Source organism: Oryctolagus cuniculus, chromosome 11, assembly GCF_964237555.1.
Source record: "Oryctolagus cuniculus chromosome 11, mOryCun1.1, whole genome shotgun sequence".
Taxonomy (NCBI): Eukaryota; Metazoa; Chordata; class Mammalia; order Lagomorpha; family Leporidae; genus Oryctolagus; species Oryctolagus cuniculus.
Genome location: NC_091442.1, coordinates 70,947,506 through 71,191,298, shown reverse-complemented (window position 1 = coordinate 71,191,298; position 243,793 = coordinate 70,947,506). Strand labels below are relative to the sequence as shown.

The following is a 243,793-nucleotide window of genomic DNA, read 5'->3' as shown; positions in this document are numbered from 1 at the left end:
TTTTTTTTAATTTGAAAGAGAAAGCCAGAGAGAGAGATCTGCTAATTCGTTCCCCAGATGCCCATGGAGCCAAGGTTGCACCAGACGCCAGCAGCCCGAAACTTCATCCAGGTCCCCCAGATGGGTAGCGGAGACCCAATACCTGAGCTATCATCTACCCTCCGCCTGGGTGGCATTGACAGGAAGCTCAATCAACACAGAGGCAGGCCTCAAACCCCTGCACTCTGGAATGGAATGTGGGTAACTCCAAGCAGTGGCCTAACACTGGTGCCATACCACTTAGCCAGTGGCAAGGTGGCAGCCGAAAATCTCTGCCTGCCCCAGCTACATCCCTTTTACAAAATTATCACCTGTTGAAACTTCTTAAGCCAGTCTGCCACATCATAGCCAGAGAAAAACAGCATTCTCTGGCCCCACTAATCTGGAATACCATTCTCCAGAGTCGGTCTTACCCAACATCTTGGAGGCCAGCGACTACATCAAGCTGGCCCCTGATATGCATGCTTCCAAAGGAGGCAGGCACAGGCATTCCAGAAGAGGAAATACATTCAAATTTGTGCCTGTGTTTACCCAAACAGATCACATTAAATGTAAGTTCTATATTAACAAAACCCAGCATTATGAGAAAACCAAATGTTTGAGATCCAATAATCACATTCTTGAAACATTCTTAACATTTAGTAAGTCATTTATTTGTAAATCAATAAATAATATATGCACATGAAACTTAAAAATTTAGACAATCAAGACTACATTGGTAATCCAGAAGCACGCAGAATGACTCCATGTGCAGAGCTGAATGCTATGTGAACAGCAACTGCTGCATAGGTATATCCTAACATACACCATCTATCATCTCATTTGTACTACCAACTTTCAGAATGAATGTATATAGCTCTAGCTGAAAAATTACAAATCACAAATTAATAAAGCTTCGTGGTATTTGAAGACCAAAGATAAAGTACTGCCAGTCAATCGCTTCCTACCTAGATATGCACATGGAATCATGATGTATGTGACCTTTGCTTATAAAGCTTATACCAACAATGTTCTGTTAGAATCAGCTACACAAATTATCCCTCAGTTCTAAAATTTAGTTAGTTCAGTCGGTTTTATAGCCCTCATCTGAATATGCACAACTGTCAAATATGAGAGAAAAACACTGGGATCTTAAGTCAATAGTTATTTTAGTATTTGGTGGAGACTCATACTTAACCATAATAAATTAATCTACAGTTTGAGAGTATTTCATAATCCCGTGTTCTGACCCTGTCATTCTTAGAAGGAACAGAATGAATAAATTCTGCATAACTTGTAAGTTGCAATCTTCCCAGCTAGTTTTAAAATGAATAGTTCTGTTTACCAAGTTTCTGAATTCATTAGTTTCTAAAACTGGTCTGAAACCTAGGCAACTACCAGGAACCATGTAACCCAGCCCAAGAAGATCATTCAAAGTGTCTCAGAATTCTTTCCAACTTAGAGGAAACAAGAGAGTCCACTAAATTCCGAAAGTGTGGAAAAGGCCTACTATACCTGCCTACCCAGAACAATCTGAGTTTACGAGGGAGGCTTAGGAAGGTTTTGCGTGTGGGTAAATGCGCTATTTTCTCAACTAACATCATTACCACAACTACTCCTACCACATGTTTACACTGAAAAGACTTAAAGAATAAGTACATTTTTCACTTACAGAGCACCAAATATAGCTACCAACTTCTTTATCTGAAAAAAGTATTTTAAGCTCTGAGAGTAGAAAAACTAAGGCTCAGACAATTTAACAGTATCCAAAATTTAAATATTAACTCTCACAAATATTTTCTCTCCTTACACAAAAGACACTAAATTTACATTTCAATGTCCTATTTATATATGTTTTTTTTTTTAAATCCAATACTTATCATTTACATTTAGAACAAAGTGGCATGGCAACTATTTAAAGTCAAGAGTAAGGGTAAAGGATGAGCTATAGTCATTTATCCAAAACAAATCATATTACAACCCAAGTGAAATTTTCCTTTGAAAAGTAAATATTCATTCTCCCCCTCCCAAAGTTAAATTACACTGTAAAAGGGCAATCTAGGTGAACAAAGTGACAATGCCTCACTTTGATATATGTAAATAAAAATAGACCCATGTTGTCTAAATGTTTAGGGCTTTATAGTTAGAAATATATAATTCCATTTCTATGGACAAGTAAATTAGTTGAAATAAGTTAGCACAATCATTTGAATTGGTTGTCTACATACTGGGCAGGGCTTATTCCTTTTCTTTAGTTTTTTGGCACAAGTGAAACATGACATTAGGTGTCCTGTTTTGCCATGAACAATGCAACCATTTTTAGGTCGACCCTGGCAGATCACACAAGGTTCAATGGCATTAAGGGGAATATTAGATTCTGTACTTTCTTCTTTGTCTTGTGTTTCTTCCCTCTCAAACTCTTTGACATCTTCTTGGCTGCTATAAATAATGCTATTGGAAGTTGATGGCTGAGAGAAGTCCTCACTTTCTTGTGATTGAGAGGCTTGTGTGCTTTTATCATCATTTTCCTCAACACAGGCTTCTTGGGAATCATCTGCTGTAGTTTTTTTACAATCAGGAACATCAAAGCCTTCTTCCGCGTGTGTCGAGTTTTCTAGTTTGGCTTTCTCAGGGATTCCCCCTTTGTCTTTTCCCTTATCTTCAGGAAGCCAATTCTCACGGAGGGCCCAACATCTGTTGCAATGTGGTGGAAGGGGAGGATTCATTTCATTGCATGAAGTACACTTCCAATAGTCCTTCAATGATATAAGACAGAGTTAGTTTCTATAACCTTCTACTTGCTAGTCATAGCAATACCAGCAACTCCCAAACGTCCAAAGTTCTAAAATGTATCACACAGCTCAATTTCTAGCATTTCATGTTTTACATACAACAGTCAACATGTACAGCATCACAACATAGTTAATCATAGCGTACTTCATGCTGGAAATTACTGAGGGATTTTAGGTACAGCACATATGCATGTATACAAAGGGTTAACTCTGCAAGATAATGGATACATTAATTTTCATGACTATACCATACATATGTATAAAAACATGTTGTATATACCTTAAATATACACAACTAAAGATTTTAAGAGTCTAACCTCTATAAATATAAGATTTTTATATACATTTTTCCCAGCCATGCCATGCTGAAAAATCCTGAAACTGAAAATGTACACACTGTGCTATTAAAATGTATGTACAAAATTCTCTTCAAGGCCGGCGCCGCGGCTCACTAGGCTAATCCTCCGCCTAGCGGCGCCGGCACACCAGGTTCTAGTCCCGGTCGGGGCGCCGGATTCTGTCCCGGTTGCCCCTCTTCCAGGCCAGCCCTCTGCTGTGGCCAGGGAGTGCAGTGGAGGATGGCCCAGGTGCTTGGGCCCTGCACCCCATGGGAGACCAGGAAAAGCACCTGGCTCCTGGCTCCTGCCATCGGATCAGCGCGGTGCGCTGGCCGCAGCGCGCCGGCCGCGGCGGCCATTGGAGGGTGAACCAACGGCAAAGGAAGACCTTTCTCTCTGTCTCTCTCTCTCACTGTCCACTCTGCCTGTCAAAAAAAAAAAAAAAAAAAAAAACAAAAAAAAACACAACTAAAGATTTTAAGAGTCTAACCTCCATAAATATAAGATTTTTATATACATTTTTCCCAGCCATGCCATGCTGAAAAATCCTGAAACTGAAAATGTACACACTGTGCTATTAAAATGTATGTACAAAATTCTCTTCAAGGCCGGCGCCGCGGCTCACTAGGCTAATCCTCCGCCTAGCGGCGCCGGCACACCGGGTTCTAGTCCCGGTCGGGGCGCCGCATTCTGTCCCGGTTGCCCCTCTTCCAGGCCAGCTCTCTGCTGTGGCCAGGGAGTGCAGTGGAGGATGGCCCAGGTGCTTGGGCCCTGTACCCGCATGGGAGACCAGGAAAAGCACCTGGCTCCTGGCTCCTGGATCCTGCCATCGGATCAGAGCAGTGCGCCGGCCGCAGCGCGCTGGCCGCGGCGGCCATTGGAGGGTGAACCAACGGCAAAAGGAAGACCTTTCTCTCTGTCTCTCTCACTGTCCACTCTGCCTGTCAAAAAAATAAATAAATTAATTAATTAAAAAAAATTCTCTTCAAGGACACAGAAATAGTTGATCCATTTGGTTGAAGAAAGTACCGTGGGTCATTTACTCTGCAGTGAGGTCTGTACCTACCATTCCCTAAAGGCTCAACCCCAAACACGACCTAGAGTCCACCCAATCAATCTAGATGAAACGTGCCTCCTGGAGAATCGTCTCTCAATGCAACAGCCACTTAGACTCCCTTAGAAATGCTCTACAACCGGGGCTCAGCTGAATGTTCTGACACCACCCACAGGGGAACTGCTGAAACATTCTTCTCACCAACCTTAGCTCAAACATGCCACCCTTGGTCACCATCTGAAACGTAGTCCTTCTTTATCCTCTCCTGTGTTTTCTGCTCTAACCGCTCAGTGCTGCTTCTTTATCTCGTCTTTCCCAAACCTTTCCACCATGTAATTTAGGTAACAGACTCCCTTCGAGCTTCAGCCTCTTTACTGAACACATCATCTCCTTCTATTAAATGAAGCATGTTCTTGCCCAAGAATACTATACCTGTTAAGCTTGCCATAAGGGTTCCTTCCTGTTGTGCCATGAATAACAATCATTTTTAGGTTCCCTGGCAAATGACATGAAGGCAAAAACAAGGGGAGGCTATTCATTCTCCCACAATGGTTCTTTCACAAATGGTGGTTTCCACCAGTTCAAAAAGCCAAAGATAAAGGCCTTACATTATGGGGGCTAGAGGAGAATGTTTCTAAGAGTTGAATTACAAGATCAGTATTTTTTGATTGATAAAATACTGAAATTGTTAAAGCTAGGGGACCAGTAGAATGGAAACACCTTCTACTATTCTCTATGTTGTACATTCCTGAAATTTCCTATAATGAAGGTTTAAAAAGTTCAAATTCCAGCATATAAAAACTAAAAAATGTAACAAATCCCACAAGAACAAAAACACATTAAAAATCATCCATACCTTTTTTTTAAACAATAATTTGTTAACTTGAGAGGCAGAGAAACAGAGCTATTCAATGGTTCATTTCCCGAATATCCACAACAGCAGAAGCAAGGCTGTACCAGGCTGAAGCTAGCAACTCAATCCAGGACTCCCATGTGGATGTCAGAACCCAACTACTTAAGCCACACATGATGCAGCTTCCCAGAGTCTTAGCAGCAAGGTAAAATCAGTAACTGGAGCTGGGGCTCAAATCTAGGCACTCCGACATGGGATACAAGTATCCTAACCAAAGTCTTAACCACTAGGCCAAATACCCACTCTGATTCAGACTTTTAAAAATGTTCCAACTTTATAAAAATCACCTTATTTCAGGACGTACACCAGACACATTTTTCTAGTCTTGACTGCAGTATTATTTTTTGACTTCTTAAAAAAGGTAACATATACTCACAGCTAAGGAAATTTCAGGATCTTCTTCAAATGAATCTGTATCACTCTCTCCTGCCTGATACACAGTAACTCGATATACCTAATAAGATAAACTCATTAAGCATCAATTCACCACCTATTTTTTCTTCAACCAAGAAAAGCTTCTCAGTGGTAAATCCTAAACAAAGAGCATGTACTACTACGCATAAAAATTTTAAGACAAAGGTCAAATGGAGTAAGGTGGAAAAATAGACAAAAATGCTATGGTGAAAGCCAACCAACAGGATGTTTCAAATGAACAAAAGCAGCTGGCGCTGCGGCTCACTAGGCTAATCCTCCGCCTTGCGGCACCGGCACACCGGGTTCTAGTCCCGGTTGGGGCACTGAATTCTGTCCCGGTTGCCCCTCTTTCAGGCCAGCTCTCTGTTGTGGCCAGGAAGTGCAGTGGAGGACGGCCCAAGTGCTTGGGCCCTGCACCCCATGGGAGACCAGGAAAAGCACCTGGCTCCTGCCATCGGATCAGCGCGATGCACCGGCCACGGCGGCCATTGGAGGGTGAACCAACGGCAAAGGAAGACCTTTCTCTCTGTCTCTCTCTCTCACTGCCCACTCTGCCTGTCAAAAAAAAAAAAGCAAAATACAAGCATTTATAGTTTATAAACATGAAGGTATCAAATCATAAAAAGACAGAAATATTGAAATATGCTGTTTCCTTGTGATTTGACACCTTCATGTTTGTAAGTTAAAAACCCTTATGTTTTGCTTTACCCATTTGAAACACCTGTTGGCTGGCTTTCCACAGCAGTTCTGTGTAACAGATGTGGAAATACTATTTGACTATGTGCATATTTAACTTTTACAAAAAGCAATAATTTAAGAATGTAACTCAGAAAAGGACTATGAAAAGTCTCGAGTTTACAAAACACTGTAATCTGAACAATCCAGAAGAAATGAATTCAAGTAAAATTGGAATACATTATTATTGCAATCTCAGCTAAATCAATGAATACAGAAAATACCTAACAATTTCCTGACACAATCACAGGGTGAGAAATTACCTCATCATCTTCATCTGAGAGTTCTTGTCCTTCTTCACTAAGGCTATAATCTTCTGAATCTAGAGATTCAACTTCAAATTCTACACTAAACTGATCAGAAACTGAATCCTGATCCAGCCAGTCACCTGAATGTTCACTTACACCATCATCAAGATCCTAAAATAAGAAAAAATAAAATCAACTTAATAAACATTAGCTCTTAGTCTCTGGAACTCTTCCTAACTATCCCTGTGTCTCCATTTCCTCCTCAGATCCATGCAGCACACTGATACTGAAGTTTAAGGTTACTTTAGTATCAATTTTATTCTCCCTGTTCAAAATTCCACCATGTAAAGGAAAAAGGCCAAAGCCCCTTGCCATTGAAGATACATACAATCTGACTATATTAACATTCTCATCTTATATCTCCAACTATACTCTCTTCTCCCTTAACATGGATGATCCAGCAAAATCTAGATTGTTAAAACAAATCAACAGGACATTTCAACAAAAATCTTAGCATCCTAATTTTAAAATAAGGGAGTAGCCACAATACAAATTTTGTCTCAGCATCTTTTAAGGCAGGGCCTGCACACTGTGACCTAGCACCCACATATATTTCATATAAATTTTTTGCTGAACACAGCCATGCCCATCCATTACCTGTTGTCTATGGCTGCTGCTACATTACAATGGGACAGCTAAGAAGCTGTGATGGACACCAAGAGCCCACAGAGCCCAGATGACTAACTGGTTGGCTATTTGCAGACAGTTTGGCAACCCCTATGCCAGGATACAATGAAGAATGCAGCACTGAACATTAATTTTTTGGTTAATGTTCAAAAAAGAGTGACCTAGAAACTACTTAACATTTTAAAAGTATCAGACAGGCTTGTCTGGAGATGTTTTAGATTTTGTAGCCAGAAATACCTGGTTTTGTCTGATTTCCAACTGTCCCAAATATTAGTTGCAGAAATCTTCACCAAGATATTTAAACACTCAAGTTTGTTTTCCAACTGTAATGTAGTTTGAGGCTGCTACAGTGATAAAATATGATAAAATCAACTGCCTACTACAGAGCTGAGAATACAGCCTTAGTTCTCTACTTTCTTAAAACCAAGAGAAAATAGGAGAGGAATGCATTTCCCTTAACTCTCTTCACAACATGGTGAATGAAGACACCAAATGCTGACTAATATTCTGTGTGAGGTAAAGATGTGAAGGGAAAAAAAGTTTCACAATTAAGGATTCAGCCTGAAAAACAGATCTCTAATATACAGGATGTTTAGGTGTGTAGAATAGAATTAACAAAGAAAAAAAGAAATACTTTTCTACCTTGTTTTGATAACAAAGCCCTGTCTCAGGTATAAAACAAGAATGAGGATTCCAAGTGTCAATTTAGCCAGAATTCCAACATGGCTTGAACAAAGACTGTTAAGTTAGATGGAACATACTAATTCCATTTTTCAAAGCCATTTGTAAGGAATAAAAGTAATCAAACTTGAAGTTCGTATAACTCAAGTTTTTGTTAGCTGGGTTCAATTTAAAGTCACATGAATTCACACAAGAACCTGTATCCTTTCCCCACAGGATTTATAAAATCGTTTATTATGTGGGTCTATCTCCCCACGAACACAGGAGCCATTTCTGTGCTGACTACCACTGCTACCTCCTCCAGCGCCAAATAGGGAACCTGGGACAGAACTTCTATAGCTATTGAATAAAGAACTGAGTAGGAGCTCACTGTGCCATCTAGTGGCCTATGTGAGCAACAGCTCTGTTAAACACTAAGGAGAACAGTTCGCAGTCATATAATCACTACAACGGAGCAGAAAAATGTGCAAATGCATGAAGTAACAATACAAAAATTGTTAAGAATATTATTATTATCATAACTAAGTCTCCTGTATCTTCTAGACAACTATAAAACGGTACTAATTCTAGAATAATGGCCATGAGACACTGCCACATCACAAATATTCCAAGTTAATAACATTTTAAAGACACGTTGACTGCTGAAGGAGGAATTATTCTCATTAGCCAAAAATTTTTTTGCCAACTTTTCAGTGATATCTCTTAAGAAAAATCTTACTCCTGGTTGCACTGGAACTCTATCAATAACAGAAGGTACTATGACATTCTCTCACCAGTCATGCAGTATACACCTGTATTCACAGTGTTAGTGAAAAGATCTGAAATGATGGTCCAGACTTATGCATGGCTAATGGTAAACACAGGCTATGCTGACTTACTTCCTGATGGCTGTAATGAAACTTTTATTCTAAATACACATATCTGTTTTAGAATTTTGATATGCAGTTAAGCCAAATTTTCAGTTTTGCTTTTCTAAAAAATTTAACTGCCACATTCCCATACTACTCCAATTTATCTAAATATATTATTGGTGCTGTGGACCATAAAATTCTCTAGTACACAGGTTGATATTATGTTCGTATTAATTTTACTTGCTTCACTGCTATTCCACTATCCTTTAACCTTTTCCCCAAATCTGGGAACACAGCGAGATCTACAAAGTAGTTTTTATTTGAAAGTAACGTGTGTTGTGTTTGGCAGCAATCTCATATCATACATATGCATTCAATCTGTATATTTACTAGTATTTTCAAGACTAGATTTTAAAAAGTCAGTTTTATTTAAAACAAGAACTTACCAGGTTTGATGGCGTCTCTGTCGATTCACTGCTACTGCTTCTTTCACAACATATCTCCCTTATTACACACAGAGCCAGGCTTTCATCAAAGGACAGGGAAATACTATCTGATTTGTGGCGCTTTCTTTGGCGTTCAGATAATTCATCTGAATTTTCTTCTGCGTATAAAAGAAAAAAGCTTAATTAAATTGCTGTACTGTGATTTAGAAACTGAGCTGTCCTATGTACTTATTTGTATTGAAATTCAGTTTCAATAAAGTTAAACAGAAAAATATAGTGAATTACTATTATTATTTCAGAAGGTAAACAGTGAAATACCACTTTTTAAAGCTCTCTAATCTTTCAGAACTTTATCTCTACAAGCACGATTAGATTAACCCATCTAAACCTACTGCTTATTAACCAATCTAGGATTTTTCTAGTAACAGAAAGTAAATATTTAATTTAGTAGAAAGTAGCCTGTATATTCAACAGATGTCAAAAATCAGTGAAAACTGTCAATTTTAAATAACAATCTCTAAGTTTAATAAAAGCCAGAACATTAGCCAAACAAAGGACAAACCATTCAATTTCTTATAATCATGTCCTGGGGAAGTATGACATAACACTATAAAGCTGTTCTAGAAAAAGACTATCATTTGGTCTAGCAGTTAAGCCTTTACTTCGGTTGCCAACACTGGAATGCCTGGGTTCAAGTCTTAGCTCCACTCCCAATTCCAGTTCCCTGTCAATGTGCACCCTCCTAGGACACAGCAAATGATGACTCAAGCAGTTGGGTCCCTGCCACCCACGTAAAAGAACATGGAATGAATTCCTGGCTCCTAACTTTGGCCTAGCCAAATGCCTGACAGGGCGTGCATTACCAGAAAGCTGGAACTAGGAGCCAGAGGTATGGAACCCATGACAAAGGATATGCATGTGGCTCAATTTCTAGGCCAGCTGCCATCCTCCAGAAAAGATCTGACTGCCGACTTACTTTCTTGCTTAGAAATAATCCAGCCCTAGGGAATCTGTCAGTTTAACTGAACAGCTACACAATCATTTAAGGTATCAAAACATGGAATATGTAAACTTTTACACTGCAGCAAGATATGCAATGCACAATAAAAATATGAATCATCTAAGTAATGAGTTTTCAAGGGAGCCCTTTTGTCCTTAAGCAAAGGTATATATATTTTTCAAGATCTTATTCTACCTTAGCATGATGTGTTAAAGTGATTTCTGATAAATGGTTCCCTTTAAGATAATGACTTCTTATGATCACTACTTCATGTTATGTGCCACAAAGAATTTTTTTTATTTTTATTTGATTTATTTATTTTTGACAGGCAGAGTGGACGATGAGAGAGAGACAGACAGACAGACAGAAAGGTCTTACTTTTTGCCATTGGTTCACCCTCCAATGGCCGCCACGGCCGGCGTGCCACAGCCGGCGCATCGCGCTGATCCGAAGCCAGGAGCCAGGTGCTTCTCCTGGTCTCCCATGCAGGTGCAGGGCCCAAGCACTTGGGCCATCCTCCACTGCACTCCTGGGCCATAGCAGAGGGCTGGCCTGGAAGAGGGGCAACCGGGACAGAATCCAGCGCCCCGACGCCACAAGGCGGAGGATTAGCCTATTGAGCCATGGCCCCGGCCGTGCCACAAAGAATTTAAGATTTAAATTGGAAATGTTTTGGGGCCGGCGCTGTGGCTCACTTGGCTAATCCTCCACCTGCGGCGCCAGCATCCCATATGGGTGCCGGTTCTAGTCCTGGTTGCTCCTCTTCCAGTCCAGCTCTCTGCTGTGGCCCAGGAAGGCAGTGGACGATGGCCCAAGTGTTTGGGCGCCTGCAGCCCGCGTGGGAGACCAGGAAGAAGCACCTGGCTCCTGGCTTCGGATCGGCGTAGCTCCGGCCATAACGGCCAATTGGGGGATGAACCAATGGAAGGAAGACCTTTCTCTATGTATCTCTCACTGTCTAATGCTGTCAAATAAAAAAAAATTGGAAATGTTTTAATTTTTTATTTTTTGACTGACAAAGTAGACAGTGAGAGAGACAGAGAAAGGTCTTCCTTTTCCATTGGTTTACCCCCCAGGGGCCGCTGCGGCCGGCACGCCGCGCTAACCCGAAGCCAGGAGCTTCTCCTGGTCTCCCATGCGGGTGCAGGGCCTAAGCACTTGGGCCATCCTCCACTGCACTCCCGGGCCATAGCAGAGAGCTGGACTGGAAGAGGGGCAACCGGGACAGAATCCGGCGCCCCGACTGGGACTAGAAGCCAGTGTGCCGGCACCGCAGGCGGAGAATTAGCCTATTGAGCTGCAGCACCAGCTGGAAATGTTTTATTAGATATTTTTCTATTAGAAGTACTAAGACTGCAGTTAAATGCAACATGAACTCTTTCATTTCAGTACCATTCATTTGAAATTTGTGTTGGGGCCAGGACTGTGGTGGAACAACCTGCTTCCTGTGATGCCTACATTCCTTATGAGCACCAATTCACGTCATGGCTGCTCCACTCTATTTTTTAAGATGTATTTACTTATTTGAAATGCAGTTAGACACTTAGACACAAACACAGAGAAAGAGAGACAGAGAGAGGTCTTCCATCTGCTGTTCCACTCCCCAAATGGCCACAATGGCTGGAGCTGGGACAATCAAAAGCCAGGAGCCAGGAGCCTCTTCCGGTCTCCTATGTGAATGCAGGGGCCCAAGGACTTGAGCCATCTTTCCTGCTTTCCCATTAGCAGGGAGCTGGATTGCAAGTGGAGCAGCCAGGACTTGAACTGGCGCCCATATAGAAATGCTGGCACTGTAGGCAGTGACTTTATCCACTACACCACAGTGCTGGTCCCCAGCTGCTCCATTTCTGATCCAGCTCCCTAATAATGTACATCAGAGGGCAGTGCAAGATGGCCCAAGAACTTGGAACCCTACCTGCCACATGGAGTTCCTGGCTCCTTCCTTTTATCTGGATCAGGCCTGGCCACTGCAGCCACTAGGGGGAATAAACTAGCAGATGGAATATCTGCCTTCCACATAAATAAATAAATCGTCATAAATAAATTTGTATTGTCCATGTATTAGGAATTACTGATTTGCTGATGCCTGTAAACTGAATATACATGTTGCCACTGAATGTTAAAAAAAATGGTAACTGGGGCCAGCGCTGTGATGCAGTGGGTTAACGCCCTGGCCTGAAGCACCAGCATCCCATATTGGCACCAGATTGAGACCCGGCTGCTCCACTTCCCATCCAGCTCTCTGTTATGGCCTGGGAAAGCAGAAGATGGCCCAAGTCCTTGGGCCCCTGAAGCCACATGGGAGACCTGGAGGAGGTTCCTGGCTTTGGATCAGCACAGCTCCAGCTGTTGTGGCCAACTGGGGAGTGAACCATTGTATGGAAGATCTCTCTCTCTCTGCCTCTAAATGAATAAATCTTTAAAAAAAAAAAAAAGGTAACTAATGTTTTATAAAGGAATTGAACATTTCTTACAAAAAGAAAAATGCATTTGAGGGCTGGCATTGTAGCTAAGTGGGTAAGGCTCCTGCTGGAAATGGCAGCATCCTATATGAGCGCTAGTTTGAGTCCCAGCTGTTCCACTTCTAACCCAGCTCCCTGCCAATGTGCCCAGGAAAGCAGTGGGAGATGGCCCAAGTCTTTGGCCCCTGCCACCTATGTGGGAGAATCCGAAGAAGCTCCTGGCTCCGGATCAGCCCAGCCCTGGCTCTTGCAGTCATTTCAGGAGTTAACTGACAGAAGATTTCTCTAACTCTGCCTTTCAAATAAATAAATAAATCTTCAAAAATCATATATTTGAGAGTTTTCTGATTAAACTTATATATTACTGCAGAAATCTAATTAAGAGAATGCATACATATAAGTTACGTTTAATGCTACTACTGACAGATTACTAATATTTTAGGGTATGATCATTGTTTAAATTTAGCTATTTAAATTTTTAAAAAAATCTGAATCACACTGTATGTTTATTTTGTGGGTTTTTCTTAAATATTGTTATTTTTAGTGTTTATCTGTTTTCATCCATCTGAAAGACATAGAGAGAGGTATATTCCACCTGCTGGTTCATTCCCCAAATGCCCACCACAGCAAGGTGGAGCCAGGCTAACTAGAGGGGCCAGAAACTCCATCTCAGCCCAAGCACTTGAGCCATCCATGATCTGCTGCCTCCTAAGATGCATTAGCAGGAAGCTGGATTTGCAGCAATATAGTCAGAACTTGAACCTGGCCCTCTCTGGTGTCCCAAGTGATGGTTTACCCGGCTGCACCACAACACCCACTGTCTGTATTCTTTTTAAGATCTATTTATGGGGCCGGCGCCGCGGCTCAATAGGCTAATAATCCTCTGCCTGCAGCGCCAGCACACCGGGTTCCAGTCCCGGTCGGGGCACCGAATTCTGTCCTGGTTGCCCCTCTTCCAGGCAAGCTCTCTGCTGTGGCCAGGGAGTGCAGTGGAGGATGGCCCAGGTGCTTGGGCCCTGCACCCGCATGGGAGACCAGGAGAAGCACCTGGCTCCTGATCGGCGCGGCGCAGCGCACCAGCCACTGGGGGGTGAACCAACGGCAAAGGAAGACCTTTCTCTCTGTCTCTCACTGTCTAACTCTGCCTGTAAAAAAAAAAAAAAAAAAAAAAAAAAAATTATGGGGCCGGCTCTCTGGCATAGTGGGCTGAATCTCAACCTGTGACAATGGCGTCCCCATGTGGGCACCGGTTCACATCCTGGCTGCTCCTCTTCTAATCCAACTCTGCTATGGCCTGGGAAAGAAGAAGGTCCAAGTACTTGGGCCCCTACACCAGCATGGGAGACCCATAGGAAGCTCCTGGCTCCTGGCTTCTGATTGGACTAGCTCTGGCTGTTGTGGGCATTTGGGGAGTGAACCAGTGGATGGAAGACCCTTCTCTCTGTCTCTCCCTCTGTCTGTAACTATCTCAAATAGATAAAATCTTTTTAAAGAATACAAAATAAATTAAAGATTTACTTATTTATTGGCAAGTCAGAGTCAGAGTGGGAGACAGAGAGACAGGCTTAAACAGATGCCTAGGAGGCCCACTGGCATTTAATTCTACTAGACATAAATGGTAATAAAGAGTCTACTGATGATATCTTTTTTATGTTCAAGATGACAAATATGATGGGCTTAACCAGCAAGGTTTTTATTTTTGTCTTTGTTCCATCATACCACCCCCCCCCCTTTTTTTTTAAGATTTATTTACTTTGAAAGAATTACAGAGAGGGAGGGAGAGCTAGCTTTCATCTACTGCTTCACTCCCTAAATGGATACAATGGCCAGGGCCAGACCAGGCCAAAGCCAAGAGCCAGGAGCTTCATAGAGTTTCCCCACAAGAGTGGCAGGGGCCCAAGCACTTGGGCCATCTTCCACTGCTTTCCAGACACATTAGCAGGGAACTGGATCATAAGTGGAGCAGTCAGGACATGAACCATCACCCATATGGGATGCTGGAGTCATAGGCACCGGCCCCATATTATTCTTAATGGCTGAAGAATATGGTTATCTATGACATAGGTTCATACACTATTCATCGTAACTGAAACATTTAAGTAGACAAATTTGAACATCACTTCACATCTGTCACAGTACTAGGCAAGAGGTATACAAAAATAAAGTTAGCCATCATTCCCATTGCCAAAGGAAGCTTATAGCAAGGAAACCAAAACTTAACCAACCAAGTTATAGTTAAGTTCAAGAAAGTAAAAGGGTAGAGTTGTGGCACAACAGGTTAAGCCACTGCCTGCAACACCGGCATCCCATATCAGAGTGCTGGTTTGCATCCCAGCTGCTCTGCTTCCAATCAGCTCCCTGCTAACACACCTAGGAAAACAGCAGATTATGGCCTAAGAATTTGGGAGTCCCACATGAAGTTCTAGCTCCTGGCTTGAGCCTGGTCCAGCCCCAAATGTTGCAGTTATTTAGGGAGCAAACCAGTGAATAGATCTCCTCCTCTGTCTCTCTCCGCTACCCTGCGTCATTCTGCCTTTCAATTAAACTTTTTTTTTTAAAGATTTTATTAATTTACTTCAAAAGTAGAGTTAAAGATAGAGGGAGGGAGGAAGAGAAAAGTCTTCCATCCACTGACTGGTTCATCCCCAATTGGCCACAACAGCCAGAGCTGAGCCAATCCAAAGCCAGGAGCTTCTTCCTGGTCTCCAATGCATATTCAGGGCCCAAGCACTTGGGCCATCCTCCACTGCTTTCCCAGGCCTAAGAACAGAGCTGGATCAGAAGAGGAACAGCTGGGACACAAACCAGCGCCCACATGGGATATCAGCACTGCAGGCAGAGGCTCAGCCTACTACACCACAGCGCTGGTCCCCAAATAAACTTTTTTTTTTTTTTTTTAATTTTTTGACAGGCAGAGTGGACAGTGAGAGAGAGAGACAGAGAGAAAGGTCTTCCTTTGCCGTTGGTTCACCCTCCAATGGCCGCCGCGCCCAGCACGCTGCGGCCGGCGCACCATACTGATCCGATGGCAGGAGCCAGGAGCCAGGTGCTTTTTCCTGGTCTCCCATGGGGTGCAGGGCCCAAGCACCTGGGCCATCCTCCACTGCACTCCCTGGCCACAGCAGAGAGCTTGCCTGGAAGAGGGGCAACTGGGACAGAATCTGGCGCCCCAACTGGGACTAGAACCCGGTGTGCCGGCGCCGCTAGGCGGAGGATTAGCCTAGTGAGCCGCGGTGCCGGCCCCCCAAATAAACTTTTAAAAAATGAAGTACACAAACACAGCACTAAGCAAAAAAGGTCAAAGGACCTACTTTTTCTGAGTGGTTAAAGCACCTCTCTGAGAGTCCCATTTAAGCAACAACAGAAAAGGAGCTAGTCTCTAAGGGTTGGGGTGGAAGTACTTCTGGAAGAAAGAAAAAGAGCACAGCAAATGGCCTTAAAGCAGCCAGGAGTTTGACTTGTCTGAGGAACCATCATTCAGTGCAGCTGAAACAGTTAAGGAGGGGACTTTTAGGCCAAGATAAAAATATACTTTATTTGAAGACCAATAGTAAGTAATCAAAGGAACAAAGTGGGGAAGTAAAACCACCCAATCTGCCTTTTTAAAATTCCTTTTGGTAACATACAAAAGAACAGCAAGAGCAAGAACAGAAGCAGAGAATCCAAAAGCTGCTGCAGAGGCAGACAAGTGGCCCAGGCAAGGGTCTACATGATAGTAATGACAATCTCTACCATCATATGGGGTATGCTTTCCTTATAAATACTGTCATTATCTACACATCAACCTTGGAATTTTTTTATTTGACACATAGAGTTAGACAGTGAGACAGACAGACAGAAAGGTCTTCCCTCTGTTGGTTCACCCCTCAAATGGCCACTATGGCCAGAGCTATGCCGATCCGAAGCCAGGAGCCAGGTGCTCCTTCCTGGTCTCCCACACGGGCTGCAGGCGCCCAAACACTTGGGCCATCGTCCACTGCCTTCCTGGGCCACAGCAGAGAGCTGGACTGGAAGAGGAGCAACCGGGACTAGAACCCAGCACCCATATGGGATGCTGGCACCGCAGGCAGAGGATTAACCTAGTGCCAGAAAGGAAGTTGCTCACATAATGGTTAAGAACTCTCTAGTTATGGAAAATGAGTAAGATACATTATCTTTACTAATTGAGACCAAAAAAGATACCCTTTTTTGCATTTTTTATTATTTTAAAAACTAAATCTCAAAATTCACCCCCTCCTCAAAGGTATTTACTAAGAGAAATTTCTGTTCATATAATTTTATCTGAATTTAGTATTTTTCTTATTGATTTTTAGAACTTTTTATGTAATAGATACCAACAATGTCAAATTTAAAGTGACTGACTATATGTCAAATACATTGTAACCTTTTTCATTCATCTGTTAAGGTTTTTTAGAATTCATTTTGACCTAAGGTATGGAGTGACTTGATTTTTTTTTTTGCCCAAATAACTAATAAGACAGCTTCTTCCCTTACTGTTCCCAGCCCTCATTTACAAGACTCCAATCTGGGTTCATTTAGTCTTCTTCACTGGTCTAACTCTTCCTTCACTTGAATTATTCAGTCTTAGTTACTACAACTTTTGACGAAGCAAGTCTCTATTATCTTCTCTTTGAAAAAAATGTTCAGCTGTTTTACTTCATATTCTTGACTTCTAAGATGCTATTTATCTTCTGCTTTAAAAGTCATCAGTATGTTCTAGCACTTATTAAAACCAATTTTAAAATGTCTTAACCACTACTATGACTAAGAATAAAGGCAAAAGTATACTTTATCTGTTGCCTACTGCCCTAACAAGAGAGCTGGCTATAAATGCTGGCAAGGCACATGGAGCACTTCACTATAGCCCATCAGAAAAGTGTTGCCGCATATGCAATTTATAAACCAAATAAAATCATAAAAACAAGAATGAAACTCAGAAATTCATTCATTTAAACCAAAGCAGAACAATTTACTTAAGCCTAAAAGCACTAATTCCATTAAATGAAGATCGGTGAAAAGCTGTCTGAACAAGCCAAACACACAATCAAATGATATACCTGTCTCACTAATTGCTCTCCTTCTGGATGAGGTAGATGGTCTAGAAACCAAACTTGAAGACGAAGGTTTCTCTTCCTGCAGCTCCTGATCAGGGTCCTAAGTATTTAAAAAAATAAATAAATAAATAAATCTGTAATACCAGGAAGCTGAAAACTTGTTTTATGTAACCTTTCCAATTTTCAATACACATTGTACTAGAATGAGAAACTGCTTTGAAGATTACCTTTTGATCATTCCCACCTTCAAGGTGACACCTGTTCTCACTCACAGATGTACTTGAATCTGATGGTTCTGAAAAAACAACAAAAAAATTACAATTTTACAATCTAGGAAAGAAAAGGGTTATTTAATAGACACCAGTCTAACACAAATATCTTTTACAATTTTTCCTTCAAACAAAAATTAACACTTCCCAGGTGCCATCGCCATACTAAATACAGACATAAATAAGGCAATTCTTCTGTGAAACACAAGTTATACAGAAGTATGACAATGAAGTATAATAGACATATTAAAGTATTAAAAGATAAATTAGCAGAGAAAAAGGAACAATCAGGCAGTGACACGGGAGGGGTTAAGGATTGAAGAATCAGGAAAAGTTTCATAATACACAGAATATGCCATTTCAGACCACAGAAAAGCCATTTCAAACTAAAGGAACACCACATGGGTAAACATCCAGACGCAAACCAGTCACAGTCAGAGGGAACAACAGGTAGCTCACTGTTACTGGAATGGAAGCAGGGTGAAATTGCAAAGGGTCCTGTGCTTCTAGCCCACAGCACAAGCATTCAACAAGCAGCACTCTTGACATCATCCCCCCATCAAGGCAGTCCTCCCAGGTGATACTTCAGAATCTTCCCTGAAACAACCCATTCACCACTAAACAAAATTTTAGTCCAAGAAATAAAACTGATCCTGAGGGCTGTAATAAACCCCTAAATTATCATTTTAAGCAGAAGAATAACTCCTCCAGTAAAACTGAAGAGGGCAGAGGCAGGGAAACCAGTATTAGACAACAAACTGCAATAACACACATGAAAAAAATAAAGCCATAATTACGGCAGGGAAAACAGATCAAGTCCAGACAAATTAAAAAACTAAAAAGACCTAGTGTCTGATACACAAGGCAAAGGAGAAAGGAGTTAAGACAATTCCAAGTTTCGACCATGGGTAAATAAATGGATGGTGCATTTACCAACAAAGAAACTTTAGGAAGGTGAACAGAGTTGGACAATAATGACCTCAAATTAAAGTAATCTGGGTAGACAGATTTAGACTGCACTTGACTCCTCTTCCTTGGAAACATTTTCATTTTAATAATGAAGTCATGCCTAAGCATTAACATTTTGAAATTATACTTTACTGTATCACATATTACTTTCTTCTACTGCAGATAAAGCAACATACCAATTTTAAGTTGTACATATAGATGAATTATATAACCCAGAAATTATTTTTTAATATATAAGAAACATCACAATTAATGTAATAAAAAGGAAATACTAGGTAAAATAAGATTGAAAGCCAATGAGTTGTAAAGTTAATTCTATACCTAAAACAAGTTCAGAATAATAAAAGTAGCCTACAGGTTAATATTTCATTAATTTCCCTAGTTATCTACCAAGGTTTATTTAAATGAATGAGTAAACAGACCAGAGACACATACTTCACATAACTAACAGTATTTACAGACACTGTAATTGTATATTTTGCCATAACTTCATTTCACAAAGCGATTTAAAACAATAAAATTCCAAGTCACCAGCCTCATTATTAGTTTTATTCTGGGCTGATAATGCCTTTTTAAATTCTAACTTTGCAATGTATTCAATTCTACACAAATACTAAATACTGTTAATAAACTACTATGTTGTGCCATACTGAATTCAAATCTGAAGAGGACAGAAAACAGAAATACAAACAAATATTAAAAAAAAAAAAAAATCTAAACATGGAATAGTGCCACAAGGGAGTGGTCAACTTGTTCTGGGATCTAGGCTTCAGAAGGGCTGTAATGTTGCTGCAGCTCCTACCAGCACTGTCTCTTCCCATTTACATGTTTGCAACCTGAAAATGGGAGTATTTATACTATGGAAATCTGCAGTCACTACGAATCAGGCTTTTCCCAGAGTGGTGTATTAAACTTATTAGTACACATCACTATATACAAAGAATTTTTCTGACATGCCCTTCTATATACATGTGCCATCTTTCTAAATCAAGACTAGTGCTTTCATTACTGAAAACACGACTCAAAAAAAATAAGTTAATAAATGCAAGTCTAAAAATGACCAATTAATGGCACAGAAGGAATTAAAATGTCATTTACCTACAAAAACAGGTATAAAGTTCCAAATTGTACTATCTACCAGTACTAGGTAACTGTATTACTCCCCAAAACCTTTCAACACATTTCTCAAGGTCTGTTCACTCATTTAAGAAGGAGCTTTTCAGATTATCTACTTTCAAAACAAATCCTTACTCAGATATCCCAAGGCCTAAAGTGATGTAACAGGCTATTCAACTTTATATTAGAATCTTAGTATTATGCTGTTCTAGTTTATGTGTATTTCTTCCGATCACATTTATCACTTTTGTTTTAATTACAGGTTGAACACTCATAATGTAAAAATCTAAAATCCAAAATGCTCCAAAATCTCAACCTTGTTGAGCACCAACACAAAACCACAGGTGGAAAATTCCACATCTGATCTCACACAATGGGTCACAGTCAAATGTCACAAGCACACTAAAAAAAAAAAAAAGAGCGAGCTATGAAATTACCTTCAGGTTGTATGTAAAAGGAGTCCATGAAACATAAATGAACTGTATTTAGACTTGAAGCCCACCCTAAGATACCTCACTATGTATATGCAACTACTCCACAATTTTAAAAAAACGAAAAAACTTCTGGTACCAAGCATTCCAGGTAAGGCAAACTTAACCTGTAATATATCATTTAAGCAACTTTTAGGAGAAACAAAATTATAAATATAGGCACATATATAAAGTCTTTGAAATGTTTTTATGATGCATGTTTATGGTGTTCAAAATTAACTTACCCTGCTGATTGACTACTACCAAGTTTCTGTAGATCATTGTATATATTTTCCTTGTAGGGGGGAAAAAAAAAAAGAGACGTTCATCTCAAAAATTTATTAAACTGAATTTAACCAGACTTTAAAATGAGTATTAAGAACTACTGGACATACTCAAACTTATACTTTAAATCACTATTTACAAATTGTATCACTATCAAGTTTCTAGGCTCTAAAAAAATAATTAGTAGCACAATGATTATTTACAGCTACTTTTGATAATCACTAAGTTCTCATTAGCTGAAAGATTTTACTTCTGTATTGCCTGAAATGTGCATGGAATGTATGTGCAAGAAAAAGGCAAGTTAGCATACTCACTTTTAAAGAGAAATTTTCTAACTCTGATTATAAGCAAACTGCCTACAACAGTAGTAGTTATACAAAATACACTACATGGAAACTTCATTATAATCTTGACTTCTATCAACTTTGGGGCCAATCACCTTATGGTATTTCTTTTTCTTTCTTGTTTCTGAAATACAGTGACAGAGAAAGAGAAAAGAAGATCTTCCATCCACTGATTCACCCCCCAAATGCCAGTAACAGGCATTTGCATGCACACACATGGTAGAAACAGCAGTACTTGAGCCATCATCTGCTGCCTCCAAGGATGCCCATTAGCAGGAAGCTGGATCAGAAGATGGGACTCAAGTCCAGGGACTGCAGTAATGGATATGGGCGTCCCTGGCGGCTGCTTAACTCACTGTGCTACAACACTTGCCCAAGAATGGGTTCTTTCTTGACCTCAACACTTACTAAAAACAAAGCAGGAGCCGGCACTATGGTATAGTGGGTAAAACCACTGCCTCCAGTGCCAGCAACCCATATGGGTGCCTGTTCAAGTCCCAGCTGCTCCCACTTCTGATCCAGCTCTCTGCTAATGGTCTGGGAAAGCAGCAGAAGGTGTTTGGGCCCCTGCACCCATGTGGGAGACCTGGAAGTAGCTCCTGGCTCTTGGCTCCCGATTGGCCCAGTTCTGGCCGTTGAGGCCATCTGGGGAGTGAACTAGTGGATAAAAGACCCCCCCCCTCTGCCTTTCTAATAAGTTAATAAATCTTTTAAAAAAAGAAAAAGCAATACTCATTCACTTAATAAAACAGATCTAATATGAAGTCACTGCCATAGATAGGAAAAATAAAATGAAAAAAGAAATCTCTGCCCTCACGAAGCTTATAGTCTATAAGAAGACAATTCATTTATTCCAGTGTTCCCTGATGTCACGGTACTTTTATCAATTATTCTTAAATATTTTAGAGAATGCTTATTTGTCACAAGTTGTTACTTCTAATTCTCCAGGTTCAGCAGAAAGCATTATCCCCAATTTTCTCTTTTCACTCCTAGGAATGACAGTACAGCAATTAAAAATCCCATCTTCCAAATCAATACTCATACTCAAATCCTTTCACAAGACAGTAATAACCCAGTTTCTTATCTCTCAATATTAGAACTCAAGTTGCAGATAATCTCAGAAATGGGGCCGCTGCCATGGCACCCCTACTGGAGGACCAATTCAAGCCCCAGCTGTTCTGCTTCTGATCCAGCATCCTACTAATGCACCTGGGAAGGCAGTGGAAGATAACCCAAGTACTGGGGCCCCTGACACCCATATAGAACTGGATGGAGTTCCAGGCTCCTGATCCAGCCCCAGCCATTGTTGCCAATTGGAGAGTGAATCAGGAGATGGAAAATCTTTGCCTCTCCCTGTCACTGTGCCTGTCAAATACACAAAATAAATCTTAATAAAGGAAAAGATAATTGCTCAAGCAATTGAGTTCATGCCACCCAAGGAGGAGACTTGGATTGAGTTCCTGGCTCCTAGCTTTGGACTTGGCCAAGCCCCAGTAAGCCAGATCGAAGCTCACTCCCTCAAATTAATAAATATATATATATTTTTTTATTTTTATTTTTTGACAGGCAGAGTGGATAGTGAGAGAAGAGAGACAGAGAAAGGTCTTCCTTTTGCCGTTGGTTCACCCTCCAATGGCCGCCACGGCTGGTGCACCGCGCTGATCCCATGGCAGGAGCCAGGTGCTTCTCCTGGTCTCCCATGGGGTGCAGGGCCCAACCACTTGGGCCATCTTCCACTGCCTTCCCAGGCCACAGCAGAGAGCTGGCCTGGAAGAGGGGCAAACGGGACAGAATTCGGCGCCCCAACCAGGACTAGAACCCGGTGTGCCGGCGCTGCAAGGTGAAGGATTAGCCTATTAAGCCGCGGCGCCGGCCAACAAATATATTTTTAAAAATTATATGGGGAGGGGGTGGCGCTGTGGCGCAGCGGGTTAAAGCCCTGGCCTAAAGCGCCGGCATCCCATATGGCACCGGTTCAAGTCCCCACTGCTCCTCTTCCGATGCAGCTCTCTGCTGTGGTCTGTGAAAGCAGAAGACGGCCCAAGTCCTTGGGCCCCTGCACCCACATGGGAGACCCAGAAAAAGGTCCAGGCTCCTGGCTTCAGATGGGCCCAGCTCCGGCCACTGCGGCCTTTGGGGAGTGAACCAGCGAATGGAAGATCTCTCTCTGCCTCTCCCTAACTCTGCCTTAAAAAATAAAAAATACATAATATTATAAAAAATTATATGGGGTGGGCAGGCACTGTGCCACCACTTGGGACATCCGCATCCCATACCAAAGTGTCTGGTTCAGGTACTGGCTACTCTGCTTTAGGTCTAGCTTCCTGCTAATGCATCCTGGGAGGTAGTAGATGATGGCTCAAGTATTCAGATCTCTGCCACAAATGTGGGAGACTAGAATGGAGCTCCTGGCTCCTGGCTCCTGGCTTCTGGCTTCTGCCTAGCCCAGCCCTAGCTGTTGCAGACATTTGGGGAGTGAACCAGCAGATAGATGATTTTTTCTTAGCTGTGCCTTTCAAATTTCACACACACACACACACACACACACATTAATACACACTGCTCCCAACTAGGTTAAAACATACAACTGCACATAATATAAAAATAAGTAACTTTTGGTGACAAATTACAGTGACTTTTTTCCCCCTCCTCATCTTAGTTTTCTGCCTTTTCCTAAGGTTCAATAATGAATACATGTTAACAGTAATACAGCTGTTTTAAAGTTAAAAGCACTCTTTTAATTAGCATCTTTGATTATACTGAGGAGTAAATACTAGTAAATCCAGTTGTCTCAGACAAATAGTGTCCACCCAATTTATTAAGACACTGATGTCAATGCTCAACACAAACTGACTTTGCTAAACTAAATGGGACTAGAAATTACAGTGTAAGGGGAGAAACTGAAAACATATTCAGTTCCCAGTAGAATAATTCCAGAAAGGTTATCTGGGTTAAATTTGGCTAAGTGACATAATGATATGTAGCAAAGAAAATGATTTCCAGGGCCAGGGTTCTGGCATACCAGGTTAAGCCTCCCCCTGTGACGCTGGCATCCCATATGGGTGCCAGTTCAAGCCCTGGCTGCTCCACTTCCAATCCAGCTCCCTGCTAATGCACCTGGGAAAAGCAGAAGATGGCCCACGTGCTTGGGCTCTCCCACATGGAAGACAGGCAAGAAGCTCCAAGTTCCTCACTGTGGCCACTTGGGGAGTGAACCAGAGGACGGAAGATAGACATCTTTCTCTCTCTGTCCCACATTGTTGGTCTTTCAAATAAATAAAAAATTAATCTTTTAAAAAAAGAAAATAATTTCCAAAGTTAACTAAGGTTCACATTTATGCCTTTACCACATGGTGGTATAAAGGCTGCCTTTGGAAGTGGCTAATATTTTAATGTTTTCTATGTCCCAAACACTACTCTTTTTATACATCTCTTCATGAGCTATTTATAACCTCCACAAGGTATTTATATTATCCATATTAAAACTAAGGTTTACCAAGCCACATGGCTAGTAAACAATTCAATTAACTCTCAAAGTTTTAGGGATTCCAGAACTTAGGTTCTCAAATAGTGTGCTAGAGCGCTAAGAAATTAAATTTCTGGGGCTGGCATTGTGGCAAAGCTGGTAAAGCAGCCTGTTGCAACACCAGCATCCCACATGGGCGCCAGTACGTGTCCTGGCTGCTCCATTTCCAGCTCGCTGCTAACAGCCTGGGAAAAGCAGCAGAAGATAGTCTGCTACCCACGTGGGAGACCTGAAGGAAGCTCTTGGCTCCTGGTTTTGGCCTGGCTCAGCCTCAACTGTTGTGGCCATCTGGGGAGTCAACCAAAGGATGGAAGATCTTTCTGTCCCTGACTTTCAAATGAATAAATAAGTCTTAAAAAAAATTAAATTTCTGCATTGCTTTATATATATATATATATATATAGATAAATATAAATAACAACTTTTCTCTCACAAAAGGGGCTGAAGGTAGAGGGAAACTGGCATATTTTGCCCAGCTGGCTTTTTCACAAAGGACTAAACTGAAAAATTTACCTGTGCTCTTTCACAGAGAAGCTTGGCACTCCAAACAAATCTCCAAGAAGATCATTTGAACAATACACAATATGTTGTTGCTTCTCATCATACAATCGTTTAGTCATAATGTACTGGCCAAGATAAAATATAACCTGAAATAAAAATGATTTCAGAGCATTAAAGAAAATGAAATGTTAGTTTCAAATACATTCACTAATATCCCATTTATCTAAAAATGGTTAATTACCAACAACCATATCTACAACCATGCAGAACTACCACCACTTTATACTTAAAAAAAACTTTTAAACCTTTTCATCTGATGCATGCAGAAATAACTGCTTCTCTGATTTAAATAAACTTTAAAATGTGTCAGTTTTTCTCCTTGCTTTCACCATGCCCAGGTCTGTAGGTACTCACTTATTTAGGAAAGGAAAAGGCAGCAAAATGCAAAACCACAGATAAGAGCACTAAGTTGCAGAATCAAAAAAATCCACTAAAATATGGCCATGACCTGGAGCCAAATAGTAAACAGTCACGAATATCATATATCTCAATAGCCTCCAAGTTCATCAAAGAGGATGACGAAAAAAATGGTCAATGATATCTATAAGTTTGGAAGATTTCAGTGAATAAAACCCACAAAAAGATCAACATAATCTGTGCTATAATTAATAATCAAAATGGTCCTGTGCCATTAATATATATTCCATGTGATCCACTAGGATAAAGTAGGCAATATGCCTTTTAAGATATACAGCTACAAATCTATTAACAATCACCTGTGTATGGCATTTTGCAGTTTACAAGAACAGTCTCATCGTCTGATATTTCACACATTTTAGAAATGAGGAAATGGATCCCAGGTCTTCTAGACTCCCAGTCCCGTGCTTTTTCTACAAACCTACACTTGTTTTCATCATTGTCCCATCTGCCCCAGGACAAAGACCCTGTAACTGAAAACTGCATCAGAGAACATACAAACACAAATCAAAAATGTTTTTTAAAAACACTATACTGGAGGCCGGTGCTGTGGCACAGTGGGTTAAAGCCTCTGCCTGCAGTGCCAGCATCCCATATAGACACAGGTTCGAGTCCTGGCTGTTCCACTTCCAATCCAGCTCTCTGCTATGGCCTGGGCAAACTGAAGATGGCCCAATCCCTTGGGTCCCTGCACCCTTGTGAAAGACCTGAAGAAACTCTGGCTCCTGGCTTCAGATCAACTCAAAACTGAGTGCAGTCATTAGGGGAGTGAAACCAGCAGATGAATATCTCACTCTTTGGCTCTACCTCTCTCTGTAACTCTTTCAAATAAATAATAAATCTTTAAAAAACCAAAAAACAAAACAAACACTATACTGACCATGTAGATTTACTTCCTTGTCAGTCCCTAAATAACACAGTAAATAACTATTTACATAGCATTTACAGGGTGGTAAGTTACTAAAAGTAATCTAGAGATGATTTAAAGTATACAAGATTTGCACAGTTTACATGCAAATAGGCCATTTCATAAGGGGCTTGAGCATCGGATCCACAGGGGTCCTGTAATCAATCCCCTGTGGATGCTGAGGGAAGACTGAGTATGCCCTGCTACTGTCACATGGTTTAGCCTAAGCATTCAAAGTCTTTACAATGGCCTTGATCAATCTCTCATTTCTGTCTCCTGTTCAACCCATTCCCTAAACTGATCACATCATGGGAAGGCCGATCCCAAGCTGACAATCCTTAAAGCACCATTTGACTTGGCACTTCTGTGCATGCACTGTCTATAGACTTAACTAGCTCAGCAAAAGCTAGCCTTAAAGAATATTCCTAGGGGCTGGCGCCATGGCGCAGGTTAATCCTCTGCCTGCAGTGCCGGTATCCCTTATGGGCGCCGGTTCTAGTCCCGGTTGCTCCTCTTCCAGTCCAGCTCTCTGCTGTGGCCTGGGAAAGCAGTGGAAGATGGCCCAAGTCCCTGGGCCCCCACACCCACGTGGGAGACCCAAAAGAAGCTCCTGGCTCCAGATCAGCGCAGCTCCGGCCGTTGCAGCCATTTGGCGAGTGAACCAGCAGATGGAAGACCTCTCTCTCTCTCTGCCTCTCTTTCTCTGTGTAACTCTGACTTTCAAATAAAATAAATCTTTAAAAAAAAAAATATTCCCCCTCCCCCTCTCCCTGCCCAGAAAAGAAAAAAAAAAAATTCCTAGATGAATGGATTGCAAAGAATGGCTGACAAGCATGACCTTTTCACCTCCTCATTCCACCACACCTTCTACCAAACATCCCTTAAGTTTATGAAAGTATACCTGAAAAGGAAAAGGGTATGGAATCTCTTCCTTTCACATTATACTGATGCAAGAGATTAACACTGGTGTTATAAGTAATCTGAAATCCATAAACTAAGTGGGAGAGATAGGGAGCAGGCACATTTCATTCACATCAAATTTCTGCCTAAGATGGCCCAATCTCTCACTGAAAATCACATTTCTGTGTACAACTTAAACTAGAATACATTAAAATGTTGTATCCATTAAATGGAACAAATGTTCATGAATCAGCTCACCTCTATCCCAGAAAGATCAGTACAGTAAATTGTACTCGTATCTCTAGTGCAGAAGTCCTTAACCTGGGGATCCATGGATGCCCAAGGAGTCCTTGGATAGAATTCAGGGGGTCCATTAATTTGGGTGGGGAAAAAACTATGTATTCCCGTCTTTACTGTCATTACCTTCTAACTGAAATTTAGCTTTTCCCTCAACTATTAATGCAGGCAATAAATCAAACAGTATTAAGCAATACCTATGATTTTATGATGAATAAAAATTATGCTTGTGGCAAACACCACAAAATATCACTTATGTTTCTTACCACACTGAAACTGTACTTATTAGATAAGCTGCTAAATTTCAGTATTTAATATATTTATTTTAAAAGTACAAATGGGGCAGGTGTTTAACCTAGAGACTAAGCCGCAGGTTACAAAGCTTGCACCCATCACATTCCTGTCCTATATCATATTGCCTGGGTTCAATTCCTGGCCCCAGCACTTTAATCTAGCTTCCCCCAGTGAAGACCCTGGCAGGCAAGTGATGGCTTAAGCATCTGGGTCCCTGCCATCCACGTGAGACCTGGGTTGAGTGCCAAGTTCCTGGCTCTGCCCTGGTTGTTGCAGGAATTTGGGAAACAAACCAGTGGATGGCAGCTCCTTCTCTCTCTCAAATTAAAATAAATAATAAATAAATCTTTAAAAAGGAAGAAAAAAATCACGTTACATTTGTTTACTATTTGAAAACTGTACTTTAATATTATATCTGCTTGATAATTATGCTTTTCATTTCATGGATTAGAAAACACGATTCTGAGAAGGAGTTACCAGTCTGAGAAGACTGACCAAATGGGTTTATAGGTCAAAATGGCCAAAAGCCTTCACAGAGTTCCCCCGGTCTTAGGAGTTCCTAGCTGAGAAATGAAACACATATAATTAGAATTTTCGGTTTCAAAATACAGTCCAAATGACCACATAATTTAATGTTACTACTTACTGAAAAAAAAAAATCTCTCTACGTAGCAAATTTCTCCCGTTTTTCCCATAGTCTTAAAAACAGTATGGCTGTATACATAACTAGCAAGGCATCAGTTATCTCTCTCTCTCTCAATTCAGCTTACCTCTTTCATGGTATAAGTGTCTTTTTGTGCACCAACAGACTTTAACAACTTCAAAAGTAATGGCTTTGGTCTAACCTATAAAGAAATAAAAATGCTATTATACTTTCAAAATTACTCCAAAACTCTAAGTCCTGCAACAAAGTTGTCCATAAAGAAAGGCAGCAGACATTACATTTAACAATTTCACAAGGTTAGATCTCAAAAAGAAGTTCTAATGTTTTGATTAAATGTAACAGACTAGGGGCCGGTGCTGTGGTGTAGCGGGTAAAGCCGCTGCCTGCAGTGCCAGCATCCCATATGGGCACTGGTTCCGGTCCTGGCTGCTCCACTTCCAATCCAGCTCTCTGCTGTGGCCTGGGAAAGCAGAAGATGGCCAAGTCCTTGGGCCCCTGCACCCACATGGGAGACCCAGAAGAAGCTACTTGCAGCCAAGTGAACCATTGGATGGAAGACCTCTCTCTCTGTCTCTGTAACTCTGCCTTTCAAATAAATAAATAAATCTTAAAAAAAAAAAAAAAAGTAACAGACTAAGAACTAAATGCTACAAATGATCAAGAGTGGAGGGAAAAAATGCTGAGGAGCTAATTGTTACCACTATTTTTTCCAATCCAGCTAATTCTATCACATGCTTATTGCCTTACAGCCATAAATGACTGACAGCCATGAGTTTACTAAGCTACACAGAGCCAATTAGTGTCCTGTAAACTACAGCAGAGAATCCAGGAGAATCAGGGTGGGTCCTGAAATGGATCTTCATAGATTAGGTCCTTGAAGTCTAAAGACTTTAAATAACTAATCCGTGATTACAAGGATAGTTAAGAGTAGATCAGACTGCAACTCATGTCTCAACTACAACTCAGAATTTTCTTCTAAGTTGGTTTACTTTCAATAGCTACTTAACAAATGTTTATTGAGTTTCTGCTATGCACTAGATAGCACTATGTTGGTGATGTTGGAGGGTGACCTGTATTCAAGGAGTCTACAACTAGATTAGAGACCAGTTTTTTTCTGTAAAGAACCAGACAGTAAACATTTTAAGCTTTCCATGCCAAATGGTCTGTCCAACCCAAAAGCATATGTTTCATAAACCAATGGGCATGGCTGCATTCCAGTAAAATTTTTTTTGTAAAAATTGTCAGCAGGTCAAACTTGATCCCCAGCTACAGTTTGCCTGACCCAGATCTAGAAGTTTTCCAAGGGGTATGAATAAAATAACTGGTTGGGGTATGGGCTGTAATAAGCTTAGGTTCTTTTCTCCCTTCCTGTTGCTGTACCAAAATCTGCGAACCTCAAGTCCCTTTACAGCTTGCCCAACCAGCACACAGCCTGGTACCTCCATACCTCTTCAAAATATCCCTAACCTATGTCTAACTTTGAATTCTGACAGCATCCCTCTGTGGGATCTAACACTCAAAATCCAATTTAAGAAAACTGCCTGTCTCCAAATAATCAACAGAACAAGAATTATTTAATAATCAAAAAACAAAACACACCACAAATGTAGGATTTAATCATTAGCTTCTGATCACTTTTTAAAAATATTGCTTCCATACACACTTTACTTTCAGACTACATAAACTCTCAGGAGGTTAAAAAAAATTACTTTGTTCTCCTAAATGTTTTCTTCTTCATGAATTTATGCCTTCCTTGAATAGGGGCCATACTAACATTCTCTTATCATTTCAATAGTGGTATATGTGCTGTCAATTCAATAAACCCCTTGAATTTTTATGTATTTTAACTTCAAATTACACAAAATCTAAAGTAAAACTCTGTATTGGAAAGGCATCCACTGGCACGGGACTTAAAACATATGCAGCAATACCAAAAATACTATAAAAGACAACACCATTTATAATTTTTTATTCAAGAAAATGGTGAAAATCTACATGTCAAAACTGTTAAATTCTAAAATACAGGGACATATTTGCATAGTCTTCGAATGGTTGAGTTCTTCCAAAGAATAGGAAATTCAAAAGCCAACAAATTTGTCTTCATAAAAATCTTAACAGGGAGAACACATGTTAAATTCAACATTTATAAACAGTTAAATACACTCAAAACACAGAGAACTACTCAAGTTATTAAGAAAAATACAAAAAGTAGGGGGAAAAATGGACAGAAAAAAAAAACAGGCAAATCCCATAAAACAGATAATTTAACAAATAAAAAGATGATTAGCTTCACCAAAGACTTGGGAAACACAAATTCAAACAGCACGGTATCTTTTACCAAGAAATGACAGTAATATATTAAGAATTTAGATTGCTAATACTCAATTTGACAGGAGTGTGAACAATCTACTAGTAGCAAACAAATGTTTGTAATTTAGGACCCACGAGTTCTACAAAACCTTCAACATTTGGAACGAGTATACAGAGAAAGACCATTTTTAATTTTCAAAAACAAGCAGCAATTTTTAAAAATTGATAGAAACATCAAAGAAAAATGGGATATTCTTGTTCTGGAATACTATGCAGGCAATAAAATTCTGTAGATTTCATTTACTGATAACAACACAAGGAAGGTCTCTCAAAGAACTCTTTCTTTAAAAAAGGTACAAGTTGTAGAGCACCTCTATCTTAATCCCAATTTAAAAGCAAGGAACACAGATTTAAGTTCGTGTTAATAGATATGCAGGTAAGCAAACAGACAAAATTACCAGGGTACATGGAAGAAACAGAAGACTAGAATTTTTAGCTTTTACTTTATACATCTCTGCCTAAAAATCTTTACAACAAACCAGAACTGTTTTTGTGCCTTTTAGGAACCATTAAAAAAAAAATTGACGGATCAAAAAGGAGAGAAAATCTACCACATACTCAAGATAACCCCAGCACGCACACTTAGAAGCACACTCGAACTTAACTTAACGAAGGAAGGACGAAAGATTTAGCAGCTAACGTTTCAACTCCTCGCAGTTACGCCTGGGACAGGGGACAGCAGCAACTAAGCCACGTACAAACAATTTCATGTAAAGAGCCAAGCTATCATTGGAGACTATGAATTGATCACCTCCTAAAATATTTCCAAAAGTTACACTTGCGACACACACACACAAAAAGAAATACCAACCAGGGTCTCTTGTTCCGAAGCTGGAATCTGTGAGGTGCTTACAGCACCGTCAGTAGACACAGACATGTTGGTATTGCACATTTGCCTACAAGCAGGGAAAAAAACACACACACGATAAAAACGCGAAATAACGAAATATCCGTGAACAGAGACAGAAATCCCACATGTGAAGGAGAGAACCGATGCCTCTAGGAAAACTCAAGCCAGTAGTCCTTACCTGGATCCGCCCGGAGCGCCTACTGTATGCCTACGAACACAGGTATCGACGCCCCATCGCCAGTGAACGCAGCTGGGAAAAGTCAAGGTTTAAATAACCCCAGCTGGAGACAAGTCGGGACTTAGCTCCCTCGACCGCGGAATCGGAACGTGCCCGAACTTGACCAGCCCATCAGGAAGAGCTGAGTCAACCTGCCGCCCGAACCAGCCCGGTCTCGCCCGCACTCGCCGTCGCGTCCAGACCCGCCGACCGGCAGGCACCTGTTCCTCACCCCGACCCCCCGCCGGGCGCCGGGCGCCCCCGGCCCACGTGGCCTACAGCTCCGGCTCCGGGGCAGACCCCCGCCCCCCGCCCTCCAGCAGCGCGGGCCCCAAACTCCGCCCCGGCGGCCCGGCGGTGACCACCTGGCCTCCCGCCAGCCAAGCCGCCACGAAGCCACGTGCCCCCCACCACCATCGCACAAAGGCTGCGCGCAGGGAGAAAGAGGCTGCAGACGAAAGCGAGCTGGGGAGACCCAAGTCACAGCCCCGGCGCGCCACTGACCACCCTCTGACCGGCCGTACCTGCTCCTCGTGCCGGGGGCTTTCTCGCCTGGCGTGGGGGTGGAGGCCCCTCGAGCCTCCCCCGTCCGTTTACGGGGCGCGCGGACGCCCGCCGCCGTGGGCCTCGGCGACCATTCCACCGGCGGGGCCAGGCCACTGGGGCGCTCCGACGCACGGAATCCCAAAAAGAGGGAAGCTCCAGGCGGCGAAAGCGGCAAGGACCTCGGCCAGAGAGTCACAGCCGCCCCTCAGGCTCGGCTACTTTCTTCATTTTCCTCGCAGTCACACAGGGGTAGGGCCGCGCAGGCCCCAAAAGGAGCCAGGCCCACCGAGGCGCCGCGGTGCGCGCCCCCTACCGCCTGAGGGGAGCGCGCCGGAAGCCGCGGCCCATCCGGGAGTTTGCGCGCGCGCGCGCCCGGCGCTGCCGCCTCCGCCAATCGGGGCCGGGGCCGGGGCCGGGGCCGGGCGGGTGGGCGGGGAAGCGGCCGCCGGGCGCGCGCGGTCGGGCGCGCGGGCCTTGCAGGGCGGGAGGGGCCGTCGGCCGCCAACGCCCGGCGGCGGGGTGCGGGCTGCCCGGGAGACTCCTTTGGCCGTTGTGCTATTTTCGCATTTGCGTATACGCCTCCCGCCTGCCAGGGCGTCTAGAAACAACTGTGTATCGAAGTGTCGCTGCCACCAAAGAGAAACCAAAGTGAACAGCTGTGTGATATATTAAGCTCGCGGCGCCAGCCGCTGGAGTTGTAGACAAATGAACCAAGACTTAAAAAAAATTAAATAAAAATAGCGCGTGACATCAGCTTATACACGGGTGCATATAAATATGCTAGTTGGATAACTAAGTCCTTTGGGACTGGGGCGGGGGTGGGGAGACAGAGAACACTTAGCAGAGAGGGTACTTACTAAAGATTTAAGGTTTTTTTGGGTGCAAAAGGATTCTGAAATCCATGCATTTTTTTCATGATACACATTTCCCACGAACTTCTTGCAATCCTCTCGTACTTTGTGCCTTCAAGTATAGGTGAGACTTAGATTTAAAATGGAGGAAAATATGCGAGGCACAAGGAGCATACTTATCAAGAGGCCAGCAGCAAAGTGGAAGAGGTCTTACATACTAGCCAAGAAAAAGTTTTAAGAATTTAGCCTGCTTCAATGCCAAGCAGGCAATCTGGGCTTTGGGCAGCGGGCAGACGCTGGGCACATACAAACAGAGATTTGCTTCCAACTCCTTTTTTTTTTTTTTTTTTTTTTTTTTTTTTTTTTGGACAGAGTTATAGACAGTGAGAGACAGAGAAAGGTCTTCCTTCCGTTGGTTCACTCCCCCAAATGGCCGCTATGGCCAGCGCTGCGCCAATCCGAAGCCAGGAGCCAGGCACTTCCTCCTGGTCTCCCATGTGGGTGCAGGGCCCAAGCACTTGGGCCATCCTCCACTGCCCTCCTGGGCCACAGCAGAGAGCTGGACTGGAAGAGGAGCAACCGGGACTAGAATTTGGGGTGCCGGCGCCGCAGGTGGAGGATTAGCCAAGTGAGCCACAGCGCCGGCCAAGATTTGCTTCCAAAAGAGCAGACAGGCTCAGAATGGTTGGGCCAACAATTTTCTGGACCAACTTTGCCTCTTGTTAGACTGTTAGAGTCTACACAAAGGCCAGAACAGATGGGATTAACCTTTTTCTTTTTTTTAAAGATTTATTTTTTATTTATTTGAAAGAGTTACAGAGAGAAGTAGAAACAGAGAGGTCTTCCATCTGCTGGTTCACTCCCCAGATGGTCAAGGGCCAGAGGTGCGTCCATCCAAAGCCAGGAGCTTCTACCAGGTCTCCCACACGGGTGCAGGGGCCCAAGGACTTGAGCCATCTTCTACTGCTTTCCCAGGCCATAGCAGAGAGCTGGATCAGAAGAGGAGCAGCCGGGACTAGAACCGGCGCCTAAATGGGATGCCGGCGCCCCAGGCCAGGGCTTTAACCAGCTGCGCCACAGCGCTGGCCCCGAGATTAGCCTTTTTCTAACAGAAACAGGAAAGAAGGGACAGAGGGCTGTTGTGGCGCAGCGGGTGGAGCCACCGAGCCACCCATATGAGCACCAGTTCAAGTTCACACTGCTCTGCTTCCCATCCAGCTTCTTGGGAAAGCAGCAAAAGATGGCTGAGTGCTGGAGCCCCTGCCCTAGTCCTGGCTTCAGCCTGGCCCAGACCCAGCCCTTGGGGCCTTTGGGGGAGTGAACCAGCAGATGGAAGATCTCTCTCTCTCTCTCTTCCCCTAACTGTAATAAGTCTTAAAAAAAAATCAAGTTACCTAATAAAAAGAAAAGGAGCAGAAGGAAGAAGTGATAGGATTCACAGTTTAGCAGAAAAAGAGATGAAGCAAAGATTCACTCTTTCAAGGAGCTGGCGTTTAAAACTTACCATGTGTTCCATGGACTGGCAAAATCTGTGTCCCCGGCCGGCGCCGCGGCTCACTAGGCTAATCCTCCACCTAGCGGCGCCGGCACACCAGGTTCTAGTCCCGGTTGGGGCGCCGGATTCTGTCCCGGTTGCCCCTCTTCCAGGCCAGCTCTCTGCTGTGGCCAGGGAGTGCAGTGGAGGATGGCCCAAGTGCTTGGGCCCTGCACCCCATGGGAGACCAGGAAAAGCACCTGGCTCCTGGCTCCTGCCATCGGATCAGCGCAGTGCGCCGGCCGCAGCGCGCTGGCCGCGGCGGCCATTGGAGGGTGAACCAACGGCAAAGGAAGACCTTTCTCTCTGTCTCTCTCTCTCATTGTCCACTCTGCCTGTCAAAAAAAAAAAAATCTGTGTCCCCTAAATACATTTCTTTGGCATATTTTGAGATAGCTGTTCAGAGAAACTGCAGACACATGCAAAGTGTGCATCCAGCCACATTCGTAAACAGCAGGTGCAAGCAAAGGGCTTTGCCTGTGGAGCCCTCCTTCTCTGCCTGAGGGGAGATCTAGGCAGGATCATTTCACTGGAGGAAACAAGAGATCTGACACCCTACTCAGAACAAGGTGCCCCTTGTTCTTCTGGGGACTGCTCTGAGCTTACTAGAGACTTGATCTTCACAGTCCAACCCCTCCCCGCCTCAGCCTCCCACAACCAGCAGCACCTCCTCCCAGAAGCTCCACCCTATTCCTTTTGCTCAGAGCATCAAACAAGCCATAGACAGCTGGCCCTTCTTTGAGTCTTATGTTTTGTGAGGCTTTCCTGCATGTGCACATAATAAATGTGCAGGAAGAAATTTTTCCCTGGTACTCTGTCTTATGTCGGCTTATTCCAAGGACTTGGGTCATTGAACCTTTGGAGAGTAGAAGCAATGTTTTAACTCCTCTAAGTGCAACTGCAGGCCCCAAGATGTGAACAAGTGGATCCCAACCAAATGAGTAGGTTTCCATACAGAGGGTGGTCATACACCTCAGACAAATCAGTCTGAGGGGAATGAAAAGTTAAGTCGAGTTTTAGGTGATACGTCACCGGATGGAGAGTTCAGGGGTAGAAAATGTGGAACTAAAACTCAGGCTGGAGGCAGAGCCTGAAACAGCAGAGCAGTGACAGGAAGCATTAGAAAGGCAGCCCAGGGCCAGAGAGCAGAGTGTCCAACACCAGTCAAGTAATGACTCACACACTGCAGAGTCCAGGAAAAGGAGCAGAAAACCAACTGCATCTGCTGTCTCTGGAGGCAATCTCCATTGCTTGCCATGACACTGTTAAGAAAACACACACACACACACACACACACACAAAAGGCCGGCGCCGAGGCTCACTAGGCTAGGCTAATCCTCTGCCTTGCGGCGGCGGCACACCAGGTTCTAGTCCCGGTCGGGGCGCCGCATTCTGTCCCGGTTGCCCCTCTTCCAGGCCAGTTCTCTGCTGTGGCCAGGGAGTGCAGTGGAGGATGGCCCAGGTGCTTGGGCCCTGCACCCCATGGGAGACCAGGATAAGTACCTGGCTCCTGCCATTGGATCAGCGCAGTGCGCTGGCCGCAGCACACTGGCCGCGGCGGCCATTGGAGGGTGAACCAACGGCAAAGGAAGACCTTTCTCTCTGTCTCTCTCTCTCTCTCACTGTCCACTCTGTCTGTCAAAAAAAGAAAGAAAGAAAGAAAGAAAGAAAGAAAGAAAGAAAGAAAGAAAGAAAGAAAGAAAGAAAGAAAGAAAGAAAGAAAGAAAGAAAGAAAAACACGCCGGCCTGCTGCTGCCGTTGGCCTGCATTCCAGAGTTCTGTGGTGTCACTCTGCCCGTCACCGAGCCTTCTTCAGGCTTTTCTCGGGGCGAACTTCTTTCGAAAGGCAGAGTTCAGAGATAGAGATCTCTCATCCATTGGTTCACTCCCAAAATGCCTGCCAGGGCTGTGTTAGCCTGAAACCAGGAGACAGAAACTCCATCTGGGTCTCCCATGTGGGTAGCAGGGACCCAAGTACTTGAGCCATCACCTGCTGCCTCCCAGGGTGGGCAACAGCAGGAAACTGAAATCGGGAGCAAAGCCAGAACTTGAACCCAAGCGCTCTGATATGGAAAACGTGTCCCAAGCAGCATCTTCACTATAGCACCACTCACTCCCCCTAGCTGCGTTGCTCTTGACTCCCACTCCTATTCCAAGGATGGAGATACATACTTAGAGGGTCTTTATAGTCTTTGGGAAATAACCCTGCCAGTATATACAAGATTGCCAGCTAGGATGGGTGCTTAGCCCAGCGGTTAAGATGCCAGCTGAGACACCAACACCGCACATTGAAGCCCCTGGGTTCAGTAACTGACTCTAGCTCCTAACTTCAATAACCTGCTGGTACAGACCCTGGGAGGCAGTGACAATAGCTCAAGTCATTGATTCCTGCCAACTATGTATGAGACCTGGGGTAAGTTTCCAGCTCCTGGCTTCAGCCACTCATCCACACAGGCACAGAAGGCAGTTGCAGAATGACCCAGAGGATGGAGAACTCGCTCTCTCTCTCTCTCTCTCTCCTTCTCTTTGCTTCTCAAATAATTTACAAATATATTAATGACAACTGGTTAATCTTAATAGCATGATGAGAAATAAACAAGACTGCAGAATTATGAGTTTCCCAATATTTATGAGACCATGTAAAATTATAGAAGTTCAAACAAGAAAAAAAGAAATAAAATGATAGTTCAAATTCCCTCCATCTTTCCAAATATCTGAACTATGAACAGTATTATTTAAGGAGCAAAATGGCAGCAAATGGTGACCAGAAATATAGGCTTTTTGTTTCTGTTCTGGAAATGCGGTCAACTAGCTTTTGATTTTGACAAGTTACAGAACGCAGAACCCTTCGCAGAACAATTGCTACATCCTACGTCACGTAACCCAAAAAATAATAAACGAGGTTGAAATCAAAGTGAAGGCAGTTTGATTTGGGTGCAAAATAGATTTACAATAGGGAAATGGTCTGCGATGGGCAGAACAAGCCTAGCAGGAGCGGTGCGTCCATCTGAGCGTTCCTGGGGAAGATAAAGGACGGGAGTAAGGCCAGGGCAAACCAGGGTGGGCATGAGTTGAGTAACCCCACTGGAATGTCCAGGTCAGAGGCAAATGGCTCAGTCTGCTATTTCTTGACCCTTGTAAGATATTGTTAGGTTCTGGAAAACTGTTCCTTCTGGCAGCCTGCGTTCCCAAAGTAATGTCTATGTGGCAATCTCCTTCCTGTCAGAAAAAGCTGTAAGGCTCAGAAAAGAATTTTTGCTCTTTTTTGACCACTTTGAAGCTATTTCTTCTTTGAAAAGAAATCGCGTCAGTAACTACTGCCCAGACTTCACATCCGTTGTTACTGCTTCCAATATACTTAAAAATGGAATGTTATCTAAAAAGGTAAAATTGCATTTTTTAAAGATTTATTTTATTTGCTTGAAAGACAGAGTTACAGAGAGAGGTAGAGACAGAGAGAAAGAGAGGTCTTCCATCTGCTGATTCATTCCCCAAAACGGCCACAATGGCTGGAGCCTGGCTAATCCGAGGCTGGAGCTGAGCTTATAGGAAGCCAGGAGCCAGGAGCTTCCCCCAGGTCTCTCCTGCGGGTGCAGGGCCCCAAGGATTTGGGCCATCTTCCACTGCTTTCTGAGGGGCATTAGCAGGGAGCTGGATCAGATGTGGAGCAGCTGGGAATTGAACTGGCATCCATATGGGATGCTGGTGCTGCAAGACAGCGGCTTAACCAGCTACACCACAGTGACGGCCCCTGGGTTTCAATTTGAATTGCATTGGATGGTGGCTGGCCTGGGCCCCTGCACCGTGGGAAATCTGAAAGAAGCCCCTGGCTCCTGAATGGATAGGTTAATTTTGCATCTTTTCAGTATGGATTCTTCCCATGTAAGAACATAACATATTGCTCTTTTTTTTGGGGGGGGGTCTACCCTGACTTTTACTTTTTTAAATTTTTTTAATTGGTTTTATTTTATTTGGATGGAAAAAAAGACACAGCAAGAGACAGAACTCTCCTCCACTAATTTACCCTCCAAATGACCAAAACAGTGAACACTGGGCCAGTCTGAAGCCAGGAGCCCAGAAACCAATCCAGGTCTCCCACACGGGTGGCAATGATCCAAGTATCTGAACCACCACGTGCTGCTGCCCAAGTTGCTCAGTCGCAGGGAACTGTAATGAGGAGCGGAGGCAGGACTTCACCCAGGCGCTCCAATACGGGAGGTGAGCGTCCAAGCAGTATCTCACCTGCTGCCCCAAATGCCTGCTCCAACCGGGGCATCCTTTGATGTTTTATCACTTTCTCCTTAAAGCTCTTCTATCTTTGACTAGCTTTTTTAAGGTGCTTTATAACTTTTACTACTATTTTAAATTGCATAATTTTTCTATTTTCTTTTCATTTGGTTATTGATGACATGGAACTATTACTGATTTTTGTATTTTGATCTTACAGCCAACAATACTGCTGCATTTTGTATATTCTATTCACTTTTCAGTAGATTATCTTAGATTTTCTATGTGGAGAATAATGTCATTTGCAAAAACGTATCTCTTTCTCTCTTATACTTTTTTTGTTTTTTTTTTTTTAAGACTTATTTATTTATTTGAAAGACAGTTACAGAAATAGAGGAGGATACAGAGAGAGAGAGGTCTTCCATTCAAAGCCAAGAGCCAGGAGCTTCTTCTGGGTCTCCCATGTGGGTGCAGGGGCCCAGGCCAGCCACCATCCAATGCAATTCAAATTGAAACCCAGGGGCCGTCACTGTGGTGTAGCTGGTTAAGCCGCTGTCTTGCAGCGCCAGCATCCCATATGGGTGCCAGTTCAATTCCCAGCTGCTCCACATCCGATCCAGCAGCCTGGAAGTCTAGCCTGGTCTCCCACATAGGTGCAGGGGCCCAAGCACCCGGGCCATCTTCTACTGCTTTTCCAGGCACATTAGTAGGGAGCTGAGTTGGGAATGGAGCAGCCAGAACTTGAACTGGTGTCCTTATGGGATGTCAGCGCTGCAGACCATGGCTTTAACCCACTGCACCCAGTGCTGACCCCTATAACACTTCTTATTTCATCTTTTTGAGAGCCAATGAAACAAAAATCACCTGATGGAATAGCAGCAAAAATACTGAGCAAACTGCTGGTTCACTCCCCAAACTGCCGTAACAGCTGGAGCTTGGCGAGGCTGAAGCCAGGAGCCAGGAACTCCATCCTGGTCTCTCAAGTGGTTGACAGGGACTCAAGTACGTGAGCTATCATCCACTGTTTCTCAGGCACAGTAGCAGGAAGCTTGGTTGGAAACAGAATAGCAGAGACTCAAACCAGTGCTCCAGTATGGGATGTGGGCATCCCAGGCAGAATCTTAACTGCTGAGCCAATTGCCCACCCTTGCTTCTTCATTTCCGGTACAAATGATCTCTGCCTTAGGAGTGTAATAAAACCTGTGTGCTCCATTTCCCTGTTATCTACTATCAGTTTGTATTACAGACTGAAATTATGAAACCCTCAAAAGGAAAAGAGTCTATTGAAAACTCTTCCCTACAATAACTTGTTATGAGGGTTCTTAGAATTCCAGGAAACTACTTACCCTTACTGTTTTCCTATAAAGGATACAGATGAGCAGCCAGATGAAGAGATGGACAGGGCAGAGCATGGGGCGGGGGTGGGGGCCTCAGAGCTCCCTCATCCTTGCTGCACCCACCACTCTCTCAGCACCTCCATGTGTTCAGCAACCAGGAAGCTCACCAAATTGCCTTGTCCAGGAGATATTTTAGAACTTGACCTCCAACTCCTCCCCTTTCCTGAGGTGGGCGGGTGTTAGTGAACACAGGGGTCTGTTCCCTTGGGGTGTCACCAAATGATCAGCTTCAAGCCGGTGCTGCTCAGAGGAAAGTTTTATTTACTTGTGAGTCTAAAGCAAGAGAGTGGGAAGATAGGGTTCCCTATAGAAACTACAGAAACTGCCTTCTCAAGGAGCAGATTGCTAGGACGCTTATAACAAGTTGGGGGAGTGTCCAGGATGTAGGGAAAGGGGCGCTGGGGGGCCCTGGCTGCTCAACACAGCCATCTTCACATGCTGTGTGTTTCAAACTCAGGCTCAGACTGGTTCCTGCAGCTTTCCTCGGGTGCCTAGTGCCCTGGACCCCTCTGAGTACAAGGCTGCCAGATAAGCTTTCCTGGAACATTCTCCTAAAAACAAGCTCAAGCCAGAAAGGATGATCCTGTTCCAATGCTCTGCCCTCTGCCCCCTTGCTAAATCCTACACTCTTTGTTACAGGCTAAAGGTTCCAACCCTCTAATTCTCTAATCACGTGGTCTTCCTGGGGACCGACCCCTTCTTGAGCTAAGTAGGGGCCCCAGCCCAAGTCACGCCATCAGCACAAACTCAAGTGTGATCCAGAGAGACTCACAGAGAATAACTAAACACACTCTTGTCACTTGAGAATTTCCAAAGGTTTTGGCAGCTCTGTGATGGGAACCAAAGACAAACACGAACTATATTTTCAATAATACATAATGTATTATTCTGTGGTAGTCTAGGTATCCTAGTGTTACATCTGTCACTTGTATTTTTGCCCAACAGGGTGCCAGAGAATCATCCAGGCTGGCAAAGACCTACCCCCCGTTTTGCCTGTGCTATGGCATTGCATACATAGTCTGAGTGTATGTTTTGTTAACCATTCTTCTACTTATGGATAATCTCAATGTGTCCCATTTCCCCTTTAAGGACATGGCATGGACATGTTCGTACATGTTCTCCTGTGCACAGTGTTGGTCATCTTCAGAAGCAGACATCAGTATCTGGAACTGCTGAGTCACAGTACACGTGTGTTTATATTAGTCAACACTGCCGAAGGGCCAGCAGAGTCTGTTCTCCCACACCCATATCATCACATCACATCCATTTGCTTTCTTTTTGCTAATAGCTGAAATTACCTCAGTGTTAGACATATAATCAGTTTTCTTACTAATTGGTGAGGTTCACCCTTCAGTGCTTTTAATTTTTTTTTTTAGTGAGGGGGTGGGGCCGTGTTGTGCTCAGGCCAGCCCCCCACTGGTGGGAAGCCCACTCTCTCTCTCTTTTTTTTTTTTTTTTTTTTGACAGGCAGAGTGGACAGTGAGAGAGAGAGAGAGAGAGACAATGGCCGCCACGGCTGGTGCGCTGCTGCCGGCGCACCGCGCTGATCCGAAGCCAGGAGCCAGGTGCTTACCCTGGTCTCCCATGGGGTGCAGGGCCCAAGCACTTGGGCCATCCTCCACTGCACTCCTGGGCCACAGCAGAGAGCTGGCCTGGAAGAGGAGAAACCGGGACAGAATCCGGCGCCCCGACCGGGACTAGAACCTGGTATGCTGGCGCCGCAAGGCGGAGGATTAGCCTAGTGAGCCGCGGCGCCGGCCCCAAAATATTCTCTTCTAATATGTCATTTGTCTTTTAACTTTGCGTAAACCATACGCAACCATATTCAAATGTGGCACTCGTTCAGCTGTGCTTATGATAACTTTGGTTGTAGAGAACTTTCACATGTGTTCAGATTTTTCAATCTTGGTGGAGTCAAACTTAACAATCTATTGCTTTCTGGCCGGCGCTGAGGTTCACTAGGCTAATCCTCCGCCTTGCGGCACCTGCATACCAGGTATTAGTCCCCGTCGGGGCGCCGGATTCTGTCCCGGTTGCCCCTCTTCCAGGCTAGCTCTCTGCTATGGCCCGTGAGGGCAGTGGAGGATGGCCCAAGTGCTTGGACCCTGTACCCATATGGGAGACCAGGAGGAAGCACCTGGCTCCTGGCTTCAGATAAGCGTGGTGCGCCGGCTGCAGCGCGCGGGCCACAGCGGTCATTGGAGGGTGAACCAACAGCAAAAGGAAGAGCTTTCTCTCTGTCTCTCTCTCTCACTGTCCACTCTGCCTGTCAAAAAAAAAAAAAAAAAAATCTATTGCTTTCTGCCTTTTGCCCTTGGGATCTGGCTTAGAAAAGCTTCCAATATCCCAGCTATGAAGATATCCTCCCATGTTTTCTTCTGATATATTTAGGCATTTTGTTCCTTTATTTGCTTATTTGTTTACTTGACCTATGAGTCTTTAATCACTCCTGAATTAATTTTTGTGAATGGGGTGATAAAACATATCATTTTTTATTCAAATGATCAATTGCCTAACATCATTTACTGAATTCTTAGTACTTTCTCACTGACAGGGGGTGCCATGTGGATTGTAGATAGATATCACCAAATGTGAGTGAACTCGGACATCTGCAGGAATAACCCACGCTAAGAAAGGTGTTCACACAAGCTGCTGGAATCAGGCCAACAGCCCATTATCATCTAAGTGAACGGGATGGATCCTTAAAATGAAACTTGTTCCTTAGTTATTTTAGAGCTAGACTGGGATCTGTTTATGTACAGGAAGTATATAAAAAGGGCATTAGATAGTAAGAATTTGATCATGACTGTCTGGTAACTTGATACAAAGGAGTATGGAAAGTAATATTTCAGGTACTCAAGTATCTACCTATCTTTCGTTTAAAAATATTTTTATTTATTCTTTATTTGAAAGTCAAAGCTACAGAAAGCAAGGAAGAGAGAGAGAGAGAGAGAGAGAAAGAGAGATAGAATATTTTCCATCCTCTGGTTCACTCCCAGATGGTCTGAACAGTTGGGGCTGGGCCAGGCCAAAGCCAGGAGTCAGGAGCTTCATCCAGGTCACACATAGGTGGCAAGAGCTCAAGTACTTGAGCCATATTCCACTGCTTTTCCCAGGCGCATTATTAGGGAGCTGGATCAGAAGTGGAGCAGGTGAGACATGAACCAGTGCCCATATAGAATACCAGCCTTGCAGACAGCATTACTTGCTATGCCACAACAGCAGCCCCTCCATAACTATCTTTCTGAAGTGAGAAACTGGGTTTGACTGTACAGTTTAAACAGATCAATCCAATAGAAATGTTTTAATTTCTAATTCTGTGGTTCTATCTCCAGGACTTGCATAGTGCTTAGTACACAGGAGGTACTCAGTACCTTTGCTCAACGGATGGCCAAACCATCGTTGTTTTGTTAGGATAAAAATTTTAATGCTAGAAATAAAAAAAATTAAAAAAAAAACAAAGGAAAAACATTTAAAAATTAAATAATATACATGGCAAGTATTGTGGTATAGTGGGCTACCACTTGGGACACCTGGATCCCATGTGGGAGTGTCTCGATGGAGTCCTATCTTTGCTTCTAATGCAGTTTCCTGCTAAAGCGCACCCTGGGAGGCAGCAGTGATGGCTCAGGTAGTCGGATTCCTGCCACCCACATGGGAGATCCCGTTTGAGCCCTGACTCCAGGCTTCAACCTGTCCAGGTTGTTATGGCCACTGGGCAAGTGTCTCAATGGATGGAAGCACTCTCTCTTTCTCTGCCATTCAAATAATAAGTAAGTTTTAAACAAATCTTAAATGCTATGAATCACAGTCATTTTTTTCCCCATAGTTTTACTCTGTAAATGATTTCTTTTTGCAGAAGAATAGAGACCTACTTAAATTAGATTGCAAACATCTTATTTATTCACTCATTTGAAAACGAAAATGTGTTAAGTGCCTATTAATCAATGATGCTAATAACACCGTTTAAGAAGAAGGAAAACAAGACCACAGTTGCTGTATTTAATCACAATGGAAGGCGGAAAAGATGAAGCAGAAAACATAGCAGCTGCTCCTTTCAGCTGTATGTTGAAAAAGTTGGGAAAACCTAGCTGTACTTGGAAATGCGAGAAGACTAGCAATCATTAACTGGACAGGTCCACAGATGTCCAGGCTCTCCCCATCCAGCCAAGGTAATAAGTACAAGGTAAAAATCCCAGGCCTTCCCAGAAGATTAAGGAACCCACAGATGGGTGAACCAAGAACTACTGGACATTCTGGTACTTTCCAATTTTTTGCTGTTTTCAATAATGTGATAAACTTCCCCATACAAAAATCCTTGTATAAATCTTTACTTAGGTTAAACTACACATGGATTTCCTTGGTCAAAGGTCCAGAGTATCTTGGGGTTTTGCCAAAATGCTTTCCAGAAAGGCTATTCTATTTATGGTCTCAGAATTGATAGAAGAGAATACTTGTTTGCCTTATACCCTTGGCTAGAACAAATTTGGAAAGCCATGGGTTTGTAGGTCTCTATTAAAATTAAAACAAAATGTTACCCATAGGCATGGGTTTGAAAATTGTTTTGCACAAAAATAAACTTATCTTTAAATGGCATCTTCCACTTTTATTTTTGGTAAAATTTATTTTATTTATTTGAGAGAGAAAGAAAAAAAAATTCCCATCCATTGGTTCATGATGCCTACAATAGCTGGGGCCAGGCCAAGTTGAAGCTGGGAGCAAGCAACTCAATCCACGTCTCCCACATGGGTAGCAGGGACCCACTGCCTCGAAGGGTGTGCATTAGCAGGAAGCTGGAATCAGGGGCGGAGCCAGGACCCAAACAGAGGCACTCAACCATGGGACATGGTAGTTAACTGCTATGCCGAATGCCCATCCTCCCTCATATGTGTAAAACTCTTTTTTAATTTTCATTTGAGAATAATTTTAATCAGTTGGACAGACCTGCACGTTACCTTTATAGAAATAAAGGAATTCACTTTACATTTGTTGCAGTGACCACTGGGTCCTTGTTTTTTACTGTATTGATACTCCTGAGCTGGAGTGGCAATGCTCGTCACCGCTTTACCTTTGAGAGGTGTGAGAGAAGGAAAGAGAGGCGGTGGGAAAAGCAAAGCGAAGCGTGTCAGATGAGAGCAGAAGGTGAACGAGCAAAACTGAGAAGGGAGAGTGATGGCACTGCAAGAGGGCCCAGACTCTGGCACAAGGGCTCTGCCCGCACTTGCCCATTTTCCTGTAGGGTTGGCCCAGTCCCATGTTTTCTGTCCAAATGTTCGGCAACTGCAGCTTCCGTTGTCATCAAGGAGGAAATGAGAGAGCAAGCATGATCACAGGCTGAGGGGTAATGACTGGGCCCAAAGAAGAAGTCAGCCCGAGCCGCTCTGCTTTGAAAGGGAAACCCCGTGTGTTGCAACTCGCTCGGTTACACTGCCCAGACCTTCAGACGTTAGTCATGGGTCCTTCTCAACAGTTCCCTGCCTAGTTCTCTAACCTTCACCGTGGGTTCCACACAGGGGGGCCCTGTCCGAATCTGAAAATGCACTCACATTCTACTAAGCAGCATTTCTGAATGTTAGCATGTGTGTGAACTGACTACATGTTTTCTAGCTTTTCTTCTTCTCAGGGTCTTTCCTACTTAAGGGAATTCACAGAGTGTAATGTTAAGTATCGTTAAAACAAAACAAATCATGGGGGCCGGCGCTGTGGCGCAGCGGGTTAAAGCCCTGGCATGAAGTGTGGGCATCCCATATGGGCGCCAGTTTGAGACCTGGCTGCTCCACTTCTGATCCAGCTCTCTGCTATGGCCTGGAAAAGCAGTAGTAGATGGCCCAAGTCCTTGGGCCCCTGCACCTGCATGGGAGACCTGGAAGAAGCTCTTGGCTCCTGGCTTCAGATCCGCCCAGCTCCAGCCGTTGTAGCCAATTGGGGAGTGAACCATCGGATGGAAGACTTCTCTCTCTCTCTCTCACTTTCAAATAAAATAAATAAATCTTTTTTTTTTTTTTTTGACAGGCAGAGTGGACAGTGAGAGAGAGACAGAGAGAAAGGTCTTCCTTTGCCGTTGGTTCACCCTCCAATGGCTGCCGCGGCCGGCGCGCTGCGGCCGGCGCAGCGCGCTGATCCGATGGCAGGAGCCAGGAGCCAGGTGCTTTTCCTGGTCTCCCATGGGGTGCAGGGCCCAAGCACCTGGGCCATCCTCCACTGCACTCCCTGGCCACAGCAGAGGGCTGGCCTGGAAGAGGGGCAACCGGGACAGAATCCGGCGCCCCAACCGGGACTAGAACCCGGTGTCCCAGCGCCGCTAGGCGGAGGATTAGCCTAGTGAGCCGCGGCGCCGGCCAAAATAAATAAATCTTAAAAAATAAAATACAATAAAGGGTCTGGGCTGGGCACCTCTGCTGGGGCCAACAGACCAAACCGGTGTAGAGTTTAGTCGCAGCAGCTCAGCCCTGGTTGGTTGAAGGAGACTCTGCAACTGGCTCAGCTGTAGTCGAGTCAGGGGTTTTCCATGCCTCCCTTCAGTTTTCCTAGAAATGCTGTCTGATCACATTGCTGGCTAAAATTCTCAGAACCTGCTCGGGCTCCGGGAGCTGCTCAGTTCCTGAACTGTTTTCGTTTTTATTTGCTTTGGCCAAATAAACTCCACTAGATGTAACTGGTCTATGGAATTTTCCTTTCCACAAGTCGGAGGAGCAGCTTTGGGTATAAAATGTCCAAAGAGGAAGTTTCTTGAAAATAGGTTTAGATGTAGAAAGCAGTGGCTCCACCTAACGACCAGAAAATGACACAATCTGAGGTTTTGTTTTTGAGCCGAGCAGCTCACGTCTCTTGACAAATCTTGAAAAGACAGAACGTTTCTTATCATTCACCACCTTACTTAAAACTATCCTCAGCACACCTCAGTTACTTAAAGACAAATATCCAAATACACCCTAGAAAAATATGAACAAAAATGCATAATTACAAAAGTAGCTTGCACTTTGTTCCTAAAGTAAACTAGAGTCTTTACCATAGTTACAAATAAATAGATGGATAAATATTGGTTACAAAGAAGAAAACAAAAAGTAAATTAGAGCATAGACCAGAACTGTGCCCAGTAAAAATGAAAACAGCAAGTAAAAATGAAAACGTTAAGAAGTGTGACTGTGCTCCTACTGCCCGCTAGGGAGAAGGCCTCTCCCTCCTCCCGCAGTGGGCAGTTAGGTCCCCTCGCCCCTGAAGCCCCAGGGGAGGGCTGCCCCTACAAGGGGAGGCTGCCACCTCCCTGCCTCTCTGGAGAGCTGGCAATAGTGTTAGCTTCGCACACCCTGCTGGATTGTCACGGAAGTGAGGAAAGCTACTCACAGCCAACCTACGTGGAGGACCTTGTCCCCGAGCAGCCGGCCGGGTCGCACAGCGCGTGGCCCTCCTTAGAGGAAGACAAAGGAAGGCTTCAATGAGCATCAGGGCATCCCTGACTGCTCAGTATCAACTCCAGGGGAACCGAGTCAGAGAGACTCCTTTCCATCGAACCCAGTGGCTCGTGTTCCCTCCCTCCCAAGAAAGAGTCTAATGAGGTGTCAGGGTGCCTTCCATAGCTTCTGGTTCTCAGATCCAAAGCAAAGGAGGACAAATACAATATCACACACACACACACACACACACACACACGGAACTCTCACTCCCTTCGGTGATTCTCTCCAGAAGAGGCTTTAATGGTTCTGAGGGTGGGTTCAATGGTGTTCTAGTCCTGACAGGTTTCCTCATCTGTAAAATGGGCTAATCATAAGGCTGTTGCTTTTGAAATTTGATGACTGTTTACGGCCCTTGTCTATGCTCTTGAGAAACAGTGGCTTTTTTCCTACTTACTACATGATGAACTTTACTTTGTGGAGGGTTAAGTTTGTGATTAGAAGTAAACTGAAAGTATGTCATTGTTAAAATTACAAGGAAAATAAGAAAGAAAAGAGAAAGCAGGATGGGAGCAAGGGTGGAAACTGGCATTATGCTCTTTAAACTGCATTTATGAAATACATCGAATCTGTTTTATATAAAATTTTTATAAAATAATACTTTTTTTTTGACAGGCAGAGTGGATAGTGAGAGAGACAGAGAGAAAGGTCTTCCTTTTGCCGTTGGTTCACCCTCCAATGGCCTCCACGGCTGGTGCGCTGTGGCCGGCGCACCACGCTGATCCGAAGCCAGGAGCCAGGTGCTTCTCCTGGTCTCCCATGGGGTGCAGGGCCCAAGCACTTGGGCCATCCTCCACTGCACTCCCTGGCCATAGCAGAGAGCTGACCTGGAAGAGGGGCAACTGGGACAGAATCTGGCGCCCCAACCAGGACTAGAACCCGGTGTACCAGCGCCGCAAGGCAGAGGATTAGCCCATTGAGCCGCGGGCAGGCCCCCAATACCATTTTAATGATAATAGCATGGAATTCTCCCTTTAAGATTTTTAAAAATATTTTAATTATTTATTTGAAGTGGAAAGAGAGAGAGACAGAGAGAAATCTTCTATGTACGGGTTCACTCCCCAAATGGCCAGGAACGGCTGATAGTGGGCCAGGCCAAGGCCAGGAGCCCAGAATTTCATCCAGATCTCCCACATGGGTGGCAGAGGTCCAAGTGCTTGGGCCATCTTCTGCTGCTTTCCCAGGTGCATTAGCAGGAAGCTGGATCAGAAGCACCAGGATCAAACCAGTGCTCTGATATGGGATGCCAGCATTGTAGGTAGCTGCACCCTCTCACCCACTCCACCCCCCAACCAAGAAATTTTAAGAGCCATAAAAAAGCCTGGTGCTAACGTGGGCCTTTGGCCACGGAGTTAAAGGTAAAAATGCCTGCATTCCATCTCGGAGTGCCTGGGTTCCTCCCCTGGCTCCAGGCCCTGACTCCAGCTTCCAGTCAGTGCAGGCCCTGGGAAGCGGCAGTAATGGCTCAAGTACTTGGCTTCTTGCCACTCACTAGGAGACCTGGATTGAGTTCCCCAGCCCCTGCCATTGCAATTCAGGGAATGAATCGGCTGATGGGAGCGCTCTCTCTCTACCTCTCAAATGAATAAATAACTAAAAATGAATGATGTCTATTTAGGGCAAAAATTTGAAATCCATGCATAATTTTGTCATAATAGGCATTTTTCCTAGACTCTCTGAAGATCCCTCATATATTTTATCACTATATATTCAACAGTAAAAACAAAACAAAAACAAAGCCAACTTCACTTAAGACGTCCTTGAAAAAGCAATCAAAATTTTTACCTTTACTTAGCCTTGACTGCCAAGTGCACACTCATTACACTCTGTATGAACTGGGAAGCACACACCCTGTGTGTACTGCTGCACCCTGAGTTACGTACGTTATCATCTCTAGGAAAATCCCTCTTATGACTGAGTTGTGGGCTGGGGTAAAGTGCATCTCATGAACCACTTTTACTTGAAAAACAACAATAAACTACAGATAAGAGCCAAGAATCAAAGGCCCAGTTGTGAGAATTATCAGCTTGGAGATGATCATTAAAGTCAACATTCAATACGTGCCCCACATTCTGTGCCCACTAGGCACAGACAAGTCTTCTGCTCCCGTGGAGCTACTCAGAGGCTAAAGCAAGAGCCAGAGGCTGGGAGGAGAAAGATCAATTGAGGAAATATCTTAATTAAAGAAACATTTTTGCAAACCACAGTGGTTATGGGTATATCCCAAAATGCAGGAACAATCCTATTATAAGTGTAATGGCTTTATTCAGGAAAATGACATTCTACTTCTACCAATAAAGACATTTTTCCTTTTACAGAATCCTTGCTTACCCAGAGGGCTTTGAACCTCAGAGCATTCAGAATAAATTGGCCAGTGGCACTACCCACAGATATTCCCGACTCCAAACACGTGGTTGATTTTATGAGGATGATGATTGACTTGTCCTTCCTGTGTCATACACATTGCTGCATTCATTCTCTGAGATTTAGGTTTCCATTACAAATATGAGCCTTATGCTTTCAAAAGCTATGTTCTTAATAAACTCAGTCTGAATTTTTCTTCCCCAAAGATATTCGCTCCAACCAGCATTTAAACAAGGCTCTGGGCTTCCTGCCTCCCGTCTGGGACTGTGTGTTCACTCTCCTGGTCTGTCCGCTGTGAATCAGCACTCTGTCTAGCACAGGGCTGTTGAAGACAAGCCTCCTTTTCAGAGGCTGGTGGGCGGTAAACTCCACTCCTTCAACCTTGTGTGCGATGGAGAAGTCTTCACATTAGAAGACAAGCAAGGTTCTCAGAATAGCACCCATTTTTTAAAATCTTTAATAAAAATATGATTTCAGAAATACGGGATCAGATTTTTAAACAAAATTTTAGGACAAATTTAAATAAAGTGCAATAACTAAGAATAACCAAATGTTCTGCATTAGACACAGTTATTTTATTTGAGAGAGAGAGAGAGATTTTTTACCTACTGGTTCATTCTCCAAATGCCAGCAGAGCTGGGACTGGGCCAGGCCAAAGCCAGGAGCCTGGAACTCTGTCTGGGTCTCCCATATGGGTGGCAAGACCCAAGTACTTGAGCCATCATCTGGTCTCCCAGGGTGTGCATTAGCAGGAAGCTGGAGTTGGGAGTGAAGCCAGGACTCAAATCCAAGCACTCTGAGATGGCATGTAGGCACCCCAAATGGCATCTTAAGGCCTGTGCCAAACACCCCAACTTGATCCTATTCACACTTTTTGCCTTAAATGCTAGTTTGTTTTATATTTATCTTACTACCTTAGATTTCCTTTTTTCTTCTCTTTGTAGAAAAGTCCCCATATATATATATATATATTTACATATTTGCATATATACACATGTGTGTGGCTAGATTTTGTTTATCTAGAAGTCTTTGTCTTTAAGTAGGTTAATTTAATATGAATTGAATATAAATACAGTTCTGATTACTAATAGCTTTGAATGGGATTATGGCATCTGAGTTTATGTGTGTGTGTTTTACGATGTATTTATTTATTTGAAAGGCAGAGTGACACAGAGAAAGGGAGAGGGAAAGGGAGAGGGAGGGAGGGGGGGAGAGAGAGAGATGGAGAGAGAGAGAGAGAGGGAGAGAGAGAGAATCTTCCCTTTGCAGGTTCACTCCCCAAATGGCTGCAACAGCATGGGCTGAGCCAGCCCAAAGCCAGGAGCCAAGAGTTTCCTCTGGGTCTCCCACATGGGTGCAGGGGCCCAAGCACTTAGACCATCTTCCGCTGCCTTCCCAGGCACTAAGCAGGGAACTGAATTGGAAGCAGAGGAGCTGAGCTTGAGCCAGCACTCAGACATGGATGTGGGCGTCCCAGGCAGCTGCTTAACCTTCTGTGCCACAATGCCTCCCCCCAAAGTTGTGTTTTCTCTCTGCAAACTTCTCTTGGCTTCTCTTTTCCTCCTTTCCACCTTGCTGTTGAAGAAGTGGAAGGGAGACTCTAGAGGTTGCCTTTGTTCACCCAACTGTTTCTACTTCAGAAAAGCCAGGAGCTCCGTGCACAAGTGCGTGTTTGAAGGGGGAGAAACAGCCTAGCCACTCAAGCGCGCCTCCTGCTTCCCCTGCACAAATCCTCGAGTTGGTCAGCAGCTGAGTTCTGACCCCTTATTTGTCACCTGTGTGGTTCAGTCCCAATCACAGGACTGGAAGACAAGGGAGACTGGGAAGGTGATGCCAGAGGACAAGCTCTCGCAGCTGTCTGGGGATAACCGACCTTGCATTTTGACAGCCACAAATTCCTCCTCCTTCCTCCCTCTGCTTTCCTTCTACTGTTATAGCAGCAAGGTTCAGGGGATTCTTTATTTTTTATATATTTTTAAGATGTATTCATTTACTTGAAAGGCAGAGAGAGAGAGAGAGAGAGAGAAACAGAGATTGTCTATCCACTGCTTTACTCTCCGAATGGCTACAACAGCCAGGGCTGGGCCAGGCTGAAGCCAGGAGCCTAGAACTCCCTCAGGGTCTCCCACGTGAGTGGCAAGGGCCCAAGCACTTGAGCCATCTTCCGCTGCCTTCCTAGGTGCACTAACAGGGAATTAGCCTGGAGGTGGGGCAGCCGGCACTGGAAGCAGCACTCAGATACGGGACATGGACATCCCGAGCAGCCTCACTGCACCACAGCGCCGGCCCCTCATGGGGATTCTTCAAGGGCATTCACCCCTGCTGTAGGGAGATTCCACTCTTTCACTAGCGGAGTATTTATTAAATGCCTGGTTTTGGATACATCAGCGAATAAAACAGACCCCTCCCCTTGTGTAGCTTACATTCTGGTGGAGGGAGATACACACTAAACAATGCATTCCTGAGTAAATCGAACTGGGAGACTACAGTGATACAGAAGGGCGGGACAGGCTTCAGTGAAAATGTGAGGTTTTGGGGCTGGAGCTTTGGTGCAGCGGGTTAATGCCCTGGCATGAAGCGCGGGCATCCCATATGGGTGCCGGTTCTAGTCCAGGCTGCTCCTCTTCCGATCCAACTCTCTGCTATGGCCTGGGAAAGCAGTAGAAGATGGCCCAAGTCTTTGGGCCCCTGTACCTGTGTGGCAGACCAGGAAGAAGCTCCTGGCTCCTGGCTTTGGATCACCACAGCTCCAGTTGTTGTGGCCAATTAGGGAGTGAACCATTGGATCGAAGACCTATCTCTCTCTCTCTCTGTAACTCTGACTTTCAAATAAATAAATAAATCTTAAAAAAAAAAAGTGAGGTTTTAAGGAAAGACTGCTAGATAGGGCCGGCGCTGTGGCGTAGCAGGTAAAGCTGCTGTCTGCAGTGCTGGCATCCCATAAGAGCACTAATTCGAGTCCCAGCTGCTCCATTTCCAACCCAGCTCTCTGTTATGGGCTGGGGAAGCAGCAGCAGATGGTCCAAGTGCTTGGGCCCCTGCACCTGCGTGAAAGACCCGGAAGAAGCTCCTGGCTCCTGGCTTCAGATCGGTGCAGCTCTAGCCATTGCAGCCAATTGAGGAGTGAACCATCGAATGGAAGACCTCTCTCTTTCTTACTCTCTCTCTGCCTCTCCTTCTCTCTATATATAACTCTACTTTCAAACAAATAAATAAATCTTTCAAAAAAGAAAAAAAAAAAAAAAAAAAAGGAAAGGCTGCTAGGAAGAGACAGTAAGCCGAATGTGTAGCCGGGGAGGGAGAGCTGTGAGCAAAGCTCAGGTGACGGGCTGAGCCTGAGCAAGCCCTGAGGCTGCAGATGGCGCCTGTCCCCTGCTGTTGCCCCCTTTCACCCCCAGAAGCTCATCGGCAGCCCACAGCTGCAAGAGCCTGGCGATGAGTGTCTGCTGGCATTGCCTTAGCAGCTCCACCCTCGGATCCCGTTCTCCACGCCTCTCTTGCACAGGCACTCAATGCTCAGAGCAGTTCTGGGCACCCACAGCTCCATTCAAGGCAGGAAGGGAGCAGTACCAGCCACAGCTCTCCTTCTAGCGGCAAAGCAAAAGCTTTTAGGTCTCCCTGGTGGCAGGCCATATGGCTGCCCTTGACTACAGGCAATGTGGTAAAGAGGGAGCCTAGCAGGCCGGTGCTTCGGCATAGTAGGTTAAGCTCTGCCTGTAGTGCCAGTTTGAGTCCCAGCTGCTCCACTTCTCTCTCTCTCTCTCTTTTTTTTTTTTTTTTTTTAGATTTATTTACTTATTTGAAAGGCAGAGTTACAGACAGGCACAGGCACAGGCACAGGCAGAGAGAGAGAGAGAGAGAGAGAGAGAGAAAAGAGAGGTCTTCCATCCACTGGTTCACTCCCCAGGATAGCTGCAACGGGCAGAGCTGAGTCGATCCGAAGCCAGGAGCCAGGAACTTCTTCCAGGTCTCCCATGCGGGTGCAGGGGCCCAAGGACTTGGGCTATCTTCTACTGCTTTCCCAAATGCATTAGCAGGAGCTGGATTGGAAGTGGAGCAGCTGGGACTCCAAGCAGCACCCATATGGGATGCCGGCGCTGCGGACGGATGGCAGCTTTACCTGCTGTGCCACAGCCCCAGGCCCAGCTGTTCCACTTCTGATCCAGCTCTCTGCTTATAACCTGGGAAAGCAGTAGAAGATGGTCCAAGTCCTTGGGGTCCTGCACCCGCATGAGAGAACTCGAAGAAGCTCCTGGCTCCTACTCAGTGTAGCCCTAGCCGTTGCAGCCATCTGGGGAGCGAACCAGCGGATGGAAGACACACACTCTCTCTCCCTCTCTCTCTCTCTCCTCCCTCCCTCTCTTCTCTCTCTCCTTCTCTCTGTCTGTAACTTTACCTATCATATAAATAAATAAAATCTTAAGAAAAAAAGGGAATTTAGTATTTCCAGTCTCTAGAGTGGAGGTGAATAAATAGGAATGGGAATTTGGTTAGGACACCAACTGTTTCAGACAGCATTTTGCCTTTTCATCTGAGTATTTTTTTGTTAAACTGTCTAAAACTTTAAAAAATATATTTCTTTATTTGAAAGGCAGAGTTGAGAGAGAGAGAGAGAGAGAGAGAGGGAGAGAGAAAGAGAGCGAGAGAATATCTTCCATTTGCTTGCTTGTTCACTCACTAAATGCCCAGAATGGCCAGGAAGCGTAAGTCTGGAACTCCATCCGGGTCTCCCATGTCGGTGGCAGGGGCCCAGGTACGTGAGCCATCTTCAGCTACCTTCCCAGGCACATTAGTAGGCAGCTGGATCAGAAGTGGAGCAGGGAGCCGGCGCCGTGGCTCAATAGGCTAATCCTCCACCTTGCGGCGCCGGCACACCGGGTTCGAGTCCCGGTTGGGGCGCCGGATTCTGTCCCGGTTGCCCCTCTTCCAGGCCAGCTCTCTGCTATGGCCAGGGAGTGCAGTGGAGGATGGCCCAGGTGCTTGGGCCCTGCACCCCATGGGAGACCAGGAAAAGCACCTGGCTCCTGGCTCCTGCCAGGATCAGCGCGGTGCGCCGGCTGCAGCGGCGGCCATTGGAGGGTGAACCAACGGCAAAAAGGAAGACCTTTCTCTCTGTCTCTCTCTCTCACTGTCCACTCTGCCTGTCAAAAAAAAAAAAAAAAAAAAAAAAAAAAAGAAGTGGAGCAGGGCCAGCCCCTGCCTACAACTTTCTGATTCTAACAAATACTATCCACGAGTCAGTCTATAGATCTCTAAGAACTTCAGCCCACAGAGGTTCGTCTTGCTTTTCCACTCCAGGAAGAGAAAGCCTGGGAGGCTCGGCCGCTCTTGCAGGAGGCCCGGGTCGTAGAGGGTCCAGGGGAGCCCCTGCCTCACAGGATAACGATGTTGCTGAACCTGCCGCCTCCTGAGCCAAGGCTCACCCATCCTCCCCTGCATCAAACTGTAGGCTCTAATTTTAACCTGGGAAAAGAGGAATTGAGAAAACAGGAAACGGACTTCTTTTGGGGGGAGAGTAAGACAAACAGGAAAAGGAAAATAAAGATGTGGTTGGCACAGATCTTTTGACTTTAAAAATAAGCTTCCAGGAGTTAGTAAAAACATTACAAATTTAGAAATGCAGAGTCCTGGCTGTTTAAATAAACACACACTTTTGTTCTTGTGACAAATGTAGTTTCTAGGTGGTATTTTTAGTTAAAAAGAAAAATGTGAATTGCTAAAGGTAGGGTGACATGCCCTTTTTCAAATTAAAAACAGCTTGCGGCCTGTGCTGTGGTGTAGCAGGTAAAGCCGCTGCCTGCAGTGCCAGCATCCCATATGGGTGCCTGTTCAAGTCCTGGCTGCTCCATTTCCAATCCAGCTCTCTGTTAATGCACCTGGAAAAGCAGTGGAAGATGGCCCAAGTCCTTGGGCTCCTGCACCCATGTGGGAGACCCAGAGGAAGCTCTTGTCTCCTGGTTTTTGATTGGCACAGCCCCGGCCATTGCAGCCAATTGGGGAGTGAACCAGCAGATGGAAGACCTCCCTCTCGCTCTGCCTCTCCTTCTCTCTCTGTATAACTCTTTCAAATAAATAAATAAATCTTTAAAAAATAAAATAAAAACAGCCTAGTAAAAACTTTCCCCAAATACCCACAAATAAGTCACTGAGCTGGCAATAATCTGCCTCCTAATGACTTCATACGAAGCATAAAGCAGTTTTGATTAAATTAAAATAAATGTCTTCTAATGCAGCAAAGTAATATGAAAATAAATCACATGTATTATTTTACATATACTTTCCAAAAACACAATCAATGGGTAAAGAAATGCACATAAATGAAATAGATCCTTTAAGGGCCAAATCAATCTAATTAATTTAATCAAATCTGCTCTTAATATAAGCAGCAGAGAAATCATGATTTTAATCTGAAAAGGCTTAATCAGGGGATCTTGGAGCTGGAAGGTCCTTTGGAAATCATCTGGATCAAAGCTCTCCTTTTACAGATGAAGAAGCAGAATTAAGGGCCGAATAACTTTCTCAGAGACTTGCTAAAGGTTGGGGCCAGTGTTGTGGCACAGCAGGTTAAACCTCTGCCTACATCCCATACGGGCGCCGCTCCAAAAGAAGGCTGCTCCACTTCTGATCCAGTTTCCTGCTAATGTGCCTGGGAAAGCAGCAGGTGACGCCTCAAGTACTTGGATCGTTGACACCCATGTGGGAGACCCGGGTAGAGTTCCAGGCTCCTGGCTTCAGCCTGGACCAGCCCTGGCTTTGTGGCCATTTGGGGAATGAACCTGTGGATGGAAGAGCTCTCTCGGTCTCTCCTCTGTAACTCTGCCTTTCAAGTAAATAAAATCTTTTTATTACAGTTTAAAAAATATTTATTTATTTATAAGGTATTATTAGAGGGAGGGAGAGACAGAGAGAGGGGTCCTCCATCCACTAGTTCAGTCCCCAAATGAACACAATGGCTGGAGCTGGGTCAGGCTGAAACAGGAGCCAGGAGCTTCTTCTGGGTCTCTTATATGGGTGCAGGGGCCCAAGCACTTGGGTCATCTTTGACTGCCTTCCCAAGTGCATTAGCAGAGAGAAAAATATTCTTTTTTTAAAAGGGACTTGCTATTCTCAATACTTGAATATGGAAAATGTGCACAGGGAAAAGAAATAAATAACATTGCACTTTATAAGCACTGTATCTAAGTGGAAAATGCAATGTCTTAAATAAACCTGTATTTAACATTGGCACCAAAAAAAAAAAAAAAGAGAGAGAGAGAGAGAGAGAGAGAGACTTGCTAAAGGTGATGCTGGCTAACAGCAGAGGCTGGACTGGAAGTCAAGATCCTGACATCCAGGCCAGGCCGTTCCCTGTGCCAGACTCGCTCCCACAGACACTGGCCTTCTTCACGGCAGGAACAGAGGAAGCAAGCATGTGACTGATCATTCCTAGTGGGCTTGTAATCGTTTTTAAAAACTTTTGTTTGAGGCCGGCGCCGCGGCTCACTAGGCTAATCCTCCGCCTAGCGGCGCCGGCACCCCGGGTTCTAGTCACGGTCGGGGCGCCGGATTCTGTCCCGGTTGCCCCTCTTCCAGGCCAGCCCTCTGCTGTGGCCAGGGAGTGCAGTGGAGGATGGCCCAAGTGCTTGGGCCCTGCACCCCATGGGAGACCAGGAAAAGCACCTGGCTCCTGGCTCCTGCCATCGGATCAGCGCGGTGCGCCGGCTGCAGTGGCCATTGGAGGGTGAACCAACGGTAAAGGAAGACCTTTCTCTCTGTCTCTCTCTCTCTCTCACTGTCCACTCTGCCTGTCAAAAAAAAAAAAAAAGACCGGCGCCGCGGCTCACTAGGCTAATCCTCAGCCTAGCGGCGCCGGCACCCCGGGTTCTAGTCCCGGTCGGGGCGCCGGATTCTGTCCCGGTTGCCCCTCTTCCATGCCAGCCCTCTGCTGTGGCCAGGGAGTGCAGTGGAGGATGGCCCAGGTGCTTGGGCCCTGCACCCTATGGGAGACCAGGAAAAGCACCTGGCTCCTGGCTCCTGCCATCGGATCAGCGCGGTGCGCCGGCCGCAGTGCGCCGGCCGCGGCGGCCATTGGAGGGTGAACCAACGGCAAAGGAAGACCTTTCTCTCTGTCTCTCTCTCTCACTGTCCACTCTGCCTGTCAAAAAAAACAAAAAAAAAAAAAAAACAAAAAAAAAAAAACTTTTGTTTGAGAGAAAGAGATACAGGAGCAGAGAGAAAGAGTTCCCACCTCCTGGTTCACTCCCCAGATGTCCACAACAGCCCTGCCAGGGCTGAAACCGAGAGCTGGAAACTCCAAGTCTCTTGATGCGCTTGGCAGGAAGCCAACTACTTGCACTGTCAACGCTGCTTCCCAGGACCTGTACTGGCCAGGAGCTGGAGCCAGGAGCTCAAGCCAGAATCAAAACCAGGTACGACAATGTGGGATCTGGAAGCCTACACAGTACCTTAACAGGTAGACAGACACCCCTCCCCCACAACGTGTGACTCTTGACCTCAGCCCTTCCCAAATCCTCCATGTGTGATCCACCTGCGACCTAGTTGATCCCACCTACTAAGTTCTCTTAATATTCACTTTTCTCACCGCTACGCTTTCACACCACCATCTCCCACTACAGCTGTCTCCCACTAGATCTCCTGGCATCTGTTTCTACTGCAATTATTTTGTATCTAAGGGGCTGGCTGTAGCAATGCTCACAACACTCCCCCCTGCCCTTACTGAAGACTTTTAGCACCATGTACAGGTATCCTATGGGCTGAGGCCCATTTAAGCTTCCCAGGCTCATATCACACCATTCCAGCCCAAGCCTCATCCATCCTTTCTGCATTTCTGTAAACTCATCATGATTCCTCTGAACAGTGGCCTTTGTATGTGCTGTTCCCCCTTTCTAGAATGCAATTCCCTCCCTGTGCCTGGCTAACTTCTAATCATCCACCAGATGTCAGCTCAGCCTACCTTTCCATGGACAGCTTCCTCACTGCCAAGCCTTGGCTAGATTCTGGTTTGCTTACAGAGAATAATGTTCCCTTTAACGCTTACTGGAGTTTGTAACAAAAATTCACTTCATTTTTTTGTTTGTTTTTTTTTTTTTTTTTAACAGGCAGAGTGGACAGTGAGAGAGACAGAGAGAAAGGTCTTCCTTTGCCGTTGGTTCACCCTCCAATGGCCGCCGCGGCCGGCGCACCGCGCTGATCCGATGGCAGGAGCCAGGTACTTCTCCTGGTCTCCCATGGGGTGCAGGGCCCAAGCACTTGGGCCATCCTCCACTGCACTCCCTGGCCACAGCAGAGAGCTGGCCTGGAAGAGGGGCAACCGGGACAGAATCCGGCGCCCCGACCGGGACTAGAACCCGGTGTGCTTGGCGCCGCAAGGCGGAGGATTAGCCTAGTGAGCCGTAGCGCCAGCTCGGTATCTATCTTTTAAGACAAATATCCTTAAGGTCATAAGGAAAAGAAGACAAACCACCTTTGTCTAAAAGCACCATCTTTAATACCCACAGTGCCTACCACATACCTGGCACCAAGCATATGCTCAATAAATCTGTTGAGTAAATGAAATTATGATTATATTCTTGATGTAGGCAGGCTTAATCCAGTTTAAATTTGGGGACAAAAAAAGAGAATACATTAATGAACATGTTCTCCATTTTTAAAAAAGATTTATTTACTTATTTGAAAGGCAGATTGAGATGGAGAGAAAGAGACAAAGACAGACAGAACTTCTGTTCTTCCATCCACTGGTTCACTCCCCAAGTGGCTGCAACAGCTGGGCCAAGCTGAAGCCAGGAGCCAGGAACTCCATGTGGGTCTCCCCTGTGGGTGGCAGGAACTCCAAGTACTTGAGCCATCCACTGCTGGTTCCCAGGTGCATTGGCAGGGAACGGGATCAGAAGCAGAGCAGTGGCTGAGACTTAAAGTGGAACTTGGAGATGGCAAACAGGCGTCCCAAGTGGTGGCCAATCCCACCGCAGCACAACGGCAGCCCTTTCATTTTCTAAATTAGACTTCTACCTTTGGCTGGTCTGCACGGTCATTCACGGCATGAGTATTTACCGGTAGAGTGAAGGTGGAATGCTTGATGGATACTGCTGCTCTGAAATCAGTTATAAAAAAAGAGAAGACAAAAGCCACAAGGCTTAATAAATACTTAAAAAAAAAAAAAAAAAAACGAACCAGGAGAGAGCTTGCTTCACTCCACAGATCTCTGCTGTCCGCTATCTTACAGGGAGACGGAGCTGTTTCCCTGGGTGCTGCGCCGGCCAGCGAAATCAGTCACCTCTCCCCTACCCCAGCGGCTCTGATGTGCAACAGAAAGGCAAAAGCAAGAGGTGCTCAACACTGAGCGTCAGTCATTGAACGCAGGATGAAAAATTCAGTGCAGTGACACTGGCAAGAAACACGCTTTCCTCCAGAGCACTGCGCCGGCCTCTGCTGGCTCCCGTCACAGGGTGTCTTCCTTCAGAACCTTCTTTTCAGTGGGATGCCATGCGCACAGAGAACGTTTACCAGCCTTCCACACGTGCGCCCTGCTGTGTCTCACTCCAGCTTCCTCACTGGAGTCCTCTGCACACCAGGCATTTATCAGCAACCCCACGTTCATTTTAGCCCTCTCCCTCAGATTTGCAGTGCACGGAAAGCAAATGATCCTCACTGTGCTGAGATACTGCTCTCGGGAGCTGGAGAAATAATTTCACGTTGATTTAAACATACACCACAAACGTGATGCACGGAGTTCCTATGGAAAACACAAACTGTTCCGGACAACAAAAAGTACCTTTGTGAACAGAGAAAAACCAAAGAAAATGTAAAGCAAATACAGAAACCCGAGTATACTAATCATAGACAGATGGACTGACAAACCACAAATCTTCAAAATAGATATTCAGCAAGACTTTTCATTTTAAACAGGCCATGGGGGAAAAAAATCCTACAAATCTAAACGATGTCTCTGTGGGTGTTTTTATTGTGATAAACAACACATAACAGAATTGAGCATCATACATGTAGAGCTCTTTGTCATCTTAAGCTATTTTCTCATCGAGAGTTTATAAACGATATTTCGAAAAGGAATTACTTATTACAAAATAATGAATGGTTTTGATCCATTTGTTGTGAGATTATCAACAACTGCTTTTAATGTCTGAATGTCAAGGATCCGAAGGCAGAAATACAGTTCACCATTAAATAGGTGGCACTAGATTTCCTTAAGTGGAAATCTTGGATTTCTCTTGAACTCCAATACTTTAAAAAAGATTTATCTGAGAGGCAGAGTTACAAAGAGATCGTCCATCCACTGGTTCACTACTCAAATGGCTGCAACGGCTAGAGCTGGGCTGATCTGAAGCCAGGAGCCTGGAGCCTGGAGCCTGGAGCCTCTTCCGGGTCTCTCAAGCACTTGGGCCGTCTTCTACTGCTTTCCCAGGCCATAGCAGAGAGCTGGATCAGAAGAGGGGCAGCTGGGACTCAAACCGGTGCCCATATGGGATGCTGACACCATGGGCAGAAGCTTAACCTACTACTTCACAGTGCCAGACCCTGCACCCCAATCAAAAAAAATCATCCCTTTAAAAACTCATAGAACCAGTTAAATATTAACTGATTTTTTCACTTCCTCCACACCTTTCCTCCTATTTTCACAGAGTTTCTGCCCACGGTCTGCAGGGTGATGGCCCTCACTTGCAGCGTAATGATCTTCCTCGGTCACTTTAGAAAGAAGTTCTTGAAAATCACGCCGCCGCAGGGATGCCACACACACTGGGGGCGGGGAGGAGGGAGGTGAGATGAAGACATGATCACCCTGAAATGCTCAGAGAAGCCAGGAAGGCAGCTCCTGGGATCGTGAGAAACCTGCCCCATCCCATCCACAGTCTTTTCTCTGAGCCAGTTCAAATAACCAGTGTTATTTTGGTTTTTAACTCCACATGGACTTTCCAGAATCCACTGAAAGCCCAAAAACAAGAGAAGACCTATAAAACGGTAGTGTTTTTTTTATAATGTATGACTTCTGACATCCATTTCCTATAGAAAAATAGTACTTTGAGAATTAAGCGTTGTCTAATGATCATCTTCTATATTATACTTTGCTTTCTATAGATATTTCATTTCTATAAATGAAATAATCAGAAATTCCAACTAAAGCAAAGTAAAAAACGAAACTAAAACAGAAATGCTAGGTTTCAGTTCTGACTTGAACACTTTGACCAGAGCTGTAAAACATCTCACCCTGGGAAAGGAAAAGCATCTACTAGCAAGCAGAAGACTCCCATATGTCCTTAGGAGCGTAGGAACCCCACAAAGCCACCATCTGTAGGCTGTCATACAAACTTACACACACACAGTACTGTCACACAGCTCCCTTGTCCTTACATCAGAACTGTCATTGTTATGTGCTTACTCGGTACAACCAAACCACCCCATCTACTTCATATAATCATCTTCAAAAGAAAGCATAAACCTTTTTGGCTTTAGAGAGTTACATTTAAAAGGAAAGGAAAATGTTCTTTTAAAAAAAAAAAAGTCCTATTTGTGAATAAAATTTCCTTTGCATCACTTCTTGCAAATCGGTCATTGAATTTGGCACCATAATTCCTTATTCTCCTTTGAAAAGAACTTGCACACTGTACATTTTTTATCCCCGGGGCAGCTTCCACTTTGCCCAGACACTCAAGGACGCTGTGCTAGTTTACTCTTACTTCCTTCCTGTTCACTGAGTTTGAAGTGCGTGTAAGCGAGAATGCCACACAATGTACATAAAATGCCCAGACCCTGATTAACGGACAGCGGATCCTTAAATAAAACGCATCCTCCAAATAAAGTAATGCAGAACTTGAAGTGTCCAAACATGTTATAGCTGAGGTTTTGGCTAAGGATACAAAGGATTAACAAGCTCGATAATACGTTGGTACATACACGCATATACGCAAGTGCCCACTCGCGCGCACACACATCCGGGCTTCCCGTAGCTGGAAGAGCTGCAAGGACAGAAACTCCCTGGCAGCCACCCCACCTACAGTACAACAGGAACGGCAGCCACAGAAACGCTGAGTCGCTCCTGGCTTCCCCCACAGTGGTCCAGCAATGACAAGAAACTGCCTCCGTTCTTCCGGCTGACCTCTCCAAAGGAGGCTAGGAAAGAAATTCAGCAGGAGGCCCGGAGGAGATACTTTGTAGACCCTCTGATGACTACGTTTTATAGCGCTACTTCCAGTAGTAGTCTCTTGGCACCTGCGATGAGACATGTAGGCTGCCCGGGAGCTGACTCAGTGCAACACTTCCGGTATGCTTAAGTTTGGGAGGAGAGGGAGAGTGGGGGAGGGGGTCACACTGAGCAGCAACTGCACGCCAGGCACTGTGCTGGACTCCGACCTGACACCCCCGGACTGCGGCTGCGCACTGAGCTTCACCGCAGGCTCACGTGACCATGTGACCCACGTGACCATGGTAAAGGCTTTTTATAAGCGCTCCCATTTTTAAAAAAATGTTTTATTTATTTGAAAGGCAGAGTAACAGAGTGAGAGATAAGGGACACAGATGAATCTTCCATCTGCTGGTTTACTCTCCAAACAGCTGCAATGGCTGGGGCTGATCCAGGCCCAGGATGGAGCCGGGACCGCCACCCTGGTCTCTCACTGGGATGCCGGGGACTCAGGTGCTTGAGCAGTTACCCGCTCCCCAGAACGTGCGTTAGCAGGAAGCTGGATCAGACAGCAGATCTGCACCAGCCACTGCAGGGATGTGGTTGAACCTGCCACACTAAACATCCAGCCTAGGCTCAGGGATTTCAGTAGTTTGGCCTCTGATTACACAGGCTTTCTTTCTTCCATTAATTATTTACTTTAAATTGTTTACTTATTTACTTGAAAAGGCAGAGAGACAGACAGGGAAAAAATCTCCCATATACTGGTTCACTCAACAGCTGGGGGTGGGGTCAGGCTAAAGCCAGGCACCAACTCCATCCAGGTCTGCCATGTGGAACGGGCACTTGGATACAGGAAGTGGGTGTCCCAAGTGGTGACTGAACCTGCTGAGTCACAATGCCTGTCCCCCAAGCTATGTCTTAACTGCTGAGTCATCCGCCTGCCCCGCAGTGTTAAGTGGCAGAATTGGAGTCCAGATGGGTAGATGTATTTAATTACAAAGTCCATGGGCTAATCTAGCACACTGCCAGTAACTTGGTATTGGATAAAGGTTTGGCTAATCATGTTCATTTAAAAAATAAACACATGTGTATGCACAAACACACGCCCATGTGCATATTTACAAGTTCTCTTAGCCTCCCCCTTAAGAAGGATTCCTGGCTTGGGCTCCTGACTAGCTTCCTGCCAAAGTGAACCTTGGGAGGTACAGTGATGCCTCAGGTTACTGGATTCCTGCCACTCCCAAGGAGACCCGCTTTTTCCTGCACTTTCCTTAAGAAAATCCAAGAATGTTCTTGGTACAGAAAGAAAACCCATTTCCTTAGCTCATAATCATATTTTCTAAAATGTGAAAGACTCTAGTGTGGAAAGAGATCGAGTAAAAGACGAAAAATAACTCCTGCAACTCAATTGAGGCTGTGCAGTAGTTAGTATGAAATTCGAATGAGGTAATAAGTGTGACAGTTTTGGGAACCATGGGAGATCATGCATTTCATTTTGAAAAGGATACGTGACCGGTGAAGTGTTCCCAATGATCCAATAAATTGACAAGTTCACCATGAAAGCTATTACTCCAGACAGCAGAACCATGAGCTACAAAGAAACCGAAAAGATCATTAAAGTAGGGCACTGCAGTTATCAGTCACCACGAAGACACACATTTCATCAGGCATTTTTAAAACCCAGACATCAGGCCGGCGCCGTGGCTCAACAGGCTAATCCTCCGCCTAGCGGCGCCGGCACACCGGGTTCTAGTCCCGGTTGGGGCGCCGGATTCTGTCCCGGTTGCCCCTCTTCCAGGCCAGCTCTCTGCTGTGGCCAGGGAGTGCAGTGGAGGATGGCCCAGGTGCTTGGGCCCTGCACCCCATGGGAGACCAGGAAAAGCACCTGGCTCCTGGCTCCTGCCATTGGATCAGCGCGGTGCGCCGGCCGCAGCGCGCCGGCCGTGGCGGCCATTGGAGGGTGAACCAACGGCAAAAGGAAGACCTTTCTCTCTGTCTCTCTCTCTCTCACTATCCACTCTGCCTGTCAAAAAAAAAAAAAAAAAAAAAAAAAAAAAAAAAAAAAAAACCCAGACATCAACCATTAAGAACAAGATTAGAAAAAGAAAGGATTAATTTGTGAGGCAGCAAGAATTTGGGAGTAAAAGAACAGAATGCATAGTGTTTAGAAATTAATTTTGTCCACAAAAGTCAATAGAAAATTCTATAACCATATCCTGTCTCTGTATGTGAATCTCTAGATTCATTTTTCTTATCCACCTAAAGCAAAAATATTTTGCAATGATTTCTTTCATTTTTTAATATTTATTTACTGGGGCTGGTGCTGTGGCGTAGTGGGTAAAGCCACTGTCTGCAGTGCCAGCGTTCCATATGGGCGATACTTGTGTCTGTCTCTCTTTCTCTGCCTCTGCCTCTTTCTAACTCTGCCTTTCAAAATAAATAATAATAATAATGATAATAAATTTATTTTGAAAGGCAGTTACAAAGAGGGAGGGAGGGGGAGAGGGAGAGAGGGGGAGAGAGAGAGAGAGAGAGAGAGAGAGAATCTTCCATCTGCTGGTTCACTCCCCAGATAGCTACATTGGCCAGGATTGGGCCAGCCCGAAGCTAGGAGCCAGGAGCTTCATCCAGGTGTGCTACATGGGTAGCAGGGGCCCAAACACTTGAGCCATCTTCCAAGGCTTTTTCCAGGTCACCAGCAGGGAGCTGGATCGAAGTGGAGCAGCTGGAACATGAACCAGCGCCCATATGGGATGCCTGTGTTGCAGGCAGTGGCTTTACCCTCTACGACACAACACCAGCCCCACTAATTTCTTATCATAAAAATGCAAAACATAGACATTATGGAAAAACCAGAAAATAAAGATAAGCAAAAGTGTATAAGGACTTATTTTTATTATTATTAATCCATTGTTTACTCCCCAATGCCCACAATGGCTGGGGCTGGGCCAAGAACAAGGCTGAGAGCTGGGAACGCAATCCATGTGTCCCATGTGGGTGGCAGGAACCCAATTACTCGGGCTATCACTGCTGCCCCTCAGATTGCACATTAGTAGGAAGCTGGGTACAGGTGCGAGGGCTGGGTATTGAACCCACGTACTCTGATGTGGCGGGCAGGTGTCTTAACTGCTAAACATCTACCCCAGGAATTCTTTTTTTTTTTTTTTTTTGACAGGCAGAGTGGACAGTGAGAGAGAGAGACAGAGAGAAAGGTCTTCCTTTGCTGTTGGTTCACCCTCCAATGTCCGCCGTGGCCAGCGCGCTGCGGCTGGTGCACCGCGCTGATCCGAAGGCAGGAGCCAGGTGCTTCTCCTGGTCTCCCATGGGGTGCAGGGCCCAAGCACTTGGGCCATCCTCCACTGCACTCCCGGGCCACAGCAGAGAGCTGGCCTGGAAGAGGAGCACCCGGAACAGAATCCGGTGCTCCGACCGGGACTACCCGTGCCGGCGCCGCAAGGCCCAGGAATTCCTAAAATCTCAGCTACCCCCATTCGCTAACCCCTTGGGATATAGCCCTCTAGATTTTTCTCTGTTGAAATGCTCATTTTGATTCTTAGTTAAATTAAATAAGCATTCATTAGATGTCTACAGAACTGGGCCAAGCGTTGTGAGAAACAAAATATGTACAACGTTCCTGCCCTCAAAGACTTTAGAGACCACTTGAGGCTCTAATAGAAATTCTAATAATCAAGGCATCCATTTGCCTAACGCTAGGTGCTATAGTCTCCGTGTTTTACCTGTATTACCCCGTTTAACCCTCACACACGCCCATGAAGTAGGTGTAAAAACGTTACTCCTTTTTACAGAAAGGTGAGCTCATTTGCCTGAGTAAAACCCCACCGCCTCTAAGTGGCAGCGCTGAGACTCAGCCCCAGGCTGTCTGCTGGTGGTGTCCTGCTCTTCCCCCACTCTGCTACACTGCTCCCAGGCACCTGGTGCAGCGCGTGATTTACAGCTGGAAAAACGAGACTTGAGTTGTACCTCAGAAACAGGCAAAGAGATGATAGCTTTGATATGAGTGACCACGCAGAAGAGATCATTTTAGCACAACTAGACTCAAGAAAGGAGGTAGGGAACAGCACAGGTCGAGGGTGGAGGCACAGAAGCACAGGTGCGTTCACGGGTCACTGAACAAACCAATGTGTGGAGATCAGGGGTCAACAGGCTGCACCACTGCACACGCGCGCACACACACATACGCACACACACCAGTCTGCTCACACGGATCCCATGTTATTTAAAGCCATCGCTGCAGTGCCGGCATCCCATACGGGTGCCAGTTTGAGTCCCAGCTGCTCCACTTCCAAACCAGCTCTCTGCCATGGCCTGGGAAAGCAGAAGATGGCCCAATCCTTGGGCCCCTGCATCCACGTGGGAGACCCGGAAGAAGCTCCTGGCTCCTGGCTTTGATTGGCGCAGCTCCGACCATTGCAGCCATCTGGGGAGTGAACCAGCAGATGGAAGACCTCTCTCTTTCTGCCTTTCTGTAACTCTGCCTTTCAAATAGATAAATAAATCTTTAAATAAAACACTGGGAAATAATTTTCTATCTTTGAAATGAATTTAGACAAAGTGCTTGTTATTGTTTAAACCAAATTTATGTTCCCAAAGAAAACATGTCATTTTTGAAGACATTTTCTATTCCATGTTGGTTTTACCAGTTTGCTTGTTTAAAGATTGATTGATTGACTGACTGATTTGAAAGGCAGAGTGACAGAGACAGAGACAGTGAGAGATCTTCCATCTGCTGGTTAACTCCCCAGTGGTTGCAATGACCAGGGCTGGCCCAGCTCGAAGTCAGGGGCCAGGGGTTTCTTCTGAGTCTCCCATGTGGGTGCAGGGACCCAAGTACTTGACTTATCTTTCACTGCTATTCTAGGCACATTAGCAGGGAGCTGGATCAGAAGTGGAGCAGCTGGGACTTGACCTGGTGCCCATAAGGGATGCTGGCATCGTAGGCAGCAGCTTAACCCGTAGTGCTAGGCCCTGGTTTTATGAGTTTTTAAGTCAGTGTAGTCTTAAGAGGACTGCAGGAGTTGGACCTGTTTCATATTTGGGTAAACATGGTAATTCCACGTTTGATTTGTAACACCTGGGCAAATCCCTTCGCTTTATGTGCCTTAGTTTCTTCTTCTGAAAATGAATGCTTCCTGCCTTCCCGAAAGAGTGACTCCGAAGATCAGACGCGAGCGTGGATCTGAGATGGTGCGACGAAAACCAGAAACGGCATGAACGATGGAGGAACCAGTATTGCAGAGCTTCTTAGGTACCAAAGCACACAGAACTTACCAAAGCAGAAACTGACCACGGGCCAAATATTCCCCCTTCTCCCAACACTGGCTCAAAGCAGGGCACGGCCACCAGCAACATGGCCGAGGACATCGGAGCCTGGTAGTAGAGCAGCTGCATTGAGTTGACTTGTAATTCATGCTGCTTGGCTCCAACCCACTGAAAAGTACAAGATAAAACCAGTCAGGCATGAAAGAAACACTGGCTTGTGAGCAAAGATGCCATTCCCGCCACAAACATGGAGATACGGGGTGCAGGCTGGGGGGAGAGGGGATGCCTAAGTATTCTCCAAAATGTCCAAGGTCAACCAGCCAGATGCATGCCCTGCAAGCACGGGGCATGACGGGAGCTCTCGAAATCCCATCTCTGCTCATCTGTTTCCTTCTTCATTCCTTAGAGGGGGACAAAAAAAATTCTCTCTTGCCTCCTGAGCCCTCCAAACTGGGGAAAGCAAATGCCTCGAGGGACCCACAAGCATCAGCGATGTTGGAAAAATCAGGCAGGAATGGGGATCTAGGGGATAGGTAGCAATACAGATGCAGTGCTAGCCTTCAATTCGTTCTAAAAGCAAGACCTGGGGTGGGGCAAGCTAGTGATGGATGACTGACAGACAGAAACCCTGGTTTTACTGCAGGGTGGCTGCCAATGTGTGTGGCTTGAAAGGTGTGTGGTCTTTCCAGGCTCTTTAGAGAGTCCAATGGATGCAAGAAGAAATTATCCTCTCTTCACCTCTCTGTGCATGTGTTTTTTTGTTTTTTTTTTTTTTTTTTTTTTTTTTTTTTTGTGGGTGGCACTCTCTGTGCCCCACCAATATACCCTGATACACCAGAGAGCTGCAGACTCTGAAAGACTGTATCCTGCAAACCTCCAGATACACTGGTTCAGGCCTGGAAGTGGGCTGGGAAGCGTGCTGACAGGTCTGTATGAGCGGACATGGCGCGTACAGCAGCGGTGCCAGCTTCTCCTGCGGCCCCCTTGACCTGCGGGCCAGGTATCCTGGGACACACACTCCATGCCCGTGGACTTTAACCCAGCCAAGACCAGCGCAGCAGGCCCCTGGAACCCCACTCCTGCCTGCCTGGCCCAAGAGTCTTCCGTGACTAGGAAGGACAAAGAACTGATTCTTCCACCGCCTGCTCCTGGGGCACAGCAGGGAGTGGACTCGGATGCAGAGGTCAGCTCGCCCGCCTCCCCTTCCTCAGCCTCTGCAGGTGGCGGGGGCCACCCGTCCCTGCGTCTCTGCGGGGCAGCCTGGCCTTGGTCTGCCTCCCCCAAATGGTCTCCTAAAGGCACCATCGCCTCCAACGGCCACATCCACAGAGCATTGCTGTGTCTTTTTGCACAGCCTGCAAATTTCTCTAGCAAGAACCTGCCTTCTTCTTCTTTTTAAGATTTATTTATTTATTTGAATTTGTACTCTCCCCCCGTATGTCATTTTTTTTTTTCTAAAAAAATTTTTCTTTATTTTTAGGAAGAGACACACACAGAGAGCAGATCTCCCATCAACCGGTTCCCTCCCCAAATGAACATTATGGTTACAGCTGGGTCAGGGTGAAGCTAGGAGCCTGGAACCCTGGGTCTGTCACGTGCAGGCAGGGGCTCAAGCACTTGGGCCATCTTCCACTGCTTTCCCAGGCACAGGAGCAGGAAGCTGGGTCAGAAATGGGGTAGCCAGGCTATGGATGCCGGCGTCTTCACCGCTGGCCTGGGCGCCGGCCCCTCGCCTTCCTTCTTCAGCTCTCCATCTCTGAGTGCCCTCACTGCGTGGCTTCCCGGCCCCCCTCCCTGAGAGAGCCTGCTGGGAGGTGCGTAAACTCAACACTTGCCTTCTTCCCACAGATGGGCTCAGTAGGCAAGGACAGGCCCAGGGGTGGGGCTCCTTTCTTTCGGCAGCTCAGGAGTCAGGGCCTCCTCTAATTCTTTCCGCCTCAACGTCTCCACAGTGCCCCACCTCTCCAGGTCCACGCCTGCGGCCTGGCCAGGCCCCCTGTCTGCCCCTTGAGGCGTGGAGAGGCTCCTAACTGCTCTGTCGCCCTGCCGCCCCGCTCTCACTCATGCTTCATGGCTACCAGGGTTCTTTTTCTTAAATACAAGCAATGAGCAGGTCCCCCCTTATCTAAACTCCTTCCCAGTGCCTGCAGAATGCAGACACCCTTCCCTGGAGTGGGCACTGGGGCTCAGCGGTTAAGCCGACACCTGGACTTCAGCGTTCCATATCCAAGTACCTAGGTTCAAGTCCCACCTCTGCTTCTGACCCAGCTCCCTGCTAATGCACCCTGGAAAGCAGCAGGTGATAGCTCCAGTACTCGGGCCCCTGCCGCCCACACGTGGGAGACTCGGATGAGGTAGCCCTTTGTGCCTTACCATGTCTACACTCGCTTCTACACTGCTGTATTACAGCTCCTTTTGGTCTTCGTATTCCCAAGACTGCGAACAGAGCAAAAGAGCTCTCTTTCATGAATGAAAAGGCCAACCATCTCCCTACATCTAAAGCTAACAGCTCTTTTAACTGCTTTTAATATCCCCACCACTCTAAGAAGAAAGATCCTAGAAACTACACTCAGATACAATGGGCAGATAGAACTCTCTTTCAAAAGAATTTCTGGAAATTACACCTATTCTGCAATAGCACTTTCACTGTGTGCTGCTAGTAGAACCTCTGTGCCTCAGTCAGCCCACAATCATTCCTCCATCATACTCACTTCAAATACTGACCGGGGGGATGCAAATCCTCTACAACAATTTTGAGATCTGTGTGAACAAGCCGGCGCTTATGGTGGGTGCAGCAGGGTAAGCTGCCATGTACAAAGGTGGCTTCCCATAGGGGAGCTCCAGTTCGAGTCCCAGCTGTTCAGCTTTCAACCCAGCTCCCTGATAACGCACCTGGGAAAGAAGTGGAAGACAGCCCAAGTGCTTGGGCCCCTGCACCCATGTGGGAGACAGAGATGGAGTTCCCTGGCTGTTGTGGCCATTTGGGGAGTGAATCAGAGGATGGAAGATTCTCTCTCTCCCTGTGTCACTCTACCTTTCAAATAAATAAAATAAATCTTGTTAAAAAAAATCATACTGATATGGACAGTGAGTACTCAGAATTCAAATTATAAGTAAAGACTATAAGAAACACTAATATCAAAAAGTTAAATTTCCTGCTATATTTAATAAGTGTTTAACCCACATTGGCAAAAAAAAAAGGTGTATTTAATAACAACAAATACTTACTGTATCTAGCAACAAAATTTAAACTCAGAGTTTTAATTTAAAATTTAAATTTAATTTAAAATTAAAGTGCCCCCTCATACAGTTTTTTCTTAAAGCATGAAGCAGAGCTTCCTCTGATCATTCTCTGTAGTAAGACGGAATATCACGGAGCCGAGGAACAACAGGCATGGGTCCTCCATCCTGCCACGCCCCTGCTCCCTTACCTACCTTGCTTCTCTGCCACACACTCATCTATCCCAGTGCAGTGTGTTTTCACCACAGTGCTTCTGAAATGATCACCAGCAGAAAGGGAGAGGCCAGGGCAGCACTACTAACTCCTAACATTCCTAACCAACCCGCCACACTCTACAAGCACAGGAGGCTTGTGAGAAAAGCAAAACTGGCTGTATGTACATTTTGGCTCCAGCTTCCCCCAGGCAGGCACACCCAGAATCTCCAGACCAAGGTTTTCAGTATAGAGAGAATACTGTTACTGTTTCACTGTGCACTAAACCAACCCATTGCACCCCCCAACACACACATACACTGTCTAAAATAAACAAAAAGCATACTTGTTGCAATTTGATGGGAATGAAGTAAACCCACGAATAAGTTTTTAATGAATGCCTGCTACCGACAAGGCACTGTGCTAGGTCAAGAAGTGAAGTATCCAGGGCTCTGAACTACGCTACTGATACAAATTACTGTGGCCAATAGACAAGTTGTAACAGCAACACAGTTTTTCAGGCAAAGAAATCTCCAATTCTGATTTTTCTTTTCCCGTTCAACTTTCTGGAAGTGTACTTACTCCTTCACAGCAATGTGATAATGAAAGAGTAAATGACACCTGTAACCAATGAACGCAGGAAATAGAAACTCATACGACTCATTTTTAAAGATTTCCCAGAAAAATAGCACGGTTTCATCCCAAACTCAGACTGTTAAGCGCGGGTAGCATACACTTACAAACAGGTAGGGGTTTGGTGAGCATCACACACCCAAGTTTCTCTGTCTCTTTTCTTCTCTTCACCTTGAGCCAGACAATTTATGCAATTATGCTTTCTTCCCAACAGTCTATTGTCTCTATACTGCATTTTCTAAACCTTGGGATACAGCTTCAAAATTTATGAAATCTGCTAAAAAGGCACATAAAGAAAAGAAAAATTACCAACCACTTGATAAAGAGATGTAACTAAAACACCAAGAGCAGCAAACACCATTCCAAGGAAATTAAACTTCACATCGTAATAAGAATTTAGGATTACACCTAGAGTTATAGGAATCTGTAAAGAAAAAGAGGTAAATGTTCAGAGTCAACACCAGAGACACGAATGAAGCAATCCTTTCACGGTTTCTTACAAGGCTAATCACACAACACATAACTGGGAAACAGTGAATGAACCTGTATACATGTCTTCTTTTCTTCACTTGGGAAAACCGATTGTCAATTTCCTAAATGTGAAATATGATCATTCTATATTGATGTTCACAATTTAATTCTATTTTTAACTTGGGGTAAAATAATGAGAAGATGCATTGTGCTTCTGAAGAAAATGCGTGCAGGCACACAGGAGTGTCTGAACACGGTGGGAGTATAAACGTGTAACGACACAAGCATTAAGGCTTAAATGCTAGAAGCCACTAAGCGTGTAAATTATTTCACTGCATCGACTTTTATTTACAGATACAGGGGCTTCTGTAGCATGCGGCTGCAGACACATTCTGAGACATTCAATTTATACTAAATTTTTCCACTTTTATCATATATTGTTTGCTTCTGCTGGGGATGAGGGCAGCTTTTCAGTCTGAACTTCTGCGGAAATTCTGATACAGGCTTGTTAGCCATCGCAGCATTTAAAGATTTCCATCCAATGGCAATTGCTAACACGCACCCACGTACACCGCTCTGGGCAAAGAGCCCAGCAGAGGGCCAAGTGGCTCTCCCCCCTCCCCAGGTAAGCCCGAAGTGCACAGGCTCAGAGTGCGGGCCGTGTGTGCGTTTCAAGAGCTCGGGAGAGCGGCCTAAGGCTGAACGGCGCGTTCAAATCTCCCGGGGCGAAAGGCTGTCCTCGGGAAGCGGCGCGACTCACCAGCGTGAGCTGGATCCTGGTGGAGAAGCTCTTCTGGTACCAGAGGGTCTGGATGGCTATGATGACCGGCGTGGTCATGGCCTTGGCCAGCTGATAGGTGCCGATGGTGTTGGTCTGCAGCGAGAGGTTGGTGAAGACCACAAAGCCGCAGAAGCTGAGGGCCAGGAGGAGGAGCTTGGAGGGCGGCAGACTTTTGGGGGCGAAGATGTCCAGCTTCTGGCAGATGTACAAGCCCAGCCAGGTGACCACGAAGTGCACCAGGGTCAGGCTCATGTTCGGGAAGCCGTGGTGCACGTAGATCCATTTGTTGAGGAACACGATGCAGATGGACACCAGCAGGTTGAACAGAAGCCCGGCGGCGATTCGCCCGTGGTCCCGCACTCTGTCCGCCAGCGATGCCATGATCCCCGCCGGCGGAGGAGCGGCGTCCCCCGCGAACCCGGAGCTGTCCAGCCTCCGAGACGGGGCGCCGGCCTGCCTCCGGTTGCTCTTCCCCTCCACCGCCGCTGCCTCACAGTGCGACCGGGAAGAAGCATGCACCGCTCGGATCTCCAGCGAGCACCAGCCTCGGCGGCAAACTCATGCTCCGCCACCGCCCTCAGACCCGCCGAGGACGCGGCAGCACGTCTCGTGCCCCGCCCCTCTCCGCGCGTGACCACGTGACTCAGGGCGCTCGCGCTTCCGCCCCGGAGCCGAGGACTGGGCGGGCCCTACCCCTGCGCAGGCGCGTATGGCTCTGGGCGCGGGGCAGCGCGTCCTCAGTTCCTAGCATGTTGGTCCTTTACCCGTTGGTTGCCTAACGCAGGCTGAGTGCGCCAGGCTTGGGCCCCTTCCTTTTTGTCTGATGATTTCCCGTGTGTCAGTTGACCCGATTGCTGGCGTGAGCTGGGCAGCTGATCAGCGTTAGGTTGAGCAGGTTCAGTCGCTGGAGGGACAGGCATGACTTATGGAAAACATACTTTTACACATTTAAAAAATCCAGACAAAGGAGTAAGGAGATAGTATGATGAGACTTCATACACCCATCATGGAGATCTTAGCAGTATTTTGGCATGTTTGCTTAAAATTTTTACTTCCATAGATTAAATTCCAGTCGCCACGTCTTTTTCACCCCAAATACTTCCGTGAACATTTTCCTGTATTACCACGATATTATTTTCCCTCGTAAGAGGCTTAACAATGCACCTTACCAGCATCAGCCAGCCAGTCCAACTCTCTAGAGCTGAAAGCGGCTTCAAACTTTGGGTATATGGTCCCACCTAATCAGCCTTCAGAAAGCTGCTGCAAATTGATATTCACACTGGTGCATGTATGAGAATGACGTTCTTTACTGTCCCCAAAGCCAAATATGACTTATCTTCAACAACGCAATGAAGGGGCCAGTTGTGATGCAGCGGGTTAAGCCGCTCTGATTCCAGTCCCAGCTGCTCCATTTCCCATCCAGCCTCCTGATAATGCACCTGGGAAAGCAGCCAAAGATGGCCCAAGTCCTGGGCCCCTGCACCCATGTGGGAGACCTGGATGGAGTTCCAGGCTCACGGCTTCTGCCTGCCTCAGCCCCAACCTTGCAGCCATCTGGGGAGTGAATCAGTGGATAGATGGAATCTCTTTCTGTGTCTTTCTGCTTCTTTCTCTCCCTCTAACTGCCTTTCAAGTAAATAAAATAAATCTTTTAAAAATGTGATGAAGGGACAGGCGTTGTGGCTTAGCAGGTTAAGCTGCTACTTGCAACACCTGCATCCCACATATGCACCTGTTTGTGTCCTGGCTGCTCCACTTCCAATCCAGCTCCCTGCTAATGGTCTGAGAAAGCAGTGGAAGAAGACCCAAGTGCAGAGAGACCTTGCCGCCCATGTGTGAGACCCAGAAAAAGCTCCTGGCTCCTGGCTTTGGCCTGGCCCAGCCCTAGCTGATGTGGCCACCTGGGGAGTAAATCAGCAGGTGGAAGATTTCTCTCTCTCTGCCCCCCTCCAATTAAATAAATTTTTATATACAAAAGGCAATGTAATATTTTCATCATCCTTAATTCCTAAGTAGTATGACAGTCTTAATGTTCTCTCTGGTGTAAGAATTATTCAGATATTTACTGAGCACCTGCTATGTGCCTGGCACTGTACTTGACACTTGGGAGACAGTGGCAAGTAAACACAGACCATACCTTCTCCTATAGAACTTGGAGGGAGACTGGCCCTGATAAATGAGTGTTCTGAGATGACAGAACATGGTCCTATGATTGTATAATAAAAGAACCCGACTTAAACTTCAGAAGGGGAGGTCAAATCCTTCTCCAGGGAAATGATTCCTTTCTCAACATTTCCAGTTAATTTACTCGAGAAGGAAAGTGTCCCATGCATGCAATGGCCAGGGTTGGGCCTGGGGCAGAGGCCAGGAGCTGGAGCTCAAGACAGGTCTCACATGTGGTTGGCAGGAACCCAGTCACCGTGAGCCATCCTCAGGCCTCCCAGGGTCTACATGAGGGGAGCAGGAGCAGGATATTGAACCCAGGAACTCCATCTGACACGGAACATGTGTGTCTTAGTGACCAGGCCAAATGACTGCCCTTAAGGATATGATTTTTTTACTTGAAAAGCAGAGTTAGAGAGAGAGGGAGACAGCAAGCGAGTGAGCTTCTATCTGCTAGTTTACTCCCCAAATGGCCTCAACAGTCAGGACTGGTCCAGGCTGAAGCCAGGAGCTTTATCCAGGTGTCCTGTATGGGTGCAGGGGCCCAAGCACTTGGGCCATCTTCCACTTCTTTCCCAGGTGCATTAGCAGGGAGCTGGAGCAGAAGTGGAACAGCCGGGATTTGAACTGGAACCCATAAGGGATACCACCATTGCAGGTGGTGGTTTAACCCGCTAAGCCACAGTGTCAGCCCCAAGGATATGATTCCTAAACTAAAAATTGAGAATGAATAGTTAGGGAATGTAAATGCTAGCTCTCCTTATAGTCTCCCTGATCTCTCTCTTGCATGTGCTCTTATCATGATGCCACCAAACCTATGATGTCATCAAGCTTTCCCAGTTCTCACTGCCCTAGATCCCTTGTCCACTGTAGCTTTATATTGCCACCCTCCCTCCTAGTTTGGATCAATGGCAGTCCGGCTGACTTTAGGATTTACAATGCTTACCTCCAATGTTTCCCCAGTTAACAGCCTAGGAACTCTGTCTTCATTTGACCTTCTCAATTCATTCTCTCCTAGTCATTATTTAGACGCTCATAGCATGGATGATAAATTAAATCCTTACTTTCCTGTATTTCTAATATTTGAAAAATATAGATGATCCCTTACAATTTTTTAAAAATTTTTTACTTTACAATGGTGAAAGCAATACACATTCAGAAGAAACTAAACTGTGAATTTTGAATTTGGATCTTTTTCTTGGTTAGTGATGTTCAGTAGGCCACTCTCTTGATGGTGGCAGGTGGCAGCCGGCACAGCTCCCAGCTGGCTGTATGAATAATCATACTGTATTGTATGCTGTGTTTCTCAGCTGTGATGTTTGGTAGGTTAGGTGTAGTAAGTGTATTTTCAACTTATGATGGGTTATAAAGATGTTAACTCCATTGCAAAATTTTTTTAAATATTTATTTTATTTGAAAGTCAGAATTACAGAGGAGGAGGAGAGAGAGGGGAGACAGAGAAAGAGAGAGAGAGAATTCCATCTGCTGGTCCACTCCCCAAATGACCACAACAGCTAGGGTTGGGCCAGGCCGAGGCCAGGATCCAGGAGATACCACCTGGGACACCTGTGTCCCGTATCAGGGTGCCTGGGTTCAAGTTCTGGCTCTCCTGTCAATTCCAGCTTCCTGCTAATTCCTGCTACTGTGCACCCTAGGAGGCATCAGATGATGGCTCAAGTGCTTGGGCCCTTGCCACCCACATGGGAGACCCAGATGGAGTTCCAGGTTCCTGGCTTTAACCTGGACCAGCCCTGGTTGTTGCAGTCATCTGCGGGAGTGAACCAGCAGATGGAAGATCCTTCTTTCAAATAAAATGAAAATTAAAAAAAATATTTACAATGCATTCTAGCAGCCTACTAGGTTATGTCTATTAATCCTGCCATTCCAGACCTTCCTGGGACTACCCCAGCTTTGAGATTGCCTCCAGTTCTCCAGTGTTTTAAATCCTGCACCTCTCTAGGCAACTGGGTTTGGTTAAGTGGCTTTCTCTACCTCCACTACAGTGCAGGAGCCCTCATTCCAACCACAGTCCTGAAATGTGATGATTATTCTCACTTAAGGATGTCAAAAAGGATGGTACTGTGCATATGAAATGGGATGAAAGGAAAATTCAAATCTAGATCTCTCTGGCCCGCAGCCCACAGTCCTCCAAACTTACACAAAGTTAAAATAGTAGAGGGAGCCTACCTATTCCCCTTGTCTGGTCTCAACAGTGCCATTCATGTTTCTTTCATATCTCAACCCACTCCAAACTCCTCCATTTGATTTTTCAAAGGTAAATTTACCTTCATTCATATGTGTAAATCCTAACTACAACCTCTGACAAACAGTTGTACCCACACTCTTCTGTTTACCACAGATTTCCCTGTGTACATTCCTGGAAAACCCTCCTCTGCTCCAAAAAGGATACTGGGTATTTTTTTTATTTTTAAACAGTTTTTGACTGTTCTAGAACTTCATATAAATGGAACACGCAGTATCAGTTCTTTCCTTTTTATATAGCTCAGTAATATTCTTATGTATGAACATACTGTAATTTGTTTAGCCATTCTCCTATTGATGCATATTAGATCATTTCCAGTTTTTAGCTGTTATAGAACATTTTTCCAAAGAATGTTTATTTATTTGAAAGGCAGAGAGAGAGTGAGAGAGAGAGCGAGAGAGAGAGAGGTCTTCCATCTGCTGATTCACTACCCAAATGGCTGCAACAGCTGGAGCTGTGCTAATCTGGAGCCAGGAGCTTCTTTCGGGTCTCCCATGTGGGTACAGGGGCCCAACGACTTGGAACATTTTCTACTGCTTTCCTAGGCCACAGCAGAGAGCTGGATGGGAAGTGGAATGGCCAAGTCTCGAACTGGCGCCAATATGGGATGCTGGCACTGCAGGTGGCGGCCTCACCGCCCACTACATCACAGCGCCGGCCCCAATCCAGTGTTTCGTTAGATTCACATTTTTATATCAGTTTATGCTACTCCACCTCTTTTTAATTTTTTTAAAATTTTTACAATGAAGGCATAGTAAAATGCAAGAATTAGAGACGTTTTGTTAAGTAAAATATTCCATCTTGGCACCAGTGCTGTGGTGTGGTAGGTAAAGCCGCTGCCTGCAGTACTGGCATATGGGTACTAGTGCAAGTCCCGGCTGCTCCACTTTCGATCCAGTTGTCTTCTGTGGCCTGGGAAAGCAGCAGAAGATGGCTCAAGTCCTTGGGCCCCAGCACCTGGGTGGGAGACCTGGAAGAAGCTCCTGGCTCCTGGCTTCCGATCAGCACAGCTCCGGCCATAGTGGCCATCTAAGGAGTGGTGGATGGAAGACCTCTTTTTCTCTGTCTCTGCCTCTCTGTAACTCCCGACTTTCAAATAAATAAATCTTCAAAAAAAATTTCTATCTCTCAATCACTTTAGCTAATATCAATAAAATCTGAGGCAGAGTCCACACTGCCTCCATATCCCTTTCCAACTGATATCTGGGGACACTGCTGTGGTCAACTACTACTGTCTGCGTTGGGTACATAAAGAACAGCGGCGTCCATCCATGATTTAAGGCAGACTGCCCTAAGCTTAGCTGATTAGAATCACCTGCAGCATGCGTATGCTGTATTTAAACAGATTCTGTGATCCCAGCCCAGGCTGCCAGAGCCAGACGTCGCCGAGGTGACTCAGATCAGAAGCCAGCTCTGGGAGTTAAGATTCCAGGGCATCTTTTTCTTTTTCTCTTCTCTCTCTCTCTTTTTTTTTTAAGTTTTTAAAGATCTTATTCAGTAAGATCATATTTTCTATGACAACCACATTCTCTCTTTTAGTTACCTCCCGTTCATAAGCTCCACATGCTAGCCAATTCAGCATATTTGCTGGTTCAGAAACATGCCCAACATTTACTGTTTCTGGGCTTTTCTCATACTGACTCCTCATCTATAGGAGCTCACTCTCCTTCTGTCTTATTTTTTTATCTTGGAAAATTCAGCACCTTACTCAAATCTCAGCCCCAGTGCTGTTGCTCAGAGATCTGTTGGCTGGAGATAGTTTCTTCCAGCTCAGATCTGAATAGCATATCTTACATTTATTTTTATACAGTATATCACATGGCACACATATATATCCCCACTGGAGGGCTAGAATAGATCTTATTCATTTTGTATTTCCCACTGTGTTCAGTGCCTACTGTGTACCAAGACTTACATGCTCCAACCGATCTCAATACATTTGCTGAATAAGTAGATATATCTTCAAAATAAAAGCATAGTATTATTTTGAAAACACTCTTGCTACATTCATCTTAATTTCCATATTTAAAAATTAAAAATGTTGGGCCGGCGCTGTGGCACAGCAGGTTAACGCCCTGGCCTGAAGACCAGCATCCCATATGGGCGCTGGTTCTAGTCCCAGCTGCTCCTCTTCCAATCCAGCTCTCTGCTATGGCCTGGGAAAGCAGTACAAGATGGCCCAGGTCCTTGGGCCTCTGCACCCACGTGAGAGACCCGGAAGAAGCTCCTGGCTCCTGGCTTCGGATCAGTGCAGCTCCGGCTGTTGCGGCCGTCTGGGGAGTGAATCATTGGATGGAAGACCTCTCTCTCTGCCTCTCCTCTCTCTGTGTAACTCTAACTTTCAAATAAATAAATAAGTCTTTAAAAAAAATTAAAAATGTTATGATTAATTTTATATTAAATTTTACGATAAATTATGTACCCAACTTGAAAATGAATCTACTTTCCATTTTCTTTATAATTTTAAGATACCAGTGTACTTAAAATTATAGCAAAAAAACCACAAGAAATTTAAGTTCCCTATTACATAATAGACAATTCTTGAATTTGTAAGATCAGAATATTTTAATTTTTATATGCTTTTATTAAAAAACACAATTAGGGAAATACTGATATAATACATTAAATTTTCAAAGTGTTACCATAATATTCTGAAAAATACAAAATTCAAATGTCTAAATTTTACATCTTTTCCCAAAATGATGCAAAAGAAAATCCCGTAATTACAAATATGTATATTTTAATATATATATAAAAAAACCTCCCCATTCACCCTGGAAATTAGTAGGCATACAAAGCTTGGACGAATTACGACTGAATTTCATATCCTAGAGGATCAAGTCCCTGGTCAAGAAGCATCAGCGAGGATTCCCTTAACTTCTGCAGCAATTTCCTTAGTTCTTCCTTAGAAAATACCTGATTTTAAAAGAGAAAAAAGTAATGATGAAAATATGAACTTGTAGTTACCTAATCAATTACTAGCTTCATACAAGAAGTTCCTTTTGAAGGATTTTGTGACCACAGCCTTGTCAGAGAAGCTGAGGGACTATTTTTCTTGGTCTATAACGTCTAGGTGGGTGTTCCGGTGCAGTGGGTAAGCCACAGCTTAGGACACCAGGATTCCATCTGGGAGTGTCGGTCTGAGTCCTGGCTCCTCTGCTTTCAATCAGGCTTCCTCCTGCTAATGTGCCTGGGAGGAAACAGATGACGGACCAATAAGTTCTTGGGTCCCTGCCACCCACATGGGAGACCCAGATGGAATTCCAGAATCCTGGCCCAGCCCTGGTTACTGCAGATACTTGGGGAGTGAACCAGCAGATGGAAGATATCTCTTTCCCTCTCTCTGTCCTTTTGCCTTTCAAATAAAGAAATAAAAACTTTAAAAAATCAAAGAACTTCTAGCTTCTGCTGAATGCATATACATGTTTCAGAGGAAGAAAGCACACATATTAAAACTGGACCACTACCTTCAGAAAACCCAAGAGCAACTGAAAAACGCAAACACACCTTCACAAAGCGGAGGAGAGTGGAATCCCAGTTGCAGGCTGCACGCGCTCCAGCACTTACCAGATACAGTTTGTGGCGCTCGGAGGACACCATATCTGCTAGCTGCAGGCACTCCTGGTGCTGGCCGGTGCTGTGCAGGATGGTGTGCAGCAGAAAGCACAGCATGGGCAGGCAGAGCTTTCTCAGCAAAGCCATCTGGTGCGTTCTTTCATGGTCTTCCTCAGCATCCTACACGGACACCAACAGGCACTTCAACAACCACAAGCCAAAGCAGCCCGATAAAGCAGCAAGACTAAGCCAGCCCCCTCCATGTCCATGGGTTCCAAAGCTGTGGATTTAGCCAACTGGAGACTACACATTTCTCTCCTTGTCGTATCCCCATGTGACAATTACTTACAGAGCACTTCTATTAGGTTTATAATATAGAGATAACATAAAATTTACAGGAAGACGTATTGGGGTTAGATGCAAATACTGTACTGTTTTATGGAATAAGGGATATGAGGATCTGTGGACTTAGGTATCTGCAGGGGGTCCTGGATCCAGTCCCCAAAGGACACTGAGGGACAACTTTCCTGAATCTAAGCCAAAACAGGCAGAAGCTAAGACATTTTTCTAAAGCTTTTCATGCCTGTTAAGAATAAAACAGGAGCTGGCACTATGGTGTATTGGGTAAGGCCACCGCCTGCAGTGCCGGCATCCCATATGGGTGCTGGTCGAGACCTGGCTGCTCCACTTCCTGTCCAGCTCTCTGCTATGGCCTGGGAAAGCAGTAGAAGATGGCCCAAGTCCTTGGGCCCCTGCACCCACGTGGGAGACCCGGAAGAAGCTCCTGGATCCTGGCTTCGGATCAGCTCAGCTCTGGCCGTTGTGGCCATTTGGAGAGTGAACCAGCAGATGGAAGACCTCTCCTTCTCTCTCTGCCTCTCTGTAGCTCTGCTTTTCAAATAAATAAATAAATAAATCTTAAAAAATAAAGAGGGCCGGCGCCGTGGCTCATTAGGCTAATCGCGCCGACACTCCGGGTTCTAGTCCCAGTTGGGGAGCCAGTTCTGTCCTGGTTGTTCCTCTTCCAGTCCAGCTCTCTGCTGTGGCCCGGTAAGGAAGTGGAGGATGGCCCAAGTGCTTGGGCCCTGCACCCGCATGGGAGACCAGGAGAAGCACCTGGCTCCTGGCTCCTGGCTTCGGATCGGCGCAGCACACCGACCTTAGCGGCCATTTGGGAGGTGAACCAATGGAAGGAAGACTTTTCTCTCTGTCTCTCTCTCTCTTACTGTCTAACTCTGCCTGTCGGAAAAAAAAAAAAAAAAAAAAAAAAAAGAATAAAGAATAAAACAGGGTTTTATAAGGCAGAGCTTCAATCATGGGATGTAGACAACAGGATTTTATAGCAAAAAAGCCTGAAGATGAATAAAGTATACCACAGAGAACACAGTGTAATCATGAAAATAAAATGCTTCTGAACTTGTGTTTCTAATAAACTTGCTTGTGTAGAATAAAAACATGCATAAAAGGGATAAGAGACTAGATAACACTACAGCAAAAATCAGAACCAAAAATAATGGCCATTTTGCTAGACAGAGATGTAACCACAGACTGATCTAAGGAGTGGGAGAACACACTAAGTGCCCTTGGCCCTGAGACTCCTTATTGCCTGTTAATGATCTCATCTCACAGGCTAGATTGTGTCACTTGCTCCTCCTAATGCTGTTGTTATTACAGTATCAGGATGCACTGCAGGCTAATCACAATGATTCTCATTCCAGCAGTCTGGCTGCTATCAACCACCCAGAATCATGCCTGCCAAAAGAAATAGGGAATGAACTTCTCTGATGGAACCTCAGATTTTTTTCTCATTTGAATGAACAAAAGCTCTGAAATGGCCTGCACATACATAAAATTCTACCCAGCAGGAATATATAAGGCCTTCTGCGTGAGAAACACTCATTAAGCCATATGCAGTCACAGCAGTTGACCTATGCTGACACTACCAGAATCCCGAATCTGAAGACAATGTGTTCATTCCAGCAATGAGGAACTGTTCCTCTAAAGCCTTACTGAAAACCTCTTTGTGCTTGGCATTATTTCAAGTGCCAGGATCACAGAAATGAAGAAAACAAGATCGCTTCCTTCTTGAGGGTGGCATTCTAACAAGGCTGGAAATACAGAAAGTACTAAGTGCAATGAAGAATGTGACTGCAGGACAAGAAGACAGCAAGTGACAGGTGTGTTTATATATATACAAGACAGGGTGGTTGGCCTCCCACATTTGACTAGACTGCTGAAAGAAGAGAGCCACCCATGCACTTACAGATCGAGCATGCTAAGCAGAGAGAGAACAGCAAGAGGTTCAGAATGCTGGAACACCGTGTGGGGAGAACGGCAGGAATCGAGATGGGCGATGGTAAAAGAAAACCCTGTGTGGGCTTGTATGTCAAGAGCAGAACTATGGTGGAGCCAGGTGTTTGCCCTAGCAGCTGAGACACCTGTGTCTCACATCGGAATGCCTGGGGTCAGTTCCTGACTCCAGTTTCCTGATACTGTAGATGCTGGAAGGCAGCAGTGACGGCTCAAGCAGTTGGGTCCCTGCCACCCATGTAGGAGACCTGGATTGATCGAGATCCCAGCCACTAGCTTTAGCCCAGCCCAGCTCAAGTCACTGTGGGAATCTGAGGAGAGATTCAGTAGACAGACAGTTTCTGCTGTTTCTCTCTGCCTCTTAAATAATTTTTTTTCTTTTTAAAAGAAGAGAGAGTGGCATTATGACACAGTGGGTTACAACAGCTGCATCCTAATACAGAGTCCTGGTTTGTGTCCTGGCTGCTCTGCTTCCGATCCAGCTCCTTGCTAATGCACTTGGGAAAGCAGCTGAACAGGATGTCTTTCAAATAAATAAATCTTTTTAAAGAAATCAATATTCAGTGTCAATCATTTCTTCAAAACTAATCCAGAAAATATTTCTTTGAACAAATGATAAGGATGCAAGGGCACTTCAAATGGAAGTAAATAAGTTCAGTGAACTTCTTGAAGACCCCTCGTATTTTAATGATGTTTACTTGGTTTAATACTCATATTCAACAAAGTTGGAAGACTGTAGGTTACTGGGGCATACACGGTGGCACAGTGAGTAAAGCTGCTGCCTGTGATGCTGATGTCCCCTCTCAGAGCATCTGCTGGGGGCCCGGCTGTTCTGCTTCCCATCCGCTCCCTGCTACTGCTCTTGGGAAGGCAGCAGTGGATGGTCCCAGTACAAACTAACACGCCAAACACCCAAGAGCCCCACGTTTCCAGGTTTCCCTGGATGTCTGTCTGCAGAGGCAAGCGGAGCTACTTGTGCTCAGGCCTCCTGTGATTACCTGCAGGATCCTTCCTCGCCCAACTCAGCCCATCCAAATTCTACCAAATGCTACATCTCTCACGTATCCTGTCCAAACCCCCTCTAGGTAGAAGGAATCTTCTCTTTTCCTGATCTAAGAAAACACCTGATTCGTGCTTTCCTGATGGTATTTAATACCTTTGTAACTGGTTCTCAATGCAGGCTACACTTAAAACACTTCAAGTGATTAAAACGAATCCCAGCCCTACCTCAGGCAGATTAAGCCAGAATCTTTTAAAGAAGCCTTGTTTCTTTTCTTTTTTAATGCTCCCTAGGTTACTTAAATGGACAGCTTGGCAGAGAGAGCCACTGTTTCTCTCTCTCTCCACACACACACACACAACTTACCTTCTTATGTCTAAATACAGTCAAATACGTGTTTAATTAAAATTTTAGGTCTAGAATTTTAAAAAATTTAGATTTAGTATCCTGTGTGAACACATTAGATGTGAAGTAACATTTTATCCAAGAATCAAATATTCCATCATCGTAACTACAAAGGCTACATAAAATCTGCAGCTGATCCTATGCAGAGACAGAACGTCTGAAAAAGACGACTCAGCAGTTCTGCTGTGTTTTTGTGATGAACAACGCACAAAGCTTACCTCCCTGACGTCTACCATCCACCCTCCATCAACAAATAACAAGACGTTATACATCTTCTCTTTCACATCAGCTGTTAGGGCATCCAAATGTCCTTTCCAGATATTATAATCCATCTGCAAAACAAACATAAGGCAGACACATAATGGGCAGAATCTAATTAATAATGCATTTGTAAATTAAAGACAGGAATACACATATGGAACATCAGTCAAGTTGTCATTTCAGTCAGCCAAACATAAAAATAAGTATCAACAGACTGCAGTTAAATAAAACACTAAAATGTTAACTTTGTAAATGATTGCTAATGCTGTCTGAAAGTATTTTCAAGATTGATTAATTACCTACAGAAAAATAAACAGATGGCTGTTTTCAAAGTGGAACATCAATAGAAGGTTACCTGTTAACAGAAACATAGTTGCTGAAGAACTGACCTCTTTACAGTAGTAATACACATTTTTAAAACACACTTAATTTATTTCAAAGGCAGAATTGCACAGAGAGATCTGGAGCTAGAGAGAGATCTTCCATCACTGGTTACTCCCCAAATGGCAGCAATGGCAGGGGATGGGCCAGGTCAAAGCCAAGAGCTTCTTCCAGGTCTCCCACAGAGGAGTCAGGGCCCCAAGCAGTTGGACCATCTTCCACTCCTTTTCCCAGGCTATTGGCAGGGATCTGGATGGGAAGTGGAGGATCTAGGACACAAGTCAGTGTCAATATGGGATGCTGGCATCACAGGTTGTGGCTTAATCCACTGTACCACAATTCTGGCCCCAGTAATAAACTTTTTTTAAAGATTTATTTATTTATTTTGAAAGTCAGAGTTACAGGGAAGCAGAGGCAGAGCAACAGAGATAGAGGGTCTGAAATCCGATGTATTCACTCTCCAAATGGCTGCAACAGCCAGAGCTGAGCCAATCTGAAGCCAGAAGCCTTCCCCAGGTCTCCTACATGGGTGCAGGGGCCCAAGGACTTGGGCCATCTTCTACTAGTTTCCCAGGCCATAGCAGAGAGCTGGATTGGAAGAGGAGCAGCCGGGAGTAGAACCGGCACCTATATGGGATGCTGGCACAGTGGCATGACCTGCCATATCACAGTGCCGGCCCCAGTAATAAGATACAATAGGAAGGTATGCATTAGGTCCAGCAGTTGGATTCTGGTTAAAATACCTGTGTTGCATATCAGACTATTTAGATTCCATTCCTGACTCCAGTTTCCTGCTAAAATAGACATTGTGAGGCAGAATGTTGTCGTAAGTGGTAAAGTCCTGCCATCCTTCTGAGAGACTTGGATTGAGACCCTGTCTTTCAGCTTTGGCCTTGGCCCAGCCCTGAATGGTCAATGTGGGCATTTGGAGGAGTCAACCAGCAGATGAGAACTATCTCTCTTCCCCATTGGGATCTCTCTCCGCCTCTCAAATACACACAAAAAAGGTTTTTTTAAAGATTTTTTGTTTATTTATTTGAGAGAGAGAGTTATTGACAGAGAGAGGTCTTCCATCGCTGGTTCACTCCCCAAATAGCTGAAATGGCTGGAGCTAGGCAGATCCGAAGCTAGGAGCCAGAAGCTTCCTCCAGGTCTCCCACGCGGGTGCAGGGGCCCAAGGACTTGGGCCATGTTCTACTGCTTTCCCAGGCCATAGCAGAGAGCTGGATCAGAAAAGGAGCAGCCGGGACTAGAAATGGTGCTGATAGGGGATGCCGGAGCTTCAGGCCAGAGGCTTAGCCCACTATGCCACAGCACTGGCTCCCACAAATAATTTTTTAAAAAACAAAAAGATGCAATAGGTACACTGTAGATTCACTCAACTTACTTCATATTTCTTTTCTTTGTGTTCATGAGCCACTTTCTCAGTAAAAGTTGATTGCGGTATCAAAGTAGGTTTCTGAGGCGCTGAATTCATATGCTTGAACCACTCATTAAAAGTTTCGTGGGCCTCCTAAAAGAAAAAAAAAAAAGAGAGAGAGAGAAAACCATAAAGTTCTCAGTTTTACTATTCAATAAAGCTTTTAAGTTTTGGTTCTTAAAAATAATTTTATAGTATCAAGAAATAAAATTTCAATTTTTTTTTTACACACACACAAAATCACTGTAAATGTTTTGGTAGGTCACAAAAACCTCAAATTACATACTGTATTTTCTGGCACCTCCTATTTTAGCACCTTGATCATAACACATATCTTGACATTATCACTCTGTGGTGTGTGCATGTTTACTTTCTAACTTCTTTATTAGCCAGGAAGACAAGGATGAATGCTGTCCACAAAGTTAGCCATTCTACCATGCCCACTGTAACCATTTATTTGAATGGGTATGCTATTATTTGTCATAATAAATCTAGAATATCTTGCTTTTCTCAGTTATTACCCAAAGCAGAAATATTAAAGTTGAGACACGCATTCATAGATTCTTAAGAAAATGTTAAGTTCCTGACATCACACACACTATTTACAGTGTCAGATGATCTTGGTCGGTGTGCACTGATTAGAGAATCATGCTACTGAAGATAAGGTCACCATTTCATCACGACCACAGCCACAGGGAGAGAAGATGAATCAATCACCACTTCTGGAAAAAACTTCCAACTCTAGGAGTGAATCAGAAAAATCATCCCGAAGACAGGCACGTCTGTGGTTTTCTTTACCATCTTACCAAATAAGCTCTAATACACAAATGTTCCCTGATAGCATTATCATCTTCAGCAGGAAGTGGACTGTCCATTCCTTGTTCCTCCCATTGATTATAGATTTCTGCTATGGAATCCTGAGGAATTTTCACAAATACTTCTTTTGCAGCTTCGTGCTTTTTTGATGCTATGAAAATGATACACAATTTTCAGTAAACACATACGGACTTCTGTTTAATAGTTTCTAAAGGAGTCAAATTACTGGTTTACAACTTTTGCTGTGAGCTGTGCAACCACTTCAAGTCCCAAAGTACTTCTCTTAAAGGTATCAATGATCTTTCTTTTCCCCCATATTTCAATGTGATAGTAACACAAAGGATATATTAAATGCAGTTACTTTCACATCCTTTTCTACTGTATGGAAAGCAATCATAATCTTTAAAGTCTGATAGCCTTGAGGTTATATGCAAAATTGATTAGGATAATGGAAATTCACTGTTAAATATGTTGTATTTCATAACACCTGGTTTTCTCCACTCCCCCTTCTACTGGAAGAATCAAAGATAAACAAACAAACAAACAAAAAACTAAAAAATCAAGAGTATATGGATTTGAACAAAACATTAAGAAAGAATATAGAAATACAGCATACCCAAAAATTTCCTCATTATTGCATTGCCTTGTTTTAGAGCTTCTGCTCTCTGTGCTGGGTCAAACACCAACCAGTCAATTACATCAATCTTTAAGCGGTCCTCCTATGCATTTAAAGGAAAAGAAAATCATGGGCTTTGCCTTTTTTTAAAATGTTCTGCAAACTAGTAGAGTTAACTAACATCTGCACTTCTAGTATCACTTTCTACTAAATTATACAAAATCACAAAAGAATGGAGCTTTCCTTAGTTTATTTTCATATTTAGTAGTTTTCAAATTATAGGAAAAGCTTACTGGATTATGAATCTGGAATTACATTCTTTTTTTTTTTTTTTTTTTTTTTTTTTTTTTTTTGACAGGCAGAGTGGACAGTGAGAGAGAGAGACAGAGAGAAAGGTCTTCCTTTGCTGTTGGTTTACCCTCCAATGGCCGCCGCGGCCGGCGCACCGCGCTGATCCGATGGCAGGAGCCAGGAGCCAGGTGCTTTTCCTGGTCTCCCATGGGGTGCAGGGCCCAAGCACCTGGGCCATCCTCCACTGCACTCCCTGGCCACAGCAGAGAGCTGGCCTGGAAGAGGGGCAACTGGGACAGAATCCGGCGCCCCGACCGGGACTAGAACCCGGTGTGCCGGCGCCGCTAGGCAGAGGATTAGGCTAGTGAGCCGCGGCGCCGGCCTAGAATTACATTCTGTACACAGCTCCAATTTAGTCTTGTGATTAAGTGTTACTCTAAAATTTCTTTCTTTCTTAGATTTAACTATTTGTTTCTGAAAATATAAGCTTCATAAGCATTAGTGATTAATCAAATAACCTGCTGAACAAAAAGCCAGTATTCATGTCTTTTTTTCTATTAATGAAGCTTCCTTTAACATGATACTACCATAAGTAATCTCTTACGTAAGATCTTAACATTTACTGCCAATTTTTATAATTTAGAAGACCTGGGCTGACATACATTCTTTAAAAATAAGGAGATCAGTGTATTTTAAGGCAAAAGTTCACCTCAGACCCACACAAAGGATGATAAGGAGTTACACAATCAAATTACCTCAGTGGTGCCAGTATCCAGGGCTGGGGCCAGGTCATGATGACTGAACTCACCGTCATCTTTCTTTCGAATATTCTCTACAACAGTTTTTGTTATTGCTGCAACATCCAAATCTGAGGAATTTATTGAAGAGACAAAAAAAAAAATTAATTAATCACGGATACCAATATTCTCTGAACTGATAGAAATTCTTTAAAAATATGTAACACAGGAAGACATTATGAAAGAAGATGTCAAAATTAAAAGATATGTACATGTGTTACAGGATAAATTCTTCATTCCTAAGAGACCTTTGTTGAAAATTTTATTCCTTCCCCCTTCTACCCTGCATCAAAAGAAATAAGGTTTACAACTCAAAGGACAAATGTTACTGTAGTGAAAATGTAGATCTGCGTCCAATGACTGATAAAAGAATTTCTCAATCGCTTTACCTGCTTCTTTAGCCAGCTCCAGGCAATGGTGTCGCTGTTCAAATTCTGTAACACCTTCCAAAAATAATGCATACTGGGCAACAGCTAGGTCTTGAGGCAAGTGACAAGTGTAAAATGCTATGAGATTTGTATGCTTCTCGTTTATTAACAGCTAAAAAACAGAAAAAGATCACAATAGATTAATAATAAAAAAAGTTCTAGGATCAGCAGTGCTTTACAACAATTCCAAATATATTTAGGAGAGATTCATGCAGACTTGGATTTGTGCTACTGATCAAAATCATCTTATTTATTTATATATTTTTAAGTTACTTTAAATTTCAGTTCCTCATGGTCCACTGGCTAGACCAGGCTAACGCCAGGAGCCAGGAACTCAATCTAGGTCTCCCACATGGGTGACAAGGACTCAAGTAACAAAGATATCACTTGCTGCCTCCCAAGGTCTGTATAAGCAGTAAGCTGGAATCAGAACGGAGTGGGGACTTGAACCTAGCCACTCTGATACGGGATGTGGGCTCCCCAGTCAATGTTGTCCTAATTGCTACACTGCATGTTTACCCCAGAAAAATTTTAAAATGAAAAAAAAAAAAAAAAAAAAAATTATGATAATTAAAAGATCTCTCTGGCCGGCACCGTGGCTCATTTGGCTAATCCTCCGCCTGAGGCGCCGGCACCCCGGGTTCTAGTCCCGATTGGGGCGCCAGTTCTGTCCCGGTTGCTCCTCTTCCAGTCCAGCTCTCTGCTGTGGCCCGGGAAGGCAATGGAGGATGGCCCAAGTCCTTGGACCCTGCACCCGCATGGGAGACCAGGAGGAAGCACCTGGCTCCTGGCTTCGGATCAGCGTGGTGCGCCAGCTGATTTTTGTTTTTATTAAACTAGTACAAAAGGAATTAAGTTGTTGTCTCAAAGTTACCTGTATATATGTCTTTAAAACTTCAATAGAAACTTCTTCCTTCACAGGGGAAAAAAGACATAATTCAATTACAAACCAGAATGCTTATATGAACCAGCCATAAAATTTCATTAAAAATCTGCAATTAAAAGATCTAATAATTTTAATATTTATCATTAAGCAACAATGATACACGAGGCTCAGTGTTTAGCAAGGTCATGTACTACCGATTTAACTTTATCCTAACTCTCTGTGGGTCATTACTATTAATGTTCACATTTTACAGAGGAAGAAATTAGGACTCGGAGGTTCAGTTTACTCAGAATTGCACAACTTAGTTGCAAACTAAGGCTGTGAACTCAGGATTCTAACTCCAAAGCCCAAATTTCAACTAGAGTATCACTCAGCTCCTACATGTGTACTTTGAACAAAACATTATCAAACATGTACAAAAAAGGAAACACAGAGCAAATAAACAAAGACTGTAAATCTCACAGAGTTCAGTCTGATTTGGTTAGCTCCACTGGTTGATTTAAAATTGGACACTGATGAGGATAGTCAATAGATTTATTAAAAACCAAGTAACCATCAGGATTCTGCAGCCACAACTGGAACCCTACAAGGGCCACCCACAGTGAGATACTCAGGGACCACATGAGACTATTTGGAAGCCTTCTGACTACTCATCATCATTTCTGAAAAAGAACAATCAAAAAGCAGTGTGTTTTCCAGAGGACAGGTAGATGACGCTGACCTCACACAGAAGGGTAAACCGTTCATCTTGACTTACTTTGGTCTGTAGTCCCAGAGTCCGGAAAAACAAAATGAGGTGGGTCATGAAGCGGAGGAGGTGTCCAGGCAGATTGTTTCTGTTTTTAGAAAGCCATTTGCTAAACTCGTCCATCAAACCTAAAGGCCATCAAAGCAAAGACTCAACAAGATGAATATAACCAAAAGGAAAGAGATAAACATCATCAAAACATTTACCTCCACCCTTGCAAGTGCTTTAATTCACTGTCTCATTGTAAACAGCCATGATAATACACTCTACACTCTCTGAAAGTAAACTGTTAAATTAAAACTTTATAACAAGTCACTGTAGGTGCATTCAAATAGGCTGATATTTATAAAGCTTAAAAGATGTAGTCAGTCGAGGTATTGCTTTGATAAGTTTCTTGTAAAAATTACTCTAAGAAAATGAAGAATAAAGATAAAGTAAAATAAAACTGTATCTTACCATCAATATCTCCCAGAATAAGGAATCTTTGAACTATGTGATAATGTTCTTGATTCTCTTCCAGAACTCTCTGAAAAATATTTGTTCACATTTTCCATGAATCTTCCACTGGTTATGCTATAGTATGTAGTCATGGTTAAACTAAAATCGTCAAACTTTTGAAAGAAATATGTATATATATAAAGAAAAAGTTGAAAAAGTTGAAAATGAAAGGCCTTAAGAAGATCAAAATAAAGTATGAAAAGGATACTTGCCTCTAAAATATACTCAAGCATATAAATCCAGGATTGAACAAAATCTTTTTTTTTAAGATTTATTTTATTTACTTATTTAAGGATTTATTTATTTGAAACATAGAGTTATAGACAGAGAGGGAGAGACAGAGAGAGAGACTTCCACCTGCTGGTTTACTCCCCAAATGGCCACAACGACCAGGGCTGGGCCAGGCGGAAGCCAAGAGCCAGGAGCTTCTTCCAGGTCTCCCACAGGGAGCAGGGACCCAAACACCTGGACCATCTTCCCCTCTTTCCAAGGCACATTAGCAGGGAGCTGGTCAGAAGTGGAGCAGCTGGGACTCAAACTTGTGCCCATGTGGAATGCTGGTGCTACAGGCAGCAGCTTAACCCACTACGCCACAGCACCAGCCCCTTGAACAGTATCTTTGAAAGAGAACTATGATATATAACAATTTAAGCTCTGCGAATGATTAAACTTTTATTCTTTCAATTTAATTCCCATTTACTTTTGCACTCCATGTTTCTGCTTAAGTAAAATAAACTATTAGCTTCTTTCAGCATGAGCAGCATTACTGGAAAGTACTTTTCAGGTGCTCTCTTCTGCACATGGCATGAAGAGTAACAAAACAGAAGTCAGCTACAGAGCAGGGCGAACCATTTATAAGAATCTTGCAAGCTGACTTAAAAAAGTAAAGCAACTAGGTTTTGGAGAAAGGTCAAATCTATTTTATTTTTTACCTAATAGTCTTAAGTTCTCTTCCAGTATTTTTTTTGCATTTATTTTAGTTAAATGACATGAAGCAGGGATCTAGCTTTGTTTTCTTCCACTGGGAAAAAACAAAACAAAACAAAACAAACCTAACTCTATCTATATTACTGACATATATTTGCAAGATCATGGAGGAAGATATATAATATAATATATATATATATAAAATATCAGTAAGTTTTATCACCTCAGGGCAATGAGAATGACCTTCAAAAGGGGATGGGAAGAAGCTACAAAGGTTTTACTTATATTTTTGGATTATTCTATTGTTACAAGGATATATGGGAGCCAAGCACTGTGGCGTAGTGAGTAAAGCCTCCCCCTGTAGTGCTGGCATCCCATATGTGCGCCGGTTCAACACCCGGCTGCTCCACTTCCTATCCAGTTCTCTGCTATGGCCTGGGAAAGCAGTGGAAGATGGCCCAAGTCCTTGGGCCCTGCACCCACGTAGCAGACCTGGAAGAAGCTTCTGGCTTCGGATCAGCGCAGCTCCAGCTGTTGCGGCCATCTGGAGAGTGAACCAGTGGATAGAGACCTCTCTTTCTCTCTGCCTCTCCTTCTCTCTCTGTTTAACTCTGAAATGCAAGTAAATAAATAAATCTTTTAAAAAAAAAGGATACATGGGATTACTTTAGTCATAACATATTTAAAGGAGTAGTATTTCAAAGAGACATTAGATCATTAGATTATTTTTAGATCTGGGAAGAAATTTTGTTAATTTCTCATTATCTTAAATTTTCAAAAGGAAAGGATTAAATGTAGCTTACATGTGTGTATTTGGAGGAAACCAATTCTAACACAAAGAAACAGAAAAGATGTGTCATTTATGTATTAAGTTTCTTCCTTTCAAGGAATGCCTCCTTTGTTGCTGTAGCAAGGAAAAGAAAGGAAGGCAGAATAAAATTCCCCATTTTTTCCTTTCAGCTACTGAGCACAACAGCATAACAGGTGCTCTTTCCTTATGCACCTATCTGTAACATGTTGGTATTAACATTTACCTTTTTATCAGTAGCTTGAAGTTCTTCAAAAATCTTTTCTAAGGTCCAACTTTGAAAGAAAAATAGAAAAGAGAGAATGAAATTAATAATACGAAGAAAGGCTCCAAAATTAACACTGAAAGAAGCAAATTACAAATCACCACTCACTTTGTTTCTAAATATTCTCTAGGGAGTTCTTCAGTTTCATCCAGAGTTACTACTGACGTCCGGATCTCCTGTTCAACCAGGCTGTCCACCATCACCCGGAAGTAGGCCCACACTGTGTCTTCCCAGGTGTCACACACGGGAAGAAGCTTTGTTGCATTTCAAATAGACACACATCAACGTATTCAACAAAAAAGAAAGGAAAAGCAATTATACCCATTATATGGACCATAATGCCAACTTTACAGTGATATTAAATGCTGTGCTTTAAAAAAAATAATGCTGAATAACCCTTTTCCTCCCAAAGTATATCTTCTAAGTCATTTGAGCTATTATGGTTTTTTTCCCATACCAGAGTCACACAATAGCATCAATTCACTAGGCTGATAAAACATAGCATTTCAATAGATTATTTTTTTTCTCTTTCTTTCTTTTTTTTTTTTTTTTTTTTTTTTTACAGGCAGAGTAGATAGTGAGAGAGAGATACAGAGAGAAAGGTCTTCCTTTTTGCCGTTGGTTCACCCTCCAATGGCCGCCACGGCTGGCGCGCTGCAGCCGGCGCACCGCGCTGATCCGCTGATCCGAAGGCAAGAGCCAGGTACTTATCCTGGTCTCCCATGGGGTGCAGGGCCCAAGCACTTGGGCCATCCTCCACTGCACTCCCGGGCCACAGCAGAGAGCTGGCCTGGAAGAGGGGCAACTGGGAAGGATCCGGCGCCCCGACTGGGACTAGAACCTGGTGTGCCGGCGCCGCTAGGTGGAGGATTAGCCTATTGAGCTGCGGCGCCGGCCTCAATAGATTATTATAGCATCCCCAGAACAGCTGTGAAATGCAGAAGATAGTGGGAGTTTTCAGACACACACACACACACACTTCAAGAAGTCACTGTGCCTTATATTTCTGGATAAGTCATCAGGAAACATGTATTGCAATTAAATGCACAACTCTTAAAGTCTTGTTGAATTAACTGAAACATTGTGCTTGCGTGAGAGAATAGCAGTTAGAGCAGTGCAAGTCCTAATTCATGATTCCTTCTGTCACCACCACCCTTAGAAAGTAGCTCAGCTTATGAGATTTGCTACACACAATTATTAGAATATATCATATAATTGTCTTTATTTCATAGGAACAAACTGGATATTAAATAGGCTCATACCTGTTTGAGATTCCCACTTAAAGCTGCATAAATTGCTCTCTCATATCTATTAAAAAGCTCCTAGAACACAAAGATAAGTAAATTTGCAAGTTTCTCTTAGTGTGCCAGTTTTCCAGATCATCTAGAATTCTGTGACTCTCTTCTAGTCTGAAGCTATTCACCTCATAGTTTCTAACTTTAGTTAAAGACCTAGTAGAGTGATAAGGAAGAACTTCTTAGTTTGATGAAATAATCAATACTAAAGTTTTCAGGCAAAAGCCAAACATTTATATTTCAAATATAGACTGAAAATGGATCAAATTCTAATGGGTGTTCTGATCATATATATAAAATCAAGTTTTATTCTACATGGAACCTGTATTTAGGTGTTTGCTTCTAGAATGCTTCTAAATACCTCATACTCTTTTGATAAGGTCAAACATCAGAACAAGACATGTATCAGTTCGTATCCAATTCCTAAGCAGAATTCATCACATTTTTCAAATCACTCCTTTAACTTTTGGGCATCTCCAGTTTTCACATCATCCAGACTTCAGACTCTTAACTACATACCGGAGCACATCTCTGCCTTGTTTCCAGTTACTGGTCCCAGTCTAGCTCCGTTCCTTTCCAGTTCCATCAATACTATATCTCAGACAGCCCCTTATTGTCTGAGGTTTAAATAATTCTTGGGTAAGTGTTACAGTGCAGAGGGTTAAGCCACCATTTGGGATACCTGCATCCCATATTGGAGTACTTAGTTATGATTCCCAGTGACCCTCACTTCTGATCCAGCTTCCTGCGAATGAATCTGGGAGGCAGCGGATTTTGGCTTAAGTCCCTGCCACCCATATGGGAGACCCTTATGGAGTTCTTGGCTCCTGGCTTTGGCTTGGTCTAGTCTCAGTTATTGCAGTCATTTGGGGAGTGAACCAGTAGAAAGAAGAAGTGTCTGTCATTCTGCCCTCCAAGCAAATAAATAAGTAACTCTCACACTCTTCTACTTTATTTTTTTTTATAAAGATTTATTCATTTATTTAAAAGGCAGGATTATAAATAGAGAGAGGGAAAGACAGAGATCTTCCATCCACTGGTTCATTCCCCAAATGGCTGAAATGGCCAGGGCTAAGGCAGGCCAAAGCCAGGAGCCAGGAGCTTCTTCCAAATCTCCCACACGGGTGCAGGGGCCCAAGGACTTGGCCATCTTATATTGCTTTCCCAAGCACATTAGCAGGGAGCTGGATCAGAAGTGGAGCAGCCAGGACTTGAAGTGATGCCCATATAAGATGCTGGCTCTTCAGGCACTGGCCCTGAGTATTGTTCTCGGAATTCTATTCTCTCATAAGTCCTGGAAGATGGTTTGCACAATTTTGCATGTTGTAGTGATTTAGGAATGCACATGCTGTGTAATAACAGAATTAATTCTATTTCCTTTTATGAGTCTTTTATTCTAGCCTGGTAAGATTACTTTTCTTTGAGTCTTTCAATCTATGTATAATACCCAGAATTCCTCGTTTTCATTCCTAACAACCCAAATGTCACTGATTTCTAAAAGTTCAATTCAATTGTCTCCCTAGGGAAGCCAGTTTAAGTTTCAGCTCACTGTCTTTTCTTTAAATTCTTTTGGTAACTCCTTTATATTTTTTGCCTTATATTGATGTTCTTAGTTTTTAGTGTTTGAGTAATTCTGATAAGTAGTTAAGCCTTTCGGCTATTTTACTGAGAGTTCATTAAAAATAGGAACTTAATCTTACACCATCAGCCCCAGTAGGTGTTAAAGTAATTAAACTGGAGTAAAAGTATCAGTGAACATCTGATTTCTTACATCTTCCGCCATTCTCCAACAACTTATTTTCCAAATGCGTCTATATGGATTCCCTTCCACAGCTTCTAATTCTGTTCCTATAAAACAGCAAAAAAAAAAAAATCTAGTTTAAAATTAAAATGAGAACCCCTTATTTCAATCATTCTAAAAGAAAAGCTCTAGTTCTCAAAGATCTCAGAATAAAAGCTACTGAAATACCTCCATTCACATTGGGGTCATGATACAGCTTCCAGCCTTCAAGTGTGGCAGCTCTCCATGCCTGACCACACCGTTTACAGAGTCGCTGTGCCTTTAGAAACAAGAAAGGGCAGTTGGTAATAATTAGGGTAGTAACGAAAATGTCTTTGTGCATTACCAATATGTGACAAGGTTACATAATTTATGGCACAAATGTTATAAAATATGGAGTTGGCAATTAGCAATGGCATTTTATTTTACCAACATGTTTTTATGTAGTCTCTGCTTTTGTTTCTTTTTCTATTAATCCCTTTTCTCTTTGATTTTAGGCTTAACAACAGGTGCCTATGATGCCCAGTGGCATTTAATTCTACTAGACATAACTCACACTAAAAAGTCTACTTATGATATTTTGCTTCTGCTCAAGATGACAAATACAATGTACTTAACCAGCAAGGTATATTTATGTTTGTTTTAGTTCCATCATCCCTTCCTCATTCTATCTTTTTTCTTTTAAGACTTACTTATTTATTTTGAAAGTCTGAATTAGAGAGAGAAGGAGAGAGACAGAGTAGAGTGATCTTCATTCCACTGGTTCATTCCCCAGATGGTTGCAACAGCCAGGGCAGAGCCAGGCTAAAGCCAGGAACTTCACCTAGGTCTCCCACATGGGTGGTAGGAACAAGCACTTGGGCCATCTTCCACTGCTTTTCTCAGGCCTTTGGCAGGGACTAGATCCAAAGTCGAGCAGCCAGGACTTGCCCCGGTACCCACATGGGGATGCTGGTATCACAGGTGGCGGCTTTACCACTACGCCACAGCACCAACCCCCTCCTCATGCTTAGTTCACATGGGTTGCCTGTGATCCCATTTTGAAACCCTAGGGGTAAGCACGTACTAAAAATCATCAACCAACAAACTTTCTGGAGGGGCTGCTGCTGTGGCACAGCAGGTTAAAAAGCCCCAGCCTGCTGTACCGACATCCTGTGTGGGCGCCAGTTTGAGTCCTGGCTATTCCACTTCTGATCCAGCTTCCTGCTAATGAGCCTTAAAAAGCAGCAGAAGATGGCCCAAGTGCTTGGGCCCTTGCACCCACGTGGGAGACCCAGAAGAACTTCCTGGATCCTGGCTTTGGCCTGGTCTAGCTCTGGCAGTTGCAGCCACTCACGGAGTGAACCAGTGGATGGAAGACATTTCTCTCTGTCTCTCCCTCTCTCTGTATCTCTTTCAAATTAAAAAACAACAACAACAACAAAAAACAACAAAAACCAAAACCTTAAAAAAAAAAAAAACCTTGCAGGAGGAGATACCAGAAGAGCAGAAGAGAGAATCCACTCTTTTATCTAGGATTGCTAGCTAATGGGAGGATGCTGAACTTGGAGCTGCTGGTGGCCATCTCTGGCACAATATGGGAGTGGCTTCCTGGAGTGACACCAGAGGGAGGTCCAGGAGGGCAGAATTAGTGTGTCGGGGAGACACAATATCCTGGTAACATTTCTGGCATCCCAGGATCCTGCTTCAAGCCAGATACAACCCTCTATGCTTCTCATTTCCAGGAGCCAATCAACCTTCCCCTTGTAAGCACACAGTGAGCAGGGTTTCCGTCACTAGAGCTCCAGAGCCTGATTAACCAGTTAAAAACTATCCTACTCCAGACATCGTTCTGAATTCATGACCTCTCAACCACACAGGAGACCCTGATGGAGTTCTGGGCTCCCAGCTTCAGCCTGGCCCAGTCCTAGCTAGTGTAGGCATTTGGAGAGTGAATCAGAGGTGAAGAATGCTTTTTTCTGCCACTCTTTCAAATAAATAAATAAATCCTTAAAAAATAAACCTTGAATTTACAACCTTAAAAATATTATGCTAGGGGCTGGCATTGTGGCATAGCAGGTTAAGCTGCTGCCTGCAATGCCAGTAACTCATATGGGTGCCGGTTTAGTCTTCAAGCACCTGAACAGTGTCATTTTCAATTAGGGTTAGACATATTCTGAACTCTTAAAAAATCATAATTAGAAATAACAGGATATATGAAGGGAATGCCATGCAACATAGGGAGGCAACGTTTGAACGGTTAGAGTGAATTTCTAAAAATCAGAGTTGTGCAAACTGCTTTCTAAAGGAATCTATATCTTATTACCAGAAATGTTCAAACAGAAGGTTAGATCCAGAAATACCATGGATGGGGTTACTGCACTGACAAAGCACACTAGGTGGCCACAAAGATTATTTTCCATGTTAAAGAGCCTATGCCTTTTTGAAATTTGATATGAAGGATACACTTGATTTACCTCATCTGTCATTCCAGCACGGATTAGAGTGAAAAGATATTTGAGTAATCTAACTTCATCTTCTCTATCCAGATCATCAAGGGGCATCTTCTGTCTTATAGGAGCATCAGGATCCTGTTAAAAAAAAAATCATCTAAAATTCCTTGTCCCTATACATATTTTAAATATCAAGAGACGAAAAATCTGTCCCAAGTTTGACCACAGAAATAAATTCATTTACAATTTAGCTAAGAAACAAGGGTATGAGAATGTCACAAGGGAGTGATTGTGTAAGTAACAAAAGGAATGATTGTGTCCAAAGAGTTACACAATCACCCCCTGCCCTCCTTAAAACAGACTCTGTTGTCCCACAATAATGCATGCCTAGATTAGGCAAGGTATTCTGAGAAAGACCACTATCCTAGCCCAGCTCACCTAACACTAAAAGATTACTTGAATTCATTCTGTCACAGCAGCTATGTGGCTATGTTAATTCTAAACAGAATTAGACCAAGATGGAGGAAGGACACGGAGAAAAAAATGGAAGGCATTTATTCTATGAATAGGCAGTATTTGCTTGGTACTTTCTGAGAATATATGGAGAGACAACTTATTAAGTACTTAGTGAAGATTAATGTCTAATGCCCAAGAAAAAAATTTAACCAGATTTCTGATAATTAAAATTCCCTAAAACAGTAATTCCCATACACTATCTTTCACATGACTTTCAACATTTAGGATAGTAAACTGCCCTCACTTTAGTGGTGAACAGCACACATGATCCTCAAGAATTTTAAATGAAAACTATTTAATGTGACTTAAGAAAGGAAACAGTTTTTATTTCAAATGTGACTGACTGTACAGTATCAATTTAGAAAATGGAAAGCATAAGTCAATTGGCTACTTTCACAAATACTTTGCAGACGCAATCATTCAATTTTGGAACATGGTCTCTCTTTGGCAAAAGGAAATCACTATTTTCTAGTAGTTAAGAGTAAATGATTTTCAGCTGTTGCTTACTACAAGGTAATTGAGCTACAATTTATTCCAAGCCCTAGTAGTTTCCGAACAATTTTTATCAAAAACCATCTTTGTTACCAAATGGAATTAGATTAATTTTTTCAATTGTTACTTATTTCTCTCTCCCTTCATTACAAACATTTCACATACCCGCTCCCCACACCCGCCACAAAGCTCTATTTCTTTACATGAGAAATAAATTGGCTCTTGTTCTTTTCCAATCCACTGTTACTCCTATTACTCATATCCTAGAATAACCTTCCTAACCTCAAGCTAATTCATAAGGCATTATTTTTTCCCCTGCTTTTTACAGAAAAAAGCTTGCAAGGGTCACTACCTTATCGTTGAAGGATTCAACCTGTAAAACCACATCAATTTGTTTTAAATTAGGCAACTTCCCATGTCTTCTTTTACAATTCAGAGGCCATGGGATATGTTGAAATACATTCCATAAAGTTCAAATTCAACTTCATTGTATTAGAGTGAAATATTCAAGAAACTAAACAAAGACCCAAAATAAGAAAAACTCTCTTAAAAAAAATGCACTTAACTCTGAAACACTTACCAATTCAGTGACAAGAGGACGGACACTTCCTATATAAGATGCTAGCTGTCGTTGCTTTAAGGTGTGCAGAGTATTTTCCCTGAAAGGAAAAGGAGTGATTAAAAAAACCTTTATTCATTTGAAAAGGAGAGACAGAAATAAAACTTGTATCCACTAGTTTACACCCCAAATACCCACAATAGCCAGCACTTGGCCAGGCTGAAGCCAGGAGCTAGGAACCTCATCTGGTAACACAGGTGACAGGCTTCCAAGTACTCAGGCCATCATCTGCAGCTTAACCACTAGATCAAAATGGAGTGGCTGGGACTTGAACCAGCACTCCAATATGTGATATGGGTATCACAAGTAGAGGCTTATTCACTGCACAAAAGGGCTGACACCCTTCTCCCTCCATCTTCTTAATGGTGTTAATGAAAAAAAATTTTTAATGATTATTTATTTGAAAGGCACAGTGACAGAAAGGAAGAGACAGAGAAATCTTCCACTGTTGGTTAACTTCTTGTACCAATACTTTACCCTTTTAGGGACTTTGTAGTTTCAATTTTGTCCAAAGTATTTGTCCCCCAGATTTCTGGATGGCTTGCCACCTTCATTTCTTTCCTTTTTTGTTTCCCCCAAAGATTTATTTATTTATTTGAAAGGTAAAGTTACAGAGAGGCAGAGGCAGAGACAGAGAAAGACAGAAAGGTCTTCCATTCACTGGGTCAGTCGCCAAATGGCCAAAGCAGCCAGAGCTGATCCGATCCGAAGCCAGGAGCTTCTTCCAGGTCTCCCACAAGGGTGGACAGGGACCCGAGGACTTGGGCCATCTTCTGCTGCTTTCCCAGGCCATAGCAGAGAGCTGGATCGGAAGTGGAGCAGCCCAGCTGGGACTCAAACCAGAGCCCATACGGGATGCTGGCACTGTAGGTGGCAGCTTTACTTGCTAAGCAAAAGTGCCGGTCCCTCCTTTTTTCTTCTAAAAAATTTTTATTTTTTTGAAAGACAAAGAGTTTTCAACTGCCGGTTTCCAACAGCTAAGGATGCTGGGATCTCAATTCAGGTCTCCTGCATGGCTGACAGGAACCTAATCTCTTGAGCCACTGCCTCCCAGGGTCCACATCAGTAGACAGCTGGAGGCAGGAGCCGGAGCCTGGCATCAAATCCAAGTAAGCCGGTATAGGCCATGGGTGTCTTAACTGGCATTTTAACCCCTGGGCTAAATGCCTGCCCCAATCACCTTTATTTTCTAAGAGACATTATTATTATTATTATTTTGACAGCCAGAGTGGACAGTGAGAGAGAGAGACAGAGAGAAAGGTCTTCCTTTTGCCGTTGGTTCACCCCCCAGTGGCCACTGCAGCCAGTGCACCATGCTGATTCAAAGCCAGGAGCCAGGTGCTTTTCCTGGTCTCCCATGTAGGTGCAGGACCCAAGCACTTGGGCCATCCTCCACTGCCCTCCCGGGCCACAGCAGAGAGTTGGCCTGGAAGAGGAGCGACCGGGACAGAATCCGGCGCCCTGACCGGGACTAGAACCTGGTGTGCTGGCACCACAGGAAGATTCGCCTATTGAGCCGCAGCGCCGGCCGAGACTCTTATTATTTGACGCACCTTAGAAATCCTTCCCTGGCCACCTGTTCCATTTAAAGTAGGACTCATTGTCGTTGTCTACCCATTAACTCTGATTCTTTTTTTCTCCCAAAGAAAAATTCCTGACAATATATTTTTTATCCAACTCTCCTAATTATAAATTCCATGAAGACAGAGCTTTTCTTTTATCTATTTTGCTCACAGACTAAACAAAGTCAAAAGAGAATAAGTATTTATTGAAAGATAAGTAAACAAAACCAACATTATATGACTTCAAGAACAAAAGTTTAGGGGCTGGGTTTATTGTGCAACACTTTAAACTGCCACTTATGCCAGCATCCCATGTCAGAGTGCTGGATCAGGTACTGCCTGCTTCTGATCCAGCTTCCTGCTAATGCACATGGGAAAGCAGCAGATGATGACCCAAGAATTTGGGCCTCTGTCACCTTAAGTGGAAGACCACGACGGAGATGTAGTTTTTGGTTCCTAACTTCAGCCTGTGGCCACCTGGAGTGAACCACTGGATGAAAGATCAGTATTTATCTCTCTCATGCTCTGCCTTTGAATAAACAAACAAGTACATAATATAAATCTTTTAAAAAAATAAAACATTAATGACTTACCAATATACTGATTTTGCATAAAACTCGATATTATCAGAAAAATCTCCAATCTCATCTTTGGCAATACTCTCTAACCAATCTACCACCAGCTAGGAAAGAAAAAAAGATTAGTGACATCTATTAATATTTTATCTGTAATGGTATCCTTACTCTTTAATAGTTTCTGATTTCAAACATATTAAAGATCTGTGTAAGGAAGACAAGAGGCAGAAAATCAGGTTTACAGGCAAGAGGAGTGGTGGTAGGGGTCAGGCCTGTGCAGGGTTACATGCATATTTTTCAACTGTTAGTTTCTCTTTTTAAAGATAAATAAATATTGTGGCAAAAGAAAGAAATTTTCCTAATTCATTTTAATTAAAAATAAAAAGATCGAGTAGGAAAAAAAGTCAAGACAAAACTTTTAAATTAAAAAACCTTCATACTTTACTGTTCCTATGTTTCAAGAAGTTTAGAAATTCTAGCCATACCTGACTTTGCCGGACCAGTGAATCCCTCTGAAATAATGCTTCCACAACTGTTTTCTCACTGGCATTAACAGCCTATTAAGAAATAATTTAAAGGAAAGAAAGAAAAGATGCTTTAAGGACATTATTTCAACAGAAAGGTAAAAACCAATCAGAAATAACTGTATCTAATCATCCACACATAATAAGCATTTTACCACATACTAAATCTGTTGTTCATCTTTGAAAAACACAAAGTACAAACTGCTAGATCAATCTGCAGCTGCTTCTATTATTTTCATTCATTAATCTCAGAATTTAAAAACTATTTCCTCAGAGGTATGGTGTCAGGTAAAAATAAACAAAGATAAATGAAACAAATAAAAACTGTAATAAAGAACTAGATGAAGTCAAGAAAGGCTGGTGAAAAACACTGGAAAAGTTTTTTAAAAGAATTATTTATTTATTTGAAAGGCAGAATTATAAAAAGAGAGAAGGAGAGAGATGGCAAGAGATCTTCCATTTGCTGGTTCACTCTCCAAATGTATGCAACGGCCAGGGCTGGGCCAGGTTGAAGCTAGGAGCCAGGAGCTTCATCCCAGTTCCCACGTGGGTGGGAGGGGCCCAAACATTTATGTCACCTTCTGTTGCTTTCCCAGGTGCATTAGCAGAGAGTTAGATTGGAAGAAGAAAAGCCAGCATTGCAGGCTGCAGGTTAACCCCGACACTCAATGCTGGCCATGGGAAATATTTTTAAAATAGGTAGGAAAGGCCTCCTTTACCAAGATATATGTAATGCTAATGGAAAACAAGACAGATGAGACAAAAATAGAAAGGAACCCTTCAACAAAGTTGAAAGACAAATAAAAAAGAGAATCTCTAACAGACATGAGAAAGAATAAATAGGAAAACAATATGAAAATGAGCAAAGCTATAAATACAGAATTCATGTAAGCAATATGAATGGAGACAAAATACACTCTACCTCACCAGTGATCAAGGATGTCAAAACAATGAGAAACCTCATGCCCAAGTGGTAAAATCAAACTATTACTAACATCCCATATCAGAGTAAAACCATTTTCATACATGTTAGTGAGAATATAAACTGGTACAGACAATTAAGTAGGCAATATCATAATCTCAATGTTTTACTCTCCAACATAAATAAAAAATTTATTTAATGAGATCATATCTTTTATTTAATTACAAAAATTTTTAAATGGTGAACTTCAAGATGAAGATCAAGAATCCAATCCTATTGCTAAACACATTTTTTTTAACTTGTAAGCATTTATAAAGTAAAAAAAAAATAAAACTTACAGTAACTGCGAACATATTTTCATCTTCTATTGAAGATTGTATTCTGTCTCTGAGGAAATATAACAAAATGAAAAACCCTTGTTTCATACAAATACATGAACTTATCTTTAAGCTATATGTAAACAAATGAATTTCCCATTAACATAGTCACTGCACTTTAAGTATGACATAAGTGATAAATGCCTTCTGAATCTGACACCTGAACAAAACAGTATTTATTAAAAATACATGCTGTAAAACTAGTCATTTTTTCCTATTTTTTAAAAATTTTATTTAACTTATATAAATTTCATGTATTTCATATAGGAACATAGTGACACTTCCCACCCTTCCCTTCCTCCTGCTCATGCTCCCACTCTTCCTCCTCCCTCTCATATTCCCACTCTTAATTTTTTCAAAGATCTATTTTCAATTTACTTTATACTTATAAGATTAACCCTACACAAAGTAAACAATTCAACAAATAGTATGAAGAACAAAAACACTTCCTCAACAACAGAAACAAGGGCTGTAAATGAACAACAAGTTTCAAAATGTCAATTTCACTCTAATACATTATATTTTAGGTACTCTATTGATTACCACAGATCAGGGTAAACATAGGGTATTTGTCTTTTTGGGACTGACTTATTTCACTAAATATAATGGCTTCCAGCTGCATCTATTTGTTGCAAAAGACAGAATTTCATTCCTTTTTATGGCTGAGTAGTATTCTGTAGTGTATATATACCATAATTTCTTTACCCAGTCATCAATCCAGATGTTGATGGACATCTGGGTTGATTCCATATCTTAATTATTATAAACTGAACTGCAATGAACAAGGGGGTACAGATAACTCTTTGAGATGATGACTTCATTTTGTTTGGGTAAATTCCCAGGAGTGGAGTGGCTGGATCATATGGTAGGTCTATATTCAGGTATCTGAGATATCTCCATACTATCTTCCACAGAGTCTGCACCAGCTTACATTTCCACCAACAGTGGATTAGGGAACCTTTTTCCTCATATCCTTGCCAACATTTACTGTTTGTTGATCTCTGTATGAAAGCCATTCTAACTGGGGTGAGATGAAACTTCATTGTGGTTTAATTTGCATTTCCCTGATGGCTAGTGATCCCAAACATTTTCTCATGTGCCTGATGGCCATTTGAATTTCTTCTTTTGAAAAATGCCTGTTCAAGTCCTTTGCCCATTTCTTAACAGATTATTTACTTTGTTGAGTTTCTTCAGCACTTTATAGAATCTGGATATTAATCCTTTATCAGTTTCATAGTTTGCAAATATTTTCTCCCATTCTGTCGGCTGTCTCTTCACTTTGCTAAGTGTTTTGGAGTACAGAAACTTCTCAGCTTGCTATAATCCCATTTGTCTATTTTGGTTTTGAATGCCTGTGCTGCTGAGGTCTTTTCCAAAAAGTGTTTGCCTATACCAATGTCTTGCTGAGTTTCCCCAATATTCTCCTCTAGTATTTTGATGGTATCAGGTCACAGTTCAGATCCCTGATCCATTTTGAATTGATTTTTGTATATGTGTAAGGCAGGGGTCTTATTTCATACTTCTGCATGTGGAGATCCAATGTTCCCAGTATCATTTGCTGAAGTGACTGTTCTTTCTCCAGGGAATCATTTTAGCTCCTTTGTCAAAAATTAGTTGGTTGTAGATGCATGGATTGATTTCTGGAGTTTCTATTCTGTTCCAGTGGCCTGCATATCTATTTTCATGCCAGTACCAGGTTGCTTTGATTATAACTGCCCTACAGTATGTCTTGAAATCTGGTATTGTGATGCCTCCAGCTTGCAAAACTAGACTTTAATGGCTACCCATTAATGCATACATCTTCACATATGGTTAAAAATAAAGAGATAATATGAGTTTCTCCCAACATCTTCTCATTAACATGAGAAAACAACAGAATGAGAGCTGAAACCACTCAGCTCTAAGAGAAGGAAAATTTGGCTAATATCTTTCAAATTTCCTTATTACATAGTTTTATCTGTCAGTTCTTATTCTATCCTCTCCTATGTACTGCTGTATTTTTAACATTTTCTTTAAATATACATATTCCCATCTTTCCTCATAATTCACTATAACGAACATATTAGAAATGCTAAATAGCAGACCCCTATTTCCAAGCATACTCTACTCCAACTTTTAAAATAATTCACCAATTGGTTCCTTTCCTTATGTTTACTTCACTCATGGGTTCCACACAGCTTTACCTATACAATGAAGCCAGCAGTCTCCACGTAACCATCTCCTGCTGAAGAAGCCACAGCATGCTGGCTGTTTTTGAAAACTTCTGAAGTCCAGGTGTTGCTCGGCTCACTATTTTACTTAATATGTTCACCTGAATTAACAATACAAATGTACAGAGGTTACTTTCCTACAATTCCAAGTAACAAATAACTGTATTCTTTAAGTCCAGCGTTAAGGCAATATTTTATGTAACACAGAGACATATTATAAATTCTTCTTATCCTGCTTTTTAACTGAATGTATTATAACATTCCCAGTAGAAAATGGAGCAAGTTGTTTATGTAAGTATATATGTAAAAGTTTATATATTCTAGATCTCAGATTCAACAATAGTAGTCTTAGGCACATTTTTTTCCTCCCTGTATATTTAATGAGAGGATAAGCTGAATCAAACCTTATATGACAAAATCAAAACATGAGCCAACACAGTAGCAATGAAAATTTAAAAAGAGAAATCTTAATATTCAATTGGGAAGTTTTCCTGTGGGGAGCAGCCCGGACTGGACTGAGTTACTGGAATTAAGAGTTATTCTATGCATCTGCTCTCCCACAATATGGCGCTGGGAGAGAAGTAAACAGCTTCCGCACAGCTGCCTCCAGTTCAACTAATAAACTGTAGGACTTGCTCCTGATTGGAGAGCAGCGTGCTCGGCGTGTGGGCAGCCGAGTTGGGATTGGCGGAGGAGGACTATAAAGGAGGAGAGAGACGGCATGCACCAGGAACATCTAAGGGGAACATCTGAAGGAACACCTGTGCAGCCCCCCAGAGAGCCGGCCGGCGGTGTGCCGCTCCCCTGCGGAAGTGGGGAATGTGGCCAGGGGGAACTGCCCTTCCACGGAGGTGGAAGGGATAGTAGCCAACCCGGGAAGAACCAGCAGCAAACCCGGGGAGGGCCGAGCAGACGAAAGAACAGCGCAGGGTCCTGTGTCGTTCCTCCACGAAGAGGGGGAGCGACATTTTCCCATGTAACAAATCAAGAAAACTACTTTCCTATGAGTGTTACTAAAATTTTCATTTCTACACAAAACTGCACCAAAGTTTTTCTTGTTACAGAAATTTTTTAAAGATTTTTTCATTTACTCGAAAGGCAGGGGCTGATGCTGTGGCGCAGTGGGTTAATGCCCTGGCCTGAAGCACCAGCATCCCATAGCTGGTTCGAGACCGGTTGCTCCACTTCCTGTCCAGCTCTCTGCTATGGCCCAGGATAGCAGTAGAAGATGGCCCAAGTGCTTGGGTCCCTACACCCATGTGGGAGACCTGGAAGAAGCTCCTGGCTCCTGGCTTCGGATCAGCGCAGCTCCAGCTGTTGCGGCCATCTGGGGAGTGAACCAACATATGGAAGACCTCTCTCTCTCTCTCTGCCTCTCCTCTCTCTGTGTAATTCTTTCAAATAAAATAAATAAATCTTAAAAAAAAAAAAAAAAAGAGTTAAACAGAGAGATCTTCCATCCCCGGGTTCAGTCACAACATAGGTGCAACAGCCAGGGCTGGGTCAGGCTGAAGCCAGGAGCCAGGAGCTTCATCTGGGTCTCCCACATGGGTGCAGGGGCCCAAGCACTTGGGCCATCTTCTGATGCTTTCCCAGGTCATTAGCAGGGGACTGAATAGGAAGTGGAGCAGCTGGGACTCAGACTGGTGTCCATATGGGAAGGTGGTGCTACAGGCCACAGCACAGGGCCCAGAATGGTAGTCTTATCCTTTGTGGGACTAAGGTGAATGTGAAAATTTATTGTCAGGTATGAATATTCTCTCCAGAAACATGGACAAAATTACTGACTAGGTGGCTAAGAACCCAGGGTAAGAGAAACTTCTCAAAGGTTATGACTAGTATCTCCTTATTAAGAAGTAGAAGTACTATCATTCAGACCATGAAGAATCATAACAGGTTTTCTTATCCTCCCCACCCCCCAAAGAAAAAAGTTTTCGTGGGGGTTGCTGTTGTGGTGTAGCAGGTAAGGCCACTGCAGGCGACACCAGCAACCCTTTTGGGCACTGGTTAGAGTCCTGGCTGTTGCACTCCTATCCAGCTCCTTGCTAATGTGCCTGGGAAAGCAGGGAGGATGGTCCAGGTGTTTGGGCTTCTGCACCCACGTGGATTAACCTATTCCTGGTTCCAGAATTCAGCCTGGCCGAGCCCTGGCGGTTGTGATCATTTGGGGAGTAACCCACCAGATGGAAGATCTCCCTCTCTGTAACTCTGCCTTTCAAATACATAAAATAAATCTTAAAAAAAAAAAAAAAAAAAAAGTATTCTGCCAGCGTCGCGGCTCAATAGGCTAATCCTCCGCCTGTAGTGCCAGCACAGCAGGTTCTAATCCCGGTCGGGGCGCCGGATTCTGTCCGGGTTGCCCCTATTCCAGGCCAGCTCTCTGCTGTGGCCCAGGAGTGCAGTGGAGGATGGCTCAAGTCCTTGGGCCCTGCACCCGCATGGGAGACCAAGATAAGCACCTGGCTCCTGGCTTCGAATCAGCATGGTGTGCACGCCACAGCGGCCATTGGAGGGTGAACCAACGGCAAAGACCTTTCTCTCTGTCTCTCTCTCTCACTGTCCATACTGCCTGTCAAAAAAAAAAAAAAAAAAAAAAAAAAAAAAAAAAAGAAAAAAAGAAAAGAAAAGAAAAGTATTCACAAACTAATGCCTTAACACTAGCTTTATTTATTTATTTATTTATTTGCAAGGTAGAGTTACAGACAGTGAGAGGGAGAGACAGAGAGAAAGGTCTTCTTTCTACTGGTTCATTTCCCAGATAGCCGCAATGATTGGAGCTGTGCCGATCTGAAGCCAGGAGCAAGGAGCTTCTTCTGGGTCTCCCAACTGGGTGCAGGGGCCCAAGCACTTGGGCCATCTTCTACTGCTTCCCCAGGCCTCAGCAGAGAGCTGAATCGAAGAAGGAACAGCCAGGACTAGAACCGGCACCCATATGGGATGGTGGCGCCGCAGGAGGAGGATTAACCTACTGCACCAGGGTGCTGGCCCTTAACACTAGTATTCTAAGAGTGCAGGGCCGGCACTGTGGCATAGCAGGTAAAGCCATCACCTGCAGTGCCAACATCCCACATGGGCTCCCACATGCTCCTCTTCCGATCCAGCTCTCTGCTATGGCCTGGGAAAGCAGTAGAAGATGGCTCAAGTCCCTGGGCCCCTGCATCCACGTGGGAGACCCGGAAGACGCTCCCGGATCTTGGCTTCGGATTGGACCAGCTCCGGCTGTTACAGCCATTTGGGGAGTGAACTAACGGATGGGAGACCTCTCTCACTCTCTCTCTGCCTCTCGAATAAAATAAATAACTCTTTAAAAACAATAAGTAAATGAAAATAAATAAAAAAGTGCTCTGAGGGGCCAGCGCTGTGGTGTAGTGGATAAAGCTGCCACCTATTGCATCTACATCCTATATGGGCACCAGTTCATGTCCTAGCTGCTCTTCTGATCCAGCTCTCTTCTGGCCTGGGAAAGCAGTAGAAGATACCCCAAGTACTTGGACCCTTGCACCCATGTGGGAGACCAGGAAGAAGTTCCTGATCAGCCCAGCTCTAGTCATTGTGGTCATTTAGGGATTGAAGCAATGGATGGAAGATGTTTCTGTTTCTCAAATAAATAAATGAAAAAGTACTCTGAATGCAGACTGGGATTTCAGTGCTTTTCTGAGATGTCCACCTGGTCTATTAGGTAGGTATATTCCTTTCATTAAAGTTTACTTCAATATTAAAAAAAAAAAGTGTTATCTATACTTCTCAATCATTGTTAAACTCACTTGGAATCCTGACTCCACTGATTCACTGAGTGATTGTTAGGGTTTCTGTTATTTACCCAATTTTTTTTAAAGAATATTTATTTATTTATTTATTTGAGAGGTAGAGTTACAGACAAGGAGAGGAAGAGACAGAGAGAAAGGTCTTCCTTCTGTTGGTTCCCTCCCCAAATGGCCGTAATGGTCGGAGCGGGGTCGGAGCTTCATTTATCCAAAGCCAGGAGCCAGGAGCTTCTTCCTGGTCTCCCATGCAGGTGCAGGGGCCCAAGCACTTGGGCCATCTTTGACTGCTTTCCCAGGCCATAGCAGAGACCTGGATTGGAAGAGGGGCAGCTGGGACTAGAACCGGCACCCATATGGGATGCTAGCGCCGCAGGCGGAGGATTAACCTACTGTACCACGGCGCCGGCCCTTAACCAATTGTTTTTATAATAGAACAATTCAGAGATGGATAATTGGAACTGTTAAATGCTCATGAATGTTGGCTAGCAAGATTATTATCTCTATTGCTTTCAAATCAATAGCGTCTTGAAGCCTTTCCTCCTTTTTAAAAATTAGATGTTATTTTTCATAACAGATTTAGGTTCAAAGCAAAAATGCCCAGAGAGTAAAGGACCCAAATAATCCCGCCCCACCTACACACAGCCTCCCTCATGATCACTATCCTGCACCTGCTCTCATCAGTGACACTTCTTTATCACCTAGAGCCCAGAGTTTATGTTAGCTCACTCTGGGTTTTGACAAATACCTAACAAGTATCCCATAGTTTGGTATCATACAGAATAATTTCATTGCCCTAAAAATCTTCCATGCTCCACCTATTCATCCTTCCCTCTTCACCAACCACAGCAACTACTGATCTTTTACCATCTCCATGGTTCTGCCTTTTCCAGGCTGTCAGTTAGCTGGAATCAGCACAGAGCTTTTTCAGACTGGCCTCTCTCTTAGCAATATGCATTTTAGATTCTTTTGTGTCTCTTCATGGCCTGATAGCTCATTTCTTTTCAGCACTATTCTACCTACTGGATGTATCAGTTTATTCCTTCACCCACTAAAGGGTAACCTAGTTGTTTCCAAGTTTTTGTGAATAAAGCCACTATAAATATCCATGTGCAGGTCTCTGGGTAGACTGTTTTCAATTCATTTGAGTAAATACCAAAGAATGGCATAACCGGATCATATAGTTAAGAATATATTTAGTTTTGCAAGAAATGGCCAAACTGTCTTCCAAAGTCGCTGTTTTGCTTCTCATTCCTATTAGCAATGAATGAGGGCTCCTGTTGTCTCACATTCTCATCAGCTTTTGGTGGTGTTTTGTATTTTTGCCACTCTAACAAGTGTGAAGTAGGATCTCATTTTAATTTGTAATTCGTTAATGACATATGACATGGAATAATTTTTAACACGTCCACTTGATATCTGCACATCTTTTGTTCATTTAATAGCATTATTCATTTCCTTATTGTTGAGCTTTAAGTGTTCTTTGTAGGGAGCCAGCATGGTGGACAGTGGGTTAAGATGCTGCATGCAATACTGGCATCCCACATACAAATGCTGGTTCGAGTTCCAGCTGCTCCACTTCCTTCCAGCTTCCTGTTAATGTGCCTAAAAAGACAGCAGTGGGCACCTGTCACCCACGTGGGATACCCATATGAAATTCCAGGCTCCTGACTTCCATATAACCCAGCCCTGGCCATTGCAGCCATTTGGGTGGAAAAATCTCTCTCTCTGTCTCTCTCACTCTGCCTTTCAAATAAATATAAGATTCTTTTTTAAAAAATTTGGTCTGGCTGCACTCTCCGCTATTTTTGCCACTAAATTCCTAGACATCCCCTTTCAGTACACAATAGATATTAGCAGGTTAATGCTGTTTAGCAAACTAAAAGTACTAGAGTTTGATGACAGGGTGAAATCAGCTCACCTGACTAACACAAATGTTTTCGTACTCTTCCACAAGGTCAAAAACTGTAGTTGAAGAGTGCTTCAAAAAAGACTGCAGGAAATCAGAAAACATACTCATGGATGCTAAAATACATTAAAAAGAAAAGGAAAAAAGAAAAGTTATAGGACATACTTTTAGGTAATTTTGATTGAAAAATTAAAAACATAGTTTTTAAAAAGAATTTACCACTGTAAAGAAAGAAAATTTACCATTGTAACTATTTTTAAGTGTACACAGTTCAGTGACACTAAGCACATCCACAATGTTGTGCTACTATCACCAACTTCACTCCACAACACTCATTCTTACCTTGCAAAACTACAACTCTACCCATTCAGCAATAACTGCCAATTCCTCACTATCCCCAGTCCCTCGCAACCACCATTCCACTTTCTGTCTCTATCAAAGTATCTCATATAAGGGAGATCTATATGATCTAGTCTGTCCTATTTTGACTTGCTTATTTCATTTAGCAATGTCTCAAGGTTTATCCATGTTAGCAGGTGTCAGAATGTCCTTCCTTTTTGGCTAAATACTACTACTACATTTTATGTAAATAGCACACAATGGATGGACACTCAGCTGCTTCCACTTTTTGGCTACTATGAACATGAATATTTAAATATCTCTTTGAAATCTTGCTTTCACATCCTTTGGGTATATATGCATAGGCAGAACTATTGGATCATAAGGTAATTCCTCGTTCAGTTTCTTGAGTAACTGCTTTACTATTTTCCAAAGTGGCTGCACCATTTTACATTCCCACTAATAGTATACAAGGGTTTCAATTTCTCCACATCATTTTCAAATTTGTCATTTTCTCCATTTTTTATAGACCTCCTAATGGTGTAAGGTGGCATCTCATATTAGTTTTGATCTACATTTCTCTAAAGATAAGTGATTTCACCTTTTCACGTGCTTACTAGCTATTTGAAAATCTTTAGAGAAACATCTATTCAAAATTTTTGCCCATTTTATGAGTTACAGCAGTTACAGGAGTTGTTTTTTTTTTATTTTTTGGATTTAAGCCCCCTTTCAGCTAATTTGCAAATATTTCCCACTATTCCACAGGCTGCCTTTTCACTCTGTTGATTAGATTCTTTGAGGCATAGAAATTTAAGATTTTGGCATAGTCCAACTTATCTATTTTTTCATTTGTAACCTATTAGTTTTGTAAGATCCCAAAGATACAGTAGTCATTAATGTTTCCTATTTTGTCAACAATTTTAAAAATTGGGCCACATTTTAAAGCATCTGAATTACATTTTAAGCACAGCATAACAAAATGGCTAAGAATTACAGTAGCTACTCAATGCTCTGTTCAGGTAAGGGAAAATGCATTTGCTCTACTAATATTTGAGTTCTCATCCTAAAATTGAATTCTTGTATTTTACAGAATAAGTAGGAAGTATTTTTGGGGAACCCAAGATTCAAGTATGTATTACTGCAGACACTGCAAGAAAGTGGTGGTTACCATGGTGTTAAGGGCAAGGCTCTGGAATCAAACTGTTTAGTTTCAAATCCTGGTGCCACTACTTCCTAGCTGGGCGATTTTCTGCAAGCCAGTTAGCCAATCTGAGCAGTGGTTTCCTTTCCTCTAAAATGAGAACAATCATTCTAACTATGTAATGGATCTTGGTAAGGATTCCAGGAGTTCATATTCGGAGAGTGATAACCACACAATTAACATCCATAAGGTAGCTGATGATGATGATAAACTCAAGAACATGGTATGTAGGTACACAGACACTAAAAGCAAATGGTCTTGTACAAAAGGAAACGTTAGTAACAAACCTAAAACTAGCAAAGTTACAATACTTTCTGAAAAAGCAGCACTGCTGTCCAGGTTAAAGCTCAACACATCAGCAGTGTTAGATTACAGCTAAGCCTAAGTTCTTTTGGTGGCACAAATAAGAATACAAATAGGAGACCTGCAATGATCCAAAGGCTGCTGTTTATGCTAACAGATACAATGGCAAGACGCTGCTGACAACCCAGGAGGGCTTCTCAGGTTCTCACACTTCCAGAGACAGCCAAGAGCAAAAGCAATTCACACAATGACAAATATACAGACAGAGGGAAGACCCAGCAAAGACTTTCCTGATAGGAATTGTCCTCCCATGGAAGGAAAGAGGAAGAGGCCTTAGAAAAAACCAACCCTGCAGATATCTGTACATTGGATTTCTAGCCTCCAGAATTCCAAGAAAATAAATTTCTGGTTTTTTAAAGCCATCCCTCCCTTTAAAGGAAAAAATAAAACCATGACATTCAGGAACAGGAGAAGAAAACATCGTGACATTAGTCAGGAGAAGAACCGCTTTATCGCAAGGCTCCAAGCCACTTTACCAGCCTCGCCAGGATCATCCTCACGTAGCATGACCGCGCTGAGATTCACGTCCTCTGTGACACTGTGGGCGTCTACACCTGTGTACAGCCCTAAGCGCTGGGATGAGAACGCAGCCGCCCAGTTACTGTCATCCAGATTGGTTATCTTGGAAGGAAAAAGATGCAGAAAAGTGATGGAGCTATTGTCACTGAGTGAACAAATGCTTTAAAAATGAATAAGGTTCAACCACATTTTAAAAACATTACTTCTGTGTATTTTACTTTTAAAAGATAGCCAACAGGGGTTATTATGTTAAGGAATTTATGGATTTTTAATGTTTTCTTCTTTGTATTACTCCATGCTTTTAAAAAAGTTAGTAAGGATTACATTTTGTAAAATTAAGCTAATATTAGCAGATAAAATTAAGCCCTACTTCGTAAGTACTATAAAGGATGGGAGAACCAGTTTTCTTCAGCAGTTAAAAACAGATGAGGGCAGGTATCGTTGGTGCAGCTTGAGATGCCAGCATCTCACATCAGAGTCATAGCCACTCCACGCTTTTGATCCAGTTCCCTGGGAACACGCCTGGGAGGCTGCAGATAATGGCCCAAGGCCTTGGGTTCCTGCCACCCATGTGGGAGACCTGGATGGAGTTCCCGACTCCTGACTTCAGGCTGGCAATCCTGGCTATTCTGGGCATTTGGGAACTTATCCAGTGGATGGACAATCTCTCTGTCTCTCCCACTGTCTTTGTCACTCTGCTTTTCAAATAAATAAATAAATATGTATATATATATATATATATATATATTTTTTTTTTTTTTTTTTTTCCAAAAAGATGGAGGGGGCGGGCGCTGTGGTATAGCAGGTAAAGTTGCTGCCTGTGGTGCTGGCATTCCATATGGGTGCCAGTTCAAGTCCCGGCTGCTCCACTTCTGATCCAGCTCCCTGCTAATTTGTCTGGGAAAGCAGTGGAAGATGGCCCAAGTCCTTGGGCCCCTGTACCCATCTGGAAGATCTGGATGAAGCTCCTGACCCTTGGCTTTGGCCTGGCCCAGCCCTGAGTGCTGCGGCCATTTGGGGAGTGAACCAGTAGATGGAAGATCTCTTTCTCTCTCCGTCTGCCTCTCCGTTTCTGTAACTCTGTCTTTCAAATAAGTAAATTTTTTTTTAAAAGAAGTTTTTCCAAACCATGCATGAGCAACAATAAAAATGTTATCTTTAGATCAGTCTCCCCAAGATAAAAAGCTAATGATGGGTTCTAAGACACAATGTATAACAAAAGGCTTGGCCAATTTATAGCAGGTGCTTGCTTACTGGCTCACTTCCTTCTCAGTACTCATTAGTGCAGGGTTCAAACGGAAAAATCATCAACAAGAATGGCTCACAATCAAATCTTGGTAAGCAGATAGGGTAAAAATATTAAACAGCACATGATTCAAGTTCCTTTAGGAAGCCCACTCCTCATGGCTAATATTAAAACGGGCCAGGAGGGAGCCTTTGCGCAGCAGTTAAGCTGCTGCTTGGGATGTCTGCATCCCGTATTAGGGTGCCTGGGTTCACCTGCCCCGGCTCCACTCTCCATTCTGACTTCCTGGGAGGTAGCAAGTAATGGCTCAAATGTTTGGGTCTCGACACCCATGTGGGACATCTGGATTGAGTTCCTATCTTCTGGCTTTGGCCTGGCTCACCCCTGGCCATTGAGAGCATTTGGGGAGTGAACTAGTAATGAGAGAGCTCTCTGTCTGCTTTTCAAATACAGAGAATTTTTAAGTTATTTATTTAAATAAATTGGGAGAATACAAGGAACTTCATAAAGTTTGTAAAAACATATATTATGAAAAATTATGCATGGATTTCAAATTATTTTGTACCAAAGTAATTTTTAGAGGCCAGTGCTGTGGCGCAGTAGGTTAAAGCCCCGGCCTGCAGTGCTGGCATCCCATCTGGGTGCCAGTTCCAGTCCCAGCTGATCCACTTCCAATCTAGCTCCCTGCTAACGGGTCTGGGAAAACAGCAGAGGATGGCCCAAGTCCTTGGGCCCCTGCACACACGTGGGAGACCCAGAAGAAGCTTCTGGCTCATGGCTTTGGATCAGCTCAGCTCTGGTCGTTGCAGCCATTTGGGGAGTGAACCAGCAGATGGAAGCCCTCTTTCTCTCCCTCTCTCCATCTCTACTTCTCTCTGTAACTCTTTCAAATAAGTAAAATAAACCTTTAAATAATAATAATAATAATTTAAAAAAATTTTTGTTTTACCATGAACTTTTTGAAGTATTCTCATACTTTTGATGATTAAGTAATTTCCAAGTACTTTATAATACACATTTTCTCCTGTGCTAGCCTTTAAGAGAGCAACCTTTTAACCATTAATCTTGCAGTGCTGAAGCAGTACAATAATAAATGCCAATTTCTTTTGCTTAAATTCAGAAGCAGCAAATTCATTCATGTTTTAAAGTAGAGTAAGACACACACTGACAAAATAAACCCAGTACATTAGTATAGATGAGGGTACTTTCAAAAGTTCATGGAAAATGGAATTAAAAGATAAGTATTTTGGTTCAAAAAATACTTTAAATCTATGCACAGCTATTTAATAATATATATTTTCCATGAAGTTTTTGTTCAACTTACTTTTTTAAATGCTTATTTTCTTTATTTGATAGGCAGAATGACAGAGAAAGTCAGGCAAAGATCTCGTCTGGTGGTTTACTCCCCAGAGTCCTACTAATAGCCAGGGCTATCCAGGAGCCAAGAACTCAATGCGGGTCTCCCATGTGGGTGGGAGGGATTCAACTACTAGAGCCATCAAGTGTGCCTCCCAGGGTGCACGTTAGCAGAAAGCTGGAGCTGGGATGGGGCCGGAACTAAGTCAGGCACCGATATGGGATGCAGGCATCTTCACTGCTACATCAAATGCCCGCCTCTCCAGCAATTTTCCAAAGATGCTTCAGTTTAACAATCTAAAAATTCAAATGACTGCCATAAACTTTAAAGACAGATTTAACCTTCTGTGATGAGAAGTTTAACACACAAAAGCATCCTTCAGAAAATACTAATTCAGAGAATTTCGTGCGTGCATAAAAATCTCTGTGTCTTTTTAGTCAGCACAAAGCCAAAGACAGGGGAATCATTTTAATTTTGTCCACTACTCCAATAAAAACCATCTGTGTCCTTCTCAAACAGAACTCATTCTTTTTTGTTGGGGTATTTTTAAAAATTATTTACTTATTTTATTTAAAAGGCAGAACAACAGAGAAAGCATAAGACATGGGGAAGGGGGAAAGCGGAAAGAAAGAGAGAGATCTTCCAACTGCTAGATCCCTCCCCAAATGGCTCCAAAAGCCAGATCTGTGCCAGAACAAAGTTAAGAGCGAGAAAGAAACTCCATCTGGGTCTCCTATGTGGGTTACAGGGGCCCAAGTACTTTGGCCATCAGCTGCTGCTTTCCCAGGCAGTTCGCAGGGAGCAGGATGGGAAGCGGATCAGCAGGGACTTGAACCAGCACTGATACAGGATGTCACCATTGCAAGCAGAAGCTTAACCTGCTGCACCACAACGCTGGCCCTGTAGAGTATTTTTAACAAGTCAGTGAAATAATTTTGCACCACAGCAATCCCTGAAGTGTATCTCATCTATTTGATTCCAGAGTTTTCTCTTATTCCCTCGTTCAGAAAAATAAACTCATATTCTTCTCGTGTGCTCTTACCACACGGATCATTTCTGTGACTGGGTGTGGGGTTTCCCCACAAACCAAGTGAGCGGTCAGTCCTGCCGCACACAGCGGCTGGGCATCCCCTCATTCGGTTCAGTTCTCACACTAACTGGAGGTCCTGCCAAATCAGGCTGAGACACGGAGTCTGTCTTATGATATCCTTTATCTACTACTCATGCTACTACTGAAGCTCTTCTGTGCTTCAAAGCAGGGTACGGTTTTTACAGCCATCAGAAACCAAGCCTCGAATGTATTTATTTTGGTTAGCAAACTGCCACATTAAAATATTTTATCTGCATGTAGATGATGCAGCTGTCACAGTCTCTACTTGTGACAGGAGATACTTAAGGGCTTTAGTTTTTCAAGCGTCTAACTCATTATATCAATGCATATAATACAGAATTACATTTATGATGAATATGACTTCAGTTTTCATTAAAAGGCTTTTGACGTGGGGCCTGCACAGTGGGTAAATCCGCCACTTGCAGTGCTGGCATCCCAGCTAGTTCGAGTCCTGGCTGCTCCTCTTCTGATCCAGCTCCCTGCTAATGTGTCTGGGAAAGCAGAATTAGATGGCCCAAGTCCTGGGGACCCTGCACCCACGTGGGAGACCTGGAAGTAGCTCTGGGCTCCTGGCTTCAGATCGGCGCAGCTCCAGCCATTGTGGCCATTTGGAGAATGATCCAGCGGATGAAGTCCTCTCTCTCTGCCTTTCTAATAAATAATCTTTTTTTTTTTTTTAAAAAGCTTTTAACCAAATATACTTGTATAAAAAGGGAGATGTTTTCAGCCCCATTTTTCCACTTACCATGGACAGATTTCCCAAGAACCCTGAAGACTGTGTAAGTCGAGGAGACCTCCCTCCTGTTCCAAGGATGCAGGAAACATCTGGGTGCTTTAGCAAGCTTCGGTTCAGTGGAGTAACTACAAACCAGAGATTAGTCAAAAGAGCCCAAGATGCACAAGCATTCATCATCAAGACAAAGCAAGCCAACAAACAACAAAGATTTTTCAGTATTCAATCATTTAGATCCTAACTGAATATTTTCAATATTAACATTTCCATGAAACGAAAATATAATCTATTCTAACTTTGAGATTATATTATTACTGAGCCCACTGGGAAAATGTACCACAAATAGAGATATTTTCATTATACAGTAACTGAATAGTTTAAAAAAGGATACTTATTTTACAATGAATTTTTTGTATGATAATTTTATAAAATATACTGAGGTAGTATGCTGTAGCAGGCCTAGGCTTTGGAGTAAACAAACCAATATTTGAATCCTGGGTCCATTATTTACATCCTTATTATCCATATTAACTTCTTGAAGTCTCATTTTCAGTCTTGGTAAAACAGATAACAAAAATCTTACAAGGCTGTCGAAATGAGCTGGGAGTTCGAGGGATAATCTGATTTCTTGGTGTGGTATTAACAAAATTTTCATCTTGGGATGTTCGAACTATAGGAAGAGTTAAGAAAATTTTCCTTGCAAAAAAGAGATCACTAAAGTTAGAATTAACCAAATTTTTACTACACAAAATACATGAATACAGTTAAGAACAAGGTGTTTTATAGCTACCATTTAAACAAGTAATTCCTCATGCCATTTAAATTCTCGGATGTCAATATTAGGTAACTACACATTGACCGAAGTGTTCTTTGATTTCAAATAAAAAGAGAAAATTTCATCTCAGCAAAAGCTTACTAAAATATGATAGCAGTAAAACAGAACATCTTTGTTTCCAGGAAAACATAAATTTTAATCTCATTGAACTTCAGCAATATATTTATCAAGAACATTATGTGTGAAATGAACAAACCTAATTTCTACAGCATTTTATTATAGCTAATACTGCTCACAAAAAGAAAATTCTATCACACTGATTCTAAACATACCACAATCGGTAACGTGATGCTTAAAATGCAAAGGATACTTAAAACTCTCTTTTGAGCACTCTGTTTCTTGGCAGTGCGTGTCACCTCTGCCTCTCGGATCACAGGGGATGACAAGTCTCCGAAGCCACCCCTAAAACAGTATAATCAAGCTCGGGTAAATGAAATGACAATGCAGCATGCACAAAAGGTCTATCAATAAGAACGGAGCAGGAGCCCCCAGGTCAGCCCAGGGATAGGTCACTCCAGCAGCTAAGTCTTGGATCTCTGTTGTTTGCTGAGAATGCCCTCTCAGCTCCGAATCCTGCTTATTCCTCCAAACCCCACTTTAAGGTCCCCTGCACAAAAACTTGGCTGACTGTCCAGCACTATGCTATTTTCTCCTGGGAATTTGTTTTAACACTGCTTTAGATAATTGCGGCATCAAGGTAAATCTTTTCTCTCCCTGTTGGAATACGGAATTCCTGAATTGCAGGAACCATCTCCTGAAAGGATCTTCTGCAATCTCCCAAACGCAGTCCCGCCTGTCTTACACAGGAGGCTGCGGTGGGATCACACGCGGTCGACAGTCTTCTGGAACAGTCACAGCCATACATCGCCCCCCTAAAACAGGTACCGCCTTACGACCCTTCGGCTGCACAAAGCACGCACTCTTTCACGTCCGCACATTTCGGAGCCTGTTTCTTTCCCAGAGACCCACATGCGCGCGCTGGCTCACAGGTGAACACCTGCTTAGCCCTCAGCCTCACGGGGGCTGGAGACACCAGGTCCGCGAAGGTGACCTGGCTCTTCCACTTGGTAGCTTCCTAGCTTTCACCGAGTTACTTCGTCTCTTTAGCCCCAGTGTTGCCCATGATGCTACTTCTGCTCCTACGACTGCTCTTCAGATTAAACAAGCTAACAGAATATACACCGCTAGTCCAGCGGCTGTCACAGAGGAGGCACCGTGGGGATGTTCTGCGGACTAATAACACCAGCTAGAACGTTACCTTGAGAGGTCTTCCCGATGACTTCCCGAGACGGGCTGTTACCTGCTCCATTTTCCCCACAGTGCACTACAAAACGCTTATTCCTTGACTTGGCGGGGTTATCGCTGCCACTACACGACGAATTCCCCGGGGCCAAGGACCTTGAATAACTCCTCTTTCTCGCAAGACGGCTGCCACCGCGCCCAGGTCGTAAGGCGAACTCGGTACCTATCTGATGCTGGCTGAGATCTCGGTGCCGTCGCCGACCAGCTTCACCGTCTCCAGCGGATTGCTCGGCATCTCGAAAGCACGGCCACCACCTACCCCGCCCACCCGCGACACCAAAGACGCTGCGGGAAGGCACCGGACAGATCGCAGGGTCGCGGCGCGAGTTGCGGGACGACCATCCACACCCCTTCCCCAACCCACGCCGAAAGGCTTTCCTCCGTCAGGTGCCGAAATCTCCCGGTCCGGGAAAGGCGTCCAAGGACCAGCACCCTGGACCTCTTCGGCTTCCTCCCGGAATCTGGTTTCATCTATTTCGTTCCGGCAAGAGCAAGAGGGACAAGACTCCCAGCCCAGCTGTCACCCCCAAAACTCACCTGTCCATTTTTACAGCCTTCTCCACCCAGGACCTCGCCAACTCGGCCTTGGGTTAGCCACCGCGTTTCAGCCTTCCCGCTCTCCGGAAGTAAATCCTTTAACCCGGAAGTATACCCTTGCCAAGAGAGCCCTGAAAAAAAAGGGTGCGGGAGAAACATTGTTCCCATCTTGCGCATGCGCAACTTCCGTTTAAGCGAGCGCAGGCGCACGAGAGGGCGCAGAAGGCGGGGCCTGGCCAAATTTACCGTGACGCACGACCCGCTACGTTGCCTGACCGGCATTTGTGGGCGTGGTCCAGGCGCGGTAGTATCCTACTGGGAATTGTGAAATACGTTGATAGTCTGGGACAATGAGAGCTCATTTCCTGGTTTTCTCTTCGAGAAGGAACCTGGCCTTGGAATTCAGTTGTGCTGGTTCTGCCCCGCACCTCACAGGTTCCTGGGTTTCTCTGTGCGCTCACTTCTGAATTGTGTGAAACCCCACAGTTTTTGAAACTGTTTTACATAATTGCTGTTTGCCCTTTACTTGGTATTTTTTTCCTTACTAAAGAGAAAAGAACCATCTGTCTTAAGAAGTCGAAAAACAAGCATAGAAAGTGACGGTATTGTCCTCTATTTCAAAGTGCTGTTTAGGCAAATTAATAAGAATAATCATGTAGGATATTCTGGCCCTGAAAAAAATTAGTCAAGATTCTGGTTTTGCTTTTTGCAATTTGAAAGCAGTGACTGGCTGGTTGGTAACCAGATGACAATAATAATGGTAGCTACCTTAGTTCATTGATCTAATAAGCCCGGTTATGTGTTCCAACTGCTAAATAAAAATTATAGGAGGCTGTTGTGTATTTTAAATATTTATTGATGTTATTTGAAAGGCAGAGATGCAGAGAGACAGAGATCTTCCATCTTCTGGTTTCACTCTTCAAATGGCCTCGGTGGCCAGGCCTCCGGGAGGCCAAAGCCAAGAGCCAGGAGCTTCTTCTGGATCTCCCATGTGGGTGCAAGGGCCCAAGGACTTGGGCCATCTTCCATTGCTTTCCCAGGCTGTAGCAGAGAGCTGGATGGGAAGATGAGCAGCCAGGACATAAGAGATGACGACAGTGCAGGTGGAGGCTTAGCCTTCTATGCCACAGCGCCAGCCCCAGGAGGGTATTGTTCAGAATAAGCCCTAGGCCCCTCCAACAGACCAGACTCACCAAAACACAGTCCTCACACCAAAGTTAAACAGCACCAAACCAAGCCCAAGTTGTTTTCTGACCTGAGATTCAGGAGAGAAGTGACAACTGAATTTCCCACACGGGCCAATTTCTCTCTCTCTTTCCCTTCCTTCTTTTCTTTTCTTTTCTTTTCTTTTCTTTTCTTTTCTTTTCTTTTCTTTTCTTTTCTTTTCTTTCTTTTCTTTCTTTTCTTTTCTTTTCTTTTCTTTTCTTTTCTTTTCTTTTCTTTTCTTTTCTTTCTTTCTTCTCTTAGATTTATTTGTTTTATTTGAAAAGTAGAGTTACAGAGGCTGAGGTGGGGGTGGGGGGAGGTCTTCCATCTGCAAGTTCACTCCGCAATTGGCCACAACGGCCAGAGATGCACTGATCTGAAGCCAGGAGCCAGGAGCTTCTTCTGAGCCTCCCACAAGGGTGCAGGGGCCCAAGAACTTGGACCATACTCTACTGCTTTCCCAGGCCATAGCAGAGAGCTGGTTTGAAAGTGGAGCAGCTGGGACTCGAACCATGCCCATATGGGATGCTGGCAATGTAGGCCACAGCACCAGCCAGGGGTCAATTTCTTTTCTTTTTTTCTTTTTTTTTCCTGTAAGGGAAAGGATTTATTGGTGGGGGAAACCTGACAGACTGGAGGGAAGGGGCAAAGAAGGAAAAAGAGAGAGAGAGGAGAGCATAAGATTGAGAGAGAGATCAAGAGACAGAGAGAGGAGACATGTTCAGGAAGAGGTCCTGTTAAACATTTGTGGTGGGGGGTGTGGGGTGGGAAGGGAAGTAGGAACAGTGAATCCTATTAGGATGGGAGAGTGGAGCTGACAATGGTGGTTGGGCCATGTGGTCACCTGGCTTCCAGCAATGGCGGTGGGGGTGGGGTGGGGTGGGTGTAAAGCCTAAGATGTTGTCAGGGTGTAGATTGCACCATAGATAAGACTGCACCATTTTACTAACATTCCCCCATTTTGTTTTTTTCTAAAGCAAGAGTTGTATGGGACTATATTAGCCCCAAAAGTCCAGGAAGGGTGGAGGGACAATAATCTGTCTTTAGAGCTACTTCCTGCTGACATGGGGCGAGGAGGTAGTCTTTGCTGGAATGGGGTGATGTCTCAAGCCACTGTCTCCTGGGTGGGGAGCCGAGTATATCCCTTAGCAGCATTTGGTTGAACACCTGGTTAGTGAAGGCCTTCGTTCGTTCCACTATCACTTCCTGTATACACTTAAACAGACATGGTAGTATAAACACAGGGTAAGAACAGCAATCAATGGTCCTAGGAGTGGCATTAACCAGGTAATGAGAGGATTTCATAGAGGAGAGGAAATGAGGGTGGGTGGTCTCTGGACCCTTGTGAAGACTGTTTGATGAACATGTTTGAAGCTGATCCCGACAAAGACTGGGAGAAGGACTGATTGTCTCTTGTGGGTAGAGGGGTTTGTCTGTGGAGAAAATCCTGAACAATCATACAACATTAAGTGGGGGAGAGGACCATCAATACACACAGGTCAGGAGTAGAGCCATAGATGTTAGAGTAGAGGCTATGATTACAAAGGAATGAGGCCCCGGGTGGGCTAGACAGGGTCTAGAACAAAGGACAGAGTCATTATTAGAGGACCTAAGAGAGCTGCTGTCTAAGCCATGAATAAGCTCTCTGATTGAGAGGCAAATAGAACCTGACAGAAGAGGCCTAATAATAATCTGGTGGGCTTTAAGGCCTTGTCAGTTAGGAGGCCCAGACCTATCTATCTCTTCACATGGGGTGCATCCTAAGGGAGGTGTGAACCTCTTGGGGAAGGCACCCTGTTGACTTCCCTTACCTAGGTGGCCAGGGAAAGGCAGGTGGCATCTCTAACAGGAAGTTTACAGTTCTGCCTGCAACGTTACTGACCAAACTTGGCTGTCCACTCCTCAGAGGTAGTTGCTTTGGAAGCTGGGCCGTGAAGGGCTTTTCAAGCTTGGTGCCTCTGCTTAATTCATTGGAACGTATCCTGTTTTATGGAATAGGATGTCACCTGATTCTGGAATCTTAAAGCCAGTTAAACCTTTGGATTTGTTGCAATTTTGTCCTTTAACACCAGCATCGCCACGTATTGCACATGTGGTCTTTTTCTTCATTCCACCCATGGAGAAGATAATTTGAAGGAGTTCTAGATCTCACGAATAAGATCCTCTAGTGACTAGAGTCTGTCTAGTCAGATGATGCCGTAAATAGCAAGTGTGTGTTTACTTGCTGTTGATCTTGCCATAATCGCACCATGGGCCAGCTCATAGGCTGATTGCAGGTTTGGAATCCTCCATGCCATCCTTACAGGGTTCCACGACTCTCTGCAAGTCAGGAGCAGCCTGGCAGAGTTTAACAGGGGTGTTATTAAAGGTCTGGTGAAACGGGAGAAATTGCACACCTTTCACACCGTTCAGCTCACATGGTTGATACCTCTGATCCTGATGACAAAAGACAGCTTGGGTCCTATAGGTACACAGAAAATGCCAGCTTTTCTGGCCAGCCCAGCCATTCGAATCTTAGTTCTATACATATGCATGTATTCCTTGTTTTAATTTGGACTGGTTCATAGCCAGAGCTTCCTCTTGGCCTTTCAAACCATTTTTTGGGCAAATTTCTTTCTTAGGCACTTGCTCTTAAGCTTTGTGAAATTCCTTCACTTTTTCTTGAGAATTTCTGGCACAGTAGGAACCTTCTTTTTCTTTTCTTCAATAAATCAGTTGACATTTTGCCTTAGGCACTTGTATTCAGCTCTAATTCTGGGAAATGTTGTTCCCAGGAAGACTTCTTCATACCTTAGCCACTGTGAGACTATTTTGGATTGTTAATGGCTTATTCAGATATAAAATGGTGGGGCTCTAAAAATTTTAATATTTGGGAAATTTTCTTCTTTGCAAAATATTGCAAACATGTTATTGTAACTTCATATTATTTTTATCTAGATTTTATCTAGAGAAATAGAATTTACTCCTGTTCTTGAAATTGAACTAAATTGAACCAGAAACCCAAAGAATAGTAAATAACAGTGCAAAGCAAATTAAACACTGTCGCTCCCCGTCTTCGTGGAGGAACGACACAGGACCCTGCGCTGTTCTTTTGTCTGCTCGGCCCTCCCCGGGTTTGCTGCTGGTTCTTCCTGGGTTGGCTACCGTCCCTTCCACCTCCGTGGAAGGGCGGTTCCCCCTGCTGCTTTTCCCACTTCCGCGGGGGAGCGGCACACCACCAGCTGGCTCTCTCGGGGGCTGCACAGGTGTTCCTTCAGATAGATGTTCCTGGTGCATGTTGTCTCTCTCCTCCTTTATAGTCCTCTTCCACCAATCCCAACTCTGCTACCCACATGCCAAGTACGCTGCTCTCCTCCAATCAGGAGCAGGTCCTGCTGTTTATTGGTTGAACTGGAGGCAGCTGTGTAGAAGCTATTTCCTCCTCTCCCAGCGCCATATTGTGGGAGAGCAGATGCATAGAATAAGTCTTAATTCCAGTAACTTAGTCTAGTCCGAGTTGCTCCCCACAAAACACAAGTACCAGTTTTTGGCTGAATTATGAACCACCATGTATAATTTTTTAAAAGATTAATTCATTTATTTGAAAGGCAGAGTTACAGAAAGGCAGAGGTAGAGGCAGAGAGAGAGAGAGAGAAGTCTTCCATCCACTGGTTCACTCTTCCAAATGGCTGCAGGAGCCAGGAGCCTCTTCCGGGTTTCCCACATAGATGCAGGGGCCCAGGGATTTGGGCCATCTTCTACTGCTTTCCCAGGTCATAGCAGAGAACTGGATGGGAAGTGGAGCAGCCGGGACTTGAATCGGCGCACATATGGGATGCTGATATTGCAGGTGGGGGCTTTATCTGCTATGTCACAGCGCCAACCCCTCCATGTATAATTTTTAAAACATGGCTCAGCTCAGAAATGTTATTACTTGAAGGTTAACAATATGAACTTTTTTTTAAAGATATTTATTTACTTTAAAGGCAGAGTGACCGAGACAGATAGAGTGGGATCTTCCACCCATCAGTTCACTATCCAAATGGCCTCAAAAGCCAAGTATAGGCCACAGCAAAGCTAGGAGCCAGGAACTCTGTCTGGGTTACTCACACAGAGTTCAGGAACCCAAGTATTTGGGCCATTATCCATCGCCTTCCCAAGTGCATTAGCAGGGAGCTGGATCGGAAGAGGAGCAGCTGGGACTCAAACCAGATGCCTGATTTGGGATGCAGGATTTTGAAAGTAGCTACTCAATCTGCTGTACCACAATGCCAGGCCCCAGGAGTACAATCTTGGACGTCAGTCTTCCTGGGTTTGAATCTCAGTTCTGCAGTTTATTACCTATTGAATTGTTCTAAACCTTATGCTTGTAAGTGAGTGTATTCTCTTAGGGTGATGATAAAGACTAAATGTAAAAATAGTAATAGAACAAAGTAATTAAGAACTCAACTCAAGCTGTTAGAGCTGGATTGCCAGAGGTCACATCTACCAGGCAATAACTATGCAACCTTAGGCACAAGTGTGTGTCTCAGTTTCTATTTTTTGGAAATAGTAATGGTACCAGATCATAGATCATTATGAGGATTTAAAGATTTGATATATGTAAGGGCTTGGAACAGTATAGGTCCTTAAAATATGTGTGACATGTGTTCAAATATGAGCTCTTGGGGGCCAGCACTCTGGTATGGAGGGTAAAACCACCACCTGCAGCATCAGCATCCCATATGGGCACCGGTTCAAATCCCAGCTACTCCACTTCTGATCCAGTTCTCTGCCATGGCCTGGAAAAGCCACAGAAGATGTCCCAAGTGCTTGGGCCCCTGCACCCACATAGGAGGCCTAGAAGAAGCTCCAGGCTCCTGTTTTCAGATAAGCCAGCTCTGGCTATAGCGGCCATTTGGGGAATGATCATAATTATCATCAGTTCATTTGGCAACATCAGCTTGGGACATAATGATAGAGGTGTTAGTAACATAGATTGAATTGAATCAATTCCAGTCATTTTTTCCCGTGATGCTGCAACAATATCAGAAGTATTATTTTGTTCTTTGAAAAACTCAAAATGCTTTATATTGATAAATATAAATGGTTGCAGAGTCAGCTTTTGTTCTCCATGTGAAACAATTCAGTGGACATCATCCTGAAGAATCCTTTCTTTAACCTTTCACAGATGTTTATTGCTTACCATGTGCGAGGCCCTACTCTGCTTGGATCTGGGAGGTACACGATGGGGAAAGGAGATGCTCAGTCATTTAAAAAACTGGAGGGGGGGCGCTAGCACTGTGGTGTCATGGGCTAAACCTCTGCTTGTGGTGCCAGCATGCCATATGGGTGCTGGTTCTACTCCTGGCTGCTTCTCTTCCAATCCAGCTCTCTGCTATGGCCTGGGAAAGCAGTGGATGATGGCCCAAGTCCTTGGATGCCTGCACCTATGTGGGAGACCTGGAAGAAGCTCCTGGCTCCTGGCTCCTGGCTTCAGATTGGTGCTGCTCCAGCTGTTGTAGCCATTTGGGGAGTGAACCAGCTGATGGAAGACCTTACTCTCTGTCTCCCTTGGCCTATCTGTAACTTTGCCTTTCAAAATAAGTCAATATTTTTTAAAAAAAATTGGGTAAACATTTAATCAAACATACACAACTGATCATAACATGAAATGCACATATAGTCTAAATCACTGTTACAGATACCAAATAAAAGTTGGCCATTGTTTTCTCAAAATATTCTTACTTAAGATGTATTAGGCAAAAAAATTGTTGTATCTTGCAAATTGATATTAGTGCTTGGTTGCTTTTGATATTAGTGCTTTTTTTTTTTTCTTTTTTTTGACAGGCAGAGTAGACAGTGAGAGAGAGAGACAGAGAGAAAGGTCTTCCTTTGCTGGTGGTTCACCTTCCAATGGCTGCCATGGCGGCACACTACACCGATCTGAAGGCAGGAGCCAGGTGCTTCTCCTGGTCTCCCATGGGGTGCAGGGCCCAAGGACTTGGGCCATCCTCCACTGCACTCCCTGGCCACAGCAGAGAGCTGGCCTGGAAGAGGGGCAACCGGGACAGAATCCGGCGCCCCTACCGGGACTAGAACCCGGTGTGCAGGCGCCGCAGGCAGAGGATTAGCCTAGTGAGCCACGGCGCCGGCTCGGTTGCAATGTCTTATTTTCTCCCTTGATATTGACCAGGTCTCTTACTTATCTACTTTTAAAACTTGTGGTAATATATGCACATACAAACAGCTTGCCACTGTAGCCATTGTTACACGTGCAGTTCAGTGGCACAAATCCGACCCCTAACAGTAAATAAACATCATCGATGTGGGCAAAATTGGGCTTTGAATGCATTTTGGGAGGAAACTTTCAAATACTTACAGGCACCAAAAAGATAGGAAACAATATTTAAATTACAAAATGTTCATGAGTTAGGGAAGGAAAAAAGTATTTGCAAATCCTTTTTAAATTTTGTACGTCTTCAGCGGTCATTGTGGCACAGCAGGTGGAGCTGATGCTGGGGAAGCGTGCGCCCTGTATCAGTGTTGGTCTGAGTCCTGGTGCCTCCACTTCCTATCCAGCTTCCTGCTAGTACCCCGTGGGAGGCAGCAGACGACGACTCAAGTGCTTGGGGCCCTGCCACCCACATGGGAGACCCAGATGTCATTCTGGGCTCCTGGCTTCCACCTGGCCCAGTGCTGAGTGTTAGAGGGCATTTGTGAAGTGAACTGGAGTATGCAAGTTTGTTTTTTTTTTTTTAAGATTTATTTATTTATTTGAAAGTCAGAGTTACACAGAGAGAGAAGGAGAGGCAGAGAGAGAGAGGTCTTCCATCCACTGGTTCATTTCCCAGTTGGCCACAGTGGCCAGAGCTGTGCCGGTCCAAAGCCTGGAGCCAGGAGCTTCTTCTGGGTCTCCCATGCCAGTGCAGAGCCCCAAGGACTTGGGCCATCTTCTGCTGCTTTCCCAGGCCATAACAGAGAGCTGGCCTGGAAGAGGAGCAACTGGGACAGAATCTGGCATCCCAACCGGGACTAGAACCTGGGGTGCTGGCGCCACAGGCGGAGGATTAGCCAAGTGAGCTGCGGCGCCGGCCTACTTCCTAGAATTCTAACAGTAAGGGTTTGCTCAATACAGGTTTTCACTGTGGCCTGTGCTTCTTGCGTATTAGGGGCAGAGCAGTCAGTGACATTTCTGAAGCAGAGGTAAATTTGCTGACAAATGGTTTGCCAGACAAATAAATCAATTGCAGTGACTCTTCTTTTCAGACTTCTCAGACCTTATCAATAGCGGAAATGATCTTGGGAACAGCTGAAAATCCAAAATCGTTATCCCCTGTTGAGACAGGCCGTTTCAATGGTAGACCAATACACTATTCTTGCAACTTATGCATTTTGCTTTCCTGGTTTCATGCCCTTCTCTGCTTGGCATAGAAGTCCTGTAAATCTAACACACATTCACTGGCAGACAGACTTATTAGGCCCCTTGGGAGAATATTGTTTTGCCATTTTCTCTAAATAGCACAATTTATATTCCGTTTACATTTTAGTATGCAAAGAAGGTGGCTGCCATGAACCTTACTCACAAATTCGATGGGGCAAGAAAAGTCACATTGGAACGTTTTTCTTATGTGGTCTTGGTTCTGAGTACTCTTCCTGCCCGGTTTGATGGATCGAGGGCAGGAAACTCAACCTCACACATCACAGGTGTTGTCTTTTCTCTAGGATTTGCACAAAAGTTCAGGGGAGTGGCTTCTGTATAGCTAAGAACACAGGCAAGAGGCTTTTAGCCTTTAGGGTGCAAATGCAGTCTTTGTTCTGACGTCATGTCGTCTGAGGATGAGAAGCGGTACCATCCGAAAAGCAAGTGAGATGGAGGAGGGTGAGGGGGCTTAACAGGAATGCAGTCATCTCTCTGGGACCTGTAGGGGACCAGTCCCAAGCCCCCAAACCTCATGGGCATCAAAATCTTCAGATAATCAAGTGCCTTATATAAAATGGTGACATATGCATATCTTCCCATAGACTTTATTTTTAAAAATTTTATTTGATTACTACCTAGTAAATTTTCATATATTATCCATTGTATTAATTCCTCTTTTTCTCTTTAAAAATTTATTCATTTTTTGTGAGGTAGACACACATACACACCCACACACCCACCCACACCCCCCCCCCCACACACACACAGAGCGCTCCCATCCTTGGTTCACTCCCCAGATGCCTACAATGGTTGGGGACGCAGTCCAGGTCTCCCACGTGGGTGGCAGTGTATTAGTCAGCTTTTCTTTACTACATAACAAACACCTGAGAGGAGCCATTTTGGAAGGAAGAAGGTTTATTTTGGCTTGCAGTTTAAAGGTTCATAGTTGGAGACTGGGTTGGCCCCATTGGTTCAGGAGTCTGGTGAGCCTGCAGGATGGTGGGACAACCACCAGATGAGAGCCAGGAAGCAAAGAGGTACAAGGAGCAGGCTCTTCACTTACCCTCAGCGTGGTCTCTCCCCTGGCGCTTCACCCCAGCAACCTAATCCAACCTAATCACTTCCCAGAGGCCCCACCTGCAGATCTCGTAGCTGGATTGAACCCACACTCTAACCCATCAACCATAAGTCCAGTAACCGTGAACATGACTTCTAGCTGTTAGCATCTGCAGGAGTTTGGGAAGCCAATTTCTGTTCAAATAGGCAGGAACCCAACTACGTGAGCCCTAACTGCTGCACCCCAAGATCTGCATTAGCACAAAGCTGGAATCAGTCCCACAGCCAGGAATTAAACCCAGTCACTCTGATGCAGCACACGGATTCTTAACCACTAGGCTGAATGCCAACCCAAACCCCTCCCAAATGCTTTTGATCATCTCTAGATTCACGAGAATACCTAGGCAGTGTAAATCCCAAGTGAGTAGTTGTCACACTCTATTGTTTAGGAACTAGTGACAAGAAAAAGAGGCGTGCATGTTCAGTACAGATGCAGATGTTTTTCCTGAGTATTTTCAATTTGTTGTTGGTGAAATCCATGGATACAGAGGACCAGCTGTGCAGGGAGAGCAAACACACAGCGTTATGTGAGTAAATGATAACTTTTTGAGAAACAATGTAAGAAATAATTAAAATGTTGAGTGGATAATTAGTTATCACGTTTGTAGATCTCTTTGTCTATAAATAAGAATCCAATAATTTTTAAATTTATTTTCACTTTATTTGAGAGAGAGAGAAAGAGAGAGCACGCATGAAAGAAATCTTTCATCTTCTAGTTCACTCCCCAAATGCCTGTAACAGCCAGGGCTGGGCCAGGCAGAAGCCAGGAATTCAGAACACAATCAGGGTCTCTTATGAGTGTGGCCGGGATCCAAGTACTTGAGTCATCTGCTGCCTCCCAGGGTGTGCATTAGCAGGAATCTGGAATTGAAAATATAACTGGGACCTGAACCTGCACTCCAATGTGGGATGCAAGCACGCCAAGTCCTATCTCCTTCCCTTCCTTCCTTCCTTCCTTCCTTCCTTCCTTCCTTCCTTCCTTCCTTCCTTCCTTCCTAATATATTTAAAAAATATTTATATGAAAGGCAGCACAACACAGAAAAAAGGAGAGAGAGAGAGAGGTTCCATTTGCTGGTTCACTCCCCAAATGATCGCAACAGCCAGGGCTGGGCCATGTGGAAGTCAAAAGCCAAGAACTCCATCCGCAGCTGGCGCTGTGGCTCAATAGGCTAATCCTTCGCCTGCAGCGCCGGCACACCGGGTTCCAGTCCTGGTTGCCCCTCTTCCAGGCCAGCTCTCTGCTGTGGCCAGGGAGTGCAGTGGAGGATGGCCCAGGTGCTTGGGCCCTGCACCCCATGGGAGACCAGGATATGTACCTGGCTCCTGGCTTCAGATCAGCGTGGTGTGCTGGCCACAGCGGCCATTGGAGGGTGAACCAACGGTAAAGGAAGACCTTTCTCTCTGTCTCTCTCTCTCACTGTCCACTCTGCCTGTCCAAAAAAAAAAAAAAAAAGAACTCCATCCGGGTCTCCCACGTGGGTAGGGGTCCAAGCACTGTACCATCTTCCATTGCCTTCCCAGACATGTTTGCAGGAAGCTGGATCGGGTCTTGAGCTGGTGGTGTTGCAGGTGGCAGTTTAATCAGCTGTACTACACTGCCAGCCCCTCAAATCAAGTCTTTCTTAACCACCACACCAAACACCTGTTCCAGTAAGTACATTCTAATTGGAGAATCTATGAAGATATATCCTTAAGAGGATGCATCATGCATCCACGATGCCATGAATCTATTTAAAAACAACATTTTCAAGGTGTTAATGATTGAACATGTAGCATCTTTGGTTCATAAATCAAGAGCAGGAATTGACCTTTAAAGCACTTTGATCATACTTTGAGCTACAAACCCACTGACATCCAAGAGCAAACTATGCAGTCTCTATAAATAGCAGTGCATTTATAAGCATAAAAGGGTGGAATGTAAGTGCTGGCAATGCAACATAATGCTAAGGAGAAGTTGTGTGTGTCACGAATGTTGCCCTTGGAATTTGTTTGTGAGCTTGAGTCTGTGTTGCAAAAGGGCCTTAGGTAGATTTGTGCTTCAAAATCCATCCTGGCTTCCTGTGTGCGATTGTAAATGATTGAGTTTAATCCTTAGGAAAAGCCTGCCAGCCTGGGGGGGGGGGCCCTTCTGCCTTTTTGTCCTTCCTAAGATCAACTGAACTACTTCAGCTGTACAAAAAGGTGAATTTCAGGGAATAGAGAAAGGTAAGCTCCTTCGGCTATTCCAATGTTTCTTCCCCGTGACGTGTGAAGTTCTGGTAATTATTTTGAACACTCTTCCATTATTTGCTTAAAGATAGAAGAACAATGTTCAGGAAAAAGAAAGCGTTGAATTCTTCCATGTTCCTATTGCTAGCATAGTCATTTTTATTTATTTATTTATTTGAAAGTCAGAATTACACAGAGAAAGGAGAGGCAGAGAGAGAGAGAGAGAGAGAGAGAGAGAGAGAGAGGTCCTCCATTGATGTTTCACTCCCCAATTGGCTGCAATGGCCGGAGCTGCACCGATCCGAAGCCAGGAGCCAGGAGCTTCTTCTGGGTCTCCCATGCTGGTGCAGGGGCCCAAGGACTTGGGCCATCCTCCACTGCTTTCCCAGGCCATAGCAGAGAGCTGGATTGGAAGTGGAGCAGCCAGGACTCGAACCGGCGCCCATATGGGATGCTGGCGCTTCAAGCCTGAGCATTAACCTGCTGTGCCACAGCGCCGGCCCCATAGCATAGTAATTTTTATTATTGCACAGGATCCCCGCCATGAACCTGCATTCGTGTTTTCCACATAATAACATCCATATAGCCCCTAAAGCCGCATACCAGAACCTTGCTGTTAACAATGAGGACGCCCCTCCAGACCCCTTGGTGAGCTTGCTCCCTATCCTCCCAACTGCACAGCCCTGCTTTTCTGCACTTCCTCACCCCTCCCTTCTGCGTCACCATGGGAGCGGCAACCCACCTGGAGCACCTGGGCTGTGCCCTCCAGCCCCTTTCCCAGGCTCATGTAACACACAGACAAGCATCCCGTGGCCTTCTGTTTTGCTGTGCTGATTTCTGAACTTCATACAAGTAGGATACATCATCCAAAGTAGGGTTGTTGGGTCCAATACGCTAGTTTGAATTTTAATAGAAGTTAGCATATGCTACAGTTCTTCCCAAAGGCTCTACAATTCACATTTCAGCGATACGTGACTCCTTCCTTGCCCTGAGTCTCCTCCCGGGACTGGAGCCTTCTCTGTAATTTCTGCCCAGGGTTCAGGATTTCTGATATTTTGACATGCCTTTCTCTGGCTATAGGTTAGAGCAACTTTGTATGCTTACGGGTCATTTGGAGTTGCTCTTCTCTGTACTGTCTAGCTCTTTGACCGATTTTTCTTTTGGATTCTCAACTTTTTTTTTTTTTCTTTCAGGATGGATTCTCAACTTCTAAGAATCCTTTCTATGTTATAGACATTAACCCTTTGTCTTTATTTATACATCTTCTTAAGCTTGACTTTGTAAACTATTTTATCAAATGTTTTAAATATATACAGATAAATTTTTACCTAAATATAAATATTTTAGATTGATTTATTTATTTGAAAGACAGAATTAGAGAATCTTCCATCTGCTGGTTTACTCCCCAGATGGCTGCAACAACTGGGGCTAGGCCAGGCTGAAGCCAGGAGCCAGGAGCCAGGAGCTTCTTTAGGGTCTCCCATGTGGGTGCAGCGACCCAAGCACTTGGGTCATCCTCTGCTGCTTTCCCAGGCACATTAGCAAGGAACTGGATCGGAAGCAGAGCAGCCGGAACTAAAATCTGCGCCCATATGGGATGTCGGTGCTGCAGGTGGTGGCTTAACCCACTAAGCCATAGTGCTGACCACAAAATATAAAGATATTTTAACTTAAAAATAGCTTCTGTGTTTTTAGAACTTGCCAAGAAGATGGTTTCTTCTTCTTCTTTTTTTAAGATTATTTATTTGAAAGGCAGAGTTAGAGAGAGGCAGATGCAGAGAGAGAGAGAGAGAGAGAGAGGTTTTCCATCAGCTGGTTTACTCCCTAGATGGCCGCAATGGCCAGAGCTACAATGATCCGAAGCCAAGAGCCAGGAGCTTCTTTGGGGTCTCCCATGCGAGTGTGGGGGTCCAAGGACTTGGGCCATCTTCTACTGCTATCCCAGGTCATAGCAGAGAGCTGGATTGGAAGAGCAGCAACTGGGTCTCAAATCGGCGCCCATATGGGATGCTGGCACTACAGGTGGCGGCTTTAACCATTATACCACAGCGCTGGCCCCAGCTTCCTTGTTTTTTTGACAGCACTTCCAAATTCTTTGACTTTCTTCTGTTTTCTTTTTTCACTTCATAGCTTGAAAAATCTAAGTGTATCTGGAAAGTGTTTTTTTTTGCACCGTATAGAGATTGACCTTTTATGTTCTTCAGATGCATAGTTAGTTGTGCCAGCATTTTACTAAGCATCATTCTTTGCTATTGAAATAAATTTGTGTCATATATTCACTTGTTATATTCTGGAATCTACTTCTTCACTGAATTCTACTAATTATCTTTTTTTTTCCACTTGAAAATCATTTAGTTCAACTTCAATCTAAAAACTACATACATCAGTTGAAATTAAAATTGAAATAATATTACATTAATTGTTAAATTGGGAGAATTTATATTTTTATGATATTATTTTTTAATTTGGTAGAAATTTTGAATTCAAGATCTGTATCTGTCATCAGTAAGACTTTACATTCTAAGAGTTTATAATACCTCTTTCTTATTAGTTTTGTAGCTTAAAACATTTGTAATTTTTTTGGTGTGTGCCAAAACTCATGACATTTATAGTTTGTCTGTTATGTTTACCCACTGTATCAGCTTCTAAGTGCTTACTGTGAATATAAAGAAAAGCTGTTATCTTTGGCACATCTGCCTAGTATCCATTATCTTGAGTCACAAGTTCCTGAATAATTCAAATAGATTTTTCATTTATAAGATGAACAAAATTTTTTTAGTGTTTATATTTCACTTTATTGATGCATTTCTTAGTGGTATTGAGACACTGATAGTCTCATATAATTGTGAGGGTGATATGACACATTAATTTTTAAAAAAAATTTCTTGGGGCCAGCGCTGTGGGGGGGGGGGGGTAAAGGGCCACCTCCATTGCCGGCATCCCATATGGACGTCGGTTCAAGTGCTGGCTGCTCCACTTCTGATCCAGCTCCCTGCTATGGTCTAGGAAAGCAGAAGATGGCCCAAGTCCTTGGGCCCCTGCCTGCACTGCATGGGAAGACTTGGAAGAAGCTCCTAGCTCTTGGCTTGGATTGGCTCAGCTCGGCTATTGCAGTGGATTGGGGAGTGAACCGGTGGATGAAACACTTCTCTCTCTGCCTCTCCTTCTCTGTGTAACTCTTTCAAATAAATAAGTAAATACATAAAAAAAAAGAGAGATTTCTGTATTTGAAAGAGTGACAGAGAGAGAGAGAGAGAGAGAGAGAGAGAGAAACCTTGCATATGTAGGTTTACTCCCTTAATGGCTACGATAGCCTGGGCTGGTGGAGCCAGGAATCCAGAACTCCACCAGGATCTACCATGTGGTGACAGAGACGCAGGTGGTCCTCAGGCCACCTTTCACTGCTTTCTTAGAGGCATTAGCAGGGAATCAGATCAGAGGTGGAGCAGTCAGGACTCTAATTGTTGCTCTTATGTGGCATACTAGTGTCACAGGTGGTGGCTTAACCCACTGAGCCACAACACCAGCCCCAATTCATGTAAATTCCTTATTGGTGCAATGTCCAAGAAATAACTATTATTTCTCATCTATCGGGCAGTGTCAGTTTTTCGATCTTGAGTCTGTTTCATGGAAACATCAAGAGAATAAATTAATCTTTTTTTTTTTGGCTTGTTGTTCCTTTATCATTCTCCATTTCAGTTTCCTTTAGGGAGCCTAGCATGACAGCTTTCTTAAGACTATTTATTTGAGAGGTAGAGGTAGAGGTAGAGGTAGAGGGGGAGAGAGAGAGAGAGAGAGAGAGAGAGAGAGAGAGAGAGAGAGAGAGAGACTGAGAATGGCCTTCCATCTGCCAGTTCACTCCCTAAATGACCACAACAGCCAGAGCTGGGCCGACCTGAAGCCAAGAGCGGAGCTTCTTCTGGGTCTCCCACACGGGTGCAGGGGCCCAAGGACTTGGGCCATCTTCCACTGCTTTCCCAGGCCATAGCAGAGAGCTATCCAGCAGCTGGAAGAGGTGCAGCTGGAGTATAAACCAGTGCCCATCTGGGATGCTGGCACCGCAGGCAGAGGCTTAGTTCCCTACACCATGAGCACTGGTCCTGACAGCTTTCTTAAACTTCTATTTGCGATGATAGATCCTACCTGAAGATGATGGCAGAAAAGAACAGTCTATGTATGGAGATGGTTTCAGATTATCAGCGTTACTGTCCTTTGGAACAGATGTCACTCAGCTTTGGGGCTGGTGCTGTGGCACAGTGGGTTAAGCTGCCACCTGTGATGTCATCATCCCATATGGGTGCCAGTTTGAGTCTTGGCTGTTCCACTTCTGATCCAGGTCTCAGGTATGTGTCCAAGAGCTGTGGAAGATGATCAGATTGCTCCCATATGGGAGACCTGGATGCAGTTCCAGGCTCCTGTCTTGGCCCAGCTACCAGCAGATTGAAGATAAGTATCTGTCCTCTCTCAGTGTGTCTGTCTCTCTGTAACTCTTTCAAATAAATAAATGTAAAGAAAAAGTCACTGAGCTTCAAGGTTAGACACTACACATATTCTGATCTAATACAGGTTTTGCTTGTTTTGTGCAGGTTGACAACCTTGCCACAAAAATCTTTTGCTTCCTAGAACTTGTACTTTTTTCTTTAAAGTGAGATAAACACATCATAAGGAAGATGGGCATTGGGCAACTGCCTGTTTGATGGGAGTGGTAGAGGGCAATGGAAAATGTCTTACTTCCCAGGGCTGTCCTGCTTGGCATTCTACATCCATCCTCTCTGGATGACATCCCAAGACCTGTCCTCTTGACTGTCCCTTGAACAAGGCATTTGGCAGGGTGCCCAGGCCGACCACATCCTTAATTGTGCATCTGTCATTAGCCATATCCTGTCAAGGGGGGGCCTGGCCCATGTTTGGTGACCTCTTTTATGAAAGCATCAGTGGAATGAAGTTAGTGGTATGGTAGTGGCTAACAATCTTTGTTTCTGCAAAATGAGGACTACTAGGTATCTGCTAAGTAGGCATTACCAGATGGTTCAGCTTCTGCATCTTACCATGATGTATTTCAGGAAGCACTATTGCCTTTTAGTCTAATACAGCCAATTCTGCAGTCTCCACTTGAAATCTTGTTACTGAAGTCGGGAAATTCAAATGAGTGAACTGAGAATCTTTTCTACAATAGCTCTATAGAGAACAACTGAAACTACTTCTGGGAACCTGAAGTTTGTATTTCAAACACGCAAACCACACAGATGGTTTCAAGCCCCTTACTTCATTACTTGAAATAATAAATGAATAAACAGGCTATCTGAGAAGGTTATTTCATTTCTGAGGAGTGGAGAGATACCGCACTCCTAATGCTGGTTGTATATAAAAAGCCCAAAACTCACTGGGGAAAAGTAACTCTAACTTGTTCAAATATTCACTGTACTTCATTCCAATGACAGTAGTTTTTGTCATTTCATTCTATGCTTGTCCCTCCCTCTCGTTTCTTAAAAGACAAAAACACAGGCTGGCGCTGTGGCTCACTAGGCTAATCCTCCACCTGCGGCGCCAGCACCCCGGGGTTCTAGTCCCGGTTGCTCCTCTTCCAGGCCAGCTCTCTGCTGTGGCCCGGGGAAGGCAGTGGAGGATGGCCCAAGTGCTTGGGCCCTGCACCCGCATGGGAGACCAGGAGAAGCACCTGGCTCCTGGCTTCAGATCGGCGCATCACGCCAGCCGTGGCAGCCATTAGGGAAGTGAACCAACGGAAGGAAAACCTTTCTCTCTCACTGTCTAACTCTGCCTCGCAAAAAAACAAAACAAAACAAACAAACAGCCAAGCAGTAAATAAAGCATTCATTCAGTGCAAACAATTGCTTGCAGAAGCACTCATGGTTATCTAATATGAACCACAGAGGTCTGATTAGGTGGAGGGAGATGTGGAACAAAAACCTGCTGGACATGTCTGAAAATAAAAAGCTTAAAAGTTAAAATTTACTATTTAGGGCCAGCATTGTAGGACAGTAAGCTAGATAAGCTGCCACTAGCAACACCAGCAATCCATACTGGAGCACAGGTTCACATCCTGGCTGCTCTGCTTCCAATCCAGCTCCTCACCAATGAGACTAGGGAGGCAGTGGAGGATGGTTCAGGTACTTGGGCTCACCCACGTGGGAGACCAGGATGGAACTCCGAACTCCTACTACCTGTGCCATGGGCCATCCCTGGCCATAGCAGCCATATGGGGAGTGAACCAGCACATGGGACATCTGTGTGCCGTGTTCAAATAAACCAATCAATCTTTAAAACAACCCCAAAACTCAGTACTTATCATCACTTCTAATCCAAGTCAGTGCAAGTACGGAAGTTTCTGTTATCACTGAACACTACACAGAACGTGCAGGGAAGACAGGCTATACAACAAAAGTGGAAGATAATTTTGTGCGATGACAATGGTTAACAGCATTCCATGGCCATTATATTGGTTCTGGAATTGTGGAACTTGAGTTTCACCCCAACCTAGGTTCTCAGTAGAATCACTTAACCTTGGGGCTTTCTTAGGAGCTTAAGAGCTCTGCTGGGAGACCCCAGTCTGCTGGTTCGGTTGAGAATGTCCTGGGTTATCTTGGGAGCAGACTTATGCTGTCTGTTCCTGAAAAATTAGTAAAACACTGTGTTGTAGGCTGACAGTGGCTCCCAAAGATACATCCACATTCCAGTTCTCAAACCTGTAATTGTTACATTTGGGAGGAAATAAAGAAGACTTTGCAGATGTGCTTCAGTTAAGAATTTTGAGATTATGCTGAATTATCTGGGTGGACTCTCAATCCACCAAAAGTGCCCTTACAAAGGGTAGGAAGAAGGAGCTCAGACACAGAAGAGAGGAAAATGGAGGCAGGGACTGAAGTCCAGGCCAAGGAACGTGCTTTTGCTAGAGCCTTTTAGGAGTGCAGCCTGATGACGTCTTGACTTTGGACTTCTGGCCTCCAAAACTGTGGGGGAGTTTATTTCTGTCACTTTAGGCTGACAAATTTGTGATAATTTGTTATTGCAGCCCTAGAAAATTTAACACACGAGGGGTCTCCAGATTTTTTTGCACACACATGAGGGATCTCCATATTTTTTTTTTTTTTTGCACCAAAATAAGCATATCTTTCAATTAATACTGTTTAACCATGACTTTTTTTTTTTTTTAAAGAAAATCAGAGAAACAAATCAACATCATGAGTACCTAGTAAATAATAAAAACTTATCTCCTTAACATTTGGGGCAAAGTACCAAAATGCTATTTAAGAAAAGTGTTTACATAATTGGGGAAGTATGTAGAGAAACAGTGCAAAAGCATGAATCTGAGATGACCTGTGGCTGTGGTACAGTTGTATTTTAACAGAAGTTAACCAGCAGTGCTCTGACGCAGACTTCAGAGCTGCTGCACCGATAGATACACAGGGCTGTTTCCAAAACTACCTTATCATCTCCTTAGATTAGTGGCAATTCCCCACCAAAAAAGTATACAGCTATAAACTGAAGTCTGGAGAATCACGACTCACCAGACTGCTGCCGGCCTGCAGCCTCCAAGCACAGGACACTTCCTGGCCATCAAGGAGCTGGATTCCCAACTGCTGCACAGCGCTTCCCTTCCTCTCTGCCTTTCTAACAATAATGCTTCCCCTCTCCTTCCGATTTTTTCTTCCTCCACACTCAATTCTTGTAAAATAATTCCATTCACCCTTGGAAGGTTTCAGTTGCCTCCATCCAAGGGCTAACTTCAAATCTGGGTATCTACAAAGACATTCACCAAAACCTCTCTGGTTCTGCTGATCTAATCATACATCTCACCCTTTCCTTTAGTCCCTATCTAGCCACTAAGCAACTCCCCAGTTTTCTTTTTAGTTTCTTTGGTTTCCCTTCTCACCACAGCCACAACCCTGAATAACTTCATGTTTTCTGGTCAAACACAGCCTACAAATTGGCTAGGTCTACTCCAGTTCTAGCATATTTATCTTTCAAATGACTGACATTTTCTTTTAGTCATATTACTTCCATTTAGAAGAGTAGGTCTGGCTCCCTCTTAACTAGCCACTCGATCCCACACTCATCTGATCATTTGGACTATGGGAAGATTTTGTGTGTGTGGCTTTTTTCTTTTTTTGCCATCCATGTAGTTCTCTCAAACTGCCTGACTTATTCAGGAGATAACAGGATAACAGTGAACAGTTAACAGTCAACTAAATAAACCTATTTATAGGTACAAAAATCAGGTAGCTATCCCTAAGAGTTGGAAACAGATCAGATAGTCCTTAACTTTTAGTTACTTTGGCATAGATTACAAAGCATGAACTGTCTATGGTTAGATGAGTTATCAGACTTGAGTTTGTCTGGTCTTTCCCACCACTGACTCATTAAACACATCGCCTGCGTGGTTAGGGTTTATTGTATCATTTACTCCTTAATCGCCTCTGTCCCAAGTCTGATGCAGTGCACATTAAAGTATTCGACAGCAGTAACAGCTTCCTGTTTTGAAATTAGTGCTCACAAGGGACATAAATGAGCACACACTATAAACAGAAATTTGAATGGGCAGTAATAGCAGATGACAAAAACATTAAAGGCTTTTGATGTCTGCCTATTTAAAAACTGCTTTAAGCTTCTCACTCATGGAGTATCTTCACAAAAAATTCTGTAAGGGGTTGTATTTTCAGCATTGTCTCAGATGCTGAAACTGGACAATTTTCTCACATCACTCTGTAAGGAAAATTAGGTTGAATTAGGTTCATAACTAAAAAAAAAAAATCTCTATACCCTTTTGGACAAAAAATTATTGCCTTTATATAAACAATAACAGTTATACAGGGGCCGACATTGTGGCATAGTGGGTTAGGCTGCCCACTGAATGACAGCATCCCATGTAGGCAACAGTTTGAGTCCCAGCTGCTCCATTTCTGATTCAGCTCCCTGCTAATGGTCTAGGAAAGTAGCAGAGCATGGCCCAAGTACTTAGGCCCCTTCCCCCACCTGGGAGACTCAGAGGAAGCTCCTAGCTTTGGCTGGTCCAAACCCTGGCAATTACAACCATTTGGGGAATGAACCAGCAGATGGAAGATCTCTTAACTCTGCTTTTCAAATAAATCCTTAAAAACAACTTTACATATATGAAAAATGATAGCATATTTTTCTAAAACAATTTAAATTGTCCTATTTGGAAAGCTCTAAGGAAGTTTAAAAGATGGTTACCAACAGAACTTTGTTCATTTACTGTCAGCTTTTCCCATGTGGGCAGAACATCCCTGCTTTCTCTAGCATCCTCAACAGTCTCTGGAACATGGCAGACAAGTAATAGTGAGAAAACTAGTTGGTTTTTAAGATATAAAACCAGGTAGATATCCCTAATGTTGTATAAAACTTTTAATTCCTGTGATTAGGAACCTTCAGGCCTCTAACAGGAATGTTTTAAGGAAGTACTAAAAACATGTGACATGTAGAATACTTAATAATGTACTGCAGCATTAAAAAAACAGACCTAGTTAGCAGTAAGTATTTTATTTCTACTTTTCAAAGATAAACTAATGTCAAGCCTACAGACTTCGTTGCTCAGTTAATAGATTTAAGTAGCCAGGTTGGCAAGTTATCATCACCATCAAGTATCCCAACACAGACTCATGCATTTTTCTCTCAATAGTCAGTTAAGGAAACATACATTAGGTTTAGTTCTCTCAATCTACTACACTTCTCTCATGCATTCATAAAATACCAGATGTACTGATGAACTGTAACAATTATAAAGCAAATTTATTTTCAAAAAAAATTTATGTTCTATAAATCACAATGTTAAGGCTCACTAACAGTTTAAGAAGTATGAGCCTGCAAACACTTTGATTGCTAAGATAATAGGATAATTAATTATAAAATACTGTACTCCTTTTTACATTTCTAAGGTTGAAAAGAAAGGAGACAGGATACATGGAGATTAAATTTAATGAAGACACAAATCAAAAAAATACCGTAGTAATGAGTTTTGATTGAGTTTGCTGCAAAACTTAATTTCATAAATGGAATTTAAAGAGAACTTTTGATTCTTAATATCCATTGTGGTAAAATTATATATTTACATTTATGAGGAAAGAAACTGAACCAACATGAAAGGTCAAAACAGTCTTTTTTACATTTTTTAGAAAAATATGTGAAACATTATGGTTTCCTCCTAAAATACAAGTTTTCCCAGTATTTTGGGGGACATGAAAAGGAATTCAGGACTTTTTCAAAGAATTATTTTGATGTTTTCCCATCAAAAGTACCAGAAAGTTCATCTACATATGATCTACCTTTCTAAGCGCAGTTACTATTCTGTACGGAAGAAAAAGGTACTTTTTTGCCAAACCATAGCCTTATTTTTTTGATTAAAAAAATACTCAAGAGGATGGCATGGACACTCACTTCTAACTCCTATGATAGGTGCCATTGCCATTATCACTCTCATTTTATAGAGGAGGTGACCAAGGTCACATTTAGGAAGTAGCCAGAGCTGGGATCAGAAACCCTGAAAATCCAGGTCTAGAGCCCATATTCTTACTCGCCGTGCTCAATCGTCTAACACCTGCTTGTAACTAATCTGCTTGTTTCCTAGCAGATCAGGAAGTCTCAAGCAGGGTGATCTGGACCTTCAAATCTTCTCCTTAGCCCAACCAACTGCAGGACACCTGGCAAAGTCTGGAGACACTTTGGGTCATCACAAGGTGGGATTACTGGCATCCAGTGGGCAGAGATCAGGTCTGTTACTAAAAAAGCCTATTATGTACAAGATAATTTCACAACACATGAAATTATTTAGCACAAAATCTTCTGTAGTGCTGAGAATGAAAAACCCAGTAATTGAATATAAATTTGAGGAGGGCATGGTTTTGCTTTTAGTAGGTCTTTGTTGCTGCTGTATTCTTAAATCTAGAACAATTCTTGTCATTTAAAAACCTGAAGTTTTTAAGAGCCTAGAATTGTGCCTGGTACACAGCTGGTAGGAAATAAACACTTATTACAGGTAGTTGAATTAATGAGTATGCCTTCAATGGTTCTAGTGGAACATAGCTTTTTTTTTTTTTTTTAAGAGAACATAGCTAATTAATGTTAGTGCTTCCCAGTTGCACTATTTGGGGCTTTCCTCCCCAATGACTTATAAATAAAATCAATTCTGCCAAAACAAGTCTCTTAATTAAGTGGAGCTTCCGGAAGAATCTTTTCCTTAGACCTTTCAATATATGGGACACTGAGTTAAACATGTTTTTTTCTTCTTAAGATGGAAGCTTTTCCATGTCCCATTCAAAAAGCATGTACAAAAGCTCTTCAAAAAGTTCACGGATAATGTGTTCTATGAAAAAACAGCATGAGCTAAAAATTCTTTTGCACCAAAATAAAGTTATCTTTTAATCTCATTTCTCACAAACCTTTTGAAAAAGTTTGAGTTAAGAGCTTCTTTACAAATTTCACGAAACTGAATAACAGCACATAAGACAAAGACAGATCTATTCTCCAAAAAAAGAAATACTTGAGTCCATGTCGTCCAGATTTTGAGCCATTAATATTCTACCTTTATCCTACATGTATTTTAAAAAATCCATAGTATAACATCTGCCAAAGTATTTTCAATCCTTCCTCATTTATCCAAAAGAGCTACTGCACATACCCAAAGGCATTTGTTCATAAGTAATATTGCTTCATTTACAAACTTCTTTCTTAAGGAAAAGTTCAAAGCGCAGTTATTGGATTTCCAATAATGCTAGGAAAAAAAAAAAACAACCCTGATATCTTTCACTTAACTCCTATACTTAATGAGTCTGGTTTACCCAAATATTAAATTACAAGACCACATTGTGTAAAATGCACCTATTACATTTACAAAGAATGTAAACCCATATTTATTTACTAGCACTGTTAAAACATTACACAAAACACATTCAAGTGGCAAGTAATTATAATGCAAGCCCTTGCATGGCAATCCAAATTTATTGAACTACTGATGCTAAGTTATACAAAATTGCACCACTTTAATTAAGGCTTTTAGTTTACATTTGGCCACCTCAAAGTAGTTGTAACATTAGGTTGGTCAATTTAAATACTGTGGCTCCCTGTTGGATAGACACACAATCTTTACACCCAAACGTTAATGCATACAAAGCAACAAGGCATTGTTAAATAAAACAGCAATAATTACTGCAAATTAGGCCTTGTGACCAATTACACATGATTAAAATTACTTCCCACATTCACATCCACAGTACTCGTCCACCATTTAACATCTCAACCAAAACGTTACACATGTGAAACAATCACTAACAGGCAAAAGTACTAAACCTGTATATTTGGTATTGCAAATACACTTATGCATGAGCAAGCAAGGGATTCACAGTGAGAATCTACAGCTGCAGAAGCCTGAAAATGATTTACAAAAACTGTTAAATCATTAAAAAACTGTTTGAAAATATACACTTCTTGTTGTAGACCCCCACTGTACACACAACTATAAACATTGTTCCCTATGTAAACAAAAAAGGAAACATATAATAAGGAGATTTGAAAAGTCTGGACATTTCCTTCCCAACAGATATTAAAGGCAACGTCTTTAATCTAAGACATTATACTGAAAGGACTATCATATTTTAAAGACAAGATCACTGTCTCCACAGGTTTTTTAAAAATTAAAAAAACTATATAGCTGTGTTAATCAAAGCGCTTATTTTGTACAATACAATGATAATGACCTTGAATTTCTTAAAAAAAATTACAATAAGCTACAAGTATCAAAGAAGCGAAGTTATCTGGAGTAGTCTATATAGGAGCTCTTTGGACTTTCTTTTATTATGCTAAAATAGTGGTGCTTTTAGGATTTACATTATTGTACTCTCCAATACAAAGTATGGGGCGTGTTAAAGTATACAGTACACCATTTTCATACATGTACAACATTGGTGGATGAAGAATGTCTCTTAGAAGTAATACTGGATGTAGCCTCTGGTTTTACCAGCTGCATACTCTAGGGCTATTATATAAGTAAAAATCTCTCTTGTGATACTGGAAAGTGATTAGAATGTGCAAACTGATAGAGTAGCTTTCATCCGCCTTTTAAAGGGTACCACCACAGGAAAGTCCATTTAAGATGTTGGTAGGTTTTAACAAAGTTGGAATGCTGGCACTGTTGAATTGGGCAACAGTTCTTCAGACCTGTCAAAAGGAAAACAACTGAATGAAAACGGCACACTAAAGATCCAAAGAAGCCATAAGACAATAGAGTTTTATAAATGAATATAATATAGGCTCACATTTTAGTTATTACACGTTAGTAACAATGCACCAAACTTATAGCAAAAACATTTTCATTCAAAACAGATGAATTCTATCTATTCTGCTACCTGCCCTTTTGACCATCCAATGAAAATTTTAGATACAATGTACTTTTGTGCAAATTCCCATGTATTGCCTTCCAAAGATTAAAAAGAAAAAAAGCCTCATTAAAATTTTAGGTCAAGTCAACCTTACTGGAATCAGGATTAAAAGGCAGCAATATTAACAAAATGGGTGAATTTACAAATGCTTATAATTCTAGAATTACAACCCAAATACAAAATGCAATCAGAAAACCAAGGCCTTTCTTCCTTACTCTTCCAATAAAAGTTGCTAAAAAGTTCCTTCAGAAGAGTAGACAGAACTTACTTCATAATGGCTCTTTGCACTTTTACAGTTGGCAGTTAGGTACTTTCTAATTCTGTATGTAAATAGGCCTTATTGATTTTAAGATAGATGTTAGAAAAAGTTGGTATTACCCCAAAATCACATGTAATTAGGGTGTAAGGTAATACTTGAATGATGTAAAAGAAGTACCACCTGAACTCCCTGTGTTACATAAATACTTACTTTGGATGATCTGTGCATAGATTCATGGACCAAAAGTTTCCTTTTTACTTGGGGATCAGACTTACTGCAAGCTCCAGAAGGGTTGTTAATATAGGTGTGCTGCCAAAATAATTTTCGCAAAATGCCTCGAACTTTAGGTCTTCATTCTAAGTCTGAATCAGGTTTGTAATCTAATTTTCTAAATCCTAGCAGACTGAATATAGCAAACTGGAAAGGACAGATGGGAGTGTGTGAGCTCAGGCACATGTGTGTTGCTAAGAATGGGCATGTGGTCAGGAATAAGAGCATATCAGAATGAGAGTATCACCAAACAGGCATCTAAATGGAGGGTAGAGATAAAACTCTTAAAAAAAAGATACAGACTCAAAGTACTATAGCAGTATGAGGTCATTTAACATATGAGAAAGCAAAGCCACAAATGTCAAAGTTCTCAAGGACAATGGTATTGTGAAATAATAACTGAATAGGAAATCATTATTAGTGGCAAACAGCAGCAACTAATAGTTGGGTGTTTACTATGTGCTGGGGACTGACTTAACTGCTTTACAGGTTTGTCCTCTTTTAAGACGACTGTTTTCAAAACCTATATAAATGTAGTATATTTGTCTTCCTTTGCACATCTCTGAGCTGTATTTGTGGGCTCTCTGCCTGGGAACCCTTCATTTACAACAGAGGTAATTTGTATGTGTCCTTCAGATCCAAGCTTAGCAATCTCTTACTCTTGACAAATTTTTCCTGAATCCTCAGTCTGTATCTGACAGGTCTGGCACCCCAGTGATATGCTCCTACAGTACCATAATAGCACAGTGGCTAAGAATGGACTCAGGAACCAGCCTGCTCATTCAAATTCTCACTCTGCTACTCATTAAATGGCAGGGCTTGAACCAGAAACAATCTGTGCCTTAATTCCTTCATCTGTAATAATGGGTAATAATAGTTCTTGTCTCACAGGGTTGTCATGAGAATCCAATAAATCAACATATGGACAGTACTTAAGAGTGCCTGGCTTAAGGCAAATGTGTCTGGGATTTTTACTATTACTAAGTACTATGCTGGGTTTGTCCTATCATGTTATTGTTGATCTCTCTCTTCTATACCTTAATTAGCCTAAGGCAATTAAGAGTTGCAGGTGTTACCACTGTACTGCCAGTACCAACCAGTGTTCCATCACAGCATTAGTAAATATTGAACGAAGTTATTTAGAATATTCACTTATGTGGAACATCTTACTTATGATGACAAGTATATGAAATAACAGGATATCATACTAACTCATAGATATTTTTAAGAGTAACATTTGTCTTATAGAACAAGAATCTCTTTTTGCTTTCATGACAGTGTCCTTAATGCAGCTGAATGGTAAAAAGAGGAAAGGTAAGTCAACATACCTACCTGGCTCAGAGCTACAGCACATTTAGTATATTAAAGCAGCTGACATGATGACTTTTTGCGGGCCTTCCCAGGCACTGGGGTTTTTCTGTTAATTTGCCGCACTAGGTCATAAAAGATCTGCAAATAGATAATTACTTTTTTAATTTACAGGAGAAAAAAAAATACACACAAAAAAGGGAAAATGTCAAATGAAAGAATTTCCATGGTTTAAATAAACCCCCCTCCAGTGCAAATATTCTGTTAAGGAATGAGTGTAAAACCAGGTGTTTGTATAACCGCCAAGTTGTTTTTTGCTTATCTTTTGGCAGAGTTGAAACTGTTCTTCTTAAAATAAGTAGGTTGTTGAAGGAGCTGCAGAGATCATATCTTAGTTCAATTAAAACATCTATCATTACACAAAGAAAAAAATCCTTTATTCTTTAATACTTTCTGTGTGTCTTTGTTCAATCTACAACATGACTTTAAACTCCTTCCAGAATCATCCGTGCTTTTAAAGATTTTGGTCAATCTTTTAGTATCTTTTATATGCCAGAAAACTTAATCTGACTCCCCACTTCCATGTTCTGCCCATTTTTATGATAATTTTCACTATACTAGCATATAATAAGGACAATGAGTAGTACTATTGCTTACTTACATACATATATTTAACATGACTTTTGCCTGCATGATCAACATATCACCCTGATTACATTTTTTAAAAGATTTATTTATTTTACTTGAAAGTCACAGTTACACATAAAGAGAGAAGGAGAGGCAGAGAGACCCTGAGTACATATTAACTTGGGTCTATGTTATTAATACGCACACCTTTTCCCCATGTATTTTAAATCCCGTATTCCAGATAAAGGGCTATCTTAAACACATTCAATCATACCTCATTAACATTTATTTTTGATTTTGCAGAAGATTCTAAGAATGCACAGTTGTTCCATTGTCTTGCTAGATTTTGACCTTGTTCCTTTCCTACAACTCTTTCATCTTCCAAGTCACACTTATTACCAACCAGAATCATTGGAACCTAAAAACACATTTGTGAGGGTAAAAATAATTAAGCAATTATGCTATATAATTCAAATCAAAAGAATTCTAAGAATCAACTCTGTGGATTACTTTTCATATGATACCAGAGAAAACTATTAAATTAACAATGTGTAATAAAAATTACACTTATAATATGAAAGCCTTAACAATGTTAAACTGACTTAAACAATGAGTATTGACTTAACATTGTCAGATATTTTCACTGCCTTCTCTTCTCATAGACATAACCTAGTCAATACAGACATTAAGAATCTTTAGAAACTTAGCTATATATAAAAGAGGTGGAAAAAAAACCCTTACAATTATGTCACAGTGGACTTAATTATAGTAAGCAAATCATACAAGCTTTTAAAAAGGAAGTGCCAAAGGTGTTACTGTGAAGACCAATGTATGTCAACCTTTTAAAAAGTTTCTCTCAAGGGTATGAATCAACTTCAAGTTTTCTGGTTTCCTGACATGTAGTTATCAAATAAGTATTCTCAATTGCAAAACACTAGAAGAAGAAATTTGGAAGGCCCCTGAAGTAGAATTTTCAGTTTCTCACATAGCCTTTTTTTTTTCTTTCCTAAAAGACTTAATTTATTTCTTTGAAAGGCAGAGTCACAAAGGGACAGAGGGAGATCTTCCATCCTTTAGCTCATTTCCTAAATGGCTGCAAAGTCCAGGACAGGGACAGGCCCAAGACAGGAGCAAGGAATTCCATCTGGCTCTCTACTTGGGCCATTTTTTGCCTTCCCAGGTGCTTTCGCAGGGAACTGGATCAGAAAGGAGCAGCTAGGACTCAAACTGGTGCTCACATGGGATGCCGGTGTCACAAGGGCAGCCTAACCTGCTGTGTCACAATGCAGGCCCCAGCTTCTCATACGGTCTTGCATTTAAAAAATAAGAACTAAATACATTTAATTTACTAAATATAAAGACTATTTATTACCTGCATCATGTATTTAGATATACATAATTCTGGCAATTTTAAAAGAACATCATAGGGAAAAAGAGTATTTATTCTACAAAAGCACTACCTTGGGTTTTAACATTACTTTTGGAAAATATCAAGCAAGAAAAGCAAGAATATTAGCCTCAGAATAAAAACAGACACAGAGCTTTTTATTAGGCACTTAACACATACTTATTTAAAGCAACTGACAGAGTAAAACTATAGTAGTTACCAGTTAAGAAACTGATGTACTACTTGAAAAATGCTCAGAGGTTGCTATAAATATGTAGGGTTCTCCCAAAATTCACTTGTTTCAGAAGTCCAGAAAATGGTGGCATTTACCATGGTGTCTCCCAGCACTCAGAACATTTCAACTGCTGTACAGTGGTTCTTAAGCTGTAGTATCCAGACAGGCAACATCAATACCACCTGGAAACTTGTTAGAAATGCAACTTCTCTGGCCCTACTCCAGCTCCACTGTCCAAAGCTCCAGGGGTTGAGCCCAATACCAGGTGATTCTAATGCAAGATCATGTTTGAGAACCACTGCTGTATACAGTATAGGATGACAAGGAATTGAAATAATCTTTCTGAAGCTTTCTTAGGATTAAATTTGATTACGGTATACACTGCAGAGGTCCCTTAATCTAATGTCAGAATCTAATATATTTGTTGCCTTGTTTTTTTTTTAAAGATTTATTTATTTATTTGAAAGGCAGTTATGGAGAGGCAGAGAGAGAGAGCACTGAGCAAGTGCGGCACGCATGCACGCTCGGTCTTCCACCTGCTGGTTCACTCCCCAGATGGCCACAATGGCTGGAGAGCTGTACTGATCCGAAGGCAGGAGCCAGGAGCTTCTTCTGGGTCTCCCACATGGGTGCAGGGGTCCAAGGCCTTGGGCCATCTTCCACTCAGGCGATAGCAGAGAGCTGGCTGGATTGGAAGTGGAGCAGCCGGAACTTGAGCTGGCACCCATTTGAAATGCCTGCACCGCAGGCAGCACCTTTACCCACTATGCCACACCGCTGGCCTTGCCTTTCTTTTTAAATTATGTTCCTTCTGTCAGTTGCTTGAGAATGTTCATATCTAAGTCTGATTCTTGTTAAAAAGGCCCTAAAATCTGCCAGAAACACAGCCAGATGATTTGCTCTATTAGTAACACTTGCCTCCTACATCCTTCCTTCCTCCCTACTGAATGATTTAAAAACAGGAAGGGGATAACTTTTTTTTTTAAGATTTATTTTATTTATTTGAAAGAGCTAGAGAGGTAGACAGAGAGAGGTCTTCCATTCGCTGGTTCACTCCCCAGATGGCTGCAATGGCTGGAGCTGCGCCGATCCAAAGCCAGGAGCCAAGAGCTTCCTCTGGGTATCCTATGTGCGAACAGGGGCCCAAGGACTTGGGCCATAGCAGAGCTAGATCGGAAGAGGAGCAGCTGGGACTAGAACTGGCACCCATATAGGATGCCGACGCTTCAGGTCAGGGTTTTAACCTGCTCCGCCACAGTGCCGGCCCCAGGGGATAACTTTGAATTTTCACAAGGTAAAGGAAAGGAGGGAATTTTTCTCACACAATATATATTTGAAAACGTGAGGAGTGGTGAAATGGTGCAGCAGTTATATCACTGCTTGGGACACCTGTGTCCTATATTGCAGTGCGGTTTGACTTCTGGCTACTCTGCTTCTGATCCAGCTTCTTCCAATGTATCCTGGGAGACAGAAGATGGCTCAAGGGGAGTGTTGTGGTATAGCAGGTAAAGCTGCTGCTGGTGATGCTGTCACCCATGGTTTGAGTCCTGGCTGCTCTACTTCTGATCAACTCTGTGCTAATGGCCTGGGAAAAGCAGCAGGAAGATGATCCAAATGTTTGGATCCCTGACATCTATGTGGGAGACCTGGATGAAGCTTCTAGCTTCTTGCTTTGGCCTGGTTCAACCCTGACTATTGTGGCCATAAGGAGAGTGAACCAGTGGATGAAGTCTCCCCCACTCTCCCAGACTCTGACTTTCAAATTAAATAAATAAAAAAAATAATAAAGATGGCTCAAGTGCTTGGGCCCCTGCCATCTACATGGTAGACCCGAATTAAGTTCTGGGCTCCTGGTTTCAGCTTGGCTCAGCCCTAGGGGCGCTTGAGGAGTGAACCAGAGGACGCAAGAGATCTCTCCTTTCCCTTTCAGGTAGATAAAAATAAACAGGAAGTCAGCTTACATCATCAGTGTCTTTAACTCGAAGAATCTGTTCTCTCAGATCTTGTAAATCATTAAATGTGGACTGTGCTGTGATGGAATAAACTAATGCAAATCCTTGTCCATTTTTCATGTACAAATCCCTCATTGCTGTAAATTGTTCCTGTGATATAAAGAAATGAATATTAGAAAACAATGTTTTGACAGTTTGACAATTTTCAAAGTCTAAAATTATACCTTAATGAAGAATGTTGTAGTATTACGTAACATTCCTTAAGATTACAGTCCATGGTCAGACACCATTTGGAACTGATAACAGTCTGTCCCCAAGAGCTACTTTAGCTCTTTAATATATCCAAAAGAGCAGAGTGCCCCAAATGTATCCCCCATTTATAGCTAACTCACAGTGCTCTTTTCTGGGGTCCATCTATCAGTATGCTACCTGTATCTGGTCCCTTCCCCACACTCCTCCTTCCCTACACTATTAGCACTGGAGGGTAAGAATATAGTGCCTGGGACAAATCAGGTACTGAAACACTACCTGAATGAATACCATACACCAGGAATAAATCTTTCCCTTGCCTTCTGATACCTACAAATGTAGTTTGTCTATAAATACACTGGAGGGGTTTAAGGTACCAATTCAAAAATTTTATACGGCCTATGTTGACTGAATGTATGTCCCACTGTTTTCCACATTATTTGAAACATGGTAATATATCAAGTTGTTTCAAAAGCACTAGTGGAATTATGAAAATTTTCATTCTAACCAATTTTCTGATTAACTCTTCAATAACTGACCCAATTAATTACAACCTGCAATGTAAAAAAAAGAATTCAAGAGAATAAGAGCTTAAGCTTAATGTGAGTAGAACATTTAAATTCGTTCAACTAATATTTATGTATAAAGTACTAGCATTTAAAAAGTCAGTATTATACAAACGGTGCATTTACTATTTCATTTTACATACCGTTCCCGCAGTATCCAAGATTTCAAGCATACATTGCTGTGCATCTACTTCAACTTGCTAGAGAAAAATTTAAAAATACACCATCATCATTTTTTATGCGTGCAAGACTATGTCAATATACACAAAAGCTAAAATAGTAAAAACAGAGACACAGACTATGGTAACTTTACAAGCTAATTTAACCAAGCAATAGTTTAACAAAACAGGAGAAAAAAGTTAAGTAATCAAGACTCAGAGACCTCCAAATTGCACTTGGTATAAAAATCATGTGTTCTCCAATCAATACAAGGATACCTATGATATCTATTCTGTCTCAACATGAATCATTCAGCAGTTAATTCGGGAGAAATTATTTTAAAGTAGCTTAAACAAATATAAAAGAAGCAACAGTTCCAACAATATCTGAAATAGAAACTCTATCTATCTTAATTGCCTTGTAAATCTTTAAGATATACCTTCATTTTTCTAGATCACTATATCCCCCTTACCACACTGGAACAAGATCTGGTAGCCTAGGAGGCAGTATCACGGTTAATAAATAGGAAGGAGGAATGGAAAAGTGTTTGCAAAACAGCAAGGCCTAGGATGGCTGCTACATAAATGTGGAGAGACAACTTCTTCTGCTACTAAGTCACAAATGCACATACACTGTCTTATTGTCACATGTTAAATTAGTGTACATTCTTTTTTGTGTTGTAAGCAGAGGCACTTAAGACTTTGTATGTTTATCTACAGGATAAAAAGGAGTTTGAGTGTAATCATTCTAGAGGGATGGAGGGGAAAATGGGGCTACCATTTGAAATGGATGGCTTGGCTATAAAGTTAGTGCATCAAATTGCAATTTTGGGTTCAGGATAAACTTAAAGTTCTGTAAGAGTGCGTGTAGGAGTGTCTGGTTCTCCTAAACTGGTAAACATTCAACACTAGGAAATAATAAAGTGTAAATTTTTACCACTAACTTTACAAATTAACTGTCTCTTTATCCTGTTTTAGTATATAATATTCAATAATTATAACAAGTAGTAATGTTTAATTTCAAAAGCAAATGGGCTTCTAAAGTAATATATACCTTTCTGTAAGAATCTTCTATCGTAGGATCATATTTTTCAACAAAAATTCCTTGAACAAACTGTACAGTCTGAAAAAAAATTAACATACTATTATAACTCAAAGAAAAGAACAAATTCAAATATTTAAATTTCAAACTATAGTAGGCTCTGCATCCAGATTCAAACAATCACAGATCACAAATAACTGGGGAAAAATAACTGCATTTATACTGAGCATATAAAGGCTATTTTTAAAAATCACTTATTCCTAAATAATATAGTATAACAACTATTTACATGGTATTACACTGTATTAGGTATTATAAGTATTCTAGAGATGATTTAAAGTATACAGGAGGAAGTGGATAGGTGCAAACACCATAGCCTTTCACTTAAGGGACTTCAGTTTCTGAGGATTCTAGTATTCTCAGAGGATCCTGAATAAAGCTCCCAGGGATACCAACAGATGAATGTACTGATTTTACAGTAATACCACTGATGAAAAAAGAAGCATAACCAATACAGCATGTGAATGTGTGCATTTGGTTAAAAAATTACCCTGGAAAAAGCCTGTCTTTAATAAAGACTTACATTTGAATTGTAACTAGAAATTGGCTAGTTATTGCTCACATTGTATACATTTCTCAGATTGATCCAAAAAAATCAAGTGCTATGCTAGGTGGTTATTCTAAATGTGTTATCTCACAAGGGAGAAAGAGAAGGTCAGTCTCCCTTCTTGTGGAGCTTTGTTAAACCCTAAACTATTCATCAAGTTATGTTCCCTTCATCAACCTTTACAAATTTTATCTTTATTCTTGATATATCATTACTTGATGCAGAAAACATGGCTGTTAACTAGACAGTCAAAAGCACTATTTGAAACATTTTGTATCTTCTTAAAAAAATATAGTATAATCCTATTCACGAGGAAAAAGAACAAAAATTCATTACTACTTGACTCTGAAATGCACACATTTAAATGCACAGACATTTATATGCTCTCTTCTTCTCTGCTTAGCTCAAACTATATTCTAGTAGACTTCATGCTAGTCTGAACCAGTATTCCAGGGAAAAAATGATCGACCTAGATATAACTGAAAGTTGACTAAAATTACAAGAAAAAAACACTACAATGTTTCTAATGTCATTATGGGATTTCAACTTAACAATAAAGACAAATAATCAAAACCTAAAACTTAAAAAGAATATGCTGGAATAAAAAGTTCAGGTACAGTGAGCTTGACTTACCAGAGCAGACTTTCCAACACCTCCTGAACCAAGAACGACTAGTTTATATTCACGCATGATGCAACCTTTCTAAAATTTAGTACCCTGATAAAGAAAAAAAAAACAGTATTTAAGTAAAGTCTTTGTATTCATGTACTTCTTATAAGGCATTCAAGCAAGTATAATTATTTAAAATGATTACCATGAAAATGAAGCACTCTAAAAACAGACTTAAAAGACTTGTACAGAGGTAGAAGCAAACTACACACTGACAGATACTAACTTTCAGCCACATCCCAACTTCAATTAGAATAAAGTATTAGGGACTGGTGCTGTGGCATAGCAGGTAAAGCCGCTGCAGCATCCCACATGGGTGCTGGTTCAAATCTTGGCTGCTCCGCTTCTGATCCAGCTCCCTGATAATGTGCCTGGGAAGGCAGTGGAGAATGGCCTGGGTGCTTGGGCCCTTGCACCTCTGTGGAGACCTGGATGAAGCTCCTGGCTTCAGCCCTGGCTCTTGCGGCCTTTTGGAGAGTGAACCAGCAGAAGAGTTCTCTCTGTGTCTCTGCCTCTCCCTCCTGTAACTCTATATTTCAAAAAATAAATAAATATTTTTTAAAAGAATAAAGTTTTAAGGAAAAATGGGAGCACTGAAAAACAGCAAAAAGGCTATTCTACTGGTTATATGACTATGACGGGTTATGTCTACCTCTCCTTTCTCAGAAGCCATCTACTCCAAAGACCAGGAAAATAATTACAAGCATGCGATAAACCACCTGTAACTGAGCCACAAGCAAAAGCAGAGTGTCTGAGTGCAGAGATATATGATCAAAATTTGTCTAATGAACAAAACAGACAAAAATCCCTGCCCTCATTGAACTAATGTTCTAGAAAGATGAATGGGATCCGGCAGAGTCTGCAAACAAATCTAGCCTTGTCATCAGGCATTTGTTATATAAAGTTTTATTTAAACACAGCCACATTCACTCCTTTGTGAATTGTCCCTGGTTTCTTTCATGTTGTAAAAGCAGTGTAAAGTAGTTGATAAAGACCAGTTATCCAGTCCTGAAGTGGAGGAAGATATAGATAAGGAGACAGTAAATGGGTCTAATCAGGTGCAAAACTAGAGGATGAGTTCCCACAGTGAAAAATTCTGAGTGTTCAGTATGGTACAATAAAAACCAAGAGAAAATAAAACCAAACCAAACAACTTCCTATTATCATTAGGAAATTTACATGTAAGGACAGAGAGAAGATTCTAAGTTTTCATGGCAGGGGATTAAATGAGAATAAAAAGTTCCCACATCAGGGCTGGCGCTAGGGCATAGCAGGTAAAGGTGCTGCCTGTAGTGCCAGCAACCCATACGGGCACCGGTTCGAGTCCTGGCTGCTCCACTTCTGATCCAGCTCTTTGCTATGGCCTGGAAAAGCAGAAGATATCCCAAGCCCTTGGGCCCTGCACCTGCATTGGAAACCCGGAGGACACTCCTGGCTCCTGGTTTTGGATCGGCACAGCTCCTGCTGCGGCCATCTGGGGAGCGAGGATAGAAGACTTCTCTCTGCTTCTGCCTCTCTCTAACTCTGCCTTTCAGAGAAATAAATAAATCTTTAAAAAAGTTCCCACATTCCCAGAAACTAAATGGTCAGTAGTTATGGGACAAAAGTAGTTAACAGAACAGGGTTTTTTGTTTTGTTTTGAAGATTTATTTACTTTACTCGAAAGAGTTACAGAGAGGCAGAGAGAGAGGTCTTCCATCCATTAGTTCACTCCCCAAATGGCTGCCAACAGCTGGAGCTGGGCTGATCCAAAGCCAGGAGCCTGGAGTCTCTTCCAGGTCTCCCACAAGGGTGCTGGGGCCCAAGGGCTTGGGCCAACCTCTACCGCCTTCCCAAGACATTAGCAGAGAGCTGGGTCTGAAGAGCAGCAGCCAGGACTTGAACCAGTGCCCACATGGGATGCCAGCAGTGCAGGTGGTGGCTTTACCCAGTAGGCCACAGCACCCCCAGAACAAGTTTTATAAAATCTTAATCATGGTAACAAGTACCAGAAGCCTCAAATTTAATCAACCATTAACAATCTGAGCTTGCTTAAAATTAACCAACTACTGATGGCCTCTTACTTCTGAAAGTGAGCCAATCAAGAATATACTCATTTCAGTAGAGCCGGCGCCGTGGCTCAATAGGCTAATCCTCCACCTTGCGGCGCCGGCACACCGGGTTCTAGTCCCGGTTGGGGCGCCGGATTCTGTCCTGGTTGCCCCTCTTCCAGGCCAGCTCTCTGCTATGGCCAGGGAGTGCAGTGGAGGATGGCCCAGGTGCTTGGGCCCTGCACCCCATGGGAGACCAGGAAAAGCACCTGGATCCTGGCTCCTGCCATCGGATCAGCACGGTGCGCCGGCTGCAGCGGCGGCCATTGGAGGGTGAACCAACGGCAAAAGGAAGACCTTTCTCTCTGTCTCTCTCTCAACTGTCCACTCTACCTGTCAAAAAAAAAAAAAAAAAAAAAAAAAAAAGAATATACTCATTTCAGTAAACACACTTCTGAATGCCAAAAATCAAAAATGTCTCACTTGACTGACAGTGCTTCTACAGCTGACATAATTCACTAGTGCTTTCGGGAATTTGTTAGTCTCTGAAACAGTTTCCAAAAACCCTACAAGACAGCAAGCAGTCTGCTCTGCTCAGGGGAGGCAATACCTGACCCAGATAGCTTTTCTCTTAAATAATCACTAACTTCAGCTTAGTGTTGTTTCAGATATTGAATGTCATTTCTTATCCCTGCAGCTGATGTTAAGACTCTCATTGGCATCATTCCCAACAGTTGTACTGAATGGCTCCTTGTGTCCAATTTGTCAGTCTCACCATCGACAGAGGCTCCAATTTGGCTCCTCAAGTTCACACCACTGAATTAACTGTTTATCATTAGATCTGTAACCAAATAGGTCTTTTTTATTTTAAGATTTATTTATTTATTTGAAAGTCAGAGTTACACAGAGAAGGAGAGGCAGAGAGATCTTCCATCCACTGGTTCACTCCCCAATTGGCCACAATGGCCAGAGCTGCACCAATCTGAAGTTAGGAGCTTCTTCCAGGTCTCCCATGAGGGTGCAGGGGCCCAAGGACTTGGGCCATCTTCTTCTGCTTTCCTAAGCCATAGCAGAGAGCTGGATCAGAAGTGAAGCAGGAGGGACTTGAACCAGTGCCCATATGGGATGCCAACACTGCAGGTGGTGGCTTTACCCACTACGCTACAGTGCCAGCCCCCCCAAATATATCTTTGTATTCCAATTCAAGCTGGTCCCAAGTATGCCAGGTTGAAGAGGAGTAAAACTAGTAGCCAATTAAGGAGGCAGAAGATGATGGCGGAAAATGTAGTTGGGTCCCTGCTACCCACACTAGAGACCTGGATTGAGTTTCTAGGCTCCTGGCTTCAGCCTAGCCCAGCCCCAGCTGTTGTTATTTGGGGAGTGAACCTGCAGATGGGAATTCTCTTCTGTCTCTTATACAAATAATATATAGAAAAAATGACAGTTATTTGAGTTTTGAGATATGGCAATATCCACTTAACACACAACATACACTCATTAAAATTTAAAACACTTTTACCAGGCAGAGTTAGACAGTGAGAGAGAGAGACAGAAAGGTCTTCCTTTTTCCGTTGGTTCACCCCCCAAGTGGCCACTATGGCCGGCGTGCTGCACCGATCCGAAGCCAGGAGCCAGGTGCTTCTCCTGGTCTCCCATGCAGGTGCAGGGCCCAAGGACTTGGGCCATCCTCCATTGCCCTCCCGGGCCATAGCAGAGAGCTGGCCTGGAAGAGGGGCAACCGGGACAGAATCCGGCGCCCTGAGGAGGAGGATTAGCCTACTGAGCCACAGCTCAGTAGCCGGCCCCCACATATCTCTTAATAACCATTTATCCCAAGACCCCTTTTCTTGACTGTAGTAATCTTTTTTAATTAAAGATTTTATCAGAGCCGGCGCTGTGGTATAGGTTAAGCCTCTGCCTGCAGTGCAGGCATCCCATATCAGTGCTGGTTCAAATCCTGGTTGCTCCACTTCCTATTCAGCTCCCTGCTAATGCACCTGGGAAAGTAATAGAGGCTGGTTCAAGTACTTGGGCCCTGCACCCATGTTGGAGACCTGGAAGAAGATCCTGGCTCCTGGCCATTGCAGCCATTTGGGGAGTGAACCAGCAGACGGAAGATCTCCCTCTCTCTCTCCTTCTATTACTGCCTTAATAAATAAATAAATGTTTAAAAAATTATAAAGATTGCGGGCCGGCGCCGCGGCTTACTAGGCTAATCCTTCGCCTAGTGGCGCCGGCACACCGGGTTCTAGTCCCGGTTGGGGCGCCGGATTCTGTCCCGGTTGCCCCTCTTCCAGGCCAGCTCTCTGCTGTGGCCAGGGAGTGCAGTGGAGGATGGCCCAGGTGCTTGGGCCCTGCACCCACATGGGAGACCAGGAGAAGCACCTGGCTCCTGGCTCCTGCCATCGGATCAGCTTGGTGCGCCGGCCACAGCGCGCTGGCCGCGGCGGCCATTGGAGGGTGAACCAACGGCAAAGGAAGACCTTTCTCTCTGTCTCTCTCTCTCACTGTCCACTCTGCCTGTCAAAAAAAAAAAAAAAAAAAAAAAAAAAAAAAAAAAAAAAAAGATTGCATTTATTTGAAAGGCAGAGTGACAGAGGAAAGGAGGGAGAGACAGAGATGATATCCATCCATTGCCCACAACAGCCAGGGCTAGGCCAGGCTGAAGCCAGGAGTCAGGAACTCCATTAAGATCACCCATATAGGCTGCAGGAAACCAAGCACTTGGGCCATCTTCTGTTGGCTTCCAGGTTCATTAGCAGGAAGCTGAATGCAAAGTGTAGACAGGACTTGAAGCGGGCACTGAAATGGATGTGGGTGCCCCCAAGCGACGGCTTAACCAATCACCCCACAACACCTACCCAGGTAATCACTCTTATTTATCATAGGTTTATGTGGTCAAAGCCACACTTTCCTCTTAAAACAATTCTTGTGTCTTTTAGAAACAGCCAATATAAACTTAACTTTTACAGTTAGATTGGTAAATGATGAAAACTGTTGACCTAAACAATTGGACTAGGTTCAACCTGTGAAATGTCATGATTAATGCTTTATGAGGAATTATACTGACAAAAAAATGGGACAAAATATCATTAAATACTTTTTCACCTGGCATTCCAGGGCCTCAAAATAAAACAACTAAGATATTCCTTTGTTTGTTCTTCCCTATCAAACTTTGGGAATCCAACTCTTTGTGAATCACTTTATCTCCTGTTCTTTTTGCTCTTTTTCTTTAACCTGTGAAATGAACTACTGTCCTTGAAGGTTTCTTAGGAAAGGAACAATTATATCACATAACAGCCTCCTTGAATTATCATAGAAGGCATAGAAATGGAATCTAAATTCTGGTCTAGAATTTAGTTGAAGTTATACTTAACAATTTTCTAAAGTTCAGGAAGACTGACAAATCTGATGCAGAATTCAGGGATCTGTTAGATGGTTACCAACTTAATTGCTACCCCTCAACATATTTAAATGACCCAGCATATTTAAAAGACTTGACCAGGTCAGGCATTTGGGATAGCAGTAAAGATGCCACTTTGACATCCACACCCAATATGAGGGTGCCTGGGCTGTAGTGCTGGCTTTGTATCTGATTCCACCTTTCTGCTACTATATACCTTGGAGGCAACAGGAAATGGCTCAAGTAATTATACAGGAGGCCTGGGTTGAATTCCTGACTCATGGCTTCTGCCTAGCCTAAATCTCACTGTTGCTGGCATTTGGGAAGTGAAATGGTGGATAGGAGGTCTTGTTGTCTCTGTGTCTCTTTTTACCCTTCTGATTAAATAAATGAATAAAGGAATTACAGAGACCAGCATTGTGGTGGAGCAGGTTAAGCTGCTACCTGTGATAGAGGTAATCTATATAAGCCCCAGTTAGAATCCTGGCTGTTCCACTTCTGATCCAGCTCCTTGCAAACATGCCTGGGAAGGCAGCATAGGATGGCTCAAGTGCTTGAATTTGAATTAATATGGATTAATTTGCAAATACAGCTACCTGCACTAAGCTTCATATTAACTAATGAAGAACACCTACACCTTCATCTTCCTTGGTTAAACAAGATAGAATGTGGCATATATCCAAAACGAATTTCGGAGTGGTCTCTATAGTGCTACTAAAGACACTTGTTCATCTTCATAAGCAAAAAAGTGCAACTTCTACATACATTAAGTAGGCATTTAAATAATTCCAAATATGACATGATTCACACTTTCTAAAAATCTATGCTTACAGTTGAAGAAAATTAAATTTCTTTGAAAAACTATCAAAACACTGAAAATCCCACTAAAAATACAAAGCATTTTCTACACTAACTTTCCAAATGCATAAATATTTGTTACTTATCTTTAAACAAAGTTCATTTTGGGTAATTTTTAGAACTATTAAAGATTTCTGGGGCTGGCGCAGTGCACAGTGGGTAAAGCCACGTCTGCAGTGCTGGAATCCCATATGGACACCGGTTCGAGTCCCGGCTGCCCTACTTCCGATCCAGCTCTCTGCTACGGCCTGGGAAAGCAGCAGAAGATGGCCCGAGTCATTGGGCCCCTGCATCCTCATGGGAGACTCGGAAAAACCCCTGGCTCCTTGCTTCGGAATGGCGCAGCTCCAGCTCTTGCGGCCAACTGGGGAGTGAACCAGTGGATGGAAGACCCCTCTATGCCTCTCCTTCTCTTTCTCTGTAACTCTTTCAAATAAATGAAGGTTAAACACACACACACACAACCTGGGTGCTATATTCATTTGTTTAAAAGTTGCTTACTTAGTACTTTTACAACTTTCTCTATTTACTTCGCATATCATGGCTTTTCTTGCATTGGTTCTTTTAAACAATTTAAAAGATTACTTAATTCCAATCTCGGAATAAACCATTGCAAAGGCATGAAAAGAAAGAAAATAAAACTTCCTAGGGCTCCTTTCAAACTCAGCTTTCACTGGCTGCTTCATAACTGCTTGAAATCAAAGTGGAGGAAAACAAAATCATATTCTATTTTAAGTTCACTAAACTTACTTATTATTTTTTTAAAAAGATTTATTTATTTAAAGTCAGAATTAGAGACAGACAGAGAGATCTTCAACCCACTGGTTCACTCTCCAAATGGCCACAACAGCCAGTACTGGGCCAGGCCAAAGTCAGAAGCCAGGAGCTTCACCTAGACCTCCATGTGGGTGCAGGGACCTAAGCACCTGGTCCATTTTCCACTGCTTTAACAGGTGTCCAAGCAGGGAGCTGGATTGGAGGTAGAGCAGCTGGCACTTGAACCAGTGCCCATATGGGATGCCAGTACTGCAGGTAGTGGTTTAACCTGCTATGTCATTGTGCTGGACCCTTTAAGGGGGTATTTTAATCAGTTCTTGGTTAACTATTTGGTATAGACATTTCTAGAGGATACACTCCATTCCAAGAACTGCACTAGAAATGGAAGATTAGAAAATAAAATCTAAGAAGTGAGACCTTCCACCAAAGCTATTTAAATAGAGCATTCAATATTTCAACATCAATAAATATATATTGAGAAACTATATATGTTAGGGGCTGTTCTAGGCAATGAGAATAGAGCAATGAACAAAAAATCCTGTCCTCAGAATTTATAATCTAGAAGGAGAAAACAGTCAAATGAAATATGCAAAGATGTGATAAACAGTGTAGAGAAAAAAATACAGCGAGATGATTATGAAAATATGTGGATTACTTTATATAAGGTGTTTTTTTTTTTTTAAAGATTTATTTATTTGAAAGGCAGAATTACACAGAAAGGTTACGGGGGGGGGGGGGGTGTGTCTTACATCTGCTGCTCACTCCCCAAATAGCCTCAATGGCTAGAGGAGGGACAATCTGAAGCTGGGAGCCTAGAGCTTCTTCCAGGCCACAGCAGAGAGAGCTGGATCAGAAGTGGAGCAGCTGGGACTTGAACTGGTGCCCATATGAGATGCCAGCACTGCAGGAGGCGGCTTTACCCACTATGCCACAGCACTGGCCCCTGTGAGGTGGTTTTAATAAAAGACTTCTAGGGGCTGGTACTATGGCCTACTGGGTAAAGCTGCTGCCTGTAGTGTTGGCACTCCATATGGTCACCATTGAGTTCCAGCTGCTGCACTTCAGATCCAGTACTCTGCCATGGCCTGGGAAAGTGGTAGAAGATGGCCCAAGTGCTTGGGCCCCTACACCCGTGTGGGAGACTGGGAAGAAGCTCCTGCCTCCTGCTTTTGATTGGCGCAGCTCCGGCCATTGTGGCCAAATGGGGACTGAACCAGCGGATGGAAGACCTCTCTCTCTCTCTCTGCCTTTCCTTCTCTGTATAACTCTTTCAAATAAATAAATAAATATTTTTTAAAAATGAAAGATTTCTATGTGGAAGTACTATATGAGTATAGGCTGAATATCCAGAGTTCTGTTACTGCACTTTTTTTTTTTTTTTTTTTTAAAGATCTATCTGAAAGGCAGAGCTACAGAGAGAAGGATAAAGAGATCTTCCATCTGCTGGTTCACTACCCAAATAGCTGCAATGGCTGGGACTGGGCCAGGACCTTCTCCCGAGTCTTCCACGTGGGCACAGGGGCCCAAGCACTTTGGCCATCTTCTGCCGCTTCCCCGGGCACATTAGCAGGGAGCTGGATTGGAAGCGGAGCAGCAGGGTCTGGAACGGGTGCAATGCAGGAACCCCAGGCAGAGGCTTAACCTGCTGTGCTCCAACACCGGCCCCTCAATACACTATTAAATTAAATCCTGTTTTTGACAAAAGGCTTTACCAGTGGGCTTTGTAATCATCTTTGGTAACAATTTATTCATGGTTGATGTTAAATTTGGATTTGGAAGTTGGAAATTCACCCAGAATCCACTGGAATAATGGCTTTGGAGGCCCTTCTTCTTCTTTTTTTCCTTTTTCTTTTTTTTATTTGACAGGTAGTTATAGACAGTGAGAGAGAGAGACAGAGAGAAAGGTCTTCCTTCCGTTGGTTCACTCCCCTAATGGCTGCCACTGCTGGTGCGCTGCGCTGATCCGAAGCCAGGAGCCAGGTGCTTCCTCCTGGTCTCCCATACAGGTGCAGGGCCCAAGCACTTGGGCCATCCTTCACTGCACTCCCAGGCCAACAGCCAGTGCCCCAACTGGGACTAGAATCTGGGGTGCCGGCGCTGCAGGCAGAGGATTAGCCAAGTGAGCCACAGCACCGTGGAGGCCCCTTCTTTTGATAGGAGCAAAAATGAAATTTCTGGAGAAATCTAAATGCAGGTTATTTGGTTTTATGAGGTCCTATTTTCCAATATGTATAAAAAGCCCTTCAGTGATTTCCTTTGTTGACTTTTTAAAAATTTATTTATTTATTTGAAAGTCAAGAGTTACACAGAGAAAGAAGGAGAGACAGAGAGAGGTCTATCTGCTGGTTCACCCCCCAATTGGCTACAATGGCCAGAGCTATGTCAATCCAAAGCCAGGAGCCAGGATCTTCAACTGGATCTCCCATTCTCCTGCTTTCCCAGGTCACAGCAGAGCTGGATTGGAAGTGGAGCAGTTGGACTTGAACTGGCACCCATATGGGATGCTGGCACTGCAGGCGGCAGCTTTACCTGCTACACCACAGCACCAGCCCCTCCTTTATTGACTCGTTTAGGAGGACATTCCCTTCTTTTCCCCTATGGTCCAACATTAAACTCATAGACTAAGGGTGTTCCTAACTAGCATACACTAAGGATGCAGTTCTTGGGAGGGCAGTATCAAGGAAATGCCTGGGAAGTAGTCACACACTTGTCCCACAGTGTCCCTCCCTTGGCAGGCTGAACACCAACACTTTAGGCCTTTGATTATGTACCATCTGGTATTATTTTATGAGACAACAAGCTATAGAAAGCATAACATTATCTTGGGATTTAAGAGGCTTGGCTCTATTTTAAAAGTCATACGTTGTGAGGTAAACTACTTAATTCTCTTTCCAGGTTCCTGGCCTGTAAAAGGAGGGAATGAGGAAGGGAGAAATACTGAACAATCAAATGACTTACATGCTAGGTAAGCATGCAAACGTCTGAAGCATCGAGTGTTTAGGGAATGGTGTGGACTGTGGCCAAATGGAGAGCAGATGCTTATACAGGTAAAGCTCTTTCAATTCTAAAAATTATGACTATTGTGCTAATCAACAGACATGTTGATTTAGACTCTGGGGCAGCACTTTGTAATGTTTCTAGATTAGCAGATCTCTGAAGTCCTTTTCAATTCTAAAATGTATTATAAAACTGTAATGTGGGGTTGGCGTCATGGTGTAGCAGGTTAAGCAGCAGCCTGTGATGTGGACAAATAAGAACGTACATTGTTGTTAAAAGTTTTAAATGTCATTACCATCATTAACCAGATGCACAGTGGCTCTTATTTTTTTACTTTGGTATCTATTATTTGGTTTAGAAATATTTCTTGAATCAATGAATAGCTAAAGAACAGAAATTCATGTTCAGCAAAGGAAAAGAACTATGTAGATTTTTATATTTATTATTTTTATATTTTAAAATATTTATTACTTTTTTTTTGAAAGGAGGAAATAGAGAGAGAGGTTCCACCAGCTGGTTCATTCCCCAAATGACTGCAATGGCTGGAGCTGGGCTAATCAGAAGCCAGGAACCAGGAACTTCCTCTGGGTGTCCCACATGGGTTCAGAGGCTCATGCACTCGGGCCATCTTCTACTGCTTTCCCAAGCGCATTATCAGGGAGACAGATTGGAAGCAGAGCAGCTGGGACTTAACTGGCGCCCATATGGGATGCCAGTGCTGCAGTGGGAGGCTTAACCTGTTATGCCACAGTAGCAGCCCCAGAACTATGTAGATTTTTAAAAGACCATTAACACTTTACCTTTTTTTAGGTAAACTGCCATTGAAGTTCACATCAATTATTGACTGATATAAATCTCAACTAAGGATGAATTATCCAAATCTTGGCACTGAAAATACATAGTTCTTATATTGTCCTTTAGAAATTATATAGCCCAGTAGAAAGAAAATGCCCTGAGACAGAAATAATGTTAAAACCAACAACTTTGTGGCTCCAGAAACACTTGAAAATCTGATTTATTCTTTAAATCTCATTAAAGAAAAATAGCTACTGTTGCTCCCCATCTTCGTGGAGGAACGACACAGGACCCTGCGCTGTTCTTTTGTCTGCTCAGCCCTCCCCGGGTTTGCTGCTGGTTCTTCCCGGGTTGGCTACTGTCCCTTCCACCTCTGTGGAAGGGCGGTTCCCCCTGCCACTTTCCCCACTTCCACAGGGGAGCGGCACACCGCTGGCCGGCTCTCTCGGGGGCTGCACAGATGTTCCCTTTAGATGTTCCTGGTGCATGTTGTCTCTCTCCTCCTTTATAGTCCTCTTCCGCCAATCCCAACTTGGCTGCCCACACGCCGAGTACGCTGCTCTCCTCCAATCAGGAGCAGGATCAGCTCCTGGAGGTCATCACTCAAGTTGGCAAGAGGCAGCTGCGTAGAAGCTGTTTTCTCCTCTCCCAGCGCCATATTGTGGGAGAGCAGATGCATAGAATAAGTCTTAATTCCAGTAACTTAGTCTAGTCCGAGTTGCTCCCCACAAGCTACTATAAGAATCAAATCCTAGGGCACCAGTTTGAGTCCTGGCTGCTCTACCTCTGATCCAGCTCCCTGCTAATGTTCCTGGGAGAGCAGTGGAAGATGGCCCAAGTAATTGGGCCTCTCTGCACCCACATGGGAGACCCTGAAGAAGCTCCTGGCTCCTGACTTCAGACTGGTCCAGCTCCAGTCATTGTGGCCATTTAGGGAGTGAACCAGAGGATGGAAGATCTCTGTCTCTCCTTCTCTCTCTGTAACTCTGCCTTTCAAATAAATGTTAAAAAAAAAGTCTAATCCTTAAAAAGTGATAAACATTTTTAAAACTTAATTTTTTCCATTAAAATATTATGTCAAAGTGCTTCTACATGGCTATAGTCAAATTTTTCCAAAATGCTGGTAACAAACAGTTCTCCTATATGCAAGTTTTTTAGTTACAATCTCCCAATCCCCCTTTTTCACAATTCTGTGATCTTAAATTATAAAGAAAGCTAAGTAAAAACACTTAACTACTGGTTTCTTATATCAAATGACTATTTCTCCCACTGAACACTTTCTGGAAGAGAATATACTTGATTTCTCCTTTCCACCTCCAAGTAGTATTTTAATAGCTAACAAAGTTTACTGTGTTCTCTTCTTATTCCCAAATAAAAGTCACTTATTCAAATGTCAGCAGAACCTGGTACTAATATGTTGGACATAATCAATGACAGAATTCAAAACTCCTGTGCAAACAAAAATTATTCTGGACTCTTATCTTGTTGAGGTCAGCCATTAGTAAGTGTCTGGCATGTAAAAGATTTTTTTTTTTTTTTTGACAGGCAGAGTTAAGACAGTGAGAGAGAAAGACAAAGAGAAAGGTCTTCCTTCCATTGGTTCACCCCTCAATGGCCTCTGCGGCCGGCGCACCACGCTGATCCAAAGCCTGGAGCCAGATGCTTCTCCTGGTCTCCCATGCGGGTGCAAGGACCAAAGCACTTGGGCCATCCTCCACTGCCCTCCCTGGCCACAGCAGAGAGCTGGCCTGGAAGAGGGGCAACTGGGACAGAATCTGGCACCCCAACTGGGACTAGAACCTGGGGTGCCGGCGCCGCAGGCGGAGGATTAGCCTAGTGAGCCCTGGCGCTGGCCAAGAATTTTAACATATAACAATGTATAGGTAAATCAAGTCAAGCCATTACAATTGTATAAATCCCACTGGCAACAAAATATAATATATGTAACTGCTATTATAAGATGGATGATGCTAAATTTAAAAAGAATATATTCAAAATGAAACTGGTTTTCCAACTAAAACATTATCCGATTTTAAAAATATTTATTCATTCATTCATTCATTTATTCATTTTATTTGAAAGAGACAGAGATTTCCCATTTGCTGGTTCATTCCCTAAATGTCTGAAACAGCTAGGGCTGGGCCAGACAGGAGACAAAAGCCTAGACTATAATCTGGCTCTTTCATGGTCCCTTCTAAGGCCCCCTTATTAGAAAATTTTACATCAATTTACACTGATAGGAAGCAGATATTGCATTTTCTAAAAGGACGATGGGCCCACAAGTTAATTATGGAAACTATTTCTCTTCAGATGTATTTTCCTAATGAATACAGTATAAACAGTAAAATGCTATACATTAAAAATGTTGGAGGAAAAAAAGTAATAAGAGGCCCTAACACTACCTCTTATATACTTTTTTTCAAAACAAAGTTTCTGGGGCTGGCCTTGCGCAAGATGCCGCTTGCAATACCAGAATCCCATATTGGAGCACCAGTTTGAGTTCCAGTTGCTCCACTTCCAATCCAGCTTCCTGCTGATATGCCTGGAAAGGCAGAGGAGGATGGCCCAAGTACTTGGGTTCCTGTCACCCTGTGGGAAATCTGGATGAGTTCCTGGCTCCTGTGGCCACTAGGGAGTGAACCAGTGGATTCAAGATCTCTTGTGTGTCACTCTGCCCGTTAAATAAATAAATAAATCTTTTAAAAAAGAAATCTAACAAATAGAAAATAAAACAAAGCTGTTCAAATGAATACTGCTTATCATATTTACTTTCTGATTTTCTTGCCTCTCTAGTAAGGAGAAAAAAAAAAAAACGGAAAATATTTCCATTCTTATTTATATTCTGCCAGGAAAGACCTTCTCTGTGAACCAGATTTCAAACCTAGTCAATGTATAACTTATAGATCATCAAACTATTGGCAGCATTTTCTCTATTCTGACCATATTTATAATGTTTCAAGTAGGAAAATTCTTCCCTTGCTCTCTCATGTATTAATATGGGTAGCAAATAAAACTTAACTCCAATTAATCACAACCTTTCACTGAAATATTCAAACATAATTTGACATACAATTTAAGGAAATCTTTTTCAGTTTTATTACTGTGGTTCCTTTCACTTTAGTATGTGATCACATCTTAGATTATATTAACAATTTATCAGTAATCTGACAAATGCAGAAGAACTAGTTTCTTTACAGATTTCTCAGCTGAGTCAACAAAGGAGCAAGGGAGTTAAGTAACCAGAAAGTGGAGGGACCCACAATATCTCAAAAACAGGCAAGAATAAATAATGTGGGCTGAAGAACACCCAGATTTTAGCAGCTCCTTCCAAAGGAGCTCCTCCATCTCATCACATCTAGCAACAACTCTATCAGCATGCATACAAACTCAAAAATGGTCTTGCACACATGATTGAGATAAACGAGTATGGACATTAGCTTTATTATTTGCTATTTGTCTTAAGATCTGATTTAAGCATATTAATATGCGGCCTACTCCTAAAATACTTGAGTTGACTTGCAGCAACAACCTATATATTTAAGATGGTGAAAACCAAAATTAAGAGGTTAGAAGCAGTATACCACATAGAAGGAAAAAAAAAAACTCCAGGAAACTGACATAAGGATAGTTAAGACAACTGGTAATTTCAGCTTTAGTCAACACCACTGTATGGATATTAAGGGCCTACCATACATAGCTAGTGTAGCTATGATATGCACACATCTCAGGATCCCTATTTTTAACAGGATGTTAACTCACCACTACCATCTAACATGGACCTATTTGGCTAAGATCTCACATTTTTTTCTTTTAAAGATTTATGCACTTGCAGGGAAGAGTGACAGAGAGGGGGTGGAGAAAGAAAGAAATCTATGTGCTGGTTCACTCCCTAAATGGTTGCAATTGCCTGGGCTGGTCCAGGTTGAATCCAGCAGCTTCGAAGTCCATTTGGGTGTGCCTTGCTGGTTGCAGAGGCCCTAGTACTTGGGCCATCCTCCACTGCCTTTCCAGATGTATCAGCAGAGAGCTGGAGCTAAAGTGGAGCCATCAGAACTCAAACTGGCACACTGATATGGGGATGATGGTGTCACAAAGCTGTAGTTTAACCCACTGTGCCACAACACTGGTCTCAAATGTATTAACAGATTAAGGCAGATATATAGAGAAGGTTTTATCTTTTTAACTCAAGAAACTGCTTTGGGTATCTGTAAGTTCATAAAAAAAAATGTTAGGACTTAACACTTCACAGTCTGGGATCTATGTATAATGTTCAACGCTACATAAGCAACACTTTTAACACAGACCTTGAATATAGGACACTTATTTGTTAAGCGAGTCAAAAAATCAGTTTCTTGCCCTACAGTGGGGTTGGCAAACTACAGCCTCAGGCCAGATCCCATCTGTTGCTTGTTTGTTGTAGATAGTTTTTCTGGAACACAGCTATTATCATAAAGTTTTACTGCAATGGAACCATGCTTATTCATAGCCATACTCATTATGTACTGTCTATGGTTGCCTTCAGGCTACAATGGTTATGACAGAGACTGTGTGGTCAATAAAGCCTAATTTTTAAAAATCTGGCCCTTTCCAGAAAAAGTTTGTCAACATCTGCCCTACAGATGAGCGCCTAGAAGAGACAAAGATAGGTCTTTTCTATTCGGAGGTAAATGAGTTTCACCTCAAATACCAACTTAAAATACTAATGGCTATCTATAATTGAGAATGAGTTTGAGATCAACTCAGGCTCAAAAAGACTCAAAGGGAAAGAGTACAGTTCTCAACTACCAATATCTATCTACTGTGTTAACAAGGAGAAACTATGTTGTAACTTTAAGAACATCTGAATTATTTCTGTCACAGAATACTTTACTTTTAGTTTCTAGTACTATTTTTTGATAGCTACACAAATTAAATTACCTGCAAAACAGATGCCAAAAAAACCAGACCAAAAGACATGTAAAGAATTACTGAGAATGATCTACCTGAATGTTGAAGACCGGTTTCCAAAAGCAATGATTTTGGTTTTGGACTAGTTGATCTCATTCATTCATTTTTTTTTTTTTAAGATTTATTTATTTATTTGAAAGTCAGAGTTCTCCAGAGAGAGAAGGAGAGGCAGAGAGGGGGAGAGAGGGGTGGAAGGAGAGAGAGAGAGAGAGAGAGAGAGAGAGAGAGAGAGAGAGAGAGAAAGAGAAAGAGAAAGAGAAAGAGAAAGAGAAAGAGAAAGAGAAAGAGAAAGAGAAAGAGAAAGAGAAAGAGAAAGAGAAAGAGAAAGAGGGGGTGCCTTCCATCTGCTGTCTCACTCTCCAATTGGCTGCAATGGTCGCAGCTGCACCGATCCGGAGCCAGGAGCCAGGAGCCTCTTCCGGGTCTCCTGCGTGGGTGCAGGGGCCCAAGGACTTGGGTCATCCTCTACTGCTTTCCCAGGCCACAGCAGAGAGCCTGATTGGAAGTGGAGCAGCTGGACCCGAACTGGCGCCCATACGGGATGCTGGCACTGCAGGTGCCGGCCCCTCACTCATTCATTTACCAACTTGAGGTACCAGGAACATAACTGAATCCATCAATGGATTCAGTGTTTAAGGTCATTATGAGGATGATAAAATAGCATTATATTGTGAAACTAAATTAAGAAGGTAAGCCTAGAATAAAATATCTAAAAACTTCATCGAGCTTTATAGATTAAGTTGGAAAGGACAAGTTGGGTAAAGTATAATTTACATTTAAAAATGGATATCAAATCTCTTAAATTTGCCAACTTTGATTCTTGAAGTGGTTAATCTAATATTAAAGCATTCATGTTGGGGCTGGCGTTGTGGTGTAGTGAGCTAAGGCTCTGCCTGCAGTGCTGGCACCCTATATGGGCGCCAGTTCGTGTCCTGGCTGCTCCTCTTCCAATCCAGCTCTCTGCTATGGTCTGAGAAAACAGTAGAAGATGGCCCAAGTGCTTGGGTCCCTGCACCCATGTGAAAGACCCAAAGAAGCTCCTGGCTCCGAATCAGGCCTGCTTCAGCCGTTGTGACCATTTGAGGAGTGAACTAGCAAATGGAAGACCTTTCTGTCTCTCCCTGTCTGTCTCTAACTCTGACTCTTAGACAAATAAATAAATCTTGAAAAAAAAAAAAAAAAATCCATGTTGCTGAGGCTCTGAAGTTTTTCTTCAAAATATTTTTTGGAAAAAATCCTTTGATGGCCAGCAAAAACATTTCTGATCTAGAACATTTTAGAAATGTTCTGTGTCTATGGGAAGTTATCTGTATGATTCTTTAAAAAGTTTACATAGTCCTCGTACATATCAGATTTCATTCAATCTTCAGGACAACCTTATGAAGACAAGGTATTGTCTTCAGCCAAGGATCTGAAATTAGGTTACTTACCCAAGGTTGCATAACTACAATACTGTAAAATTAGGACAAGAATCTAGACTGGTGCTATTCAACAGAATGTCTGTGGTCAGGATAATGTCCTATATTTACACTATCTAGTACAGTGTATCAAGTGATTGAAATATGGTTAGCAAACCTGAGAATCTCTAAACCACTAGGTTTTTGCCTGTGAAACTATGGGATGAAGCATCCAGAGCTTCAACACTTGCCTTTCTTTTCTCTCCAATATGCCTCTGATGAGAAAGTTTTCCTAAATTTTTTTTTTTTTTTTTTTTTTTGACAGGCAGAGTGGACAGTGAGAGAGAGAGACAGAGAGAAAGGTCTTCCTTTTCCGTTGGTTCACCCCTCAATGGCTGCTGCGGCCGGCGCACCGCGCTGATCCAAAGCCCGGAGCCAGGTGCTTCTCCTGGTCTCCCATGAGGTGCAGGGCCCAAGCACCTGGGCCATCCTCCACTGCACTCCTGGGCCATAGCAGAGAGCTGGCCTGGAAGAGGGGCAACCGGGGCAGAATCCGGTGCCCTGACCCGGACTAGAACCCAGTGTGCTGGCACGGGAGGCGGAGGATTAGCCTATTGAGCTGTGGCGCTGGCTCCTAAATTTTTAATGGATACATAACAGGTAAGATTTTCTGTTGGAAGTAACAAATAAAATTTATATAGAAAAAGGAGTCATTAAAAGCTATCAAGCAACTATCAAAATTATTGTGAGAACTATAGAATCAAGCTCTGGGTGTACATAGCTATAAACATTCAAACCACATTAGAAAATTGGTCAGGTAAGGAAATTGCTGTCAAGGCTATCCACCAAGTCTGATTAGTTTTTTTTTTTTTTAAGACACTGAAGAAACTCTCTAAAGACAATCACCCCACACATCTGACGTTTTTAAGACAGATACGATGTTAGATGTAGTCTGGCTGTTACATGCTACAACCTGGGACAAGAAGCAAGGAGCTATGCCTAGGATATTTGAAGAGGCAGTAAAACAAAGTCACTGATGGGAATTGTGGGAAAAGAGGTCTCAAGAGGTCAAGTTAAAACTTTTTTAAAAAAAGATTTATTTATTTGAAAGACAGAGTTACAGAGAGGCAGAGACAGAGAGAGGTTTTCCATCCATTGGTTCATTCCCCAAATGGCCGGAATGTCTGGAACTGAGCCAATCTGAAGCCAGGAGCTTCTTCCGGGCCATCCGTGTGGGTGCAGGGGCCCAAGAACTTGGGCCATCTTGCACTGTTTTCCCAAGCACATTAGCAAGGAGCTAGATTGGAAGTGCAGTGGCCAAGACTAGAACTGGTGCCCATATGCATGCTTCCGATGCAGGCTGGGGCTTTCACCCACTGGTCCCAGGAGCAGATCAAATTTAAATGTCAAGGCTCAAAAGCCTAAGAGGGGCAAGTGATTTTACAGCACTGTTTGGCCAAACCATTCACAACTCTAACATTAACATCAACAATCTCTCCCGTTACAGTAGGAAAACTGTGTGTCCAAGTTCTAAAAATCATCTCTGAAAAACTTTTTTTAAACTTTTTTTTTAATTTATTTGAATGTCAGAGTTACAGAGAGAGAGGAGAGGCAGAGAAAGAGAGAGAGGTCTTCCATCTGCCAAAGTCTGTCTACTAGATATCATTTTTTTTTTTTTTTTTTGACAGGCAGAGTGGACAGTGAGAGAGAGAGACAGAGAGAAAGGTCTTCCTTTGCCGTTGGTTCACCCTCCAATGGCCGCCACGGCCGGCGCACCGCGCTGATCCGAAGGCAGGAGCCAGGTGCTTCTCCTGGTCTCCCATGGGGTGCAGGGCCCAAGGGCTTGGGCCATCCTCCACTGCACTCCCTGGCCACAGCAGAGAGCTGGCCTGGAAGAGGGGCAACCGGGACAGAATCCGGCGCCCCGACCGGGACTAGAACCTGGTGTGCTGGCGCCACAGGCAGAGGATTAGGCTAGTGAGCTGCGGCGCCGGCCTTAGATATCATTTTATGTATCTTTTTGCCTGTAAACTGATTTTACCTAATTTAATACAGAAAAGGAGGGCCTGTGTTATTCCTCCGATCTCTAGAAATAAGATTCTTCAGGAATTCAATAAATTATTCATGATGTCTTACCTTCCACAAGTTATAGACAGAAAAGAGATACCATTTCCAAAGGGACGTTCTTTACAGGGGGAAAAGGAGCTATCGGAGATGCTTTTCTACATCCAGAATTTAATTCTACCATCAAGGGTGCTCAAAAATGTTTGCTGAACAAGGTAAATACATCAGTGCCAATGTTGTGGTGTAACAGGTGAAGACGCCACCTGTGGTGCCGGCATCCCACATATGGCACTGGTTCTTGTCCTGGCTGCTCCATATCTGATCCCAGCTCTCTGCTATGGCCTGGGAAAGCAGTAGAAGATGGCCCAAGTCTTTGGACCCCTGCTCCCGTGTGGGAGACCTGAAGAAGCTCCTGGCTCTGCATCAGGCCTGCTCTAGCCATTGTGGCCATCTGGGGAGTAAGCAAGCACATTAAGACCCTCTCTCTCTTTCCTTCTCTCTGTAACTCTGCGTTTCAAATAAATGAATATATCCTTAAAAAAAAAAAAAGATAACTACATCAAACACAAAAGGTTTGCTTTCATATATTTTAGCTAATATCATACTAAGCACAGCTTATGAGCTGTTAGATCAGAGGTACAAGAAGTCGTAAGTGAGGCACTTTGGTACTAGGAGATAGATAATAACTCCAGGATAAGGAAAACAATGCCACATTATTATAAATAGCTATTTTTTTTTCTTAAACAGTTTACCACCCCACAAGAATGGGTAAGCATTTTTAAAAACATAATTTACAGTCTGTTTCAATATAAAGTAGAATTCAGAAACAAAATTAGTATCTTCCACAAGAGTAACAAATGACTACAAAAACGCTTCTTTGATTTTACAATTAACTTCATAACTAGGATTGAATGCCTAGCTTAATATGACTTCCCTAAAATGCATTTGAACCCACAAGAATGCTGATTTTAATGTTAAAAAGATTTTTGTTTCTTTACTTTCATTTTATTTGAAAGGGAGGGGTGTGGAGCTAGAAGGATGGGGGAATAGGGATGGACACAGACACAGAACTTGAGCAGACAAGTGCTTCTGTCTGCTGATTTACTCCCCAAATGTCTGCAACAGCTGGTACAAGGCTAAAACTAGAAAAAGGGAACTCAATCCAGGTTTCCCATCTGGGTGGCAGACACCACCATAGGTGCCTGGAGGCAGGAGCCTCAGTCAGGTATCAAAATCCTGATAATTCAATGAATTTAACTGTAAATTATCTTTCATTCCAAGCATCTCAACCAGTATCTTAAGCAATAGTTCAAATACTTGCCCCTTTAATAATCTTTTAATTTTTATTTATATTTTGATCACTTTATTATTAAATATTAAATACTTTTAAATTTCAACTACTAAACAGCACTTTGAATAGTGAAAACACAATATATTGTCATAGTCGAATACTTTCTTTAAAAATACAATTCTAGTCCTTATAACATTTAATAATTTTAAACCTCAATCTAAACAGTAGTTTAAATTAGCAACTTAACTAGCCATACTATATTGTGTAGCTGACTATGTTATAACACTATTTTTGACAAACAGTTCTTCCTTTTATAGTCTACCCTCTTTAGTTTATTCAAAGATGTGATTAGTATCCAGTAAAATAAGGTCCACTTGGGAAAATAAAAGGCATGTCATACTTCACTGGAAGCCATTAATAATGTTTACATATGGCTTTCACATATAAATAGCATATAATTACTTACTTGCATAATTACTAGATCAGTGAGTACTTTTTCTTTTTTTTTTTTTTTTAAAAGGTAGCTTCTAAATAGTTTTGTCAACTCTACCAGGGAAGTCAGTATCCAGTATGCATTCTTGAACATCAATAAATATACCAAACAAATGGATAAAGGCAATAAAAATTGAAGTTTGAGTGTTAATTAGGCTGCTATAGTAAGCAGAATATATGAGAGGAAAATATGGAAAAATGGATAGGTATTTCCTGTAATCAATTCTGAGTTTCAAAGCAACTTCTTTAGATATTTGTGAAGAAAGTTCACAGAAAATGGAATTAACAGATAAATTTTATAGGTGCAAAAATTTCAAAATTCACATATAAGTACTTCTTTCCACATCACAACTAAGGGTTTTTAAATAGAGATTGCATTAGTTCTATTCTCTAACACTTCTAATCTGCTACTGTACTCTTATTTTACTATTAAATACATTATATAGTTCTTAGAAATCTTATCAACTGGGAAACAAACTGTATTTTATAAAATACTTTAAATCTTTAAAAAAGACACGAACTTTCAATATTAAAACACTTTTAAAAACACTATTTGCCAGGTACCAATATACACAGATGAATCTTCACCATTTCAAAATATTTAACTGGATTCTGAAACTATGAAATTAGGTGGCTCTTCTATAAGGACACATCACGGCCGGCGCCGCAGCTCAACAGGCTAATCCTCCGCCTGCGGCCAGAGGCACACCGGGTTCTAGTCCAGTTGGGGCGCCGGATTCTGTCCCAGTTGCCCCTCTTCCAGGCCAGCTCTCTGCTGTGGCCAGGGAGTGCAGTGGAGGATGGCCCAAGCCCTTGGGCCCTGCACCCCATGGGAGACCAGGAGAAGCACCTGGCTCCTGGCTTCAAATCAGCATGGTGCGCCAGCCGCGGCGGCCATTGGAGAGTGAACCAAAGGCAAAAGGAAGACCTTTCTCTCTGTCTCTCTCTCTTTCTCTCTCACTGTCCACTCTGCCTGCAAAAAAAAAAAACCAAAAAAAAAACAAAAAAAAAACAAAAAAAAAAACACCTTTGCAACCCATTTCAGATCCATTTCTTAGATACTGTGAAACACAAAAATATCTGCAAACTGAAAGTTTTATAACTGATATACCTGCAACATTTGGCCTGATACAAATTTCTATAACAGTAAAACTTCACCTAACATTGATAAACAGTATTTATATTTTTTATTTATTTATCCTATTTAGTGAGACTACTCGTTTCATGTCAACAGTATTTTATTACTCTTATTATATCCAAAAACAAATCTTTTTCTCAAATTCTGAACTCCAAATACCTAGCACAAAGGGTGATAGGTAAGAGATTACAGCCCTATCATCCATCTCACAAATATCTACTAAAGCAAAGCACTTTCTGGAACCTACTTCAGTTTGTTTTGTTGCCCACCATGATTCACGGTTAGCCTAATCTAAAACTAATCTAAAACGTACCCTTTTGTTATGATGCACAGATTCCATCTCATTTTTACTATGTTTTCTAACTAGTAGACACTAAGATCTTTCATTTCTTCCTCTGACTGTATAAGCACTCATCTATTATTTGGATATTTTGAATGCTATTTACATCTCACATTGATTAACTTTCTGTGCCTTTGCTGAAAATCTTCTGCACATAATTACTAAATTTAATCCTAATATACAGTAACTGAGACCAATTAGCTCTCAATAACATGTAGTCAGATGAACTAGTCCTCAAGAGACAGATGTCCTACATAAAAAAATTGAAGAATTACAGTTGTACATAACACTTTAATAATTAGTGTAAGAAATAGCTTATGATGAGAATAGATAAGGACAAACATTGCAAACTTTAAACATTTTTTTCAATTAAAGTAAACATTTTCAAGCACTTGCCAATTACTCAGCCATTTGAGTTAGTGGTGGCAAAGTGAAAGCATTCCTGTCCTCCTGAAATACTTTAGAGAGAAAAAGATGTAAACAAATAGACAGATATAATTACTGATTATATTAAGAGATCTAATGTCGAGAAAGTAGCAAGTACCAAAACTCAGAAATTGGTAAAGGGTTTGCTGGATCAAAATCGGAAAGTAGTACAGTGTGGTTTGAGCTTAGCAACAATGGAAAAGAGGTAAACCTGTGAAGTAAGCAAGAACTGGATTATTCTGGATCTTGCAGGATGCAATAAGGAACTGGTTTTCATTTTAAGTCATTGGGGGAAAAATCGGGACCAGAGAGTATGCGTGATCTCACTCACATTTTTAAGAGATCACTTTGTCTTCTGGGTAGAGCCTGACATGAGGAAAGACAAAAACGGAAACAAGTTGTGAAGCTCCTACAGGAGTCTAGACAAAGATGACTGTGGCTTAAACAAGGGTGGCATCACACAAACAGGATTTGAGGGCTCTAAACAGTAGTTTTATTAACAGCCATTTAGTCAAACTTTCCTGAGATAAAGAGAAGATTCTGTAAAGCAGAGTTAACTAGCTCATGGTTTCACGGACAGTGCCATCCAGAGAGACCTGAAAACTAATTCACCTAGGTCAATGATCACCACTAAACCATGCAATTTAAAGACAGCAGAGTGAAATCAAAGGCCTAACCAGCACTCTAAAAAGGTGCATAATTTCTCACAGATTTAGTCTCATGGCCAAAGGAATCAGCTCAAACTTTTAAGGATAAATGAAAGTGTCTATTTTGGGGACTTGCAGGTTTAGACAAAAGTACGTAAGGGTCTGCTGGGGAATAACAGCAGCAAAAGTGTTGTCTATTCAAACTGCTCAGTGATGAAACATTAAGACCATAACCTCTAACCAACAGATGATGACAATTTATCCCCTACACACTACCCTCTGGCAGATGAGATCTATTCATCACTTAAGCAACACAAGTGCTTTTCAAAGCGACATATATAATTCATGCTTAACCAAACCTGTAAGGTGCACAGCTCTAACAAGCAGCCCTGCTTATTAGAATGAAAACTTCTTAATCACCACCCACACACTCCTTGCTCCTTTCTGCTCTATTCTCTGTCCTCTTACTTCTTCACTGCCTATCATCACCATCACCACTTTAATCTAAACAATACAAGTGTTATGAATACTTTTCTATCCATAGAAGTTTGCAAACCCTGTCTTATTTTTCTTTGTTGGAAGGATGATGAAGTAACGTGATAATGCTCTTTGAAGAAAAAAGGCACAAGTATAAAAAAAGCTAAAATAAAAGGGATTTCATGCATTTTTTCCCAACTAGGAACTAAAATTGCATGAACAAAGCCAATGGCAACCTTGTGACTAATTTGGATGACCTGGACATAAAATATTATCTCAGTATGTTCGCTAATTCAGAACTGCTAGAACAGCTGAGCAGTTAATTATTTAATATAGGGAGCACTAAAGCTTTCTATTCCCTCCCTTAGTGGGATTAGTTCATGTAGGCAGAAGTTCTGTAATGCTTAATCCCTGAAGTTAGCAATTTCAATTTATTCCTTCCCTAAACCCCTCCACATCCCTTCTTCTTCCAACATCAACCCTGTTCGTTCGTTCTTTCGTTCGTTCTTTCTCTCTCTCTCTCTCTCTTTCTTTCTTTTGACAGGCAGAGTGGACAGTGAGAGAGACAGAGAGAAAGGTCTTCCTTTATCGTTGGTTCACCCTCCAATGGCCGCCGCGCTGCGGCTGGCGCACCACACTGATCCAAAGGCAGGAGCCAGGTACTTATCCTGGTCTCCCATGGGGTGCAGGGCCCAAGCACTTGGGCCATCCTCCACTGCACTCCCTGGCCACAGCAGAGAGCTGGCCTGGAAGAGGGGCAACCGGGACAGAATCCAGAATCCGGCGCCCCGACCGGGACTAGAACCTGGTGTGCCGGCGCCGCTAGGTGGAGGATTAGTCTGTTGAGCCATGGTGCCAGCTAACCCTGTTCTTTCAGTGATGCTGAAACTCAATATTCTTTCCTCACAGAAATACCCATTTTATTATCCATTGGGAAAATAACTGACCCTAGATTTCCTAGAAACTAAATTCAGTATAAAATGTAATTTGCCCTTATTTCTTATTACTTTCACAGTCTGAGACTGACTGCCTGATCCAAACACAGGCTAGCCTAAAAAAAATTTTTTTAAAGGTATATTAACTTATTTGAAAAGCAGAATTCCAGAGACAGGGAAAGAGATCTTCCATTTGCTGCTTTACTCCCCAAATAGCCACAATGGCCAGGGCAGGGCCAAGCTGAAGCCAGAAGTTTCATCCAGGTTTCCCACGTGGGTGCAGGGACCCCAGGACTCAGGCCATCTTCTGCGGCTTTCTCAGGCCATTAGCAAGGAGCTAGATCAGAAGTGGAGGAGCCAGGACTCAAACTGACGCCCATATGAAATGCCGGCATCGCCCTGTCCTAAAAATTCTTTAACATATGGAGCTGTCCTCATGATGTGAAGTTTATAAAAAAATTATTTAACAAGTGTGGGGAGCAATCCGGACTGGACTAAGTTACTGGAATTAAGACTTATTCTATGCATCTGCTCTCCCACAATATGGCGCTGGGAGAGAAGTAAACAGCTTCCGCACAGCTGCCTCCAGTTCAACCAATAAACTGTAGGACTTGCTCCTGATTGGAGAGCAGCGTACTCGGCGTGTGGGCAGCCGAGTTAGGATTGGCGGAGGAGGACTATAAAGGAGGAGAGAGACGGCATGCACCAGGAACATCTAAGGGGAACATCTAGCTGAAGGAACACCTGTGCAGCCCCCGAGAAAGCCGGCCGGCGGTGTGCTGCTCCCCTGCGGAAGTGGGGAATGTGGCCAGGGGGAACTGCCCTTCCACGGAGGTGGAAGGGACAGTAGCCAACCCGGGAAGAACCAGCAGCAAACCCGGGGAGGGCCGAGCAGACGAAAGAACAGCGCAGGGTCCTGTGTTGTTCCTCCACGAAGAGGGGGAGCGACAAGAAGGATTGCCACATTATTGTTAAATAAGGACAAAAAAAAGAAACAGTACTCTTCCCCAAAGGTAAGAACGTGATCATTCCAGAGTTGTTTTCAAGTATCTAATTAAGGTAGGGAACACATCAAACTCAGGTCAGATATTAAAACAAAGAAAAGTAGACTTGTAAAATAATAATTACCATGGGGAAGGCACTTGGTGCAGTGGTCAGATGCCACTCGGGACAGCCACATCTCACATCAGAGTGTCTGGATCAAGACCCAGCTGGGCCTCTGAATCTAGCTTCCTGCTAATGTAAATCTTGAGAAGCAGCAGGTTCGGGTGAGGCACCTGTTGGGAGGCCTGGATTTAGTTCCAAGCTTCTGGCTTCAGCTTGGCCCAGCCCCAACTGGGCTGTTATAGGCACCTGGAGAGTGATCTAGTGGATGGGAGATCTCTCTCAAAAAAAAAAAAAAAAAAAAAAAAAAAAAAAAAAAAAAAATTAAGAAATTACCTCATCTATTACCGTGACCAAAATTAAAGACTGCAGGAATTAAATCTAAAAACGATACTAAAAGAGTTCAAGGGCCAGCGCTGTGGCTCACTTGGCTAATCCTCCGCCTGCGGTGCTGGCACCCCGGGTTCTAGTCCCAGTTGGGGTGCCAGGTACTAGTCCCGGTTGCTCCTCTTCCAGTCCAGCTCTCTGCTGTGGCCCGGGAGGGCAGTGGAGGATGGCCCAAGTGCTTTGGTCCTTGCACCGGCATGGGAGACCGGGAGGAAGCACCCAGCTCCTGGCTTTGGATCAGCGCAGCGCTGCCCATAGTGGCCATTAGGGGAGTGAACCAACGGAAGGAAGACCTTTCTGTCTCATGTCTATAACTCTGTCAAAAAAAAAAAAAAAAAAAAAAAGAGTTCAAGAAAAAAACACTGCCTCACATTTATCTGTGGATGTGGTTCTCTATCTCCCCCACAATAAAAATATAAACAATTAATCAAGGGTACTAAATATTAAGCGTAAAGTACAGAAAAATGAGTAACTCAGAAAGAACATATCACAAAGACTGTTTGGGATGTTTTAACAGCATTTTCAGAAAAACATAGGTATTCATTATATATCACTTCTTAAAAATTAGTATAATCACAAAAATATTTAAACTAGGAAACTATCAACAGCACAATAGTTGACACAGCTTTCCAAATTTCTAATTTCACTTAGCAGCTAGAATATCACTGACCTTAAAGGAACAGGCTCATGTTTTTGTACAAATATAGTCTAATACTCAAGTATGAGTAACTGTAGTCTGTCAGGCATTCTTTTCAGTACAAATGGTGTGCCATGAAAAACAGTGGCTTTTTACTAGGGACAATCATTATATTTCAATATATAGCCAAAATGTTTTAAGTATACTTCCCATCTTGTCACAGTATATTAAAAAATATGTGCAAGTGTAAAAATTTCATTAAAAAATTTTTTTTTCCATTTCATCAAGGGCATTTAGGTGAAGCTTAATTGTGAGTAAATGGCAGTGAAGAATACAAGGACTATCTGGGGTGCCAACTTTACCTACCGTTGCTTTTGTGCCATAGGTGCAAATGTCAATGCAGTGAAAAGGTGAAGAACATCTTAATTAATTATTGTAAGAACAATTTTGCAGTTGGAGACTCCCTGAAAAAATGTCTAAGGAATCTCTAGGATTCCTTGGATCATACATTTAAAATCACTGAGATAATATAATTCATTTAATAGTTTAAAAAAAAAAACCACAATTATTCTCTTTGTCCATATTTACAGCTTAATGGGAATCTTAAGCAATGCTACAAGGGAATAAGAGCTTTATAGAACAAAAACTAATACTGCACAGCATATTCTTTTATGGTTTATAAAACATTTATGAATACTTCATTTAATCCTCAACAATTCCAATAAGTCTATGTCATCGTTTTCATTGAGGAAGCAAGGAAGTAGGAAAACTTCAGAAAAGTATACATTTTGCCTGAAAAACATTTTAATAAGAAATTAAACATACAAACACTGAAAACAGCCCCTCTCAGCAATACAGATTCAGTGTAATATTTCCAGTTTAAGAATTTCAAGGGCATGAGAAAACAGTATACAGTATGTAACATAATTCATCCCTACTCCTCTTTTTTATCTGCTTAATACAGAGTTCAAGATTGCAGAGTTTTACTATTGTTACCAAGAAGTTCATTGATAAATCCTAGAAAAAGTAGCTTTAGATATGTAGCACAGTGTAGTATTAGGATACCACATTCTCACTGCAACTTTGAAATTCAAGGTAACAAAAAATCAGATGAAGCATTATTTGACACCTAAAAATATTCAATAAAGTAGCTTATATTTATAGTCCTTTTTATTAATCAATACTATCAGTTCCATGAACTGAGAACTTAGTATAAAGTAACTGAAAAAACATATCCAATACAAGAAGGATAAATTCTAGAAGACATAATTAGAATTATTTTATCTAATGTTTTCTATTTCCTTTCCAGAAGCTTTGTCATAAACTGTTATTAAATACACAAAACATTGTTTGCTTTCATCTTTTTACCTTCCCACAAGGCAAAAAAGAAAAACAAGAGGCAATGGTAACTCACTATTGGGACAACCATTAGTTGTCTTTTTCAAGATAAAGTTATTTTATGATATGCTAAACAAGTTTTAAGTAAATGAGAAAATCTATTGAAAGAATACATTTACTGAAATAAATCTCAGAATAACTGTTGAAAATTCACAGAAGTTCTGTGATGCTTTATTCAATTGCTAAAAAAATTCAATCCCCCATCACTGGAAAAGATCACCCAGCAAGGATCTCAGGACAGCAGGTTCCAGTTTAAATTTAAAAGGTCTCACTGATATTGAATGTATATCAAGTAGCATAATGACAAGAGTAAAAGTATAAAATAGCATAACTACCAATGTAAGGTTTAGGAATCAGTTTAATATAAAAGTCAAACACCGAACATTAGGTAATTACTCTTCAGTTAGAGAGACTAAGATTCTTAATCTAGAAATGAATTTATTTCTAGTATTCAAGCACCTCATATATAATCAAACAATATTAAGCATAGCAATGTTTTAAAATATTGTCCTACTGTATAACAAAAAGGAAATGAAAACTCTGCAGTTGACCTTGCAAATGTTTTCACTTCAGATAAGTAAACTAAATGCTTCTTAAAACCAGTATATGTTCTTTAAACTTTTTCTCTAAATTTTAAAGTTCCTTGGAAATAGTTTTTAAAAATTTTTGATCTACTGACAAAAAGGGAAAAAACTTTCTTAACTGCTACTGAATCAATGAGTGTTGTGCATCATTCATCTGAGCAACATCAGGAATCAGCACATCACCATTAGGAAGCACGAAACATTAGTGGTACCTTTTCTTTGTGGTGAATTTTAAAAAGCAGCATAAAACTCCTGATAATTTTTCTTTGACTACAGGGTTTTCTACGACTACAGGGTTTGGTCTTACAACCCAGTGCTCAAGTGGGTTCAAATAAAGTACAATAGTTTATATATATATATAGCAAGTCAGTTTTTACTGCAAATGGATAAATTCATTCCATTCTTTGTAGCTACTGCTTCTACTACATTTATGAGTTTTCCAAAGAACTAATAAATTAAAAGACCCAAGTCCTCAAATAGTAATTAGTACCTTTCCTATGAACACTGAAAACCATTAGCTTTCAACACAAGGGTAAGCCATGGTACTGGTCTCCCATTTATAGATGGCTGAATTTTTAAAAAGTCTGTATAATGCTACGATGAATCATTGCCATCAGCCAAAATGCCTATTTTTAAACTAGTTCTGAAAGAAATTCAATTTGAAAGGGCTAACAGTAAAAAGTTCAGGCTAATCTTTAAGCTTATGGAGTCCTTTCACAAATAATAGTAAAATAAAAAGGGCATATATTTAGGCACAACCCTATAAAATCTTAAGACAACACAGCCATACATAAGAACACAGTATTTTATTAGAATTGATACACGCTAATCAGTAAATCTCCTTGATATTCAATAATAAAGTTGCTTATTTACACTTTCAGCCAAAGAGACCTTTGTAAAATCAGCCAAAATCTCTTTATGAGCTACAATTTTATATATTGATTTCAATTCTCACTATCTAACAAATACTTAAACAAAAGGCAAGGAATGTGAACACGAGCTTCGCATCCAAATAAATTACCACATTATCCATCTCTGCATAGCACTTCCACCAATCTTAAATTACAAGATACACTAGGAAAATTCCTTACACACATGGGTCAAGTTTTTAAAAAAATTCTTTACTATGCCTTGCTATACCTTCCTGACAAGGCAGCTCTTTACCATGGGGCTTTACTTTTATGTAGCTAAGAGAAATCACTGGAATTCTATTTAGAAGATTGTTGTTGAGTATAAAATGAAAATCAACTTGTCAACTAAAAGATTTCGAAGACAATGTAGAAACATCTTTTTCAGAATCACACTGTTCTCTTCAAGTATCCTTCTTGAGTGTTTATCACCATTAATTCTGCAATTTCCCTACCCTCAGGATGCTTACGTTTAAGGGCATTGAGTGTCTATGTGCACAGCACCACACCAGTGCTCGAGGCATACAAAAGAACATGCAATCTCCACGGAGTTTCCCATTTAGTAGGATAACAAAAACAGACAATGGTAACTGAAGATAGGAAGTGATATGTGTCACAGAAAGGCAGAGAGATGACTTTCATGGGGTTGGAAGTAGGCGGGAGAAGAATGACAGAAATCACATTCGTGTCCCACACATTTTAAAATTAAACCAGGTTGGTATTGGGCTCTTTGGCTGTATTTTGACACCCAGCACATTAAAACCAAACTGGCTACAACTGTGCCAACGATCTTCTTTGGGGCTTCCTTAGATAAGGCAGCTTTACAATTTACTACGAATGTCAAACAAGAAAATGCAAATGAACTCTTAATGTAGTACAGATATGAAAGCTTCAGGACTCTAAATAAAATTGCTGCATCTCTCGAGTATTACTTCTCTAACATTTTGTGATGAAAAACCAAAGTGGGTCTCTCACACTGTGTGATTAAGGCACCCCTCTTCTGGGGGTATGATGGGAATAGTAATAATAATAATAATAATAATGATGATGATGTGCTGCATTTCTTCCTTCAGGCTGTCTATTATGGAAAGCCTATTGTCCTAAAAGTTAGGAGACCCACTGATTATTTTATCTACTGTAGGCCTCAGTTTCCTCCTCATGACAGGGTGGGACTGAATGATCTAAATAATCCCTTCCGGCCCTTAAAAAAAAATCCCATGACTCCATTATGACTCAATTAATACTATTTTAAGAATTTTAAGAGTCAGTTTTTAAGAATGATAAAGGCTTTAAGTTAAATGAACATCTTCTTCTATAAGTTACTTCTTGCTAAAATAAGGTCCTGTGAGCAAGTCCAAATGGCACTCTACCAAAAAAAAAAAGGGCTTAAAAGATGAACTTACGAATTAGAAATTTTTATTATAATGACTCCATATATATTCGATGTTTCCAGCAAAACAAAAATCCAATTTCACTGAATGAATTTAAAAACATTAAAATCTCCATCTTCACTTGGTGTCAACTTTCTACCCATAAAAATGTGACTTCCCGTTACTGTAGTACAGAACTGCTTCTATTCATACCAATCAGGAGTTCCAGGGCCAAAATATTTGTCTAAACTCTTGAAGAGGGTGGGAGGGACACCAGCGAAGGGGAAGCAAACCATCTGCTCAAACTCGCAAGGATGATCTTTTCTCCAAAAGGCATCCCCCCCCACCCCCCCAACTCCGCGCAGAAGAAAAAATCCGGGGGGCCCAGCTCACCGGGGGCGGGGCGGGGTTGGGTGGGGAGATTTCCAATAAAAATCCCTGGCGCTGATGGTCAGTTTCAGGATCAGACACACCGAGATGGCGAAAAAGAGCAGACGACAAACTTCCTGGATTTCCTCCCCCTCGCTACGAGAGAGATTTCCTCTTGCTGACGAAGGGAAAGGCCCCTTTAACAGTTTTTCTCTGCACCGTGGCTGCTGCCAGACTAGGTGGGGCTCCCTCCGCAGCCTTCCTCCTGCCACTTCCCGCAACAAATGGAGCGAGCCAGCCCCGTTTCAGGCAAACTTTTTCCCTGTCAGGCTCGAGCCCGCGGGGCGCCGGGGAGTGGTTTCCCCTGAAAGCTCCTCAGCCCCGGCTCGGGGCTGGGGGAAGCTGGGTGTTCGCAAACGACAACTTTCTGGTTTCCGTTCTAACTTCCACCCACACCCGGGAGGGAGCCCAGGCGGCCAGCGAGGGGGGCTCCGGGGCGGGGAGCGAGCCTTCGGGGAAACCGGCGGGGGAAGGCGGGCGGCGGGAGAGGCTGCGGCGGCCGCCGGCAGGAGGGAGCGGGCGGGGGGGGGGGTCCTCGGGCTCTCACTTCCTCCGCCATATTTCAGACATTTGACCCCTTCCGCAAAGCGCGCTGTTCCCCCGCGGCGGCGGTGGCTGCGGCTGGTCCTCGCCGGCCTGGGAGGCAGCGCGCTCACCGGCCGGGCTCGCGGCCCCCGCGCCACCTGCCGCGCGCCGAGGGGCCGCCGGCGCCACCGCCGCCACCGCCGGGGCCCCTGACCGCCCCGCCCGGCCCGCGCCGCACCCCACCCCAGCAGCTCCCCTCAGCCGGCGCCCGGCCCCCGCCCCGCGCCGCCGCCGTCGCTGCCTTCGGCGGCCACGCATGCACTCTGCGAACCTCTCACGCTGTCACCGGGTCCTCGCAGCCGGCGTCGCCCTGCGCTCCCTCCGGGTCACTGCTCCCGGCGCCACGGCGGTACTGCCGCTGCCGCCGCCGCCGCCGCCGCTCCGGCTGGTTTACACGCCTGACTCTGGGCGAGGTTTGGCGGTGTCGCCTTGACGTCAGGCGTTCAGCCTCGCTCTCGCTTCCGCCCGCGGGCGGGGCGCGCGGGTGCGCGGCCCGGGAAGGGGCGGGGCCGCGGGGCGGGGCCAGGGCGCAGGGGGCGGGGCCGCCGCGCGCCGGGTTCTCGCCGTCGGCCTCGCGCCGGCCTCCGGCGCCGCGCGAGCTCCGGCCCGGCACACGTGGCTCCCTCGCGGCCTGCGCTGCGCGGTGTTGCTCGCTGACCTCCGCAGGCTGGCTGGTGGGTGGAATCACGGGTGGGCCTCTGAGTGGGCTGCGGTGCAGATCAGGGGATCAGGAACCCTCCGGAACCCCAAAGATGTCTTTTATTGTAACCCAGAAATCAGTCGCCCAGGCCTCCAAACGTTTGGTGTTGGCGTGGTCCTTTGTGCTGGACAAAATAGCTGGGAAGTCACTGAGCCCCGGCGGAGGAGCCTAGTCCGGGGCACAGCCTCTTCATTGCTGGAATTTGCCTTTCTCTGGAATTGTGAAGTGTCTCGTTCACTGGATGAACTCTTTCCAAATTGCTTATGCCAAGCGCAGCTGGCAGATCAACCATCCCCACATAGGTTTGCACCTTGCACCCACAGCGATATTAAGCGAATGCAATAAATTGCATATTCAAATGCGTGACCCCAGTGACTTTATAGGATTGCCTGTAAGGTAGGTTTTTTTCATGTAACTTCAGGGCATCAGAAAACATTTTCTATTCCAAAATGCTTTGATCTCAAAAAGGGCGGGAACTTAACAAGGGAATTTGCCGTCGTTAGAGAAAAGATGAAACGCAAGTACCTTTGGTACAAAATTTGGAAAGTAAAAGTGTGATTGTTTTCACTCCTTTTAATCCTATATAGTAAGTGAAAACTAAGCTGACCTTAATGGTTAAAGGAATAGAGAAGAATGAACTATAATTATCTAAAACCTTTGTATGTGTGTTTTCTTGGTTATTTTACAATCGAGGTTAATTGGGTATGTTATGTATTTTGATAATTTCTGTTTCCCTAGAAACTTTTTAATGACAGTTTCCAGATCACATTTCATAACAATCTATTGGAACTACTATAAATTCTGAATGAATGAATTAAAAATAAATTTCAGTTTTCTACCTTATCAATTATTACATGAAAATTTGAAAGTCTGAAAGCCTGAAACTTTGGGCTCACAAAAAGCACTGTTACCTGAGTACTCATATGCATGGATTACAGGATTTTTTACACCAAAATAAGCTTACCTTTTAATCCATTTTCCATGAACTTTTTGAAGTACCCTCATACTGTATAGGGTTTTTTTTCCTTCTTTTTTTTTTTCCCCCAGTAACTGTGACCTATGGGCAATTGATTTCTTTCCAGAAAGAAGATTGAAACTAGGATTTTTAGAGTTTGAGAGAATGTGTGAAATGGCTTATTTAATAAAAAATACATTTATTCTCTATTAGATGGGAAATCATTGCATTTGTATTAAATAATCCTCAGTCTGCAGAGAGCACCAGAATCCGCGCCTCTTAGTGCTGCGTTTGCTTCTGAGCCCCTTGTTCTATGGATTTCCTTGCCATCTTCACCAGGATGTTCACTTGGCAGCTTGCATAGATCATGTGTGCAAACTGAACCCAGTTCCTTTGTCACCAAACCAGTTTCTCCTCCTTTTCCTTTGTGAATTGTATCACCACCTTTACAGTTACCCAGCCTTCAAGCCTGAAGCCCCTCTGCATTTTCTGAAATAACCCATCAATGACTTAACTATTAGATAGCAATTCAACAAGTTCTTTCACTGTGTTTCTCCTTTGCCATTTCTACTAAGACAACACTTGGCTTAGGTTGGCAAATTTCTCAGCTCCTGGAGTTTTTCATCCTGGTAGCCTCCGGTCTGTTCCTGGTGTGATCCATTCTTCACATTGTTGCCAGATGAATTATCATAAAGCACACAGAGAACATCACTCCCTTCCTCAAAGAGCCTTTGATTACTCCCCCTGCTCTACCAAAATAAAGTTAAAATCCTGTGTCTCACTTTTTCCTTTGACTTAAAACTGCTTTACAGGGTCCAGCGTTGTGGCGTAGAGGGTAAAGCCACCAGCTGCAATGCCAGTATCACATATGGGTGTCAGTTTGAGTCTAGGCTGTGCTTGCTTGCCACCTACTCCCTCCCTCCCTCCCTCCCTCCCTCCCTCCCTCCCTCCCTCCCTTCCTTCCTTCCTTCCTTCCTTCCCCTCTCTCTCTCTCTCTCTCTCTGTAGTTAAGAGAGAGAGAGAGAGAAAGATCTTCCATCCACTGATTTACTCCCCAGAAGCCTGCAACAGCCAGAGTTGAGCTGATCTGAAGCCAGGAGCCAGGACCTTTTTCTGGGTCTTCCATGAAGGTACAGGGGTCCAAGCACTTGGGCCATCTCCCACTGCTTTCCTAGGTCATAGCAGAGAGCTGGATCAGAAGTGGAGCAGCCAGGACTTGAACCAGCACCCATATGGGATGCCGGCACTGCAGGTTGTAGCCCCACACACTATGCCACAGTGCTGGCCCCTGCTCCACTTTCAATCCAGCTCAATTCTAATGTTCTGGAAAAGCAGCTGAAGATGGCCAAAAAAAAAAAAAGTTTGTACCTCTGTCATCCACATGGGAGACCCAGATGAAGCTCCTGGCTTCAGCCTGGCCCAGCCCTGGCTGTGGCAGCCATTTGGGGAGTGAACCAGTGGTTGAAAGATTGATCTGTTTCTTCCTCTCTGTATAACTCTGCCTTTCATATAAATAATGTTTTTTCTTAAACTACCTTTGTCAGAGTGGACTTTTTATCCTGCTCCCATCTCTAACCCATTTCATTCTGCCAAAACCTTCCTTGTTATTCAACATCCATCTATTTTCTCTAAAAAAAAAAAAAGCTTCTTTCCACTAATGTGGCCTCATGTTTTGAATTCCCCTGATACTTTATTGGTTTTTTTCTTTTGTCACTGGTGTTAGACCCTCCTATGAAAACAAGGGTTTTCAGATTTCTTTCTGTCAAGGGTCAGAAAGTAAATACTTTATGCTTTGTAGGCCAGATGATCTCTGTTGCAGCTACTCAGCTGTTGAACTCTGCATTTGTAGCAGAAAAGCAGCCATAGGCAGTACATTAAAAATGGATGTGGCTGAGGCACAGCGGTTAAGGTGATCCTTGGGATACCTACATCCTACTATCAGAGCTGGTTTGAGCCTGGTTACTCTGCTTCCGATCCAGCATCCTGCTAGTGCCCCTGGGAAGGCAGCAGATGATGGCCCAAGTGCTTGGGTCCATAACACCCTTGTGGGAGGTCCTGATGGAGTTTCTGGCTCCTGGTAACTGGCTCAGGTATGGCCCAGCCCTGACAATACAAACCTTGGGGGAGCAAGAGTTAACCATCAGATGGAGCATTTTTCTGTAACTCTGCCTTCCAAATAAATAAGCCTTAAAAAAAAAGGGACATGGCTCAGTATTCTTATGAAACTTTATTTACAGACCCTAAAATTTGGATTTCATGTAATTTTCATGTGTCATAAAATAAAACTCTTTTTTAAATAAAAATTATTCTATTTATTTGAAAGGCAAAATTAGAGAGAGATCAAGAGAGAGAGGGAGAGGTAGATAGATCTTCAATCTGCTGGTTCACTATCCAAAAGAGTGCAATGGCTGGGGCTAGGCCAGACCAGAGCCAGGAGCCTGTCTCCCACATGGTTGGCAGTGACCCAATACTTGGGCCATCTTTTGCTGCTTTCCCAAGCATATTATCAGGGAGCTAGATGGAAAGTGGAGTTGAATGGAAGCTTACTGTGGGATGCCAGTGTCACAGGCGGCAGCTTAACCCACTGTAACAAGATGGTGACCCCAATAGAAATCATTTTTTTGACCATTAAGAAGTATGAGAATCATTCTTAGCTCTTGGCAGCAGATTGGGTTGAACAGCTGGCCCATAGTCAGGGTCAGCTTCGTGGGCCTGTGACCCATTAAGTCTCACAGGGCCCTGTATGTAGACAGGCTCTGTGGTTTGATGTTTTAATGTCACTGTCTTGACTTTCTTTTTTTTTTTTTTTTTTAATTTTTTTTTTTTTTTTTGACAGGCAGAGTGGATAGTGAGAGAGAGAGAGACAGAGAGAAAGGTCTTCCTTTGCCGTTGGTTCACCCTCCAATGGCCGCAGCAGCTGGCACGCTGCGGCCGGCGCACCGTGCTGATCCAAAGGCAGGAGCCAGGTGCTTCTCCTGGTCTCCCATGGGGTGCAGGGCCCAAGCACCTGGGCCATCCTCCACTGCACTCCCTGGCCACAGCAGAGAGCTGGCCTGGAAGAGGGCCCACCGGGACAGAATCTGGCGCCCCGACCGGGACTAGAACCCAGTGTGCTGGCGCCACAAGGCGGAGGATTAGCCTGTTGAGCCGCGGCACCGGCCTTGACTTTCTTAATCATTTATATGAGAAACCTGCATTTTCATTTTGTACTGAGTCCCACGGATTATGCCTGTACTGAAAGCTAAAATCCAGACCTTTTAAGATTGATGTAAATTTCTTTTCTTTTTTTTCTTGTAGGATGTATATTTCTTGTCTCCTTTAGTACTTGGCAGAGTGCCTTTCACACAGTAGGAATTAATAATGTAATGGTTGAACTTTCTGTTCCTTAAAGTGGCATGGGCTTGTGGAGAACGTGAGAGCCTGAGTTCAGCTCCATCACGTGTTAGCAGAGTGGTCTTGGGAAATTCCATAGCCGTGTGGAGTCTTGGTTTTCTCATCTATGCTGTGTGGGTAGTAACATCTGCCTTACACAACTGTTGTAATATGGTGTGTGGATAATAGCCATGTTCCAAATCCTTGTACAAAAAGATGTTCAAAGTTTTTTTTTTTCTCCTTTTAGAAAAAGGAAGTTAATAGTGTTCGCGCCTGTAACTATTGCCATGCTTAATCTAATGTGTAATATCCAATCCTTTTTTTAAAGCATTTTATTTCAGAATAGCTTTAAGTCTATAAAACCAAATTGTGAGGTAGTAATACAGAGTTTCCATATACCCATCACCAATTTTTCATTTTATTTGCTTTTTAAAAAGTTTTACTTTAAATGACATCTATACTTCATTAGTTGCATTTCAAAAGTACACAGAAGTAGTGGTCTTACTGCAAATCCAAAATTGAATTTTTAAAAATCCTAAATTTATAATTTTCAATTAATAATCAATGATCACCAGCATAAATGAGTCATAATATTTAACTTCCAACTAAGCATGGTTACCAGGGGCATCAATGCTTATCAACTTCAAATATTATTGTCACTCACAAATGAACAATATTGAAATTTGATCCTTGCAAGACTCATATCGGCTGTTCCCTCTGTTATCTGTATGTGTGTTTATGTGTGTGTGTGAGTATGCATGTGTGTGCATGAATATTTGTACATGTGTATAGTGTATGGAATACAAATATAGTTCTGGACTTTTGCAACATCCTGCATGGACAGGATAGGAGATTGAGAAAGCTGCTTGTTAGATACAAAAGAGAAAAAACCGTAGCTTAAATGCCCTGGGAGTTTCATTCTGTTTTCTTGATCAGAGATTGTGTTCCAAACCCTATTCGGTTACTTAAAAAATTTTACCACTTAATCACACAGGAGATTGTGGGGAGCAAACCGGACTAGACTAAGTTACTCGAATTAGGACTTATTCTATGCATCTGCTCTCCCACAATATGGCGCTGGGAGAGAAGTAAACAGCTTCCGCACAGCTGCCTCCAGTTCAACCAATTAACTGTAGGACTTGCTCCTGATTGGAGAGCAGCGTACTCAGCCGAGTTGGGATTGGCGGAGGAGGACTATAAAGGAGGAGAGAGACGGCATGCACCAGGAACATCTATGGGGAACATCTAGCTGAAGGAACACCCGTGCAGCCCCCGAGAGAACTGGCCGGTGGTGTGCCGCTCCCCTGCGGAAGTGGGGAATGCGGCCAGGGGGAACTGCCCTTCCACGGAGGTGGAAGGGACGGTAGCCAACCCGGGAAGAACCAGCAGCAAACCCGGGGAGGGCCGAGCAGACGAAAGAACAGCGCAGGGTTCAGTGTTGCTCCTCCACGAAGAGGGGGAGCGACATAATGGTGCCGTGACTCGGATAGGAAACCTAGCTCGGATAGGAAACTTAGAACGGATAGCAAACTTAGGAGGGAAGAAACGGGAAGAAGCAGGAAAATATCGGAGAGAGAGACTAGCAAATAGCCTAGGGAAAATACCGGAGAGAGAGACTAGCAAACAGCCTAGGGAAAAGCCGGACGAAAAGGGTGCCGGAAGAAGCTATTGAAAGCCTAGGCATAGACTCGGATACGGACTACGGGGGGAAGCTGGGAGAAATCTCTAAGGTCGAAAGCGAAAGTGAAAGCTAGAACAAACAGACTCGGATGCGGACTGTGGGGAGAGGCCAGGAGAAATGAGGGAGGAATATCGTTGGAGGAAAGCTTGGGGAAACATACCGGGTAGAGAAAAATGTTAGGGAAATTGAAGCCGCGGGGGGCAGGCCGAGGCGGAAACGAAGGCCACTTTGGGGTTCTCAAGTTAGCCCGGGAATAGGGGGCGAAAAGTTGAAACTAGAAGCTGAGACGTAAGCCAGGTTGGGATCCGTCTGATTAGCCCGGGGAGCAAAGGACGGGAAGCCAAACCGTGGGGCGGAGACGTACGCTGGGTTGAATTCGCCAGGCTAGCCCGGGGAACTTAGATTGAATCCTAGTGGCGGAGACGCAAGCTACGCTGTGTTACTCGCGGAAGCCGCCGCGTGCAGAGAGAGCACGGGGCGTGAATAGATAGGGAACGCTGGCGTAGGCCGTGGTTCAGACGCGAAAGGGTTAAGCGTGGAGACCGCGGAGCGCGCAAAGCCGAGCCGCGCAAGGCCGGGAAGCTGCGCAGATGAGAGAGGCGCGCGGGCTGAAGCGGCGCAGAGCCGGGAACCCGCCGGCGGGGCGAGGTGCCGGAAAGCTGCGGGGATAAGAGAAACAGAAGTTTGGAAGTGAAGTAAAAGAGAAATGGGAATGCTGGAAGATAGAAGTGAAATGGGAGAGGTAGGAATGCCCGGAGATAGAGAAATAGAGAAAAATAAGGCCTCCCCTCAACATGCCAATTAGAAGGCTTGAATTCGGTCTGCCCGATTAGTGAGGCTATGAGCACCTGGGCGGCTAGCCGCAGGTCACCGAAGACAGGCACGAATTAACATCAGTAAAGCTTCCCCACAATGCAACAATTAGGAGGCTTGGATTCGGTCTGCCTGATTTAAGGCGGTAAGCGCCAGCAAAGCTCGACCAGAGTATGAGCTGCAGGTCACCGAAGATAGGCACGAACCAACACTAATAAGTCTCCCCCACAATAAGGCAATGAGAAGGCTTGGATTCGGTTTGCCTGATAGGTTTTGTAAACACCTGCAGGCAGTTCTAGCAGAGCAGAGTATGCGCTGCAGGGCACCGAACACAGGCATGCATCAGCGCCTAAAAACCTCCTCACAATGGCGAAGAGAGGACCCGGATTCGGTTTTCCTGATTGATAGGACTTGTAAGAGCCTGTGGCAACTCTAGCAAGTAGAGCAGAGTGTGTTCCGCGGGACACCGAAGACAGGCGCGTATCAACGCTAAAAAATAAAAAGAAAGGGGGATCTGTGGGGAGCAAACCGGACTAGACTAAGTTACTCGAATTAGGACTTATTCTATGCATCTGCTCTCCCACAATATGGCGCTGGGAGAGAAGTAAACAGCTTCCGCACAGCTGCCTCCAGTTCAACCAATTAACTGTAGGACTTGCTCCTGATTGGAGAGCAGCGTACTCAGCCGAGTTGGGATTGGCGGAGGAGGACTATAAAGGAGGAGAGAGACGGCATGCACCAGGAACATCTATGGGGAACATCTAGCTGAAGGAACACCCGTGCAGCCCCCGAGAGAACTGGCCGGTGGTGTGCCGCTCCCCTGCGGAAGTGGGGAATGCGGCCAGGGGGAACTGCCCTTCCACGGAGGTGGAAGGGACGGTAGCCAACCCGGGAAGAACCAGCAGCAAACCCGGGGAGGGCCGAGCAGACGAAAGAACAGCGCAGGGTTCAGTGTTGCTCCTCCACGAAGAGGGGGAGCGACAGAGATCAGGTAAGAACATATTAGATCATTGCTATTATGGGAATACAACTTAGAACTCAACTCTCCTAGGGTAGTTTGTGTGCCTTTAAGATTTCTGTTTGGAGGAAACCATGTACTTATATATAAGAAAAATGAAGCAGCTTGGCACGTTTTCTGCTCTGTGTAATAACAGTAATAACTACTCATTTGTCTCAAGATACGTTTCAAATTCCAACTGTAGTCTATTTCAGCACTGTGGGCTTGACCATCAAACCTGCCTATACCACGTTAAATAAATCCAACGATTCTATAATTTTGTCTTTGCTAATGTCTGTGATGTTAGGAACAGATTATAGTTAGAACTTACCCTTTTCTCTGGGAGCAGGCATTTAACTCAGTGTTTAAGATGCTTGTGTCCCACAGTGGAGTTCCTAGGTTCAATTCCCAGCTCTGGCTCCTGACTCCAGCTTCCTACCAGTAAGGACCCTAGGAGGCAGCAGACTATGGCTAAAGTAACTGAGTTCTGCCACCCATGTGGGAGACCTGGATCAAGGTCCTGGCATCTGATTCTGGTCCTGGCCCAGCCCTGACTATTGCAAGTATTTGGGGAGTACCAGCAGATGGGTGCTCTCTGTGTCTGTCTCTTTAAAGTAAAAAAAATTTCCTTCTCAAGTATTAGCTGAGAAAAGCCATAAAAATGAAACTGGCATCCCCAGAGCCATCATATAAATGAATGTTAAAAGCAGAAAACCAACGGAAAAACCAACTTCATGAAATACCTCCTGCCATGGAATTTTCAAAAGAAATTAAGAAAATCTTCAGAACCACATATAAGGACTTTCAAGATCTGGGATGTACCCAGATGAAAATAATACCCCAGAGATACTGAAGAGTCAGCTCCCCTTGGCTTTTACCGCAAAGGTAGTGCTTAGCTTTGAGGCTCAGTTACCCCCAAGTGCTGTGGATGAATCACATACTTCAGTAAACAGACAGGTTTTTAATGACCCATTACACAGATGAGAAAGTGAATACCTAGAAAGACTAAGTGCCCAAAGCCATATAAATGTATGAGAAATGTTGAAATCTGTATCCTAGTTTGTCTGCTTCCTGTTGGCATCAGGTTGCCCTGTGTAGTCCTTCATTAATGCTATCCTTCAAGCCAGAAAAGTCTCTCCTGTTTTGTGTTTATCTAAATCTTAGACATGCGTTAAGACCCAGTCGTCTCTCCTTTCTCTGAATTTCCTAGTAATTGCTGCTTGTATCACTCATTTGGCATTTATCAAACATTGCTGCCTTCTGAGATCCTTGAGAACTGGAAGGCTATCCATACCTCATTGTATCTACCATACTTCCTGGGGTCACATATCTGAAATAAAATGTGGGGGGGCCAGTGCCAAGTTGTAAGGGATAAATGTGCACACTGGCGATTCTGGCATCCCATATGGGCACCGGTTCATATCCCGGCTGCTCCATGTCTGATCTAGCTCCCTGCTAATGGCTTGGGAAGAACAGCAGATGATGGCCCAAGTACCTGGGCCCCTGCCATCCACATGGGATACCCAGTTGAAGCTCCTGCCTCCTGGCTTCAGCCTGGTCTAGTGCTGGTAGATTCTCTCCACCCCCTCCCCCACTCCCCCTCTCTATGTGTAACTCTGACTTTCAAATAAATGAATAAATCTTAAAAAAAAAAAAAAAAAGAAAGAAAGAAAGAAAGAAACTGTGGCTTGGGGGGGATCTTGCTAATCTTGATTTTTCTCCAAACTGATCATGGTCGATTTGTGTCTCTTGCCAGTTATATCACTTCTCTGAGTTTCTTTTATTAATCTTTAAAATGCACATAAAAACATCTATAATGTGGGCCTTTGAAAAAGGGGGCCAGGTATAAAAATGGAAATAATGCTCAGTGCGGGAGTGGACTGGCCGCAGAGTCAGACAGCAAGCGTTCAAATACAGTCTCCATTCATCCTGAGGAATTTACTTCTGCCTCAGTTTCCTCCTTTGCAAAATGGGTACAATAATAGAGTCAATGTCAAGGGGTACTGCGAGGACGAAATGGCTTTCCATACACATGGGGTGGTACCCACCACAAAGCAAGCACTCTGGAACTTCTAGCCATCATCGTCCAAAAGATTCTCCATAAATGTCGGTTCCTGCTACATCCTGGCACAGTCCACATTACTTTGGACACAGAATCCAACAAATGCTTATAGTTTAAACAATACATTTTTTCTATGAATTCTGTTCTTTTTTGATTCATTTATGTATTTGAAAGGCAGAGTTACAGAGAGAGAGAATGAGATATTCCATTGGCTGGTTCATTCCCAAATGGCTTTGACAGCTGGAGCTGGACCAATCGGAAGCCAGGAGATAGGAGCTTCTTCTGGGTCTCCCACGTTGGTGCAGGGGCCCAAGCACTTGGGCCATCCTGTGCTGCTTTCTCAGGCGCATTAGCAGGGAGCTGGATTGGAAGTGGAGCAATGGGGTCTTGAACTAGTGCCCATAGAGCATGCCGGAGCTGCAGGTAGTGGCTTTACCCAGTGTGCCACAGTGCCAACCCCAACAAATGACTATTAAACTTGGACTTTGCTTTGCTTATGACAGGCCTCAAATAAGGATCAGTTGTGTTCTAAAGTTTCTTGATGTCAGTAGTTTGTAACTTGAAAATATTTATGCAATGGAAAAATTTGATGATGTTTGTAGCATTGATACATTAAAATGTGACTTGGTTATTAGGGAAACTGAAAAGAAAGGCCCATTTTATTCCATACATATCAAAAACATGGTTCTAGAAGAGCTGTTTCAGTTATACCCATCAACATTTATAACACTGTTCCCTTAGTTTTCACAGCACCTCGTTCTCCTGGTTTTCCTCCTTTCTCTGGCTGTTCCTTCCCAGTCTCTCCTTGGGTTATCCCCTCCCTCCAACTGACCTTTAAGGGTTGGAGTCCCCCAGAGCTGGAGGCTCAGTGCATTGCTTGTCTACTTCCCTCTGGGCAATTTTATAGTCTTTCCCATGACTTTACAGCCTGCTAAGGACCAATGACTCATGGATCTATATCTGTGGTTCAGGTTTTGCTGCCGAGCACCAGATGCATGCTGGCGATTGCTTCCTGGAGAGCTTTCCTAGGCTGACCTCCTAAACCTGCTCTTCCTCCAGGAATCCTCATGTTAATCAATGGCGCCAACTCCCTAGAACAGAAATCTGACACTTCTCTCCACCTTATTCCACAGATCAAATTCCTCTCCACGTCCTTTTGATTCAACCCTCAAAATCACTCAAATCTGACCACTTTCATCCATTGCCATTGTGTGGTTGGTTTATGTCCTTTTACTTTTGTTGCCCTCTCACCCATTCTTTAAATAGTTCTTAGGTTTGAAAAAACGGTTTTAGTGTGGAAATTTCAAGTGTACATAAATAGAAGAGTTTCACCCCCATTTCAGTATTTAACTAAATTTAAAATTATTTTATTTATATTTATTTATTTGAAAGGCAGAGTGAGAGCGAGAGCGAGATCTTCCATCTGCTGATTCATTTCCCAAGTAGCTGCAACAGTCAGGTCTGGACCAGGTTGAAGGAACTCTATCCTGGCCTCCTGCATTGGTAGCCGGGGCCCAAGCACTTGGGTCATCTTTTGCTGCCTTCCCAAGTACATTAGTAGGGAGCCAAACTGGAAGTGGAGCAACCACCAGGACTTGAACCACCACTTTGGTATGGGATGTCGGTGCCACAGGAGGTGGCTCAATCTACTGCACCACAATGCCGGCCCTTAACCTCATTTTTCATCTACTCCCTCCTTTTTCCCCTGGATGTAGTTGTTTAAAGACAATCCAAGATATTTTATTTTACCCATAAATAATTGAGTATGTATCTGTCACAGACAAGAGCATTTCAAAAATATGATGACAATGCCATTATCTCATCAAACAAAAATTTTTAAGATTTATTAACTAATTTAGTTAATAAAGGCACAGTGACAGAAGGAGAGGGACACACACAAACACACACACAGATATCTTCCATCTGCTGGTTCATTCCCCACATGACTACAGCTGCCCAGCCTGGGCTAGGCTAAAGCCAGGAGCCAGGAGTTCCATCATGGTCTCCCACGTGGGTGGCAGGGGCCCAAGTACTTAGGTCATCTTCACTGATTTCCCAGGTGCATTAGCAGGAAGCTGAATCTAAAGTGGAGCAGCCAGGACTCAAACTACTGCTCTCATATGGGATGCCGGTGTCACAGGCAGTGGCTTAACCTGCTGCACCACAACACCAGACACATCCAACAAAATTAAAATTATTCCTTAGCTCAATCTAATTCTTAGTCCATATTTAAAATTTCCAGGGGTGGGCGTTGTGGTCTAGCAGGTTAGGCTGTGCTTGGTACACACTCCTTCCATATCAGAGTGCCTGGGATGGAGTTCACCTCTGCTTCCAATCCAGTTGCCTGCTGATCTGCATTCTGAGAGGCAGGAGATGTTAGCTTAAGTACCTGGGTTCCTACCACATATGTCGGAGATCCAATGGAGTTCTGGTCTCCTGGCTTCAGCCTGGCCCAGCCCTGGCTATTGCAGGCACTTGGAAAATGAACCAATAAATGGAATGTATCTCTGTTTGTGTCTCTGCCTCTCTGTCATTCTGCCTTTCAAATAGAGAAACCTTAAAAAAAATACAATTTCCAGATTGTATCAGAGATGTCTTTTTATGGTTGGTTTGTTCAATTCATAATCCAAACAAATACAAACACACCATTTGATTGTTGTGCCTCTTAAATCTATATTAATCTTTGATAGTTTCTATTCCCTTTGTTGACTGAATGGCCACTTGTATTTTTTTCTTTGGTGATGTACATTTACTTCTTCTTCACCTTCTGTAGAAAGCACACCACTTCAGGTCGACACTTGCATAAGCGTTCTGTGGCTTTTATGTTACACATGTTTATCCAGCCACCTTTACCACATACAAACACAAGACTGAGAAAGTAAGGCTCTCTCCTACTTTGTAGATATTTATGGGAAGAAAATATGGAAGATGGATTGGAAGTTATTCATGAATCCCAAAGTCCAGACAAGAAGTGCAATTTGATTCTATGAAAATTTTTAATATAATGTTTATTTACTTATTTGAAAGAGCTACAGAAAGCAAGGGGTGGGGGACAGAGACAGAGAAAGGTCTTCCATCTACTGGTTTACTCCCCAAATGGCTGCAACAACCAGGGCTGGGCCAGGCCAAAGCCAGGAGCCTGGAACTCCATCCAGGTCTCCTATATGGGTGCAGGGGCCAAGCACTTGGGCCATCTTCCACTGCTTTCCCAGGCCATTGCAGAGAGCTGGATTGGAAGTGGAGCAGCTGGAATTGAAACCAGTGCCCACATGGGATGCCGGCACTGCAGAAGGTGGTTTAACCTGCTGAACCACAGCACCTACCCTGAAAAATGTTTTTGAGTTGGGTATTTTTATGCCCATTTTCAGATTAGGAAACATGAGGCTGCAGTGTCAGCAGAAGCCAAACATCTGCTCAAGGGTAAAAGTCTTTCCACATGGCCATGGTGATGTAGAAATGAAGAGTGTAGGGGCCATCGCTGTGGCAGGGTGGGTAAAGCCACTGCCTGCAATGCCAGTATCCCATATGGGCACAGGTTCGTGTCCCAGCTGCTCCACTTCCTATCCAGCTCCCTGCTAATGGCCTGGGAAAAGCAGCAGGAGATGGCTTAAAAACTTGGGCCTCTGCCACCCACATGGTAGACCCAAATTGAGTTCTAGGCTCCTGGCTTTGGCCTGGTCCAGGCCCTGATGTTGCTGACATTTGGGGAATGAATCAGTGGATGGAAGATCTCTATCTCTCTGTTTCTCTTTCAAATAGAATGGAAAGAAATAAAAATTAAAACAAATAAACAAAATTTTGTCCCTAGGCCTTTTTTCCAGACTAGTGTGTTTATACATTTCCTTCCTGCCTCTCAATAGAGCTCAGAACCACCACATTTTTCCCCCCTTTCATTGGGATCACTTGCCTCTTCTAATTGTCAGATAGAGAAAATTAGAAGTTCTTCCATGCTGGTAATGTCTTTGGTGACTAAAAATGATGTCTAAGTGTTCTACTGGGGAGGGGCATTAACCTTGGCAGTTGGGACGCCCATGTCCCATACCAGAGTGCACGTGTTTGATTCCTGGCTCCAGCTTTCTGCTGCTGCAGACCCTGGGAGGCAATAGTCATGGCTCAAATAGTTGGGTCCCTGCCTCCCATGGGCTCAGCTGCTGCAGGCATTTGCAGGAGTGAACCAGTATATAGGAGCTCTCTGTCATTCAAATAAATAAAAAAAGTGAAGGGTATGTTAGCCAAGGAAGGGAAGTTATGCTTAAAATATATTTGACCTGAAAAATCCTATTTGGTTCAACAGTCTGCTTGGGTGTACACGATTTAGTCCGGCCCTGGGCCACCCAGCTTCCTCGTATTCTTCTCCACAGCACCAGGTTCGACTGAGATACAAGGACCTCCATAACTATTTGCACATTTGTCATTGCCTCAAAATGGAGGTGTCTACCAACCAACAAATCAAGGCAAAGAATAATTGGCCAGAGGCAGAGAGGAGTAGTTAAGATATCTTTGTTTTTGTCCATGCAGGGTCTTCACAAAGTCCATGGGAACAATGGAAAGAACCGTGGGGTTGCTGCTGTTTGAAAAGGGGGAACCCAACTAGTAGATGGGACACGGTGTACCAGGCTTTCCACGAATCTGTCAAGCTTGCAGCTGTAATCAACTCAGAAGCAGCCTCAGGACTTGCCTGTGTGGGCAGCGAGGCGGAATGTGAACAAAGGTTGGGTTGGCCCCAAGTCCTGTGCCCCATCTCACAACCCGCACGCCCCAAACCAGAACTTCTTGCCACTGGTTTTGTCTCTGAAGCTAGCGTGGCTGTGCACGCTCTGAAGCCAGCCTTTGGAACGCCTGTTCTCATCGATGGGCAGTAGCAGTGGCTCTTTGCTCTGCCTAGGGTAGCAGCAGCTGCTTAGAGAAAGGGAATCATAGAAGGCACAATAAGACTCCCTTTGCCCCCAGATTTGCCTCCTCCTCTCTTCTCCAAGCCATTCTTGGTTTGGAAAACAGCAGTGCCATTGTCTCAGCAGCATCCTGTCACAGATTGCACCTGCTCCCTGAGAGTGAAAAGGAGGGACAGGAGAGTTTCTTCTCACTCTCGCATTAGCACAGCTTAGTTATCAGATAAGTTAGGTGTCTCCTGTGAGGCCTAGAAAGGTATTCCAGGGGAGACGCCTTTGACAAGCAAGTGTCACCCACACTCCAGGAGAACTCAGTGAGACCAGCGGGACTGGGGAGAGGCCCTGAAATGTGAGTGCTGATGGGAAAGGCTGTGGGCCCTGGGCAGGTATGGCTGAGCCTCTGCAGGGGCTGCCCTTGTAGGGATGACTTTTTGGTGGCAAGTAAGAGACAACAACCTAACTCCATAAGCAGAATGGGAACGTGTTGGAAGAACACAGAGGTATCTCAAGGAACCTTGGAGTTATTGCACAGCTAGGGCTCAGGAAGGAAGGAGCCAAGGAAAGTGCTGGGGTACTAGGGGCAGCTGATGGAGACCCCAGACTACATCCAGTTCCAGTGTTTCCCCAGCTGCAAGCTGAGAGCGAGAAGAGGATATGCTCTGCTTTGATTGCTATTCACAACAAGGGCTGCATGTGTGAGCAGGGGAAGAGAGAGCTTCAGGGGGAAGTTCACGCAACAGAAACAGGAACCCGCTCTCTGGGTAGATCAGTTTCAAAGACGAGAAGCTGGAGTGACACTACATTAGACCCTGCCCACTCCAAAACAGATTTATTCGGGAAGTCATTCTGTAGGGGAGGTTGCTTAGAGACGGTGTGGCACTGTGGTTTGGAGCTAGTTTGCCTGAGCTCAAAACCCAGTTCTGTCACTTCTTGGGAGGAACTGAAGTATATTAAGTAAGGAGCTCTTAAGTGTTCTGTGTCTGTTTGATCAACTCGAGTGAGGATAATAATAGTACCTATCGGGGCAGGTAGTGTAGCACAGTGGGTTAAGCCACTCCTTGAATCCCATGTTGGAGTGCTGGTTTGAGTCTCAGCTCCTCTGCTTCCAATACAGCTTCCTGCTAATGCTACTGGGAAGACAGTGGAAGGTGGCCCAGATGGAGTTCTAGGCTCCTGGCTCCTGTATAGCCCCGCCCTAGCACTGAGGCCATCTGGGGAGTGAACCAATGGATAGATCTCTCTCTGTTTCTCTTTCTATGTAACTCTGACTTTCAATAAATAAATAAATCTTAAAAAAAACAGCAAGAACTTTTTTAAAAGAAAAACTATAATCTTGTGAAAGAGAGAGGAGAGCAATAAGATAAACATTTTGCTGTGAAATACTTATTTAGTTTAAGTACTTATTTAGTTTAATAAGACATAAATGAAGATACAAGTTAAAAAATGAATACAAAACTGTTAAGAAAAGCAGTAAAACAAGGGAAAGCAGAAAATATAGATATAGCACCAAAAACACAATCCATAAAGAAAACAATGAAAAATTTATCTTCGTCAAAATTAAAAACTCTCATTCTTCAAAAGGTAGAATTAAGATAATGAAAAGACAAGTGACACAGGAGAAAATACTTGTAAATCATATATGTGATGAAGGACTTGTATCCAGAAAAAAATGTTTATAACAATAATAAGAAGACAAACTTCCTAATTAAAAAAATGGATAGAAGATTTGAAGACATCAAAGAAGCTGAATTAATGGCTAATAAACACATGAAAAGATGTTCAACATTCTTACTTTGGGAAATACAAATTAAAAGTTACAATGAGATACCCTCACTATAAACTCACTAGAATAACTGATTCGAATGACTGACTGTAGCACGTATAGGAGACATGGAGAAAATGGGATGTACACACATTACTGGTGAGAAGGTCAGATGGTGCAGCTACATTGGCAAATAGTTTGGCAGTATCTTAAAACGTCAAACACAAATTCAACATACAACCCAGTAATTTGCTTCCTAATTATCTAAGAGAACTAAACAAACAAACATATGCTCACATAAATAACTAAAAAATGTTCATAAGAACATTGTTTATAATAGCTGAGAAATGAATACAATCCAAATTTCCAAGAACTGTTTAAACAAAATGTGATGTTTCACTGTGGAATATGATTTAGCAACAAAAAGAAGCTACTGATATATATATATATATATACCTATATCTATATATATTTAGCAACAAAAAGAAGCTACTGATATATATATATATATAAACATAAGTGAAACTCCAGAACAGTATGCAAAATAAGACAGACACAAAAGACTATGTCATGCCTGAGCTGATTATATGAAATTTCTAAGAAAGGCAAATTTGCAGACACAGAAAGCAGAACAGTAGTTGCCTAGAACTAGAGACAGGACTCAAGATTGGTTATGAATGAGTTTCAGAGAAATTTTGAGGGTAGAAAGAAATATTGAAAAACTGAGTTGTATCTATGGCTGCACAACTATGTAAATCTACTAAAATCGTTGAAATGTACACTTGTTATAGGTGAATTTTATGGTATATAAACTGCACCTCCCTAAAGCTGCTCTGTCCTCTGTTTCACTCCATTTGACTGCATTATCAGTAAAAAGTATAGCTAGAAATAATTAAGAAAGAAATCTTTCTTAGTCCAACACTATTTGCTGAAGCTTTTGTACTTGTTTCATAATATTTAATGTTCAGTCCTGTCCTGTCTCCCCCACAGATCCACCCTAGCACAGTAACTTCTTTTTATCAAAGCTGATAAATTGTGTATGGAAAACGGAGTCCAAGAGAATTCTACACTGAGACTCTATTAGGTAGACAATCTTTATGTACTTTATGTAGTTCTAGCTACTACTCCCTTTCCTCTTTGATACTGTACAGAGCCAAGCATCACTGGAGTGGGAGAAGCCATCCTCCAAGGAAAATTCTCCAGTGCCAATAACTAGGAATTTGTTTTCTCGGTCTCCAAGGTGTCAGGATTGTCCTAACCCTGACAGGAAGAAAACAACTTTCAGGTTGAATGCCACATCAGAAAGACTTCTCCTGTTACTAAAAAGAAAAAAAAAAAATCATTCACTTGATAGTTACTTCCTGTGTCAAACTATCAAAATGTTCTGCTTGACTGCAGCCATCTGGGGGATTTGTTGTATGTCTCATGTCAACATGGTAACGTAAGGCAACTTTCAATTCATTTGCAATACTCATCGTTTATGTATCCATCTATCCATCCATCCAAACATCCATCTACCCACCCTATGTACGTTCAACAATGATTTCTTGAGTCCCATTTAAGTACCATACATTATGCTAGCTATTAAGGATTTCATAATGAGTAGAAAGGAATAGTCTCACTCTTGCAGAACTTACGGTATTTTTCAGATGACAGAAGCAAATCCAGCGATGAAAATACATTTTTCTATTTTCCAGGTTTTCTAGTACTGGCCTTGGGTCTCTAGTGGCTGCACTATGACATCTCAGGTGACATGGTAACTATGTGGTTGCTCTGAGAGTGGAGGCAAGAAGCCCCCAGGTGAGGGAAACAGTTTTGATTCATTGGCTTTGGTCACTTTGTTCAGAGGACTGGCTTTGGAGCAGCCTTTTCTTTAACAACAAATGCAATAGTTTCATCGGTGGCCACAAGAACTTTGACAGAGACAGCAGTAACCCTGCCATTGTCACTGGTGCCTCCAGTCTTATACAAATGTAAGTAGATGTCAAATGCAAATTATAAGTTTTTTTTTTTTTAATGAAAATGTACTTTGTGTATTTGCTTGGTAACACATCATTTCTGCAAAGCAGAGAACTTTTGTGCCATAATTCTCCCAAGAAATGCAAATGCACTTGTTTCCCAAATATTTCATATTTCTCTGACTACATAGAAAGACTGACTTTCAACTCTCAGTATCTCCGGCTTGGTGGTATATGGTAGCTAGGCAATGATATTAGATAACATTGTCTTTAGAAAGAGAAGTTAAAAATAATGTGTCCAGTTGGGGCTCTACTGAGAAAAGAAGACAGTAGCTAATTAGCCAATTTATAACTCGGACCAGAAGGTACAACATCAACCTTTACTTTTGAGCAAAATAATTTAAAATATACAAAATTGAAAGAGTACTGTGTAAGTGATTTAGAAATCCTAGGAGCACTGTATTCGCTGTGTAGCTTTTCCGACCTAAACTGACCCTGCAGAGAAGGTGGAGTCCAAGGCCTCTGGAGATGCATAATTTGCAGAAGGCCACACAGTATGATCTACTTAACCACGTCAGTTCCAAGGGACGGCTAGGGTTGTTCCTTTCCTTCTGCCTGTCTGGGGGATTTCTCCCACTGAAAACACTTCCCACGAGGCCAGGGATGGCAAATCTCCAGCAGACACGCCTGCACCCAGAGCACCACCATTTATCTGCTGCAGCACTTTCCATCACTGAGCCCAAGTGTGGCTGCAGCATCCTCACCAGCTCAGTGTTCAAGGCTCCACTACCAACCAGTTGGAATTAACATGAGATGAAAGCTGTTTGGTATCCTAGGGGATTAAAACAAGAGCATTAACTAGAGGTTATGGTGAAATGAAAATATGTTACCTGGTAAAGAAGAGATTGCCTTGACCGAGAGTAGAGCTCTCCTCTCTATTATTTTTTCCTTTCCTCCTCCTCCTCCTTTTTCTTTCTTTCTTTCTTTTTTTTTTTAAGATTTATTTATTTATTTGAAGGGAACAGTTACAGAGAGGCAGAGGCAGGGAGGGAGGGAGGGAGAGAGAGAAAGTGAGAGAGAGAGAGAGAGGTCTTCCATCGGCTGGTTCATGCCCCAGATGGCTGCAATGGCTGGAGCTGAGGTGATCTGAAGCCAGGAGCCAGGAGCTTCCTCTGGGTCTCCCACGTAGGTGAAGGAACCCAAGGGCTTGGGCCATCTTCTACTGCTTTCCCAGGCCATAGAAGACAGCTGGATTGGAAGTGGAGCAGCTGGATCTCGAACTGGCACCCATATGGGATGCTGGCACTGCATGCAGTGGTTTTACCCACTACACCACAGTGCAGCCCCCTCTTTCTCATTTTAGAGAAAGAATCAGAGAACAGTTTGAGTAAGAGGAAAACTAGGATGGTTGTGCCCAGCTCTGTAGACTGAGAGTGGGATTTGAGAGAGAACGCCAGACTTGGCTTGGTTCAGCATTTCCTAGCACCATGGTGCTCTGGATAGGTCTTTTTCTTAGCCCTGCCCCGAGGAGTTTGAAGGAGAATGACTCAGAGTGTTGGCTTGGAACACTGAGTCACCTGCCACTTCCTGTACTGCCTGGTCTTTTTTGGAAGACATCCACCAAATTTAGGCAGCCCAGAATCCATTTTGTTACAACCGACAACATCGTGTTTGAGGCCAGTCTAAGTAAATTGAGTCAAACATGTCTGTGCTGGTCATTTCCAGTGAAATCAGAAATGAAGCTTTTACGCAGGAGTGGTGAGGTTTGGGGCTTTACAATGAGGTTATGTGTGTAGCCAGCCAAATCTGGGAACTTCCACTTAAAGTTCTCTGGTAAAGCAATTTTAAAAAATATTTACTTTTTTTTTTTAAGATTTTATTTATTTATTTGAGAGGTAGTGTTACAATGAGAGGGAGAGTCAGAGAGAAAGGTCTTCTGTCACTGGCTCACTCCCCAAATGGCTGCAACAGCCGGAGCTGGGCTGATTCGAAGCCAGGAGCCAGGAGCCAGGAGCCAGGAGCCAGGAGCCAGGAGCCAGGAGCCAGGAGCTTCTTCTGGGTCTCCTACGTGGGTGAAGGGGCCCAAGCACTTGGGGCATCTTCTACTGCTTTCCCAGGCCATAGCAGAGAGCTGGATGGGAAGAGGAGCAACCAGAACTAGAACTGGCACCCATATGGGATGCCAGCACCGAAGGTGGAGGATTAACCCACTGTACCACGGCGTCAGCCCCCACTTATTATTTATTTGAAAGTAAAAGTTACACAGAGAGTGGAGAGACAGAGAGAGAGAGAGAGAGGTCTTCCATCTGATGGTTCACTCCCCAACTGGCTGCAACGGCCGGAGCTGCAGCGATCTGAAGCCAGGAGCTTCTTCCGAGTCTCCCACGTGGGTGCAGGGGCCCAAGGACTTAGGCCACAGCAGAGAGCCGGATTGGAAGTGGAGGAGCCAGGACTCGAACCGGCGCCCATATGGGATGCTGGCACTGCAGGCGATGGTCCCATCCGCTAAGCCACAGCGCCAGCCCCTGATAAAGCAATTCAATACTTAGTTTTCTTAGTCCATTTAATAGAATGATAAAGACCATGGCAACCTTTCAAATTGCCTCTCTCTTCTTTACTGTATGACCTTAGGCAAGTCTGGTTACTTTTCTGTTTCCATTATCTGTAAGGTAGGACAATTCATTAAGAATAATTTAGTTTTATTTATCTGAAAGCCAGAGAGACAGACAGATAGAGATCTTCCATCTGCTGGATGGAGAATAGACCAGGCCAAAGCCAGGAGCCAGGAACCCAATTCAGGCTGCCCACAGGAGTGGTGACCCAAGTACTCGAGCCATCACTGCTGCCTCCCAGGGAGCACATCAGCTGGAAGCTGGACTCAGAGGTGAAGACAAGACTTGAACTCAAATACTGTAATATGGAATGTGGGTGTTCCGAGTGCTTTCCAACCACTGTGCCAGATGCCCGCCTGGATAATTTAAAAAGAAAAATGATGGCAATTTTTTTGAATATATAACGTATATGACACATTGATGGCTGGGGCCAAAGTTCTGGAGCAGTGGATTAATCTGCTGGTTGTGATGTTGGCAGCTCATATCAGAGTGCTGTGTCGAGTCTCACTGCTGGTCCAGCTCCCTGTTAAGGCAACTGGAAATGCAGCAGAAGATGGCCCAAGTGCTTGGGCCCTTGCCACTGACATGGGAGACCAAGATGGAGTTCCTGGCTCTCGGCTTCAGCCTTACTCAGACCTGGCTGCTGTGGCCATTTGAGGAGTGAAACAGATGAAGGAAGACCTCACTCTGCCTCTCCCTCTCTCTCTGTCACTCTTCCTTTCAAATAAATAGATACATTAATAAATATTAAAAAGAAAGACATTGCAAGTTGATCCTGGGGAGTAATCAAAGGTTGAAGAAGCATAGCCAGTGTTCTCAGCCAGCTCATTACTCACCAAGGAGAACAGATGATAGAATAGTAACAACAATAGAAGGCAGACAAGGAAGTGGGTCTAAGGAGAAATGAGACAATTAAGGTGTTGGAGGCTAGATCACCAACTACTTACCAGTCATCTCACCTATTCTGATAGGACAAGATGTCAGGAAAGGCTGCCATAGCTGCTTTTGATTTTGTCAATGGAGAAATCAAAGGCTGTTCCATTTATTTCACTCTCTTGTGTATTCATGGAAGAATAAAATAGGAGCAGGCAAATAGTTTGAAATTAATAAATATGAGGCTGTGGTATTTGTTTTAAAAGAATAAAGAGGATGGGACTGGTGTTGGGTGCAGCAGGTTAAGCTGCGACTCGTGACACCAGCATTCCATATCAGGCACTGGTTTGAGTCCTGGCTGCTTGGTTTCCATGGAAGGTGGGGGAAGATGGCTCAAGTACTTGAGTCCCTGATACCTATATGGGAGACCATGATGGAATTCCTGGCTCCTGGTTTCAGCCTGGCCCAGATCTGAGTTTTGTGGCCATTTGGGGAGTGAACAACTGGATGATAGCTATCTCTCTCTCTCTCTCTCTCTATTTGTTGCTCTTTCAAATAAACAAATAAATCTAGACAGATAAATAAATAAGTAAATCTAATAAAAAGCAAAGAACTCAACCACTCATTTACAACATGCTAACAATGAAAAAGGTAAAGCTTCCTCCAATACAGTCCAGAGTCTTTGGAGCCCGTTTACAAATGTGCTTCAAGAAGTTGATAGAAAATGAAATTAAAAGATGTTTATTTGGTACCAAAAATAAAAAATGAAATCTATGTGATTTCTTTTTTAAAAATATTTATTTATTTATTTGAAAGTCAGAGTTACACAGAGAGAGAAGGAGAGGCAGAGACAAAAAGAGAGAGAGAGGTCTTCCATCCTCTGGTTCACTCCCCAACTGGCTGCAATAGCCGGAGCTGTGCTGATCCAAAGCCAGGAGCCAGAAGCTTCCTCTGGGTCTCCCACATGAGTTTAGGGGCCCAAGGACTTCGGCCATTCTCTGCTGCTTTCCCAGGCTGCAGCAGACAGCCGGATTGGAAGTGGAATCACTGGGACTCAAACTGGTGCCCACATGGGATGCCGGCACTGCAGGTGGCCGTTTTACCAGCTTTGCCACAGCACCAGCCCCAATCCATGAGATTTCCATATGAGAGGATCTTGAGAAAGAGTCATGGAAAGTGGGTACTGTGAAAAAACTGCATGGAACAAAATGTAGACCTGATGTCTTCCAATCAAACTCCGCTCAATAGAACGAAGACGCTAAAAGGCACCTTTAACCTTTTGTTATTTTTGAAAACATTTACTCTTCTTTTGACTCCAGGAAGAAAGGAGTGCTGGAGAATTATGTACTGACAAGCTAAAAATAAACCTGTCTTCTATAGTTCTCCTTGTTTCAGCAGTGGGATTCTAACCCAATTAACAAACTGATTTAAATGAAAATAAAATTGTGATCAGTTTTGGTTGCCTTCTCCTCCTCCCCACTGATGAACCCCGCTGTAATTAACATTTTTACTTTCTAATATCTAACTCTCTCCAAGAAAACAAAACTGAGGATGTAGGCGGTGTAATTTGCCAAGATTTCTATTTTGTTCTTTGCCGATGGAACCCCACATCCAGTGAACCTCATATAGCCACAATCTTACACACTTTTTTTCTGAGAATATGAAAAATAACTCCGGCCAGCGCTGCAGCTCACTAGACTAATCCTCCGCCTGCGGTGCCAGCACCCCGGGTTCTAGTCCTGGTTGGGGCGCCAGGTACTAGTCCCAGCTGCTCCTCTTCCAGGCCAGCTTTCTGCTATGGCCCCGGGAAGGAGTGGAGGATGGCCCAAGTGCTTGGGCCCTGCACCCACATGGGAGACCAGAAGGAAGCACCTGGCTCCTGGCTTCGGATCTGCGCAGTGCGCTGGCTGCAACGCGCTGGCTGTAGCGGCCACTTGGGGGGTAAACCAACAGAAAAAGGAAGACCTTTCTCTCTGTCTCTGTCTCTCTCTCACTGTCTAACTCTGCCTGTCAAAAAAAAAAAAAAAAAAAAAGAAAAGAAAAAAGAAAAATAACTCCAAGAGAAGAGATGATTTTTTAAAAAAATCCATTCATTTGTTTGAAAGGTGGAGTTACAGAGAGGGAGAGGCAGAAGCAGAGGCAGAGAGAGAGAGCTTTCATCCTCTGGATCATTTCCCAGATGGTTGCACAGCTAGGGCTGGGGCAGGCTGAAGCCGGGAGCCAGGAGCTTCTTCCGGGTCTCCCACGTGGGTGCAGGGGCCCAAGCACTTGGGCCATCTTCTGCTGCTTTCCCAGATGCATTAGCAGGGAACTGGATCAGAAGTGGATTAGCTAGGGCTTGAACCAGCACCCATATGGGATGCTGGCATCGCAGGCGGCGGCTTTGCCCACTACACCATATCTCCACCCCCAGAAGAGACAAATTAACAAGGAATTCTCTATCTACATTTCTTCTGATTCACCTCAAATGTAGAATAAATTACTTTATTGGAAATACATATGTTTAGCCTCAATTCACCTTAATGAAGTACATTGAAAGCTAAGTCAATAGACATGGAAAAAAATTGTCATGGATACTTCATTCAAATTACTTTTTGAAATTAAGAATTCCAAATGCACAGCATAATCTAATCATGGTTGTATCATCATTTCTATTGTATTAAAAAGAGTTTAAATTATTCACCCTAGACCACATAACAACTTGAGTAGGAGAGCTGAAGTAAAGCCCAGACCTGGCTATTTCTAACCAGTCTGCCATCCTTTGCCCTAGTACATCACTGACTAGAGATCAGGCAGTGTGCTAAATATCTAATTGATCCTCACAATGACTTATAAACTGAGTGTTGTCATTATTTGGCATTATGGATGCCAAAACTGAGATATAGCAAGATGAAGTCATTTGCCATTATTTCACATTGCTTGTCGAATTTTCCACATCCACAAGCCTGCAGACTTCCTCTCCAATTCCTAATTAAGCAGTGAGTTTTAATTCTAGTAAAACCATATTTTTCTCATTCTTATTTGCAAGACTAGATTTCTTTGTTCTTTCATGCTCAGAGCTATAGAACACATACCTGAATTTTAATGTGTATATATATATGCATATATATACATACATCACACACACATATACTCACACATATACAATGAATATATGAACAGGGTATTCTTGTTTCAGTGAAGAATTTTTTTTTTTTTTATCTTTAAAGTGTTTGATGGAGGGGCTGATGCTGCCCAGCAGGTGAAGCTGCTACCTGGGACTCTGACATCTCACATCAGAATTCCAGTTAGAGTCCTGGCTGCTCCACTTGCAATCCTGCTTTCTGGGAAGGTAGTTGAAGATGGTCCAAGTACTTGGTCCCCTGCCACCCTTGAGGGAGACCAGGATGGAGTTCCTGGTTCAGACATGGCTGTTGAGAGTGAACCAACTGATAGAAGATCTCTCTTTCTCAATATTTCTCTCTCTCTCTCTCTCTCTCTCTCTCGTGTGTGTGTGTGTCCCTCTGACACCCCACATTTCAAATAAACATTTATAAGCCTACCATATTTGAAGCACATCTTTAATGTTATTATTATATTTTCCTGATCAACCTGGATATTTGTGGCCATATCCTTTTGCCTTGGCTGGAAGCCTTTTTCCTCCCCCATGCGCCTTTTTCTGCACTACCACCCTTCCTCCCTCGCTCTCTTCCTCCATTCTTCTCTTCCTCTCCTTCCCTTCTCTTCCCTACCATGACTTCCCTTTTCTGTATCTATTTTATTTCCTTTATAGGATGAATAGTATTTAATAAAAATTAAGTCACAAAGAAAGAAATATAATAAGAGTCTTAAATGCTTAAATATTTTTCCCTACAAATGTGACCAACCTTGATTCATATTACTAAGAGTCAAGTTCAGACTAAATTATTTGATATTTAAGACAAATACAGTAGCAATTATCTATTTACAAAATAGATAGAAGGACAAATCAGTGGGTGAGATGTTCCCCCCATGTGCACACGTGCACGCACACACACACACACGCACACACACGCTTGTAGCTCATTTGATAAATGGCTGGCAATTTTTGTGGTGAATACTCTAGGGCATGCTATTTAAAACAGAACTTATTTAAAGCTACTTTACTCAAAGTGGGTCATTCTACTCTTTCCAACATTCAGATACAATATCGCCTACGCATTTTATGACTTTGAAAATCAGAAATTAAATTCACCATAGCAAATAATGTGTTGGCCAGTTTCTTATATAAAAAAGTATAAATGATGCATTGATAGGGGGTGGAAGAAATATACCTTTATCAAGTTTCTCTTCTATGTCAGATGTCCATCTTTTGGGTAAAGACCCTGAAGGCAGACCAACAGACTGCCAGCACTGACAGCTAGGCCCTGGCACTCTGCACCTGAACCATCTGGGCAAGTCACTTAATCTTGCTGTATCTCAGTTTTGTAATCTAGGAAATGGGAATAATGACAAAACTCATTTTATATGTAGTACTGCATAATGATTAGGATGGTAGATAATATATTTAGCATGCTGCCTGATCCCTAATCAGCGTTCAGGAAATGTCACCTCCTCTGGTTTTAGATATTGTCACTTGCTTTAAGCATGTATTACTCTGCTCTGCATAGCAGATATGAGTGCATCTATTTAACAGATATGAAAACTCCCAAGTTTAGGAGCCAACCCCAAGTCACAGTTTTTTCATTAGCAGAGCTAGTATCTAAACTTCATGTGTCCCCAAATCCCAAGCTCCACGCTACACTGATGTTCTCTCTGCACACAGATTATAAATCACTACAGGATGTTTCCATTTAAGTTTTGGCTTTTAGGATAGATTAGAACATTTAAATTCATCAGAAACAGATATTCCGACAACAAAGTAATTCCAGTAACAGGAAATTTGTAGTCATTCTAAATTTTTGTTTTATGAGAAAGAAACAGGTAAGGAAAAAGCCAATTGAGAGGGAAATTTTGCTGGAGGAAGAGAAGGAGAAAAGAGAGGAGAGGGAGAGTGAAAAATACACACAAGTGAATCCCAAGGTCTTCTTAAATTTGGGGCAGATTCAGACCAATATCTATCTTCCCCATTTACATTACTCAAAATCATTTTTGAGGCCTTGTGATGTAGCTTGAAGAATGTAGCCTTTAGGGAACGGAAATCAGTGTGTCTAGGAGACATCTGTACTCCCAAGTTCATTGCAGCCTTAATCACAATAGCTAATAGAAGCAACCCAAGTGTTCATCATCAAATGAATGGAGTTCTATACACACTTGGGCCAATGCTCAGTCTTCACAAAGGAGGAAGTTCTGTCATTCATAACAAGAAGGCTGAACCTGGAGGACATCAGGCCAAGTGAGGTGAGCTGGACACAGAAAGACAAATACTGCATTGTCTCACTTGTGTGTAGCATCTAAAATATTCAGCCTCATACAATGAGTCGAATGATGGTCAGCAGACAACGCAGGTGGTGGGGAAAGAGGAAATGTTGATTACAGAGTCCAGAGTTTCAGTTAGTAAAAATGGGCTTGCGAGGCTGGTGCTGGGGTGTAGTGGGTAAAGTCACTGCCTGTGGCACTGGAATCCCATGTGGGCACTGGTTCAAGTCCCAGCTGCTCCACTTCTGATCCGGCTCCTTGCTAATGGTCTGGAAAAGCAGTGGAAGATGGCCCAAGTGCTTAGGATACTGCTGCCCATGTAGAAGACCCTGAAGAAGCTCCTGGATCCTGGCTTCAGCCTGGCCAAGCGCTAGCTGTTGTGACCAGTTAGAGTGAACCAGTGGATGGAAGACCTCTCTGTCTGCTTCTGCCTCTCTCTGTAACTCTTTTAAATGAAATAACAAATGTTTAAATAAAAAAAATGAATGGGCTTGCACAGGATGGTGACTATAGAAATCATAATCATAATAATACACTAGTGTGGGGAGCAACTGGGAGCAACTCGGACTAGACTAAGTTACTAGAATTAAGACTTATTCTATGCATCTGCTCTCCCACAATATGGCGCTGGGAGAGGAGGAAACAGCTTCTACACAGCTGCCTCCAGTTCAACCAATAAACAGCAGGACCTGCTCCTGATTGGAGGAGAGCAGTGTACTCGGCGTGTGGGTAGCAGAGTTGGGATTGGTGGAAGAGGACTATAAAGGAGGAGAGAGACAATATGCACCAGGAACATCTAAGGGGAACATCTATCTGAAGGAACACCTGTGCAGCCCCCGAGAGAGCCGGCCGGCGGTGTGCCACTCCCCCGCGGAAGTGGGGAAAAGTGGCAGGGGGAACCGCCCTTCCACGGAGGTGGAAGGGACAGTAGCCAACCCGGGAAGAACCAGCAGCAAACCCGGGGAGGGCTGAGCAGACAAAAGAACAGTGCAGGGTCCTGTGTCGTTCCTCCACGAAGAGGGGGAGCGACACACTAGGGGCCAGTGCTGTGGCTCAGTGAGTTAACGCCCTGGCCTGAAGTGCCGGCATCCCATATGGGCGCCGGTTCTAGTCCCATCTGCTCCACTTCCGACCCAACTCTCTGCTATGGCCTGGAAAAGCAGTAGAAGAAGGCCCAAATCCTTGGGCCCCAGCACCCGCATGGGAGACCTGGAAGAAGCTCCTGGCTCCTGGCTTTGGATTGGTGCAGCACCGGCCATTGCGGCCAATTGGGGAGTGAACCATTGGATGGAGGATCTCTCTCTCTCTCTCTCTTTCCTCCCTCCCTCCCTCCCTCCCCCTCTCCCTCTCTCTCTCCTTCTCTGTGTAACTCTGACTTTCAAATAAATAAATAAATCCTAAAAAAAATACACTATATATTTGAAAATTGCTAGAGGTGTGTATTTTAAATGCTTTACCGGGGCCAGTGCTGTGGCTTAGCACGTAAAGCTGCTGCCTGCAGTGCTGGCATCCCATATGGGCACCGGTTCCAGTCCTGGCTACTCCACTTCTGATCCAGCTCTCTACTATGCCCTGGGAAAGCAGTAGAGGATGGCCCAAGTCCTTGGGCCCCTGCACCCACGTGGGAGACCTGGAAGAAGCTCCTGGCTTCTGGCTTCAAATCAGTGCAGCTCTGGCTACTGCAGCCAACTGGGGAGTGACCCAGAGAATGGAATACCTCTCTCTCTCTGTCTCTCTGCCTCTCCTTCTTTCTCTGTGTAACTCTGACTTTCAAATAAATAAATAAATCTTAAAAAAATGTTTTGCCACAAAGATGAGCATGTGAGATATGGACTTCTCAAGTTAATCATTCCACAACGTAAACATATGTTAAAACATCACATTGTATCTCATAAATGCGTATTATATACAATTAGTATTTTTCTATTAAAAGAAAAGAACATAGACTTTGGAATCAGATAGAGTCCAGTTATCTGAATTCCAGCTCTGCTGATTTGGGGAGCGCTGAGTCTCAGTTTTCTTGTGTGTAATATCAGGACAATAACATCTACTTCCCATGTTTGTTAAGAAGATTAACTGAGATGATGATTGCAAATTGCCTGAGAAAGAACCTAGGACAGGTGTGACGTCCAGTGAATGGTAGGCTGCTGTGCCATTGTGTACCCAGCTTTTAAAATAATTTTCCAAGTTTGCATAGCCTTCTAAAGGGTATTTTAAAGAACATTAAAGGGCTCTCAGTGTGCATGTAATCATAACATTGTGGGATGTTAGAGATGGATGATAAATTAGAGAGCTTTTTCGTTCAATTCGTTTTATATTCGAGGAGACTCCGAGAGACTAAGGGAGTGGCCCCAAATCCCAGCGCTAATTATAATCAGAGTAGGGACCAGAAGCTGGCCTCTTGATTGACGATCCCTCTACATTTGTAAAAGTTATGGCGGAATAATTGCACACTTTAGCAATAACTTAGGAAACACGAGTGTCTGTGGACAGAGTCTAGAATTCAACGAACTCACACACTAAAGTTGGACATTTATCTTATGATAGCCTTAATTACTATTGTGCTACATGGCAAGAAAGCATACATAGTAAGTAGTTCATATTAAAAGTGTCACTGTATCCCTCTTAGTAGTTTTTTTTGTCTGTTCTACTTAATATGACTGGTTTAATTCTGTAATTAATACACAGTTATTCTTAAGTGTTGAAATTTAACTGAAATGTGATCCCTGTTAAACATAAGAGTGGGAATAAGAGAGGGAAGAGATGTACAATTTGGGACATGCTCAGGCTGACTTGCCCCAAATGGTAGAGTTAGAAACATACCAGGGGACTCCAATTTAATCCCATCAAGGTGGCATGTACCAATGCCATCTCACTAGTCCAAGTGATCAATTTCAGTTCACAATTGATCATAATGAAAGGACTAAGAGTCAAAGGGAGCACATAAACAAGTCTAGTACCTGCTAATACTAACCGATAGAATAAATAAAGGGGAGAGTGATCCAACATGGGAAGCGAGATACTCAGCAGACTCATAGAATGGCGGATGTCCTAAACAGCACTCTGGCCTCAGAATCAGCCCTAAAGGCATTCGGATCTGGCTGAAAAGCCCATGAGAGTATTTCAGGCATGGAAAGCCAAGACACTCTGGCAAAAACAAACAAACAAAAAAAACCAAAAAACAAAAAACAAAAAAACACCTAAATGAAAGATCTCTGTGAGTGAGATCCCAGTGGAAAGAACAGGTCTTCAAAGAAGGAGGTACCTTTCTCTGAAGGGAGGAGAGAACCTCCACTTTGACTATGACCTTGTCTAAACAAGATAAGAGTCGGAGAACTCAAGGGGCTTCCATAGCCTTGGAAACTCATGACTGGTGCATAGGGAGATTACTGATGCCATAAACAGGAGTGTCAATTTGTAAAGTCAACAACAGGAGTCACTGTGCACTTACTCCTCATGTAGGATCTCTGTCCTTAATGTGCTGTACATTGAGACTTAATGCTATAATGAGTACTCAAACAGTATATTTCACTTTGTGTTTCTATGGGGGTGCAAACTATTGAAATCTTTACTTAATGTATACTAAACTGATCTTCTGTTAAAAAAAAAAAGAAGAAATTATCAATTCCCAACTTGACTCTCACTGGGATTAAACATGACAATAGGTCAGATCTGATTTCATCATCATTTAAAAAAATCATCTATTATTTTTCACTTTATGTTTCTGTGTGGGAGCAAACTGTTGAAATCTTTACTTAATGTATGCTAAACTGATCTTCTGTATATAAAGAGAATCGAAAATGAATCCTCATGTGAATGGAAGGGGAGAGGGAGTGGGAAAGGGGAGGGTTGTGGGTGGGAGGGACGTTATGGGGGGGAAGCCATTGTAATCCATAAGCCGTATTTTGGAAATTTATATTCATTAAATAAAAGTTAAAAAAAAAGTGTCACTGTAATTGTACAGCCAAGTGAAGGAAGGGGAAAGAAGAATGAAGAAGAGCAGGACACTTCTCTGAGAGCCTCTTGGAAAGCTCCTGAACCTGTGACCAGGAGGGGTAGGCAGCTGTGTTTTTTCTGGCAAAAGGTAGGGAGTTGAGAAGAGGTTTTGGAGGGAGAAGGGACAAGAGGTTGTCACCACTCACCTCCTTCCCTACTAATGCAAAATAAACCAATATTCTCTCTCCCTCTTTCCATCAACTTCTTGCTTGGGTCTGGAAGCTTCAGCTATCAGAATCCAATTCTTAGCAGATAATGCCAGAGGCTCCACCCAGAGCGGAGTGATAGAACAGCTCTGCTTTTTGCAAAGCTGACTCCTGTTTTTCATTACTGTGCGTTCTGATTCCTAATACTTCGTGGCCCCTGTGCTGATGCACTTGGCTGGCCTCAAAGGACACCTGCTTCACGGGTGCCCCCAGCCCAGCCCGGGGGGGGAGACTTGGTCGCATAATTATCTTCGTGGTCTTTGGAGAAAACCCTTCCTTCTTTGGTTTCCCACAGGAGAGGGTGTGAGCTCCCCAGTTCCACACTCAATCAGGGCTAGCTCAAAAATATGATTGAGGGAAAGGCTTCTTGGCTCAGAGACAGTTTTTCCACTGCACATGGTTCCTATCAGATATTCGACTGGAGGTTTCCTTGAAGCAGGGTATCTGTCATTTGCACTTGGTGCAGATTAGCTCAATCAGATTGCCTTTCTAATCCTAAAGCGGAAGGCGTGGTGGGGAGGGAAGACAAGTATAAAGAGGTTCATTTTCACTCTTGGGGGCTTTAGAGGTGCTCTTTGTTTGGGGTGTCTTGCAGGGAATTTTGGTCAGCCAGATAGCAAGGATGAGAGAAAATGAGCCAAAGAAGGGGAGGTGCGCATGTGCACAGGAGCTCAGTTTTTTTTCTTCTTCTTCTTCTTCTTTTTTTTTTTTTTTTTTTTAGAGATTTGAAAGGCAGAGTTACAGAAAAAGATGGAGGGAGAGAAAAAGAGAGACCTTCCTTCTGCTGATTCACTTTTCAAATGGCTGCAACAGCCCAGCCAAAAGCAGGAGCCAGGAGCTTCTTGTGCGTCTCCCAAGTGAGAAGCAGGTGCCCAAGCACGTGGGGCCATCTTCCACTGCTTTTCTAGGTGCATTAGCAGGGAGCTGGACTGAAAGCAGAGCAGCTGGGCCTCAAACCGGTGCCCAAATGGGATGCTGGTGTTGCAGGCAGAGGCTTAATCCACTGCACCACAACACAGGCCAAAAGAGATCAGATTTTGAAGGCCAACCTCGCATATACCATACTGTCTTTTTTTTTTTTTTTTTAATTTTTTGACAGGCAGAGTTAGACAGTGAGAGAGAGAGACAGAGTGAAAGGTCTTCCTTCTGTTGGTTCACCCCCCAAACAGCGGCTATGTCCAGTACGCTGTGCTGATCGGAAGCCAGGAGCCAGGTACTTCCTCCTGGTCTCCCATGGGGTGCAGGGCCCAAGGACTTGGGCCATCCTCCACTGCACTCCCGGGCCACTGCAGAGAGCTGGCCTGGAAGAGGGGCAACCGGGACAGAATCCGGCGCCCCGACCGGGACTAGAACCCAGTGTGCCGGCGCCGCAGGCAGAGGATTAGCCTAGTGAGCCGCAGCGTCGGCCTTTTTTTTTTTTTTTAAAGATTAATTTATTTTACTTGAAAGACAAAGTTAAACACAGAGAACAGAGACCATACATTCACTGGTTCACTCTCCAAAAGACTGCAATTGGGCTGGTCTGAAGCTATGAGCTTCTTCTGGGTCTCCCATGCGGGTGCAGAGGCCCATGCAGTTGGGCCATCCTTTACTACTTTCCCAGGTACATTAGCAGGAAGCTGGATCAGAAGTGGAGCAGCTGGGACTCAAACTGGTGTCCATACGGGATACGGGCATTGCAGGCTGTAGCTTTACTCACTAAGCCACAGTGCCAGCCCCTCCGCACCATTTTTCTAGGCCATCTCTGTCCTTTAATTTTGTCTTTCTCCCTATATATCAAAAAAGATTGATATTTAGGGAGCAGGCATATAACCTAGTGGTTAAGATACCTGATCCTTGGGTCGTCGCCGTGGCTCACTTGGTTAATCCTCTGCCTGTGGCGCCGGCATCCCATATGGGCGCCGAGTTCTAGTCCCGGTTGCTCCTCTTCCAGTCCGTAGCAGCCATCTGGGGAGTGAACCAACGGAAGGAAGACCTTTCTCTCTGTCTCTCTCACTGTCTATAAAAACAAACAAACAAACACCTGATCCCATAGCGGTGTGTCTGGATTGGATGCTCAGCTCCTGCTCATGCAGACCCTGGCAGGCAGCAGATGATGGCTCAGGTGCTTGGGTCCCTGCTACCCTCCTGGGAGACCTGAACTGCGTTCCCTGCTCCTAGCTTCAGCCTTGCCCAGCGCTGGCAGTTGTTATGGGCATTTGAGGAAGGAACTAGCAGATGGGAGCTCTCTGACTCTCTACCTGGTTAAAAAAAAATAAAAAGGCTGCTATTAAATCTGATCAAGTCCCTGACATAGCTCACTCCTGAGAGAGTGAGACTGTATGCATTGCTCACTCCGGGATGACCTACAAACATGTCGGCAGAGACAGGTCCAGGACTACCCTTGGGCAGTGGGTGAGTATGTGCCTTAAAATGTCTTTGGATATGTTTTCCGCCTGCATCTGGGTGCAGCAGAACTGGAACTGTGTTGCCTGGTGACATTGCCCCTGCACCTTGCTACTTGGTCTGATCGGCCCTTCTGCTCATAGACAGGCCTGCCTTCTTTATCAGGTCACTGGGTCGGGGTGTGCCTGCCTGCGTGCCGGGGTGGGGAAGTGGGCAGTTTGTACTTGGTCCAGCTCTGCACTCTGGCCCTCCTCTGGGCCTGGTGGCAGGCAGCGCTTTCCCACAGCTGTCGTTGCTCTCCTTTACCTCAGGCTGCCATTTTGTCAGTCTTCTGACTTTTTTCCACTACCAGCAGTGTTGTCAGCGCTAATGCTGCAGCTCCACATAGCTGCTGCTGCTCTCCAACCCTGGAGCTGGAAGAGAGAGCGCCTGCGAAGTGGCACAGGTTCATCCTATCCGCTGTGGCCAGTCACAGTTCTAGGTGGGAGGTAGAGGAGAGTTGGGAGCGGGAAGGACTTGGGTTTGAATCCTAGATTTTCAACTTAGTCACACTTTATTTAAAATGGGGGGCCTTATTTAAAATGAAGGACCTTGTTTCTTTTTTTCTTTCTTTCTTTTCTTTTTTTTTCTTTTTGGCAGGCAGAGTGGACAGTGAGAGAGACAGACAGAAAGGTCTTCCTTTTGCCTTTGGTTCACCCTCCAATGGCCGCCGCGGCCGGCGCGCTGCGGCCAGTGCATCACGCTGATCCGAAGGCAGGAGCCAGGTGCTTTTCCTGGTCTCCCATGGGGTGCAGGGCCCAAGCACCTGGGCCATCCTCCACTGCACTCCCTGGCCACAGCAGAGAGCTGGCCTGGAAGAGGGGCAACTGGGACAGAATCCGGCGCCCCGACCGGGACTAGAACCCGGTGTGCCGGTGCCGCAAGGTGGAGGATTAGCCTGTTGAACCACGGCGCCGGCCGGGACCTTGTTTCTTTACTCAAAAATTGGAGAAGCAATGTTTCATTTATAAGATTGTTATAAGACATGGAAATAGTTTATGAAAGACAGTTGGCATATAGTAAGCACTCAGTTAATGGTGGCTGAGATCATTATTTAAACAGCTCCAGTGCTTTTGGCCAACATGAGGTAGTCAGCTCAGAGCTGCTCAGGAGGTGTGGAAACTAGGACACCTCTCACGACCTTGTTACGTTGGTTGGTGAGTTAGGGATGGTTTCTGGGGTAATCTCTGTTTCTAGGGAATGAAGCTAAGTTTGAGATCTTATTTCTAGGCATTCTAGATAATGAAATTTTATGGAAAATTTTTTTTTCACTGTGAACAAAGTGAAACATCATGGAGCCATTGGGTGTTTATAAACATTTTAAAATATTTTATTTATTTGAGACACAAAGAGAGAGCTCCCATCTCTGGTTCACTCCTCAAATACCTATCACACCTGAGGCTGTGCCAGGATGAAGCTGGGAATCAGGAACTCAACCCAAGTCTCTCAAGTGAGGGACAGGAACTCAACTACTTGGGCCATCCCTGCTGCGGGCTGTGCATTAGCAGGAAGCTGCAGCCAGATGTGGAGTTGGAACTCAAACTCAAGTACTCCAATATGGAATATGGGTCTTAACTGCTGTGCCAAACTCCTGCCTCCTGTATTGAATCTTCTCTAAGGTACCACCTGGAGCCCAGAAATAAATGGTGCTTTCAGAGCTGGGCTGCTGACTCTAAGGACCAAAGGTATAATTTGTTTTCTGGTGGTAGGTGAGGACCTAAATATTACTGAAGAACAGCTGTGTTATTAGTTTCATGGGGCCATGTTACTTGAACCCAAAGACAATGGCACAAGGTGTGTGGCTGTGACTGTACGTAGCCACAGAATTGTTGGTCTGGGCTCCTAAGATTGTTACTTGCTCAAGCAGAGATGGCAAGCCCTGGCCCCCATCGTCTTCAAGACAAAGCAGGAGAGGAGTGCCCGAGGAGCAGCCGTGTCTTGAGGAGGCCCTCCTGCCCTGGCAGTCATCCCAGGGTGACATTGTACCATGCTGGCACTGGTACCGAGACTGATACAAACTGCTAACACTAATTGCAATACCATATTAATGCTAATAACAACACCAACACCAACACCAACATTATGCAACACCAGTCCTAGCACTTCTACTATTTCTGAATAGCAACTACCATTTATTCAGTGTTACATATATGCCAGATGGTATGCCAAGAACTTTGTAGGTAATAGCACATTTAATCCTCACAACACTCATTTGATAATTAGATATGAGGTGTTTCACATGCATCAGGCACTGTTCCTAGTGCTTGGTAGCTATTTTCTTAATTCTCATGGTAGTTGTAAAAAGATGGGTACAATTATTATTCCCATGGATGAGGAAATTGAGAACCAGAGAGGCTGAATAACCTGCCCAAGCTCACACGGTTAAATACATGGCAGAATAAAGGTTTAAAATATTTGCCTGTTGCCGGTTCAAGTCCTGGCTGCTCCACTTCCGATCCAGCTCTCTGCTATGGCCTGGGAAAGCAGTAGAGGATGGCCCAAGTCCTTGGACCCCTGAACCCATGTGGGAGACCAGGAAGAAGCTTCTGGCTTCTGGCTTTGGATTGCTGCAGCAGGGGAGTGAACCAGAAGATGGAAGACCCCCCCTGCCCCCCGCCTCTCCTTCTCTGACTTTCAAATAAATAAATAAATCTTTAAAAAAATTTGCCTGTGACTCTAAATCTGGTATGATGTGATACATTTTATTTTTCAGAATTGCTAGTATGTGTTTTTTTTTAAGATTTTATATATTTATTTGAGAGATAAAGTTATAGATAGTGAGAGGAAGAGAGAGAGAGAGAGAGAGAGAGAGGTCTTCCATCTGCTCGTTCGCTCCCCAGATGACAGCAACAGCTGTGCTGTGCCTGTTGGAAGCCAGGAGCAAGGTCTCCCACATGGGTGCGGGGGCCCTGGCCATCTTCTGCTGCATTCCCAGGTCACAGCAGAGAGCTGGATTGGAAGAGGAGCAGCCGGCACTTGAACTGGTGGCCATATGGGATGCCAGCACTGCAGGCAGAGGCTTAACCTACTGCACCACAGCACCGGCCCTGCTAGTATGTGTTTCTAAACTTTCTGGATGATCTCTATACCTGGTAATAAAATTCCTTTTTTTAAAAAATTATTTATTTATTTATTTATTTAAGAGGCACAGAGAAAGAGACAAAGAGAAGGGGGGAGAGAGAGAGTCCGCTGGTTCACTTCTCAAATGGCTGCAACAGTTGGGGCTTGGCCAGGCTGAAGCCAGGTTTCCCATAAAGGCTGCAGGGATCAAAGAGCTTGAGCCACCACCTGCTGCCTTCGAGGGCCCACATTAGCAGAAGGCAGTCAGCAGTGGAGCCAGGACTTGAAGCCAGGCTCTCTGGCATGGGATGCACATGCCCCAGGCAGTGTGATAACCACTAGGGCAAATGCCTGTCCCTGGTAATGATTTCTGATTATAAACTGTCTCAATAAAATATATCTCTTTGTGAAAAGATTATCTTATCACTGAATTTTGCTTCACTTAACAATATCTTTTAAATTCAGAAATATGTTCTTTTATTTTTTCTTAATTTCACCAAACTGATTTGAAGATAGTTTTCAAAAATGACTCCAAGACTGGGTTATATGCCTTTTTTTTTTTTTAAAAAGACTTATTTATTTGAAAGTCAGAGTTACACAGAGAAGGAGAGGCAGAGAGAGAGAGAGACAGAGGGAGAGGTCTTCCATCCACTGGTTCACTCCCCAATTGGCTGCAACGGCAGAGCTGCGCCAATACAAAGCCAGGAGCCAGGAGCTTCTTCTGAGTCTCCCACGTGGGTGCAGGGGCCCAAGGACTTGGGCCGTTTTCTACTGCTTTCTCAGGCCACAGCAGAGAGCTGGATCGGAAGTGGAACAGCCGGGACTAGAACCGGCTCCTGTATGGGATGCTGGCACTCCAGGTGGCGACTTTACCCACCATGCCACAACGCTGGCCCCACTGGGTTATATTCTATTGCTATGAATAACACTGAAGCCATATTGTAAAGTCTCCTATGGCTTTGAAAGCAATTTAAAACCTATTCTTTGCGATAAGTACCTCATCATATTTTATTTGTGTATATCTCTTTAATAGTAGACAAAGACTCCAGAACTATTTCCTAAAATTGTTCTTGTCAAGCATCACTTTAGTCTAGAGTCATATCCCACTAAATTAATTTTGGGGAGAGCTTAGTGCTTCATGTTTATGGGGCAATTTTTAATGGACTTGATTTTTATTATTCTTCTTAGTTTCATGTTTGATTTTTGTATTCAAAGAGATATCCCAAAAAGGCCTTTGAGACTGCAGCCTTCTGTATACAGACTGACCAACGCGTCATGCACTCAGAGGAACTGCGTAGCCGTTTTGCTGGCTCTCCGTCCGCTGTGAAGGAGATGCGCACAGGGCTTGCTGGAAGTTCCTTTTCCGTTAATCCATGCATTGGCCTACAATCGCAACCAGTGTCATTTGTCACTTGCAGTGGAGTTACTATTTTCCAACACAGGCCTTTCTGGATGACAATGACTAGAATCAGACATCCATACATTACAGCTTTCAGCCGGTCCCTGAACTGTGAAAAGTAATAAAATCCAGGACCAATCCTGCCAAACATCTAATTGTATCATAAAACAGAACTCTTATGTAGTCTGTGATGGAACACAGCAATCATCAGGATTCTTTCATGGTTTACAATGAGATTCTTAACCTGGCAGTCCATAGATCTGTGCTTAGAATTGAGTGGTGCACAAATCTGATGGAAAAATATATTTATCTTCATAATCTCTCCCTGAAATTTAGTATTTCCTTCCATTATGAATGCAAGCCACAACTACAATAGAATTACGTTTGTTGTGATTGTTTGTCTTTAACAGTATCACAGTCATTTTCCTTATACATAAGAATTGTTACTGATGTCTCAAAATATTATTTGTCTTCGCTTCTACTTTGAGATCATGGTAATCATTAGACTTGCTCTGGTACCCTGAAATCTAGTGCCTCATTAAAGAGGCACGTATATTACAATATTAAGCCCAAAAGGTATTTTTCCAACTGTATTTCCTTTTTTTTTTTTTTTTTTTGACAGGCAGAGTTAGACAGTGAGAGACAGAGAGACAGAGAGAAAGGTCTTCCTTCCGCTGGTTCACCCCCCAAAATGGCCACCAAGGCTGGTGCGCTGCACTGATCCGAAGCTAGGAGCCAGCTGCCTCCTCCTGGTTTCCCATACGGGTTCAGGGCCCAAGCACTTGGGCCATCCTCCACTGCCCTCCCGGGCCACAGCAGAGAGCTGGACTGGAAGAGGAGCAACCGGGACTAGAACCCAGCGCCCATATGGAATGCCGGCGCTGAAGGCAGAGGATTAATCGAGTGAGCCATGGCGCCGGCCCCAACTATATTTCAGTATAACTCATTTCAGATCTCCTGTGTCTTACTTACAGATTTAAAAACATTTTTCTGAAAGGAGTCCAGCAGACTGCCACGGAGATTCATGGCACAAAACAGGTGAAGGAGCTGGGACTAAGGCCTGTGGGTCCAGGGAACTCTGGACAAATGCAGAGATCCAGAGAATCTATGAACGAGAAAGAAAAAGCATTTCCATCTGCCAGCCAGAATGACTGAGTCAAACACCTTAGAACATAAGCAAAACCAGCTAGTCCATGGCCAGGGATGTGAGCAGGTTCCGGGGCCAATGCCCAGTGATGTGTCCACCCACAGTGTATCAAGCGTGGCCCAAGTGGCCTGTGGTGTTCTATGGGCCTCTCCAAGTAACTCCTCCTGTGATTTCTGCACAAGGTTACCTACATTGCTACATTGTTCCCATTTTAGGAGGCTGCATGGTGTGTAAAACACCCGGACTCAATTGAAGTCCTTCTTGTAAAGCTATCTACAGGAGAACCTAGCTTTTCCTCTTCAAAATTGCATATAGATGTAAGAGTATGTCCAGAGGTGCCTTGGCACTATTCTTAATCTTGAGATCATCACTCTATTCTCTGATTGTTCACTGGTAAAAGCACTTATTTTAAGAAGCATAACCTTAAAATAGAAGTAATTTGGGAAAATTATGTGTGTTGTTAAGATGAACATATACTGCGTATAATTGGAAACTGTAGATACCAGTGGCTTAAACAAGATGAATACTTATTTTCTCTCATGTAAAAAATGTGGATATTAAATGTCCAGCCGTATTGTGGTGTCTCTGTAAAGTCGCTAACCCAGGCTCCCGCTCTCTTTTTGCTCCTCCATCCTTAGCGAGGGACATCTACTCTCTAAATTGTCTCATCATTCAGAATGACTAATCGAGCTCTTGCTATCACATCTGCACACCAAGGAGAAGGAAAGAAGCACAGAGAGAGGAGTTCTTCTCTCAGCTGATTTAGCTTCTTTTTAGCAGGCTTCTTGGTAATCTGCTCAACACTTCCGCTTGTATTTCCTTGACCAATGTTTCTGCTTACATTTTTCTTAACGTGGCCTCACCTAGGGTTAGGGGAGGATGAGGAATGTAATCTCAGAATTAGGTTATTATGGCATCCAAAAACACTAGCATTTGATTTCTGAAGGAGAAAAGAGAAAGGACACGGGGTGGGAATACGGTCCCTGTACCGGTACATCCATGGAGACTTTTAAGTAAGTGTATGTGCTTCCGAGCAGAGCTCACGAAAGAGCGGCGGACTAGCAGACAGACGCCCTGGGTCCTGCTCCTGCCTCTGCCTTTTATCTACCCACGCTTGAGCAAATTATTTAGCTTCTTTGAAGTGTAATTCTTTCGTTTTTATGTGGATATGACAATTCTTTTCCTTTCTGATTTTCAATTAATTGTGAACCTTAACTGAAGGCAACGTGTGTGAGAGCTCTTTTAAAACTATGAAGGCATTGCATCAAGGCAAACCAGTTTGTTTCTCCAGGATGCACGGGATTTGTACTCTGAGAAGGCCATGTTCAGTGGATCTCCCAGTAAACCAGGCACACCTAAAACTTAAGCCAAGAAATAATCCCCTTCTCTGTACTGACTTACCAACTTCTGGGAATGTATTTTCTAAGTTTAGATGGAAAGTGAATTCGTGTGGCACTAGATTGTTAAACGGTGCCAGCTACATGTACTGTAAGTGTAAAGAAAGAAATTTTAAATATAGTAGTTTGTCTGATGGCCAGTGTCACAAATGGAAGTCTTGGCCACTGTTGAGAGAACAGCACCAACTCCAGCTAGATGCGGAAAAGGATGTGTTGCCGGATTGAAAATGGCTTATGGAACCCTTGGGGACAGGGAGCTGGAGAAAGAGTGCCTGGGCTGAGCTTTCACTGATCAGCTCCCCAGACCCCCAGAGAACTGCACTCTTGCTCTGGCCCCGACCAAGAAGTCGTCTGTCTGGTCAGAGCCTTGCTGGAGGTCTTGGCCCCAGAGGCACACTGCTGAAGCCTCCATTCCATGCAGCCAGATTCACACCAGCAAAGTCTGGCCCCTGTCCTCCCTCACCCCACTTAACTCCGTTCCAAAACCATGTGCCACACGGCTGCCTCTGACTGATGGAACCTCAATCAACCAAGAAGCCTAGCTTCAAGGGAGTCTAAGAAATACAGTTTTGGGGGTTGGCGCTGTGGCACAGTAAGTTAATCCTCTGCCTACAATGCTGGCATCCCATATTAGCACCGGTTCAAGTCCCGGCTGCTCCACTTCCGATTCAGCTCTCTGCAATGGCCTGGGAAAGCAATGGAAGATGGCCCAAGTCCTTGGCCCCCTGCACCCATGTGGGAGACCCAGAAGAAGCTCTTGGCTCCTGGCTTCAGATTGGCTCAGCTCTGGCTATTGTAGCCATTTTGGGAGTGAACCAGCAGTTAGAAGACCTTTCTCTCTGTCTCTCACTGTCTGTAAATCTACCTCTCAAATAAATAAATAAAATCTTTAAAAAATACAGTTTTTGTTTTTCACAAAAACTTTGCTAGAAATATGTTGGAATAGATGTTGTATGGGTCAATCCACAATAGGTCCAGAGTGAATTTCAAGTGTACCTACAAAGTGGAAAGTCCATGGTGCTATGCCTTAGAACTGAAATGATTTCTTTTCTTTTCTTTTCTTTTTTTTTTTTTGACAGGCAGAGTGGACAGTGAGAGAGAGAGAGAGACAGAGAGAAAGGTCTTCCTTTGCTGTTGGTTCACCCTCCAATGGCCGCCGCGGCCGGTGCACCACACTGATCTGAAGGCAGGAGCCAGGTGCTTCTCCTGGTCTCCCATGGGGTGCAGGGCCCAAGCACTTGGGCCATCCTCCACTGCACTCCCTGGCCACAGCAGAGAGCTGGCCTGGAAGAGGGGCAACCGGGACAGAATCCGGCACCCCAACCGGGACTAGAACCCGGTGTGCCAGCGCCGCAAGGCAGAGGATTAGCCTATTGAGCCATGGCGCCGACCTAAAACTGAAATGATTTCAATGTGACAGAATATAATTAGGGCCGAGGAAATTCACTAAAATAGGCATGAGAGAGTCAGAAAACAGAGGAAGCATTCATGTACATACATCTGTAGCACACCCTTCTCAGGTTCATATGTTGGCACCACCCAAGCCAAGTTAGGCATGTGGATGTTTCATTAAAATGATTATTTGCTAATCTATATAAATTTCTGTTTACTTTGATTGATTGGAACCAGAATAATGTACTCGTTTTGATGTATTTACACATCATGATGAAGCCACAATAATTAAACTTCAACATGCACATAGAGACGATCTAATGAAATTTTATTGACTAGGAGGGTTCCCAATATTCATCTTTCTGCTTGAACAGCTCAGCTAATAAAACACAGGGCATTAAAAAATAAGAATGGGGTAGAGCCATAGAAAAATAATCACAGTTCTTAATGATTTTAAAAATACTGTGGAAAAGAAAGTGCATTCATTAGGGTGAGAAGATAGTTATGCTGTGGTGGGTCAGACCAGTTTCTACAAGGGCAGACTCCCGGCCTCCCAGCTTTGTAGTGCTGAGCTTCCTGTGGTGATCGAATCATGACCTGGTGCGCATGTGCGTGCGTGTGTGTGCGTATGCGAGTGTGTGTGTGTGTGTGTGTGTGTGGTGCTTTTGGTGTAACATCTTTTTAAAAAGACTTATTTTATTTCTTTGAAAGGCTGAGTGACAGAGAGAGAGAGAGAGGAGAAGAGACAGAGAGAGAGAGAGAGAGAGAGAGAGAGAGAGATCTTCCACCTGCTGGTTCACTCCCCAGATGGCTGCAATGGCCAGGGCTGGGCCATGCGGTAGCCAGGAGCCCAGAGCTCCATCTGGGTCTTCCATGTGGGTGGCAGAAGCCCAACGACTTGGGTCGTCTTCCACTCCTTCCCAGGGAGCTGGATCGGAAATGCAGCAGCCAGGACTTGATACTACCACGTGGGATGCTGGCTTAACTCACAAAGCCAGCTCTGGCCCGCCCTCTGCCTTTTGGACCATCCTGCTCTGCTGCTGCTCGGGTTGCATCCCTGGATGAGTAACTGCCTCCGGATCCTAACTGGTCTCTCTGCTTTAGATTTGCCATACTTCAACCCATCCGGTCTCACAGATCCCAGTGTTTCTTTTTCCTAAAGCCAAAAGTGACTCCGCTGCTGAAAATCCTTCACCGTCAAGTTCAGGATCCGAGGGAAAGCCCTCAGTGCGGCACACAGGTTCCTTTAAGATCCACTTTGTCTCTTTCCAGCCTTACTTTCTGCTCTGCCCCTGTTCTCCCAGCAGCCCCTTCAGAATACCACGCTCTCTCCCACCCTGATGGTTTTGCCTGTGCAGAATGTGCACAGGAATCCCTTCCCTTAGCTTGGCTGGACCACACACAGTTCACACTCAGTGAACACACTCTCACCCTTCCATCTGTGTCCTCCGCTGTATCGCCACGATTCTTGCACTCACTTCCAGTAAAGGACTTGTTACAACTGTATGCCTATGATGGATTTGCTGCCTGCGCTCCCCAGGGCACTTAATCTTTTAATACGGAATCTGTATCATGTTCGTCTCTTTTCCCAGTGCTTTTCATTGAGTAAAATCATTTGTAAAAAAGGAATAAAGCTTTTTAAATCTTCAGACTTTTTTTAGAGGGGAGAATCTACATTAAAATGTGGAATAATGCTACATTAAAATGTTTTAAACATTTACTCATTTATTTATTTGAAAGGCAGAGCAACAGAGAAAGAAGGAGAGACAGAAAGAGACAGAGAGACAGCGAGATATATCAGCAATTGATCTTCCATCTGTGGATCCACTTAATCCAAGTGGCCACAACGGCCAGATCTGGGCCAGGCTGAATCCAGGAGCCAGAAACTCTATCCGAGTCTCCCAAGTCGGTGGAAGCAAGAGTTTGAGTCAGCTTCTGCAGCCTTCCCTGGGGCATTAGCAGGATGCTGGATTGGAAGTGGAGTAGCTGGGATTCACAAACTGGCACTCTAATATGGGATGCCAGCATTGCAAGCAGCAGCTTAACCCACTGCACCACAATGTCAACTCCAAGGCTACATTTTTACACAAAATAATGTTAGGATTCTCCTTTGTGTCTGATTAGGTTTCAATTACCTCCTTCGTGGAAGTGAGATCATACCATGGATAATAAAGGGCCCTTTGACTTGGGATGGCTTCCCTAAGAAAATCATTTATCTTTGCATAGATGCCTCCCTTTTCAATGGGGGATGGGACAAAGCACTCCTGTTTCTGTGCTACAGTGTCCAGCTGCTGGACACAGATTGGATAGAGTAGGGTTTGGGTATAACAAATGTTGCCCATATGTTGAATCCTAGCAAGAGGAGGGAATTTAGAAGCATGAAGACCATCCCTTCCCCTTGCGTATCTGGGAGGGCCTGTTAGTATTGCTGTCCTGGAGATTGAGGCTGGCTGTAGGACCATTCTCCATCCCCTATTCTCCAGGTGATGACTGAAGTGTAGATGTCCAGAGTCAGAATCAGGGGTTCCACCAGGGATTGACTGATGTTGTGGGAGCCACATTTGAATAAACTTCCTAGAGACCTAGGACATTTCTATAGCAGGTGTATGTTCTGAGAGAGCATCAGTAGAAGACTCTCACAATCTCAGAGCTTTCTTCCGCGAATTTCTGGGACACACAGAGATTATTTCTTGAAGGTAAAGAGTCTTCCGTATTTCATAGCTCTGTGGTTAGAATTTGCTTTAGTTGGGTTCATCCATGCAGATTCCTACTCAAAGGCCTGTCATGTGAAGCACAGGAGAATCTGGCTTTGACAGTGTTTCTGAATTATTGCAGGCATGGGGCCTGGTTGTGTTGATTATGGAAATGTTTTGATATTTCAGAAACCTCCTTATCACAATCCTTTCTTTGGCTCATTTTTCTTCCATTTTAATAATCTTGTTTAGATTAATTCCTCTTTTCTTTATACTTATGGTCCCAAATTGCTAAAATATGTTTTGTCCACACTTTTGTTTAGTTGAATGCACTGTTTTACTCACAACTAGTTCTTTTCCATAGTGAATGCTTTACTTTATTCCAGGAATCTTGAAGACAAGATTTCTTCCTTCCTTCCTTCCTTTCTCTCTCTCTTTCTTTCTTTCTTTCTTTCTTTCTTTCTTTCTTTCTTTCTTTCTTTCTTTCTTTCTTTCCTCTCTCTTTTTTAAAGATTTATTTATTTATTTGAGAGGCAGAGTTACAGACACAGAGAGGAGGAGATAGAAAGAGAGGTCTTCTATCTGCTGGTTCACACCCCAAATGGCTGCAATGGCTGGAGCTGGACCGATCTGAAGCCAGGAGCCAGGAGCTTCTTCTGGGTCTCCCACGTGGGTGCAGTGGCTCAAGTATATGGGACATCCTCCACTGCTTTTTCCAGGCACATTAGCAGTGAGCAGCTGGGATTCAAACTGGCACCCATATGAGATGCTGGCACTGCAGGCAAAGGCTTAACCTACTACACCACAGCACCAGACCTGACAAGATTTCTCTCATTTCCAAAGATAACCAAATTTGCTATTTAATCCTGTGGTTTTCTGTGAAATGATGTGTGTTCATTTATTTTTAGGTCTGGATGTGGTTGTGTGTACATTCTTCTTCTCTGATCAGAGAATCTCTAATGAGTCTTCATTCTATAAAATGTGCTTTCTGTGGTATTTTTGTGGATGGTATGTCACTGAATGCCAAGCCACTAGTTCTCTTAAATTGTGTCTCAATATCATGTTTATAATTTTACCTGAATTTTTCTGTATCTTAACCCCTGAATAAGTGCCTATATTTCTCAATGTATTTTGCTTTCTATGTTACATATATTAATTTCTATACTTTCAGTGAATTGTGTGCTTTCTATAACTATTTGAGCAATGTGATCGTAGAATGTCAAACAATGTCACAAGAGGAAAATGAGTGGATCTACAGTCTCGATGCATTTCATTGTGTTTAGAGTTAACCATGATCTCATTAACTGCATCACTTTCCAAAGTGTCCAGCAACACTACTTGTGGGGAGCAACTGAGACTAGACTAAGTTACTGGAATTAAGACTTATTCTATGCATCTGCTCTCCCACAATATGGCGCTGAGAGAGAGACTAAACAACCTCTACGCAGCTGCCTCATCAGTTTGACAAGCTGCAGGAGCTGATCCTGCTCCTGATTGGAGGAGAGCAGCGTGCTCCGCGTGTGGGTAGCAGAGTTGGGATTGGTGGAAGAGGACCATAAAGGAGGAAAGAGACAACATGCACCAGGAACATCTGAGGGAACATCTGAGCGACCCCTGAGAGAGCTGGCCGGCGGTGCGCCGCTCCTCCTCGGAAGCGGGGAAAGCGGCGGGGAGGTGCTGCCCCTCCACAGAGGTGGAGGGGCCGGCAGCTAACCCGGGACGGTGTTGTTCCTCCATGAATGAGGGAACGACAGCTAACCCGGGGAGGGCCGAGCAGACAAAAGAACAGCGCAGGGTCTAGTGTCGTTCCTCCACAAATGGGGGAGCGACAACTACTTCCTATTGCTAAGCAGAGAAAAGTGTCTTTTGGAAATGAGACCCATCCTTTTCAGAAAGGACTTAGTCATTGCAAAGCATTTTTTGTTAGACATGAAAGCAAATAAAAGCTTCAAATGAACAAATAGGAAAGAAAAAGAAAAGCATTTGCAAAATAAACCTGTGACGCACTTAGGGAAGAACTATATGACTATATGACTATATGAACTATATGAATAGTATACTATTTAGTTGACCAGCTGGCCAGGCAGCCCCTAAAGACTTCATATCCTGTTTTCCAATTATAACACTACTAATGAATGCATCTCCAGCACTGAGCAATGACATTTTGGATCATTTAACTAACTCCTTTACACACGTTACTCTCCTTTATCAACACCATAAAAATGAGACTGATAGCAGCGGTTATACTCGTAGCTGAGAGTAGCCTAATAAGCTGGTGAGTCATGAACTCATTTTCTGGTTGCCCAGCATTTCTAGCAAAGCTGAAAGGTTAAAGAAAAATGAACCATACATTTTGTAAACAAAGAAATGTGGTGATCGGTGAACTCTGACAATATTAGAGCTACGACGGGAAATCATCAGGAGCCATAAAAATTGCAGAATTTTCTCCTCTGAGAAAATCATCTTATCAACATTGAAGCCACCTTTGTGTGGCACTGCAGCCATTGGAGGAAGACAATCAAGTCATTAAGTTTCTGTGCTGCTACGATGGTAACATTAGGTGAATGAATAACAAGAGCATGTTTCCATGATCTGCCACTGATACGTGGTCAAGGCTGTCTCCTTTATTTTCAGGGATGAAATTGTTGGGTTGGACAGGATGGGAGAAATAACTGCATGCTTTTTTTAAAAAAAGATTTATTTGTTTGAAACACAGGGTTATAGAGAGAACGGGAGAGACACAGAGAGAAGGAGATCTTCCAACTTCTGGTTCATGCCTTATATGGCTGCATCAGTTGGGGCTGGATCAAGTTGAAGCCAGGTGCCAGGAACTCCATCTGGGTGTCCCACATGGGTGACAGCGACCCAAGCACTTGGGCCGTCTCCTGCTCATTTCCCAGGTGTATTAGCAAGGAACTGAATCAGAAGCAGAGCAGCCAGGTCTTGAACCTGTGTTGTGATATAGGATGCTGGCATAAGAGGTGGCAGCTTAACCCACTATGCCACAATGCAGACCCCAATTACTACAAACTTTATACATTTTTTTTCTGAAGGGATGATGCTCTCAAAGGAACTCATGCTCAAGCGCCTTTTTAAAATTAACTTAAAAAGGTTTTTATTTACTTATTTGAGAGGTAGAGTTACAGACAGTGAGAGGGAGACAGAGAGAATGGTCTTCCATCCACTGGTTTACTCCCCAAATGGCCGCAACAGCTGGAGTTCAGCCTGTCCGAAGCCAGGAGCCAGGAGCTTCTTCCGGGTCTCCCACGTGGGTGCAGGGGCCCAAGAACGTGGGCCATCTTCTGCTGCTTTCCCAGGCCATAGCAGAGAGCTGGAGGGGAAGAGTAGCAGTCAGGACTTGAACTGGCGCCCATATGGGATACCGGCTTTAACCCACTATGCCACAGAACCACACCCCCCCCCTTTTTTTTTTATTTGAATTGTCAAAGAGGAAATCCAAAACCTAGACCTACTTTGGCTTCCTTATGCTAAACCTTTTTTTTTTCCCCTGCTAATGAATAAATTCTTATCATGGGTGGGAGAAGTCCTATTCACAAATGACACAAAACTTGGATTTTAGATGTGCCCTCCAGAAATGGGATCACATATTCAGTTTTAGTGATAGGATACATTCTTCAACTTGAAATGTGCATCTTGGGGCCGGCACTTTGGCATAGCAGGAAAAGCCACTGCCTGCAGTGCCAGCATTCCATATGGGCCAGTTTGAGTCCTGGCTGTTCCACTTCTGATCCAGCTGCTATGGTCTGAGAAAGCACTAAAAGATGGCCAAAGTCCTTGGGCCCCTGCACCCACGTGGGAGATCCGGAAGAAGCTCCTGGACTCCTGGCTTCTGATCGACTCAGTTCTGGCTGTTGTGGCCAGTTGGGGAGTGAACCAGCAGATGGGAGACCCCTCTCTGTCTCTCTGCCTCTCCTTCTCTCTCTGTATAACTCTGACTTTCAAATAAATAAATAAATCTTTAAAAAAAAAAAGAAATGTGCATCCGATTACTGGATTACATCACCATGAATTAATATTTCAGCATAAATCCTGTAATTATCTTGTGAATATTTTATTGTATTGTGTGTGTTGTTGAGGGTGGTGGTGGGATGTGTTAAAAGTGTTACTTTTGCCAAATGCTAACATTTATGTAAATTTTGTAATCCATTCAGGTATTCTTTTATTTTCTAATGAGATGAGAGGTTTTCAAAAAACAAAAGGGGGAGATGTGAGCTGCCCTGTGGGTTAGCGGGTTAAACCACTGCCTACAAGGCTGGCATCCCATGTGGGCACCAGTTCCTGTCTCGGCTGCTCCATTTCTGATCAAGCTCCCTGCTAATGGCCTGGGAAAGCAGCGGAAGATGGCCCAAGTCCTTGGGCCCTGCACCTATGTGGGAGACCCAGAAGCTCTGGCTCCTGGCTTTGGCCTCGCCCTGCCGGGGCCATTGTGACCATTTGGGGAGTGAACCAGCAGATGGAAGATCTCTCTGTCTCCGCCCTCCCCCCATAACTCTAGCTTTCAAATAAATAAATCTCAAAGATAGAAAAAAAAGAAAATGGCTTTTTCTTGATCTCTGAGAAGCTTTGAGAATAAACACAGAAAAAATGTAAAAATTCAAATGATTTACCCCTAGAAATAATTTCGTGCTTTTTAGAAGAGTGAAGATTCAAGGAAAGAGTCATATCCAACAATCCAGTAATTGAGAAGAAGTTGGAACCCCTCTACCCCCCAAAAATTGGTAAAATAAAAGGGAAAGGACTAAAAATATCAAAATACAAATGTTAGCAGGCCAAAATTTCAAGAAGAGTTTGTTCACCTTTTGAGTACCCAGGCACTGGCTGGGACGCATCTGCATGTCCCCCCTTCCCTTGTTTAACCCAAGTGTGCCTTTCCCAGCAAAGCACGAATTGGGTGGTGTTTGCACCCTCCCCAGCCTCAGTTTTGCGTTCTGCAGCTTGAGTTTCCCTCCCAGTAAACTGCTAAACCAGGCGTCCAAGTGGTGACTCGGAAGTGGCGATATTTTTCTCGGAAGTCCTTCCTCCCATTCTGCCTGCAGTGCTTCTCTCTTCGCGATGCTGTTTCCTGTTTTCTTTTATGTCCATGGTAGTTCTCTGTGTTGAACTGAGTCCCATCCTGTACAAGCTGCTGGCTCCAGGCTCACATCCTCAACTTGTCCTGCCTCTCCACCTTGCCCCATAGAACCTGCGCTCAACTGGGATTTCTCAGCAGATGTGCAGAGCTGACATACACGAAGTTCTCCAAGTGTGATCCTCAGACAAAGGGCATCAATTTCACCTGCAAGTTGTTAGAAATGGAAATTTGGGGGCCTACATAAGAATCAGAAACTCTGGGCATGGGGTCCACCAGTCTGTCTTTCTCACAGATTAAAGCTCTCTGGGTGATTTTGACATGTTATCAGAGTGAACATTTATTTTTTATTAAGGGAAAATTTCTGTACCCAAAGAAGCATAGTTTTGGTAGTGGAACTGGAGGTTATCAGTGACAAAGGGTCCCACAGATGATATTGCTACATATCTCCACCTGTGTATAAAGTGCATGTTGCTTTGGGTCCAAATGCTAAGATAAATAATTTGAAACTATAGCAAATCTGATGTTAGGCAAGCAGGAGTGTATATAGTTACATAGAAGTAGGTTGATGTGCTAGTTAGCTTTTTGTTATTACATCAAAATAACTTAGGTGATGAACTTCATAAAAAAGGTTTATTTCATCTCAGATTTTGGAGGTTCACAGTCTGAATTTGGCCTTTTTTGGGGGCAGAGTCCTGAGGTGGAGCAGAGCCTCCCAGGGCAATAGTCAGCTCATGTATCTATGTTTATGTCTCTGTGGCCTCTTACAAAGCCACCAGGATCTAATAATGCGATCCAAACGAATCCCACCTCCAAACACCATAACTGGATTAAATTCCCATCTTCTTAGTACCATTAACGTAAGACTTTGGGGACCAGAAGTCTTTAACACATGGGTCTTTTTGGGGTGGGGGGCATTCAGATTCCAAACTAATATCCAAACCATAGCAAGTGAAAAAGCTTGGTTTCAGTCCATTGAAATAGGGAAAAGATCGAAAGGAAATTTGTCATTTTATTCCAAACATAGGCAGGCTTTGTTTTCACTTTATCTTTTTGCATTTGACCTTGAATAATTAGGAGAACAGCTACAAAGCTCTTAAAAAGGAAAAGTCATCCTGCTACAAAGGAATTTTATGCAGTAGCTTTAATGTTGAGCTTAAATTGCTCTAGATTACAGACTGCATACTTTTACCTTTCTTGGTGATTTTATGTAAATAAGTTAATCTTGTTCCTCGGTTTCTCTTTCAGTTGTAGAGATTTTCAGTCTATGGGTATAGTATGGGGACTATTAATACCAGAAAACGTTTTTCCAATTCTTTACCCTTTCAATGACAGGCACATTATACTGACATAACTAAAGTATGCCATCTCTGGTGTTTTTTACTCGATTGCTCTTGTTAACCAAAGTTAAGATTACCCAGGTTACCAATGGAAATTATATGAATTACATCCTATTCAAGCTATCGTTGTGGGCAAGGGTGTAGGTACTGTTTTCAGCCCAGGTTGTGTACTGCTATAGTACGCAGGTGGAAAACGGGTGAAGGCAGAGTCGTCTCAAGAACAGATGCACATGGCTAATTATTTGGTGGGAACCCCCCTTCCTTTTTTTTTGTTAGACTATGTGGCTGGCACAGAGTAATAGACTCATGAGTTGAATAGTCAAAAGCTTTATTAAAAGTGTAATAAACAGAAAGGATTTAGTTCATCTGAAGTTAAGAAGGTGAGTGACATTTGGTTCTGGAAAGAAAGGTTGGAGGGAGCAGAATAAAGGGATCACTGAGAATCCATGAGGATTTCACAGACCCAGCAAAGTCCAATTTAAAATAGTTGTTTTATTGATTAGAGAGAGAGAACAAGACAGAAAGATGATAGCTCCCATCTTCTGTTTCACTTCTCAAATGTTCACAATGGCCAAGCTTAGCAATGCTCAATTCACGTTTCCCATGTAGGTGGCAGGAACCCAACTACTGCCCAGTGCCGTTGCCAGTGCCTCCTAGGGTTCACGTGAGCAGGAAGCTGCAATCAGGAGCCAGAGCCTGGAAGTGAACCTGGGTACCCCTGCCTGGAATAGGAGTGTCTTCAACAGCAGCTTGACTGCCAGGCCAGGCGCTTGCCCTACAAAGTCCAATGTCACATGCTGCTGAAGGAATCTTTCCAATTAAAAAGAGATCTGAGTCTGCCTCCCAGACAACCCACTTAATTAACCTTGTGGCACTGGACAAGTTACTGACTGTTCTGAACCTTGGTTTCTTCATCTGTAAAATGGGCCT

General features: G+C 43.3%; 3 protein-coding genes across 20 annotated transcripts; all 3 read right to left on the bottom strand.

Annotated features, from left to right (window-relative positions):
- Positions 1–670: 670 nt before the first annotated feature.
- Positions 671–74,897, bottom strand: LOC100340389 (solute carrier family 35 member E3). Of its 14 annotated transcripts, XR_011380154.1 has the most exons (16): positions 74,232–74,897; positions 73,314–73,424; positions 68,944–69,102; positions 65,163–65,245; positions 32,111–32,182; positions 31,894–31,978; positions 28,819–28,893; positions 27,716–27,806; positions 25,186–25,319; positions 20,763–20,812; positions 17,921–17,988; positions 17,697–17,793; positions 9,178–9,335; positions 6,528–6,683; positions 5,492–5,569; positions 671–2,774 (listed from the first exon to the last, which is right to left on the bottom strand). XR_011380154.1 is itself a non-coding variant. In XM_051846423.2 (15 exons), the coding sequence occupies exons 1-15, from the start codon at positions 74,631–74,633 to the stop codon at positions 2,199–2,201; spliced, it is 2,304 nt and encodes a 767-aa protein (XP_051702383.1). In that variant the 5' UTR covers positions 74,634–74,897; the 3' UTR covers positions 671–2,198. The 14 variants fall into 14 exon arrangements, 11 of the variants coding, with proteins under 11 accessions (XP_051702383.1, XP_069908693.1, XP_069908696.1 ...); XM_051846423.2 differs by lacking the exon at positions 27,716–27,806; XR_011380153.1 differs by lacking the exons at positions 20,763–20,812; positions 27,716–27,806.
- Positions 74,898–81,219: 6,322 nt separating this feature from the next.
- NUP107 (nucleoporin 107) lies at positions 81,220–123,768 on the bottom strand. 2 transcript variants are annotated; one of them, XM_008256765.4, is made up of 28 exons: positions 123,608–123,768; positions 122,079–122,170; positions 121,517–121,603; positions 120,946–121,061; positions 116,444–116,588; positions 114,077–114,180; positions 108,368–108,495; positions 106,146–106,194; positions 104,847–104,918; positions 104,380–104,468; positions 102,186–102,264; positions 100,622–100,735; positions 98,355–98,445; positions 98,157–98,233; positions 96,353–96,412; positions 95,199–95,344; positions 95,052–95,100; positions 93,049–93,118; positions 92,602–92,720; positions 91,833–91,871; positions 90,920–91,070; positions 90,489–90,601; positions 89,443–89,545; positions 88,817–88,977; positions 87,978–88,103; positions 86,167–86,280; positions 82,246–82,413; positions 81,220–81,594 (listed from the first exon to the last, which is right to left on the bottom strand). In XM_008256765.4, exons 1-28 carry the CDS (start codon positions 123,613–123,615, stop codon positions 81,487–81,489), a joined length of 2,778 nt encoding a protein of 925 aa, XP_008254987.1. In that variant the 5' UTR covers positions 123,616–123,768; the 3' UTR covers positions 81,220–81,486. The 2 variants fall into 2 exon arrangements, with proteins under 2 accessions (XP_008254987.1, XP_051702381.1); XM_051846421.2 differs by lacking the exons at positions 81,220–81,594; positions 82,246–82,413; positions 86,167–86,280 and adding an exon at positions 86,535–86,564.
- Positions 123,769–147,372: 23,604 nt separating this feature from the next.
- On the bottom strand, positions 147,373–191,165 carry RAP1B (RAP1B, member of RAS oncogene family). 4 transcript variants are annotated; one of them, XM_017341970.3, is made up of 8 exons: positions 190,942–191,165; positions 158,219–158,302; positions 156,991–157,059; positions 155,922–155,978; positions 154,973–155,113; positions 151,664–151,807; positions 150,783–150,903; positions 147,373–148,704 (listed from the first exon to the last, which is right to left on the bottom strand). In XM_017341970.3, the coding sequence occupies exons 2-7, from the start codon at positions 158,273–158,275 to the stop codon at positions 150,817–150,819; spliced, it is 555 nt and encodes a 184-aa protein (XP_017197459.1). In that variant the 5' UTR covers positions 158,276–158,302; positions 190,942–191,165; the 3' UTR covers positions 147,373–148,704; positions 150,783–150,816. The 4 variants fall into 4 exon arrangements, with proteins under 4 accessions (XP_017197459.1, XP_002711365.1, XP_069908691.1 ...); XM_002711319.5 differs by having other exon boundaries at positions 150,787–150,903; XM_070052590.1 differs by lacking the exon at positions 190,942–191,165 and adding an exon at positions 190,050–190,203.
- Positions 191,166–243,793: the final 52,628 nt, after the last annotated feature.

Coding starts and splice junctions, on each gene's coding strand:
- LOC100340389 (XM_051846423.2), bottom strand. CDS start 74,633: ATGGCATCGCTGGCGGACAGAGTGCGGGACCACGGGCGAATCGCCGCC. Junction 65,246..68,943: donor CGTGGTCAGTTTCTGCTTTG/GTAAGTTCTGTG, acceptor GTTTCTTTGTAG/CTCATGGTTCTGCTGTCTGG. Junction 31,979..32,110: donor GGCGCTCCGGGCGGATCCAG/GTAAGGACTACT, acceptor CCCTGCTTGTAG/GCAAATGTGCAATACCAACA.
- NUP107 (XM_008256765.4), bottom strand. Junction 96,413..98,156: donor GTTGGAGAATGGCGGAAGAT/GTAAGAAATCAG, acceptor TTTGTGTTCTAG/GAGCTTTTTAATAGATATGA. Junction 91,872..92,601: donor CTCTGGGACTACAGACCAAA/GTAAGTCAAGAT, acceptor TCCCCTGTGAAG/GAAGAAGTTTCTATTGAAGT.
- RAP1B (XM_017341970.3), bottom strand. CDS start 158,275: ATGCGTGAATATAAACTAGTCGTTCTTGGTTCAGGAGGTGTTGGAAAG. Junction 157,060..158,218: donor GTGTTGGAAAGTCTGCTCTG/GTAAGTCAAGCT, acceptor ATTTTTTTTCAG/ACTGTACAGTTTGTTCAAGG. Junction 155,114..155,921: donor TCTTGGATACTGCGGGAACG/GTATGTAAAATG, acceptor TTTATATCACAG/GAACAATTTACAGCAATGAG.